Raw genomic sequence first — 233,908 nt, 5'->3', positions numbered from 1 at the left:
ACAAGAGGATTCTGGGACATCTCTCCTCTGTCTACTGTGTCACCTTCGACCGCACCGGGCGACGCATTTTCACGGGCTCAGATGACTGCCTGGTGAAGATCTGGGGCACTGATGACAGGCGCCATGCTCTGTTGTCTGCTCCAGCACCAGCCATAGGGCCGCAGGAAATACCTGAAGGAGGTCCTCCCGCTGCTGACATGGAGGAGCCGGGGGCGCAGAGAACAGAGGAGTACGAAGGAGTGACAGAGCAGGAGGAGATCGATGAAGACCTTGATCTCCGGCTGGAGGACCTGTTCCACGCAAACGACGATGGAGGACCCAGCACACCAGGCTCCCCGGCTCGGTTCCAGCCGCTCCAACACACTGCTGCCAGCTACTCTTCAGGCGAGTCGACAATCACCCAACGTCGTGGGACAGCAGCCTGTGCTCCGGGCGGGCAGTCCAACGCCCCTGACCCAGAAGGAGACGAAGCCGACGCCGCTGAGTCCCATCTCCCGTACACCACCAGACGGGGCCGGCCAGTCCGGAGGCCCGCCTGGCTCCTAGACTAACTTTGACGGACGTGACTAGTTGACTTGGGGGTTACTAGGCTAGTCACAAGAGTCCAGTATGGATAGCGACCACCCACATTTGTTTGACGCCCTTTGTTCCGGGCCTAGTTCATTTCGCGGGTGTTCTGTCCCGTTTATCGTGTTAGATTAATCAGACTGATCTTTGTAGTCTGTTGTTCATTTATGTTGAAGGGACTCAACAGTGCTGGAGGGGGGCAGTGTAGTGGGAAATGCCTGGGGATGTACTTGGAATGTTGCACTGGGCTCGTGCAGCTAGAGGACCAATCACAGGTTAGCTCGCGCTGTCACAGATGCAACTATATTAGACACCGCGGGAGAGACAAAGCGCCAGAACTGTTTAGTAACCATATCGTAGACTGTCACCTTAGCGTGGGATAGAGCAGGGAAACCTAGCGTATCCTGGGCTAGACAGTAGATACGGTGGCTAGCAGTGGTAGTGTTAGCAGCAGACTGCCTCGGTACCTGTAGCTAGCTGACTACCCCCGAGAGCTTCCCCAGAGAGACTGAGAGAGACATTCACCCGGTCACACCGGAGCCAGAGTACAGAGAGAGAGAGAGACACGCACCCCGGAGAGCAGCCACCCATCTCCCGCCCCGCCTAGAGCTCAGCCGCCCTGTTCCATCACCAGCCCTGGTCCCAAGGTGAGCTTGCTAACCCATTAGCACACGGCTAACTAGCTAACTAGCAGGCTAGCCCTAGCATTGGCGCAGCTATCTAGCTAACGGTGGTGAAGCCCGGTTTGTCGCACCTAAAAGTCCCCGCCTCCATCCATAGTTACCCGGGCTATAGAAAAACCGCGACAATATTTTGGGTCTTGGCCCATGGGCTACTAGGCTCGATGCATTAATGTCGTGCTGCGGAACTTCCGGGCGTGTCTTTATAAGAACTTCCGGTACAACCGGATGCTTACGTCCTACTGAATCATTAGTTAGCTGCTAATTTATCTGTCCGAAATCTTAATTTCGTCCGAAAAATCAATGAAGCAAACAAGGTAAGAAGGGGCGTTCGAGTATCAACGCCGTGAAGCAGGCTCCACCGAGCACTGTTATGTGCCACAGTGTGCAAATTCGGCGCGCTATAATTCTCTTAAGTTTCCATTCATTCCCTAGTAACTGCGAGGAAAGAGCTAAGTTGCTAGCGAAGAGTCAGAGGGATGCATTCACCATCACCAAGAGTACAAGAGTGTGTAGTCGGCAGTTTGAACTGGGTGATTTCGCTGTGCCAGTTACAGGTGTGTTAGGGAGGTGTCTGACTTTCTGTCTATATGGAGGGATCCGACGACGACTTTATAGTTCAGTGTCTAGTTCAACGGTGACGGTTACAATCATACAGTAGCTAGCTCCGCAGTAACGACTCGTCTGAGCGCTAAACAGACTGACGATTATGTGGTTCCCCTGCGCCCTCATGCGTCAGATGGACCAATCAGCGCGCAGCTAACTTAACAGCCAATAGGAGTGCTTGTATCACATCAACCTTATAGCCAAACGGGCTATTATATTCTACAGAATATTACGTCCCCCTTCTTAAGAAATTGAAATCAACATTAGACTCCCAACATTAGTAGCACATGTCCTGTATCAAACATATGAACAATCAGGACGAAAGAAAACACATTTTATAGTAATCACTGATAGAGTCAATCAACTCCCATATTTTCGTAATGTGTGTGTGTGGTGTTTGTGTGTTAGTTAGTTAGTTAGTGTAGATAGCGGGACCGAAAACTAAAGCACTTATGATCCTAATTCTTTTTGGAGGTGGTAGGTATTGTCTCAGAGAGTAAGGGAAAAATCCCAGAAAATTAAAATTATGCATAACTATGCATAAATATGCAAAATATGCATTTTTCTAAAAATGGCTAAAAACCACTTTTCTCGGCATTTCAGATGATTCTGAGCATATTTGATTTTTTTCACCTATATAAAAAAAATTTTCTGGGACTTAGAAATGTTTTGGCATTATGCAAAATATATGCATTTTTGCAAAAATGCACTTATGATCCTAATTTTTTTGGGAGGTGGTAGGTATTGTTCCAGAGAGGACCAGAAAAATAGCAGAAAATTAAAATAATTATAATAATTATGCATAATTATGCAAAATATGCATTTTCTAAAAATGGCTAAAAACCACTTTTCTCGGCATTTCAGATGATTCTGAGCATTTGGGGGGAGGGAGTTGGAGTTGGGGGGTAAACCACTTCTCGGCATTTTCAGATGATTCTGAGCATTTGGGGGAGGGAGTTGGAGTGGGGGGGGGTTTAGGGGCAGGGGGAAGGCGGTTAGCTGGCAGGATGAAGAGGAGGGAAATTTAGACGGGTGGATAACCAAACCGCTACATTGTAGCGGGGTTCTTCTAGTACTCTTATCATTCATTCAATATTACTGTATGCATATTAAACTACGGTAAGTAATCAAACACTTAAGCGGTAATACAAATCACAAGAACATTTTACAATAATTTTTTTTTACATTTTTTAGATAAGGGCAGCGATCCGCCTACACCCTTGTACATTACATGTCCAGAACCTCTCTGGGCTTCACTGCTCGTCCATACCTTGTCTGGTAGGGGACAGTCTCTGAGGCTGTCTCAGCCGAGGCATGTGAGACGTGTGGTGTGTTGTGAATTGTGAGTTGACCGTAGTTCTCGTCAGTGCCTGTGTTGGTGTGAATGTCAGTGTGTGTTTCTTTTGTGTCCAGGAGGTGACGTTTGTTTCGTCTGTACTCCTGTCCTTCAGCTGTGCGGACGTGGTAGGATCTGTTGGTATCCGCTGGCTGGATGACAACTGCTGGTTTCCAAAAGCTGTGCTCCTGGAGTCTGATGTGTTGTCCTTCGTGCAGCTGTGACATCGGACATCGGACAACGGACATGAGTACCTTTTCTGCTGCAGCTGACGTTGGACTCTCCTGGCGTGTGTGTCTCTGTGACTGACGACCTTGGGCTGAAGCTGTTGGTGTGTGTTGGGTAGAATTGAGCGTAGACGACGACTCATGAGCAGCTGGGCTGGTGATCTGAAGCTATTGACAGGTGTGTTCCGATACTCAAGCAGACTCACGTAGGGGTCTCTCTGGTCAGCCATGGCCTTTTCCATCAGCAACTTGGCGATCTGTACTGCCTTTTCGGCGAGGCCGTTGCTTTGGGGATAATGCGGACTGGTAGTCGTGTGGGTGAACTCCCAAGTCTTTGCAAAGGTCTCAGACTCCATACTTGAGTACTGAGGTACATTATCCGAAATAACAGTCTCAGGTATGCCGTGTCTGGCGAAGGTTGCCTTCAGCTTGTGTATCACAGCTGAGGATGTTGTGCTGTGTAGCTTGTCGAGTTCGAAGTATCTGCTGTAATAGTCCACTGTGACGATGTAATTGTCATGATTCCAGGTGAACAAGTCAGTAGCGACTACTTGCCATGGCCTGTCTGGGATCTTGTGGCTGATCGTGGGCTCTTTAGTGTTTGACGGTCTGTAGGTGAGACAGGTGGGGCACTGTCCAACCTGAAGTAATACTTGGGGTAGTATTGGTCGAGGATCAATGACCACACCGGGTTATAGAATTCAGGTTTAATCGTGGCTCAGTAGGCAGACATAATAACCATACATGGTAGTGGTGTAACCATAATAACAGTCCGGGTAGTACATATCACCTAGTGTAGTTCCAGTGGATATACATGGCATTATATCACTACATCCCCCCTGTTTAGTTTTCAATTTTTAAAGTATCAAAATACTCTAGAACATTCCAGTGTGGTACAATCATTGATCAGCATTGTACAGTCATTACACAGAGGTTGCCTTCTCTTTTTTTTTAGACAACACACTCAGAATTGTCCATCTCAAAAAACAATAAACATATTCAGAGCCCTCCTTTTGTGTGCGATTGTCTCTACTCATAGTCCTTGTAGTGAGCTGGTTTGGAAACAGCTCTTCCATATCTTGTGCGTACTATCTTGTGTGTTTCACAGGTTTGTCTGAAAGAAATTCCAGCTGCATGAGTGTCACGTTGAGGTTCTGTGAATTGGGTTCTTGCGCTCCTCAGTGCATGGGGGTGGTGAATTTCCCGCAGGTGTCTCCTGCCACGTCTGAGTTTGTTACCATTTGATGTTTGCACAATGTAGCTCCTTGGCTCATCGCACTTTTGTACGACGGTGGCTGGATACCAAGTCCCCTTTTCCTTGTTTAGGACAGATACGTGCTGTCCGGGACCGAGTGGAGGTAGTTCTCTGCCGCTGCTGCGGTCATGATGGTCCTTCATGTTTGCTGTTCTCTGCTCCAGGTGGAGTCGGTTTTCCTCCTTGCCTGGGTCCCCTCGACTCGGCAACAGGGTGGTGACTGGCCTTCCGAAGATCAGTTCTGCTGGCGATGGTAGTTTACTGTCAATGGGTGTTGCTCTGACCTGTAGTAAGGCCACTTGTATGTTACCTCCTTGTCTCATGGTTTTCTTCACAATGGATTTGATGTGTCGCACATGCCTCTCAATGAATCCATTGCTTTTTGGATAGTGGGGTGAGCTTGTCACGTGCCTGATTCCCCAGTCAGCTGTGAATTTCTGGAACGCGTGCCCTGTGTACTGGGGTCCATTATCTGTAAGTATCTCGTCAGGCCTTCCAAAAAGAGACATGTACATTTTCATTTTTTGTGCAAGTGCCCGGCTGGACACAGGCATGGGCATTTCATCCACTAGAGGGAACTTAGAATATCTGTCCACAATCAGTAAATACTGATGTCCATCGATCTCGAATAGATCAGAAGCTAGGGATTGCCATGGTTTTGACGGTGTGTTGTGTGGGTTGAGAGGTTGCTTTGGATTTGCATCCTGATGTTCCACACATATGCTACATGACCTGCAGACTCTTTCGATGTCATCGTTCATTCTGATCCAGTAGACACTTTCTCTGTGCCTTGTTGATGCCCTAGTGTCCTACATGCAGCTGTTCGAGTATAGAATCAGTCATGGAGTCTGGGATGAGCACCTGTCTGCCTTTGAATATGACTCCTGCTTCAACTGCGAGCTCATCTCTGAATGACCAGTACTCACGTAGTTGTCTTGGTAGAGCTTTGATGTTGTCTGGCCATCCCTGGTGGATCAGCTCTTTCAGTACATTGAGTCTGGGGTCGCTGGTGGTTTCCGTGCGGAGTGCGTCCTGTTTCTCGGGAGAGAAGTTTATCATTGCAACAGTGAGCATCTCTGGATCCTCGACTTCTGCCTCTATTCCGTCAATGCGCTCCTCCAGCTCGATGTTGCTGTTGTTCTCAGGGTTGGGTAGTCGGCTGAGTGTGTCTGCCAGGACCATCTGGTTTCCTGGTCGATACGTGACCTCGTAGTTGTATCCTTGTGTTTTTATCAGCATTAGCTGAAGCCGTGGCGGGGCGGCATGCAGTGGCTTTGTGCATATGGTAACGAGGGGTTTGTGGTCTGTAACTGCAATGAATGACTTCCCATACAGGTAGGTATGGTATCGCTGCATTCCATAGACTATGGCCAGCATTTCTCGCTCTATGTTGCTGTACCTGGATTGGCAGTCGTCCAGTGTCTTTGAGCCAAAAGCTATGGGTCTTTTGTTCTGCACTAATGCCACGCCCAGTCCTTTCTGTGATGCATCGACCTCAAGTGTCAGAGGTGTGCTTGGATCATAGTACTTCAGGCAGTCATGTTCGTTGATAACTGATTTCAGGTCCTCAAAGCTCTTTTGGTGGTCAGTGTCCCATGTCCAAGGCACGTCACTTTTCAGCAGCACCCTCAGTGTGTGTGCTTTGTCTGCGAACTTTGGGATGTAGGGTGACAGGTAGGTCAGCATCCCAAAGAATCTGCTCAGTTCATCTTTGTTCTGGGGTGTCGGCATTTTCTGGATGTCCCTGATTTTGGCTGGGTCAGGTTTGATACCTTTGTCTGTGTACAGGTTGCCAAAGAATGGGATGCTTGTCTGTTTGATTGTGCACTTGTCACTGTTGAACACAATACCTGTCTTGGCTGCTCTCTCCATCAGGTTGGTCAGGTTCCTGTCATGCTCCTCTTCGCTTGCTCCGTAGACTACGATATCATCGTCTATGCTGACGACACCGTCGAGCCCCTCCAGGATTTGGTCCATCTTTGCCTGGAAGAGATCTTGAGAGACACTGAGACCAAATGGCAAACGTTTCCAGCAGTATCTACCAAATGGAGTTCGGAATGTGGTTAGCAGTTGTGACTCTTCCTCTAGGTGTATTGACCAATATCCAGCTTTTGCGTCAAGTTTGCTGAATATTTTTGCATTTGCAAACTTCGGGTTCAGTTCCTCCACAGTAGGAATCTTGTGTGGGCATCTCCTAAGGCTGGCATTAAGCTTTTGGGGGTCTAAGCATATGCGAAGGGAACCGTCTTTCTTTGTGCTGTATGCCAGACTCGAGCACCAGTCTGTGTGCTGTTCTACTTTTCTTAACACATCTTGTTCGACTAGGTTATTCAGTTCATCTTTCATCTGTTGGCAGCCCAACTATGGCTGGCCCTGGTACGTCTACAACATAGAACTTTGCATTGATCCATTTGGATTCTTTGTACTGGCATGGAATGTCAATGGTGCCTAGGCAGGGGATGGCGTGACCACTGTATGCAGATAGCCTCCTGTTGGTTTTTTTCAGTCGTTTCTGGGTGCATGCATTTTCACCGTACATCTGCTTGAAGGTACGCAATGTGAGTGTGTTGCCTGATGCACCTGTGTCTATCTTCAGACGTAGTGTGTATCCACGACCAGGTAGGTCAGGTGGTGTCACCTTCAGGACTGTGTACGCCTCCTCTCTGGCCGGCTTGCTGTCTATGCTATGCAGGCACTTTTCACTGATAGTTATGGAGTGGAACTGTTTCTGGTGGGTACTTTTGTTCTCACTGTCCGTTTCACTGCTACTCTCTATAGCATGTATGCGAGTCCTGCTCTGTTGTTTTTTGTCTATATAGGTTTTGCGCTTGTGCTGTTTGTCTTGTGGTGTGTGGGACTTACTTCCCCCGCTCCTGCTCTGGCTGGAGTGTTCCTGGCGCTCTCGTTTGGCCTTCCTGCAGCACCGCTCCAAGTGACCTTTTGCACCACACGCATTGCATTCATCATCATATGCAGGACATCGACGTGGTTTGTGGCTTCTCCCACAGTTACGACATATGCGGTCCCTGTCCACAGCATGGATTCTCTCATTATGTGACAGGCTAAGTTTGTCTAACCGTTCATTGCCTGCTGTCAGGGCTTCATATTTCCGTCCCTCGGCCAGAACCTCTGCTAAGGAATATCCTTTTGGTTTGCTGTATAGATCATTCCTCCGAGCATCATGGGGAGTGCTCGCAATAATAAGCTCAATCATACGCTCGTTAAGCTCTTCGTCTGAACACTGACATTTCTGTGCTAGTGTTCTGGCTCTGGTCACAAAATCATCAATATTCTCATCTGGTTTCTGTCTGTGTTGCATGAGTTGCAGTCTATGGATTCTGAAATTTACGTTCAACTTTAGCTGTTTTTCAAAGAAGTCCCATAGTTTGGCAGGCTTTTTCTTTTCATCATCGGTGAGACCACTGGCGTTCAGTCTTTTTAATCCTTCATCTCCGATTCCACGACATATTTTCCTAGCTTGTTTAGCTGCGCCATTTATTTCTTCATCTTCTAAATACAGAGTCATTTTCTGTTTATACAGTGAAATTGCCTCACCCAGGTCCGAGTCTGACCAATTCATCGTCGGTAGATGCGATGCCATGACGTCTCCTGTTGCTAGCTAGCTAGTTAGCTTTGCGGCTAGCTCAGCTCCTGCGCACTCTTGCTTGAATGATGACAGAAATTATCCACGGACAATTTTATCAGTCTATCTTCATTCTTCATAGAGAGTACTTTACCGCTGCCACCATTAAGTAATACTTGGGGTAGTACTGGTCGAGGATCAATGACCACACCGGCTTATAGAACTCAGGTTTAATCGTGGCTCAGTAGGCAGACGTAATAACCATACATGGTAGTGGTGTAACCATAATAACAGTCCGGGTAGTACATATCACCTAGTGTAGTTCCAGTGGATATACATGGCATTATATCACTACACAACCATCTCCTCGATCTGCTTGTTCATCCCACTTCTGACACTATGTCTGACTTTCTGTCTATATGGAGGGATCCGACGACGACTTTATAGTTCAGTGTCTTTATTTCAACGGTGACGGTTACAATCATACAGTAGCTAGCTCCGCAGTAGTGACTCGTCTGAGGGCTAAACATAGACTGACGATTATGTGGTTCCCCTGCGCCATCATGCGTCAGATGGACCAATCAGCTTGCAGTTAACTTAACAGCCAATAGGAGTGCTTGTATCACATCAACCTTATGGCCAAACGGGCTATTATATTCTAGAGAATATTACAGGAGGCTCAAGAAAGGAGCTGTCCCCACACTGTTTGCGTGGAATGAGTACTCCAAACCCACACCCAGGCTAGGTGTGTGGGAGCACTGGGCGCGTCCTGCTGTCGCCCCTCTGCCAGCTCTGGACTCCTCTGATAATGAGATGGATGTCAGCAGCTGCCTGCAAGAGTGTGACTATTGCGTAGCTCAGCGGTCGGGAACCTATGGCTCGCGAGCCATATATGGCTCTTCCGGTGACGGCATATGGCTCCCAGACAATTTTGAGTTGAAATTTTTTTTTTCAAAAAAATCAGTTTGGAACTGATTTTAAAATACTTGTGATATTTCTTAATAACACTGTGTCATTTTAAAGTAAACAGAAATTAGTTTTGAAGATAAATTTCACGGGTCACGGGTCACCCGTGGGTCGGTTCGGGAACCAATGGCTCGCGAGCATGTCCGGGTCATTGTAAAGGTGAAGAAATCAATTTTATCAGATAGCCAACTAGTTTATCCGCTTCAACCCTTGTAACGGAAAAGATGGCGAAAAGAAAAAAAGACGATGATTACCGTGCATTCCAGGCTGCGTGGACAGAGGAATTTGCATTTGTGGAGAGAGCAGGATCTGCGGTATGTCTAATATGCAATGATAAAATTGCATCGATGAAACGGTCAAATATAAAGCGGCACTTCGATACGCACCATGCTTCATTTGCATCGAAATATCCAGCGGGGGACAGCAGGAAAAGGGTATGCGAGGAGCTACAGCGGAGAGTGCAGACGAGTCAGCAGCAACTACGTGTGTGGACCAAGCAAGGTGACGGGAATTCCGCTAGCTTTGCGGGGGCTTTGGCAATAGTAAGGAATGGAAAGTCATTCACAGATGGCGAGTATGCCAAAACATTCATGCTTGATGTGGCCAATGAACTGCTTGATGACTTCCCAAATAAAGACAAGATAATCAAACGAATAAAAGACATGCCCCTGTCAGCAAGAACTGTGCACGATCGTAGCATCATGATGGCAAATCAAGCCGAGGAAACACAAATTAAGGACATAAACGCCGGGACATACTTTTCTCTCGCGTTAGATGAGTCAACAGACGTTAGCCATCTATCTCAGTGCAGTATCATTGCCAGGTATGCTGCAGGTGACACACTGCGTGAGGAAAGCTTGGCTGTTTTGCCAATGAAAGGGACAACAAGAGGAGAGGATTTATTCATGTCTTTCATGGAGTTTGCTAAAGAAAAAAAACTACCGATGGATAAACTTATTTCTGTCTGTACTGATGGTGCACCCTGTATGTTGGGGAAGAACAAAGGATTTGTAGCGCTTCTCCGTGAACATGAAAAGAGAGCCATCCTAAGTTTTCATTGCATCCTGCACCAGGAGGCGCTTTGCGCTCAGACGTGTGGCCAGGAGCTTGGCGAGGTGATGTCTCTGGTCATTCGAGTGGTCAACTTTATTGTTGCCCGAGCTTTAAATGATCGCCAGTTTAAAGCTCTGTTAGAAAAAGTTGGGAATCATTATCCCGGTCTGCTTTTACACAGCAACGTGCGTTGGTTGTCAAGGGGGAAGGTGCTCAGCCGTTTTGCAGCTTGCCTGAGTGAAATCCGGACTTTTCTTGAAATGAAAGGCGTCAAGCATCCTGAGCTAGACAACACTGACTGGCTCCTGCAGTTTCACTATCTCGTGGACATAACTGGCCATCTGAACCAGCTCAATGTGAAAATGCAAGGTATTGGAAATACAATCTCATCCCTTCAACAAGCAGTGTTTGCATTTGAAAGCAAGCTGGAAGTCTTTCTCAGGGACATTGAAACAGGTCGTCTTCTGCACTTTGAAAGACTGCAACAATTTAGAGATGCATGCTTAGCAAGTGACTCCACTCAACATCTGGATCTCCAGCAGCTAGCTGGCTTTACGTTCAATCTCCTGCAGTCATTCAAAGCACGTTTTGGAGAATTTCGTGCGCGCACTGGTCTTTTCAAGTTCATCACTCATCCACATGAGTGTGCAGTGGACAAAATCGACCTGACATGCATCCCCGGGGTCTCTATCGGAGACTTTGAGCTGGAAGTTGCTGACCTGAAGGCATCAGACATGTGGATGAGTAAGTTCAAGTCACTTAATGGAGAGTTGGAAAGTCTTGCGCGACAGGGAGCAGAGCTGGCGAGGGAACACAAGTGGACAGAAATTAAAAATCTTCAACCTGAAGACCAGCTGATTCTTAAAACTTGGAACGAGCTTTCTGTGACATACCACACAATGCAGCGTGTGAGTATTGCCGTATTGACCATGTTTGGCTCTACATATGCATGTGAGCAGTCATTCTCGCATATGAGGAACATTAAGACCAACCTACGCTCACGTTTAACTGATGGAAGCCTCAACGCCTGCATGAAGCTCAACCTCACCACGTATGAACCAGACTACAAGGCCATCAGCAAAACCATGCAGCACCAGAAGTCGCATTAAAAGTAAGACATATTTAATTTATTATACGTTAAAAATACTATATGGCTCTCAATGAAATATATTTAGAAATATTTGGCTTTTATGGCTCTCCCAGTCAAAAAGGTTCCCGACCCCTGGCGTAGCTCCTAATCCTGCCGCTTTGGATCAAGAGTAGCTGGCTGCAGACAAAATGGCGGACCTCCGCAAGAGGCACCACCGCAGTTGACAGGACATCCCGTGACCTCCGCAGTTGACAGGAGCATGCGCAAGAGGCACAACAATAGCGATACATTAGCTAGCTAGCAACAATAGTGATTTCTAGCTAACGCATTCGATAGTTAGCTAGATAACGAAGCTAACAATTGCGTTACGTTAGCTAGATAACGTTAACTAACAATGTTAGCAATTGCGTTATGTTAGCTAGATGTCTAACAACACTAGCGAATGCCAGCTAACGTTCGCTATGGATGGTTAGAATGTGGGCTATTTTTCTAACGACTCGACCCTCATTAATCAGTTATTATCGGATACAGAAAGTCACTGCATGAGTGTGTAACAATTATGGTAAGATTTACAGAAGCCCATCGAGGGCAAAATAACCTAGACTCAATGGCAAACACTTTGAGCAAACACTGTGAGCACAATACACAGGCTCTGATAACACGGTGCCTATCTAACCAGTTTAAACACACCCATAAAACTTTACATTATCTGCTACATTTGTCCCAACTTGGCATTTCCTCTCAGTCAAATCTTACAATTACCAGTGCAGTTTTGCACACAGTCTAAGATAATATGACAATGAGACTATTTGTTTTAGCCATAATAACAGTGGGATATCCCACTCTATTAAGGGTTAACATGCATGTACAAACAGAATAAATTGGGTTAAATATAACAATCTTTATTAATGTGACATTGTGCGCAACATTTGACATCTTCACATGGTAAACATCTGTGACCAGGGGCTTGGTGGGGGTCCCCGAGGTGGAGGGCTGGATGGAGGGCCCCCGAGGCAGACGCACATTTCTAACCATTACATTCATGTTGTCTATCCATGTAAATAAACCAGTACACATATTTGTACATGTTGTTATCAAAGCACCTCAGTATTGTGTAAAGAGACTAAACTTAACCAAGGCTACTGTGTGAAAGAGCACGTTCACGTATGCTTATGTGATGCGAATAACAGTCAGGGAACAGGCTTGTTAAACTAGTTAATGTCAAAGAATAAAATGAACACACTAAACAATACATTTACACATGTAAGTTACCCCTGCCTTTATGCTCGGCCTCGATCCACTGCCTCTTCTGCATCTTGATAACATGGTTAAATATAACAATAATCTTTATTAATGTGACATTGTGCGCAACATTTGACATCTTCACATGGTAAACATCTGTAACCAGGGGCTTGGTGGGGGTCCCCGGGGTGGAGGGCCCCCAAGGCAGACGCACATTTATTTTTTTTATTTTTTAAAGTAATTTATTTTATTATTTTTCAGTGTTATCATCGGGTTCCGCATTTTACAGAATGTGGTTGAGGTTTTACATAATAATAATAATAATAATAATCTACTACTACTTTTGGCTGCTCCCGTTAGGGGTCGCCACAGAGGATCATCCGAATAATAATAATAAACAAAAACATCAAAACAAAAACAAAATAAATAAAGTACAAATAAAATAAAATAGAAATAAAAATATTAATGCTCGGCCTCGATCTACTGCCTCTTCTGCATCTTGATAATATCATTAAATTCTTGCACTTCACTAGAGAATACATTGGGAAAAGAAAAGAGACAGAGAAAAGGAGAGATAAGAAATACAATCGATCGGACATGAGAACTCATGGTATATCATGAATATTAACACAGCTAGGGGATGTTAGGCACAAAGTGGTAGACTGATTTCACACATTTGTACCTTTCATCATACAATGGTCCCGCGTTAAATCTTCTCTTTGCCTCAGCTAGAGAGAGGTTGTCCACTGCCACAAGAGTGTGGACAATGGCCTGGTAGAGATAGATAACCTCCAGTTAAAAGGGGTCCCATATTTACCACACAATACAAATTAGTGGTGGGCCGAGCATAACCCATTCACTAAATCGCGGAATGCCCTTTTAACAGTTATAATACAGGCTTTGATGACTGGATAAACAGACAATTATTGAAATCAATGTAACTAAGATTAGATGGTTGAGTTAAACCTCACCTCAGGCATCAGCACATCCAACACGAAGCTGACTATCTGGAACTCTGTCGTTGGGACATAAGGTGCACACTTTGTGGCTCCTTTGAGGACCAAGTTGATGTGCTTAAAAACTTCATCAATTTGGTCGTCGTCTTCCAGGTAGGTGAAGACCCTGTCTGGTTTCGCAGACCTGAAATTCACCAGCCACTTGGAGCTGCCTTCACCTGTGATTATTTCCTATAGAAACAAAGACCATGTCAAATAAATGCACTGCAGAAGATCAGGCTTTGTTCATCTTTTTTGCTATTAGAAATGTTTTTATGTATGAGCATTATTATTATTGGTATCATACCAGTAGCCGTTTGTCTGACCCCTTCAGCTTCGTGATGAAGTCCACCAATCTTTCATGGGCAGACCCGTGGGCTTCTCTTGCACGTTTTGCCATCTTTGCTGTAGTGGGTGTAGTGGTCATCAAGTAATGTAAAGGAACCTCTAGGGATGTGTGGCAAAGGACAACTTGTGAATTCTAAACCAACCCAGAGTAATTCATCAAATATCGGAAAAACACAACACACAATGACAATGTATGGTCATTTTTTGTTGTGGCTGTCCTGTAAAGTTTGTCAAATGTCACTTACACCCCTCTGGTTCTAAGCTCTCGTTATGTTCCTGTAATGTAAGAGAGCAACAAGACAGATGATGACTGAAAAATTTATTTATTTAACAATGCACTTTTCAACATTAGTTGATAGTGTTTGAAGCACCTGAATGTATTAGTTATTAATGGTTCTGATTATACCGGTAGTTAAATTGAATTTCAATCTGACCTGGACGACTTCCGAAAACGTCCGTTTCCGGAGTCTTGAGAGCCTGAAGACAGGAGGCAGGTCACCTCTCAGTAGAGCTTTGGACTGCTCTGTCCAGTGGGCAAAAACCTTGCCATGCCTTGAAAAGATGAAATCTGAAAAGCCAATTAGACCCTATTCTAGTTCGATGTCTAGTTCGATGTCTGCAATGGGACCTTTTCATACTCCATGTTGAGTACTTTGCTGCTTTTCCTCGTCTCCCTCCCAATCCATGGTGCCCAATTGTCATATGCCGGTTGGACAACAAATGGATTCTGTGAAGAGTCTGCATCAAAAACATAATTTCAAAAATACTGAAATATCTAATACAGTTCATTCTGGGGAGACGCAGTCACATCCGATGGGACCTGGTGTATTTTACTCTTTTGACAAACTATATACACTGTGGCGCCCCGATCTCCCATCGGCGCGCCACTGGACTGCTGACCCACCTTCGGCACCCACCGTTTACACATGAGTATGTGTATTCTCTGTTGCAAAGTGCCTCAAAGTGGCAGTATGCTTGAAAAATTAAGTTGGTGGCTGGAAACCGTTCTTCACACAAAGCCTCCAGAGAGTTGATGACTCTAGACACTGACACATGATTCTGTGGTAAAAAATAAGACAGGAAAGGGTTTGAAATGGAAGGTATGAATATGCTGAAAACACAGTACTACTGTAACTAGTAACATCCTTCCCTGCAATCACTGTGCCTGGTAGTGCATTTATTTAAAAAATGGGCAAATAAATTGCAGATGTGGAAGAGGCTGCCAATTTAACTTTGATTAGTGCCGCAGAAACCACAGTACTAGCAGAAAAGGGGCTACAGAGAATTTGGAAAATCTTGCGACAATAGTTAGTTGAACAATTTTCAATTGATGAAATCTTTCTGGGTCAATATGGAATAAATGAAGGTCATAACACCTTGTGTTGTCTGTCATTAACACCGTTTTACACACCTGAAGATTGTGCCTTAGGTAAAGGCAAAGCTGCAGTGTCAGAATGACATGGTCATTGAAATTAAGCAGACCATCTGTCCATTCCTGATGACGGTAGATCATGTGGCATTCAGTACACCTATTGTAAGTAGAGATGTCTGTAATGGACATAAGGATATAAATTAGGACATTAAATCAACTGTATATGGTTCATCGAACGATTAATGTACATGCACACTGCTCTTTTATAAACTAAATAAAACTAAAGGATGCATTTAACTTACTTTGGATTACACCATTCATGCCAACTATTCTGGCTTTGTCTGTGATGTGCGAGATTTCCTCCAATTTGGGATTGCCTGAACAGAGCTGGCATGTCGTTTCAGTTGGAATCAACTTTGAAGGGTAATCCGTCGAACCTCAAACAGTATCCATTTTAAACTCAATTAAACTAATTCATTTACACAAATATTTTAATAAGTGCTTAGCTAGCTACATGACCTGCAACAACTACGCAACGAAACATCGCTAGCTAACGTTAGCTAAATGCTTAGAGCCACTTGACATTTCGAATGTATTTTCTCCATATCGGTAACAGTTATACCCACGCTCGCTGGATTCTTCGATACATTAAGTTTGATAGACAACATTGAATAAAACCTTAGAAAAGAAAACTAACCTTTTAAAGTAACTTCTTACCGCTGTCGCAGTATCTTCTACTTCTTCTTTCCGTTTTATGGCGGATCGCAATCTTAAAAACAACACGAAGAAGACCAACGTCCGGTTTTCTGTCAACCGCGGAGGTCACGTGATGGTACTGTCAACTGCGGAGGTGCCTCTTGCGGAGGTCCGCCATCTTGTCTGCAGCCAGATGCGTCTCCTTTGGATGATGCCCTGGCCCACAACGAGTCAATGAGGAAACAAATAGAAGTGCTCCAGAAACAACTAGAGACCGTTCAGCTACAGTCCAAATTCAGCCTGAGGCGATTTGCAGGTTCCGATGAGGACATTCGGTTTACACCAGGTGTGTCTGATTTGTATCATTTCATTTAATTGTCCCTGCCAAATTAGCTAGTCAAGAATGTAACGTTACTGATTTTGTGATTTTGAATGTAGATGTAAGTTAGCAACATTAGCTGACTAATAAAAACAAAGTAGCAAGGTAACGTTAGTTGCAAGGCAGTCAGCTAACGTTAGTTACCTAGCTAGCTAGTGCTAGCATAGTTCTAAGGATGCCATTACTCACCCTCATAGTTGTCAATGTAGCTCGAAATATACACCTTAAACCCCTTTTTTTGTTTGTCTGCGCTACAGAGGAAGCACTCACGATGCGATGTACATCGTTGACCGTGATTTTAGGGAGGTCCTGCAAACAGCGAGTGTAAAACAAAGCCAACTCTTATCTCAACAAATCAGACCGGAAGTTCTTGTGCAAGTACTTGTATGTCGAAAGTCGAACAACCCCATCTTATGCACTCAGGCTATTGGCCGTGTCCGCGGGTGGGAAGCTGGATGTGGGTGTGTGTCCTGGTTGCTGCACTAGTGCCTCCTCTGGTCGGTTGGGGCAGCTGTCGGGGGGGTGGGTGGGTGGGTGGGGGGAATAGCGTGATCCTCCCACGCACTATGTTCCCCTGGCAAAACTCCTCACTGTCAGGTGAAAAGAAGCGGCTGGCGACTCCACATGTATCGGAGAAGGCATGTGGTAGTCTGCAGCCCTCCCTGGATCGGCAGAGGGGGTGGAGCAACGACCGGGATGGCTCGGAAGAGTGGGGTAATTGGCTGGATACAATTGGGAAAGAAAAAAGGGAGGGGGTATATAAAAAAAGAATTCATTGAGTTTCACTGTCAGTGTGGCCTTTTAATCCTATTTTTGAGCGAGTTTGTGAGATAACCAATCTAAACTAAATGCTACGACACTAAATGCTACTACTAATTCATGAATCTTTAAGCCCAACCCATCTCAGTTGTTGGGATGAAAATTCATGATGGAGTTGAATTTCTGGGCTAATATTTTATGTGATGTATTTAAAGACAACAGGAACCAGAAGGCAAATGAAAAAGATGTCAACCTGGCCATGATAATTTATCTTACACTTCCTTTTGTTCTGCACATGCCTTGGTCACCTTCAATTCGGTAGTATTTTCACCCAGAAATGTAATTCAAACTCAAACATTCAGTGGGTTGAGATGTGTGCAAATGATTGTTATAACAGTACTCCAAATGGTAGCGCTACAATTAAAGGTCGAAAATAAAAGTTTCATAGGCCATAATTCCCACAGACCAAAACTAAGTACACATATGCAGGTGGATGTGCTCTACAAGTCTACTAAACCGCTGTGTTCAGAATCCGAATCAGAATCAACTTTACTGGCCAAGTGTGTCTATGCACATGAGGAATTTGACTGGTTCACGGCGGCTTCTAGCACTTGCAGACATTATTCACACAAGAAAAACAAAACAAAACAAAAAAGAAAAAAAATGAAACAACAACAGGACATTGGAGGCAAGCACGTATGCACAACAGGTATGTCGCTACTATACAGAGTCTTGTTATGGTTGCGTAATCAACAACCTATGCCCATATATTAAGCAATATTGCTCGTATATTATATTGCCCATACCCTATACCAGGGGTTCCCAACCTTTTTTGGCTCATGACCCCACTTTGAAGTCACAAAACTCTAGTGACTCCAGACATTCTAAAATTACACAAGAATTAAATTTTTTGCAAGAAAAATTTCCTTTTAGACCACATTTAGGCTCTACTCATGACAATTCTGTATATTTTACTATGTATTTTATGTATTATGATTGGTGTCTCTTTTTTGTGACCAATTTTTTTTATTAGTCATCTACTTTTTCCCCAACACAAGACAATGCAAACACAATACAAAAACAACGGAAAAAAACATACGAAAATTACATATACATACATACATATATACATACATACATACATACTGTAACGATCACGGATGAATAGGCTCGGTAGCTCTTGGCCAACGGGTCGGACCCTTTAGTCGACTGGTTAACGTTGTCGTCCGTGGTGCGGGAGATCTGAGTTCGTGTCCCGGCTGTGACGGTCTGGCCGGGCTGCCCCCCCGAATCCTCTACATTAGTGTCAGAAGTGGGATGGTGAGTCGTGAAGGACCGTGAGGCCATCAGAAGCGTTTCCCGAAGGGGGGGGCTAGTGTGACTGGGGATCTTCACAGCAACTGGGCCAGCTTTCGATCAGAGTTTGAGGATTATTTGCTTGCGACCGGGATCGACAAGGCAGAGAAGCCGGTGCAGGCAGCGACGCTCCGGAGGCTAATGGGGAAGGAATGCCTCCATGTTTATATGCACCTACACCTGCAACATAGTGTTCCATGGGCGACAACGTTAACCAGTCGACAAAAGGGTCCGACCCGTTGGCCAAGGGCTAAGCGAGTCTACTTATTCGTGGTCGTTACACTACCCTCCTCCTTCAGGAAACGCTTCCGATGGCCTCACGGTCCTTCACGATCTCACCAGCCCACTTCTGACACCAATGTAGCGAATTCGGGGGGCAGCCCGGACGGACCGTCACAGCTGGGAAGCAAACTCACCCCCCGTCCTTCGGGAAACACTTCCGATGGCCTCATGGCCTTTCACGATCTCACCATCCCACTTCTGACACCAGTGTAGCGAATTCGGGGAGCAGCCCGGCCGGACCGCCACAGACGGGACGCGAACTCGGATGTCCCGCACCGCGGGCGACAACGTTAACCAGTCGACTAAAGGGTCCGACCCGTTAGCCAAGGGCTACCGAGCCTATTCATCCATGATCGTTACATTGCCCCCTTCCTTCGGGAAGGGCGTTCCTGGCCGGACCGTCACAGCTGGGCTGCTCCCCGAATTCACTACATTTGTGTCAGAGGTGGGATGGTGAGATCGTGAAGGAACGTGAGGCCATCAGAAGCGTTTCCCGAAGGGGGGGGGGTAGTGTAATGTACACGAATAAGTAGACACGTTAGCCCTTGGCCAGCGAAAGGGTCGGACCCTTTAGTCAACTGGTTAACGTTGTCGCCCGTGGTGCGGGAGCCACGGGTTCGCGGCCTGACTGTGACGGTTTGGCCGGGCTGCCCCCCGAATTCGCTACAATACATACACACATACTCAGACTGCATTTTCACGGGCTCAGATGACTGCCTGGTGAAGATCTGGGGCACTGATGACAGGCGCCATGCTCTGTTGTCTGCTCCAGCACCAGCCATAGGGCCGCAGGAAATACCTGAAGGAGGTCCTCCCGCTGCTGACATGGAGGAGCCGGGGGCGCAGAGAACAGAGGAGTACGAAGGAGTGACAGAGCAGGAGGAGATCGATGAAGACCTTGATCTCCGGCTGGAGGACCTGTTCCACGCAAACGACGATGGAGGACCCAGCACACCAGGCTCCCCGGCTCGGTTCCAGCCGCTCCAACACACTGCTGCCAGCTACTCTTCAGGCGAGTCGACAATCACCCAACGTCGTGGGACAGCAGCCTGTGCTCCGGGCGGGCAGTCCAACGCCCCTGACCCAGAAGGAGACGAAGCCGACGCCGCTGAGTCCCATCTCCCGTACACCACCAGACGGGGCCGGCCAGTCCGGAGGCCCGCCTGGCTCCTAGACTAACTTTGACGGACGTGACTAGTTGACTTGGGGGTTACTAGGCTAGTCACAAGAGTCCAGTATGGATAGCGACCACCCACATTTGTTTGACGCCCTTTGTTCCGGGCCTAGTTCATTTCGCGGGTGTTCTGTCCCGTTTATCGTGTTAGATTAATCAGACTGATCTTTGTAGTCTGTTGTTCATTTATGTTGAAGGGACTCAACAGTGCTGGAGGGGGGCAGTGTAGTGGGAAATGCCTGGGGATGTACTTGGAATGTTGCACTGGGCTCGTGCAGCTAGAGGACCAATCACAGGTTAGCTCGCGCTGTCACAGATGCAACTATATTAGACACCGCGGGAGAGACAAAGCGCCAGAACTGTTTAGTAACCATATCGTAGACTGTCACCTTAGCGTGGGATAGAGCAGGGAAACCTAGCGTATCCTGGGCTAGACAGTAGATACGGTGGCTAGCAGTGGTAGTGTTAGCAGCAGACTGCCTCGGTACCTGTAGCTAGCTGACTACCCCCGAGAGCTTCCCCAGAGAGACTGAGAGAGACATTCACCCGGTCACACCGGAGCCAGAGTACAGAGAGAGAGAGAGACACGCACCCCGGAGAGCAGCCACCCATCTCCCGCCCCGCCTAGAGCTCAGCCGCCCTGTTCCATCACCAGCCCTGGTCCCAAGGTGAGCTTGCTAACCCATTAGCACACGGCTAACTAGCTAACTAGCAGGCTAGCCCTAGCATTGGCGCAGCTATCTAGCTAACGGTGGTGAAGCCCGGTTTGTCGCACCTAAAAGTCCCCGCCTCCATCCATAGTTACCCGGGCTATAGAAAAACCGCGACAATATTTTGGGTCTTGGCCCATGGGCTACTAGGCTCGATGCATTAATGTCGTGCTGCGGAACTTCCGGGCGTGTCTTTATAAGAACTTCCGGTACAACCGGATGCTTACGTCCTACTGAATCATTAGTTAGCTGCTAATTTATCTGTCCGAAATCTTAATTTCGTCCGAAAAATCAATGAAGCAAACAAGGTAAGAAGGGGCGTTCGAGTATCAACGCCGTGAAGCAGGCTCCACCGAGCACTGTTATGTGCCACAGTGTGCAAATTCGGCGCGCTATAATTCTCTTAAGTTTCCATTCATTCCCTAGTAACTGCGAGGAAAGAGCTAAGTTGCTAGCGAAGAGTCAGAGGGATGCATTCACCATCACCAAGAGTACAAGAGTGTGTAGTCGGCAGTTTGAACTGGGTGATTTCGCTGTGCCAGTTACAGGTGTGTTAGGGAGGTGTCTGACTTTCTGTCTATATGGAGGGATCCGACGACGACTTTATAGTTCAGTGTCTAGTTCAACGGTGACGGTTACAATCATACAGTAGCTAGCTCCGCAGTAACGACTCGTCTGAGCGCTAAACAGACTGACGATTATGTGGTTCCCCTGCGCCCTCATGCGTCAGATGGACCAATCAGCGCGCAGCTAACTTAACAGCCAATAGGAGTGCTTGTATCACATCAACCTTATAGCCAAACGGGCTATTATATTCTACAGAATATTACGTCCCCCTTCTTAAGAAATTGAAATCAACATTAGACTCCCAACATTAGTAGCACATGTCCTGTATCAAACATATGAACAATCAGGACGAAAGAAAACACATTTTATAGTAATCACTGATAGAGTCAATCAACTCCCATATTTTCGTAATGTGTGTGTGTGGTGTTTGTGTGTTAGTTAGTTAGTTAGTGTAGATAGCGGGACCGAAAACTAAAGCACTTATGATCCTAATTCTTTTTGGAGGTGGTAGGTATTGTCTCAGAGAGTAAGGGAAAAATCCCAGAAAATTAAAATTATGCATAACTATGCATAAATATGCAAAATATGCATTTTTCTAAAAATGGCTAAAAACCACTTTTCTCGGCATTTCAGATGATTCTGAGCATATTTGATTTTTTTCACCTATATAAAAAAAATTTTCTGGGACTTAGAAATGTTTTGGCATTATGCAAAATATATGCATTTTTGCAAAAATGCACTTATGATCCTAATTTTTTTGGGAGGTGGTAGGTATTGTTCCAGAGAGGACCAGAAAAATAGCAGAAAATTAAAATAATTATAATAATTATGCATAATTATGCAAAATATGCATTTTCTAAAAATGGCTAAAAACCACTTTTCTCGGCATTTCAGATGATTCTGAGCATTTGGGGGGAGGGAGTTGGAGTTGGGGGGTAAACCACTTCTCGGCATTTTCAGATGATTCTGAGCATTTGGGGGAGGGAGTTGGAGTGGGGGGGGGTTTAGGGGCAGGGGGAAGGCGGTTAGCTGGCAGGATGAAGAGGAGGGAAATTTAGACGGGTGGATAACCAAACCGCTACATTGTAGCGGGGTTCTTCTAGTACTCTTATCATTCATTCAATATTACTGTATGCATATTAAACTACGGTAAGTAATCAAACACTTAAGCGGTAATACAAATCACAAGAACATTTTACAATAATTTTTTTTTACATTTTTTAGATAAGGGCAGCGATCCGCCTACACCCTTGTACATTACATGTCCAGAACCTCTCTGGGCTTCACTGCTCGTCCATACCTTGTCTGGTAGGGGACAGTCTCTGAGGCTGTCTCAGCCGAGGCATGTGAGACGTGTGGTGTGTTGTGAATTGTGAGTTGACCGTAGTTCTCGTCAGTGCCTGTGTTGGTGTGAATGTCAGTGTGTGTTTCTTTTGTGTCCAGGAGGTGACGTTTGTTTCGTCTGTACTCCTGTCCTTCAGCTGTGCGGACGTGGTAGGATCTGTTGGTATCCGCTGGCTGGATGACAACTGCTGGTTTCCAAAAGCTGTGCTCCTGGAGTCTGATGTGTTGTCCTTCGTGCAGCTGTGACATCGGACATCGGACAACGGACATGAGTACCTTTTCTGCTGCAGCTGACGTTGGACTCTCCTGGCGTGTGTGTCTCTGTGACTGACGACCTTGGGCTGAAGCTGTTGGTGTGTGTTGGGTAGAATTGAGCGTAGACGACGACTCATGAGCAGCTGGGCTGGTGATCTGAAGCTATTGACAGGTGTGTTCCGATACTCAAGCAGACTCACGTAGGGGTCTCTCTGGTCAGCCATGGCCTTTTCCATCAGCAACTTGGCGATCTGTACTGCCTTTTCGGCGAGGCCGTTGCTTTGGGGATAATGCGGACTGGTAGTCGTGTGGGTGAACTCCCAAGTCTTTGCAAAGGTCTCAGACTCCATACTTGAGTACTGAGGTACATTATCCGAAATAACAGTCTCAGGTATGCCGTGTCTGGCGAAGGTTGCCTTCAGCTTGTGTATCACAGCTGAGGATGTTGTGCTGTGTAGCTTGTCGAGTTCGAAGTATCTGCTGTAATAGTCCACTGTGACGATGTAATTGTCATGATTCCAGGTGAACAAGTCAGTAGCGACTACTTGCCATGGCCTGTCTGGGATCTTGTGGCTGATCGTGGGCTCTTTAGTGTTTGACGGTCTGTAGGTGAGACAGGTGGGGCACTGTCCAACCTGAAGTAATACTTGGGGTAGTATTGGTCGAGGATCAATGACCACACCGGGTTATAGAATTCAGGTTTAATCGTGGCTCAGTAGGCAGACATAATAACCATACATGGTAGTGGTGTAACCATAATAACAGTCCGGGTAGTACATATCACCTAGTGTAGTTCCAGTGGATATACATGGCATTATATCACTACATCCCCCCTGTTTAGTTTTCAATTTTTAAAGTATCAAAATACTCTAGAACATTCCAGTGTGGTACAATCATTGATCAGCATTGTACAGTCATTACACAGAGGTTGCCTTCTCTTTTTTTTTAGACAACACACTCAGAATTGTCCATCTCAAAAAACAATAAACATATTCAGAGCCCTCCTTTTGTGTGCGATTGTCTCTACTCATAGTCCTTGTAGTGAGCTGGTTTGGAAACAGCTCTTCCATATCTTGTGCGTACTATCTTGTGTGTTTCACAGGTTTGTCTGAAAGAAATTCCAGCTGCATGAGTGTCACGTTGAGGTTCTGTGAATTGGGTTCTTGCGCTCCTCAGTGCATGGGGGTGGTGAATTTCCCGCAGGTGTCTCCTGCCACGTCTGAGTTTGTTACCATTTGATGTTTGCACAATGTAGCTCCTTGGCTCATCGCACTTTTGTACGACGGTGGCTGGATACCAAGTCCCCTTTTCCTTGTTTAGGACAGATACGTGCTGTCCGGGACCGAGTGGAGGTAGTTCTCTGCCGCTGCTGCGGTCATGATGGTCCTTCATGTTTGCTGTTCTCTGCTCCAGGTGGAGTCGGTTTTCCTCCTTGCCTGGGTCCCCTCGACTCGGCAACAGGGTGGTGACTGGCCTTCCGAAGATCAGTTCTGCTGGCGATGGTAGTTTACTGTCAATGGGTGTTGCTCTGACCTGTAGTAAGGCCACTTGTATGTTACCTCCTTGTCTCATGGTTTTCTTCACAATGGATTTGATGTGTCGCACATGCCTCTCAATGAATCCATTGCTTTTTGGATAGTGGGGTGAGCTTGTCACGTGCCTGATTCCCCAGTCAGCTGTGAATTTCTGGAACGCGTGCCCTGTGTACTGGGGTCCATTATCTGTAAGTATCTCGTCAGGCCTTCCAAAAAGAGACATGTACATTTTCATTTTTTGTGCAAGTGCCCGGCTGGACACAGGCATGGGCATTTCATCCACTAGAGGGAACTTAGAATATCTGTCCACAATCAGTAAATACTGATGTCCATCGATCTCGAATAGATCAGAAGCTAGGGATTGCCATGGTTTTGACGGTGTGTTGTGTGGGTTGAGAGGTTGCTTTGGATTTGCATCCTGATGTTCCACACATATGCTACATGACCTGCAGACTCTTTCGATGTCATCGTTCATTCTGATCCAGTAGACACTTTCTCTGTGCCTTGTTGATGCCCTAGTGTCCTACATGCAGCTGTTCGAGTATAGAATCAGTCATGGAGTCTGGGATGAGCACCTGTCTGCCTTTGAATATGACTCCTGCTTCAACTGCGAGCTCATCTCTGAATGACCAGTACTCACGTAGTTGTCTTGGTAGAGCTTTGATGTTGTCTGGCCATCCCTGGTGGATCAGCTCTTTCAGTACATTGAGTCTGGGGTCGCTGGTGGTTTCCGTGCGGAGTGCGTCCTGTTTCTCGGGAGAGAAGTTTATCATTGCAACAGTGAGCATCTCTGGATCCTCGACTTCTGCCTCTATTCCGTCAATGCGCTCCTCCAGCTCGATGTTGCTGTTGTTCTCAGGGTTGGGTAGTCGGCTGAGTGTGTCTGCCAGGACCATCTGGTTTCCTGGTCGATACGTGACCTCGTAGTTGTATCCTTGTGTTTTTATCAGCATTAGCTGAAGCCGTGGCGGGGCGGCATGCAGTGGCTTTGTGCATATGGTAACGAGGGGTTTGTGGTCTGTAACTGCAATGAATGACTTCCCATACAGGTAGGTATGGTATCGCTGCATTCCATAGACTATGGCCAGCATTTCTCGCTCTATGTTGCTGTACCTGGATTGGCAGTCGTCCAGTGTCTTTGAGCCAAAAGCTATGGGTCTTTTGTTCTGCACTAATGCCACGCCCAGTCCTTTCTGTGATGCATCGACCTCAAGTGTCAGAGGTGTGCTTGGATCATAGTACTTCAGGCAGTCATGTTCGTTGATAACTGATTTCAGGTCCTCAAAGCTCTTTTGGTGGTCAGTGTCCCATGTCCAAGGCACGTCACTTTTCAGCAGCACCCTCAGTGTGTGTGCTTTGTCTGCGAACTTTGGGATGTAGGGTGACAGGTAGGTCAGCATCCCAAAGAATCTGCTCAGTTCATCTTTGTTCTGGGGTGTCGGCATTTTCTGGATGTCCCTGATTTTGGCTGGGTCAGGTTTGATACCTTTGTCTGTGTACAGGTTGCCAAAGAATGGGATGCTTGTCTGTTTGATTGTGCACTTGTCACTGTTGAACACAATACCTGTCTTGGCTGCTCTCTCCATCAGGTTGGTCAGGTTCCTGTCATGCTCCTCTTCGCTTGCTCCGTAGACTACGATATCATCGTCTATGCTGACGACACCGTCGAGCCCCTCCAGGATTTGGTCCATCTTTGCCTGGAAGAGATCTTGAGAGACACTGAGACCAAATGGCAAACGTTTCCAGCAGTATCTACCAAATGGAGTTCGGAATGTGGTTAGCAGTTGTGACTCTTCCTCTAGGTGTATTGACCAATATCCAGCTTTTGCGTCAAGTTTGCTGAATATTTTTGCATTTGCAAACTTCGGGTTCAGTTCCTCCACAGTAGGAATCTTGTGTGGGCATCTCCTAAGGCTGGCATTAAGCTTTTGGGGGTCTAAGCATATGCGAAGGGAACCGTCTTTCTTTGTGCTGTATGCCAGACTCGAGCACCAGTCTGTGTGCTGTTCTACTTTTCTTAACACATCTTGTTCGACTAGGTTATTCAGTTCATCTTTCATCTGTTGGCAGCCCAACTATGGCTGGCCCTGGTACGTCTACAACATAGAACTTTGCATTGATCCATTTGGATTCTTTGTACTGGCATGGAATGTCAATGGTGCCTAGGCAGGGGATGGCGTGACCACTGTATGCAGATAGCCTCCTGTTGGTTTTTTTCAGTCGTTTCTGGGTGCATGCATTTTCACCGTACATCTGCTTGAAGGTACGCAATGTGAGTGTGTTGCCTGATGCACCTGTGTCTATCTTCAGACGTAGTGTGTATCCACGACCAGGTAGGTCAGGTGGTGTCACCTTCAGGACTGTGTACGCCTCCTCTCTGGCCGGCTTGCTGTCTATGCTATGCAGGCACTTTTCACTGATAGTTATGGAGTGGAACTGTTTCTGGTGGGTACTTTTGTTCTCACTGTCCGTTTCACTGCTACTCTCTATAGCATGTATGCGAGTCCTGCTCTGTTGTTTTTTGTCTATATAGGTTTTGCGCTTGTGCTGTTTGTCTTGTGGTGTGTGGGACTTACTTCCCCCGCTCCTGCTCTGGCTGGAGTGTTCCTGGCGCTCTCGTTTGGCCTTCCTGCAGCACCGCTCCAAGTGACCTTTTGCACCACACGCATTGCATTCATCATCATATGCAGGACATCGACGTGGTTTGTGGCTTCTCCCACAGTTACGACATATGCGGTCCCTGTCCACAGCATGGATTCTCTCATTATGTGACAGGCTAAGTTTGTCTAACCGTTCATTGCCTGCTGTCAGGGCTTCATATTTCCGTCCCTCGGCCAGAACCTCTGCTAAGGAATATCCTTTTGGTTTGCTGTATAGATCATTCCTCCGAGCATCATGGGGAGTGCTCGCAATAATAAGCTCAATCATACGCTCGTTAAGCTCTTCGTCTGAACACTGACATTTCTGTGCTAGTGTTCTGGCTCTGGTCACAAAATCATCAATATTCTCATCTGGTTTCTGTCTGTGTTGCATGAGTTGCAGTCTATGGATTCTGAAATTTACGTTCAACTTTAGCTGTTTTTCAAAGAAGTCCCATAGTTTGGCAGGCTTTTTCTTTTCATCATCGGTGAGACCACTGGCGTTCAGTCTTTTTAATCCTTCATCTCCGATTCCACGACATATTTTCCTAGCTTGTTTAGCTGCGCCATTTATTTCTTCATCTTCTAAATACAGAGTCATTTTCTGTTTATACAGTGAAATTGCCTCACCCAGGTCCGAGTCTGACCAATTCATCGTCGGTAGATGCGATGCCATGACGTCTCCTGTTGCTAGCTAGCTAGTTAGCTTTGCGGCTAGCTCAGCTCCTGCGCACTCTTGCTTGAATGATGACAGAAATTATCCACGGACAATTTTATCAGTCTATCTTCATTCTTCATAGAGAGTACTTTACCGCTGCCACCATTAAGTAATACTTGGGGTAGTACTGGTCGAGGATCAATGACCACACCGGCTTATAGAACTCAGGTTTAATCGTGGCTCAGTAGGCAGACGTAATAACCATACATGGTAGTGGTGTAACCATAATAACAGTCCGGGTAGTACATATCACCTAGTGTAGTTCCAGTGGATATACATGGCATTATATCACTACACAACCATCTCCTCGATCTGCTTGTTCATCCCACTTCTGACACTATGTCTGACTTTCTGTCTATATGGAGGGATCCGACGACGACTTTATAGTTCAGTGTCTTTATTTCAACGGTGACGGTTACAATCATACAGTAGCTAGCTCCGCAGTAGTGACTCGTCTGAGGGCTAAACATAGACTGACGATTATGTGGTTCCCCTGCGCCATCATGCGTCAGATGGACCAATCAGCTTGCAGTTAACTTAACAGCCAATAGGAGTGCTTGTATCACATCAACCTTATGGCCAAACGGGCTATTATATTCTAGAGAATATTACAGGAGGCTCAAGAAAGGAGCTGTCCCCACACTGTTTGCGTGGAATGAGTACTCCAAACCCACACCCAGGCTAGGTGTGTGGGAGCACTGGGCGCGTCCTGCTGTCGCCCCTCTGCCAGCTCTGGACTCCTCTGATAATGAGATGGATGTCAGCAGCTGCCTGCAAGAGTGTGACTATTGCGTAGCTCAGCGGTCGGGAACCTATGGCTCGCGAGCCATATATGGCTCTTCCGGTGACGGCATATGGCTCCCAGACAATTTTGAGTTGAAATTTTTTTTTTCAAAAAAATCAGTTTGGAACTGATTTTAAAATACTTGTGATATTTCTTAATAACACTGTGTCATTTTAAAGTAAACAGAAATTAGTTTTGAAGATAAATTTCACGGGTCACGGGTCACCCGTGGGTCGGTTCGGGAACCAATGGCTCGCGAGCATGTCCGGGTCATTGTAAAGGTGAAGAAATCAATTTTATCAGATAGCCAACTAGTTTATCCGCTTCAACCCTTGTAACGGAAAAGATGGCGAAAAGAAAAAAAGACGATGATTACCGTGCATTCCAGGCTGCGTGGACAGAGGAATTTGCATTTGTGGAGAGAGCAGGATCTGCGGTATGTCTAATATGCAATGATAAAATTGCATCGATGAAACGGTCAAATATAAAGCGGCACTTCGATACGCACCATGCTTCATTTGCATCGAAATATCCAGCGGGGGACAGCAGGAAAAGGGTATGCGAGGAGCTACAGCGGAGAGTGCAGACGAGTCAGCAGCAACTACGTGTGTGGACCAAGCAAGGTGACGGGAATTCCGCTAGCTTTGCGGGGGCTTTGGCAATAGTAAGGAATGGAAAGTCATTCACAGATGGCGAGTATGCCAAAACATTCATGCTTGATGTGGCCAATGAACTGCTTGATGACTTCCCAAATAAAGACAAGATAATCAAACGAATAAAAGACATGCCCCTGTCAGCAAGAACTGTGCACGATCGTAGCATCATGATGGCAAATCAAGCCGAGGAAACACAAATTAAGGACATAAACGCCGGGACATACTTTTCTCTCGCGTTAGATGAGTCAACAGACGTTAGCCATCTATCTCAGTGCAGTATCATTGCCAGGTATGCTGCAGGTGACACACTGCGTGAGGAAAGCTTGGCTGTTTTGCCAATGAAAGGGACAACAAGAGGAGAGGATTTATTCATGTCTTTCATGGAGTTTGCTAAAGAAAAAAAACTACCGATGGATAAACTTATTTCTGTCTGTACTGATGGTGCACCCTGTATGTTGGGGAAGAACAAAGGATTTGTAGCGCTTCTCCGTGAACATGAAAAGAGAGCCATCCTAAGTTTTCATTGCATCCTGCACCAGGAGGCGCTTTGCGCTCAGACGTGTGGCCAGGAGCTTGGCGAGGTGATGTCTCTGGTCATTCGAGTGGTCAACTTTATTGTTGCCCGAGCTTTAAATGATCGCCAGTTTAAAGCTCTGTTAGAAAAAGTTGGGAATCATTATCCCGGTCTGCTTTTACACAGCAACGTGCGTTGGTTGTCAAGGGGGAAGGTGCTCAGCCGTTTTGCAGCTTGCCTGAGTGAAATCCGGACTTTTCTTGAAATGAAAGGCGTCAAGCATCCTGAGCTAGACAACACTGACTGGCTCCTGCAGTTTCACTATCTCGTGGACATAACTGGCCATCTGAACCAGCTCAATGTGAAAATGCAAGGTATTGGAAATACAATCTCATCCCTTCAACAAGCAGTGTTTGCATTTGAAAGCAAGCTGGAAGTCTTTCTCAGGGACATTGAAACAGGTCGTCTTCTGCACTTTGAAAGACTGCAACAATTTAGAGATGCATGCTTAGCAAGTGACTCCACTCAACATCTGGATCTCCAGCAGCTAGCTGGCTTTACGTTCAATCTCCTGCAGTCATTCAAAGCACGTTTTGGAGAATTTCGTGCGCGCACTGGTCTTTTCAAGTTCATCACTCATCCACATGAGTGTGCAGTGGACAAAATCGACCTGACATGCATCCCCGGGGTCTCTATCGGAGACTTTGAGCTGGAAGTTGCTGACCTGAAGGCATCAGACATGTGGATGAGTAAGTTCAAGTCACTTAATGGAGAGTTGGAAAGTCTTGCGCGACAGGGAGCAGAGCTGGCGAGGGAACACAAGTGGACAGAAATTAAAAATCTTCAACCTGAAGACCAGCTGATTCTTAAAACTTGGAACGAGCTTTCTGTGACATACCACACAATGCAGCGTGTGAGTATTGCCGTATTGACCATGTTTGGCTCTACATATGCATGTGAGCAGTCATTCTCGCATATGAGGAACATTAAGACCAACCTACGCTCACGTTTAACTGATGGAAGCCTCAACGCCTGCATGAAGCTCAACCTCACCACGTATGAACCAGACTACAAGGCCATCAGCAAAACCATGCAGCACCAGAAGTCGCATTAAAAGTAAGACATATTTAATTTATTATACGTTAAAAATACTATATGGCTCTCAATGAAATATATTTAGAAATATTTGGCTTTTATGGCTCTCCCAGTCAAAAAGGTTCCCGACCCCTGGCGTAGCTCCTAATCCTGCCGCTTTGGATCAAGAGTAGCTGGCTGCAGACAAAATGGCGGACCTCCGCAAGAGGCACCACCGCAGTTGACAGGACATCCCGTGACCTCCGCAGTTGACAGGAGCATGCGCAAGAGGCACAACAATAGCGATACATTAGCTAGCTAGCAACAATAGTGATTTCTAGCTAACGCATTCGATAGTTAGCTAGATAACGAAGCTAACAATTGCGTTACGTTAGCTAGATAACGTTAACTAACAATGTTAGCAATTGCGTTATGTTAGCTAGATGTCTAACAACACTAGCGAATGCCAGCTAACGTTCGCTATGGATGGTTAGAATGTGGGCTATTTTTCTAACGACTCGACCCTCATTAATCAGTTATTATCGGATACAGAAAGTCACTGCATGAGTGTGTAACAATTATGGTAAGATTTACAGAAGCCCATCGAGGGCAAAATAACCTAGACTCAATGGCAAACACTTTGAGCAAACACTGTGAGCACAATACACAGGCTCTGATAACACGGTGCCTATCTAACCAGTTTAAACACACCCATAAAACTTTACATTATCTGCTACATTTGTCCCAACTTGGCATTTCCTCTCAGTCAAATCTTACAATTACCAGTGCAGTTTTGCACACAGTCTAAGATAATATGACAATGAGACTATTTGTTTTAGCCATAATAACAGTGGGATATCCCACTCTATTAAGGGTTAACATGCATGTACAAACAGAATAAATTGGGTTAAATATAACAATCTTTATTAATGTGACATTGTGCGCAACATTTGACATCTTCACATGGTAAACATCTGTGACCAGGGGCTTGGTGGGGGTCCCCGAGGTGGAGGGCTGGATGGAGGGCCCCCGAGGCAGACGCACATTTCTAACCATTACATTCATGTTGTCTATCCATGTAAATAAACCAGTACACATATTTGTACATGTTGTTATCAAAGCACCTCAGTATTGTGTAAAGAGACTAAACTTAACCAAGGCTACTGTGTGAAAGAGCACGTTCACGTATGCTTATGTGATGCGAATAACAGTCAGGGAACAGGCTTGTTAAACTAGTTAATGTCAAAGAATAAAATGAACACACTAAACAATACATTTACACATGTAAGTTACCCCTGCCTTTATGCTCGGCCTCGATCCACTGCCTCTTCTGCATCTTGATAACATGGTTAAATATAACAATAATCTTTATTAATGTGACATTGTGCGCAACATTTGACATCTTCACATGGTAAACATCTGTAACCAGGGGCTTGGTGGGGGTCCCCGGGGTGGAGGGCCCCCAAGGCAGACGCACATTTATTTTTTTTATTTTTTAAAGTAATTTATTTTATTATTTTTCAGTGTTATCATCGGGTTCCGCATTTTACAGAATGTGGTTGAGGTTTTACATAATAATAATAATAATAATAATCTACTACTACTTTTGGCTGCTCCCGTTAGGGGTCGCCACAGAGGATCATCCGAATAATAATAATAAACAAAAACATCAAAACAAAAACAAAATAAATAAAGTACAAATAAAATAAAATAGAAATAAAAATATTAATGCTCGGCCTCGATCTACTGCCTCTTCTGCATCTTGATAATATCATTAAATTCTTGCACTTCACTAGAGAATACATTGGGAAAAGAAAAGAGACAGAGAAAAGGAGAGATAAGAAATACAATCGATCGGACATGAGAACTCATGGTATATCATGAATATTAACACAGCTAGGGGATGTTAGGCACAAAGTGGTAGACTGATTTCACACATTTGTACCTTTCATCATACAATGGTCCCGCGTTAAATCTTCTCTTTGCCTCAGCTAGAGAGAGGTTGTCCACTGCCACAAGAGTGTGGACAATGGCCTGGTAGAGATAGATAACCTCCAGTTAAAAGGGGTCCCATATTTACCACACAATACAAATTAGTGGTGGGCCGAGCATAACCCATTCACTAAATCGCGGAATGCCCTTTTAACAGTTATAATACAGGCTTTGATGACTGGATAAACAGACAATTATTGAAATCAATGTAACTAAGATTAGATGGTTGAGTTAAACCTCACCTCAGGCATCAGCACATCCAACACGAAGCTGACTATCTGGAACTCTGTCGTTGGGACATAAGGTGCACACTTTGTGGCTCCTTTGAGGACCAAGTTGATGTGCTTAAAAACTTCATCAATTTGGTCGTCGTCTTCCAGGTAGGTGAAGACCCTGTCTGGTTTCGCAGACCTGAAATTCACCAGCCACTTGGAGCTGCCTTCACCTGTGATTATTTCCTATAGAAACAAAGACCATGTCAAATAAATGCACTGCAGAAGATCAGGCTTTGTTCATCTTTTTTGCTATTAGAAATGTTTTTATGTATGAGCATTATTATTATTGGTATCATACCAGTAGCCGTTTGTCTGACCCCTTCAGCTTCGTGATGAAGTCCACCAATCTTTCATGGGCAGACCCGTGGGCTTCTCTTGCACGTTTTGCCATCTTTGCTGTAGTGGGTGTAGTGGTCATCAAGTAATGTAAAGGAACCTCTAGGGATGTGTGGCAAAGGACAACTTGTGAATTCTAAACCAACCCAGAGTAATTCATCAAATATCGGAAAAACACAACACACAATGACAATGTATGGTCATTTTTTGTTGTGGCTGTCCTGTAAAGTTTGTCAAATGTCACTTACACCCCTCTGGTTCTAAGCTCTCGTTATGTTCCTGTAATGTAAGAGAGCAACAAGACAGATGATGACTGAAAAATTTATTTATTTAACAATGCACTTTTCAACATTAGTTGATAGTGTTTGAAGCACCTGAATGTATTAGTTATTAATGGTTCTGATTATACCGGTAGTTAAATTGAATTTCAATCTGACCTGGACGACTTCCGAAAACGTCCGTTTCCGGAGTCTTGAGAGCCTGAAGACAGGAGGCAGGTCACCTCTCAGTAGAGCTTTGGACTGCTCTGTCCAGTGGGCAAAAACCTTGCCATGCCTTGAAAAGATGAAATCTGAAAAGCCAATTAGACCCTATTCTAGTTCGATGTCTAGTTCGATGTCTGCAATGGGACCTTTTCATACTCCATGTTGAGTACTTTGCTGCTTTTCCTCGTCTCCCTCCCAATCCATGGTGCCCAATTGTCATATGCCGGTTGGACAACAAATGGATTCTGTGAAGAGTCTGCATCAAAAACATAATTTCAAAAATACTGAAATATCTAATACAGTTCATTCTGGGGAGACGCAGTCACATCCGATGGGACCTGGTGTATTTTACTCTTTTGACAAACTATATACACTGTGGCGCCCCGATCTCCCATCGGCGCGCCACTGGACTGCTGACCCACCTTCGGCACCCACCGTTTACACATGAGTATGTGTATTCTCTGTTGCAAAGTGCCTCAAAGTGGCAGTATGCTTGAAAAATTAAGTTGGTGGCTGGAAACCGTTCTTCACACAAAGCCTCCAGAGAGTTGATGACTCTAGACACTGACACATGATTCTGTGGTAAAAAATAAGACAGGAAAGGGTTTGAAATGGAAGGTATGAATATGCTGAAAACACAGTACTACTGTAACTAGTAACATCCTTCCCTGCAATCACTGTGCCTGGTAGTGCATTTATTTAAAAAATGGGCAAATAAATTGCAGATGTGGAAGAGGCTGCCAATTTAACTTTGATTAGTGCCGCAGAAACCACAGTACTAGCAGAAAAGGGGCTACAGAGAATTTGGAAAATCTTGCGACAATAGTTAGTTGAACAATTTTCAATTGATGAAATCTTTCTGGGTCAATATGGAATAAATGAAGGTCATAACACCTTGTGTTGTCTGTCATTAACACCGTTTTACACACCTGAAGATTGTGCCTTAGGTAAAGGCAAAGCTGCAGTGTCAGAATGACATGGTCATTGAAATTAAGCAGACCATCTGTCCATTCCTGATGACGGTAGATCATGTGGCATTCAGTACACCTATTGTAAGTAGAGATGTCTGTAATGGACATAAGGATATAAATTAGGACATTAAATCAACTGTATATGGTTCATCGAACGATTAATGTACATGCACACTGCTCTTTTATAAACTAAATAAAACTAAAGGATGCATTTAACTTACTTTGGATTACACCATTCATGCCAACTATTCTGGCTTTGTCTGTGATGTGCGAGATTTCCTCCAATTTGGGATTGCCTGAACAGAGCTGGCATGTCGTTTCAGTTGGAATCAACTTTGAAGGGTAATCCGTCGAACCTCAAACAGTATCCATTTTAAACTCAATTAAACTAATTCATTTACACAAATATTTTAATAAGTGCTTAGCTAGCTACATGACCTGCAACAACTACGCAACGAAACATCGCTAGCTAACGTTAGCTAAATGCTTAGAGCCACTTGACATTTCGAATGTATTTTCTCCATATCGGTAACAGTTATACCCACGCTCGCTGGATTCTTCGATACATTAAGTTTGATAGACAACATTGAATAAAACCTTAGAAAAGAAAACTAACCTTTTAAAGTAACTTCTTACCGCTGTCGCAGTATCTTCTACTTCTTCTTTCCGTTTTATGGCGGATCGCAATCTTAAAAACAACACGAAGAAGACCAACGTCCGGTTTTCTGTCAACCGCGGAGGTCACGTGATGGTACTGTCAACTGCGGAGGTGCCTCTTGCGGAGGTCCGCCATCTTGTCTGCAGCCAGATGCGTCTCCTTTGGATGATGCCCTGGCCCACAACGAGTCAATGAGGAAACAAATAGAAGTACTCCAGAAACAACTAGAGACCGTTCAGCTACAGTCCAAATTCAGCCTGAGGCGATTTGCAGGTTCCGATGAGGACATTCGGTTTACACCAGGTGTGTCTGATTTGTATCATTTCATTTAATTGTCCCTGCCAAATTAGCTAGTCAAGAATGTAACGTTACTGATTTTGTGATTTTGAATGTAGATGTAAGTTAGCAACATTAGCTGACTAATAAAAACAAAGTAGCAAGGTAACGTTAGTTGCAAGGCAGTCAGCTAACGTTAGTTACCTAGCTAGCTAGTGCTAGCATAGTTCTAAGGATGCCATTACTCACCCTCATAGTTGTCAATGTAGCTCGAAATATACACCTTAAACCCCTTTTTTTGTTTGTCTGCGCTACAGAGGAAGCACTCACGATGCGATGTACATCGTTGACCGTGATTTTAGGGAGGTCCTGCAAACAGCGAGTGTAAAACAAAGCCAACTCTTATCTCAACAAATCAGACCGGAAGTTCTTGTGCAAGTACTTGTATGTCGAAAGTCGAACAACCCCATCTTATGCACTCAGGCTATTGGCCGTGTCCGCGGGTGGGAAGCTGGATGTGGGTGTGTGTCCTGGTTGCTGCACTAGTGCCTCCTCTGGTCGGTTGGGGCAGCTGTCGGGGGGGTGGGTGGGTGGGTGGGGGGAATAGCGTGATCCTCCCACGCACTATGTTCCCCTGGCAAAACTCCTCACTGTCAGGTGAAAAGAAGCGGCTGGCGACTCCACATGTATCGGAGAAGGCATGTGGTAGTCTGCAGCCCTCCCTGGATCGGCAGAGGGGGTGGAGCAACGACCGGGATGGCTCGGAAGAGTGGGGTAATTGGCTGGATACAATTGGGAAAGAAAAAAGGGAGGGGGTATATAAAAAAAGAATTCATTGAGTTTCACTGTCAGTGTGGCCTTTTAATCCTATTTTTGAGCGAGTTTGTGAGATAACCAATCTAAACTAAATGCTACGACACTAAATGCTACTACTAATTCATGAATCTTTAAGCCCAACCCATCTCAGTTGTTGGGATGAAAATTCATGATGGAGTTGAATTTCTGGGCTAATATTTTATGTGATGTATTTAAAGACAACAGGAACCAGAAGGCAAATGAAAAAGATGTCAACCTGGCCATGATAATTTATCTTACACTTCCTTTTGTTCTGCACATGCCTTGGTCACCTTCAATTCGGTAGTATTTTCACCCAGAAATGTAATTCAAACTCAAACATTCAGTGGGTTGAGATGTGTGCAAATGATTGTTATAACAGTACTCCAAATGGTAGCGCTACAATTAAAGGTCGAAAATAAAAGTTTCATAGGCCATAATTCCCACAGACCAAAACTAAGTACACATATGCAGGTGGATGTGCTCTACAAGTCTACTAAACCGCTGTGTTCAGAATCCGAATCAGAATCAACTTTACTGGCCAAGTGTGTCTATGCACATGAGGAATTTGACTGGTTCACGGCGGCTTCTAGCACTTGCAGACATTATTCACACAAGAAAAACAAAACAAAACAAAAAAGAAAAAAAATGAAACAACAACAGGACATTGGAGGCAAGCACGTATGCACAACAGGTATGTCGCTACTATACAGAGTCTTGTTATGGTTGCGTAATCAACAACCTATGCCCATATATTAAGCAATATTGCTCGTATATTATATTGCCCATACCCTATACCAGGGGTTCCCAACCTTTTTTGGCTCATGACCCCACTTTGAAGTCACAAAACTCTAGTGACTCCAGACATTCTAAAATTACACAAGAATTAAATTTTTTGCAAGAAAAATTTCCTTTTAGACCACATTTAGGCTCTACTCATGACAATTCTGTATATTTTACTATGTATTTTATGTATTATGATTGGTGTCTCTTTTTTGTGACCAATTTTTTTTATTAGTCATCTACTTTTTCCCCAACACAAGACAATGCAAACACAATACAAAAACAACGGAAAAAAACATACGAAAATTACATATACATACATACATATATACATACATACATACATACTGTAACGATCACGGATGAATAGGCTCGGTAGCTCTTGGCCAACGGGTCGGACCCTTTAGTCGACTGGTTAACGTTGTCGTCCGTGGTGCGGGAGATCTGAGTTCGTGTCCCGGCTGTGACGGTCTGGCCGGGCTGCCCCCCCGAATCCTCTACATTAGTGTCAGAAGTGGGATGGTGAGTCGTGAAGGACCGTGAGGCCATCAGAAGCGTTTCCCGAAGGGGGGGGCTAGTGTGACTGGGGATCTTCACAGCAACTGGGCCAGCTTTCGATCAGAGTTTGAGGATTATTTGCTTGCGACCGGGATCGACAAGGCAGAGAAGCCGGTGCAGGCAGCGACGCTCCGGAGGCTAATGGGGAAGGAATGCCTCCATGTTTATATGCACCTACACCTGCAACATAGTGTTCCATGGGCGACAACGTTAACCAGTCGACAAAAGGGTCCGACCCGTTGGCCAAGGGCTAAGCGAGTCTACTTATTCGTGGTCGTTACACTACCCTCCTCCTTCAGGAAACGCTTCCGATGGCCTCACGGTCCTTCACGATCTCACCAGCCCACTTCTGACACCAATGTAGCGAATTCGGGGGGCAGCCCGGACGGACCGTCACAGCTGGGAAGCAAACTCACCCCCCGTCCTTCGGGAAACACTTCCGATGGCCTCATGGCCTTTCACGATCTCACCATCCCACTTCTGACACCAGTGTAGCGAATTCGGGGAGCAGCCCGGCCGGACCGCCACAGACGGGACGCGAACTCGGATGTCCCGCACCGCGGGCGACAACGTTAACCAGTCGACTAAAGGGTCCGACCCGTTAGCCAAGGGCTACCGAGCCTATTCATCCATGATCGTTACATTGCCCCCTTCCTTCGGGAAGGGCGTTCCTGGCCGGACCGTCACAGCTGGGCTGCTCCCCGAATTCACTACATTTGTGTCAGAGGTGGGATGGTGAGATCGTGAAGGAACGTGAGGCCATCAGAAGCGTTTCCCGAAGGGGGGGGGGTAGTGTAATGTACACGAATAAGTAGACACGTTAGCCCTTGGCCAGCGAAAGGGTCGGACCCTTTAGTCAACTGGTTAACGTTGTCGCCCGTGGTGCGGGAGCCACGGGTTCGCGGCCTGACTGTGACGGTTTGGCCGGGCTGCCCCCCGAATTCGCTACAATACATACACACATACTCAGACTGCTCAGATCCCCACAGGACCCATGACTTGTGTCTCTCACCTATTTAATGGGACAGCTGAGCTTGCACATCTCGCTGCAGCCTTTCAAAGTTTGGTGGTGTGGTAGACAGAGCGCATCTCATCTCTGGAGTTACATCCAGTCGCGAACAGTACTTTGACTTCATGCACACAAGAGCACTAAATCCGGCTTCACATAAGTATGTGCTTCCAAAAGGAACCAACAGTTTTAAAGCACACAGAGATCTCTGGGTACTCTTCTCTTGCTCCAAACCAGAATTCCTCCATCGCCACCAGCGAGTCTATTCATCCGTGATCCTTACACTATCCCCCTCCTTTGGGAAGCGTGTCCCCGCGCTTTAGCATACACGCTCCCTGAGACATCTGGGCGCACGTGCTTCCGATGGCCTCACGGTCTCACCATCCCACTTCTGACACCGATGTAGCGAATTCAGGGGGCAGCTGGGAACCGCCGCAGCACGAACCCGGGTCTCCCACACCATGGGCGACTACGTTAACCAGTCGACTAAAGGGTCCGACCCGTTAGCCAAGGGCTGGCGAGTCTATTCATCCGTGATCGTTAAAGTACATATTCACCTACCATACATACCTATGTTACAACCACAACAATAACAGCAATACTTTGTAACCAGTATACAGCAGTTGTATGTGTATTTAAAATTGTACATTTGTATTGCACAAACATTTGTATTGTGCATCTGGTTTAAAGAGGCAGTTTATATTGTAGATATGTAGGTGAGACATCTTGACCAGAGGGGGCTATTTACAAAGAATCATATTTATGTAAGTGTCTATTCCTGCACCATGCTGTTAAGTGTTCATGAGAGATGGCCTGTGAGGAAAAAACTGTTCCTATATCTGGTGGTTTTGGTGCACATTTCTCTGTAGCACTTGCCAGAGGGATTGGAGTTTAGACAGACTGTGTATTGAGCGTGGGGGGGTCTGTGCTGATTCTGCCCGCCCATTTCCGGGCTCTAGAGGTGTACAAGTCCTGCAGGGTGGGCAGGAGAGCGCCAATGATTTTTTCTGCTGTCCTTACTATTAGCTGCAGTCTGTTTGTATCTTGGTTTGTTGCCCGACTGTGACTGCTGAATTAAAATTGCCTTTGGGTTTCCTCGGTGCTCTGTGTCTGTCTGTCCTTTAGGTTTCGCTACACTGGTCTCTGGTCTTCATTCGTTATACGTAGCATCTACTCCAAGCTCCCTCCGGTTGTCTGAGCTCCTCACCCTATCTCTAAGGCTGAGCCCAGACACCCTACAGAGGAAAGTCATTTCAGCTGCTTGTATCCGCGATCTCACCCTTTCAGTCACTAGCCAAAGCTCATGACCATAGGTGAGGGTTGGAACGAAGATTGATTGGTAAATTGAGAGCTTTGCCTTCCAGCTCAGCTCCCTCTTAACCTCAACAGTCCGGGGAGAACTCCAACATGGTGGCGCTCAACTGGGGACTTGTGAGCATCCCCACACCCGCCAGGCGCCTGCCACCTTGGTCAACTCCGGAAAAGTAATGAGTCCAGCCCCTCTCCAGGAATTTGGTACCAGAGCCCATGCTATGTGTGGAGGTGAGCCCAACTATATCTAGTTGGTACCACTCAATCTCCTGCACCAGCTCAGGTTCCTTCCCTGCCAGAGAGGTGACATTCCACGTCCCGAGGACCAATCTGCGTTGCTGGAAGTCAGCATGACCTGGTCCCCTCCTTTGCCTGCCGCTCAGCCTTGCACCCTACCTCAATGCTCATCTCTGCGTGTGGTGGGTCCACAGGGTGGTGGCTCCATGTGAAATACAGTGGATGTAAAAGGTCTACACACTTCTGTTAAAATGGTAGATTTTTGTAAAAAAAAAAAAAGACAGACAGAGAGAAACCAAGATAAATCAGGCCAGAACTTTTTCCACCTTTCATTCAATTAATTAATTCATTATCCAAACCGCTTATCCTTACTTAGGGTCGCAGGAATGCTGGAACTTATCCCAACATTAATTGGGCAGCAGGCGGGGAGACACCCTGGACAGGCCGCCAGTCCATCACAGCCCCCCCCCCCCACACACACACACACAGCTAGGGACAATTTAGCGTGGCTGATTCACCTGATCTACATGTCTTTGGACTGTGGGAGGAAACCCCACACAGACATGGGGAGAACATGTGAATTGTGTAATGTGTAAACATGTGTAATGTGTATCCAAAGGAGTTGAATCAAGTGCAACTGGACTTGGTATATAGCCGGGAAGACGTTTCGCCTCTCATCCAAGAGGCTTCCTCAGTTCGTGCCTTTCTGACTAGACCAAGCTAGTCTGACTGGCTGGTGATGAGACTCAGTATTTATCCTCTAGGAGTCGTTGTCAGAGCTGTTGATATGCGTGGCTCTTTGTGATCACATGTTTACCAACGCCCATCGCTAACAGAGCCATAGATATGCGTGGCTCTCCTGTGCTCCGATGTCCGGCCGCGCCCGTCGACAACATAAACATCTGATCACAAAGAGCCACACATATCAATAGCTCTGACAACGACTCTTAGAGGATAAATACTGAGTCTCATCACCAGCCAGTCAGACTAGTGTGGTCTAGTCAGAAAGGCACGAACTGAGGAAGCCTCTTGGATGAGAGGCGAAACGTCTTCACGGATATATACCAAGTCCAGTTGCACTTGATTCAACTCCTTTGGATAACCATGACCTGGATGAATGAGAACATTCACAGACATGTGTAATCTGAAATTGCAACCTATACAATTCAGATGAAAAACAAACAAAGCTTTTAGGAAGAAAAAAAACCCAACATAACAATAAGCTGGTTGTATAAGTGTGCACACCCCTAAACTAATACTTTGTTGAAGCACCTTTTGATTTTATTACAGCACTCAAGTCTTTTTGGGTAAGAGTCTACCAGCTTGGCACATCTTGACTTGGCAATATTTTCCCACTCTTCCTTGCAAAAATGTTCTATATTTGTCAAATCGTGAGGGCATCTCCTGTGCACAGCCCTCTTCAGGTCACCCCATGGATTTTCAGTTGGATTCAGGTCTGAGCTCTGGCTGGGCTTTTGTAAAACACTGATCTTTTGGTGAAGCCATTCCTTTGTTGATTTGGGTGTATGCTTTGGGTTGTTGTCATGCTGAAAGATGAAATTTCTCTTTATCTTCAGCTTTCTGGCAGACGCCTGAAGGTTTTGCTCCACAATCGACTGGTATTTGGAGTAATTCATGATTCCCTCCACCTTGACTAAAGCCCCAGTTCAGGCTGAAGAAAAGCAGCCCCAAAGCCTGATGCTGCCGCCACCATGATTCACCATGGGTATAATATTCTTTTGGTGATGTGTGTGTGTGTGTGTTTTCTCCAAACACACCTTTTGAAATTATGGTCAAAAAGTTCAAATTTGGTCTCATCAGACCCCAACATATTTTTCCACATGGTTTTGGGAGACCAGATTTATCTTTTTGCAAAATTTAGCTGGGCTTGGATGTTTGGCTTCCATCTTGCCACCCTGCCTCATAGCCCAGACATATGAAGAATACAGGACATTGTTGTCACATGTAGAGAGCAACGGGCAGAATTTGCTGAAGTTCCTTTAATGTTGTCGTAGGCCTCTTGGCAACCTCCCTGGCCAGTTTTCTCCTTGTTTTCTCATCCATTTTAGAGGGACGCCCTGTTCTTGGTAATGTCACTGTTGTGTCATATTTTCTCCACTTGATGACTGTCTTCACTGTGTTCCATGGTATATCTAATGCCTTGGAAATGATCTTGTACCACTTTCCTGATCGATAGCTTTCAACAATGAGACCCCATTCATGCTTTGTAAGCTCTTTGTGGATCACAGCTTTTGCAGTTTTGTATTTTTCTTTTTTAAATCCTAAAATGTTTCTGATTGTTTTGCACTTTGTTTTTTATAGTTTGCAATTTTACATTAAAGATGGAAAAAGTTGACGATTTATTTTGGTTTAATTTTTGTACATCACAAAAACCTGTCATTTTAACAGGGGTGTGTAGACTTTTTATATCCAGCGTATTAAGAGTATTAAGTCACCAACAGCTTTGGTGGAAATGCAAAACCCTTCAGCTGCGGTCAACACCATGTAAATATGGACAGTCTCAAACTGTCAAACCGTTTTGCATGTCTCTGACCTATGCAGAACTAATCTGTTGCCTTTTGAAGCCTTAATCCTGGAGTCTACATCTCCTTATCCACACAATGGAAATATCTTGCCTCAATAGGACATTATGCAAAGAGTCAGTGTAGACAGGTAAACATGGTGTTCAGATGGACGATCACTATTTCAGGGATCTATGTACGTATGTCCGTGTGTGTGTGTGTGTGTGTTTGTGTGTGTGTGTGTTAGGGCTGGGATGATATGCTTGTCTTCCGATTCAATACTATCATGATACTTGGGTGCCAATTCAATATGTCTCGCAATTCTTGAGTATTTCTCAAGTATTACGATTCTTCCAGTCAGTGCGATTTGATATGGCCATTTATTGCAATTTTTGTTTTATTTTTTAACACTGGACCATGGGAAAAAGTTGAATCATACACTTCTAGAGACTGTGTATCACGAGTCATATTTCCCAAGACTATGCACGTCACATGTCAGTCAGTCTTTCTGAGTTTTATTTAAGCAGCATCATTACTATACTGCATACTATAAAAGCGGTAAAAAAACAACCTTTTTGTAGGAGGGTGCTTCATTTAAATGTGATCGAGTAACGAAAGCCACTTTATTTTTGTCCTTGCACATGTAAGGTGGACCCTTGACAGGTATACAATAAACTACAAGTGCTTGTTTAAGGTACTCTTCAAAGAGGAGTAGAGGAATGAAAACACCAAAACACCTATTACATTTTACTCAAACGGCCGGCACTTATTTTACTGTAACATTAAACACAAAATAAACCCAGCCACTGAGGATGCACAAGCCAGTGCATCCTTAGTGCCGGTCCCAAGCCCGGACAAATGGGGAGGGTTGCGTCAAATATGCGGATCATAAATAAGACTTACATACCGGATTGGTCGAGGCCCGGGTTACCAACGACCGCCACCGGAACTGTTAACCAGCAGGGTGTCGGTGGAAACTATGCTACTGTTGGGCGAAGGAGAAGGAGAGGGGGAAAGCATGTCCAGAGGCAGCTAGAGAGGAGGAGGGTAGGCATGTGGAGGTGAGAGTTGGAACTTTGAATGTTGGCACTATGACTGGTAAAGGGAGAGAGCTGGCTGACATGATGGAAAGAAGAAAGGTAGGCATACTGTGTGTGCAAGAGACCAGGTGGAAGGGGAGTAAGGCCAGGAGTATCGGAGGTGGGTTCAAACTCTTCTACCATGGTGTAAATGGGAGGAGAAATGGGGTAGGGGTAATTCTGAAGGAAGAGTATGTCAAGAGCGTGCTGGAGGTGAAGAGAGTGTCAGACAGAGTGATGAGTATGAAGCTGGAAATTGAAGGTTTATTGCTGAATGTTATCAGCGCATATGCCCTGCAAGTTGGGTGTGAGATGGATGAAAAAGAAGAATTCTGGAATGAGTTGGACGACATGGTGGAGAGGGTACCCAAGGAGGAGAGAGTGGTGATTGGAGCGGACTTCAATGGACATGTTGGTGAAGGGAACAGAGGTGATGAGGAGGTGATGGGAAGGTATGGAGTCAAGAAGAGAAATGTGGAAGGACAGATGGTGGTCGATTTTGCGAAAAGGATGGAAATGGCTGTGGTGAATACATATTTCAAGAAGAGGGAGGAACACAGGGTGACGTACAAGAGTGGAGGAAAGTGCACACAGGTGGACTATATCTTATGTAGAAGGCGCCATCTAAAAGGGATTGGAGACTGCAAGGTGGTGACAGGGGAGAGTGTAGCTAGGCAGCATCGGATGGTGGTCTGTAGGATGACTTTGGAGACCAAGAAGAGGAAGCGAGTGAAGACACAACCGAAGATCAAATGGTGGAAGTTGAAGAAGGAAGACTGTTGTGTGGAGTTCAGGCAGGAGTTAAGACAGGCACTGGGTGGTAGTGAAGAGTTGCCAGATGGCTGGAAAACCACTGCAGAAATAGTTAGGGAGACAGCTAGGAAGGTACTTGGTGTGTCATCAGGACAGAGGAAGGAAGACAAGGAGACTTGGTGGTGGAATGAGGAAGTACAGCAAATTATACAGAGGAAAAGGTTGGCAAAGAAGAAGTGGGATAGTCAGAGAGATGAAGAAAGTAGACAGGAGTATAAGGAGATGCAGCGTAAAGCAAAGAGAGAGGTGGCAAAGGCAAAGGAAAAGGCGTATGGTGAGTTGTATGACAGATTAGACACTAAGGAAGGAGAAAAGGACTTGTACCGATTGGCTAGACAGAGGGACCAAGCTGCAAAGGATGTGCAGCAAGTTAGGGCGATCAAGGATAGAGATGGAAATGTGCTGACAAGTGAGGAGAGTGTGCTAAGCAGGTGGAAGGAATACTTTGAGGGGCTGATGAATGAAGAAAATGAGAGAGAGAGAAGGTTGGATGATGTAGGGATAGTGAACCAGGAAGTTCAGCGGATTAGCAAGGAGGAAGTGAGGGCAGCTATGAAGAGGATGAAGAATGGAAAGGCAGTTGGTCCTGATGACATACCTGTGGAGGCATGGAGATGTTTAGGAGAGATGGCAGTGGAGTTTTTAACTAGATTGTTTAACCCCACCCTGGAAAGTGAGAGGATGCCTGAGGAGTGGAGAAGAAGCATACTGGTACCGATTTTCAAGAACAAGGGCGATGTGCAGAACTGTAACAACTACAGAGGTATAAAGTTGATCAGCCACAGCATGAAGATTTGGGAAAGAGTAATAGAAGCTAGGTTAAGAGGAGAGGTGACGATCAGCGAGCAGCAGTATGGTTTCATGCCACGAAAGAGCACCACAGATGCGATGTTTGCTTTGAGAATGTTGATTGAGAAGTATAGAGAAGGCCAGAAAGAGTTGCATTGTGTCTTTGTAGATTTAGAGAAAGCTTATGACAGAGTGCCGAGAGAGGAGGTGTGGTATTGTATGAGGAAGTCAGGAGTTGCAGAGAAGTATGTAGGAGTGGTGCAGGATATGTATGAGGGAAGTGTGACAATGGTGAGGTGTTCGGTTGGAATGACAGATGGGTTCAAGGTGGAGGTGGGATTACATCAAGGATCGGCTCTTAGCCCTTTCTTGTTTGCAATGGTGATGGACAGGTTGACGGACAAGATCAGGCAGGAGTCTCCATGGACGATGATGTTCGCGGATGACATTGTGATCTGTAGCGAGAGTAGGGTGCAGGTTGAGGAGAGCCTGGAGAGGTGGAGGTATGCACTGGAGAGAAGAGGAATGAAAGTCAGTAGGAGCAAGACGGAATACCTATGTGTGAATGAGAGAGAGGACAGTGGAATGGTCAGGATGCAAGGAGTGGAGGTGACAAAGGCATTTGAGTTTAAATACTTGGGGTCAACTGTCCAAAGTAATGGGGAGTGCAGTAGAGAGGTGAAAAAGAGAGTGCAGGCAGGTTGGAGTGGGTGGAGAAGTGTGTCAGGAGTGATTTGCGACAGAGGGGTATCAGCAAGAGTTAAAGGGAAAGTTTACAAGATGGTTGTGAGACCAGCTATGTTATATGGTTTGGAGACAGTGGCACTGACGAAAAGACAGGAGGCGGAGCTGGAGGTGGCAGAGTTGAAGATGCTAAGATTTTCACTGGGAGTAACGAAGAAGGACAGGATTAGGAACGATTATATTAGAGGGACCGCTCAGGTTGGACGGTTTGGGGACAAAGCAAGAGAGGCAAGATGGAGATGGCTTGGACATGTGTGGAGGAGAGATGCCGAGTATATTGGGAGAAGGATGCTGAATATGGAGCTGCCAGGGAAGAGGAGAAGAGGAAGGCCAAAGAGGAGGTTTATGGATGTGGTGAGGGAAGACATGCAGGTGGCTGGTGTGACAGAGGAAGACGCAGAAGACAGGAAGAAATGGAAACGGATGATCCGCTGTGGCGACCCCTAACGGGAGCAGCCGAAAGTAGTAGTAGTAGATTAAACACAAAATAGAAAATGAAAAAAAAAACCTTTCAGAGCTCTGACGAAATAGCCCCCCCAAAATAAAAGTAAACATTGTTCATCTACCCGGGTAGTATGTTTTTGTATTAAGTGTGGTGAGATCTCAGCGCTTATCTGCCCGATGAAATGAAGACATGTGGAGTAGGACACTTCCGGTTGCTGGCGAGATGTTCCTCTTCACGCCCTCTGTTCGTCTGCCGCGGGTCCGTTGGCGATTTGTTCAATGGACTGTCCCAAATCATCTCAAGAAAAAAACCCAACCGGCATAGCAGAGCAACATTCAATGACTTACCAACTAAACCTGACCAGATCTGACACTAATATCACTCAAAAATCCATATCCATGAACGTATAGCTGCTTACAATTGGTATACATTCGGCTCTCTCAATCGCGGCACATGTGAAACAGCTTCTAATAACACTTTCGTTAGTTTAACTTGAGATTAACTCCGATGGGTTTTTTGCTTACGTTAGTACATCTCATCTACTTGTGAAACAAATCCATTATGCTATTGTGATGAACGATGTGTATAGGTCGTCTCACCCTGTGTGACTAACTTGTCACACCCCCATAGAAGGAGGTGTGTTCAGAGTTAATTGATGACACCTGATCTTACTCACCTGAAATGACTGATCAGAGACCACACAAAGGCAGCCTGTCAGCTCCCTGCTGTTTGCTGCGGGAAGCTCTGCGCGTGCAGGATAAGTGTTTTCCATGCCACCCTTGAGCTACTGTTGATGATAGAGGACACCTGAACCTGTTAAAATGTTGATTGTATTGTTTTAATGATAGTTTTACGAATTAGATAGGGACAGTAGCACTTGTTAGGTAGGGACAGTTAGGATGTGTTTTTTTTTAGAGTTGTCAGGTTCAGTTTACCCTCCGGCCAGGGAAACGGGCCCATCCCAACCCCCAGCTGGTTTTGGTTGCGGTTTCTAGTTGGGGTGCTAGGTTGTATTGTTCTCCCTTTTCTTGGCATTTACCTTTCTAAATAAATATTAGTGTTTTTTTAAACCGTCTAGACCTTGCGTTTGTGCTCGAACCCCTTTTTGTAACCTTTTGTTACAGTTTGCTAGCAACGCACATGGCGAACACTTAGTAAGACACTCACCGGAGAAAAGAATACAATTCTCGAAAATCCCCGTCAGAATTTCAACCCCATTCTGTTTGTTGCTTGCTTAGAGGTGGGTTTTGTGGAGAAAACCCTCTATTTCTTTAATTCAATTTTTTTTCTTTGAGCTCCCGTTTCAACTTCATCTTACTACTCCCTGCTGTTTTCCGACTTCGCTCTTTCTCTCCCTGAGAAACGTTGCAGTAGGTTTCACTATGCAGCACCACTACTGCCCTCTGCTGGACTACAATAATATGCAGGTAAAACATGTAATTAAAATATACCTAGAAATGGGAAATTGGACTGTAAATAACCTAACCCTGCTTGTAGGTTATTTTTGAGTGGGTTAAACACAGGTTACACTGAAATGTTTCTTCTGCATTTAACCCATCCTATTACATAGGAGCAGTGGGCGGCTGCAGCGCCTGGGGACCAACTCCAGTTTCCAGAGTAGTGAAGTATTGATACATCCTATGAGCACAGAAAATGTAAATATCTACGGGGGCGTTCAGGTAGCGTGGCGCTCTATTCCATTGCCTACCAACATGAGGATCGCCGGTTCGAATCCCCGCGTTATCTCCGGCTTTGTTGTGCATCCCTACTGACACAATTGGCCATGTCTGCAGGTGGGAAGCCAGATGTGGGTATGTGTGCTTCCTCTGGTCGGTCGGGGCACCTTTTCTGGGGGGAGGGGGAGCTGGGAGAATAGCGTGACCCTCACACGCGAAATGTCCTCCTGGCGTAAAAGTGAAAAGAAGTGAAAACAAGCAGCTGGCGACTTCACATGTATCGGAGGAGTCGTGGTAGTCTGCAGCCCTCCCCGGATTGGCAGAGGGGGTGGAGCAGTGACCGGGACGGCTCGGTAGAGTGGGGTAATTGGCCAGATGCAGTTGGGAAGGATGTTGGTCCTGGGTACGACGTTAAACTGCAACTGTCGGATTGTCGGCGACTAAACCGGCACCCCCACTTCAACCCTTGGATTGTTGTGGGGAGGGTGTGTGAACACCCAGCAGGACTAAAAACAAAACCTGTCAAAGGACGGATGAGTTCCTCTGTGAACCAATGGCCATCCATACCAGCAGAGGAGATGAGGACCACCAGGTACTCCCCCCCCCCCCCCCCCCACTGAAACACAATGATGACCCAACCGAGACTTGTTGAGGCATCAGCTGTGCTCCTACGACCTCCATAGGTTACGGAACTGATGATTATGATGAGTTGGGGAGGAAAGGGGGGGTAAAAAGAAAGAAAGAACGTAAACATCTTTTCCAGAGTGGAGCAGCAGAATTAAATGTGCGTATTTGCGAGTCTCGATTAAAACTTGGTTTTAGCATTAGTTAGGTGTGGTGGAATTGAATATTTGGTGTAAGTCAGTCACTGTATGCTTTTGCTGAAGAGACAGAAACCTAGCTGTTCCACTGTTCTCAGGCCAATACAGCTTGATTTGTGAACATATCCTTGTGGCAAACTTTGAAAGGAATTTTTGAATGGAACATTCTGGACTTTTGTATTGACCAATTTAATGTCAAGGCTGTGATTTATGGCATGTTATAAATAAACAAAACTAAAAGATTAAATCACAAGTGGTAAACAAAGTCTGCAATTGGGTTTAAATGTTTTCTTAGAAATCAAACTGGCAATTTGCCACAACACGAATGAGGATCTCAAACAGGCATGGCTGTCTGGACATAATCGAATGTAAATGGATCGTCTCTCTGGAAAAAAAATCTTTCTATTTGTGGACTCTGACGTCTCGTTGACATGCATGTGAATTACATCATACTCTGTACTGCTGGAAGTTGCAGATAAATGTGTCTTTTGAGAGGCTTATGTCTGCTGTGGACAAGTAGGCCAGTCCCCTAGGGGTTAGAGGCCATCAGTGCCAATGCCTGCACCGATTCCACTTTACAGCCAGATTACTTACTGACCCCACCAGTGTCACGTCTCTCCACCTTTCCCATATCCTCGGTACCCTAAGCACCACTAAGTATCTTAGGCACGGCTGTATTTTCTTCTGTCCCTGATGAGATTTCAATGGCTACATTTTCCTTTAATTTAACAGATTGGGATTTTTCCCTTTTGGAGATTACAGGTGGTTGTGTCTCAAATTCTGAAATAATACCAGAGATATGAAAGAAGGAAACGCTGAGATGATTTTTTGGCATCGGTATGCTTGATAGTTTATTGTGGTCCATCGTTTATTGACTGAAGCCTGGATGGTCTTACACAGGCCCCAGGCATTCTGAGCAGGGATTAGCTGGAAGTGGGCAAAAGCCATCTGCTGTAGTGGACCATATTGTCTTGGCCTAAATAGACTTGATTAATGTCATTCCCCTTGGGCTTCTACCATTTCATGCACCATGGCATGTCACACTTGCTGTATTTTCACTGTATAACAAGTAAGAATAAGCTACACCCACATGCATACAACGACAGATCTTTCAACTCATTACTCAAAAAACTGTGTGTATGTTTCTGATGATAGTGGTGATGTGTGTGTGTGTATGGCTATTATATGTGCAGACACAGTTTTGTGGAAGGTTGGGTTGATCTTGCTGTACCTCTGTGGTATACTGTCCTCTGTTGATCTCTGGGTAATTTTTGCTCTCTCAGGTTCTTAATGGTGGCCAAGTCAAAGCGTGACAGAAGCCATAAGAGGATGGACTCAGACCACGTATAGAATACAGCATTAGCCAGATGGGAGAGATATAATGGTCTCCAGGTCTCAAACTCCTTTCTCATCTGAGGCAACGCTAATCTTCACGAGGTGAGAGGCGCAAAGATCAGTGGGCTGCTTAACTATAACAGAAAAAGAGAATAGGTTTTTGTTTGTATGTTCATTTTTATGTCATGAAGAAGTAAACCCATGATGCACTGTTTGCAGTTTTTCATTGGTTGCATTGATTTCTCAAGTTTTTTTTTAATGAGTTCAGCTACATGGCAGATCAAGGATCCTCCATTGGAGTGAATGGGATTCTCATGAGGTCATTTGTGAGCTCTAAGCTCCCCCCTCTTTGCCTTGTTTGACCTAATCAGGGATGAAGCAGAGAAGGCTGCAGTCTTCTTCTATTCAACCACATACATATGAGACCTGACATTGTGATCTTTATACTGTTTGAATGACTAAAGCAGGACCTTATTTTAATGGACTCTGCACACTTTTAATCACTGTGAGAATGCAAAACTGTTGCTCTGCAAAATAATAGTGTAACTTAAAGGTGCATGTTGACTGATTTCTTTTACCAATGCCTGTATTTTTCAGGAACTGTGAGTGACTTAATTGGAAAATTAAAGTTAAAAAAAAAAGCTAAATTGAATTGGTGAATTGTGGCATGAGCTAGAAAATTTCTTTTCCTGCCATTGACAGAAAATGACTCCTTTGGTGAATCTCGAGCCTTTGACAGTTTGCTTGCTGCCATATCGGATGCTCTGCACCTACATGGGTGTGGTGTCAAAAGCAGGACCCCCAGCATGGCTTGGACCTCAATCCCTCCCTGACTGTGGCATTCATGGCCATGTTCAGCCTCTGTACTTACCCAGACGTGTGGGTGCTTCAAACCATTTGAGCAAGGGATAAGCTGATATTAGCCAAGGTTTACTCTCCTGAATTAGTCTATCTCCATTGTCTCAACCTGGGATTAATGCCAGCAAAGGGGAATGACCACTGACATGATGATGAAAATATCCCATCCCCCAAGTTATGAGAGTAAAAAAAAAGTGAAGTGCTACAACAGCATGAATGACAATCAATCAGAGACCTAAGTAAGGTTGCTGTCTGCCATGGTGAAACTCATAGTGAGTTTTGTTGGACTTTCAAGGAGGTGGCATGAGCATATTAAAGACTGAGCATTGGAAGAAGAAAAAAGCAATCAACTGACCCAGTCAACAAAATGATCATGCAGTTGTGACTCAACATACCCTACCATCCCTTGCTATTCAGTATCAGTTTTAGTTCTCAGGTATTGGTAAGGCCAGGTTAAAAAAAAAAAAATCAAGGGTTGTGGAGATCCAGGGAGTGAATGTGAGTTAGGTGGCGGAGCTGGACAGGGCTGCAAAGTCAGGGCAGGAGGCCAAGGATTTTATGGAGGAGCCATGGCCATGAGCCAAACAGAGAGGAACCAAACGAAAAGGTGCTAAAGCTCCGCTGATCATAGGAACGTAATAGGGCGTTTTGAAAATATGTAGTTATTGTAAGACAGAGTAGAGCTGAGTGAATAGCACTGACTGGGGTTAGATTAAGTTTAAATTTTAACATGTCATGTTTGTTAGCTTTGTTTTGTTTGTAAAAAAAATAGTTTCAAAGACTTCATTTTTTATTCTTTTGGTATTTAAGTATGAATTTTGAGAATAATTCAGAGTTGTTGCCAGGCTGGGGTCAGTTTGAGGGGGGATGTCACCCACCCCATTAAGAAGGTTCACATAAAAACCAACCCCTTGAAAAACTGCCATCCGTCATTTAAATGGACTGCATTTATATAGCGCTTTTCTAATCTGTGGCCACTCCAAGTGCTTGACAGTGTATACCTCACGTTCACCCATTCACACACACATTCATACACGGATGGCGGAGGCTGCCATGCAAGGTGCCAACCCGCGCATCAGGAGCAGTTAGGGGTTCAGTGTCTTGCTCAAGGACACTTCGACATGCTCTCTGGAGCAGCCGGGGATCGAACCAGCATCCTTCCAATTACTAGACGACCCACTCCACCTACTGAGCCATGCTGCCCCTCGATTCCTTATGCCGCCCCATTTCCATTCCTTATGGGTTAAATATGTGCTATATGTTAATCAACCAGTAGCCTTGCCATTGGCTGCATTGGGACTTCTCCTTATCACCAAATCCACAAGACTGAGAAGATGTGTGCTCTAAAGTCTAAATGACCATTGTTGAGGTCACTGATCCCTCCTTCAGTGGAATACTGTTAATATTGTGATCGATTGATACAAGAGTATGTCAGTTACCCCATTCCCTTCCCATCACTAAATTACACCAATTTGACATGCACCATGCATTTTCTTGGCTTTAAGTTTATAAAGTGCGTGGTACCTAATGTTCTATGGACATTGTAATTGATGTAATATTACATCAAAATTCTCTAATGTTAAATATGGTGTACCTCAGGGCCCAGTTCTTGGCCCTCTACTTTTCTGTCTTTATATTTCATCTCTTGGCCAAATTATACGCAGTTATGGAATAAATTTCCATTGCTATGCTGATGATACTCAGCTGTATGTGCCTATATGCTAGTCATACTCAAATGATTAATTTAGAGGCCTGCTTGGGTACTATGAAAAATTGGAAGTCACTTAACTTTCTGCTTTTAGATTCGGATAAAACCGAGATGCTGGTCATTGGCCCTGCTAGACACAGACATGAATTTGATCAAGTAATGATAACAATAGATAACTCTGTGGTTTCACAAAGTGTGGCAGCCAAAAATCTTGGTGTTACGGTTGAGCCCAGCCTTTTTTTGATAAGAACATTAAAGAAATCACCAAGACTGCCTTTTTTCACTTATGTAACAGAGCTAAAATTCAGTCTTTTCTGTCCATGGCTGATGCAGAGACTCTTAATACATGCAGTTGTTTCATCCAGACTTGATCACTGTAATTTTCTGTTTTAAGGTCCGCCACATGCTAGTACTCCAAGTCTTCAGATGGTTCAGAATACTGCTGCTAGAATCCTAATTAAATCTAGGGAATATGACCATATTACACCAATTCTCGCCTCCCTTCATTGGCTTGCTATCCATGCTAGATCAGAATACAAGGTGCTTCTGCGGACTTATAAAATCCTAAATGGGCTTGCCCCATCTTACCCGTTTTATCTCCTTAACCATACATTCCATCTCGAGCTCTTCGCTCTCAAAATACAGGGCTCCTGTGTGTGCCCAAAGCTGAAAAGAAGTCAGCTGGTGGCAGGGCCTTTTCCTATTCGGCCCCATTCTTGTGGAATAACCTGCCTGCTGCTATCAGACAGTCTTGAGTCCTTCAAATCCAAACTTAAAACTCATATTTTTGCCTTAGCTTACAATTAGTTGCCTATAAGTTGATTGCTTCACAACCTGTACTGCATGGTGGGTCAGTTTCTGTCTCAATTAATTTATCAACCACTGTTCTGCCGACGAGATTATAGCATGTAGATTATGAGACTCCAAGACTTTAACCCTGTCACATGGCAGGGGTCCAAGTCTTGGAAGCTTTCCATTAACAGACCGACAGAAAGAAGTTCAGGCACCACAGTGACAAGACCCTCTGTGTCCTATTTCCTAACTCCCGCTTTGAATAAGTGCTATCATATACACTCAAGTGGTGAATATAAGAAATACACAGAAAGAGGTGGATAAGTACGGCAATGATCAACACAGTCTCTCAGACCATAAGTCAGTAATCCCTATCCACTCTTCGTATCATAAAACTGATTATTTATATTAACTCATATAATATTAGTAATTTGATTTACACTCATTTAATCATAATACAGTTAAGGCAGTCATGTATGGTGCATAAGGTATAATCATTTGATGACAACTTTAAAACAATTTTGTCCTGTAGGTATAATAATAGAGATGTCATCTTTTTTTTTTTCTGGAGTGAAATCCAATGAAATACCAGCCAGTTTGGGGATTTTTTTTTCTTCATTATATGGATCAATATCTGTTTCTCTCATCAAAGAGAAAACGTACATTTTCATTTTTTAAATAAAATAGGGCAACCAGACTTTTCTTTTAATGGTGGTTCACCCCTATGTGTGCCAGGCTCCTACATCAACCTCACTGAATATCTTGGTATTAGACCTTACCTTTGGCTGGCCTCATTGATGACAGTGCCATATTAGCTTAGTCCTAATACTGCTATCCATTAGTTCCAATACTGATATTGATATCAGTACGCCATAAGTGAAGTTCTGTGGACTACATCATACACATCTCTTTATCGGATAGCTTATTTAAAAATCTTCCACTAAACAAACAAAGGAATGAATATAAATACATTTTGTTATACAATACAATCTCCCTCTCACTCTTGTTCAGGTTGTGTGTATCTTTCTCAAGCTCAGGTCCTCTACCTGAGGCCTAGGAGTTTTAGGGTTCTGTGCAGTATCTTAGCTGTTCCTAGGACCGCACTCTTCTGAACAGAGACCTCAAATGTTGTCCCTGGAATCTGCTGGAGCCACTCTCCCAGTTTGGGGCTCACAGCACCTAATGCTTGTGACAGAAACTTACCAGTTATCCTTTAACCTAATGTATCCTCATACTAATGTATCCTTTAACCTAATGCACCCAGGCACCATGTCTCTATCTAGCCTTCTGTACTCCACGGATCCTCAGCACAAACATCCTTTGTAACTGACCTGTCCTTGACGCACCCAGATAACGCGCCATCTGACGTGACTCAAACCGACTAACCAGCCTGCTCTGGGTAGCGGACAGCTGCAGGCATCCTGCTAATCAGCTAGCTGCCTGCAACCTCCCCTATAGAGCATACACATTCCGACCCCTCATCATCAGACCTTGCAGATTGCCTAACATGTCTGATCCTTTCTGCAGAAAGCTCATTAAATTTCTATTTAATCTATTACACTTGCAAGACTCCTTATTTTCAGATTTCCACCACATGCTCCTATTACCACTGGGACTACTGTGTATTTCACCTTCCACATCTGATATAGTTCTTCCCTCAGCCCTTGGTATTTCTCTAGTGTCTCATGCTCTTTCTCCTTGATGTTGCCATCGCTCAGGATTGCTACATGGATCATTTCTGTCTTCTATTCCTTGTTGACCACCTGCTTGTAAATCTGGAACTTGAAGTCTCACAAGATCATAGCCCTGCCATTCTCAACCACCTTTGGCAGTGTGTCCCATTTGGACTTGAGTACTTCCAGGCTGTATTCAGTACAGCTGTTCCTGTACACTATCCCAGCCACTTGGTCATGCCGTTCAGTGTATGCTTTCCCAGCTAGCATTTTACACCCTGCTACTAAGTGCTGGACTGTCTCAGGGGCATCTCTGCACAGCCTGCACCTTGGGTCTTGTCTGGTGTTCTAGACCCCTGCTTCAACTGATCTGGTTATTGTAATCAATCCAGGCTGTGCTCAAGTTAGCTTGTCTGGACTTAGTCTTTGGTGACTCTATCAACCAGTAGCTGATGCTTTGACCCTCTGCTATTGTTCCCAATTCCTTTCTGAGTTTCGCACATGTATTGGCTTGTGTACCCTTTCAGCTTAGCGGTTATGATGCATGACATTATAGCAGCTATGGAGAGGCAGGTTATCGGCTGGTACTTTGAAGGTGTTTTACTTTTGTGGAGATCCTTCATGATCAGTATTTTTCTCCCCTGTGTTATCCAGTCAGGGTGAGCCTCTTATGTTAGCAGCTGTGTCACCAAGCATTCATGGAGTGCCATTAGCTTCTTCAGCCAGTAGGCATGAATCATATCAGTGCCAGGTGTCCAGCTCTTCATGCTTGAGACTTGTTGTTGGATGTTGGCCACTGTGATGATAACTGGTTCTTGTTCTGGGATATTGCTGTGGTCTGCTCTTAGGTCCACCAGCCACTGGTGGACCATATAATCTTCCAGTATCATTTGGTCTCTGCTCTGGGTGGGGGGTGGGGGGGTCCGATGTTGTCCCCTTGTTACTCTGCAGCTGGGGGTACACTTTGGATGGTTCTTTGAGGAACAAACCATTGCTCTTTTGGCCTCTGTGTCTCTTGTGTATCTCTTCAGCCTGGCAATCAGAGCTGTTTTGATCTTGGCTTCCAGCCTTCTCTTCCATGGAGGGTACTGTTGGTGACCTGTTTTTTTTTAATTCTGTACCCAAGCATCGCCAGGATTACAGTTGCAGTGGCATATACAAACTCGTAGGTCTCTGTTATAGTGGCAGTCGAGATATCACTGTGTTCACATCTGCAAGCAAACTTTGTGATGGTACCTTGTCAGAGTCATGGAAGCTGAGCCCCAGGGTTGACTATGATTCACATTTAAACCTCAGTAGCTTCGGCTGTCATGGCTGGTAGGATTTTTTTCAGCTGGTTGGAGTCTGTCCTCATGTATGTCCTGCCTACTGGGTGGCCATACAGGGTGCTGAATTGTATAGTCATCCTGTTGGAGCCTCTCCATCTCAAGTTCTGACAGTAGCTTCCTTCTATTGATGTGTTCGAGCATTGAGCCACTTGCTGCTGATTCAGTGTTGCTGTAGGTCTCCTACTGGTCCACAGTTCCCAAATATTCTTCATATAGCCCCTCTCTTGGGGTCTGCTGTTATAGTAGCATTCCATCAGTTCCAGGTTCTCAGCCCTTATCCATGAATGTTTTGTTCCAGTAGCCCATTTCTCATCAGGTTGTCCTGGTTCCCCAACACCTGATGCAGACCTTGTTAACTCAGGCGATGTCCAAGCTGGTGTGACTCTATTCATATTTCTTTCACTCATGTCTGAGGTAGTAGGCTTGTATGGCATTAGGAGTCCAAGCCACGGACTCTTACTTGAGACTCATCTCAACTGGGGATTGAACCCCCAATCTCTGGCAGGAAAGCCAGCATTCTTACCTACTGAGCTATCCAGCTACTACATGTAAACTTAGCACAAAAAATAAGGAAATTTGTGTTTGGCAGATTATTTCTTTGTTGTAACAATGCTTCTTGGCAATAAATCTTATATCAGGCATCTTATTGTCAGCACCTGGGGTACCAGACGCTCAAACAAGAGTCAATAGCAACAGCAAAATAAGCTGTTTGGCATTGGCAGAGAAGATTTGGCAAATTTTTCATGGGCTGAACCCACATACTCAGCTCTGCTGCTCATCCCACAAATGCATGTTCCTTACAAATGTGGCACAATTTAAAAGGGAAATAAACAGGCTTTCCAACGGTATAAGATTTATTGCCAAGAAGCATTGTTACAACAAAGAAATAATCTACCAAACACAAATTTCCTTACTTTTTGTGCTAAGTATATACAAACCCCAATTCACTCATTGAATTTGATGCCTGCAACACGTTCCAAAAAAGCAGCGACAGGGGCATGTTTACCACTGGGTTACATCACCTTTCCTTTTAACAACACTCAATAAGCGTTTGGCAACTGAGGACACTAATTGTTGAAGCTTTGTAGGTGGAATTCTTTCCCATTCTTGCTTGACGTATGACGTCAGTTGCTCAACAGCCCGGGGTCTCCATTGTTTTATTTTGCGCTTCATAATGGGCCATGAAGCCACGCTGTTGTAACACGTGCAGAATGTGGCTTGCTGAAATAAGCAGGGACGTCCCTGAAAAAGACGTCGCTTGGATGGCAGCATATGTTGCTCCAAAACCTGTATGTACCTTTCAGCATTAATGGTGCCTTCACAGATGTGCAAGTTAACCATGATGCCATGGGCACTAACACACCCCCATACCATCACAGATGCTGGCTTTTGAACTTTGCGTTGATAACAATCTGGATGGTCTTTTTCCTCTTTAGCCCGGAGGACACGACGTCCATGATTTCCAAAAACAATTTGAAATGTGGACTCGTCAGACCACAGCACACTTTTCCACTTTGCGTCAGTCCATCTCAGATGTGTTGTTGATATATGACTTTCGCTTTGCATGGTAGAGTTTCAACTTGCACTTGTAGATGTAGCAACGAACTGTGTTAATTGACAATGGTTTTCCGAAGTGTTCCTGAGCCCACGTGGTAATATCCTTTACAGAATGATGTTCATTTTTGATGCAGTGCCGCCTGAGGGATCGAAGGTCACGGGCCTTCAATGTTGGTTTTCGGCCTTGCTTACGTGCAGAGATTTCTCCGGATTCTCTGAATCTTTTGATGATATTATGGACTGGAGATGTTGAAATCCCTAAATTCCTTGCAATTGTACGTTGAGAAGCGTTCTTAAACTGTTGGACTATTTGCTCACGCAGTTGTTCACAACGTGGTGAACCTCGCCCCATCCTTGCTTGTGAACGGCTGAGCTTTTCGGGGATGCTCCTTTTATACCCAATCATGACACTCACCTGTTTCCAATTAACCTGTTCACCTGTGGAATGTTCCAAACAGGTGTTTTTTGAGCATTCCTCAACTTTCCCAGTCTTTTGTTGCCCCTGTCCCAGCTTCTTTGGAACGTGTTGCAGGCATCAAATTCAAAATGAGTGAATATTTGCAAATAACAATAAAGTGTATCAGTTTGAACATTAAATATCTTGTCTTTGTAGTGTATTCAGTTGAATATAGGTCGAAAAGGATTTGCAAATCATTGTATTCTGTTTTTATTCACGTTTTACACAACGTTGCAACTTTATTGGAATTGGGGTTTTTTAAAATACATATATATATAATCCAGTGAGTCAAGTAAATTCTTTGAGACAGTACAAGCCTGTTTCATGCTGTAAGCAATCATCAGCTGTTGACAGCTGATTATATATAATAATAATAATGATAATGTTATTTATATAGCACCTTTCTAAAACAATGTTACAAAGTGCCCCCCCCAAAATAGATAAAACCAGACAAGGCAGGACTAAGAGTAAGATCAAATAAGAGTAAAATTAAAAACAGTAAAAAATAAAAACAAATATAAAACATTTGTAAAAGCATTCATAAAAAGACAAGTTTTAAGATGAGATTTAAAAGAAGCTAAAGACTTAGTTCGTCTTAGCTCAGCAGGAAGAGCGTTCCATAGTGTGGGGGCTCTAACAGCAAAAGCCCGATCAGCCTTTTTAACCAACCGAGACCTGGGAATAACTAGCAGGGCTCCATCTGCAGACATTAATGGTCGGGGGGGGGACATACCAAGTCAATAAATCACAAATGTATAAAGGAGCAATACCATTTAAAGGCTTAAAAGTGAGCAATAAAATTTTAAAATCGATTCGAAATATAACGGGGAGCCAGTGTAGGGAGGCAAGCACAGGAGTGATATGGCCATGCCTCCTTGTTCCTGTAATGAGCCGAGCAGCGGCATTTTGTACCAACTGCAGATGGTGGAGTGAGCCCTTGCTGATACCAGAATAAAGTGCATTACAGTAGTCAAGCTGAGAAAAGATAAAAGCGTGTACAACTTTTTGCAAATCGACAATTGATAAAAATGACCTAAATTTGGAGATTAGCTTGAGTTGGAAAAAGCATGACTGAACAACATGTTTAATTTGATTGTCAAAACTGAGGTTAGCATCAAATATTACCCCAAGATTCCTAGCAGCCTGTTTAAGATTACCTGACAGACCACCAAGATTAGTAGCAAACGGACTGATGGAATTTTCGGGACCGAACAGGATGACCTCAGACTTATCATCACTGAATTTAAGAAAATTTTTGGACATCCAGGATTTAATGTCGGTGAGGCAAGCTGTGAGATTTAATAGGGCGCTAGGATCAGTGGCTTTTAGTGGCATGTATAACTGAGTGTCGTCAGCATAGAAATGGTAGAGCACATGGTGATTTTGAATGACCTGGCCAAGGGGCAGCATGTATATAGAGAAGAGAAGGGGGCCAAGAACTGAGCCTTGAGGGGCACCACAACTCAACTGAGCCACTGAGGAGGTAGAATTACCCAGAACAACAGAAAAAGTTCTGTTGGTGAGGTAAGAGTGTAATAAGAGCCGAGCCCTTGATGCCAACCCAAGTCTCTAAGCGATGTAGGAGGATGTTGTGATCAACTGTGTCAAAGGCAGCGCTTAAGTCCAAAAGAACTAAAATTGAGCAGTCACCTCTGTCTGCATTCAGCAGTAGATCATTAGTGACCTTAACTAGAGCTGTCTCAGTACTATGAAGTGCTCTAAAACCAGACTGGAAGCTATTAAAAAGTGTTTGTGTTCATAAAAGAAATCAACTGAGAAGAAATTACTCTCTCCAGAACCTTAGATAAAAAAGAAAATTTGGAGATTGGTCTGTAGTTACTTAGGGACAGGGGGTCTAAATTAGGTTTTTTCAGCAATGGGTGAATGATTGCATGCTTAAAACTGTTTGGAAAAGAACCGGCAGCCAGAGAATTATTAAGAATGTGAAGAATAACGGGGCTGACAGTCGAAAATACCTCCTTGAGTAGCTTAGTGGGAATGATGTCTAGGATGCAGGAGGAGGAGCTCATATTGGAGACTGTAGTCTCCAACACTGAAATTGTAATTGGTTTAAATTGGGTGAAAGAGTCAGAATTAACATGGGGAATGGAACAAAAAGAGCCTGGCTGGATTTGGGACCTAATATTCTCCATGTTGTTTACAAAATGAGTGAGAAATCTTTTGGACAACTCAACATCAGGTTCAAAAAGAGAAGTGGGGGGGACCATTAATGACAGAATCAATTATCCCGAAGAGAACTTTAGGATTATGGTTATTTCTCAATATTAGTTCAGAGAAGTATGCTGATCTCGCATCCTTAACTGCCTTCTGGTAAATTAACATGAGGTTTTTAAGGGTGTTATGTGTTAATTCGGACTTGTTGGCTTTCCATCGTCGTTCTGTTTTTCTACAAAGTCTAAGAGCACAGGTGTGATCATTCAGCCAGGGGCGGTTATTTGATTTTTGTTTCCTAGTTTTAAATTGTGCAATTTGGTCGAGGATGGATTGGCACTAGTCATTGAATGAATTTAATAGTGCATCTGGATTGAACGGTTATAAAGAGGGATTAAAGGATGATGAATTAAAAGCATCACAAAATTTAACTGCAGAGTCAGCGTTGAGAATGCGAGATTGTGTTTTAGGATAGTGACTAGGAGTAGCAAGGTGTAGTGGGACTTTGAAAATTTTAGTTTTATGGTCCGATACAGGCATATCCACCAAATTGAGACATTCGAGAGAGAAACCAGAGGAGAGTACAAGGTCTAAAATGTGGCCTTTGGAGTGTGTGGCCCCTTTAACAGATTGAGTGAGGTTAAAAGAATCTACAAGATCCAGAAAATGTGAAGTCAGGGAATAGGAAGGACGGCACACATGAATATTAAAATCGCCAAGAATAAGCATCCTGTCATATTTAGGCATGATAATGGATAGAAGGTAAGAAAACTCAAGAGATAAAACTAACTGAATTAGGGGGCCTATAAATTAAGATGCAGAGAAAAGGGGAAGGGCCAGTAATTAAAAAACATAAAACCTCAAATGAGATAAAATTACCAAAATTAACAGGATGGCACTTAAGACCTAACTTATAAAAAACAGCTAGGCCACCCCCTCTACCAGAGGGCCTGGGAATGTCAAAATATGCAAAATTAGGGGGCTAGCCTCAATCAGGGGAACAGTGTCCCTTGGGGACAGCCATTTCTCAGTAATCATAAAAAAGTCCAGATTATTGGAAACAATAACATAATTAATGATAAAGGACTTATTACCCATGTGCTAAGCGGCACAGTGGCTTACTGGTGTTTACTTGCGTTCCTCCCAGATACTCTGCTCTCCTCCCAACATCCAAAGAAATGCATGTTGAGTGAAATAGAGCTCTTAAATTGCCCATAGGTATGAATGGTGCGTGATTCACAGTGTGTATGGGCCTTGTGATGTACTGGTGACTTGTCTTGTCTTCTGCCCTATGCCTGCTGGGATAGACTCCAGACCCCCACAACCCTGAATTGGATTAAGCAGGTATAAATAATGGATGGATAGAAAATGTGCATATTTAAAGTATGATTAAAGCTATTTTAGTGGACAACTGTATGAATCCTTGGTAAAAGAGATTATTGCTTAACTTTATTTTGAACGTTTTTGCATTGTAGCTTTTACTTTGCCATAGCTTAAGAAAGTGATAATATTTGGCAGTACTTCCATTAATCAGTAAAATACTGCATGCTAAAGTAAGAATTATGTTTACTGGCACAGGATAATAGGCAAACACCCTGTTACTATTGACACCATCAACATGCTGTGAAATTTGGATACATTTTTGCAAAATTTGTTCAATGAAAGAATAAGATTAATACTCATTGTTTTTTGCACAAACCAAGTGTGTACAGAAGACATGGCATACATGATATTTTGTATGAATGAAAGAGGGAGACATTGCGAGAAGATGGGGTAAGGGGATGCTTGGGCGGAGGGGAGAGACAGACAGATTAGGAGTTATCTCTGAAGTAACCTGCTCTCTCTCCAGACAGAAAGGAAAGCAAGAAGGAGGGGTAGGGGGTGGGGTGGTGGATTGAGGTTACAGTTTGCTTGCCTTAAAGCCATTGTTTACTACCAGTGACTGCATTAACCGTTTGATCCTTTTGAAATTTCAACTTGAAATTTCAGCGCCAGCGTTCAGCTCCATTGCCAAACAAAATCATTTTCTCCATCTATATGTCATACCTCATATGACATATAGATGAACATATAGGACCTTCCCAAACATTTTGCTCAAGTGTCATAACCTGTGTAATGGAATTTCTACCATATTCACACTACATTAAGAGGATATACTTTTTACTCTGTGTATGCATCGTAGTGTACAAATGAGCATTTCTAAAGTAAGCATGTTTGGGACTGCGCTGTGTTTTTGATCATCTCACTTTTAAGTGTTTATTCAGCAGAACCCAATTGAGCATCATTTGCTGCAACTGTACACCTTAGCCAAATATAGAGGGCTTCAAAGCCTCTTAGGCCAGAGCCCTCTTACGATTCCCTTTCCATGTACAGCATCCTTGAATAGACCACACAAAGATCCCTTAAGCCAAAATCCCTCCCAGGTATTTAATTCCAAATGAGTAACTACTGGGTGTGTCAATGTGTCTTTGGTTTGCAGGTAGGTTTACTGAACCAGCTCATTTGCAGTCTGACTTTGGAGCGAGTTGCACTCTCACGCAAAAGCGCAGAGCCTGAGACCATCTACACTGGCTGTGCAAGGGTATCCTTAGGGAGCCATTGAAGAACCCAGTCACTTAGGGGGGACAGACCAGATACAGCTGCCAAGATGTGTGACATGGGAGGATTGGATAACTTGGTGGCCAACACAGCCTACCTTAAAGCCCAAGGTGGTGATGACAAAGAGATGAAAAAGCGTCGCCGTAGCTTGTCTCTCCCCAAGCCTGAACAATGCGCCGCGTCCCGGGCCACCATTGAAAAGGACTTTACGATGATCTGTGAGCGACAGCCCATTGGCAAGAAGTTCTTCCGGCAGTATTTAGCAAGCAACGCTGAGTATAAGAATGCTGCTGACTTCTTGGATGAATTGTATGAGTGGGATCTGGCTGAAGGTGCAGCAAAAGACAAGGCACGCCAGAACATCATTAATAAGTTCTGCAAGGCTGACTCCAAGACCTTCCTAAAATTCCTAACTGGTGAGGCTGCTAACAAATGCAAGGCTGTCACAGATAAGGACTTTGAAGAGGTGATGAAAGGCACAGTTCAGGAGGGCACAAGGGATTTTTTAAAAGGCAAACCTTTCACGGATTACCAGGCCAGCCCCCTATTTGATAAATTTCTCCAGTGGCGAGAGTATGAGAAGCAGCCCATCAGTGACAAATACTTCTATGAGTTCAGAACGCTGGGCAAAGGAGGATTTGGAGAGGTAAGCAAGACAGTATGAATATAATGTTCCACATTTTTGTAGAAATAAATCCCATGGTGAATTCTGTCTTTAAATTGCTCACCACATACCACTTTTCAGTTGAAAATGTCTGTATGTCATATCATTTCCAAAGTGGTAGTCATAAAGTAAGAGTAAGATTTCTAAATCTAAGTAGTATAGCTTAAGCAAGTTACTTTGTCTTTACTGTGCAAAGAGGCGGATTGAATCAGAGAAATAGAAAAAGATGTTCAGTTACAAGTAATCTAGCATGATACAACCACCAGGATCTAGTCTTTGTAAAGGTGATTATGCCTAAGTGTCTGCAACCGAGACCTTATTAAGCCTTGTGACATATAGTCATTTCTGTGTGCTAAATCCACTATAATACCTGATGTATAACTGACATTCTCCATACTTACAAATGCAAAGCCAAATGACGCAAGCACTACAGGTTTCTTTCAGTCCAAATGTTGACATGTCTTGATATAAGCTAAGTTTAAGTCAAGTTAAGCTTCACTGATTCATTTGTTGCAAAAGAAATATTGTTGCCATTTTGCTGCCTATGTTGTCCACACCACTACTGTAACAGATTTTGATTATTTGAATTTTAGTAAAAGTTAAATTAAAAAAATCTGGAAGTATAATCTCATGAATTCATAGTAGATAATCTTTAAGTTTGCAACAATGACAGGAACACATGCTTATTCAGAAACACAGACTGTAAACTAGATTTTTCATTAACTTGCACATTCAACAAAACTTCAGCATGGGTTTTCAAGAGCTAAGAGCCATGACCTGCCTGCTGTCTCTTCAGGTGTGTGCTGTTCAGGTGAGGAACACAGGGCAGATGTATGCCTGCAAGAAGCTATGCAAAAAGCGCCTGAAGAAAAAAGGTGGTGAGAAAATGGCCCTGTTAGAGAAGAAGATCCTGGAGAAGGTAAACAGTCTGTTTCTTGTCAACTTGGCATATGCCTACGACAGCAAGACCCACCTTTGCCTGGTCATGACCCTGATGAATGGAGGAGACCTCAAGTACCACATTTACAACATGGGATATGATGGCAAGGGTAATGACAAGGGCATTGAAATGAAGCGCATCATCCACTACACAGCACAGATCACCACGGGCATCCTCCACCTACATGCCATGGATATTGTATACCGTGACATGAAGCCAGAAAATGTGCTGCTGGACAGCCAAGGCCAATGTCGACTCTCAGATTTGGGTCTTGCTGTGGAGCTACGTCCAGGGAAGTCCATCACCCAGATGGTGAGTAGGTTAAGGACTCGCATTGATTGCTTGTAAAATTGCATAGAGGTTGGTCTGGTCAAATAAGGTTCACATTTTAGAGGGCACACCAAGTATACAAAGTCACAGATTAAATGATGAGTCAGGCGAGATTTAGCACAGCTACATATCTGTCTGAAGTTTAGTTGCATCCATTTGTTGAAGCCCTGGAGGCCTTAAATGCCCAGAGCCAAAAGTCTTCACCTTGAGGGTTGTGATTTGATTGAGAACCCACATACTTGGTTTCAAACAGTCACATACAAGGTGAAGAGAATAAGAAAGTCAAGACCATCAATCACAGGTTAATACTTTATCTACCCCTATATAGCTGTGTCTGGCTTCAGCAATTAGATCATGCTGAAACTAATGGCTGCACTAGGGGGTTGTTGGAATCCCCCTAAATCTCTGTGGAGCTTTTACTTTAAACCCGGACAGGGATTACTGTGTTTCTTAAAGATCTGTCCAATGAGAGTCTCTGTATACATTATATAATACATGTGATCCTTTAGAAGTCAGAACCAATTATAGGCCACCATTTTGTGTAGGGGCTATCTTAGGGAACTCCTCCTAGGGGCTGCTCTAAGGAGCAGTTGAGGTGAGGGTCATCTGGAGCACAAAATGTGAGTTGGTGTTCCTCAGTGATTTCTTTGTAAAAGTGTAAGACTAGTTATATCAGTAGCAAGGAGAACTTGGAACAGTTTAAGTTTTTCTGCATTTGTCTTCAAAATGACTTGCCAAGCAATACAGAGGACTATGTGACCATGGAGTTTATTTACATTTACATTACATTATACCACTCAACAGAAAGCGTCTGCAACTGAATGATTCTTAAAGCTTGTTGAGAATCATCTACAAACATTTGACAAGTAGAAAACTGTTGATGCATCAAAGACATGATGACTGTCAAATTTATCGATAAGCTTTACCATCTAAAACAAGTAGGTAACAAACTAATAGATGGAAGAGGAGCACATCCCTGAGAAAACTTACCAGAAGAGATCTAAGATGAACTCTTTCGTTATTGTCCCCCTAGAAATAGACATGAGTGGTGATCTGACAAGACTTTCCTTTTTTAAAATGGCTGTATCCTCGTCCGAGTCAAGGGGTCAACCCTTAATAAATGCCACCCTTAGACTACAAGACCACTTAAAAATAGAGGGACTATAGCAGCAGGATTTCCTTCTTCTCCTGGACTCACTTGCAGCAGCAAAGGGTAAGCTTTCGGCTCTGTGAAAGTCCAATAAGCTCATTATCCAATACTCTGATGCGCCACAGGTAGCCAAAGTGACTTGGCTAACCCCTTGCGGGCAAGGCTAGCTTTGGTCCCCTTATCCTCTTAAGGGGATTACACAAGTCTGTCCCTGATTAGATTGACAGAACCAGGTAAAACATACGTGGAATATGTTGAGCAAGAGATTCACTATGTGCAGTTGTTGTGGATGGCTACTTTAACTTGGCTTTAAAATATTTGCAGATTCAATGTAGGTTTTGAAAAAAGGTAGGAACTAATTGTTTTGCCTGAGCTAACTTTAGATGAGGGATAGATTGTGTTATATACAAGACAATGTTGTATATGAACATGTCTGGTTTTTGTTAATTGTTTAGTTTAAATTATTGGTAACAAACACAGTTCAAATGAAGGAAGCCTTGTTACACTCAATAAATCTGAAATGCAAGGTGATTTGATAGTAGTGCTCCTAGTTGATTTTCTAAATCCATGCAAAAATTCAAAAGGCAAATGAGTAGCAAAGTTTGCAAACAGACCTCCTTCTACTTTGGCTAATCGGGTGAAAGAACTCCAGTCAGTCGAAGAGGTGTATTCATTTACTTTCTCAATCTAATTCTACAGTGCTTGCAAAAACGAAATGACATTTCTGGATACATCAGTATCATCAATGTATCTGTAATACTCTGAAGGAATATCCATCCATCCATTATCCAAACCGCTTATCCTGCTCTCAGGGTCGCGGGGAAGCTGGAGCCTATCCCAGCAGTCATTGGGTGGCAGGCAGGGAGACATCCTGGACAGGCCGCCAGGCCATCACAGGGCATATCATAAACAAACTATAATTTAAACAGCAGCAAATGAAAATGTAAAGAGTGTTAAATAATACAGCAGGAGCAATCATTGCTATTGTAAAACACTGAACTTTATTCTTTGAAGCCTGTACTTAAACATATTTCTGCTCAGGTAGCTGTTACAGGGGACGGTTTCAATCTTATACATAATGAAAATTAAGCATCCTGCAGTCCTTATACTCTATGGCCATCCATCCATATATTGCCATATGTGTCCATTTATATAAAAAAATATTGTTATGCATTATTGAATACACAGCAACCTCTGTGTTTCCACTGATAGCAATGGAGCCCAAAAATGGAAAACCTTTATGTAAGCAGCTAAAGCATACTGTCAGTGTGTTGACACATAGACACATATGACTCTTGACAGGCAACAGGATTAGTAATTAGCACTAATCTCCTTTTCCCAGGTTGCACTGGAGGTCAGTCAGAATCAGAGAAAGAGGGAGAGAGGGAGCAAGAAAGAGAGGGGGGCTGGCTGAAAGTAAATAAAGAGTAAAATTAACCCTAACAACCTATAGTACACATCAGTGGAAAGAAATAGTTCCATTCTGTTGTAAGATGTAAGCCTCAGGGGTGTCCGAGTAGCGTAGCAGTCTATTTTGTTGCCTACCAACACGGGGATCACCGGTTCGAATCCCTGTGTTACCTCCGGCTTGGTCAGGTGTCCTTACAGACACAATTGGCCGTGTCTGCGGGTGGGAAGCCGGATGTGGGTATGTGTCCTGGTTGCTGCACTAGCACCTCCTCTGGTCGGCTGGGGCACCTGTTCAGGGGGGAGGGGAAACTGGGGGGAATAGCGTGATCCTCCCATGCACTACGTACCCCTGGCGAAACTCCTCAATGTTAGGTGAAAAGAAGCGGCTGGTGACTCCACATGTATCAGAGAAGGCATTTGGTAGTCTGCAGCCCTCCCTGGATTGGCAGAGGGGATGAAGCAGGGACCGGGATGGCTTGGAAGAGTGGGGTGATTAGCAATTACAATTGGGGAGAAAAAAAGGGAACCCCCCCCCCAAAAAAACTGCACAGGTTTAGATGTTCAAGCATAATTGGCATGGCCATGTTTTGCTCACAGCTAAAACATCTCATTTTCAAAAGTAGTTGAGACTCCTAAATTTCTAATGACATTGTACAATGCAATGAGGTAAAAGTGGATAGTCAAGAACTTAATAGATGCCCCATTTTTTGATGGTACTATGACAGTAATGCCATATTAAGCTAGCACGTTAGATTTAAAGATAATATAATAAATCACCAGTGAGGTATGAGATCAGTCAACAAAGTCTAGATGCAAGTTGATGACAGTTTAAACAGATACAGCTGGTTTTCTCATTTTTGAAATGTTCCTCTGCTCACCTGGCCCGATCACTGAGAAAAGTGTGTTGATATGTCTGTGTGCTCAACCAGTATCCTATCATTGGTACATGGCTGAAGTAGCAGGACTTCTGTCATAAAACCTAATTACTGCATTTTCTCTATATATCTGTTTCACTGCCCTTCTCTTTCACTCCCTTTTCCCATTCGTATTCTTGTCTTTCTCCTTATTCACTCTCCCTTTATCTTCAGGCTGGTACTGGAGCATACATGGCCCCTGAGCTCCTGACCAAAACTCCATACAGGACATCAGTGGACTGGTGGGCATTGGGCTGCAGTATATATGAAATGGTGGCTGGCTACACGCCATTCAAAGGCCCAGATAGCAAGAAGGAGAAGGTGGAGAAGGAAGAGGTTCAGCGCCGCATTCAGAACGAAGAACCCCCTTGGGAGCATAGGTGCTTTGACGCTGTCACCAAGGACATCATCCAGCAGTTTCTCAAGAAGAAGATTGAAGAGCGCCTCGGCATTAAGTAAGAGGTTCCACTAATCTTAAGGGCTATTAGGAAGCTAGAAACAGTTATTTAACAGCACGAATTGGCTTTTTTATGACTTTTTCATTTGAAATAGACACTCATTTCATCTCAATTTTTTTCCAGAATGTGGTATGAAAGTACAGAAAATATTGAAATATTGAAAGCTTCATGGCTTCAGATTTGTTTTCCTTGTATCTTAACCTCCACCCCCAAATTATTTTTGCATGATTGCTGCAGTGCTTCCTGGTGGCGCCACCCGTTAGAATGGATACCATTTAAGCCTAGTCACATAAATCCATGCTACAAATTTTACTTTCCTATTTGCTAATTGTGATCCAGCAAGGCTTAATAGACATTTGTTAGTGTTAGGGGTGTCATCAATGGGTGTGGATGAAAATTGCTTTGCAGGCAATTAAATCAGCCATTAATCAGTCAGAACTGCAAATCTCATGACATAGAACCAGAGTGCCACTTTCCACATGCACTGGTCTGCTAGTAGTAAACTTTGTCAACATGGATTAAAAATGACATAATTGATCGAATGACACTAAATGACAACAGTCGTAAACATTCATAATGACTCCTTCGTGTTCGTGACAGGTGTCATGTAATGGTTATCACAGTGTCATGTCGGTCTTATGCATACCCCTGGAAATAAAGTGTTACCATTAAATCTATAGCAGCATTGAGGCTATCCTCTCCTAGTGCAGCCACTGTTGTCATTTTCAAAATAAGGTGCTGCTCATGGTTGTCATCATCTAAACTCCTTCCCATAATTCACTGATTGGTTCAGCTTCCAGTTGCCAGACCCAATCCAGTCTAAATTGATTTTTTTCCCCCAGGCTATATCTCACAGCAAAATGAGCTGGTTTTGTGAGATTGAGGCTGGCTTCACGAGGTTAATTTAGGCCTTGACCCACCTGTAATCACTCATGACCTGTATTTCATATGTCATCCCATCTGCCCAGTCGTTTGAGTCACTCTCACTGTCCTTTCAAACAATGCATCGCATGTGCCAGAGAAATCCAGTAAGGGTAAACTGGCTTAACTGACCCCAGCTTTAATGCTAAACTGAATTTCCCATAAAGCGGATGTTTTATAGGCAGGTTTGTCATTTTCTTAAAGCATCTGACAATGCTGTTATGTAATTCTAATGAGGAAGACTGTCCTTTCCCTCTTCCTTAGGAACAACTTGGAGGACCCCAGGAAGCATGAATGGTTCAAGTCCATCAACTTCCCACGTCTGGAGGCTGGGTTGGTGGACCCTCCATGGGTGCCTAAGCCCAATGTTGTCTATGCTAAAGATACGGGGGACATTGCTGAATTTTCAGAGATCAAGGGCATTGAGTTTGATACCAAGGATGAAAAATTCTTCAAGGAGTTCGGTACAGGTGCTGTAGCTATCCCCTGGCAACAGGAGATGATTGAAACAGGACTGTTTGATGAGCTCAATGACCCCAACAGGAAAGAATCAGCAGCAGGTTTAACTGATGAGAAGAAATCAGGCACGTGCACATTGCTGTGAGCAGCCAGAAGTTGGGTAGTTGATATTATCCATCAAAGATAACATTCAAAAATTATTTGTTTGTGTTTTGGTTAAATGCACACTAAGATAATCTTATCAGATGGATCACCAATGAAAAAGAGAGAAGAGTGAACATCTCTGTTGGGGACAGAGAGAAAAATGTAGCATCCCTCTCTAGTGGGAGTTGCCTGCTAATGGACTAGAGATTTATGACTTTTCATGAAAAGTCCAGCGAGCTTTTTATTAAATAGAGAGGTGAAGAGTGGGATGATGTAATGATTAGCGTCATCGTTCGGGCTTGCAGATTCGCATGCAGATATTTCTCACGATTTAGTCTCGTGACCATGTTGAGCAGAAGGAGTTGTGAAGAACAATTTCTCATTATTTTCTCCTCAACTTCTTTTTAAGGATACTTGAGTTAGATGAATAAGTCAAAGCCCTCTGGTTACAGTTTTTGCCAGAAATAGTTCACATAGACACTGTCAACGTTACTACAATAGTGTTCAGCATTAAAACCAAAACCAACTGGAATGTAACAGCATGCTTAAAATGCAGTGTGTCTAAATGTATTTATCTTTTGTTCAAACCGGATACAGTTGTGTTATGAAGCGCAATGTTATTGCACTCCATAGCGCTGTCATTAGGCAACCCTGTTACTAGAGTGACATCCACTTTCTGACCAGATGTGTCAGTGACAGCAGTTCTGATGTTTACCATCACATGCTCTGATCTGAAACATGTAGTAAGGATGACCACTGGACACACTAAAAGGGGATTTCTCCTGAGTACAACATTAGACATTTTTTAAAATGAATAACAAAGCTAAAAAGACTGTCAAATATTGTAATTGCATATGTATATAAATATGTATATCTATGCACAGAGAGAGGGAAAGAGGTGGGTAATTAGAGATGTAGGTGCTAGTTTTTATAAGAATGGGAAGAAGGGTAGCTACCTCCTCAGTGTCCCTTCTGTAGTTCAATCAGGAGAGACATAGTGAATGAAGTAAGGAGAATGTTTATTATAACAGATGATGTAGTGGGAATTACATGTCAAGAAAGTCTTCAGTGCTTAGACTCAACAGGGAGATTTTTTTATCGAGGGGCAGCAGCATAATAAATTCCCCCGTGGAGTCCAGACACTGGTGGTGGTGGCTGATGACTTCTGCTGAGATTGATGAGGCTGATGAAGAGATGAAACTGATGATCTGTGAGGACTAGGCAGTGATGGGGAGGTGGAGGGGTGCATAAAACAGCAGCACGGATGCCTAGAGGTGGAGAGAGAAACATATTTAAAAAAGACAGCAGCAAGATGAAAGGCTAACCATGCAGGTGTGTTGCTGTGCTATTGGATCGATGAGAACAGGTGATGTGACCAGCTGATAACTCAATTAACAACCCCAGACAATGACAGCAAGGGAAATTATGAGTGAGCATGTGTGAGAGATGAGAATAACAGGATAAAATAAGGAATATAACTACAGGCCTATGCATGCGAAAGAGTCTTCCTGACCGAACCTTCGCTAAAGCTCCATTTGGTGCTAAAAGGGTTCAACTCAGGGTTGATTCTGGAGGCTCCAGCCCCGGGGAGTTGGGTGAGAGGTGAGTTGAGGAATGGCAGCCAAATGCCATATCAGGAGGCAGTTTATTAAGAGGAACTGGGCCAAGCCAACAACCTATTCCTGCACCAGGAATCTGAGGTGTGCTCCTTCCACACCCTTCAAACTTTACACTTCTGAGCTCTTTTCTTACTACTATGAAATAAGCGATTGTAAATAACTCAGATTAGCCAACTCTCCACCAGGCTTCCACTGTTGTTGTGTTGGAGTTAGAGTATTAAATTAGTTAAAAAAAGGAACATTTTCCAGTTTTTTTTCGTCTCAGGGTAATTATTTGATAAAAGTTTTAAAAGTTGCAGATCTCAGCCAGAGTCAAGTTTTTACAGTAATGTTATATGTAATATAAACATACATATGAAGCATACAGTTGTAAATATGTACAAGGAAATGTGCTACTATAGAAATGTTATATGTAATTCAGGGATTTGCTTGACTTGAATTTGAATGAATAAAAACATGTCTTTTAAAAATTGTGTCTGTGCTCCCCTCCATAAGTGATATTTCCTCAGCTTGTGTGTGCCTGTCTATACAATATATTTACAATGCAACACCAGTGCATCCAGCACCTATTCTTCTTTCTAAGTCGGTAGAGGATAATATGAAGACACAGTCCACCAACAGCATCAGCGAACTCTTGCCTATATATAAGCACAGGACTCTGGAGTAAAGCTTAAAATGATCAACTGCATTAATCTTGTTGGAGGTGCCGACTCGAGGCCAGGGCAAATTGCAGAGTTCAACACTTAGCCGATAAGGGGATAACCTTCCTTATCCTAGCACCTTGCATACTTTTTAAATCAATTTCAAATAAGATAAATGATCGAACAAGTTGAAATGCTTGTATAGTAGTCTGCAAAATACTGGTGGGGGAAAAAAATTGAGCGATTTAACTTGGACACAGGATCTGACTTGTTTTACAAATAATTACAGCAAACATATTTCCAGGTATAGCGCAAGGTAATCAGTAGCGCCTCAAGTCTGTATGAAATTACTCTTAGAAATTACATTTTCCACTTCCTCTGTTAGCTGTCAATCTTCAAATGAGATAGTGCTTGGAATGCTTTGAGAGAATGATGGGTGGATTCATGACACAGCTAAAGAGATTATCTGGCAAAGACCAGGATTTAGGTAAACGGCGCTATTGATAGTGAAGGGCAGTGCTCCCTCCATCCAGGGCCAGGCAGTCTGAAAGCTGGAATTTGTAGGGAAGGACGCGGGACGCTGTGTGGTTGGGACAGACAGGTGTATTTCAGGCTCCTCTCTACTGACTTCACCTGGAGAAGCAGAAGCCACCAAAACCACTCAGCTGGACTTAAAGTTACAGCCCTGAAGACTGATTTTTTATTTACTGATCTTAATTACCACAGTTTACAAACAAATTTATTTACATTACAAAGATGAGTTATCACAGAAAACATCAGCTAAATGTTTCGGATCCCAGAGACGCTTTCAAAATTAAAAATGTCCTGTTAAAATGAGGATATGAAACTCTGCACTGTAACAATAATAACCACTGAAATATGAATGCATTCATGATTTGGATATTTTGGGTAAGCTATTGTCTTACAGCTGTTAAAAGGACTTTCTCAATTATTATCTATCAGTCTTAACTTAATTTTGATGGCTCAATATGACCAACATGGGCAAGTGTGACCATCAGCGAGATGATTAGAGACTGCTGTCGCGAAACCTGACAAAACGATTTACAGCACATGAACATGAAATACACAAGAAGGGTCCAGCTGCAGTCTGCAGTACTAGTACAAGACACGCTTACCCCTATCCCTTCCCCTAAACTTAACCTCAGTGTTCACAGAAAGTTGAATCAGTTCATCTGGACACAACGTTTATTGAGAGAGAAACATTCCATCTCTCATCTAAATCAAGTCAAGTCAAGCCAGTTTTATTTGTGACCTCTTCAGTCTCAACTGACTGCAGGGACGTGGAATGTATGAGTCATTTTATTATACATCATAATACTGGAGAAGAATTAATGAAATGGTACATAATTTAAATATATGTATTTGTATATTTTACACAAATTAAATCACTTTTTTTTACCACAAATGTTGTTTCTTTGTGTTGTGTTCTTCTTTTCAGGTAATGTTTCAACAATATTTACAAATAGTATCTCATAACTGCTGTTTGTAATGACCGCAGTGAACCATTACCATGACTAACGGTGTTAGTCATTTCACAGCTACCAAAAACAAGAAAAAAGTACTTCATATGTACTTTGACAATATTTTTGTTTAGGTTTTCATTCGGAATGTGGTTCAGATTGTTATAAAACAATAGAGAGCACAAAAGGATGTAATTGGGATTTGTGAATGCCCACTGCCTACCCAGCCAGACCCGACCGGACGTCACAGAGTGCGAGTGATCGGCACATAAGATGAGCTATAACACAGACCTGCATAAAGATGGCAGACTACAGGAACCACCTGGAATTCAACCTCAGATGCAGACAGAGCGGAATTACACCTAAGAGCCTGCAAATGAAATCTTCGGCCAAGGGCCACCGAGAGCCTCCAGAGGGCACAGAGGCCGCTGTTGAATGAACGGGTGCGACAAATTAATTTTAACATCGACGCTTTGAAAGCCAAAGAGGAGCAGATCCAACAGAGACTCAAGTATCGTCGAGATGAGACCCCATTCCAACGTGTGATTGAGTTCACGGAGAAGGCTCGTCTAGCACAGCACGGAAAGTCAAAAACCAGGCACCAAAAGAAGTTCGATCTACTTGCTGCACGCCAGAGACAGACGGCGCCCTCAACGGCCGAGAGACAGACGCCGACGATGTGAACAATCTCTACCTCCCGCTCCCGCTCCCGAACCGGGGGCGCCCCGACCGACCAGAGGAGGCGCTAGTGCAGCGACCAGGACAAATGCCCACATCTGACCTCCCACCGGTAGACACGGCCAGTTGTGTCTGTACGGACGCCCAACCAAGCCGGAGGTAACACTGGGATTCGATCTGGCGATCCCGTGTTGGTAGGGAATGGAGCAGGCCGCTACGCTACCCGAACGCCTTTTTTCCTTATTTTTTTCTTTCTTTCTTTTTTTGTGGGCAAAGAATTTGTCCGACAGACAATTTACCCAGGCGTAGAAAGACACCCTCACCAAGGGGCTGAATTCTGCTGTTTTGAATTTTGAATTTTGCTTGCGGTTATCTGTAAAAGCAACATCACGGACCGGGAAGCGGAGCAGCTGCGCACGAAAGTTTCAGCCCGCCTCAGCAATGCGACGCCACCACCGTCCAACATCAGCAGAGGCGAGAGGAAAGCGCTCACGACTCTCAGTAAGGACAAAAACGCCATCATCCTTCCGATGGACATAAGGTACTGTTGTATTAAACCAGACAGATTGTCATGAGACATTTTTGACGTTACCTATTGACATAAATACTTACGAGCCTCTGAAACGAGATCCGGGCGGTGGTTACAAGAAAAATGTGATAGATTGTCTGAATCTGGGGGAACTGAGGGGAATAGCGTGATCCTCCCACGCGCTACATCACCCTGGCGAAACTCCTCCCTGTCAGGTGAAAAGAAGCGGCTGGTGACTCCACATGCATCGGAGGAGGCATGTGGTAGTCTTCGGCCCTCTCATGATCGGCAGAGGGGGTGGAGCAGCGACAGGGTCTGCTCGAAAAATAGGGTAATTGGCCACAACCGGGGAGAAAGGGGGGAAAATCCACTAAAGAAAAAAAGATACGTTTCATCACTCACACGCAGACTTTTCACTTAGTTGAGTGATGAAACGTATCTGTCAGTAAACGTTGTGTAACCGGTTATTTTCTTGCCCGGTGCGGGATTAGATACGGGGTGTACTGCACCACAAGGCGACGTCACTAACCGCTCGGCTAAAAGGTCAGACTTATTAGCTAGGGGCTAACGTGTCTAATTAGTAGTTTACAGTTGTATCCAGATGAATTGATTCAACCTTCTTTGACACATGGCCATTGTAACTAGTTAATGGTCACGCCAGTTTGCGTATGAAGCTGATGTTGTTTTCGGTCGTTACGCCACTATACAGATTGTAAGGGTGGGGATACCTGCAGTCACTTTAGACTGAAGAGGTCACTTAGATGAGTGATGAAACGTTTCCCTCAGTAAACGTGTCCAGATGAACTGATTCAACTTTCTGTGATTTCCTTACCTGGATTATTGAGCATGCATAAAGACATTAACCTCTGTGTGTGTGTGTGTGTGTGTGTGTGTGTGTGTGTGTGTGTGTGTGTGTGTGTGTGTGCGCGCGTGCGTGCGTCCGCGCGCGCGTGCGTCCGCGCGGCGGGGGGCGTTTGTGGATCTGGCGTGGGCATTTCTTGTATTGATATGGGTGTGTGTTGCACTGCTGGGGCGTGTTTGTGCTAGCTGTAGGCTGCAGATACAGACACTTGTGATACACAGCCACAATTAGAGATATGTCATCTCATCAAGGTATATCTTGCAAATAGCTGTTTCCCCCCCAAAAACAACACAATGGCCCAATCCCAATGTCCCTGTCCCCCCTAAAGCCTGAACCCTGCGACGTACTGGGCCCTTTTGCAGTGCAGGTGCGATTATAGTGACGCCCGTAACACTAACTAAAAAATAAATATTACAAGTGCACATGCACACACACACACACACACACATGCATGCAACAATTACATGACTTAACAGTAAAATGATCAATATGCAATGTATAGTGCAAGCTCGGTAAGATAGCTAAGTTAGTAGTTAATGTCATCTTCTGATTACTCAACTTAGAATAAAACCATCACACAAACCATGTAATGCTAACCAACATACAGCTCTGTAATAGCAAGCCAAAAACAATCGATACCATGGCAATGGGCAAAAACAAACTTTAGCCGCTCAGCCCAGGCCGAGGCAGATATTTTGGTAGCCAGCACAGAATGAACACAATGACATGCATGTGATAATTTAATTAAAATAACCATACAACAAATTCATAACAACATATCAAAATCTCACTCTAGTTACAAGTATGCTGTGTTATAATATATTTTTAATGATATTTTTATGTCCTTGTCCTTTTGAAGTCCTGAAACTTCTAAGAGCGAAATGCCATATAGTGTACAAGCTGGCCTACTTTTTCAATGGGGAGAGTAAGCTCTGCTTTTTTTCAGGATTGCCTTTAACATTGTGAATTTCGGGGTTTGTGCATGCGTATTGCATAGCTTAAGGTGAAATCAACGGATGAGGAAAGGCACTGCTTATGGCGGGAGTGTGAGCCAATCAGAGCCATCAAGGTGCTAAATTGCTACAGTGTCATAGATATTTGTGCTATCAATAAAGCAAGCTAGCTCATTTGAATTTGAGCAGCTTAGCTACACTTCAGAGTGAAATCAGTAATGTCAACCATCGTACGTCTTCAGAGTTTTAATAAACTGGATAACCAGCAAAAATTACTTGTCATCAAGCAAGTCAGGCCTACATCAGCTCTCACTGACCTCCACCAGCGTAAAGGACAGAAAATCATCCGATCATTCCAGATGGAGTGGTACATAAGGAAAGTCTGGCTATGCGGCTCCAATACTGCCATCAGCAGGCTGCACGGCTTCCCTTGTTTGCTGTTTTCCAGTGAGGGGGACAATGTATGGGTAGGTGCCAACTACTGTGACCTGAACAACCTGCCAGCAGTGCCTGCCTACTCAGCCACTGACCTCACTGCACGTTATTGATGAACACACACTTTAATGGACCGTCCATTCATAAACGAGCACAGAAAACAGACACACAAATAGGCCTCAGGCTAGGCCAACAGCTTACCCTGTGTTAATTTGATTCCAAGATTAATAAATATCCATAATACACTCAAATGTATTCTTTCTTACCTTTAACAATAACCAAGATGTCATTTCCTCCTTGCGTTCTTCTGTGCGAATTCCTTTACAATGTTTGTTAAATCCATCTGGTGATCACGCTGGCCTTCATTGCTGAGAATCGCCAATCTGGAGAGTCTGTCTTGGGACACATTACTTTCTGTGATAACAACGCAACTAATTCATTTTGAATTGAAGGGCTTAAATAATTCACGTTGCATCTTTTATCTAGTAACTCCCATAAAATGGGATCTTATCGAGCCAGCAATTCTATTACTGACAAGCAGTTCCCATTTTTGAGCTCACCCACTTTCTCATGACACCCCCTAAAAGCTATGTTACATGAAGCTAATGTCAGAGTGACAAATATGATTCTAGTTAACAATTTGGTCCAAAAACCAACTTGATGTTTGTATTTGCTGTCTAGTACACTATCCACTGTACAGTCATTTTTCTATGTGTCAAATACCACACATGCCACTTGATGGGCAGGGGTTGACTTGTGTTTCTTGATTTTGCCAGATAGCCCTAGCCAGTCATTTATCCCTACAGTCCAGGAGAGCTGGTGGGATGGACACCTCCTAAGCCAACACTGCTCACAATACACAATCCATCTTCAGAGAATAGCATAGGCATTTACAAGGGACCTTACAACCAGATTTAGATCGTTTGCAATAATAGCCATTTGAGAACCACCTGCCATTTTTATCCCTGGGAAAGGGTCCCTCAGGTTTGCACGAACCCAAGTCAAGAATGGTCCACTTCACCATGGGATCTGTTAAATCCACTGGTAAATTAGCTCTGTCTGATGGATACTGTTCATAATTTTCTGCATATGATTTTGTTACCTTCTCTTGATCGCTATCATCTGGCTCAGTCTCCATGTCTACCTGTTGATCAGGAAAGTGGATAAAGGGCTCAAAAGTATTTGGGCCTGCAGTTCTATGGCAGAGTTCAACCAGCAGGGGTGCAAATGTTTGGAAATTTATTTCCGGAAATTAACGTATCACATCTGTACAGAAATGTTGAGATTCCACTCAGGACTTAAGTATTTCATTGTAATGAAGCCAAATATTTCATTTATTTTCCCCACTCAATAAACACATTTAGATGTATGGCGACAGGCATGGGCGCAAGTCCATGAATACTGGGATGGCATCCAGCGCTTTACCTGTGCCCCCATCCATAGGGTTAGTGATTGTGTCAGGAAGGGCATCCGACATAAAATTTTGCCAAATCAATATGCAGATTGACAAGACCATACCGGATCGAACAACGGTCAGCATTGGTGTTGTGCCCTCACAGGGTCCTGATGGAAACTGTAAAATCTGCTGTGGCGACCCCTGAAAAACAGGGAAAAAGCTGAAAGAAGAAAGACAGATGTGCTGGTGATCTAGACTCTAGAGTGTATTGCTTTGTTTGGTGGCGAGTAGCTCAAAAACTTGCAACATTGCCTCCATATGGTTATAAACAAAGTCAAGAAACCTTCCCTTGTGGACGGTGTTATCTAAATTAAAATGAAGTTGTTCATTTTATGCTTCAATTATTACTTTTGAATAATAAAATACAATTAATTCTATATCTGTAGAATCTATGTCTGTCTGTCTGTCTGGAACCTATGAATGACTTGGATCAACAGTTTCTGTTAGGGATTTTACTCTGGTCTTCTCTGGTAGCAGTGTAAAAAAAAACCCAAAAAACACAGCACCCACAATATTATTTCAAAGAGACTTTATTTTTGTCATATAACCAAAGCCCTTTTCACTTTTTTTTTTTTTTTGTGTCCTTCAGTAGCCAACCTCATCGCATGGGCCTGTGTGGCATCAGACAGTCAACCAGCCAGTCACGGGACGGGGGCTGATAGGGGAGGAAAGTTAACAAGAATGCATAAGAAAACATTACTTCTAGTCTGGTTAAGTTTTGTATCAGTGCTGGGTATGTTTTGGTTTGGGTTTTACATCAGTTTTATAAAACCTGCGGCACAAAGAATATTCGCTTATTCAATTTTCTACTATGATTAAAGCATTGGTTTTATCCAGAGGCTAAATACTTGTTGACAATTTAAGGGGAAAATTCAAAAAATATTCTTAAAATAATTCACAAAAGTAACTGGCGAAGATGATAAAATATACAACTAATGTCTAAGAGGAAAAGAGTGGATGAGTAGATAGAACATAGTGTCTGCACACCAACACTAACACAAACACACCTTTGGAGTTGAGAGATTGTTGCAGTAGTAGCCGTAGCTCGTCATTTTGTCGTTTTAGACCGTCATTCTTGGTGATGAGTTCAGCTCTCTCTGTCAAGACAGCACTGCAAAAACCAAGTCAGTTAATTTGTGGACAGGAGGATGTTTATTGTGTGTGTGTGTGTGTGTGTGTGTGTGTGTATATATATATATATATATATATATATATATACACTACCGTTCAAAAGTTTGGGATCACCCAAACAATTTTGTGTTTTCCATGAAAAGTCACACTTATTCACCACCATATGTTGTGAAATGAATAGAAAATAGAGTCAAGACATTGACAAGGTTAGAAATAATGATTTGTATTTGAAATAAGATTTTTTTTACATCAAACTTTGCTTTCGTCAAAGAATCCTCCATTTGCAGCAATTACAGCATTGCAGACCTTTGGCATTCTAGCTGTTAATTTGTTGAGGTAATCTGGAGAAATTGCACCCCACGCTTCCAGAAGCAGCTCCCACAAGTTGGATTGGTTGGATGGGCACTTCTTTGAGCAGATTGAGTTTCTGGAGCATCACATTTGTGGGGTCAATTAAACGCTCAAAATGGCCAGAAAAAGAGAACTTTCATCTGAAACTCGACAGTCTATTCTTGTTCTTAGAAATGAAGGCTATTCCATGCGAGAAATTGCTAAGAAATTGAAGATTTCCTACACCGGTGTGTACTACTCCCTTCAGAGGACAGCACAAACAGGCTCTAACAGGTACTATTTAATGAAGATGCCAGTTGGGGACCTGTGAGGCGTCTGTTTCTCAAACTAGAGACTCTAATGTACTTATCTTCTTGCTCAGTTGTGCAACGCGGCCTCCCACTTCTTTTTCTACTCTGGTTAGAGCCTGTTTGTGCTGTCCTCTGAAGGGAGTAGTACACACCGGTGTAGGAAATCTTCAATTTCTTAGCAATTTCTCGCATGGAATAGCCTTCATTTCTAAGAACAAGAATAGACTGTCGAGTTTCAGATGAAAGTTCTCTTTTTCTGGCCATTTTGAGCGTTTAATTGACCCCACAAATGTGATGCTCCAGAAACTCAATCTGCTCAAAGAAGTGCCCATCCAACCAATCCAACTTGTGGGAGCTGCTTCTGGAAGCGTGGGGTGCAATTTCTCCAGATTACCTCAACAAATTAACAGCTAGAATGCCAAAGGTCTGCAATGCTGTAATTGCTGCAAATGGAGGATTCTTTGACGAAAGCAAAGTTTGATGTAAAAAAAATCTTATTTCAAATACAAATCATTATTTCTAACCTTGTCAATGTCTTGACTCTATTTTCTATTCATTTCACAACATATGGTGGTGAATAAGTGTGACTTTTCATGGAAAACACAAAATTGTTTGGGTGATCCCAAACTTTTGAACGGTAGTGTATATATATATATATATGAGTGTGTAAGTGTGTCTGCGTGCACATGTCGATATATAGATGTGTGCATGTGAGTAAGGAGGCCCGTTACTCACTAGTACTTCTCGAGTGCTTTCTCCAGTGCGTCCCAGGTCTTGAGTTTGGCTTCGGGGATAGCGTTGGCCATACTCTCCCAATAGGCTGCATCCTGAGCATTATCCCTGCCTCCAAGGGCAGACAAACTGGACTGAGTGGGGGCCGAACACTCCCTGGTAGAGCAACAAAAAACATGATCTCAGTGGTTTTTGTATTTAAGTTGCGGTCCATGTCACACAAAGCTACTAAAAATCAAACCGTTTTTTGTGAAGTGAATGAGAGACATTGCAGAACAGTGTTTGGTGTGTTGGTAGCTCAGAAGATATTTCATATTGAAACATAGGGGATCCCTGGTCTAACCTGGATCTACAGTGCTGGGCAGTGAAAGCTTTCAGAGCGGCCAGGACATGGTTAGGATGGATAAGGTCAGAGGTCAGGCTGGTGGCAGTGCTGGTTTCTCCACCCTCTGTCTTGGCAGCGTATTCACCTGCATCTGCCCAAGAATCCTGCTGGAAGAGGAAACACTGGTGGTAGCAATGGAAAGTCAAGTCTCATGAGTTTCACAGACTCACGAAAATGTCTGATTATTAATTCAGTTGACTAATCCGTCCTCTCAACGGTTCATCTCTTTTCCTCTTTACCTCAGCCTGCTTTCTCTGCTGCAGTCCGAATGTAAAGAAGAACTCAGCCAGCTTGTCTACATCATCTTCACTTTCAACACCCATGGCCTATGAAGAGGATACAACAAAGTTTCACTACTAAAAAGATCCAAAAGGCCCAAACAATAAGGTCAACAGGAGTTTCCACATAGCACAACACAAAAGTATAGACAAAAACAACAACAGAATAGAGGATTAAAGAGTGAAGAAAAAATGTCAGTGAATTTCGCACACTTTACTATTTAACTCGACAAACACTATAATGTCTGAGATGTTCTGATGTATTAAACCCAACCCAAGACTTCTTCTCCAAGCAGGCCTGCAGCGGAGCAGTCTCTTGTATTTAGCTCTGTGAGAGCTGTCATGAATGAACTATAATACCAAAGGAACTCACAGAGAAGATGGCATCAAGTTTCATGAGCGATTGTTCATCTTTCTGCAGCGGAGACAGCAGCTTCAGAAGTTTACCTTCTATCAGGAAGCCCTGAGATGGAGGATGGGAGAGAAGCCAAGAACAGTGAGGAGTCCAGCCTTGTCGCACGTTGCTTTTTGTTTTGTGACAGTTGAGTTGTGCTCTATATTCAGACCCAAGATGATGACGCATTAACATTTTGAGTGACAATTCAAGTATGTACAATATCAAGTACCTAAGACTCTGTATGCGCGCATGCGCACGCACACGCATGCACGCACGCACACACACACAAAACCACATCCCTGTTTATGAATCAACACAAATGATCTACAACTCATCTAAAATGCGACCTAAATCCTAACCAGAACCAGATGGATGTAGCACGTTGCATATCCTGCACATTATGGGCCATTTGGATACTTGCTGGTTTTGCAGTTGGTCCCCTGCGTACCCTCCATACCTGTCAGCATTACAAACCTGTGTTAAGTCGGACAAATGATCTTTACTTTAAGAACAAGTAAAAGTGGACAAAGCTAATATCAAAAGGCTGTATCTCCTAATTCTTTTAGTTTCAGCGACATTTTTGTGTAAGATTAGGTTAAGAATTGCTGTTCCTTTTCCGCAAAGATAAATCTTAAACATGACACTCACCGCCTCATCACACAACAGATTCAGCAGTTTCCTCACTGTCTTTGACGATACCGCCCTCTTCCCCTTTGGTGTACTTTCCTCCATACCCTCCTCTTTGCTGCTCCGGCTCTGCATGGGCTCTGACATGTCTCTGTATGTATCCATAGTGATGCTTTTAGCCCGAGTGTCAGTGTCAAACTCGGGCCCAATGGAGGCATCTTTCATCCCCAGGCTAGGTTTGGAGGCTTGGCTGTGGTGATTGAGCTGGGCAGTGGCCTGGCGGGTCGTCCTCAGGGCCTGTTTCTGGGGATGCACTGGGTTTGAGAGCTCCATGAAGGTCATATGAGGCCGCTCCCAGGCTAAGCCAAGCAGCTGCTGGTGGATGACCTGGTCTATGTCCACAGCTCTCTCTACCAGCTCTTTCACCTCTGCCTCATTCATCAGCCACACCTCCTCAAACCTTTTAGCATCAACAGCTGCAAAGTGCCTGGCAGAAAAGTGCAGAAAATGAATTAGGGTGCGGAGGGAGGGGAAAAGATGGACAAAACAGACTGTAAAACAAATACAAGCAAAAGCAGAAAATGACAACTTACCTCATTTTCTTCTGTATGTCTTTGTACTGGCGCATGATGCGTTTGTTGTCCTCAGTTAAAATCTCAATCTCCTCACTGGACTGCCTCTCCTGATTGGCACACTTAATCTTTAGGTTGTTCAGTATATCCTGCAGTCTGGGACAGACCACCACAAAGGATAAGTGGCTTGAATAGTGTGTGTGTGTGTGTGTGCGTGCGAGTGAGTGAGTGAGTGTTACCTGGTAATCTTCCTCTTCTGCAGGGACTTGGTGATGGTGCTCTCCTCATCTCTCTTCTTCAGCACCTGCAGGTTGTACTCCAGTTTCTCCTGGTTCAGCAGGTGGGTGAATTTCATCTGCTCCAGCTGCTGCTCCATGAGCTAGAGGGGAGGATGGTACGAGATGCTGAAGCGGCTTTTTTTCTGACCTCTTATCAGACAGTTATCATAGTGCTTGTTTTTTGTTTTTTTTTTGTAATTAAAACCTAAGTGTAACAGACTAGTAATTGGGTTCTTCTGCTGATGCTGATCTTATCTTTGATTTTTCTGGACAACAGAGTTGTGCAGTCATGTTTCATTCAGTTTAGAGCTGTTTCAAGAAACAAAGCTGCCTTTTTGGTGTTTAGAGCTCTGGAGGAAGTCTGTGGTGCGTTTACTTCCTCTTGCCTCGATTACTGAAACACACCTTATTTCTTTATTTGTCAAAGTTTTTCCGACACTTTCAAATTATACCAAGTGTGTTAGCTACAATTTTATCTAACAGTTACATAGCATGTCATTGGTTACCCTGAGGTTTCAGAGGTGATTATTAATATTGTGACTGTTGATGAACTGTTTGTTTGCGTTATGTCCTCTGGCACAATGTTATAATAACATAACCTCATTCATGAACCAACCCTGTACCTTAACTACTCGGCTGCATGCACGCGCGCGCGCGCGCGCGCGCACACACACACACACACACACACACACACACACACACACACACACACACACACACACACACACAACCCTTGATATTTGCACTGACATGAACATCAGTGTCCAGTTTGTTCTTGATCTCATTGTACTCCTCAGCATTCTCCACCCTGAGCTGCTGGAGCTGTGCCTCATACTCCTCCACCTTTTTCATCCTTTCAGTCAGCTTCTCCATCTGGTGATAAGGGAGAGGATGATATTGATATGTAAAAATTGATTACAAGGCAGGGGAGAATAAAGTCAGTGTACTGTCTATGTTTGTGTGACTATATGCCTGGGGTCCACGGGAGGAATCTTGCTTGTTTAGTTCTTTTATCTTTACCTCTTTGTCACGACGTTCCTTCATGAGCTGCTCCCATTTCTCCCTGTTGCCAGTCAGTAAGACCTTATGTTCCTGTTCATATGCATTCTGTGAATAACACATTCAGCCAGTAAGCAATCATTAGTGGGACTAGCAATGCCGCACCATTACACAGCGCAATGTCAATACACAATCTATACAAGGGTATAGAGAAAAGTAGTCTCTCAAACTCACTGTGATTGGGATAAACTCACTGTTTGCAAAAGTTCTGCAAATGCCATCTCCCTTAGCTGATTTTGCAATGTCCAACAAACCTTCAAAATTTCTAATACCATCTACTAATTACCACAAGAGGTAACTGATCAGTCCGTATGGCTTAAATATGTATTGCAGGTTCAGTAATACCACCTTTTTACCATTTCACTTTGGCCATGGTTAGCTCACTTTGCAATATGTGATGTTGCAGAAAAGCTGCTGCAGAGCTCAATGTCGGAGGAAGCACTGCAGATGCTAAATACTGAATCACTGCTTAAATCACTGCACATCATTATTTTGCAAACAGTGGAGCAACACAGTATGTTTCATACAGATGAAACAATGCTGAAATGGGTCGAATTATTATTCCATCCATCCATCCATCCATTATCCAAACCGCTTATCCTGCTCTCAAGGTCGCAGGGATGCTGGAGCCTATCCTAGCAGTCATTGGGCGGCAGGCGGGGAGACGCCCTGGACAGCCCCCCCCCCCACACACACACACACATATTCACACCTAGGGACAATTTTAGCATGGCTGATTCACCTGACCTACATGTCTTTGGACTGTGGGAGGAAACTGGAGCACCCGAAGGAAACCCACGCAGACATGGGGGGAACACGCAAACTCCACACAGAGGATGACCCCCAAGGTTGGACTACCCCGGGGCTCAAACCCAGGACCTTCTTGCTGTGAGGCAACTGCGCTAACCACTGTGCCACCATTTTTCCACTGTGCCGCCTTTTTCCACCATGCCGATCTTTAATTATCATTATTATTATTATTATTATTCAAATTATGGGTTGAATAAACGTCACTTTTTGTGGCTGACTTATGTGACACAACTTGAATTGTCCTGATGCACTAAACCCTACTCATCAAATTCGTCTTGAAAACTGAAACAACTTCTACAAACAGTTGTAAAACTTTCGATTTGGCCAAAGTCTGGTCCTACCTCAATCTGGTTCAGCTCCTCCCTGTTGGTCTTGGACTGGGTTTTAATCTGGTCTTCCATCCTCTCAATAATCAGGTCCACTTCTTCTCTCTGCCTGTTCAAGTCTTTAACATAGTAGTCATCTCTGGATTTCAGCTCCTGTTAACAGAAAAACCCAAAACAAAACAGAAAATGTCAAATATTGACTGAAAAATATTGGTCACCTTAAAACTTCATGTTTAAACGAGTTTTTGTTTTCCAAGGCCGTCATCTTTGAAACCCCCTCTTCAAAACAAACTTTTATAGATGGTCTTTGTATACTTTCTTTCCCTGTTATTATCACATCATTTACATGTTTTTTTTTTTTTTTTTTAGGATTTCCCCCCCTTTTCCCCCCAGTTGTACTTGGCCAATTACCCCACTCTCCCGAGCCGTCCCAGTCGCTGCTCCACCCCCTCTGGCGATCCGGGGAGAGCTGCAGACACACATGCCTCCTCCGATACATGTGGAGTTGCTGGCCGCTTCTTTTCACCTGACAGTGAGCAGTTTCGCCAGGGGGACGTAGTGCGTGGGAGGATCACACTATTTCCCCCAGTTCCCCCTCCCTCCCCGAACAGGCGCCCTGACCGACCAGAGGAGGCGCTACTGCAGCGACCAGGACACATATTGGCTTCCCACCCGCAGACACGGCCAATAGTATCTGTAGGGACGCTTGACCAAGCTGGAGGTAACACTGGGATTTGAACCAGCGATCCCCATATTGGTAGGCAATGGAATAGACCACTATGCTACCCGGACGCCCTGGCATTTACATGTTTTAATCTTAGCTTATCTTTATTCTGACTAATGTCTGTAGTGCCTGTAGTGTTTTTATTTGCATTTCTTTCTGTTTTCTTTGTAAGGCACTTTAAGGTTAATGATTGTCATTAAGATTAGTACCAGCAGTGGGAATAGAAGCTGGCATAGAGATAGATAGTTTTATACCAGTCTTGACTTGCAGTATACCTCCTTATCAAGGAAGTTTCTCCATCCCTTGGAAGTATGTTTTAGCATAGGACAGGTGTTTTGGAGGTGGGTCTGTCGGTGTTACCTTTTGCAGTTCATGGATGAATTTGTTCTTGTCCTGCAGGAGCACAGCACACAGCTGCTTCTGACGTTCAAGAGCCTCATGCAACTCCTGAGGAATCACCTTCTGTTTATCTTGGGACCAATTTTTGATGATCTCCTCAAACTTCTCCATGCCAGACTTGGCCTCTCTCTCTAGTTTTTCAACTCTGGGGCGGGTGAAGGAAATTCACCGAACAGACATTGTGAGCGCCACACTTATTGACTGACATATGTGGCAGTGGCACTCATTTCATCATCTGTTGCAATTTAATTCTTGCACTGACTTAAGTGTTTCCCAATATCTCTCTCTCTCTCTCTCTCTCTTTCACACACACACACACACACACACACACACACACACACACACACACACACACACACACACACACACACACAAAATCCTGATGTCAAAAAGTTTTTTGGGGAGAAGAATACTGGAGAGAACTGAAAGATTACCTGAGTCTCCGAGCCTCTCTCAATTCAGTCCTGTGTTTGGACTCTTTAGCATCGGCAGCAACCTGAACATTGGTAACAAACTGCGTCCCATTGCTCTGCAGGCTGGTAACTCTCTGGGAGGGAGGGAACAGGGCTCAAAGAAGTACTCATATATCTATTCAAGTTGATCTCCATCACTTAAGTTTTACTTACATCTTAACTTCATTCAGAGTTGCTAACCAAACTAATTGGTTGCTTTTGAGTGAAAGTAATTAGATGTTTCCTTGCTACAAGACACAAAATCCTCCCCGAAACAAACAGACAGACAGACAGGAGGATGGATGGACAGGCAGACAGATATATGATATTGTGGTGACCCACATTTATATAACTAGAGACATTCACCTAAGAGGACGGTGTACCTTTAAGGGAAGAGGCGAGGGGTCAGATAATGCACTTCCGCTTCCGGTACACAGTTCAGTGTCGTTGTCGAATGTATGACATGCAAAGTTGGAGCTAGTAAATTACTTCGACTACGTCTACTCTCACGTCTCCTGTCTCGTTGTTTTCTAACTCCACATTGGTGACCCCGACGTGATCGAACTACTAATACGAGTATGTCTGACAACGACGACGCCGGTGCTAACAACATGGCTATTGCTAACGCTAGCATTTACACCGCTACTGTGAAGCTACCCGACTTTTGGCAGCATAATCCACGGCCGTGGTTTCAACATGTAGAAGCCCAGTTCCAGCTGAGAGGGATAACGCAGGATGCAACGCAGTACTTCTACGTAGTGGCGGCGTTAGACGCATCGACAACGGCGCGAGCAATGACACTGTTGGAAGCTCCGCCAGCTGCTGGCAAGTACGATGCTATAAAGACATTCCTCCTGAAGCTATTTGAACTGTCGGAGCTGGAGAAGGCAGACCGTTTACTGTCCCCGAATGGCCTCGGCGACGGCAAACCGTCTGAGTTAATGGAAAAAATGCTGTCTGTGCTGGGATCGGCTGATCCGGCCTTTCTTTTCACACACATTTTTCTGAGGCAGCTCCCCGCACCTGTAGCACAGCACTGGCCAGTTCTCCTCTCGCCGCCTCCAAGGACTACCGTTCTCTGGCTGCTGAAGCAGACAGGGTTTTCCTGGCCAACCGGCAACAGTTTGTGCATGCCCTGCTACCCCACCAGACCGCCCCACCACCACCTGTGTACGACTATATGGACACCGCGGCTGCGGTGACAGCCCGCCGCCAACCTTACGACGGGCTCTGTTATTACCATGCCAGGTTTGGGGCAAAAGCAAAACAGTGTCGCAAACCCTGCAATTACAGGGTTCCGGGAAACGCCAAGGCCGGCGCTCGTTAACGGCTATGGGCGCCGGCCGTGACTGCAAGCTGTTGTTCATCAGAGACTCCTTGTCGGGCCGGCGGCTGCTGGTTGACTCTGGCGCTTAACGCAGCATACTACCAGCACAAGCTGTGGACACGATGACCGACAGTCACGGCCCCCAGATGGACGCCGCCAACGGCACGTCCATTCGGACGTACGGTATCAGACATGTGGACGTGTGTTTTGGCGGCCGACGTTTCGGCTGGGACTTTGTGATGGCTGCTGTATCCACCCCGCTCCTAGGTGCGGATTTCCTCTGTGCTTTCAACCTGCTGGTGGATGTTAAAAACTGTCGCGTGATTGATGCCGTCTCTTTTGCGTCATACCCCTGCACGCTTGGGGGCGCTGGAGCGCTGTGCCTCGCTAACACACTCTCCACCGGGGATCCATACCAACGCCTGCTCGCCAATTTCCCCGAGCTCACCACACCCACCTTCTCCTCGGCGGTGGCCAAGCACGGCGTGGAACATCATATCACCACAGTGGGCCCCCCAGTTTACGCCCGGGCCCGACGCCTCGACTCGGCCAAGCTCGCAATAGCCAGGGAGGAGTTTTCGACTATGGAGCGCCTCGGCATTGTCCGCCGTTCTGACAGCCCGTGGGCTTCCCCTCTTCACATGGTTACTAAGGCCGACGGGGGTTGGCGCCCGTGCGGGGACTACCGTCGCCTAAACAATGCCACGACCCCCGACCGGTACCCCATACCGCACATACAAGATTTCTCTACCCACCTGGCGGGCGCTGCCATCTATTCCAAAATCGACTTAGTGCGGGGGTATCACCAAGTGCCGGTCCACCCACTGGATGTCCCAAAAACGGCTGTCATCACACCCTTTGGGCTCTTTGAGTTTTTACGTATGCCTTTCGGCCTTAAAGGGGCGGCGCAGACGTTTCAGCGCCTTATGGATTCTGTGCTCCGCGACATGCCATTTTTGTTTGTGTACTTAGACGACATCCTCGTGGCCAGCGCGTCGGCGGAGGAACACATGACGCACCTCAGACAGCTGTTCGACAGGCTCAGCGAACACGGCCTCATCATCAACCCAGCTAAGTGTCAGTTCGGGGAGTCGTCCATCACCTTCCTCGGGCACCACATCACTCCACAGGGGGCCGTTCCCCTCCCTGCCAGGGTTGAGGCTGTCACCATGTTCCCCCGCCCCCGCACTGTACAGTCGCTGCAGGAATTCCTGGGCATGGTGAACTTTTATAACCGTTTCCTGCCCCGTGCCGCCCACATCATGCATCCCCTGTATGAGGCCCTGCGGGGTAAGAAGTCTAAGGACGAGCTGGACTGGTCTTCGGGGATGGACGAGGCTTTTGTGGCCGCCAAGACCGCGCTGGCCAATGCTGCGCTGCTAGCTCACCCGTCGCCTGCCGCCCCCATAGCCCTTACAACGGATGCCTCCGACTACGCCGTGGGGGCCGTGTGTGAGCAGTGGGGGGGGGGGGGGGCAGGCGTTGGCGTTCTTCAGTAAACAACTCCGTGAGAGCGAGCGCAAATACAGCACCTTTGATAGGGAACTACTGGGTCTCTTCCTCGCAACCAGACACTTTAGGTTCCTATTGGAGGGCCGACAGTTCACCGCTTTCGTGGACCACAAACCGCTGACGTTCTGTATGGCCAAAACCTCAGAACCGTGGTCTGGGCGTCAGCAGCGCCATCTCGCGGCGGTTTCCGAGTTTACCACGGACGTACAACACGTGTCGGGCAAGGATAACTTTGTCGCCGACTGCCTTTCATGGGCGGTTGTTAACGCCGTTCACTTGGGACTCGACTACGCCGCTATGGCAGCGGACCAAGCCAAGGACGCGACCGTTCAAGACTACCGGTCGACCCCTACGGCGCTACGGCTGGAGGACGTGACGTTCGACGCGGCCAACACCACCCTCCTCTGTGACATCTCCACCGGTCAACCGCGCTCCCTGGTGCCTACTTCCTGGCGGCGCCGAGTTTTCGACACCGTCCACGGCCTTTCCCACCTGGGAGTGAAGGCCTCGACCAAGCTGGTGAGCGTCAAGTTCGTTTGGCCTGGGCTCCGTAAGGATGTTAGAGCCTGGGCCGGCTCATGTGTGGCGTGCCAACACGCCAAGGTGCACCGCCATACCAAGGCCCCTTTGGCGCCGTTTGTGGTTCCAGAGAGGCGGTTTGACCACGTCAATGTTGACCTGGTGGGTCCCCTGCCCCCCTCCCGTGGTTATACGTTCCTCCTCACTATTGTGGACAGGGCCACCAGGTGGCCAGAGGCTATTCCCTTGTCCTCCACGACGGCAGCAGAGGTAGCGCGGGCGTTCATCGGCTGCTGGGTGGCCCGTTTCGGCACGCCGGGTAACATCACGAGCGACCGGGGCTCCCAGTTTACCTCGGAGCTCTGGGCGGCGGTCGCTGAGCACCTGGGGGTGAAGATCCACCGCACTACGGCGTACAACCCGCAGAGCAACGGACTTTGTGAGCGGTTCCATCGGGACATGAAAGCCGCTCTGCGGGCAAGCCTCACTGGCTGCGAATGGATGGACCGGCTCCCGTGGGTCATGCTCGGCCTGCGTTCGGCCCCGAAGGAAGACCTCCAGACCTCCTCCGCTGAGCTGGTGTATGGCCAGCCCCTGCGGGTTCCGGGGGAGTTTCTTCCGGATGCTACGGCTCCCTGGTCGGCCGCCTCTCACCTCAGTGCGTCCCGGAGCGCTGCCGGTGCCTTCGCTCCCGTTCCGATGTCTCAACACTGCCTCCCCTGGTCCTACGTCCCCAAGGATCTGCCATCGGCGAGGTATGTCTTAATTAGGCACGACAGCCATCGGTCCCCGCTGCAGCCCCCATACGACGGGCCCTTCTGCGTCCTGGAGGCGGGGGGATAAGAACTTTGTGGTGGACATGGGGGGCAGGCCGGAGCGGGTCGCTATAGACCGTCTCAAGCCCGCTCACTTGGACATTGGGGAGCCAATGCAATTGGCCCTACCCCCGCGGCGGGGACGCCCTCCTAGGTCGGCCCCGGCACCTGCCTCTGTTCCTGCTTCGGCCCCGCCTATGGCCCGGGTTTCGGCCCCATCTGTTTCCCCTCCTGTGAAGCGCAGCCGTTATGGCCGCAGGGTCCGCCCCCCGACTCGTCACCTGTTTTCCCCGTGACTTTGCACTATGTCATTGACTGTTCTGTTGTAGAGTCTATTTTTATGTTCATGACTTGCGCTTTTGCTGTTTTGCATTGTTTTGTGTAGGTGAATTCTGGGGGGGCTTGTGTGGTGACCCACATCTATATAACTAGAGACATTCACCTAAGAGGACGGTGTACCTTTAAGGGAAGAGGCGAGGGGTCAGATAATGCACTTCCGCTTCCGGTACACAGTTCAGTGTCGTTGTCGAATGTATGACATGCAAAGTTGGAGCTAGTAAACTACCTCGACTACGTCTACTCTCACGTCTCCTGTCTCGTTGTTTTCTAACTCCACAATATATTCACTGCCATTGCTCAGTTTTGTTTTTGGAAAAAAAAACTTAAGGTGGACATAGGGCTGGGCAATTATTCAATATTGCCATTTATTGCCTTTCAGTGGTATTACATTGGGATGAAATTCAGATATTGGATTAGATGATACACAAATTTGTTGTTAAACTTAGTGATAACAAAAATGTATTACGTAAAAAATCACACAAAATCACTGCTCCAGCCCCCTCTGCCGATCTGGGGGGCGCCCCGACCGAGCAGAGGAGGCGCTAGTGCAGCGACCAGGACAAATACCCACATCCGACTTCCCACCCGCTGACACGGCCTTTTGTGTCTGTAGAGACGCCCGACAAAGCCGGCTGTAACACGGGGATTCGAACCACCGACCCCCGTGTTGGTAGGCAACGGAATAGACCGCTACGGTACCCAGGCGTCGCGCTACCAATAGAGACAGAAAAAAAAATACATTTACGGCAGTACTTGTCGTAAAACTAACCTCCTTCAGGGGGTACATGGTGTGACAGCCTGACAGTGGTCTACGACTTTCAAGCGGCACCTGCCGGTAGGAAACGGTGTGAGCCGGTGGAGCACGAGTTGCATACCGATCCAAGGATCAATTTAAACCAGTGAACGACTAGTTACATTCCAATCTGCCACTTTTCGGTGTCGGTGCTACTGTCATTTGTGTCACCTGTTGTTAATTGTGCTTGTCAGTGTTTGATCGTTGCCTAGTTTTTAATTATATAGCCTCTATGTGTTTTGATCTGGCCTGTTCCTTTGATTTCATACCTTGGCTGGACCCTGACTTTTGCCTGTCTTTTATCCAAGATTTGAGTAAAGCCCACTGAAATGTAACTTTGGCCTCATATTTTACTTCCTGCACTACCACTCTGTGTAGTGTGATACTGTTACTGAGCTCGTCTTCATGATGTCGAAAATATGTGAAATTAGCAGGCATGGGCCATCATCACCTGAAAGTGGTCATGTCATCAAAGCAACAGTACTGCTTGGCTGGCACATAAGTATAAACCCCACAGTGTTTTACTGCAAACACCAGACCTCACTGTATTCGTTGTTTAAAACAAAACTGAGCGTTAATGTCGTCAAGAAGTAAAGCTTAATCGGGTAAAACCTGGAGTAAGCGTTAAACTACCAAGATGGAATTTAATGTCGACGTACAGGCCCCAACAGTCAGCGTTTGATTTCAGTGGCGTGGGGCGTCATGACATGTTAATTGACTGGTTTCGAATAATCGGCTCTTAACTGTCCATGGATGGAGAGCTATGAAGTGACTATTTGGTAAACAAACCTTTTCACCTCGCTCCACTTGATTCTGGCTTTCCCTCGCCTCATCCAAGACCCGTCTGTAGCCTGAATCCTCCCCCGGCTCTTCGCTGGGGGCATCAGAAATGGAAATAGGAGATGCGTTTGCACATTTAGCAAAAAGGTGGCACGTACTCAGTGACATTTCTAATGATGCTTTTAGTCTTTGGTGAGGATTTTGATACCTTTTCTTGGCTCCATTTCGCGCCGGCGTCGCGCAACCCTGCGCGGCACTTCTCTCCTCCCGGTTCTCAGATTCGACGGCGGGGTTTTCTTTATCTTTTTCCATCTCGACCCATATTTAAACATCAGTATAACATGCTTCCCCCCGCCCCCTCCCCCCTAACTTCAGCGCTCAATGTGAAACGGTGACACTGAGAAGTAGCGGCGCTGCACCACAGAAGAAGACTGTGTTTTTGGAAAGCGCTGCCATGGTTACAGGCTTGCTGGGAAATGGAGTACAGCAGCGACGGCAACGTCAACCACCATGATGCTATTTGTGTATCGGACAGTAAATTAAAAAAAATAAATCTTAAGATCTAAAATTATCATTAGTATGTCCTTTACTTAAATGGGTATGCTCAGTGAGTCGTCAGAGGAAAAAATAAATTAAACGGTAAAAAAAAAATGTTTTGGTATGCCAAGTCAGAAGCCATAATGCTCTTGTTTATAATGCTCTTCAGATACCAGAATTTATATCTGAACCAATGCAAACTTGATATGAAGCACTAACAAAATTAACGTTTTTTTTGGCTTCTACAGTCCAATCTCATTTGGAATTGCAAGCAGAATGGATTTTACTTACAATGCACTTTCATCTTTTTGGTTCAAAATAATCAGAAATATTGGCTTCCTCTTGGTTTGATTTTGCCCTTTTCCCCTAACATTATTGTGGTTCTCAGACTGTGTTATACGTGTCACCAGTATGCCAGATCCCTGGAAATTTGTTGTATACTGTGAGAAATTGGCAAAGCCTAATCGATGCCATTAAAATATGAGAACATTCTGATTTGTGAGTTACTTCTTAAGTGTTAGCATTGTATTGTATACTCATGTTGTCATAGTATAGTGTCAGTATAGCAGTAGAGGTGTGATTGTATTTGTAAGCATGAGTCCTTTGTCATGATGAGAGATGGTCCATTGGAGATGTGTTTTACAGCTACACACACACACACACACACACACACACACACACACACACACACACACACACACACACACACACGCACGCATGCATGCAGGGAGTGGCGGATGAAGAAATGTTCCTTCTGCATTTTTCCCATCCTGCTGTCCTTCTTCCAAGGGCAATCAGGAGCAGTGGGCAGCCCTTTCCTTTGGTGCGCAGGGACTAATTCCAGGTGGATATCCATGTTGTGATCAGGGACAGGACAGGAGCGCGTTTTGCATTTTATTAGGGTTCTTTCTGATGTTGGATGAAACCCATGTGAGCACAGAGAGAACATGCAAACTCCACACAGAAAGGCCCTTACTCAAGAGATAATCCACATGAGCACAGGAAGAACGTGCAGAGTACACGCAGACAGCCACTGCACACCATCAAGCACTAAGCTCCAGAGGTGTGTGTGTGTGTGTGTGTGTGTGTGTGTGTGTGTGTGTGTGTGTTTGTGTTTGTGTGTGGTTTAGTAAAATGGGGGCTTGTAGGTGGAACTTGAAAGCTGTGGTTTGATCAGATTGGGTTTGGTCCAAAAACTGAGAGCCACTATTCTATATCATAGAAATAAAGTCCACACAATTAGACGAGTGGTGCACAAGTATTTGTGTTCTTATTCCCTGGCTTCCTGGCTTATTACCTGGCTCATGGGTAATCTACAAAAGTTTCATGGATAGATGTTTTTGAAAAAGAAAATCACAATGAACTTTCAGCAACCTTTTTAAGTTCTGTTTCAACAGCACCACATTTGCTAAAACCGACCTTTATAATTTGAATGGTTGGACTAATTGTCTTGTTCTGGCAAACAGCATCACAAACATTAATTGTAAGGAATAAAGTTGATGTTTTAAGAGACATATCGTATGCATGATGTTTATATTTTTGCTAATCACTGACAATTGCTACAGTCACTTCGACTGACCCCCCCCCCTTCTCTCCAATTGTACCCATCCAATTACCCCACTTCGTCCCGGTCACTGTTCCACCCCTCTGCTGATTCGGGTAGAGCTGCAGACTACCACATGCCTCCTCGGATACATGTGGAGTCGCCAGCCGCTTCGTTTCACCCGACAGTGAGGAGTTTCACCAGGGAGACATAGCGCGTGGCAGGATCATGCTATTCCCCCCAGTTCTTCCCTCCTGAACAGGCGCCCGGACCGACCGACCAACCAAAGGAAGCGCTAGTGCAGCGACCAGGACATACCCACATCCGGTTTCCCACCCGCAGACACAGCCAATTGTGTCTGTAGGGACGCCCGACCAAGCCGGCGGTAACACGGGGATTCGAACCGGCGATCCCCATGTTGGTAGGCAACAGAATAGATCGCTACGCTACCCAGATGCCCCTCGGCCGGTGTTTTTAATTTGATGGAAAACCACTGTGTGATTTAGTTTCCACCAGTACAGTTTACCTGCTATTATACTGAAGCTGTGATGTATTTGGTGCAAATACAGACATCTGAAAAACACTGAATGTTAGTACCTGTCCAGATTTATCACTAAACACCACACTGCTTCCAAGTACCTGCATTCACTGGAGGTGAGCACAAATGACGTCAATTTAAATGGAGAAAACATGCAACATTTATTTTTGCATAACGTTTTCAACCATCTTTGCCCTTGCATCTACTCTATAACAGCTCAGGCCGTGAAAGCCTTTCTGTGAGTGTGAAATGCTGATTATCACACTGTTGCCATCAGCGCCTGTCATTGCCGTCAGCACATAAGTAATGCGTCATCACCATTCTGCTGTGACATATTGGGCCTAATTTTGATATCTCTCCCAATACGTATAAGATGTTCTTGAGCAATTACTGGCCAATACTGATCAGCTGACCGATGTATCGTACACTCCTGATATACAGAGAGTTGTAGATTACCCCGAGCATGATTTACTTTTAGAGCACAATCACCCATTAATTCAAATATTTATTTTTCTGTAATAGTTTTCCAAGTGGACTCCAGGTCTCTGTACTCATCGACAAGGTAATCAAGATCTCCTACACAGTGACCAACGTGAAAACCTTATTGTTGGTCATTTCAGCGGTCATTAAAAACTGTATAGTGGACACCTTTTTTTTTTTCTCCAAAATCCCCTTTATTCCACAATTTATTTCATCAGGTCTTAAGGCACCCTGAAGAGATGTTACAAGTTGTTCTTTCAAACGCGGGTTCCTTCTAAGACTGTGTAAACATAACTTTGAATAAGATAATTTCCTGTAAATCTTTGTTTAAATTATTTCTTTACAGTGCACAGATTGTTGTGTTTTGAGACAAAAATACAGTGTGAACTCAGTAAATATGGTAAATAGTGTATATATATATACATTGAGTTGCAATAGACAAACTAGCAGACAATCAGATCCACAGACTGAAGAAGAGAGTAAACTGACAAACCTTGCAGACCCAGGTAGATATACAGACACATAAGAATATACAGTACATTGGATACAGTGAACTTCATTTTTACAGTGCTTTCCAGCACCTCTTGGCCAAAAAAGCATTTTACACTGTACCTCTGTTTGTGTGTGTATGCATGTGTGTGTGTGTGTGTGTGCTTGTGTGTTTGTGTCACCTCAGCCACCATCAATATATAGCACCCACTTGGGTGAAGCAAGACTAAAATCAAGTCCTAGAACGCTTACCCACACATTGGCTATTGCAGTGGGGAGGCGGGAATGTCGAGCCAGCCAGGAAGAAGGACAAGTAGACAGACAGACACACATGCAGCCACCCAGACAGACAGCGCAAGACTGGGGTTTGTGGTTAAGTAAAAACCACTACATTAAAATCTATCTACAATTTCCTAGATATGATAAGAATTAAAACCTATTAAGTGGAAAGGGGCATCGTAATTGGCATTTCATACATATGGATATAGTGGTTATACTTGATTATCAAGGTACGTTCCTGTATGAAGACGGTCTTCAAATATGTGAAAAAGACAGTGGGATGCTGAACCATGAGTACCGTGAAAGCGTGTTGGAAATGTTCTACAATATCACCTATACTATACAGTAAGATACAACCCTTTTCAGACCAGACATAATGATTTGTATAGTTTTAAGTGACATCCGACAGATGATGGACAGATCTAAAAAAAAAAAAAAAAAAACCCCAAAAAAATAAAACAAAAAAACAAAACAAGAACAAACTAAAGACTACTATATCATCAACTCTACATGGCTTTCCTGAAATGCCTATAATTATCCAGTCTCGTCAGTACGACAAAGAGGTGAGTGAGAACAAGGAACAGTGCAACGAGTGTATGCATGGATGGAAGGGAGCATCGGTGGAACAGAGCCTATGAATCATCGGGATGTCTTAAGAGGCCAGAATGACAACAGCCAGAAATCTTAAAATGGGAATAAGGAAGGGCCAGAGGGGTAAAAAAAAAACCCAAAACAAAAAAAAAAACCAAACCATCATTCTACATCATGACAAACAAGCTAGCCAAACGGGAGCGCGCTCTCTTTGACGTCTTTGACACTTCCTTCCTTTTTTCAAATTGTAAATCCCTAGCTAAATGGGCAGCTTCTGGCCACGTCCCCCCCCCCCACCATTCCTTATTTTCCTTACTCAAACACCTTAACCCGGAAGGTGACACGGCCCAGGAACTTATCCCTGTCGTCATTGTTGCGGATGTCAGAGCCCTCCACCCTGCACTCCACCGTCAGCTCCGTGTTGTAGTCCTCCTTGGACAGCAGCAGCTTGACGGCCACCAGGGGCTGCACGTAACTCTCCTGCATTGGCACACAGAGACAGAATGAAATATAAGTGCAAGATAATGCAAAAAAAAAAAAAAGGATGTGTAGATGACAGCGATGTGGGAAGAGAGAGTGTCAAAAACATGCACAGAGAAGGTGAGATGTGTTGATAAATTTATTCAATGAGGAGGGGGTAAACAAAAAACAACAGCTAAATCGGGTAGGTCATTTCAAACAGGCTGATACCATTGTGATATAAATCCGACCATAGTCAGAAGACTTACGTGAGCTTTCTTCCCGTAGTAGGGGAAATACATCTTATCAATGCGTCCCTCACTGGGGAAATACTGCATCTGCACTGGAGTGTCTCTCTAAAAAGACAGGAGGGCAGAGGCAACAGTCAGCACACACATGCAAAGATAATGGACGCCAGCGTTGATATTGCCTTCTTACTCAAGGCCAGAGGAGACTGGAAATGGGAAAAAGAAGGAACCCTCCCCCCCACCCCTCCAAAAAAAAACAAAGCCAACCCTTGCTTGTTAGTGCAGCACTTCCTGTTTACTGGCAGGCATGAAGCGTTCTACTTAAATCTGCACAAGCATACTTTGCTTTTGAAATATTTTCATGACATCTAGATTGAAACAACTTGAAAATGGCAGAAACTCCTGTGGCCTTGTGATGGGTCTATGATAGTAGAACTCCCCTGCATGACGACTTAACACCTTATGAAAAGTATTAAACCTATTGGCCTAATCCTGATTACTTACATATACTCTTACCCTAAAGCCGTCAGTGACAGCATGCAGAAAGAAATCGGAAAGAAAACAAACAGAAAAACACAAACAATGAAGACAAGATCATCAAAATCATAGAGAGACTGTAAAGGCAATCAGTACTTTTCACAACCAAAAGGAAAAACACAGACAGACAAACACATCTAGCACATCTGTAGTTATGAACACAATGTTTACCTTTGCTGTACAGTTAATATAGGGGTCCCCGCGTGGCATCAGGCCAATAATCTATAATGTAGAGAGGACAGCTTGAGACTGCTGAGAGAGACGGGCGAACTGGGGTTGGAAATTCATGAAAATGATGTAAACAAGCTATTATTGTCTATCCACCACAGACGAATGGAAAGAAAAAATAGGTGAGGCTGAGTGGGAAGAAGCTGAAGAAGGAGAAGGGAACAGCTGAGAACCAAAGAAACCAAGGGAAAAGGTAAATTGGGAGCTTTTGAAAGCTTGAGGTAAATGGTAGATTTTTTTGTTTTGTTTTACCCTGTTCATTTTGAGCAGTACACAAGGTTTGCCCTCTGCATATCCGAAATTGGTGTCGGCCAGGCCAGAGCAGCGGCTCAGCAAGCTCCTCTTGAACTGACAAGCTTTCTTCTCTATGCCTTCGTCCCCCTGCAAGAAATACTCCCCCGGACGACACAACTCGTTCCTCTCCTGTTCGGTGTCATTATACTCTGAGGGATAGAGAGAGAGAAAGAGAGGAAAAAAAAAAAAGAAAAAAAAGGAATATAAACAAAGAGAGGGATAGAAAGAAAAAGGCAAAAAGGGATTGCTCAGATGTGTAAGCCTGACTTGAAATTAGGGGAAGCACAGAGAGCATTGCAGAAGGTCAACACGTCCTCATTCCCAACTCATCAAATACAGCAGCTTGGTCATTAGTGTCCGTTTTGCACGTGCAGGGCTATTCAATAGATATCAATGGTGTAGTGTTCCAGTTTGGGGGGGGGGGGGGAGACAACCCAGTAGCCAGAATAAAATGATGTCATTTCACGTTTCTGCAAACCACAGATACATTAAAATATTGACGTTTCTGAACCAAAAATACATTTCATATCAACATTTCAGCTTGTAGCTGGAGCCTGGGTCAAGTTTCTGTCTGCGAAAAGGAAAAAATGGGCTGACATTCCTTTTATTCTCAGTGAGAAACACAATATTTTAAGATGATTTCGGCACTAAAATGGATTTTGATAACATTTCTAGCAAGAAATGTGCATTTTATTTTCATAATCTTTGTTCTGTGAATGTGTATGTATGTATATGTATGTATATGTATGTATGTATGTATGTATGTATGTATGTATGTATGTATGTATGTATGTATGTATGTATGTATGTGATATATGTATATGATCTTTAGTTTGTTAGGTATTATGACGATTCTTTCAGGTCTCCCCAGAAAATTGTTGGAGTGCAACATTTCTGACATTGAACACAACCCCAAAAAGCATCTCTACAATACTTGAGAAAATATCCAAAAGAAATCAACATTTGTATGCTTTTTTTTCTTCAAATAAACCACCTAAATGCAGTGTAATATATGTTTTGGCGGCAGTAAGTATTTGATATATTCTGTATATATATATATTTACGACCCTATTTACAATGCTATTTTGCAAACTACAACTAAGAACTACAACTATGGTGCTGATTTGCATTAAGGCATGGGCCAACTCAGGGGGATTGTAGTTTTTAAAAATATTAGTGTAGTTCCTAGAATTGGAAGCTGTAAATACCGAATTGAGAGTACACTGGGGGGTTTAAGGGGATGGGAAACACATTTGTGTGATCAGATTTTAAATATCTAATTTGTTAAATGGGTGAAAATTAATTTGGACCATATTTGACAGCGCCTCCACTAGGTGACTATACCCATATGGGTGTAGTCACATAGCTGCAGTCAAGAGCTCTTTATAACAGTACACAGTATGGTGCTGAATGACAAGCCTTCCAACATGCACTGAGGCCTCCAAAGGACCCTCTGAAACTAGGCCTGTGCCAATGCTGGGGCCTTTGGAGGCCCAATAGAGGAAATGAAAGCCACTTTATTTTATTTTAGTCATTGTATTCTTACGATGAAATTTTCCGTCTGCATTTAACCCACCGTATAAGAGCAGTGGGCAGCAGAAATGGATGTTATTTTGTTTGTTTGTTTTAAGAATAAGTCACCTTTACATATTGCAATCCTGCTGACCACCCAGGGCGTTACGACAATTATGGAGGCTGAATTGCTTGGGATAGGGTTAGGCCTGAAAAGAAAGATCTTGCATTTCATCAGGAAAATAAGCTTCAAAGTAGGCCAGAATTACTTGTTTGGTTGTAAATTAGTCAGATGATTACCTTAAATGATGTTTGTTACTATTTCCACAATAACAGATAAAAAAAGAGCTAAAGACCATTGATTTCATGTGTTGGGTCTCCAAAGGGCTCTCTGGAAGTAAGTCCAGGCCAAGGCTGTGTCCATGGAATTTGAAAATTCAAACTTTGTCATAGAATTAAACCAAATGCATTGTTGGAAAGTTTCGACATGGAGAGTAACATTATGTCAATCTGAAGATTGTAAAGGGCTCCTGCTTTGAAATATTGACCACTGAACCTTGACCTCAGTGCATGTTGGAAGGCTTGTCATTCAGCAACAGAAGGGGCTAAAGACACGTGACCAACTGTTATAGAGAGCTCTTGACTTTGCCAAGTTGGGCGCTGTCAAATATGGTCAAAATTAATTTTCATCATTTTAACAATTAGATATTTAAAATCTGATCATACAAATGTGTTTCCCATCCCCTTAAACTGCTGCGTGTACTCTCAATTCAGAATACAACTTCCAATTCCAGGGAATACGCTATTTTTTTTTTAAAACACTACAATTCCCTTGAGTCTCACTATGCAGCTTGATACAAATCAGCACCATAGTTGTAGGTTTTCCGGTTTGCAAACTAGTGTTGTAAATAGGGTCATAAAAATATATATCTACAGAATATATCGAATATTTACTGCATCCAAAACACAAATTACACTGCATTTATATGGTTTATTTGAAAAAAAGCATACAAATATTGAATTATTTAGGATCTTTTAGCACGTACTGTAGAAACTTGTTTTGGGGTTGTGTTCAGTGTTGGAAACATTGCATTCCAACAACTTTCTGGCGTTATCTGAAAGAATCTTTGTAATAACTAACCAACACATACATTCATATACATTCACTGAACGAAGACTATGAAAATAAAATGCACACTTGTATTTTGTGATATTGGGCTACACAAATAAAACTGACTTGACTTGACATTTCTCGGTAGAAATGTTATCAAAACACATTTTAATGCTGAAAGTATCTTAATCTATTGCATTTTCTACTGAGAATAGAAGGAATGTCATCAATTTTTGTTCTTTTTGCAGAAACTTGACAATCACGTGATGTGGACCCAGGCTCCACCGACATTGGCTATAAGTTGAGAGATGTTGATATGAAACATTTTTGATTCAGAAACGTTGAGATTTTAACACATTCGTGCTTTGCAGAAACGTATAGTGCCAACATTTTATACATGCGACTCGACTGGACCACAACACACCACGCTATTGAATAGCCCTGTATAAAACAGATGCTAAATGGGTACCTCAAGCATCATAGTCTGAAGCGTGAGGCCATTGACCAAGCTGCTGTATTTGACGAGTTGGGAACGAGGACGTGTTGGGAAGGTACATTTTTGTTAATGCCTAATCAAGCTGTGATGAAGGATGTCATGTGACATTCACTTCATTAAGGCTGGAATCGAAATCGTTATGACAATTTCATTAATATACCAGGGAGAAGTGCCATTTACTTTGCAGGAAGGACTCCAGGTGTTGGATGTATTGTGCGTACTTGAAAGGATCAGATTTGTTGATCCAAATGTCCAGTGAGTGTGGGCGAATCACCAACCCTGTAGCAAAGACGTACAAACACAAAGAAAACCCCAACAATCAAAATCGTATGAAAATGTTATGGATGTGATGATGGAGGAGCTCCAAGATGAGCAAAATAGTCTACAGATCAGTCTTCGCTCGGTTACAGCTGGGCAATGATTAGTCCACTTCTAGTATATGAGCCTTTTACTCCTGGTATTATACAAGAAGAGACTTCAAACCAGGTCAATACAAAAGAAATAGGTATGATTCAGTGCACATTATGGCATCTCCTCATTGACAGTGGTATCAACAATAGATGCCCCAAACAGAACAATGCTGCCTGCTGAAAGGACCACTCATCTGTTGTTCGTGTTTTGATGGGAACCAACCTGGATGAGGGACACGGTCTCTGTACTTTGGCACATAGTCATCCAGCGTGAGCAGCATCACCCACATGGTCAGGGCAAACATGCCAGCCAAGAAACAGTAGAATATCAGGTAAAATAACAGAATGAGGCCTGGTGGAACATGAGAGAATTAGAAACAGATAAGGCAGTGAATAAAATTGTGCAAAAGGAAAGGGAAGATCAAAAAAAGAAAGAGTGAGAGTTCATGTATTATTAATCAGTGTTCAACCAAATGACTATGCCATGTGATTTTCCACATCTCCTCTTATCAACGGGCCCATCTGTCCCAGTAAACCATTGATAAATTTCAACTAGATATGGTCAACCACCCAGATGGATTGATTTGTCTCAAAGGGATAGCAATTTAAACGAATCACCCCTTTGTGATTAACTATTTTATGTTCCAGTGAAATGCAACTCTAAAATCTCCAAGCCCATTTACACTAGAAGGACCTACAGCTTTCAAATCACACAGCTTTTGACGGGGGATGCTGCAATTTCCAGTACATTTTAGCCTTATATAGCCAAGTAAGCCACAGAGGTGCAGGCATTTGATTCAAAATGGTTCACCAGCATCCAGTATGGGAGCTCGTAGAGTGCCGATCCCTGTCTACGTGCATAATGAGAGGATGGACCCTTGAGCTTCCTGCAGTATACCCCGTTTTTTACGCCTCTCCAACAGTATCCCACAATGCACCTGCCCAGTGTGTGAAAGAAAGAGAAATAGGAGCGAGAGGGAATCCCATTTGACCTTGACAGGCATGCTAATGTGGGCGGCCATGCAACTGCACTGGAGCATCCCATTGCACAGCAGCACAGGGGCCCAGCCAGCTTGACAGTCTGCGCTAGCCTATAGGAGCTGTCAGCTGCAAGGGAGGAGTGTGGTGTGTTACTACCTCACTATGGAAAAACCAGGAGAACTATTACATAAATATCTGTATTGATTGGCGATAGGTAATTTGCACATTACCGGTAGGCTTATGATACAGTGATTCAATGAAATCATAGTCATTTACAGCCACTAGGAAGGTCTGAGCAGCTCGGTCCACTCATGAGATACAATTTCCAAATAGTGTGATGTATACAGATGACCATATTTATTAGAAAACCTGACAGCTGTCTGATCAATACCATATGTTTGCTATTATACCGCAGACATAGGCACAGCTTAGACAATATAATCCATTAATAGGGGCCTATTGGTATAGGCTTGTGCTTTACACCTTCACGTAGGACTACGATGTCCTCCGAGATGGTCTGTAACGCATGATCTAGTTCTCGGTGCTCATGCCATTTTCATGTATGCGCAAACACACGCACGGGCACACGGAGGGAGAAAGACTCGAGAAGCGAGCGTGCATCCAAATAATTCGGCAGAGAGATCCGAGAAGAAGAAGAAGAAGAAGAAGGGGGAGGGGGGTGGTCAAGGTGTGAGCCCCGACGAAATCGATTTCAAATGTGATTTCACCGTGATTTCGCCGATCCGCGATGCAACGGCCCATTCAGCCCTCGCTCTGGCTCTCTTACCCCAGCTGCTGGCGGTGCGACCCATTAACTCCCCGGTCCTCGGGTTGTAGATTGAATCCTTCCAGTTTGACACATTCTCCTTGTCGGCTGGTTTGTCTTCGGTGCTCGCCATGGCGAAATGTCGCGGATGTTCTTTCTTTTTTTCGTCCGTCCTCCTCCTCCTCAAATGAAGAAAAGCGCAACGGCCGATGTGATGAGACGAAGCCGGCGAGGCTGCAGCGGGCGTCTGGCTCGGTGGTCGGAATGGAGTGGGCGGCGGGTTGAGGGAGAGATGCTGTAGTGTAACACACACACACACACGCACACACACACGCACACACACACAAATAATCTGGGACGTCACTGCGCCCCCCCCCCGTGGTTGCCGATGCGATGTGGCTCTTCATTGGCTAGAGGTACGCATCATTCATTACGCGTCGCGTAAAAATTATAAATACCGGCTGCAGTAGGTTTTTTGCCCCCGTGCATCTCATGTTTTATTAACGTTATTTGGTTATCTGGGTTGATTTCAGGATGGGTTAAACCCCCGTGGCGCATTTGCGCTTTGCGTCACCGAGTAGTGTGCGGGATCTTTGAATAGCGCCGTTAATCAAACGTCATGTGGACAGTCGCAAGTCACTCGCGTTCAGATACATACACTACCGTTCAAAAGTTTGGGATCACCCAAACAATTTCGTGTTTTCCATGAAAAGTCACACTTATTCACCACCATATGTTGTGAAATGAATAGAAAATAGAGTCAAGACATTGACAAGGTTAGAAATAATGATTTGTATTTGAAATAAGATTTTTTTTTACATCAAACTTTGCTTTCGTCAAAGAATCCTCCATTTGCAGCAATTACAGCATTGCAGACCTTTGGCATTCTAGCTGTTAATTTGTTGAGGTAATCTGGAGAAATTGCACCCCACGCTTCCAGAAGCAGCTCCCACAAGTTGGATTGGTTGGATGGGCACTTCTTTGAGCAGATTGAGTTTGTGGAGCATCACATTTGTGGGGTCAATTAAACGCTCAAAATGGCCAGAAAAAGAGAACTTTCATCTGAAACTCGACAGTCTATTCTTGTTCTTAGAAATGAAGGCTATTCCATGCGAGAAATTGCTAAGAAATTGAAGATTTCCTACACCGGTGTGTACTACTCCCTTCAGAGGACAGCACAAACAGGCTCTAACAGGTACTATTTAATGAAGATGCCAGTTGGGGACCTGTGAGGCGTCTGTTTCTCAAACTAGAGACTCTAATGTACTTATCTTCTTGCTCAGTTGTGCAACGCGGCCTCCCACTTCTTTTTCTACTCTGGTTAGAGCCTGTTTGTGCTGTCCTCTGAAGGGAGTAGTACACACCGGTGTAGGAAATCTTCAATTTCTTAGCAATTTCTCGCATGGAATAGCCTTCATTTCTAAGAACAAGAATAGACTGTCGAGTTTCAGATGAAAGTTCTCTTTTTCTGGCCATTTTGAGCGTTTAATTGACCCCACAAATGTGATGCTCCACAAACTCAATCTGCTCAAAGAAGTGCCCATCCAACCAATCCAACTTGTGGGAGCTGCTTCTGGAAGCGTGGGGTGCAATTTCTCCAGATTACCTCAACAAATTAACAGCTAGAATGCCAAAGGTCTGCAATGCTGTAATTGCTGCAAATGGAGGATTCTTTGACGAAAGCAAAGTTTGATGTAAAAAAAATCTTATTTCAAATACAAATCATTATTTCTAACCTTGTCAATGTCTTGACTCTATTTTCTATTCATTTCACAACATATGGTGGTGAATAAGTGTGACTTTTCATGGAAAACACAAAATTGTTTGGGTGATCCCAAACTTTTGAACGGTAGTGTAAATGTGTGACCATGCAGTATTGCGTGTTAGCCACTGACCTGCCGTGTCAGTGAATAAAACAAAACAAAACAAAAAACAATCGATGTCACAAAGTGATCCGATTAAAGATCACACATGTCACGTTAATGGATGAACGCTAACGAGTCCAGACTGTGACGGCTGATTGTCGCCAACTGCTTTGTACTTAAAATACCACACATATTTGGGGCATTTAGTTCTAACCGTTGTTGCTATGGCAATGCAGCATCACTAAATCAGAGTGTGAGCCATCCAGTGAGTCACGGGAGCGAGAGGGAAGCTGAACAGAGGCCTTTTGGTAGCAGGTCTGATGCAGGGCTGGATATAAAGCAATGACAAACGATTAGCTTCCAAAACCGTTCACACTCCCAACACACAACGGCAGTGTGTCGTAAAAAAAAGAAAAGAAAAGAAATCGTTATACTATAATGCTCGTTTATGTTCCGTGTGTAGGGGGAGGGGCTGGAATCCTAGTCGCTATGCAGCCAGCTCTTGCTGTCAGAAGAAATTTATTGCATAGCAGGGACTGATCAGAACTCATACAACACAGTGCTGAGCACAATGACCACACACACACACACACACACACACACACACACACACACACACACACACACACACACCTACCTATCTACGGGTCTGATTAGTGTGACAGCAAGTGGCACGGAGTCAAATGCTGCTCCTGTCCATCTCTCCTTCGAACAGACGTCACCCTTGGGATGTGAATCCATTGCCCACAGGCAAAAACCTGCCCATACTATAGTGTGAATAAGACAAGAGAGAAGGGGGAGACTGACAACTAGACGAGGAGGCTAGAGGAAGTGTTTGTGTGTGCCAGGGGGTGCGTGAGTGGGGAGTGATTTTTTTTTTTGCACCTTGAGGGGATGCTGCATATGAAATCTCAAAATGCATGAAAATTCAACAATTCTCCCTTCTCCCTCTCGACTCACAGAAACACAATCTGTCAATTGTTTGGGAAACCCCCTTTCTGTGGACCCAGTGCCCCTTGCGCCATGCCGGGATAATGAGCAGGAGTACACATTCCATTTGTTCTCAATCAATCTATCCATATGCTGCCATAGCAACCCTCACGGTGGCAAAGTTCACATCAATGGGAGCCAGTCCCTAAACTTGTCAGATGGCCTGCGTTCTCCAGGCATAAGACAACTGCATTTCCCAAGAGTCCTTGAAGTATAACCCATTTGTTCTTCAGTTCACATTAAAACATTTTCTAAGCAATGGCATCTGTTCACAGCTTAGGAGCGAGGGTATCACCCTGTCTTCACAACATCATGTTCTCTGCCAATAATTTGGTCACAGAATTTACAATGCACACTCAAGTTGAGATTACAAATGTATCACTGTAGCTGGTTATTTTGCAGCAACTTGGGACATCCACATTTGCCATTGAAAAAATAAAGTGGAAATGTAAAAAGAAAAAAAAACTCCCACGGATAACCATCTGAAAATACCCTTTCGTTTGAGTCGAAGGTCTCTATGAAACAGTGTTATTTTGCATAACCAGCCCTTAGTATCTATAAATAGAAATATAGGCCTTGTATATCTCAGTACAGTGGTGAGAGAGAAAAAGGTGAAGAACAATGAACAAGGACAGACTATCATGAAAGAAATTTACATTCCTCTAGTCATTAATGGTCACTTCACATATACATACTTAAGAGGACTGGTAAATCTCTGATTCAATAAATATGTCTTAAGTTTAAAAGCCACTAATTCTAGTTTAAAAGTTGTTGCACACACACACACACATATAGTTGAGAAAAACAGACACCTCCTGTGTATTTTCATTTCATATGCATTCGTTTCTTTTTCATTGAATTTCAAAGGCACATAATCTGCAAATTATATTTCTGCCGCTAGAGAGCGCAACGCATTTGGCGCATCAAATACAATAGATGTTCTGAGGTTCTGCAGCACAAACCTCTCAGACCAACGAGGAAAAAGACAAAACAAATACAAGACTAATTAGTTACTTAGTTTTAATCAATATGATAGGCACACAAACATTATTTTAATGCAGTGAGGTAGTGTTAGTCGATACAGGATTTTTTTTAGTGCCATTTTACATTCTGGGACAATAAGGATTGCAATGCCTGATTGATTCCCTCTCACAGCAAGAAACAAACAGTAAAGTTGATTTGAATGTTATATTTGCCACTGTTTGTATTAGCTAAACTGTCCCCAAGAACGGTTCCCTCTTCTATGAGCAACACCATACAGTTGTGTTTTTATTCCAGTTACATAAACCGTGTAAAATAAGTCAGTAAACAAATTAATTCACTTGTTGTTTTAGTTTTTATAATCATATTAGTCTCAGTGTATTTACCACACTTAATACAGGTTTCTTCACTTGTACAGTTTAGTTAATTGTTCAAGTAGATTCACAATTACAAAATCTGAAAGTGCTTCAGATTTCCAAGAGACAACATATTTTCCCGAAGACAAAAATAAAAATAGCAACCCTAAATTGGCATCCGAAGAAAAAAGAAAGAAAGAAAAATAAACCATCACTGAAGAGAATAACAACCAAAGGCCATGTTTTCCCTAAAATATCTGACCCAGTTCAAAGGTATTCTGTTATTCTGTCCCCGTTTCACATTTCCTCTCGGCTCTGCCAAGTTTTGGGTTTGACGTCTAATGTTGGGTGCAGATAAGTGGCTTCAGTTGCATTCAACTCACACTGTCTCCAAATTATCATAGAGAAAGAGATTCACTTGGAAAACTGGAATTCTGTGTGTTTACAAAACAAGAAAAAAAAAAAGGACCATTTTCTATCAAATCTTGACTCTACCCACTGTGTTGACACAATCTGTCACTGTGTGCGTCCAGTGTTACGGCCTGCTGTACCAGTTCATGCAGCGTCTCAGAGCCCTCTCCCAGCTCTGGAGGATCGCGATGTACTCCCCGCTTAGACCTCCTGAGCCTCCATCCGTCCGCCCTGCTCCTTTAGGCAGAAACACCCGGTCAGGGCTCTGGAGGCGCTTCAGCTCCTCTCGACTTCTCCAGAAACCTGCAGTGAAGAAGAAAGCACAAAAAAGAAGGGGTAAGACAAGATTTTATTTCCCCCCCTTTTTCTCCCTAATTGTTCCCGGCCAATTGCCCCACTCTTCCGAGCCGTCGTGGTCGTTGCTCCACCCCCTTTGCCGATCCGAGGAGGGCTGCAGTTCAGAGGAGACATGTATCGGAGGAAGCATGTGGTAGTCCACATGCCCCCTCCAATACATGTGGAATCGCCAGCTGCTTCTTTTCACCCGACAGTGAGGAGTTTCACCAGGGGGATGTAGTGCGTGGGAGGATCATGCTATTCCTCCTCTCCCCCGAACAGGCACCCTGACCGACCAGAGGAGGCGCTAGTGCAGCGACCAGGACACATATACCCATATCCGGCTTCCCACTCGCAGACACGGCCAATTGTGTCTGTAGGGATGCTCGACCAAGCCGGAGGTAACACAGGGATTCAAACCGGCAATCCCCATGTTGGTAGGATACAGAATAGACTGCTACACTACCCAGACATCCTTAAGACAAGAGATGTTTTATGCTAATAACACTGCACAACAATTTTTTTTGTTTCTTGAAAAAAACAGAGATTATGATAGACAATGTCAAGCTGAACACAAAAATAGTTTCAGATTTTCTGTATCATGTAGGAATTTGGAGAAACATTAAAATAACTTTTTTTAACTTAACATGTTTAATCGCATAATGATGCTGACACATTGTATTAGTTCAACTGAGCTTAAAATGTTTTGCAGCCGATTTTCGTTTATACTCAGCATCTGGTGCCTCTCGTGTCAGTGTCCAACAATAGTCGGCAAGCATTGATGGATTCCAGTTGCCCTGATACCTCTTTTCCACGGTTGCAATGTCCTGATGAAACCTTTCACCATGTTCATCACTGACTGCGCCAAGATCAGCAGGGAAGAAGTGTGAATGCAGAAAATGAATTTTCAATGACATGTTGCACTTCATGGTTTTGTATGCTTTAAGCATGTTGTCAGACAGCTCAATGTAGTTTGGGGCTCTGTAGTTGCCAAGAAAATTCTCAGCAACATCCTTAAATGCCTTTCATGCTATTTTCTCTGGCCCCACTAGCAGATCTTCTGTCACTGATGACCTGTCTGATTTTTGGACCAACAAAAATGCCTTCCTTCATCTTGGCATCAGTTATTATTGGAAACATCTGTCTCAAATAGCCAAATCCATCATCTTGGTTTGTTCATTGCTTTCACTAAGTTTTTCATCAATCTGAGTTTTATATGAAGAGGGGGCAGAAATATCTTTGTTGGGTCGACAAGTGGTTTATGCGCCACACTTTTCTGCCTTGGAACTAAATGCTTACAGAACGGCCAGTTCTTTTTAATGTAATGTGACTCTAGCACGGCTATCCCATTAACAAGGGAAACAACAGTACTAGGTATATCTGAGCTGCATTCCTGGTAGCAGTGCCAGTACTTTTAGATCACCAGAGATGTTCCAGTCATAATTGCTGTACTGTATGTATTTCCAACAACAGTTCCATGTTACTGTAGGCTTCTTTCATGAGTAATGCATAGCCAGTGGGTACTGGAGGGTGGACATTGCCATTGTGAAACAGGACAGCTTTCAGGCTTAACTTTGGGGAATCTATAAAAAGATGCCATTGTTACCAACATGGGGATCACTGGATCGAATCCCCGTGCCACTTCTGGTTTGGTCGGGCGTCTCTACAGACACAATTGGCTGTGTCTGCGGGTGGGAAGCCGGATGTGGGTGTGTGTCCTGGTTGCTGCACTAGCACCTCCTCTGGTCGGTCAGGGCACCTGTTTGGGGGGGGGGGACTGGGGGGAATAGCGTGATCCTCCCACGCGCTACATCCTCGTGGTGAAACTCCTCACTGTCAGGTGAAAAGAAGCGGCTGACGACTCCACATGTATCGGAGGAGATGTGGTAGTCTGCAGCCCTCCCCAGATCGGCAGAGGGGATGGAGCAGCGACTGGGGCAGCTCAGAAGAGTGGTGTAATTGGGTGGATACAATTGGGGAGGAGGAACCCCCCCCCAAAAAAAAGACACCATCGCTGTGGGTCATGCACACAACCCAAAGCCATGAACAATCCGTCAATGTCAGTGCAGAAACAGAGGTTGTCAACCTGCGTGGAGAATGACAGTTCTGAAAGATATACATTTTTGTACATGGCGACAGCAAACCTCATCCTTGCAATCTCGAACCAAGTAGTTCTGCTTTAGCTTTTGAAAAACCTAAGTCCCTGACCAGGTCATTTAATTCTGGCTGTGTTATCAGATGAGGATAATCAAGCATAAAGGTTCAACATCTGGATCAGTGTCATTTTCCACATTTGGTTCATGCATTGTGGCGTCTTCATCTGCCTAATCTAGGCTCCATGTCTCTGGTGGCTTCCGTACCAGCAAACTATCATCATGTGGCACTGGTCTCATGGCTGAAGGCAGATTGGGGGTATTCAATAGGTTTCTTACTTTTAGCTGAGAAGCCAGATGAGAGAGGTGGCAAAGGCAAAGGAAAAGGCGTATGGTGAGTTGTATGACAGGTTAGACACTAAGGAAGGAGAAAAGGACTTGTACCGATTGGCTAGACAGAGGGACCAAGCTGCAAAGGATGTGCAGCAAGTTAGGGCGATCAAGGATAGAGATAGAAATGTGCTGACAAGCGAGGAGAGTGTGCTAAGAAGGTGGAAGGAATACTTTGAGGGGCTGATGAATGAAGAAAATGAGAGAGAGAGAAGGTTGGATGATGTAGGGATAGTGAATCAGGAAGTTCAGTGGATTAACAAGGAGGAAGTGAGGGCAGCTATGAAGAGGATGAAGAGTGGAAAGGCAGTTGGTCCTGATGACATACTTGTGGAGGCATGGAGATGTTTAGGAGAGATGGCAGTGGAGTTTTTAACTAGATTGTTTAACACAATCCTGGAAAGTGAGAGGATGCCTGAGGAGTGGAGAAGAAGCATACTGGTACCGATTTTCAAGAACAAGGGCGATGTGCAGAACTGTAACAACTACAGAGGTATAAAGTTGATCAGCCACAGCATGAAGATTTGGGAAAGAGTAATAGAAGCTAGGTTAAGAGGAGAGGTGATGATCAGCGAGCAGCAGTATGGTTTCATGCCACGAAAGAGCACCACAGATGCGATGTTTGCTTTGAGAATGTTGATTGAGAAGTATAGAGAAGGCCAGAAAGAGTTGCATTGTGTCTTTGTAGATTTAGAGAAAGCTTATGACAGAGTGCCGATAGAGGAGGTGTGGTATTGTATGAGGAAGTCAGGAGTTGCAGAGAAGTATGTAGGAGTGGTGCAGGATACGTATGAGGGAAGTGTGACAATGGTGAGGTGTGCGGTTGAAATGACAGATGGGTTCAAGGCGGAGGTCGGATTACATCAAGGATCGGCTCTGAGCCCTTTCTTGTTTGCAATGGTGATGGACAGGTTGACGGACAAGATCAGGCAGGAGTCTCCATGGATGATGATGTTCGCAGATGACATTGTGATCTGTAGCGAGAGTAGGGTGCAGGTTGAGGAGAGCCTGGAGAGGTGGAGGTATGCACTGGAGAGAAGAGGAATGAAAGTCAGTAGGAGCAAGACGGAATACCTATGCGTGAATGAGAGAGAGGACAGTGGAATGGTCAGGATGCAAGGAGTGGAGGTGACAAAGGCATTTGAGTTTAAATACTTGGGGTCAACTGTCCAAAGTAATGGGGAGTGCAGTAGAGAGGTGAAAAAGAGAGTGCAGGCAGGGTGGAGTGGGTGGAGAAGAGTGTGAGGAGTTATTTGCGACAGAAGGGTACCAGCAAGAGTTAAAGGGAAAGTTTACAAGATGGTTGTGAGACCAGATATGTTATATGGTTTGGAGACAGTGGCACTGACGAAAAGACAGGAGGCGGAGCTGGAGGTGGCAGAGTTGAAGATGCTAAGATTTTCACTGGGAGTAACGAAGAAGGACCGGATTAGGAATGATTATATTAGGGGGACCGCTCAGGTTGGACGGTTTGGGGACAAAGCAAGAGAGGCAAGATTGAGATGGCTTGGACATGTGTGGAGGAGAGATGCTGAGTATATTGGGAGAAGGATGCTGAATATGGAGCTGCCAGGGAAGAGGAGAAGAGGAAGGCCAAAGAGGAGGTTTATGGAAGTGGTGAGGGAAGACATGCAGGTGGCTGGTGTGACAGAGGAAGACGCAGAAGACAGGAAGAAATGGAAACGGATGATCCGCTGGGGTGACCCCTAACGGGAGCAGCCGAAAGTAATAGTAGTAGCTGAGAAGCCAGATACACTGGTCAGACAGAAGTACAGTCCATCACGTGACCCTTCTGCTCTCACCATATCATTGGGACTGCAAATGGCATTGACTTCTGAGTACCTCTGAGCCAAGGTATATATCCGTGAAGACGTTTCACCTCTCATCCACGAGGCTTCCTCAGTGCGTGTCTTTCTGACTAGACCAAGCTAGTCTGACTGGCTGGTGATGAGACTCAGAATTTATCCTCTAGGAGTCATTGTCAGAGCTACTGATATGCATGGCTCTTTGTGATCCGGTGTTTACCAATGCCTGTCGCTAGCTTGGTCTAGTCAGAAAGGCACGAACTGAGGAAGCCTCTTGGATGAGAGGCGAAATGTCTTCACAGATATATACCAAGTCCAGTTGCACTTTATTCAACTCCTTTGGATAACCATGACCTGGATGAATGAGAACATTCACAGACTCTGAGCCAAGCTCTCAGGTTGACTGCACATGCTGCACGACAAACGTGAGGAGCCCAGGGTTTCTCTTGGTCACCAATTTTACATCCGAAGTAGAGCTCATAGATTTTCTTAATAAGTGCAGTCATGGTACGTCTTTGAGCCTTAAGCGTATACTCACCACAGATGTAACAGAAGGTATCGCACCTGTTGCAACGCTGATGAGACATTTCTGCTGCATTTAATCTTCCTGAAGACAATAAATCCTATTGTTAAGTATACTCACTATGCTATTGCCTGAAGAACATGTGCATCAGCATGCATCCAAACAGCATCTATAAATGTGAGCAGCTTTTATAGCCTGTCTGCCAGCATCTAACCTGACTAAGCATGCCCAGGCATGCTGAAGACTACATTTGCATAACACCTACACTGAGTGCATGTCCAGGCATGGTTGGACTGAACAAAACAGCTTGCTTTGTGAGCATTATACCAGTAGACTTAAAATATGACAGGAAATCACAAAAATAGGTTTTATCTACAAAACAGTATGTGATAGGAAGATTTTAAGGTGAGTTTGATGATCAGCAGCCCAAAATCCATAAAATACACCCAAAGACGTTCAGGAAGCAAAATCTTCATTGTCCAGTGTAATTGAGAGGAAAACCCGAGTGTTATCCGCAGCATCCGCAAAAATGTATTCATTATCATTGTGCTGTTAATTCTCAGCCCGATTCATTATTACAAACCCTGAAAAACTGGGACTCCAAAATACTGGGTGTGCTATAGCATACGTCTGTGTGCGTGCCCACATACCAACTCCAAGTCCAGCGACGAAAGCGGCGCCTAGGCATGACATTTCGTGGTGTTGGGATCTGGTAACCTTCCTACAAACCAGGTCTGCTGTAAGCTGCATAATAAAGTCATTGGCGCAAACACCACCGTCTGCCCTACGGAGAGATAAATCACAAGAAAAGAGAGAGAATGAGGAAAGAGCATGATCACTATAAAGCACCATGCTCCAACTGTAGTAACTCAAATCTAAGAAATGTGCACCCATAATGCATTGCCAATCAAAACAGAATTGCAGAGGTGGCCTAAATAGAAGAACACAAGAATCCAAACAGTGTATCTGAATCTTGTCAGGAAAAAAAAAAAACACTAACTGAAGATTTCCCCATAAGCCCGGATGTCAAAGGTGTGTCAAGTTTTTCTTTTTCCCCTTTTTCTTCCCAATTGTATCCAGCCAATTACCCCACTCTTCCGAGCCATCCTGGTCGCTGCTCCACCCCCTCTGCTGAGCCAGGGAGGGCTGCAGACTACCACATGCCTCCTCTGATACATGTGGAGTCACCAGCCACTTCTTTTCACCTGACAGTGAGGAGTTTCGCCAGGGGGACATAGTGCATGGGAGGATCATGCTATTCACCCACCCCGAACAGGTGCCCTGACTGACCAGAGGAGGTGCTAGTGCAGTGACGAGGATACATACCCACATCCGGCTTCCCACCTGTAGACACGGCCAATTGTGTCTATAGGGACACCCGACCAAGCCGGAGGTAACATGGGGATTTGAACCAGCGATCCCCGTGTTGGTAGGCAATGGAATAGACCGCTACACTACCTGGATGCCCCAAATGTGTGTCAAGTTTGCTCTGAATCAACACACCTTTGATCCAGGAGAGACTGAATTACACTTTCAATTCCTCTGACCGCTCTCTGAGGCAAGTGGTATTATTTAATCCTTGGCAGCTTAGCATTGGCCTTGAGTGTGACTCTGTGAGGCAGAGCAGAAGTCACTTCAACAGATGGCTATAACTTCAGAGAGCTCTGAAGTGGGCCCATATCAGGCATCAGGAACACTTTGTCATTTCACTTCATGCACTTGTGTACATGAAATGAAAAAAAAAAAGCCATTTCCCCCAGCCCACAGCAGTACAACACAAAGACAAAAACACATCCAAAAACTACAGAACTCACATGTCCAAACTAACACATACACTACCGTTCAAAAGTTTGGGATCACCCAAACAATTTTGTGTTTTCCATGAAAAGTCACACTTATTCACCACCATATGTTGTGAAATGAATAGAAAATAGAGTCAAGACATTGACAAGGTTAGAAATAATGATTTGTATTTGAAATAAGATTTTTTTACATCAAACTTTGCTTTCGTCAAAGAATCCTCCATTTGCAGCAATTACAGCATTGCAGACCTTTGGCATTCTAGCTGTTAATTTGTTGAGGTAATCTGGAGAAATTGCACCCCACGCTTCCAGAAGCAGCTCCCACAAGTTGGATTGGTTGGATGGGCACTTCTTTGAGCAGATTGAGTTTCTGGAGCATCACATTTGTGGGGTCAATTAAACGCTCAAAATGGCCAGAAAAAGAGAACTTTCATCTGAAACTCGACAGTCTATTCTTGTTCTTAGAAATGAAGGCTATTCCATGCGAGAAATTGCTAAGAAATTGAAGATTTCCTACACCGGTGTGTACTACTCCCTTCAGAGGACAGCACAAACAGGCTCTAACCAGAGTAGAAAAAGAAGTGGGAGGCCGCGTTGCACAACTGAGCAAGAAGATAAGTACATTAGAGTCTCTAGTTTGAGAAACAGACGCCTCACAGGTCCCCAACTGGCATCTTCATTAAATAGTACCTGTTAGAGCCTGTTTGTGCTGTCCTCTGAAGGGAGTAGTACACACCGGTGTAGGAAATCTTCAATTTCTTAGCAATTTCTCGCATGGAATAGCCTTCATTTCTAAGAACAAGAATAGACTGTCGAGTTTCAGATGAAAGTTCTCTTTTTCTGGCCATTTTGAGCGTTTAATTGACCCCACAAATGTGATGCTCCAGAAACTCAATCTGCTCAAAGAAGTGCCCATCCAACCAATCCAACTTGTGGGAGCTGCTTCTGGAAGCGTGGGGTGCCATTTCTCCAGATTACCTCAACAAATTAACAGCTAGAATGCCAAAGGTCTGCAATGCTGTAATTGCTGCAAATGGAGGATTCTTTGACGAAAGCAAAGTTTGATGTAAAAAAAATCTTATTTCAAATACAAATAATTATTTCTAACCTTTTCAATGTCTTGACTCTATTTTCTATTCATTTCACAACATATGGTGGTGAATAAGTGTGACTTTTCATGGAAAACACAAAATTGTTTGGGTGATCCCAAACTTTTGAACGGTAGTGTATATCAAAACTAAAAAAAAAAAAAATCACTGTCCAAGGGAACGAACACCAGCCAAGATAAATGTTGGAACCACTGGTCTGCACAGGCTGCCCTGCTTCCGCATCCGGTCAGACTGCCCTCGGCATTGCCTCTTCGGGCGCAGCTCCAGGCAGGGGCCATGGTCCCCGGGCCCACTGGATGAAGCAGACCGAGCTCTCCCAGCCAGACACCCTCGACAACATCAAAACACCACATTCAACACCAGGTGAGGCAGTCGCCAGACCGCCCTCGATGTTATCAGAACTGCCGGTCTGCATGGGCTAGCAGTTAGCTTAGCTGGCCCCGCTCTCCCAGCTGATCCAGCACCAGTTCTCCCAGCCATCAAATGAACACAAAATTTTGACGCAAACATGGACAAAGACACTGCATGGACGGTACTGGGTGAGGCCGCTGCAAACGCGAATTCGCTCTGCCGTCTTCCCACACCGAAAGCAGATAACAGAGTACCGAAGGAGGAGGCTGTTGCAACACAAATGTACTTTGAGGCAATGAAAGTTGATCGCTTAGATGTAACATGTACAGCCCATCACCCTCTGTACCCCAAAACAACCAGATATATATATATAAAAAAAATCCGTTTCTTTCCGTGGGCTGTCATTCAAATGAACACTTAACACTATCAAATAAATCTATTTTGTATATACTGTATATATGTAAACTGGTATGCTCTGTCATGTCCGTCTACCTCAGGCATGTATTTAAGTAACCTGCTAACATCTATTTCAGCATCTCTGACATATTCTCTGCACCATTGCACTTTATTTCACCTGTATAAGCCAATCCTTGTGTATACATCTGAAGATTGTTGTGTTGTAGTGTTGTTATTCTATGTTAAGTACACTGAAAGCCATGAAACTTGAGTCAAATTCCATGTAGTGCAAACCTACAAGGCCAATAAACCTGATTCTGATTCTGATTCTAGGCTTCTCATGTGTTTGAGAGCCTGTTACAGCTTTTCTCAACGATTGGCATCAAGCCATCATTTCCCCAGCATGTTTTGGCTCACAACTTGGGGTGACTGCTAAAGTGACATGCAGAAATGAATTATTGACCTTAAACAATTCACTTTATGTGCTAGATAACGGAATTGGTAAAGCACACCCTTGTGGACTCACAAACAAAATTTGCTCACCCTTAAAACAATCTTGTGTATTAAAAAATGGTTCCGCCAATTGTGTTTAACCTTCTGGAGGATTAAATGCCGCTACGCAAGGCAGGTCTCATAGCAGACATCAATGACGTACACACTGGTGATGTTTTAGCAACTTGTTAAATGTTTGACACAGTGAAGGTGTGTAGCATGTTAAAATCTGGTATCGTCGGGCATCCGGGTAGCGTAGCAGTCTATTTCGTTTCTTACCAACACGGGGATCGTCTGTTCGAATCCCCATGTTACCTCGGGCTTGGTCGGGCATCCCTACAGACACAGTTGGCCGTGTCTGCAGGTGGGAAGTCGGAAGTGGGTATGTGTCCTGGTCGCTGCGCTAGCGCCTCCTCTGGTTGGTCGGGGCGCCTGTTTGGGGAAACCGGGGGGGAATAGCGGGATCTTCCCACGTGCTACGTCCCCCTGGTGAAACTCCTCACTGTGTGTTGAAAAGAAGCGGCTGGCGACTCCACATGTATCCGAGGAGGGTTACTATGAATCCCACGGCACTTCTAGGCAAGATGCCCCGCGTAGCATTCAAGTGCGAGGATTGGCCAGGCGTCTATGCACGCGCGAGTGCTTCTTTTGACAGCCCTGCCACCGCAGAATCACAGCAACGCCCGGCAGTGTCCATGTAGGAGGATGTAGCGGACTATATGGGCATAATTCACCATAATTGGTTCTGGTCGCTTTAAGAAAGTCTTTCCCGGTTGACAGGGTGAGCTACGACGATTTTTGGTTGGGGCAGCGCCATGTTGCTCGGGCTGTTGGTTTTGAAAGAAGACAATAAAAGACACGCGCATTCGTGTAGTCAATGAGAGAAATTGTCCATCTATACTTTCCTGCAATTTCTACAACTGCCTGTATAGACAGCCCTGTCGTCAGGGATGGTGAGAAACAATGCATCTGGAGTACAGCAAATAGTAGCATGTAATTTCCACAACAAATCTCTTCCCATTATCGAGTATTACAAGAGCTTACAAATCCCACTCGATAAGGAAGATTAGAATTAGATAGAGGCGGCAGAGAACCCCCCCCTTTTTTTTTTGGTTGTCTGTTTTCCTTTTTCTGTTTTCTATATGTACTTGTGTATTATGAGTAATATGTATGGCAAAATATGTAAGTGCAAACTGTGTACTAATCTCTATGTATATGGTTTCTGTATAATGCATTTATGGGCTATGTAGTTGCATGTAAAAAAATTAAAACAAATAAAGATCCGCAAGTAAAAATATTCAGCATTGAACTGTGGAAAAAAAATCTCTCCCCCTTAAATTGATTGTGCTTTTCTCAGAAATGAGAAAAGAATGTTGCACATTCAAACCTTCAACTGTTACCTTAGATTTCTTTGACACTGCCTCTACAATAGGAATGCCTGCAACTCCTACCATAATAACAAAATTAGATGTTGGTGTACATACTTGCTCAGCAGCTTTTACAGCCGGCAGAGTAGCGCCAGTATCTACCAAAATATCTACAGTAGTACCATTAAACCCAACCGGCATAGTTGGATCCTCAGTGGGACAAGTAGAAAGCCGAATTGTTGCTGCTTGTATGTCATGTAGTTGTTCTGATCCTTTCCCTCCATTGCCCCCTAAGCTTGATTATAATCTGTTTGTGGGGCTGTCGAGGCCTGCAGTCACCTGTAGTGTAAACATGATTTGGGTTGTAAAATCTACCAGGACCCTGTGGGGCCCTAAACTCTCTCACCCAAAGGCCTGGTTTGCCACAATTGTGACAGTTTCCTCTTCTCTATTTCTGTTTTTGTTGGGGGTACTGTCCACTCCCTCTTTGAGGCTTAGTGTCATTGTTTACATGTTGTATCATTTGCTTAGGTCCTGCAAACGAACTGTTTGTTGCGAAAACCTGATTTCCGTGCAACGTTGTTATTTTATTTATAGCCGTTTTCCAATTCTTAGTCTGCCAATCAGCAATTGACAGTTTGTAAGCTGTGGCAATATGATATCTTAAATTATATAGGAAAATTCTAATAGCAAATAGCTCATTATTCTCTCTTTTTTCGTTCCTGCATTACTGTCCCACACCATGATGAATCATGGAATAAACTCAGGCAAGGATTTTTTTTTTACCTCCCTGTACACATTGAATAACTTGTGATGACCTGACGGCCTGTCCAGGGTGTCTCCCTGCCTGCCACCCAATGACTGCTGGGATAGCCTCCAGCATCCCGTGACCCTGACAGCAGGATAAGCGGTTTGGATAATGGATGGAAATCATTCCGGCTTCATGCATACTTGTTGACTGCACCTTTTGCATCACTGTCTAACCGTTCAGATAGGGTTTTGAGTGTAAACCATGGGCCACCTTTGGTAGGATCAGGGCAAGTAAATTCGTCCTTGCACAGAACCCACTCAGCTCCATATGTGAATGTTATCAATTGCTTTACATGAGGCACCAGACAGTTGTATACAGTACACACCTGTGTAAGCCAAATCAAGTATTCATCTGGGCGACTAATTGGATTAGTAGCCTTTCTAGTCATATCCATAATTTCAGATGGAGTCCAAGGTTTGCAAGCAGGTATGTCACTCATCATGATTTTAGGGGCTTGATAGTTTCCTCCTGCTTGTGTCGCAGACCTAGTGTGAGTAGGAGAGGAAGGAGGGATGTTTTTCTTTTTCTGACCTGCTATTTTTATCTTTCCCTGCTCTGCAGAGGCCCCCAGCTCATTCTCAGGCCCCTCCTCTTTGGATGTCCCTTCACCCCCCCTGCAGTATGCAAAAGGACGTCCCCCTCCGTTTCCTCACTGAACCGGTCTTGTCTGTCTTGTTGTTACTACACAGCTTTGAATAAATTGAAAGAGCATGTTTGCTTACTAATCGCTCTGGAAGTTGAAGGCCAACGTCGGTTAACATAACCAGTAGTGCTCGGGGGGAAGGCGTCTCGCCCTTACGCTTTGCTCATCCATACACCATTGCCTTAGCACATGCCTCAATATAATTTTCACTATTTATTCTGCTCTGGGTGTAATTACGCCTTCCAGCAAGGGCATATGACATGCAGCAACATGCTAAGCATATTGTTCTATAACATCTCTGAACTCATCAGACCCCCACTTACAGCGTTCTTCATCCTCCCGCTAATAAGCCACAGCTGACCACACTTTCATACACGCCGCCATGTATGGGAAATTCCGGACTGGATTCCCATTTTGCTGGATTTATATTCAGTTTAGCTATTTGCAGTGTACTCTCATCAAACAACCCCTCACACCGCCAGTCAGTCTTTGTCCATTTGCATATAAGCGAAGTAAAAGGAAACACATCAGTCTACCTACCCACAATCCCTGCAGGCATGTGTGGAGAAAACATTACTCTATATTGTGATATGAGACCAAGGACATTGTGACTCTGCGATTGTGTCTCCGTTTGCTTCTTAGTGGCAGATTGATCTTCTTGCTTTACATTTTTACTTCTATAATTTTCTGCATCTTTACTTTTGACCTTTACACCGGTGAATTAACTACCAATTCATTTTTAGCCTCTGCTGTAGACTGATTAGCTGACAGATTGTTACCCATATTTACATGTACACTAAAGCATCATACAACACTGCCTCATACAACAACAACACTGCAAGGGCCCATTTTACAGCATGCACAGCAAAACAAACACATGCACATCAACAAACGTTGCGGCAGAATCATCACAAGTCTCCTTTTTTTCTTTATCTGATTTTATTTTGAGATACTTCATTGACCCCTGTGGGGGAAATTCCTCTCTGCATTTAACCCATCCTAGCTGTGTAGCTAGCAGCAGTGGGCAGCTGCCATGCAGTGCCCGGGGACCAACTCCAGTTCGTCTTGCCATGCCTCGGTCAAGGGCACAGACAGGAGTATTAACCCTAACATGCATGTCTTTTTTTTTTTTTTTGATGGTGGGGGAAACCGGGGAAAACCAGAGAAAACCCACCGCAGACATGGGGGGAACATGCAAACTCCACTCAGAGGTTGACCTGGGATGACCCTCCAGGGTTGGACAACCCCGGGATTCGAACCCAGGACCTTCTTGCTGCGAGGCGACAGCACTAACCATTGGGCCACTGTGCCGCCCAAACTCTTATTTCCTTTTTTTCCTTTCAGTGGTGGTGATTTGAGATCTAATAAGCAAAAACTCAAAGCAAAAACTCAAATTATTTCACCTTGTGTACACAATCTATAACTCGGCACCTAGGTCTCTACAGCCATAAGCATAACAGAACCTCTTTTTTCCCCCGACGGACCCAGACTGACTACTGGTCTTGAATTACCGAAAATAAACCTCTTTCATCTTACGTCTTCCCACGGGTTTAACCTCACTGTGGGTCTTCTCTGTGTTGGGTGCAACCATGACGCTGCCCCGGAAAAACCACCCTTAGTGGCGCTGTGGGGTTTCAGAAAACACACCAGTCTGTTTTCTCTTTTTTCTCCATTTACCAACCACTGACCCCAGTACCAAACCTAACACATTTACTTATACAAACACTGTATAAGATTAAAACACATTGCGTTAAACAATATCCCCTTCTTTTCTGATAATTTTTTAAACTTATCCATTTTGATTGGAGCATCCACTGAGAGGCTTGTATGGCAAATTCGTCCCTGCCAAGGCTCTCAGGGAGCTCAGCCAGGATGCTGTCCCCAGACACCAAACCCTGACTTTATCCAAGCCTTAGATGCTCACAGCCAAATTGCATAAAATAAACAATCTTTTAGATTCCATCAAACGCAGACTTGGAATCCTGTTCGTGACGCCAATTTGTGAAAGAGATTAATGACCATCCGGAACACAGCGTCACATCCTCTGCAACCTTAGGAGATAGTTCATCTTATCTAGCGCAGTGCCTTGCCCAGTCAACACTAGTAGACAGAGCAATATGAACTGCTCAGAGACAGGCCTTGACCCACCGCTCCCAGGTTAGGACTAGAGCAGAGTTCCCAGGGACACTGTGTCATATTACCTTTAAGCCTAAAGAGGAAAATTCCACCACATATTCTACCAGGAATTACCCTATTTCTATGTCAGCTATAAAAGGATGTGTGGCCTTGAATGAAGACAACAGTACCTTATCTTAGTGATGGGGATGTGCATTTCCTTCAGCATCGTCTCATATAGCTGCTTATTTCTGGGGACAGAGGAGACACAGTGGGTGAGTCATGAAAGAGCATCGGAGGGAACAGATAAATAGTTTATTGTCCTCAGGGAGAAAATTATTTTTGGTGCCCAGTGCATGTTATACCAATATTATACCATGTATTGGGCATGCTATAATGGCTGTATATCATTGAAGATATGCAGCATACTGTTTACTGTTTATTCATATTACTCAGTTTATATGAAATTTTTAGGGTTATTACTCTTATTGCTGTCATTTGTTGTATTTTTCTCTCTTTCTTCCCTTGTTCTATTTCCTTTAACCTTTTTAACTCATGTAAATTGTGGTCTTTCACTAATTCATTCACATGGCCTCTGTTAAGCACTTGTGAACACCGTTTTTAGGAAAATGCTATACAGATAAAGTTCAGCATCATCATAATCATTATTACTGTTATTATTATATTGATTATTATTTTTATAACGAAACAATATATGTAAGAACCACACACGACTCAAATACAGTGCAATAAGACATTCACTACAAGCAAGAAACACAGATACGACCACAAAACAGTCACTTAAGCAAATATGTAAGACGTGATCAGCGTGGTCATTAGACATGAGAGGTGACTACAGAGGGATTTTCAGTGCTCCAACATAAGAGGGAACAAAACATTTGCGCTGGCCTTATTTACCTGAGGGTCCTGTTCCTGTGTCCCAGCCAAAAGCAGTGTAATGTGAGGGTGGACTTTGTGATCTGGGTCATGGGGTATCGTAAGTGCTGTTTGTGTCGTTTAGTTGGGGTGTTTAAAATCTAGTGAACTGGAAATAGGAAGTACAGTTCAAAGAAAGTTGAATCAGTTCATCTGGATACAATGTTTATTGAGATACATTTCATCACTCATCTAAGTGACCTCTTCAGTCTAAACTGACTGAAGAGGTCACTTAGAAGAGTGATGAAATGTTTCTATTAATAAATGTTGTATCTAGATGAACTGATTCAATGTTCTTTGATTTTCTTACCTGGATTATTGAGCATGCATCAAGACAGGAAGTACAATTATTGTTAATGTGTAGTGAATGCTAAGATGTGAAGCCCGAAATAGTTGTGTTTACTTGCACCTGCTTTCATCACTGGAGTCGAGAACAGAGACAAAAATGCAGACATGGAAATGCAAATTACCTGATATTCACACCCACCCTTCCTAAATGACTTACCTAAATGCCACGGACTCCAGAATGGCACGGACCAGGTGGCATTTGGTTGTAGAGGGTTTAAGGCCCATGAAAGAGGCACAGGCTCCAGGATCATTCAGAGGAGCCTGTTAACGCACGCGCGCGCACACACACACACACACACACACACACACACACACACACACACACACACACACACACACACACACACACACACACACACACACACGTCAAGCGTCATAAGGGCAACAACAGACCTGGGTGAAAGCGCGGTAAAAAATGATCTCAAATACATCAACTATCTGTGATACAACCGATTCCTTCAACCAGAAGACAGCGAAGCAACCAGTTACCATCACTTTCAGTTTAAATCAAGAGCTTATACTTGTATAATATGAAAATACTGAGCAACTTCTGCTCAGTAAAACAGACAGCTACAGATACACTATATGCATACATTAAACATGGGGTTAACAATTTAACATGACAGGAGAATGTTGGTATGGAAACATAAATAGCTAGATTTTGTAGTCTCATCTTTGTGAGCATGAACTTTGGGACACACACTTACATGGGCCCGATCACAATGGTCAGCAGAGAAAGGAGAGACAACACGACTATGTTACAAAAGGAAATGATGACACAAACAGAGAAATACATGCTTCACCAAAAACAATGCTAATAATAACAAAACAATAAGATGCCGTTTGTAACACCAGCTCACAGACATGCCAACAACTTTAAATGCAGGCTAACAAATTATGCTTGATAAGACAAGAATCAAAGTTTTTTATTTTTTTTAAATTTTTGCCCCCTTTTTCACCCCAATTGTATCCGGCCAATTACCCCACTCTTCCGAGCTGTCCCAGTCGCTGCTCCCCCCCTTCTGCCGATCTGGGGAGGGCTACCACATGTCTCCTCTGTTACATGTGGAGTCGCCAGCCGCTTCTTTTCACCTGACAGTGAGGAGTTCATCAGGGGAACATAGCATGTGGGAGGATCACGCTATTCCCTCCCGGTTCCCTCTACCCCTGAACAGGTGCCCCAACCAACCAGGACACATCCACATCTGGCTTCCCACCCGCAGACGCGGCCAATTTTGTCTGTAAAGATGCCCGACCAGGCCTGAGGTAACATGGGGATTTGAACTGGCGATTCCCGTGTTGGTAGGCAACGGAATAGACTGCCACGCCGCCCGGACGCCCCATAGAATCAAAGTTTTTGACACAGAGCCACATCATGTGGCTCACATCTACCTGTAGGCCGCTGAAAGAGGGCACAAAGCAAACTCCATCAGAGTCGGCTACACTGTAGGCCATGGCACTGGTGTCCCGGACATCAGAGAACAACTCTGCAACAACAAACATGCACATCACAGATATTTTGCATTAAGATGAAAAATATGTTCATCTTTTTAAAATTTCTCTCACATATATTTTCCTTGGCCAACAAACCCAGTTTCAAATTTGTTTTTACTTTCCCGTCAGTTTACGTCATCACCAGATGTAATTCCTTCAGCAGCAACAACAGCAACACAATCTGAACTCATCATCTCATCCATCCCAGTTACCAAACTCACCCAGCTCCTGTGCCCATTTAATAGCGGTGCCCGTGTCCGCTGCATTGCCCTCTGCCAAATACACCACTTCTGAGCCGATCTTCCACCCCACCAGAGGGTACAGACCTACAGACATGAAACACTGACTAATAGTGCTTTTAAGAGCTAAACTTGGGAGTTTAACGACCATCTTAGCGTGTCTGTTCATGTTGCTTTACCAGCAACAGACGTGTGCGGCTTGTTCCCAGTGTTAATGTCCATGAAAGTGCCTGTTCCCATGGTGATCTTGGTGTCACCCACATCAAAACAGCACTCTCCAAACATGGCCGCCTGCTGGTCAGCCATCTACCGCAGCACAGAGATAAGAGAGTTCATTCAGACGTCGTCAAATTACAATGTCTTACACAATCTCACACAACTACGGACTCAACAGGGGAGTAGTAAGATTGTTCCGGAAAGTATTACGAAGAGTAAGTGAGTGCTCACTTTTAGCCTTTCTCCACCAACTCACATTTTGAAAAAGGACAAAGAAAAAAAAAATAGAGGTGTAGATGATGAGGACAGTTATGGTGGTGTGTGTGTGTGTATGTGAGAGAGTTTAGTTAGCTAATACTGGTGTGTTGCCTTTCTACCCGGTTCATATCTTATTGGTCTAACGTGCTTGACCCCACATGGGTCTTGGTGTCTTTGACGTCACCATATCAAGCAGGCAATTCAGAAGGGGGTTGATCGTAAATGTGCATTTAACGGCAGATGCAAGAAACAGATTTTCTCCTTCAAAGCTGCCATGAAATGCATCTAATTTTTTGTTGACTGTATCAAGAGGGCAATCAGTTCTGTTATCCAACACCCATACCAACATGTTCTCAGCACAAAGACTGTAAAAAAAGGTGAACTAACCCTTTGAACGCACTTGCTAATGAATACATTAAGTGTTGTATGTAGTGTTGGGACCAACTGCTGGGACTCTACTCCAACTACAGACAATTTTTCATCAGGCATTTCAATGTTAATTTGTGTTGTCATACGCAAACAAACTACATACCAATGATGATGAAACATGCTCTACTGACCTTGATTAACTGATTACTTGGCTAGATTTAATTACTGCAATCTTATTTCACAACATCGATGATGTTAATAGTGACACGTTGGGTTTACGGGAGTTTCAAGGGTTGCAGCACATGTTTCTGACTAATGATCACTGACCATTATGATCATAGTTGCCTAGATAACAGTCATTTACAGATGAGGAACTTGGGCACTCAAAAAAGGCTTCTGAGAAACACAAACTGGCTTGTGAGGTGTTTAACAGTACACCTTTAACTTATTTAGATTTAGATATAGCGCCACACTCTTACAGAAACAATCATGACAGACGGGGAAGCTCATCAGGATTAGTCAATACCCTAAAGATGGCAGGCTGTCTGTTGAAACATTTGCACGAGAGAACATTCATCCCACTTTGGAATTGGAGCTGTGGAATTATACTTTCAAAAGATGCACTCACCACTGACATGATGGGAATGGATGCTCCGAAGATGGAGGGATCTGTGTAGCCAAAGTGATGCCTGAGATATGAGGAAGGACCAAGAGGAGAGAATGCATTGTTTAATGTAGGGAAAGATGGTACCTACTGCCCCACTTCCTCCTTTCTACCCACATCTTTCCAATTACTTTCAGTAAGAGGGTCAGCACTGATTGGAAAGCAGCACTGGAACAAATTTAAGCCATAAGGAAAGAGAACCTTTTCTTTTACAGTGTTAACAACATTCATTCATTATTCAAACCGCTTATCCTTACTCAGGGTCACGGGGATGCTGGAGCCTATCCCAGTAGTCATTTGGGCGGCAGGAAGGGAGACACCCTGGACAGGCTGCCAGACCATCACAGGGCTGACACATTCACACCTAGGGACAACTTAGTATGGCCGATTCACCTGACCTACATGTCTTTGGACTGTGGGTGGAAACCCACGCAGACACAGGGAGAACATGCAAACTCCACACAGAGGATGACCCGGGACGAACCCCAAGGTTGGACTACCCCAGGGCTGGAATCCAGGACCTTCTTGCTGTGAGGCAACCACGCTAACCACTGCGCCACTGTGCCGCCGTTAACCCCGTTAACACCATGCCATGTTAACAACAAATTGTATTATTATTTATTAAATCAATTAGTAAATATTATAATAAAATTGTAAAAGAATTAATTAAATAAGAAATTAATACTATATCAATCAGGTGATATGGTTTCTCACAATAGTCAAGCAACATAGTTGTACAGAAACACATACTTTCAAATGGTAAGTTTTAGTTTAGGGATGCAACATTTTGAAGTTATGAAGTCACACCTGTGTATTTATCAGGTATTTTAGTGTGCTGTCACAGCCTTGCAGGAATAATGCCCAGGATGTTTTGTTTTATAAATGATGTTAAACTCATTAACTTGAAAGGGTACATGAAAGTTGTGGAATGCAGTAACTCCAGCTTAAGATGTATTTGATTTCTGACTCACGCAAAAGGACGGAAAACCGGCTGGTTAAGGAGAGAACAGACTTATAGTATTAGAGGGATTATAATGAGCGACTCACCCTGTGTTCTGTACTTTGGGGAGAATGGAGACAGGCAGCGATACAAGTGAGCAGAGCAACCCACTCCAACACATCTGTATGAGAAAGTTACATTACAGAGGTAAGCACGTGGCCACATCGGCACGACATACACAACCAAAACCCAAAGTGACCATGTCCCTGAGGAATTATGCACATGATGAACAAAAACACATGTATGACACAACAAAGTGTACACTTGATGTGAATAGCAACAGACCTGGTAGGAATCAAAAATCCCTGTTGCACTTGCATTTGAATAGTCTGTGGCATGAACAAGTCCTGTAACAGAAAAGATGACATCGACATATCAGTAAAGGCTATCCTCATACCACATTCTCCCCTTACAGCGGAAAGCTGAGATGCAGTTCTGGGGGAATTTAAGCCAAGTGATGGTACAATGGGAATACGAATACAAACAGCAATCTGTTGAGGTTTTAAAAGGTTCTGCTGAACCTTGTGAGAGTTAAGATCCAAAATATTCTAACCATAACAATACTGTCATTGTAATAACAGCACTGTGTCATACAAATCAGAACTCAATCCTGTTGTCTTTTTAAAAGAGTCCATGCTTAGACTCAGACAGGAATAAGTCACAAAGTATTTACATGGGCATTGGAATGAAACAAATCCACCTTTTGTAAGCTTGTACAGGAGCCAAGTGTCTATCATTCCAAAGTAACAGTTGCCTTCAGCCACAGCTTGACGTAGCTGAAAGAAGATGTAATGCGGTTAGAAAGAGAATGGGGGGGGGGGGTTAAGAGTATTGACTCAGACCTGAGGTTTCGCAATGTTAACGAAAGAGCAAGAAAAATAACATTTAAATCCCTTGCCGACTCTTACAACTGAAATATGAATTGCGATTAAGTGTGGACACAGCTGTTTCTACATCATGTAGCTTATAACCAGTTTTTTGGGGTGAGGTCAGAGCCAGTGGTCAGGATGCAACTTGAGCAAGATGCAACTTGATATGTGAGTCAAGGTTTCCACACAAAACCAGAGAAACTTTTTAGAAAATGGAACCTTAATAATAATAAATAAATAAATAAATAAATAAATAAATAAATCTCCATTCCTATTAAACCAGATACCACAATAACCTGTGTTCGACTCGTTTCATTCACACTTTCTCATATCTGTTTCGATATCAACTTTGGCATTCTTGTTGTTGTGTCAAAAAGTAGATCCTAAAGTTTTCCTCAGCAATATGCTCAGCAATGCAGATTAAAAAGTTTTCCTGATCTTTCCTCTTCAGTCATGAATCAGCATCAGCTTTTATTGGCCATGTAAGTTGGCACACACATAGAATATAATTGCGATTTCGTGGTTCTCACAGTGTAGAATTAAAATTATACTTGACTTTAGCCTTCTACACATTTATATTTGGGCTCATGATTTAACCTTAGTAAGTGGCAAGCCTTATGTACACCGAATCCATCGTCTAACTAAGAGCCTCTCCGACTTCTGTTTACACTAGTCAGAAGATTGAGAGTAAGAATACATTAACTACAACAGTTTGGATGGGATTGATGTCACAGGATGGGACTGTTATCACAGGCTAAATAGGTCAGTGTTATTAACCTCTCTAGGTTTGAATTCAGACACAATTAACTTCAGTAAATGCCAACCTTAAGTGAGACATACGCACACCTGTTTGTAGTTTGCAAGGGCCCAGATGAGGCGGAAGGTGACATGTTGCGTGCTGAAGACAATGAGGCTTGCGGCCAGGAAACGCTTATGTCTTGACAAGAGGTGGAGGACCTTCATAGCACTATGGATGGTCTGATGTTTATCATGGAAACAAATAAAGCCAAGTTGAATTGAGTGAAAACATTCTCCTTGGGTTTTTTTTCCAATGACAGATGATAGTGTTTACATTAGTGGCTGCTCCTCTGACATAAAATAAAAGCTTTGACCCAGGCTTCATTCAGATTCCCACTTGTCGGCCAATTCCCTTGCAGCCATTTCCTAGCAAGCCAGGGGAAATATCAGGTGTAACAGTTAGATGGTCTGATGGTCAAATCCCATCCCCAAGCTCACTTTCATGGTGCAGGAGCGGTTCCAGGATCCCACCAGCTCTGCACCCCTCAGGTCTTGCCAGCTGATGAAGTTATGGAAAGGAACCCCAGTTTTCCTGTCAGAAAAGAAAAGAGAAGAGAAGAAAGATGTCAGGAATGTAGGGAGAGGGTAAGGGAGGTAAAGAAAAGTAGAAGAGGTTAAGGTGTGAAAAGGGGTGAAAAGTAAATAAGGTGAGGTTAGAAAAAGTAAGTTAAGTGTGTAGCCTGTCAGACACATGGCAACTGACTTCACGTCTGACAGCTTTTATTTTTGAATTGAGGGGGAAAGGATTTGGCTACCTGTCCCATGTTGTGAAGGTGGCTCGTTGAGTGGAGATGCCGAGGGCCAGTAGCTGAGACATATGTACTCCTGCATCTGTGTCATGGGTATAATGGGGCATGTGTGCACGCATTAACACAGATACACAAGTACGCAAAATGAAATGAAAACCGATGGTGTTATGTATTACATATAAATGTAAACAAAACAATTGGCTCTACTATACCTTGCACAGCTCCTTTGACAACAGCAACAAAGCCTTTCCATAACTCCTCTGGGTCCATCTCCACCAAGCCTGGCTCAGGATACAAGAGAACAACCTAACAAAAATGTAAGCACAAAATATGTGCATATGGGTATCAATACGAGACGATTTTGTTTGTGCACATAAGTATACTGCAGGTCTTTAAGCATGCTCAATAATGCAGCTAAGGAAATCACAGACAGCAGGTGGGGGGGGGGGAGAGAGAGAGAGAGAGAGAGAGAGAGAGAGAGAGAGAGAGAGAGAGAGAGAGAGAGAGAGAGAGAGAGAGAGAGAGAGAGAGAGAGAGAGAGAGAGAGAGAGAGAGTGAGAGTGAGAGTGAGAGAGATATGTTGTACCTTGGTGGTGCATGATCCTCGGATTTTTGCTTCCTTGTCGTAGACGTGACATCTGATGGTGGTTGTCCCCACGTCCACAGACAAAACGAAGCCTTCTTTCTTTAATCCGTTCCTTTTGGACCCCATCCTGAGATGTTACCTCACGCGTCAGTGAAATCGGTTCCAGATCCTCCGCTGTCAAATGGTCTGGTTCGCAACGTGGCCGCATCTGACCATCAACCTCCCTGCCTGGGCTCGGAGTCAGCTGAGGTGTTCAAACAGCCCTTGCCCTTCGGACCTCGACCTTGCACAACTTGTCCAGTCCGATCTGTTTCAGTCAAGAGTTTATCAGTTATTCCTCTGCTGGAATCACCATTTACACACAACGTTCTGCTATATCGTCAAACTGTAAAATAGCAACGCTTTCTCTCCCGGCAAGAATCAGAACGAGTACCTATATTCATTTTTTTTCTGATACCGAGTCGGTGAGCAGTTGTTACCGTGTGGCAGTTAATTAAAAGTTAAACTGAAAATTTGTGGGCATATTTCACGTGAAGAGTATATTCCCGATAAAAGCTAGGATTATCCGTGAACGTAGTTCTGTGAATACTACCTATAAACTTCATATTCGCGCCACATAAGCGTAGCCGATTGTATTTACTACACACTTGGTCACAGCTCGATCCGAAAGTAATTTACTGTTTTTTGACGGTGGACACTTTCGGCATCCGTACCGCCTGTTCCGCATGCGCAGTGCGCAGTTTAAGACGTACATGAACGTGTGAACAATAACTACATGTGTTTGCAGTGTTGGTCGATGATACTTCTCATCTTAAACTGTGGCTGTTAGAACAAAAACATGGCGAAATCAGACGTAAGATTTTAATTTATCTTGCAAATCGCATGATCAGTGTTTAGGGATGGATTGAACGTTTGCAAAGTAATTTGGTTGCTAACTAGCCAGCTAGTCTGGTACACCTCAATGTAAGGTAGAAGTTTGCCAACCTACAAACACCAAAAGTGATTACATTTGCATAGTCTTACAGGATTACATTTCAAAACACTAGCAAGAAACATGTGCGATGTTTGCCGCTGTACTCTTGGTAACGTGTACCAAAGTATTAAACATTGCTTGATTTTCTGTCGTCTACAGTAGCAGCAGTTATCACTCACATCGCACACACTAGTATGTCTGATTCTTTTCTAGGATAAAAAACTCGGAGAAATAAATGGCAAAGCTGTTGCTGATGAGGTTGTTGAAGAGGATGACAGCAAAACTGGCAAGTCATATTCGACTGACAATTTGAGATTCAGCTACTGTATACATGTGTACCTGTGTTCTAAGGCTGAAAGAGGAAAAAACCCTCCAAATCGCACTAATTTTGAACGACTGATTATTTCAGATGGAAAGATCGAGGCTGTCTCTCCACCTGACATTGGAGGAGGTACAGGGGAGGAAGTTCCTACTGAAAGTACAGACATGACAGGAGAACAGAAGATTAATGACGAGGGCAAGGAAGAGGCAAATGATGAACAAGGTACAGCATAAAAAGATAAGAAATTATGGTGTTGGCTAATGGTGTTGGACCCTTTAAAAAATATGGTGTACAGGGTTTACTGCTATATATTTGGCTGTGCTACTTATAAAGTGACCTTTGTAGATCCTCAGATGGACACACCTGTGGCCAAGAAAGAGGAATGTACAAGTACAGTAACAGTAACCTGGGAGACAGAGAAGAATGTGGAAGAAGGTGATGGTGTCAAAGAGAGTGGAAGTGATCAAGACATTGTCGAAGAAGAAACGGATGCTGGTGAGATTCTTTAAGATATCTGACTTGACAGTCACCTTTTTAAGACTTAGCTCCAGCAAAGGTTTTATGTGACCTTATGTATTTCTCAATTTTGCAGTTAATGGGAAAAGAAAGGCAGAGTCTGATGCTGAGACCTCCTCATCAAAGAAAGCAAAGACCAACGATGGTATGAATTGCAAATAACAGTGGTATGAAAGTTATCTGGGGCTGTCAGTTATCAAAGTGACAATCATGAAGATTTACATACAAACATACAGACTGGTGACAAGTTAAAAGGAAACTAACCAGGTGTCTTAGTAAGGTATTGGGCCACCGCGAGCCTCCAGAACAGCTTCAATGTTCCTTGTCATAGATTCTACAAGTCTCTGAACTCTACTGGAGGGATGGAACAAAAGAAATTCTCTCATTTGGTGTTTTGATGGTGGTGGTGGAAAGCGCTGTCTAACACATAGGTCCAAAATCTCCCATAGCTTTTGAAGTGGGTTGAGATCTGGTGACTGTGAAGGCCATAGCAATGATTTACATCATTTTCATTCTCGTCAAACCATTCAGTGACCCCTCATGCCCTGTGGAGGGGGACATTGTCATCCCTGGAAGAGTCCACTCCTATCAGGATGGAAATGTTTCATCATAGGATAAAGGTGATCACTCAGTAGAACTTTGTATTGATTTGCAGTGATCCTTCCCTCTAAGGGGACAAGTGGACCCAAACCATGCCAGGAAAATGCCCCCCACAGCATAACAGAACCCCTGGACCCCCTCAATGTAGAGGTCAATAATTCAGGCCTGTACTGTTGTCTTAGTGTATGCCACACATGCATTTGCCCACTTGTGGAGGATATGGTGAGGGATGAATCATCTGACCATATCACTTTTTTGCACATCTCTTTAGACCAGTGCCTATGGTTTTTGTGCCACTGAACTCGCAAACGTGCATTCATCTTTGTAATGAGGGGTTTATGCACCGCAACCCTACTATAATGTCCTTTTCTATGTAGTTGTCAATGGACTGTTCTTGCTGACAGTCTGATCACGTCCTGCATTGACATTCTCAGTCAACTGAGGAAGAGTTGCTCATCTGTTTTCCCTTACATATCACTCTAATATACAGTGCATCTGGAAAGTATTCACACCTCTTCACTTGCCCCACATTTTTGTTATGTTACAGCCTTATTCCAAAATGGATTAAATTCCTTTTTTTTCTCATCAATCTTCATACAATACCCCATAATGACAAAGCGAAAAAGGTTTTGTAGAAATTTTTGCAAATTTATTAAAAATAAGAAACTGAAATATTGCATCTACATAAGTATTCACACCCTTTACTCAGTACTTGGTTGAGGCACCCTTGGCAGCGATTACAGCCTCAAGTCTTGTTGGGTATGAAGCTATAAGCTTGGCACACCTATATTTGGGGTATTTCTCCCATTCTTCTCTGCAGATCCTCTCGAGCTTTGTAAGGTTAGATGGGAAGCGTCGCTGCACAGCTATTTTCAGGTCTTTCCAGAGATGTTCAATGGGGTTCAAGTCTGGGCTCTGGCTGGGCCACTCAAGGACATTCACAGACTTGTCCCGAAGCCACTCCTTCGTTGTCTTGGCTGTGTGCTTAGGGTCATTTTTGTGTTGAAAGGTAAACCTTCGCCCCAGTCTGAGGTCCTGAGCGCTCTGGAGCAGGTTTTCATCAAGGATCTCTCTGTACTTTGCTCCATTCATCTTCCCTCGAGCCTGACTAGTCTCCCAGTTCCTGCCGCTGAAAAACATCCCTACAGCATGATGCTGCCACCACCATGCTTCACTGTAGGGATGGTATTAGCAAGGTGATGAGAGGTGCCTGGTTTCCTCCAGACGTGACGTTTGGCATTCAGGCCAAAGAGTTCAATCTAGGTTTCATCAGACCAGAAAATCTTACTTCTTATGGTCTGAGAGTCCTTTAGGTGCTTTCTGGCAAACTCCAAGCGGGCTGTCATGTGCCTTTTACTGAGCAGAGGCTTCCGTCTGGCCACTCTACCATAAAGGCCTGATTGGTGGAGTGCTGCAGAGATGGTTGTCCTTCTGGAAGGTTCTCCTATCTCCACAGAGGAACGCTGGAGCTCTGTCAGAGTGACCATCGGGTTCTTGGTCACCTCCCTGACCAAGGCCCTTCTCCCCCGATTGCTCAGTTTGGCTGGGCGGCCAGCTCTAGGAAGAGTCCTGGCGGATCCAAACTTCTTCCATTTACGAATGATGGAGACCACTGTGCTCTTTGGGACCTTCAAAGCTGTAGACATTTTTTTGTACCCTTCCCCAGATTTGTGCATCGATACAATCCTGTCTCGGAGGTCCACAGACAATCCCTTTGACTTCATGGCTTGGTTTCTGCTCTGACATGCACTGTCAACAGTGGGACCTTATATAGATAGGTGTGTGCCTTTCCAGATCATGTCCAATCAATTGAATTTACTACAGGTGGACTCCAATCAAGATGTAGAAACATCTCAAGGATGATCAGTGGAAACAGGATGAACCTGAGCTCAATTTTGAGTGTCATAGCATAGGGTGTGAATACTTATGTACATGCAATATTTCAGTTTTTTATTTTTAATAAATTTGCAAAAATTTCTACAAAACCTTTTTCACTTTGTCATTATGGGGTATTGTGTGTAGATTGATGAGAAAAAAAATGGAATTTAATCCATTTTGGAATAAGGCTGTAACATAACAAAATGTGGGGAAAGTGAAGGGGTGTGAATACTTTCCGGATGCACTGTAAATGTGCGCTTTCGACCACAATTTCCAACCCCCGTTTACTGATGTCTTTCCATAGATCTAAATGCAGATGTTACTCAGGCGCATGGGAAGATTTTTTTAATTAGAGGGGCTGGCAACTAAAATGAAAAGTATTGTGGCGAGCCGGCGTGGAAGAATGAGTCGAGAGGCAGAGACCTCTCTTTAATCGCAACTCCCAGCCCCATACATCACACGACCCAGGGAGTGCTCTATTATTCACACTGGCCAGAATGGACCAGAACTGGCAATAAGGTAACGAGTCTCCCCCCCCCCCCATGTCCCAAGTGGCGACATCAGTCCTAGTCACAGTCCTACAGTCAGTCCCATCAGCCATTACGCTGCCCCAGCGCAGAACCGCCGACAGTCAGAGTGACCGCCTCGCCCGGTCGCTACAGTATGATGTCATTGTTTTGTTTGTAAGGTGCGTGTGTAGCAGATTTGGAATGGAGTGTTTACTCACTTTATTATTCAAAATGTACATTCCACATAGCCCTAGCCCACTGTTTAAAATAAAGGTGTTTTTTTTGTTTTGTTTTTTTGCATTTGTACGTTAGGAAAAGTTAGGCATACTGTTGGGTCTAAGATGTTACACAGCCACCTGCCACTACTGGAGGGGGGGGCTGCAGCCCCCACTTCCCACGCTAATGATGTCACTCTTCATATTGAAACACTAGCCAGTTGAGCAGTTGTTATGACTGAAGCTCCTGCCACCCGTGTCCCTATAATTAACCCCCTTCAAAGTACTAAGATCTTCTTGCGATCCAAAATCAAGGTCAACTGGGCCTGCTCAGCATTTTTATACATGCCGCAAAGCATGATAGGATGTTAATTGCTTAATTGTATGATGCACTACACCTGTATGGAAGCACGTACATCCGTTATGTTTCTCCATTTATTTATTCAGGGTGTAGTGACCCCTTTGCCTATCAGAAAAGGTTACAACGGTTGCTGATTGATTTTAGACGCATGCAAAATAATGAAATATCTACTGTTTCCAATAACAAAAGCGATATATTACTTACCGTCCACATTGGTTTTCCAAAGCGAGTACATCTGCTTTCTCTGTAATAAGTCTATTTCCAATCATTAACAAAACATACTCTTTACTCACAAAACCAATACCGCACAGTCAAAAATCATTTGCTTTTTCCAAGTCAGCAACACCTGTGTCAAGTGTCCCATTGATTACCACTGCCTAATTGACAGCAGCACTACTTTCCTTAGTGGTGGGACATTTACCATCAAAACAAACATTAAAGGTGTACTAAAAACTTAAACGTGTTTTTTGAGCTGTAAATTGAATGATATGACTATACAGTCATGAAATATATCAATGCTGCTGTTAATATTGACATTTGTTACCAAATTTATAAAAATCAGCGTTTCGTAGATTGAAAATGGCTCAACATGCCATCTACTGTTTTAAATCACCCCTGAACCTTGCAAGGCCGATGCTGATGTAGAGTTGACCAGTTGGGGCTTATTTACATAATGAAATGTTTAAAAAAAGAAAGAAAAAAAAGAAGAAAGTTGACGGCCTCTAATCAGAGATGGATGACTCACCTCCCCCAACCCCCGCCCTTGAGTGTGAGTCTGTGAAATCATGCTGATTGTCAAATATATACTGATCGAGACTCATCATTCACAGAAGTTTACTTGCTAATCTTGTGCCTTTTTTACATTTCTACCGACCTTCTGAATTTCTCTCAATTTACAGTTAGTATAGTTATATTATTTCCTCATTTTCAATTTTGGTGCAATGGTTCGGACTTCGACGACTGTGAAAGCACCACTGGACAACTGGGTCTGTTGGGCTGGGCTTGCGCCACGGCTGAGGGAGCAGTTGCCTGCCTCTCCACTGCCAGAAAGCTGTGACCCATCTTGCGGGACCCCGTTCCTTCTGCGGCACATTTGTGTTGCGGTGGTCAGGACGTCTTTGCGAGTGGTGTTGGACTGGGTACGGTGGTGTGTGGCGGTGAGCCGGCAAAGCACCTAGCCCTTCTCGTGGATCTCCCCAGCTACTCCTGCCCATGCTCCTGCCTCACAAATCAGCCCCCCCCCTCTTAGCCCCTTGCCCACTTTTTAGCATTTTTCAAAATTATGCAGTGGGTGGAGTTAGGCTCAGACCGTGGGGAGAAGTTACACTTTAACCAAAATGACACTTATACACCAGCCCCTAATTGTTTCTTGCAGAAGACAAAACAATTCTTAATAAATTTGACACAAGGAGCCATTACATTAGAAATAAAAATCTGATTGAAATAGTCAATTAATTTAATAAGTATTCCCTATAATCCTAGACAACATTTGTCTTCCTAATGTGACTTTAAATTTCTGCATCTCCAAGTTTACATCAGTCAGTTGATGAGCATCGTCACTGGCGTTTGCAGTAATTAGCTGTTTCCTTTTCTTCAAAATCCTTTTCAACTTTAGAATCCAGCCAACTGCAATTTTGTCTTTTCCAACTGGAAAAGTGAGTGATTAGTTTATGCGTGGCACTTGCAACATCTTCAGTGACACTTGCATTTACCGTGAAGTTTCTTTTAACTTCTGGGTCATCAGCAGTAATGTCTGAATCCAAAAAGTGTGCGGGCCACTCTGTTTTGGATTTCCACAGAAACCTTGGACTTGGAATCCATCTCTTTCGAATCAAATGTTCAATTTTCCCTGAAAGTTTGCTGGGTTTTCTGCTGTAGATGTACCTCCCCCGTGAAATGTCTGAGGCTTCTCTTGTAGTTGATATTCTGTTCGCAACAAATGTTTGGAACCTTTTGTCCTCATTTTTGATGCAAACTAATACTGATGTACCGTCAGTCCAGAACTTTGACTGCTCCAATGGAAGCTGTATCTCTGATCATAATATCTTGTCCATTTTAATAGCAAGAACAGCAGCTGTGAGTTCTAAGCGAGGAATAGTCACTTTCTTTTAGTGGCGACACCCTGGATTTGCCAAATATGAAAGCAATATGGACTTTATTCTTGTTGTTTTGCAACCTGATGTAAGTAACATTGCCATATGCTTTCTCACTGGCATCAGAGAAGTAATATAACTGAGCAGAAGTTAACTGTCTGAAGTCTTCAGGTTTGAAACAGCTACTGACCTTGAAACTTCTCACTCTTTCAAGGTCTTCCAACCATTTGTTCCATTTCTGCTGAAAAGATTGGGGTATTGGATCATCCCGACCACACTTCAAGTGACACAGGTTTTGCAACATCATCTTAGCTTGGAAATGTGAAAGGGGCTAAGAAACACCAAAGAATCATGGACAGAACTGATCATAGATAACATTCCACACCTTGTGTGTGGTTACTGTCAAATGTTAAATTTGAACTTGGTCTCAATGCACCGTTGTAGTCCAAGAGCCCATTCAACTGGCAATTTGTCTCTGTTCAGATCCAATTCCTTGGAAGTTCTTGGATCTATGTTCTTCTGGATTTACCAGTAGCACTTTGCAGCTGTTGCTGATCTGTTTTATAAGATTGAAACCTCCTAACTTGAAGATAGCTGTGAGGTTCTTCACCATGACAGTAGCATCCTCTTAAGAGGGCAAACTTTTCAGATCTTCCACATAAAAATTTCTCATGACCGTGTCAATTACTTCTGCTGGAAAACTGTTTTGATTATCATCAGCAGTTTTTCTTAGAGCATAACATACAGAACTAGGAGAAGATTCTGCTCCAAGTAAATGCACAGTTATACGGTACTGTACAAGTTCCTGCTTCAGGTTCCCTTCTGGCCACCACAAAAACCTCAAAAAGTCCAAATGTTCTTCTGCAACTTTGGCTTGATGGAACATTGATTGCACATCAGCCATGATTGCCATGGGTTCCTGCCTGAACTGTGTCAAAACTCATAACAAAGAGCCTGTCAGGTTTGGTCCTTGCAGAAGCGCAAGTTCAGTGAGGCTCTTTTAAAGTCTGCCCCACAGTCAAACACAACACGCAGACCTTTTTTTCTGTGGATGGTATACTCCATGGTGAAGGCGATAACACATTTTCCCATTGGAGTGTTCCATCTGATGCTCCAGCACCTTTTCAGCATATCCTTTGTCGATGACATCAGTAAGGATGTTTGAATATTGTAAAAAACAAAAAATGTTCACTTATGGACAGTGCTCCAATGCATGCCCATGTGTACAATACAAACAGGAAACAATGTTTGAGGTTTTAGATGACATACTTTGCGTTTGAGTCTGAATGTTTTTCTTGGTTGCATTCACAGGTGGTTCATTCAACATAAAGACAGCAGTTACAAAACTTTTTTTTTTTTTACTCTGACTTTTGCTGTAATTTTGCCTCGTGGCTTCCTTTATTACACCAACTTGAGTGTTGTGGCTGTCACCCAAAATTGGATCGGAAACAATTTTGGCTTGGTACTCAAAAACTTGACAGTGTCCTTAAAACCAGTTCTGCGACTATGTTTTTCATAGACTTCACATTCAGTCATTCTCCATTTCTCTCGGAGCTTGTAAGAAAGTTTCGGAATTACCGTTTTCATATTTGATGGCATATTGCGTTCATCTAAGTATTGCAATTCCTCCATAGTGTTGCAACACTCTCTTAGAAACAATACATATAGGCCTGTAGCCCACTAAAATCTTATGCCTTAACAGAAGGCCATCCACTGAGTTTGTCCACATAGGCAACTGTGACCTTTAATCCATTTCCACAATGTTTTCTGAGGTCTTTAGCTACAGCATAACCTCCTTCTGGAGCCATGTGAGGTTAGCTGCGCACTAGAGCGCTAGGCTGCCCCCTAGTGAAAGTGAACTGCTCTGGGTAATGCAAACAATCTTCTCTTGTTTGTTTTAGCTTCCGCACAATGTTCAAAGGCTCTGATGAATGTTTTAAATTGCAGAGGATCTTCCTCAAAAACAGGAATTTCTCTGTGTAGTAGAAATTGAGAGATCTATTTCTGTACAAGCACATTATCAAAGCAAAATTCTACAGAAGTTCCTTTCAAGGATCTTTTTTGATTGGACTGATTTAGACGGTGTCAGCTGGTCTGCACTGATTGGTTAGTTTCTCTACAACAGGCATTCAGAAGGAGCAGGGAGCTATGAAGGAAAATTAACATGAAATTAACATTACCATTTATTCATTCAATGTGTATTATTGTGTAACTCTGTCTATACCATGTTGGTCAAATCTCCTAAACAAAGGAGGTCTGTGTCATCTTTTGCTCGGGTCTGACCTCCCCCCAGAGAGGAAATGGATAAGGAATGTCCTGTTACTATGGTACCGGGCCTGTGATGAGATAAATCTTATAGAAAGCTCTCTGAAAGTCTCTATATTATTCCATATATGGATGCGTTTTGTGGTGTCTTGTAATTCTGTATAGCCCCTTAACTGGCAACGACCAGATATTTAACCAACCTATGATACAACGTATACAGAAAATGTATGGTTTAAGTTGACCAATGAGTAAGCGTGGCTTTGTCAAAGGAAACGGGAATATAAGGAAGGCGACTCCTTTAGTTAGTGAGAATACAGGGCCTATGAGGTCTTACTTGTGTTTCTCCATATGGTACAGTAGGAGAATGCAGGGAGGTTTTCTCCTGTTGTATAATGCTATTTGTCTTGTCCTGTATTGTACAATGCTAACTGTCTTTATCATTAACCATTGTTGTTTCGTGTAATTGTTCCTGAGTCCAGAGTGTTTGCAGGTAAATTTCCGCAACAAAGCTTAGAGGATTTTGTGAATTTCCTCAGCTGGAAAAAAAAAAGCCTTCAATCATCAAAATTGTATGTTCATAGAAAGAGCCCCTGTGACTGTTAGATGTGATTATGATGGTGCTTCCAATACTATGATTATTTATAGAAATTTAACCAACAATCCCAATTCTGGTTGTCCTCCTTAGTATAGCCACCTCCTGGAATTCAGTGCTACTCCAGAAATGCAAAGAGTAACTGCAAGTACCAAGAGGACTTCAGCCAAATTTTCAATGATCCACAAATTTAAAAAAAAGAAAAGTTATTATGTATATTTAGCTTTGAAAATGTGCATGAATATGTTCCCCTGTATTTGTTGGTGCCCGTAACACAAAACAAAACAAAAAAATATTTTTTTGTAATGTAGCTAGTTGAATATCTGTGGATTGTCCAGTGATTATGATTAAATCAGTCCCAAAATACCTTTCATACAATAGCTGCTAAATTCTCTTAAAATATGCTTAATTTGTTCTTGGCCAAGCTGATGTGCACCTCTAAACATTTAATTGTCTTTCATTCTTACAGGTTATCGTCTTCATGTCGGCAATTTGAACGCCTCAAAGAAATTTGAAGAAATCAAAGATTCATTAGCAAGTTACTTCATGGCACAAAGTCTCCTTGTTCAGGACATTACATTGGACAAATCCAGGTAAATATGATTTGATATTCAACAATTAGTTTTCCATTTTGACTGGCAAACCTTTGTGTCATCATAATTAATTGCACAGCAGGGTTTGTGGCATTGTTGGGGAAATGCACTGTGAATACTATAGAAATCCCTGCATAATCTCTTACAGATGTGGTAATTGGCCTGAACATTAGCAAACATTACAAATTACATTACAAATATTTCATTGTGTATGCTTGTTTGACTCAAAAATTGATAAATTTTTTAAAATTAATTTTATTTAATTAATTAACTGGCAAAAGGTGAGATGAGGGGGAAACATAAGTTATAACTTTAATGGCATTATACAGTGCATTTTATGCATCCAATCGGTTGGCCAATAAATCGGGCCGATATCTGGCATTTTGAGATAATTGGTATCGGCTGATGCCTGCAGGCAGCCTTGTCAGTTTGGCTGCTGTGGAACGATGTTGGCGCTCCCCCTTGTGTGAATTTCACCATTCTACGTGCAGACGGGTCTGTGGAACAGCAGAAATGTGCCAATCAGTGATGCGCGGATCACAGTTATATCTGCGGGCACGCCGTTAATCCATGGATTGGGCGGGCCGAGTCATAAAAATTAATATTCTGGTTAATAGCAGATGGTTAGAGGGGTGGGTGAAATAATACATCATTAAAGAGGAAAGTATTAAATACATTCTCTAAAATGTGAACATATTATAAGCTTCATTTTTCGTCAGGCACGAATTAGCAGAATAGCCTGTCATTGCGCCAATTATCTTTTTGTTTTTTCCCCCTTTTTCCTCCACAATTGTACCTGTCCAATTACCCCATACTTCCGAGCTGTCCCGATCTCTGCTCCACCCCCTCTGCTGATCTGGGGAGGGCTGCAGACTACCACATGCCTCCTCCGATACATGTGGAGTCACCAGCTGCTTCTTTTCACCTGACAGTGAGGAGTTTCGCCAGGGCACGTAGCACGTGGGAGGATCATGCTATTCCTCACAGTTCCCCTCCCCCCTGAACAGGCACCCCGACTGACCAGAGGAGGCACTAGTGCAGCAACCACAATACATACCCACATCTGGCTTCCCACCCACAGACACGGCCAATTGTGTCTGTAGGGACGCTCGACCAAGCCGGTGGTAACACAGGGATTCGAACCGACAATCCCCGTATTGGAAGGCATCGGAATAGACCGCCATGCTATCCAGACACCCTGCGCCAATTATCTTAAGTAGCCATGGAGACAAAAAAGATCTGAGAGAAAATTAAAAAATTCAAATTAATTAAAAATGATTCCAAAGTATCCAATTTAAATATAGGCTATGTTAATTTCTAGTATAGAAAGAAGAGGTCACATTTATTCTCTCAGCTACACAACAACATGGAGGTCCAGAAGAATCAGGAATCAGGAACACTTTGTCATTTCACCTCATGTACTTGCGCACATGAAGTGAAACAAAATGCTGTTTCGCCCAGCCCACAGTAGTGCAACATACAGACAAAAAAAAAGAAGACAAAAAGGACAAAAAAAAAAGACAAAAATCAAATGGGTGGCACTGTTGGTAATAGCTTCCAGTTGGCAAGATTGAGATGGCTTGGACATGTGTGGAGGAGAATTGCTGGGTATACTGGGAGAAGGAAGCTGAATATGGAGCTGCCAGGGAAGAGGAAAAGAGGAAGGCCAAAGAGGAGGTTTATGGATGTGGTGAGAGAGGACATGCAGGTGGCTGGTGTGACAGAGGAAGATGCAGAGGACAGGAAGAAATGGATCGGGTGATCTGCTGTGGCAACCCCTAACGGGAGCAGCAAAAAGTAGTAATAGATTTTTTACTGCTTCTGACGTACTGGTTTGACACCAGGTACACTAGTGACGCTCCCATCACATAGCCAGTTGGCCCTGTGATGCCCTGGCGGCTTGTCCAGGGTGTCTCCCCGCCTGTCGCCCAATGACTGCTGGGATAGGCTCCAGCATCCCCATGACCCCGAGAACAGGATGAGCGGTTTGGATAATGGATGGATGGAAAAACAAGAAAAAAGGGAGGACAGAAAATTCCGTGTGGAACGATGTAGTTAAATACTTGACCATGACTATGTCATATGCAACAGCTGCAAAGCACTGTGTTGCCATTTTCATTTTACCAAAAAAGAAGAACTTTTACTTAAAATAAATGTTTATTTTTTTGAAACCAGCCTACTTCAGTGTAATATGTTACCATTTCAGTACACTTACATATATCCCACTCTGAGAAATAATAGTAATGTGTGATCGGGTGCAGGTCTCTAAATCGGAGAAACTAATTTATTTGGGTGGGCAGCGGGTGGATGATTTATGCGTACATGTGGAGCCGAGCCACGCATCACTAGTGCCAATGCTGGATGTAACATTACCTGAGAGAAAACTGTAAGACTTATATTAAGTTCATGGCTTTCAAAGCTCAGTATATTTAAATGGCCACTCTTTATAACATATACAATGTTCTCTGTACACTTATTCTGGTCTTTAAGTGAGAAAATGCGAATAATGTTAGTTGGGAATTTTAACGGTAGCAAGCCTTCAATTAGCCAAACTACAGGGCTTGAAAATCTATGGTATGGGCATCCCCAGCCCGCACTCCTACTCCTGACGAGCCAGGGTCGTATCACATTTATCAGATTTGTCATTTGGGATGGTTGTGAGATGGTAAGCAAGTGTAACTGCAAAGCCTTTAATAATAATAATGATAATAATAATAATAATAATATGTTTTATTACATGGTGCCTTTCATGACACTCAAGGTCACCTTACATCATATGCAATAAACAACAAAGCAGTAAAAAACATAAGTGCAAACAACAATAAAACACACAGTAAGCAACAGAGCATAGCTCAGCAAGGAGTTAAATCAAGGCGAAGTTGATACTGTTAAAGTGAGTATGCTAGTTTTAAAAGGTGGATTTTAAGAACAGATTTGAATTTTGTAAAGGAGTCCAGTAAGCGGATGTGACAGGGAATGGCATTCCAGAGTTTGGGTGCAGCATAGGAGAAAGCCCTGGCATCCATTGTGCTGAGGTTGATGGCTGGTAGTGCCAAGAGACCTGCTGGTGAAGACTGCAGGGAGCAAGATGGAGTGTAAGTCTGAAGGAGGTCTGTGAGATAAGCAGGGGATAGATTATGAAGCGCTTTGAATGTTAATTATAAAATTTTAAAATTAATCCGCTGTGATACAGGAAGCCAGTGTAATTGAATCAGCAGAGGAGAGACATGGTCAGTGGACTTTCCGTGCTGCAGAATTCTGGATGAGTTTTGTTTGCCTGCCAGGATCGCATTGCAGTAGTCAATGTGTGATGTGACGAAAGCATTGGCTAAGACTTCTGTGGAGTGTTGTGTTAAAGCAGGGCGTAGTCTGGAGATGTTTCGCAGATGGAAAAAGGCAATCCGGGAGCCATTGTTTATATGACTGGAAAAGGAAAGGGTACTGTTATTTTGGTGAGCCTGTGGTCTGCCGTTGTTAAGCACGCTGACATAGACACATTTTCTTCATCAATGGCGCTCATATACATGATCATACCAGTGCAAAGTTTGCGAGCAGTAGAGTAACATTAATAGGTGGCTAGCAGAACTATTTTCAACTTGGCAAAGCCAGCAGCACCTGCTGTCAGCTGAGGCAGAGGATGGAGACAGGACTGATGAACCTCTCCTCTCGTCTCAAGTCATCAATCTGCTATTGTAAGCAATTGATTTGATTGTTATGAGGTACCCAGTGTTAGTTATAGTCGGTTGCATTTGGTAATGGGCTAGAGATAGCCTCAATTCAACAAGTGGGCTTACATTAACAGGACTCTGAAAGCTAGCGTTAACATTATCAACTTGCCAACAACGTTTTGGGGAACAAACGTTATGGGCTTCTAGCTGACATAACGTTTCTGCACTTGTGTGTGTGTCTCTCCTCCTCTGCACATGTGTGTGTGTGTGGACAGACTCTCTGCTCTGTCACATTGTTGTCACCTCTAGTCACTCAGTAGATGATATGAGCAGGCTGTGCAAACAGAGCAAAGAAAACAGACAATGCAGACAATAACAGTGTTAAATAAATGTTCATTTAAGTTAGGCAATTTTGTGTCTCATTTGTCATCATTATTACTTTATTTTATCAAGTGCAAAAAAAAAGAAGCAACAACAACATGATATTGGCATTGAATATTGGCCATTATCGACCACTCTCCGTTATGTTTCTGAAGGATAATATACACGCTTGCTTGTGACGTGAGCAGTAGGCTGTATACAGCGCTGTAGAACCATTCATCTCACATGTCAAACTCACGGAGCCTCCAACACACTCTTATGGTGTTGCTGGTGAATGTCTGAACCCTCTTGTATGAGTTTGTAGTAGGTCACAAGTAAAGCTCTTTTGTCTGATCATATTCAGAATGTGAGGATGCAGTTATATTTCTGAAGCTAGTGTTAACTGAAGATTATTTTTGTTTTTGATTAATCTATCAACTATTTAGTTATAAATTGTCCACAATGGCAAATGCCCATCACAAATTCCTAGTGCCCAAAATTTCATCTTAAAAACTGTTTGCTTCCGCGGGGCGTCTGGGTGGCGTGGCAGTCTATTCCATTGCCTACCAACATGGGGATCACCTGTTTGAATCCCCGTGTTACCTCCGGCTTGGTCGGGCATACCTGCAGACACAATTGGCTGTGTCTGTGGGTGGGAAGCCGGATGTGGGTATGTGTCCTGGTTGCTGCACTAGCGCCTCCTCTGCTTGATCGAGGTGCCTGTTCAGGGGGAAGGGGGAACTGGGGGGAATAGCGTGATCCTCCCACACGCTATGTCCCCCTGGTGAAACTCCTCACTGTCAGGTGAAAAGAAGCAACTGGCGACTCACAGGTATTGGAGGAGGCATGTGGTAGTCTGCAGCCCTCCCCGGATCGGCAGAGGGGGTGGAGCAGTGACCAGGATGGCTCGGAAGAGTTGGGTAATTGGCCAAGTATAATTGGGAAGAAAAAGGGAGAAAAATCCCCCCCCCCCCAAAAAAAAAACAGCTTTTTGCTTTGGACTAGTCTGACCAGCAGCCAAAAAAAGCTTTAATTAGTCATTTAAAATGATATGAATCAGAGAACGTCAAGCAAATGTTGGCATTTGCAAAGTGTAACGAGTAAATGGTTGATATTTTTACTTGATAAATGACTAAAAGAATAAATTGATAACCAAGATTGTAATTGATTAATTTTCCGTCAGTTGATTAATTGGGCAATTATTTAAGGTTTGATGAATATTGTGTTGAATTAATAGGAAATCATTCCTGATGTTCTGTCAGGGAAATTACCAATCAAGAAATGCACTACTTAAAACACGACGGCCCAATATTTTCTCTGTTGAGTTCAGTTGCCTTGATTTCAGTGATATCGTAAGTATGCCTAGTAGTACTGTATTAGGTCGACACTGAACAGGCACAGTCATTTCTGATTAAGGATGCAGCTGTTTGAAATACCTCAGTCCAAATCTAACTTTGTTTGTCTCTCTTAGAAAATATGCATATGTAGATTTGGTCTCAGAGATGGACTTGAATAAAGCTTTGACGTTAAACGGAGAGATCATCCTTGATAAGCCAATGAAGATTGCAGAAGCAAAGGTTAAAGAGGATAAGGTGAAGGTCAAAGATCCCGCAGAAGAGAGAAAAGGTAAAGTGGGCCATTACATACATTATGGATGTCAAAATCAGTAGAACTAATCATGCATGAAGTGCCAAACTTGTTCATAAATGGTTGGAGAGGCCGACATGTACAGTAAAACACTACAACATTATGGCGACCGGGCAGCATGGTGGTGCAGTGGTTCGCACAGCTGCCTCACAGCAAGAAGGTCCTGGGTTCGAGCCCCGGGGTAGTTCAACCTTGGGGGTCGCCCGGGTCGTCCTCTGTGTGGAGTTTGCATGTTCTCCCCGTGTCTGTGTGGGTTTCTTCCGGGTGCTCCGGTTTCCTCCCACAGTCCAAAGACATGTAGGTCAGGTGAATCGGCCGTACTAAATTGTCCCTAGGTATGAATGTGTGTGAATGTGTGTGTGTGTGTGTGTGTGTGTGTGTGTGTGAGAGAGAGAGAGAGAGAGAGAGAGAGAGAGAGAGAGAGAGAGAGAGAGAGAGAGAGAGAGAGAGAGAGAGAGAGAGAGAGAGAGAGAGAGAGAGAGAGAGAGAGAGAGAGAGAGAGAGAGAGAGAGAGAGAAAGAGAGAGAGAGAGAGAGAGAGCGTGAGCCCTGTGATGGCCTCGGGGCCTTTCCAGTGTGTCTCCCCGCCTGCTGCCCAATAACTGCTGGGATAGGCTCCAGCATCCCCGCGACCCTGAGAGCAGGATAAGCAGCTTGGCTAATGGATGGATGGATTATGGTGACCCACATCCAAGACTTAACTCTGGCCTGCTTTTTCAAGAGTTCTGTTTTTGTTTTCACAGATAAAGATGCCAGGTGTTTGTTTCTGAAGAATGTCCCCTACACAGCGACAAAGACGGACATTTTAAAACTCTTTCCCAAGGCTACTACCGTCCGATTTCCCGGTGGAGATAAAGGCCCGACCACTGGGTGAGAGTCTCTAAAGCCTCTGTAATACGGCTTACATTCATCCAAGTTTAAATTTGCTTTTTTAGCTTTTGGATCTATTCTCTGGTGGTCGATGCATGAATGAATGTATTAATGAATAAATGGTATCTATAATTGTGTTATATATTATTCAGACTCATGCAATAATTAATTCTGATTGTTTCAACAGCATTGCCTTTGTGGAGTTTAAAAACAAAGCCATCACCGATACCTTCCTTGAAAATAAAAATGAGATAAAGCTCCAAGATCGTGTTTTGATTGTGGATCGTGTAGGAGAACAGAGTGCTTTTAAAGGCAAAAAAGCTCCAGGTATAAAAAAAATTATAATTCCTTTTAGAAAAGTAAGGACTTGATGCGAATCACAGGCTATCAGGGCAATCTTTCATTCCTTGTAACTAATACGTTAGAACCATGGACAGTTAACAGGCTTTTGAGTGGTTGACTGCCACTTGTTAACCATGAGGATGAGTGAAAAACAAATGTATTTTATTCCTCTGTACCTCAGCTGAGATTGCTCCAAATGCCACCCTGTTTGTAAATAACCTGGCCTTCAAGGTGAAGGAGAAGACCCTGAAGAAAGTCTTTCAGAAAGCTGTCAGTATCAATTTAGCTAAAAAGAACGGCAAATCCAGAGGGTAAGTGGATGTTTACATTCAGGCATAGGCCTGCTGTTTTTGGAGGACTTATTGGAAAGCATCCCAAGAAATGTCCACACCTCTTTTTCCTTCCCAGATTTGCATTTATTGAGTTTGAAAATGTGGAGGATGCCAAAAAAGCCAAGGAATCATTGCAGAGTAAAGAACTGTTTGACCGAGCTATCAATGTAGAATTCTGTGGGAATAAAGCAAAAGCTGCAAATAAGAAAGGTAATTATTACTATCGGCCGAGTGCTCTTGTCGTTATTGAATGAATCATTTAATAAGCAAATTTTAAGGATGATTGAAGCAGTGTTATTAAGAAGGCATGGCCACTTCCAAGTGATAAGAAAGCCCCTTTTAATTCTCATTTGGACAAATACATGATTGCTGTGATAAATTGCAGAATAAGAACTGACTTTTAACATGTTTCCTTTCTTTTAGTTCTTTCAAAGACATTGATTGTGTCAGGCCTCGCGAAGGAGACAAGTGAAGAGACTCTGAAAAGTGCTTTTGAAGGGGCTTTAAGTGCAAGGGTCACTCTTGATAAAGATACTGGGGTTTCTAGAGGGTAAGGTAACCTACAGAAAAATGATACACTGATCATCATAATGGTCTTAAATATAAAAAAAAAATCCTTGTCTAATTTTTTTCCCTCAGGTTTGGATTTGTGGACTTTGGGAGTGAAGCTGACTGTAAAGCAGCCAAAGAGGCTAGAGACATTTGCGAGATTGATGGCAGCAAAGTGACTATAGCTTATGCGAAACCCAAAGAGGAACACAGGCCCCCAGGGATCAGAGCAGACTCTGTCACAGCTTGTAGAGGAATGTTTGGTGGTCGGGCACGTGGAAGGAGAGGAAGCTTCACAGGTGGAAGACGCGGTAGAAGAGGTAATACTGATTTTATCTGAGGTGTCAAAGGTTTATTTGATTTCATTCAACACAATAGGACAGATATCTGAATTTGTGAACATGAGAATATACACTGTATGGCCAAAAGTATGTAGACACCCCTTCTTTTTTTGTGGATTTCCCCCCCCCCCTTTTTTTTCCCCCAATTGTACTTGGCCAAATACCTCACACTTCCGAGCCGTCCCAATCTCTGCTCCACCCCCTCTGCCGATCCGGGGAGGGCTGCAGACGACCACATGCCTCCTCCAATACATGTGGAGTCGCCAGCTGCTTCTTTTCCCTTGACAGTGAGGAGTTTTGCCAGGGGGCTGTAGCATGTGGGAGGATCACGCTATTCCCTTCAGTTCCCCCTTCCCCCGAACAGACACCCCGACCGACCAGAGGAGGCGCTAGTGCAGCAGCCAGGACACATACCCACATCTGGCTTCCCACCCGCAGACACGGCCAATTGTGTCTGTAGGGACGCACAACCAAGCTGGACATAACACGGGGATTCGAACCGCCAATCCCCATGTTGGTAGGCAACAGAATAGACCGCCATGCCACCCGGACGCCGCAGACACCCCTTCTAATGAGTGGATTTGGCTATTTCAGCCACATCCCATTCTAGTAGAGGCATAAAAAGTTTTTGTAAAGCTTTTTCGGCACAGAAGCCCTCACAAAAGGGGGTAAAAATCTACGTCTGGGACACTCTTCTCCCAGGCCTGAAAAAAACAACTTTTGCAAACTTTGTCCTAGAGACAAAAGTAATACATCATCAGAAGAGTAACATATCCCAAGCTCGGGCCTATGGGATGTCATCCCTCTGAGAAAATCCAGGAGCTGTTTTTTCATGGTTTGGGCTAGGCCCCTTAGTTCCTCTGAAGGGAAATCTTAATGCTACAGCATACAATGACAGTGTAGAGAATTGTGTGCTTCCAACTTTATGGTAACAGTTTGGGGAAGACCCTTTCCTGTTTCAGCATGACAATGCCCCCGTGCACAAAGTGAGGTCCATAAAGACATGGTTTGACAAGTTTGGTGTGGAAGATCCTGACTGGCCTGCACAGAGCCCTGACCTCAACCCCATCCAACACCTCTGGGATGAATTGGAATGGCGACTGTGAGCCAGGCCTTCTCCCCAACATTAGTGTCCAACCTCACTAATGCTTTGGTGGCTGAATGAGAGCGAATCCCTGTAACCGTGTTCCAAAATCTAATAATAATAAATTAAACTTATATAGAGCTTTTCTAACACTCGAAGTCACTTTACAATAAACGGCAGTGAAACAAGACAACAGATAAACATAACACAAACATACGGGGGCGGATGGGAAAAGGAGGCTACGAGAGGGAGAAGCGGCAGCTACACATGATGCCAGCAGTACTCTCTGACTTAGAAAGATACAAAAGGGCAAGAAAAACAAAAAAACAACAGCACTGTAGATGTTGATTTTCTGTAGGGGTTTACTCCTGTAGACTATTCCTCCCCCGAGGTATCCACTAGGCAGTGGCACTATTTAACCCATAACTGGGGGGCTGGTTTGTGGGCATCAGGGAATATCCACACACCGGTCCGCACGTCTAGGGGCCAGATCTCCTCCGAGTCCCTTGTAGTTCAGCCAAGGTCCAAGGTGTACCCAGTTACCGTGTTTCGCCACAAGGAGGCACTACATAGGGCTTGCTGTTGGAGAGGCTATGTACTGGCAGGGAGAGACTTAAATGCTCAGCTCCCCTGTTCGCATTTCTGCTAGCCAGCGGTGAAGGTTGAGAGTGAGACATGACAGGCACAGAACACTACACCAACACCCTAGATGCTTCACAACAACCCGACTTCTTACGAAAGAATGTCAGACACACTAGTGAAAATCTAGTGGAAAGCCTTCCCAGGTGAATGGAGGCTGTTATAGCAGCACAGGGGGACCAACTCCATATTAATGCTCATGGTTTTGGAATGAGATGTTCATCAAGCACATATGAGTGTGATGTTTGGGTGTTCTCATACTTTTGGCCATGTTGTGTATGTTGCACCATTTTGTCAAAGTCCCAAGGTCAGTGGTCTCATTTTAGAAAACGGGCAGTATTGATCATTCTTTTGAAATATTCAAAACGATAAACGCATCTGCTTTTTTCATAGAGAAAAGCAGGAGAAAGTGGCTTTGTTTTGCCTCCCAGTTTGGGCCAAAGTTTAGAGATCTTATTTTCTTGACTTGGGGCCATTTTTACAGCCAAACCTTGATTGATCATTAGTGTTTGAAAATCTACTTGAATGAAAATGGCTTCTGGGCTTTAGATGTCACCGGTTTACCCTAGCGCCGCAATAGTAGAAAAAACTTTTTGCTTTTTCTTTCCTTTCAGGAAGAGGATGGGGCTTTGAGAAGTGATCTCAGGCTGATGCAAAACAAGAAGTTAAAGGATAACTTGACTTGAATGGAACGTAAAGACGTTTTTGTAACATATCCAAAAGCCTGTCAAATGGCTTTTCCAGCTTGCTCCAGTTGGTGAAAAGCAGATTGCTTGTCTCTCATATTTGGTGTTTATCCGTTTATTCTACTACATTATTGCAAAGACGTGTAAATGACCTCTGAATGGATTTTAACGTGGCAACTTTCAATTTTAGTGCTTGTGTAATTTTTTTTTTTAGTTTTATAATTCTGTTAAGATGACTTAGGATTATCTTGTTAATAATTCTGTAATGTCTTCAATAAAGTTACATCAAATAATTTTCTTTTGGTCAAGTTATCTTGTAATTTTTTTGTGTGAAGAGATCCAAGGGGTCATTCCATCCACAAATCACGATCTTTTGTGTCTGACTCAAGTTCTGAGGTAATTGAACTAGAAGAGCAACGTCCAAATCATTACTCTTTACCGCCACGCTGGTTAGAAATGTGTGCTGTTCCTAATTGTCCTTGACGGAGGTAACTGTTTAATCATCATGGTGTCGAAACGCAGAAGTCGGTCTCTTTTTGCAGATATTCTAAGACGACCCAAAAATTGCTAATGGCTCACCTCCGTCGGTCCCCCGCACGGCTTTGTTCAATTTTGTATCCCCAAAAGAATGTTTTCCCGAATAAAGGAGCATCATGAAAATACACGTTTTTTTTAAGTTTCCAAACGCCTGCTTTTGATAAAGCCATGTATATAACCTCGTGCAGGGCGTACTTTCCCACACTTGCGTACGGTAAAACATTCGTTTGGGTAAAACTTTTTTCAATAACAAAAAACCCTAACCTAAAATGGTTAAAAAAATCAAATTGCTATTTTGCGTGCGCGTTCATGCGACGCATGGGCTCATACGGCCCCCACATTATGTTGTGGGTGGAAAGTCGACAGCGCGCCGCTCGTACTCAAGAAAAACTGAGAAAGTCCGTCATGCATCGTCCCTGGTGACCTCACATCCTGTTTTCCCCACTTCCTGGTCAGTGGAGGTGATCGCGGGGCACCCTGGAACGGTCAGAGCACCAGCGTGCAACGCTAATGACACGACGGCGCGCATGGTTTTGGTGAACACGCTCCGTCTCGCGTGTGAGGGAGGCGTCCGGACATAAACAGAAGATATCCACTTTAAAACCGTTTAAATACCACAAGTATGCACTGTTTTGTGAGTTGAGGGAACGGGGTATTGCTAAGTTGTTTATTCATCTGTTTTTTTCCTTTTCTTTTTCTCCCTGTTCTGTACTTTTATTCACACTGGTGTTTGTGGAAATCCGGTGGGCAGGTGATCGACCGCACTTGGAAGAATGAACCCGGTTGACAAAACGTGATGCATCTCTTTTCTTGTATTTATAATCGTTGTAATGATTTCTTGTGAAAAGCAAAGCTTTGAAAGTTGTTTTATTTTCGGCCCAGTGTTAAATATAAGGGGCCGTTATTGTCAAGTTGAGGATTCGGTGCTGAGATGAAGTCGTGAAGGTATTCGGGGATTCAGTCGTTATTTTCCGCTGTTCACTTACACTTCATGCTGGTCAGTGTTGTTCAGTTTACTTAGCAACAAGGAATTGATTTTTTTCTTAAAAATCATTTTAGGTTAGGTTTTTTTAATGTTATTGACAGGGTTTTACAATTTACTAAGATCTTGCCGTTGGGACAATACATAAAGATGTATGTGTTTCAGTTTTGTCTAAAAATTGCCTTGGTGATTACAGACGCGGCTCGAATTCATAGCATTTGTAGCTCGTGTTTTTATGCTGGGTCTTACTGAATGTTGGATTTGGTTCTAGCCTGCAGGTCCAAAGGTTATCTTGCATCATAATTTTATACGACCCCACGTTAAGTTCATCAAAGACGTATTACGCTGATTGCCATAGGTTTTCATACAGTTGTTTGAGGTGAGGTTTTGTTTTAACTCAGATAGTTTAAAAGATCAGACAGATGTCACCAGTGCTTGTTCTCAACACATTAGAAATACCAAAGCCAAGTGGGGAGGTGGAAAGCAACTGTAACCATCCTAGTTGTACTTTGGTAACGATTAAAAATTGGCCTTATAATTCTCCATTACATTATTTCCAAATACCAAATAATCAACATGGGGGGGGGATTAATTTTGAAAAAGGCAATTTTAGAGCATGCATAAAACTTAATTTTCAGTGAGATGCTAGTTTCAAGGATCCACACTCCATTTTCCCCCCCAGTAAAATAGTTCAACATGAACCGTGCTCATACTTGGCGTAATCCGAAGTGCTTTTACATTTTCCGTCTCTGCTGAGGTGACGGGGGAAATGTGGGTCAACAAGAGCAAGAATGATGACATTTAAGTGAAGGTCACCGGTTTCTCAAGCAATGGAGTCAGGCTGAGAGCACAAAGTTATTGTTATGGGAATTTGTGGTGGACGTCAGGCAGCCCATTAGTGATGTGTCACACAATTTCTAACGTTTCTCTTGATTTCTTTCACACTTTCTCTTTCCCTTTGTTGTTTTCCCATTTATTTACAGAGGATGTAAGGCTGTCTTGGCCAGGCGGGTTGCTAGTTTGCTAGTTAGTTTCATAGGCGGCCAATTATTTGTTTACCTTGTAACCAAGGATTTTCCACTTGTATGCGCACAGAGCCCAGTAGATGTCACATAGTCTAATTTAGGCTGCTCTTAATTGCGTGGCTGTTTGTGTGGTTTAACGTTATACAAATATGTTATGCTATTATCAAACAAATATTAATTAGTAACTTAAATGCACTATAGCCTGCCTTGCTCTTGACTTTTATAAGTCAATGTCTACATTTTTTATTGTTCTTGACTGAGATGAAAAGTTGTAGCATTTTTATTGACCAATTGAGCATGCATAAAGACATTTTCCATTGACCCAGTGGCAGCATTCCCTTGTGTGATAAGGATGAGTCAACAAATAAAGTTAGCTTTATTTAAGTCATATAAGTCATTTAAGTTGTATGTGTGACTGCTTTGTATGCTAACTCAGTTTTCTGTCGTCTCTTTTGTAGTTGGTTCACTTCTGACATAATGAAGACAAGGGAGTTGAAAATGATCAACCAGCACATGGAGAATGAGATGGTAAGTCTCATTTCTAACTCCTGTCTTTTTGCCATTCACATTCCCTAAAAGTGCTTTTACATTTGTGGATGTAAGTCATCAGCGTCCTGCAGAACAGTTGTATCATTTTGCTGTGGTTTCTTTTACAAGTGTTAGTTTTTTTCAATTAACCTGTTGAACGTGAGTGATTAGATGTTTCAAGGGAAATATACGCTCCTGATTTCTCAGAAAAAAAGATCTAAAACTGAGATGGGAGGGTTTCGCCGGACATATGTGGAAAATTATCTGCAGATCCCTGCCTTTAAACATGTTCAGTTTTTACACCAAGAAGCAATTTTGGAAGGCCAGGCCTCACATAAGCCTTATTCAGTTTTACATACTGGAATCCTGTTTCGATAAAAACTCTGAAAATGACTAGCTGCCTGAACTTTTGACTTCTTCAGATGCTAAACTGTGCTACTGTATGGAATTCCTCATGTACAGTTTTACTGTGCGGCCCAATATATGAGTATGCATGTCTGCAGGAAGTGTTGGGATACCGGCCATGTCTGTGGAAGATGGTCTTGGTTGGCATTGGCGCTGTGTGCTCTGGTGGTCTTCTGCTGTTGCTGCTTTACTGGCTCCCTGAATGGGGTGTCAAGGGAACGTGCACGCACACTTCTTTGAGAGACGCGCACACGCTGCTGCTCAGGTCAACGGTTGGTAACAAACATCACCTTGCTCATTGGCTACTGACTGTAACCACAATTCATGTTTTGTCTTTTTTTTTGTTGGTCTGACTCAATTAACAGTGATTGTCATCATAGGTCTGTTATCTTGTTGTTTTCTGCCACTTCTTCAGACAGACTTGTAATTGAAAACAAGAAACATTCAAGCAAAATGAATGATTTAAGTGTATGAAAAAATCCCTTCAATTAACCAGAGTTTATGGAGAACTTCATGCAGTATGATAAAGTATTGTGAAAACAAATTCGGTCTATAATCAGTATCTCCAGGGCATTTACTAATGCTGCATAATGAATGATGGATTTGACAGGAAGTTGACAAAAGAATGCAGTCTCAGTGGTTGTTTTGTTGCTATCACAGGATGGGTTCAGGCAGTGGTTTCGGGCCAAGGTACATGTAATGCAGGCCCCAGGGAAAAGGCCCTTTGACAGCATGGATGTGCAACCCAAAACTCAGCTGTCTAATGGAAGCAGGGAACACTATGGAGTATTCACTCATATGCATCCTTTTCAGGTACATCTGTGGGAAATGCCGTGTGTTCTCACTGCATTCTTCTCATCACTGGCTGATTTTCTGCATATTCCAGATTATAAGCATCTGATTTTTGTGACTAACCACCCTTCTCTCTCTCTCTCTCTCTCTCTCAGATCCACTACTTCAACCACCATAGTACTAGATATTACTGGAATGATGAGATGCAGAACTTTGAATTGTATAAGTAAGAGCCACAATGAAAAGCATTGTGTTATTAAAACTTTTGTTATGAGAATTCTATTTCTTTTCTTTGTTTTTCTCTCAAATTTGACTTGTTTGACATATACTGCTCAAAAAAATAAAGGGAACACCTAAAAACACAATATAGACTTCGATGAATGAAATATTTCAGCTGAAAATCTTTATTTATTAGACAGAGGAATGTGTTTAGAGCAAAATAACCTAAGAATGATCAATGGAAATCAAAATCATTAGCCCATTAAGGTCTGGATTCAGAATCATACTCAAAATCAAAGTGGAAAATGAGAACATAGGCTGATCCAACTTCTGTGGAAATTCTTCAAGACGATTCAAAATGAGGCTCAGTAGTGTGTGTGGCCTCCACGTGCCTGTATGCACTCCCTACAACGTCTGGGCATGCTCCTGATGAGACGACGGATGGTCTCCTGAGGGATCTCCTCCCAGACCTGGATCAGGGCATCGGTCAACTCCTGGACAGTCTGTGGTGCGACATCGCGTTGGCGGATGGTACGAGACATGATGTCCCAGAGGTGCTCGATTGGATTCAGGTCTGAGGAACGTGCAGGCCAGTCCATAGCATCAATGCCCTCGACATACAGGAACTGCTGACACACTCTGGCCACATGAGGACGAGCATTGTCATGCATGAGCAGGAACCCAGGGCCCACTGCACCAGCATATGGTCTGACAATGGGTCTGAGGATCTCATCCCGGTACCTAATGGCAGTCATGGTACCTCTGGCTAGCACGTAGAGGTCTGTGCGGCCCTCCAAGGATATGCCTCCCCAGACCATCACTGACCCACCGCCAAACCGGTCATGCTGGAGGATGTTGCAGGCAGCAGAATGTTCTCCACAGCGTCTCCAGAATCTCTCACGTCTGTCACATGTGTTCAGTGTGAACCTGCTCTCATCTGTGAAGAGCACAGGGCGCCAATGGCGAATCTGCCAACCAAGATGTTCTCTGGCAAAAGTCAATCGGGCTGCACGGTGTTGGGCTGTGAGCACAGGCCCCAATTGTGGACGTCGGGCCCTCATACCATCCTCATGCATTCTGTTTCTCACTGTTTGAGCAGAAACCTGCACATTAGTGGCCTGTTGAAGGTCGTTTTGTAGGGCTCCGGCAGTGCTCCTCCTGTTCCTCCTTGCACAAAGGACCAGATAGCGGTCCTGCTGCAGGGTTGTTGTCCTCCTGCAGCCCCCTCCACGTCTCCTGGTGTACTGGCCTGTCTCCTGGTACCTCCTCCATGCTCTGGACACTGTGCTGGGAGACACATCAAATCTTCTTGCCACAGCACGCATTGATGTGCCATCCTGGATGAGCTGCACTACCTGAGCAACTTCTGTAGGTTGCAGATAAAGCCTCATGCCACCTCTAGTGGTGAGGGCACTAGCAAAATGAAAAACTAACCAAAGATCGGCCAGAAAAGATGAGGACAGGCAAATGGTCTGTGGCCACCACCTGCAAATCCATTCCTTTTATAGGGGTTGTCTTGCAAATTGTCTAAATTCCACCTGGTGGAAATTAGACAATTTACCAACAGGTGAAATTGATTCACAAATCAGTGTTGCTTCCTAACTGGACAGGTGGATATCTCAAAAGTGTGATTGACTTGGAGCTACATTGCATGCTTATGTGTTCCCTTTATTTTTTTGAGCAGTGTATATTATGATATATGATCCAAAGGAGTTGAATCAAGTGCAACTGGACTTGGTATGTATCCGTGAAGACGTTTCGCCTCTCATCCAAGAGGCTTCCTCAGTTCGTGCCTTTCTGACTAGACCATCGGAACACAAAGCCATGGACATCTATAGCTCTGACAACGACTCCAAAGAGGATAAATTCTGAGTCTCATCACCAGCCAATCAGACTAGCTTGGTCTAGCCAGAAAGGCACGAACTGAGGAAGCCTCTTGGATGAGAGGCAAATGTCTTCAATGATATATACCAAGTCCAGTTGCACTTGATTCAACTCCTTTGGATAACCATGACCTGGATGAATGAGAACATTCAGATATGATATATGATGTACATAAGTGCCATTGGACGACGTGGTGTGACTGCTTTTCTGCATGGTTACAAGAGAGATTTGATGCATGTTCCTTCTCTAGAGGCTTAGAGGATGTAAAGGTCAGCTGTGCTGGAATCCACTCTGACCATAGCTCTGGTCTAAGCAAACTACTGCAGGACTTCAGGTACACCTAAATCCAGTTTTTGTGATGGGGTGCAAATCGGTCTGGTTCACTTCCATGTGCACTGTGCTAGATTTTAGGGTGGAGGAAGTTTCAGTGCATTCTATGTCATTATTGGTTGTCAAATTGTTTATACATGCTTGCCCATACATACATGTATGTATGTATGTGGTGAAATTCTATCTCGTAGTACACACAAGAATGGTGCAAACCAACGCCTTTGACCATGTTAAGTCTTGCATGCATGCACACCCTTGTGTGCACACACACAGAGAAAATTGATGGGCACATAGAACAGCCATAATTTTATTCAAATGTAGAGTGAATTTAAAGCATTTTTTAAATGAAAAGATTAAAGGAGAATCAGGGTGTTTGCCAATAGCTGGTTTTAAGCAAATTAACAATCTCCCAGCGGGCTGGCATGCATCAAGGTTAGGTTATCAAAAGAACCCAGGCTCAAATAGACTATAAAATGACCATGTGGAGTTTGAACACTACACTACGCAACAAAATCCAAGTGTATGAATCAAGCACCAACCAGTTAACATTTGCTAACAATTTATGAAATACCATTACAATTCAGCAGGCAGACAAATGAAAATTTAAAATATCTGCCAAGTTAATGTATGCGTAGTGTGTACTGGCATGCGGCTGTTGGCACCAGTACATATGTATATGCGTAAACACTCATGTAGATGGATGCTGTATTTGTATTAAAGATATTTTATACCAATCAGTCCAAATTCTTTTTCAACAGGAGGTTGTTTTTTCAGGAGAATGAGATTTCTGTGAAAGTGCCTTCTTTATTCAAGCTCCTTTTAAAAGAGGTTGGTTTATATAATACCAAGTTTGATTTGCACTGATATCACTAAAATCAGTACTTAAGAGATGGAGTATAATCAGAATACAAACTTATCAATTTTCTCTCTGTCTCTCTCCCTCTCTCTCATGCACACACACTTTCTTTCTTTAATCCCTTTCTCTTTTAGGTCTTGAATCCTTTCTACATCTTCCAGTTCTTCAGTGTTATTCTGTGGAGTGCTGATGACTACTACTACTATGCTGCAGCCATAGTTTTCATGTCTGTTATATCAATAGTTACCTCACTGTACACTGTTAAAAAGGTGAGTCTCATCAAGTCAAGAACATTTCCTAAATTGAACTGAGCCATCATTTAGTCCTGGTTTGGAGATCATCTGAAGCCTCTTTCACTTGATTCAGTATCGGTCAGACCATTCTGCATAAATTCAGAGGTTTGGCTGTAAAGTCACATATTACTCCAGTTCCTGAGGCTTACTCTCTGCATCTTTGCTTCTGCAATGGGAAATGAGAAAAATCATTTTCAGTGCATAGTTGTTTTTGCTAAGAAATGTTGCATCACACATCCAGACAGAGAAATATTTGTCTTTGTATGTATGAACAAAGTTATGTTGATTCTGTGTATTCTTTGACCCAATTGCTCTTGTTCTAGCAATATGTGATGCTTCATGACATGGTGGCAGCCCACAGTGTGATCCGTGTTTCTGTATGCAGAGGGAAAAAAGGCATGTTCCGTTTTCTGTCTGTAACGATGAGCGGCAGAGATAACTCAGTTTTTTGCTCAGTAAGCCAGCTTGTGAATCATTATTCATGGATAAATGCATGTGTTTGGCATGGCCAATCTCATATTAGTTACCAAATGAGGTACTGTTCCATGTAAACACTAAATGAGAAAGTTTTACAGTGTCACTTCCTCTCTTTATTTTCTTGGTGCAGTAAATTAAACTTCATGTTAAACTGAACACCAAAACAAACTGTATGAACTGCAGATGGTGTGTGTGATTATCTGCAAGTTGCATGTCTTTTGATCACAGATGTCGAACAAGCCATGTCCACAGAGCTTGTTCCTGGAGATGTCATCATTGTTCCAACCAATGGGATGATTATGCCCTGCGATGCCGTGCTGGTGCATGGTACCTGCATTGTAAATGAGAGCATGCTTACAGGTGCCTCCATACCACTTCCTTATTTAAACAACTGACAACAAAATGGACAGACATTACTGTTCCAATGAAGCAATGTGGTTCAGAAATGCTGCTGTGTTTTAAATATATTTTTATATTGTCACTGAGACATCAACTTCGACTCTTCAAATGCACAGCTCTGTAGACCTAGAAGAAAAGCTTTTGTCTGTTAAGGGTGTAAAAAGATCTCATCAAAGTCAATGTATGGGTATGTGTTGTATTTTCTTTTATTATTAGGAGAAAGTGTGCCTGTTATGAAGACTAGTCTTCCCAGCTCAGGTGCTGAGGGGGCTAGTATCTACAACATCGAGGATCACAAGAGACACACCCTGTTTTGTGGTACTCATGTCATCCAGACCCGTTTCTACACTGGGGAACTGGTCAAGGCTGTGGTGGTCAGAACTGGTAAGAAAATGCAAAACTATCTGTTGTGGGCATTCAGTTGCCCTGGTAGAGGACGTGTGTGAGAGGGCACATTTCGCCTATTTTAGCCCTTTTCCATTGGCTTCCTGTACAGTTGAGGATTGATTTTAAGATTTTATTAATTGCTTTTGGTCAGACAAAGTAAACAGTTTTAAGAAATTACTTTAGGAACTTGTGATGAGCATTTGTCGTTATTTTTGACATTTTTTAGAACAAGATGATTCATGAGAAAAATAAGCAATAGATTAATTGTAAATTAATTAAAGAAAAAATAGTTTCAGCCATTATTATGGTTGTTATTATTATTGGAGGTGGGATTACATCAAGGATCGGCTCTGAGTCCTTGCTTGTTTGCAATGGCGATGGACAAGTTGAAGAACAAGATCCCGCAGGAGTCTCCATAGACTATGATGTTTGCGGATTACATTGTGATCTGTAGTGAGATTAGGGAGCAGGTTGAGGACAGCCTGGAGAGGTGGCGGTATGCACTGGAGAGAAGAAGAATGAAAGTCAGTAGGAGCAAGATGGATTACATATGTGTGTAGGTGATGTAGGTGGATGAGTTTAAATACTTGAGGTCAACTGCTCAAAGTATCGGGGAGTGCAGAAGAGAGGTGAAGAAGAGAGTGCATGTAGGGTGGAGTGGGTGGAGACGAGTGTCAGGAGTGATTTGTGACAGAAGAGTACCAGCAAGAGTTAAAGGGAAGGTCTAAAGATGGTAGTGAGACCAGCTATGTTGTATGGTTTGGAGACAGTGGCACTGATGAAAAGGCAGGAGGTGGAGCTGGAGTTGGCAGAGTTGAAGATGCTAAGATTTTCGTTGGGAGTGACAAAGTTGGGCAGGATTAGGAATGAGTATATTAGTGGGACAGCTTAGGTTGGATGGTTTGGAGACAAAGGAAGAGAGGTGAGATTGAGACAGTTTGGACATGTGTGGAGGAGAGATACTGGGTATATTGGGAGAAGGATGCTGAAGATGGAGCTGCCAAGCAAGAGGAAAAGAGGAAGGCCAAAGAGGAGGTTTATGGATGTGATGAGAAAGGACATGCAGGTGGCTGGTGTGATAGAGGGAGATGCAGACGACAAGAAGAGATGGGAACGGATGATCCGCTGGGGCAACCCCTAATGGGAGCAGTCAAAAGGAGAAGATTATTATTTTTATTATTATTGTTATCATTATAGGCTGCTTTTGATCTGCCCAAGTTTTTACAAAGAAATGCAAATACTCAAATTACAGATAATTTTGTTACATAACTTATTGTTGTACCTTTGAACTTTTTTATTTTTATATTGTTTAAAGTGGTGTTACATACATTTCAGCATTTATATCACCAGCTCATATCTTGAACCAGCCAAATGTATGGATCCACAAAGTTGCAAAAAACAATGGTCAGGACAACATGTAACCTTTCCTCCCTCCAGGTTCATTTCAAGCTCTTTTGCAATGCAGTAAAAACTATCAATTTGACATTTTCTTTCATTTATGCGCTGTGTCTAATCGTGGCTGGCATGGAGGATATACATCTCAGAAGTATTGATGATCATTACTTCTCTTTTCTGGTTCCACAGGCTTCAGCACTGAGAAGGGCCAACTAGTGTGCTCCATCCTCTATCCTAAACCCACTGACTTCAAGCTGTACCGCGATGCCTATCTGTTCCTACTTTGTCTGGTGGGGGTGGCGGGGATCGGCTTCATCTACACCATCGTGCTAAGCGTCATGAATCAGGTAGCCAAGAGGGATGAGTATGAGTACTCATTCAGAACCTTGGTATTTGAAAATAAATTGGTGTACTCACATTACAATGAGAAAAAAAATAATGAAATAATGATAATAGACTGATGACCGTAATGATTCTGGCACATCACAATACTCAATGGCAACTGCCGTTGAACCAAATCGATGGATTGGCCATTCAGTGCAGTATCAAATTTAACTATCATAAGCAGTTTCATGATTCATGATATGCAAGTCAAACATAAAAACAAAACACAAGACAATGAAAAGTAATCTTGCCACAAAAGAAAAAAGAAAAAAAGTAATCTCTTCACATAATTGTGTAGCAAGCCTTGCCACTTGGTTCTCTTTTCTTTTAAACGTCATGCAGGTTCCAGCCAAAATCATCATCATTGAATCTCTGGACATCATTACCATCACTGTGCCCCCGGCCTTACCGGCAGCCATGACAGCCGGCATTGTCTACGCTCAGCGCCGTCTGAGGCGTGTGGGCATCTTTTGCATTAGCCCACAGAGGATCAACATTTGTGGACAGCTCAATCTGATCTGCTTTGACAAGGTACTCTAACCTAAGTCTACTCTCATTACATTTTACATATGTCTTAGGGAAGTATATTATTTCAAGAGTGATCTTGAAATGTAAATCATACATTATTTCCCCCACACCATGCAGTTATAGTTAAGCCCTGGCTCAGGAAATGCATTGATCATAGAAAGGCTTTATTTAATGGTTGGGGTTAAAGTGAAAACAGTTTGTTGACTGGTTTTAATTTTCTGATCTCCCACAGACTGGAACTCTCACCAAGGATGGTCTAGACCTGTGGAGTATTCAGAGAGTTGAAGATGGCAGGTTAGAAAAGTGCTTTGTCTCTGAGATCCTCTTTGGCTGTACTTTTTGTTCTTACATTAATACTGGCAGTGTGTGTGTGTTTTTTTTATTTTATATATTCGTATCATGTCTGCATGAACATCCTGATGTAAGTGCAACAGGGTTAAGAAATCAGTCTCATAAAATCAGTACCTTAAATTTATGAACCATTAATTTTGATGTTAAATATTTTATAATTAAACTGCTAAAAATGATGGAATAATCATCAGTCTCGTAAAATTATTAACCATTGATTTTAGTGTTCAGTAGTTAAAATTGAACCATTCAAGTTGATGCAATGATCACTGGTGCACCAATTGGGGTACTTTACTTGGCAGAGGATGGCTTCAGTGAGTACTGTCAAAAAACAGGCAGGACAATGACTTACTTCAATGAAAACAATTTATTTGAACAATCAGTTAAAAAAGAAAATCGACTAATACTTTTCAGTTACAATCAATAATGGAGCAGCAATGTCATGATCAAAGCACAAAAGGTGATATGAGGTAGCGAGGCTGTGCAAATAGTGTGTATGTGTGTGTGTGTGTGTGTGTGTGTGTGTGTGCGTCTGCGTCCCGCCCGCCCGCCCATGCATTGAAGACAGGACGTGTGTGGATGTGGATGCGCTGAAAGAAGGGAGGTGTTTGTGTGAGAGAGGCTGCACGCCGCTGCACAGGCAAGATAGTGTGATAAGATTAAGACAGAGGAGGGTTAGAGAGAGAGAGAAAGGAGGAGAGCAGTGCGTGCGCAGTCTAACTGAAATCATTTTGCAAACAAACAAAAATGAAAGTAGCAAATGAGCAAAAAGAAGTAGATGGTCTGCTTCGCAAAACTCTGTGGATCAGTGTGCGCAACTGAATCATGAATGAAACAATAGTACTTTCCTCAAGTAACAAGGGGACATTCAAACAAAAGAAAAAATCAAGTGTAGCTTCTGCCCCAGGTCTGAGCCCATCTCCATCCACTGCATAATTTTGAAAAATAATAAGTGGGCAAGGGGCTGAGGGGTGGGGTGGGGAGAGGCTGGCGGGGTGGGGTTGGGGGGGGTTGGGCGTGGATGTGTGAGGAAGGAGTTGTTGGAGAGATCTGTGAGAAGGGCCCAGTATGCGTCCAGTCACTGCCGTGGTCTCCTCCACCGGCCTGCCTTTTGGCATGGCGTCAGACACCACCCCGTGAAGACACCCTGACCACCGCGACGTGGATACGTCGTAGATGGAAGGGGGCTCCGCGAGATGGGCCCTGGCTTTCCAGTGGCAGAGAGAGGCTGGTGATGGGGCCACTGCTCCCCCAGCCGCGGCACAAGCCTAGCCCGACTGGCCCAGTTGTCCGTTGGTGCTTCTACAGCCGTCAAAAGGAGTCTGAACCATTGCACCAAAATTGGAAATGATGAAATGATATAACTATAATTAGCTGTAAGTGGGCCTGTAAAAAGAGCATCCGCCCCCTTCCTTGACTCTTTTAGGTCCCGGCTCAAAACTTACTTTTATTCACTAGTGTTTGAGTCCTCCTTATTTGGCTGATTTCTGGTTTGTGCCTATGTTCATGTGTTGTGTATTCGTGCCTACGAGCTAGTATATGCCTTGTTGTCCGTGTTGGTGTTTGTGTTTTCGCTACCTGCTCTAGTCTGCAGCACTTTGGTCAATGTTGGTTGGCGCAAGTCCATGAATATTGGGATGGCATCTAGCGCTTTCCCTTTGCCCCCATCCATAGGGTTAAGGGTTGTGTCAGGAAGTGCATCTGATAGGCTGTGCAATATGACCAAAATCTCATATCTCGATATAGGTCATTCATATCACAATAACGATACATATCACGGTATCGCACATTTCTGTCAATTCAGTGACTAAATAGTTTATATAAAATGACCACATGGAAAGGCCTATATCTTAGTACAGTTTGAATTATACTCGACAAATAAAAGATACTTACTCATATTTGATTATTTTTATCCTTTTATTTAGAACCTTTGTGCACATTTTCAATTAAGCATATAACAAAATATAAAATATTAATGTATGAAATATAAAAAGGTAAATAGAAAACACGGTAGTTGTTATCTCCTTCCATCGTCGTGATTCTTTGACATATGGTGTGCCGCGGGCAAAAGCCTCTTCCAACGTCTGATTTTTGGGGTTTGTTTTGAGCACTTGACTGTGCTCTTATCTGTAGACTCTCCGAACTGTTTGACATGAGTCTTGCGCAGGTGGTAAAAGAGGCTAGTGTTGTTTGAGTCTGTTGTGGGGACCGGCATGCATCATGTTTTGCAAAGTACAGTTTTCTGGTCTGTGTCAGACTTTTCATACCCAGGGTCTGCGGTGGTGTAGCGGTCTAAGAAGAGGGCCTGCTTTGTGTCAATGCAGTTGCCCACTGGGGACCGGGGTTCACGCCCCAGTCTCGTCAGATCTGACTATGGCCGGACTCGATGAAGCAGCAATAACTGGCAACACTGTCTTCGGGAGGGGGGCGGAGTCGGCTTGTGTTCGTCACATGAATGCGTCTCTGTGTGTGTCGGAAAAAGCAGTGGTTCGGCCTGGATTCGCCTTGTCATGAAAGTGGGGAGGCGTCTCTTTCAACACTGCCGGCCGAAGAGATGCAGTTGGCGAACGCATGCAGTACGAGGGTGGGTGTTTGAACTAAAATAGGGATTGATTGGTCACTAAATTGGGAGAAAAAGGGAAAAATCAGAAATAAAACTTTGAAAAAAAAGAAGACTTTTCATACCCAAACCACGTCCATACGATAGAAGTAGCCCCTCTTTTGAGCATCTGGGTGGCGTAGCGGTCTATTTCATTGCCTACCAACACGGGAATCACCGGTTCGAATCCCCGCGTTACCTCCGGCTTGGTCGGGCGTCCCTACAGACACAATTGGCCGTGTCTGTGGGTGGGAAGCCGGATGTGGGTATGTGTCCTGATTGCTGCGCTAGCGCCTTCTCTGGTCGGTTGGGGCGCCTGTTCAGGGGGGAGGGGGAACTGGGGAGAATAGCGTGATCCTCCTGCATGCTATGTCCCCCTGGTGAAACGCCTCACTGTCAGGTGAAAAGAAGCGGTTGGCGACTCCACATTTATTGGAGGAGGCATGTGATAGTCTGCAGCCCTCCCCGGATCGGCAGAGAGGGTGGAGCAGGGACTTGGACAGCTTGGAAGAGTTGGGTAATTGGCCAAATACAGTTCGGAGAAAAAGGGGTTAAAAGTAAAAATTAAATAAAGAAGTAGCCCCTCTTTTAGATACAAGCTCCTGATTTTGTCCTGGCTGGTCGGAGTCCTTCTGTTCAGAATTACCCCATTCTGTGTTAACTTTCACTGTCCTCCATGTTTGTTTGTATTGCCTTCATGCAAATCTCCTGCCTGTGTCCGTGCTGTGCAAAGAGAGGAAAGGGTCATCTAAATGATGAAAAATATTGCCATAAAGAGTGTGATTTGCAACACAATGAAGTAAACGATAGAGCTTAATATGAAACGATAGACGTTTTCTATCGTCACACGATATATTTATATATATATATATATACTATATATTGTCATATGGCACAGCCCAAGCATCCGATGTAAAATTTTGCCAAATCAGTATGAAGATTGACAAGACCATGCCAGATCAGTCGAGGCCCGGGTTGACAGCGGCCGCTGTTGGTGCTGTGCCCTCACATGGTACCGATGGAGACTATAAAATCCACTGTGGTGACCCCTGAAAAACAGGGAACAAGCCGAAAGAAGAAGGTTGGAAAGTGTTGCAGCATTCCCATCCCTATAAGATCTGCCCCCTCCATTGGCTCTTTTAAGTCTCTTCTCTAAACTAACTTTTATTCTCTAGTGTTTGAATCCTCCTGATGTGGCTGATTTCTGGCTTGTGCCCATGTCAATGTGTTGTTTATTTGTGCCTACAAGCTATGTGCCTTGTTGTCTATGTCAGTGGTTCTTGTATTTTTGTTTTAGCTACCTGCTCTGGTCTGTACGGTACGAAGGTCAATGTGGGTTGTTTTTAAATGTGCTCTACAAATAAGTTTTTAAAAAAAATGTATTTCTAGTTCTTCCCCTTATCCCACCCGATTAACCCAATGGCATATGGCTGGAACTCTTGTCGAATAACTCCCCTGGCTCACATTTCCACAGGAAGGAGATAGTCGTAACACCAGTTTCCTTCAAACTCGTGTCGGCTGCTCTCGCCATTTTACACGCTGAAGCCTCACATGGATTGCATTACCTTCAGGCCGCGAAGGAGGTGTAGGGAGAATGCTTTCGGTTTCTTGGCTGCAGGCGCCCGGATGGGCCAGAGGGGTCGCTGGAGAACAACGAGTCCCCGAACACTACACCGATCTACACCCACTATCCCTTGAGTAAGGGTGGCCTAATGAATGCCTTACCCCATGGACGCTCTGGCCGTGACCGGTTACGGCGAGTCTGGGATACGAACCTCCCAGCCACATGAAATGCGGATTGCAAGAACGGCGGTTTATTCCGCTCGGCCATCAGAGTGTCTATAAATAAATTTTACTTGACTTAACTACTCATTAAATCTTTGATTAACAACGTCTCCCTCTTTAAAATGTGCCAATTGATTGGAAATGGGTTGCTATGGCAACAGACAGCTGTGGATTCCCTAGTAGATATTCCACAAAAAAAAAAAATTGACTGGTAAAGCTAGCCAAAGGAATTGAATCGAGTGCAACTTGACTTGGACTTGCAACTGGACTTGGTATATAGATTCAATTCCTTTGGATAACCATGACCTGGATGAATGAGAACATTCACAGACACTGGTAAAGCTGTTAGATAATTAACAATATACTGCTATTAGCTCACAACCCCACTTACGCCTTATCAGTCTCCAAGGACCGTTAATGTTACCTAGTAGATACCTGGAATTGCTCAATTCATTAGATTAGAGGAATTCAGTTAATGAATCATTTAATCAATAATTCTGCTATTGCAACAATATCACAGAAGCCAACAATACCAACCCTCACACGGGGCACCAGAAGATGTAGGTGCAACAGGGTTATCAAATCAGTGTCATGAAATCAGTGTCATAAAATCATTTTCATGACTCAGTCTCATGAAATTGTTAAATATTAATTTTGGTGTTCAGTAGTTATAATTGAACCATTCAGATTGATAGAATAATCAATGTTGCACCAACTGGAGTACTTTACATGGCAGAGGATGGATTCAGTGAGTACTGTCACAAAACAGGCAGGACAACGACTTACTTCAGTGAAATCAATTTATTAGAACAATCGATAAAAGAAAAGAAAATCGACTAATAATCAGTTACAATCAATAATTGAGCAGATATGTGATGATCAAGGCACAAAAGGTCATATGGGGTAGCGAGGCTGTGCAAATGTGTGTGTTTAAGGATATGTGTGGGCGTGTGTGTCTGCACTGAAAGGAGGCATGTACATGGGAGTGTGTGTGTGTGTGTGTGTGTGCGCGTGCACATGCACATGCACGCACGCATAGGTGCTGCCATGCACTGAAGAGAGGATGTGTGCAGAAACGAGGAGGTGTTTGTGAGGGAGGATGCATGCAGGCGAGATGGCGCCCAGTGATAGAGGAGTGTGATAAGATTAAGACGAAGAGGATGGGTTAGAGAGAGACAGAGAGAGAGAGAGAGAGAGTGCAGATGCTGCGCTCTACCTGAAATAATTTCACAAAGAAAAAGCAGCAAATGAACAAAAGTAGACAGTCTGTCTAGCAAACTCTGTGGATCAGTGTGCGCAACCGAATAGTGAATGAATTCAAACAATAGTACTTTTCTCAAGTAACAAGGGAAGATTCAAGCAAAAGAAAAATTTAAGAAAAAAAACAAAAAACTAACAGCCTATCTAAAACTTCCTACATGAATTACAGTGTGTATCTAGATCAGGGATGATTTCAACCAACAAAACTTGCCTTGTTGTCTGATGAACAGTGCGGGGCACAAGTTCAGGAAAACAGTTTCTTTTCCTTCACAACTTGTCAGCTGAAAGGTCTTCGATGCTTCGTCGGTCATTAGAGATTTATAATTCCGGTGACATTTAAGAAATGAAAAGAGATCCAGCAGCCTTCTGTTTCTGTGAAAACTGTGTGGCTTGCAGCAAAGTTAACCAGTAATCTCAGCTAGTTAGCGGATGAACAAGATTAGGTTAAAGCTGGGGCCAGCGATAATGTGAAGACATATATGTGGTCCTTTTCTTGTCCTTGTGTAGGAAAAGTGTATCTCTAGATGTGTGTGGTGTGTATAGTTACACAGCGAGAGAGCTAATTTCAATTCCACTGCTGTTTTAAGGGCAAATTGCATCACCGGATACAGTATTACTGTAACCAATACTATTACAGTGTAAGGTTGCTGGATGGAGATCACCTGTGAGGTTGAGCAGGAAGTTACAGGTATTGTAGTACACGGGCAGTGCTGGCCCCTACACTGATGGAGCCTAAAAAGCAGTTTCATGACCTTAACAGATAAGAATGCAAAAGAATTTCGTTTGTTGTTCATGCTGCTTAAAAATGGAATTGGGTCTATTGGTCCATGCCTGATCTTTATTATAAACATCTCCCTGCATTCTGGTTGTGTCCCAGTTTATTGTAAACATGCAGCTGTTCACCCTCTTCTGAAAAAAACTAACCTAATCCATCTCTTCCCAAAAACTATAGGCCTATATCTAAGCTGCCTTTTAGCTAAAAAAAAATAGAGAAAGTTGTTGCAAAAAAGCTCATTGCTGTCTTGACTGCACATAACAGTCTAGATAAATTCCATGTGGCTTCCATCAGAAGCATTCCACTGAAACAGCTTTTCTCAGAGTCTCCAATGACATAATGATGTCTTCTGATGTGGGTGAATGTTCTGTTTTGGTGCTGCTGGATCTTAGCGAATCTTTTAATACTGCAGATCACAGCATCCTGACTTCAAGGTTTAGGCAGTGGGTCAGTGTCTCTGGGAGCGCCCTGGACTGGTTCTCCCCTTATCTCTTGGATAGGAGCTTTTCTGTGATACTTGGTCACTATGTCTGAAACTGCTGCTCTTTCATGTAGTGTGCCTTAGGGTTCTATCTTGGGTCCTTTATTATTATTATTTTTAAGTTTCCTTTATTAATTATTTGCTTTGTATATGCAAGGTGGCACAATGGTTAGCGCGGTCGCCTCACAGTAAGAAGGTCCTGGGTTCAAGCCCCAGGGTAGTCCAACCTTGGTTGGTCATCCCAGGCCATCCTCTGTGTGGAGTTTGCATGTTCTCCCTGTGTCTGCGTTGGTTTCCTCCGGGGGCTGCAGTTTCCTCCCACAGTCCAAAGACATGTAAGTCAGGTGAATTGGCCGTACTAAATTGTCCCTAGGTGTGTGTGTGTGTGTGTGTGTGTGTGTGTGTGTGTGTGTGTGTGTGTGTGTGTGTGTGTGTGTGTGTGTCGGCCCTGTGATGGCCTTGCGGCCTGTCCAAGGTGTCTCCCTGCCTGCTGCCCAATGACTGTTGTGATAGGCTCCAGCATCCCCGTGACCCTGAGAGCAGGATAAGCGGTTAAGACAATGGATAATGGATGGATATATGCGTCCCTTAGGTCATATTATTAGTAAAATGTATCTCATCTCAGTAGTAAACTAATGATATTCAGCTGTATGTCTCTTTTTAGCCTGATAAGACTGACAAAATTCCGATTTGCACAATTGTCTCATTGTCATTAAAGACTGGATGGATAACTTTTTACAGCTAAACAGAAAAGACTTGAGGTCCTTATCATTGCTTCAGATAGTATAGCTTCCAAGGTTGCTCAGTGTATTGGATTCCTTTCTTCAGCTGTACAGTCTAATCTTAGAAATCTCAGTGTTATATTTGATCAGGCTATGTACTTCAACATATTAAATCGTTGACCCGTACATGTTTCTCCCATTTCAGAAACATTGCTTAACTCAGGTCTCTTGTATCACAACCTGAATCAGAGATGATTATTCTCACTTTTATATCATCCCGGCTAGACTACCGCAATTCCCTTTTCACCTGCCTCAGCAATCCATCCCTGGACCAGTATTCTTGCAGCAGTATTCGGGACTACAAATAGTCCCGAATACTGCTGCAAGGCTGTTGACAAGGTCCAGCAGGACGAATCACATCAAACCCATCTTATCTTCTTTACAGTGGCTTCCCATCAAGTTTGGGATTAATTTTAAGGTTCTTGTTTTCACATATAGAGCCCTGCATGATACGTAGCTGTACCTGTGAACATCTGTGACCTGCCCATAGTTACATCACCAGTAGGTCCCCTGAGCAGGGCTTACTGGTTGTCCCTCGCTCTCAACTGAAAACAAAAATGTGATTGTGCCTTTGAAGTTGTGGCTTCGACCCTTGAATGCTCTTCCTGTAGACATACAATCTGCGGTCTCTGTTGATGCCTGTAAAAATCAGCTGAAGACTCATTTATTCAAACTTGCCTTTGTCTTGCCTCATGCTGTCTGGTGTTTTGCAATTTTGTGTATTTTTAAGTCTTTTGTTGCTTATGTTTTATGTTTGTTTCTTTTTTGCTGTTTTTATGGTCTTGTTTTTAACCATTTTACTCTTGTGAAGCATTTCGTCACCTTGCCCTGTGAAAGGTGCTATACTCAATCATCTTTACTTGTTTCCCATTATTTCATGGCTATATGTCATTAGAATGACTGTGTCACATCCTCCCTCTCCAACACAGCTTTTGTCCCCCAGAGGTTGAGGCAGCTAAAGAAACTCTGGTTAACACTGCATTTGTAGCCTGCATGGCCACCTGCCACTCACTAACCAAGATAGAAGGAGAGCTCTCTGGAGATCCTCTAGACCTCAAGATGTTCAGTGCTACCAGATGGGTAAGCAACACTTGGTACCCAACATGCTCAGTCAAAGGACTGCATTCTTTCGCTTGCCTACCAACGTGCACATAAATTATGCTGAGCCAAACTTGCTGCCCTGTTAAAGCAAGAACTTGGCTAAGCTATGTACCGTCGGGTACCATGGATACACTTTACTGACTCTTAAGGACTGTTGGCATTTTAAAGGGGACAAGGAGAAACTAAGATTAAACATGGAGAAAGTTATTAAAGCAGACACCCGTCATACCTAGTATGATTTGGCATACATTATACACTTGGCTTTAAATTAGGGCTGAATCATTAGGCACTGCTCTCCTATTTGTTGAGATCCTAGAGGAGCCCACGGAGGAGGAAACCGCACTCCATAATCCCATCATGCCCACAGTTGTCCGACCACCCAAGCTCATCCACTCTGAGGCCAACCAAAACATTGCACTCACCCAAAATATGGTAAGGTGCCATGTCTCCTTCTTTCTGATCATGTCTTGCTGTTTTTGTGATGGCATGTTTATTGAGTCCAACATAGCTGTGTTACTCAGAGAGAAGATATACTGAAGATGTGTCCATGTCTGATGAAAAACTTCTGAATCGATTTTTTTTGGTCCTTTTTTGCAGGAGCTTTCTGAGCTGTCTGTAAGTTGTCTTTTGAAATAATACTCTGTATTCTGATTGTGATGGATAAAAATGAATGAATAATGTGAAGGTATTCTCAGTTTTTCTTATTATTGCATTTGACAATACACACTGTATGATGTTTTTTCCACAGCCATACGAGATTGGTGTGGTGCGTCAGTTCCCCTTCTCCTCGGCCCTGCAGAGGATGAGTGTGGTGGTTAGGAGGCTGGGGGAGAAACACATGGACGCCTACCTCAAGGGGGCACCAGAGGTTGTGGCCAGCCTCTGCAAAGAGGATACGGGTGAGGTTTTTGTTCTGTAAAGGTAAAGTTTTGATTGATAAATTCAAGTTTTGAATTGATATTTCACCTCTTCTTTTAGTTTTTCAAAATAAACCAGTGTTAGCCTTTTTCCCTAAATTTTGTTTTCTTCTGTCTGTCTCATTGTTTATGCCGAAAATGCCCATCTCTGTCTCTTTGATTCTTTTTTTTAGTCCCAGAGAGTTTCGCTGAGACTCTGGAGACCTACACTAAACAGGGCTTTAGGGTGATTGCTCTTGCACATCGACAGCTTGAGTCCAAACTCTCATGGCACAAAGTCCAGAGCCTTAATAGGTACACCTCCCACACTGGACAGTGTTGTCTACAGCCCATGGGGAAATTCAGCTTTCCTTAGACCAGTTCATTGGTAACAAATGCTAGGAATGACAATTAAGTTTTAATAATGGAATTTATGACATGGTGGAAAAAGTAAAATATTGTTTTTTTAATGTGACGTGTATTAAGTCCTAAATCAAGTCAAGTCAATTTATTTGTATAGCCCAATATCACAAATTACAAATTTGCCTCAAGGGGCTTTACAGCAACATAACATCCTGTCCTTAGATCCTCGCATCGGATAAGGAACAACTCCCTAAAAAAAAACCTTTAACACACATTTCCAAATCACATTTTAAGCTTTAAATCACATTTTTAGAGCTGTAGCCATGATCACATGTCTTCTGCTTGATGATCCCTATCATTGCTTGAGATGATTTCAACATTCACCAGACTACTTTTGATGAAGTATCAGTGGCGTATCACCACACCTGGGTTTAGGAATGCCCCCCTTTCTCCCACTTCACTCTTGGCATTTTTCAAATGTTGACAAACTGAGACCTTGTAATATGTTAAACATTTTATATTCTTCAGCTTTACCCTCAAGCTAGTTCTATAAAGTGATTTTTTTTTAAACATGAATTTTGTGAAACATGATGTCCTGAGTTGATTGTAATGAAATGTATTGCATATTCCTCCTAGGGATCTGATAGAAGCCAGCATGAGCTTCCTTGGTCTAATCATCATGCAGAACAAGCTGAAAGAAGAGACTGCTGGTGTTTTACAGGATTTACGACAAGCAAACATCCGCACTCTGATGGTTACAGGTAACTTTGATCTAGCTAACTATTTTTATTTGTTTAGTGTGTGTGTAGACATCCTGTTTTTATTTTGTGTGACCATATTATTGCTACTCACATGGAGACATAGGCGGCTTTCTTTCTCCTGCTCTTATCGCATCTTTGTCTTCTATCAGGTGACAATATGTTGACAGCTATATCAGTGGCGAGAGACTGTGAGATGATACGTCCACATGAGCAGGTTATCATAGTCGATGCCATACCTCCCAAAGACAGCCAGCCTGCCAGCATCACTTGGCAATACAGCGAGAACACAGCTCAGAACACCAACAATGAAACTCAGGTATGGGAAAAGGTGAAGAGCTGAAGGACAGTCACTTATTAACACTGACAAATGAATGAATTTATGGTGCACTGATGGGTAACCTTAAATTACAGCCAAATTCAAAAATGTAGAAACTTTTAATTTTGTTAAGGTTACCCTACTAATACTCCAAAACCACACTGTATGTTCATTCATATATATTTATAAAACAGTACATAAAACTATTAATAACAGAATTATGTGCCAGTCAGTTAGTAAATGGAAATATGTATGCAAAGAGTGAAAGGGAGCTTACTTGTGTCCATCTAATTCTCATGGCCCCTTTTATCCTTCCATAACTCATGAACTTCAGCTGTTTTACTGTTCTTTTGTCTTGGCTCCTTTCGTGCACACGTGCTGTTTTTTAAAAGCAATTTTTTTTTCAAATGTTACTTTCATTAGGTACATTAGGTAAGAAAGTAGGAAAGGTACAGAGAAAGAGGGTAGAGAGAGGAAGATATGCAACAAAGGATGCATTGCAATCAGAGCCCTGAGCCATGAGTGCACTCCACTTCTGCAGTTTTCTGGAGTATTTTTGTCACATTTGGTCCATTGTGTCTCCATTCATTACTTCGCTGTCCTTCAGGCAGTGGCGATCAAGTTAGAGGAAGCAGTCTATGATGAGCTGCCAGCTCACCAGGACCAGAGCTACCACTTTGCTATGAGCGGCAAGGCCTTCGCTGTCATCATCGAACATTTTCCCCAACTGGTTCCAAAGGTAAGGGTTTGCTTTGTGTGCATTATGCTTTGGTTTTTTTTTATGATTCTTCTTTTTTTTCCTCCATGAAAACATTGAGAGTAACATCGCGTGGCTGTTGTACTTAAGCTGGTCTATTTTCTTTCATACTACATTGTCAATCAGAATTTGTAGTATGTGGTCCGGTGGTTGTTTACAGTGTTTAATCTTAGTAGAAGTTGATCTTTTATGTGCCATCAACCAGTGTAGCTGGAAATTAATATGTCGGTGGGACTAGAAATTATTGGATTGGCCTATAGGCTATAGCCAATCACATGCATGCTGTGGAAAGCTTACTGACCGAATAGTTTTATTACAGCAAGTGAACCATGAAAATGGCTAATATCATGCAGTGGGCAACATGACGTAGCATCATTAACAAACATATTATAACAAACTAGATGTTTTTATACTATTGCACAGCAGCCAGCAAACAGGTGCATTGATTGCCTACTAAATGCACGGTGGTGTGAATTGGAAGGAAACTTTTCCCTCCTTGCTTTAGATCAGAGAAATTTGGATGAACAGTAAAATCAAGCTCTTTCATTGAGTGGGCCTGGCTGCTAAGTGAGGAGGACAAGGTCAATTCAGGCCCATCCATGTCTACATCTGGATTGCCGTCAGCAGCATAACTTGTTAAAATATCACAGTGGTTATTGAAAGTGGTGGGAAAGTTTTATTTTTTCATATTTACACAAATATATTCCACTGTGTAACACAGTGCATACAGTGAAATTATATTTGACATGTTTGTATCTGCCTAAAAAGTTCAGATGTAATTCATTATTACAGATAAATAAGAGGACTTTTGTAAGATGTTCCATACATCCAAGAGTGTAGTTGTTAGATGTTGTTGTAATTCTCTCTCTCTCCACTTGGGGGTGTTATAGCTGGCGTTGAGAGCCACTGTATTTGCCCGCATGGCTCCAGACCAGAAGACTCAGTTGGTGGAAGTCTTGCAGAGTGTTGAGTGAGTCTGTTGAGTTAATAACTTAATTGATGGCTTCACAATAAACCAGTTAATGAATGCAGATTCAGTTCAGCACTGTGGAGTTAATACGAATTTCAGATCACATAAAAGGTTGACTCATTTGTGTCAAATGTACAATATTCACCAATTTTCTATACTTTTTAGCTACATTGTTGGAATGTGTGGTGATGGTGCTAATGACTGTGGAGTAAGTATCATCAAAAAGCATTCTTTAAGTTTCCTGTTCTAGTTAGTGATGAGAAGTGCTGAAAATTTTATGATCCCTACAGGTTAGGTCAGAATCAGAATACTTTATTCATCCCCAAGGGGAAATTGGGTTCTATTACAGACCCTCACGCTCTAGTAACTAAAAACTAACAAGATACAAGATAAGAAAATAGAAACAAGAAAAACAGAAACAAATAGAAATAAAAGCTAAAATAAGAAATAGAAATAAGAACAAAATATATCAACAAGCATGGTGCACATAACACCCTATCTGTACTGCACTATGGCAGCACAAACAAAACCCGACAGGGCCAGTCCAATGGCCATAAACTCCCGAGTGTCTGACAGTCTGAGGGAGGAGTTGTAAAGTTTGATGGCCACAGACAGGAATGACCTCCTGTGGCGTTCTGTGGTGCTTTTCGGCAGAATGAGTCTATTACTAAAACTACTCCTGTGCCCAGCCAGCACGTCATGGAGTGGGTGGGAGACATTGTCCATGATGGCACATAATTTCAACAGCGTCCTCCTCTCAGAAACTGCCGCCAGAGAATCCAGTTCCACCCCCACAACGTCACCGGCCTTGCGGATCAGTTTATTGAGCCTGTTTGCATCTGCTACCCTCATCCTGCTACCCCAACACACAACAGCAAACAGGAGAGCACTGGTCACCACAGACTCATACCACATCTTAAGCATTGTCTGGCAGATGTTGAAGGACCTAAGCTTCCTCAAAAAGTAGAGACGGCTCTGTCCCTTCTTGTAGAGGGCATCGGTGTTCTTAGCCTAGTCCAGTTTATTGTCTATATACACCCCCAAGTACTTGTAGTATTCCACAGTGTCCACACAGACCCCCCTGGATGGAGACGGGGGTTACTGGTGTCATTTCCCTCCTCAGATCAACAACCAGCTCCTTTGTCTTAGTCATGCTGAGCTGCAATAGTTAGTGTAGGAGAGCTGCAGACCAAGACAGAAATATATGCAAAAAGCAGAAATTAGGATATTAAATGCAATAGAAAATAAAGGTTAAGAGGAGAAGCAACATTTTCAGTTTGCTACAACACATTTTTCCCCAATGAGGATGACTGAAGTTAACCAGTATACACATACACAGTCCAGTTTAAGAAAATAATTACCCAGCATGTAAATGCAGATGTGTAAAAATTCTTCATTAATTATTCAGATTCCTGTATCAGAGATAGGAGTCGCACGTGAATACAATGCAACAATATAAAAATAAGCTTCATTAATAGATTGAAGATATAAGCAGAACTTTGTCATTCCAGAGTAAAGTTTCTTTATTCCAACAAAGCCATGTTTTTCAGATTTTAAAGTTGCAGTTTTCTCCACCTAGTATTGTAAGAAAAAAGTGCTGCTAAAACAGTCCCTGGTGGCGCAGGCTTATTATTATTATATTAATTATAATAGTAATTAATGGAGGCTGGTCTAGGGGGCTGCCACTCTGCACTGTTGATATTTTAGCTCAGGAAACCTAGATCTAGATGCTTGTGCTTACAGAATACCACAGCTAAAAAAAGTTTTAGCTTTTTGAGAATATTTTGTGTTCTCCAGCTATTCCCTCTGTGGGGAGCAATGTAAAACTTGTGATCAAAATAACCACACTGTATGTTTTCTTAGTGTGCAAACTAGTAGTGAGTGCTGTAAAGATAGAATTAAACTTATCCTAATTTAGCTGAGGACTCCCTTGAATCCCATTTAATGAATTTTGGGTTTTCCTGATCCTATTTTGGAAACGATTCTCTTAGCAGGTGATGCTTATAACTCTACATGAAAATAGTCATTCTTTAAAGTTTAAAACCCTTATGTGAATTCTGTTAGTGATTCTGTTACTGCAAAGCAGTTTAAAGTAATGATATCTCATTCTCGTTTCTCTCTCTGTCTCTCTCTTTCGTCATTTTTTCCCCCAATTGTCTCTCAGGCTCTGAAGAGAGCTCACAGTGGGATTTCTCTGTCTGAGATCGAGGCTTCTGTTGCTTCACCCTTCACTTCCTCAACCTCAAACATCTCCTGTGTCCCGAACCTTATCAGGTAACTATAAAATACACTTTATAGATAGGAGGATAGACTACAAGGACACGCAACATTGAATGCTTTGCAATACTTATCTTTTCTTAATTTGCATGAGTAAAATGACTTTCTAGTCTGAATAAAAACTTGTTTTTGGTTCACAGGGAGGGTCGAGCTGCTCTCATGACCTCCTTCTGTGTTTTCAAGTTTATGGCTCTCTACAGCGTCATCCAGTACCTCAGCGTCACCCTGCTATACTCTGTGAGTGCAGCTAGGCTCCATCTGAACCATAGTGCTCCCATCTCACACCACATTAAGCTCCAGTTCCTAGTTACACAATTGCTTAAGCAAGGAGATATTTATGTTAAATATATTCATCTGAATGTAGCTATATAAAAGGGTGTGAACACATCAACGGATCTATGGCAACTGCATACACGAGTGTGATCTTATGACATGTATGGCAGTTGCAATGAACAAGTTAGTGTGTTAAGCATACCTGTGTTACCAAAGGTCGAGTTCTCCTTCACAAGTTCCCTTGATGGAGTTAGACTGTGTAGCCAGTCTAACCAGTGCATGCTAGCCAGTAGTCTTTGCTGAGGAACTTGATTAGGAGACACAGGTATGTAATTGCTTGGTTGGAACAAAAACCTTAACCGAAACTGGCCCTTTCTGGATAAGCTTGCCCACCCCTGCTCTATGGTCTCCGCATAGGCTGCAGAGAATTAACCCATTAATGACTAATGACTATATTTAGTATGTTAAGGAAAAGCCCCACAGAATTTTTCTTTCTGTTAGAGATGGAAACACAAAATTTGCTGTGGAAACTCCCAAGAGATGTGGCTACACATGACACATCAAATTTTTGATTTCACAAATTTATCATGCCTTAATTGGTAGACAGAATTGATTTTCTTTTAAAAACACACACAAAAAAACAAGTTTAGCATTCATTTGACATGCTAAATATCAGATTTACACTGGCTCAAAGCACATATTATTGAAATTGAAGTTGTATTTAATCCAATGGTACCAAGCATTTGATATAACTCTTTGTAGTTTTTGAGATACAGCCATTTCTGTATCATTCTGTATTTAGTCGTTAGTCACGTGGGGTTACTCATTTTATCATTTTTCACAAAAAACACTAGTGGAAATACAGGTTCCTATGATCACATGTTCAAAAAAAATGTATGCACTTAATGACCAGAAAGACTCGAGTAAGAATTAATTATAAAAAATATTTTCCAATGTGCCTTTAGGGCGAAATAATGAGAAATGTAGCTCCATGAACTTGAGAATCCTTGCGTTTCTATGGGGTTTTTGGGTATGGCTGTATTCTTATAAACTAATGACCTCTGTTCTTTTTTGAGGTGTCCCAACCCCTAACACACACACACACACACAGAATAAAGTCCAAAGCCAGATGCTTGTTTACAAACATCATTTTATTTTATTTTGTACCACTGGGAAGTTGCACTTAATTTCATTGTACAGCTGTGCAATGACAAATAAAGGCATTCATTCATTCATCTTCAGTCTTTGAAATGCCGGTGTATTTTTATTCACATATATCTGGTTTGTTGCAGTTGCCAAAGAGAGGGCCACGTCTAGGTGGTAACTCTATATTTGCGAAACTCTCACACATGCACATTTGATTCAGCACAGTAGCGCTTGTCAAAGAAAGTGGGTCAGCACAAAGGGTGAAGGTGAGTGGTTAAGGTTAGCGTTAAGGGTTGGAATGGGGTGTAGGGCAATGCACACAATTAAGAAACAACGCGGTACACAATGACAAACCACAAGTAGAATGAAGAAACAATGCATAAAAAAATTCCAAGAGTTTTGAAAATTTCGCAAAACTAGAGTTACCATCTAGACATGACCGCAACAGGGGCTTCCACCCCCTGTAAAGAGCTGTCACCAAGCAAGGAACTGTTGAGCTCTGTTATCGATGATAAATTAACTAGCTATACAATTACAAGTTAAATGTTCTTCATAATTACAATTTACGTGAATTGCTGTTTGTGAAATACTGTTTGAATTACTGAATTGTGAAATATTTTATGCATTACATTTTAAATACATTGCTTTTGAATTTTATTAAAGTCAGATATTTTGAAATGCAGTTAAATATAAGCTACCTTTTGTACATATCTAAATGTGTCAAAGAGCTGCACAATGTCAATACTAGACCAAGAAAAAAGCAAGAGATTATAATTTTTCTTTTTAAATCTATATTGTAAGAGTCTAGACTATGTGTGTATCAAATATTATGAAGATCTAAAATTTTTAACCTATTCTAGAGGTGTTTTCGTGGAAAATAAAAAAAAAAAAACGGCAACCCCTTGTGACTAATGACTAAAGAAAGGATGTTAAGAAAAACTTGCACTGTAGCCTCATACTTTCACCAATTTGAAAAATTTCAATGGATTTCCGTATAGCTCAGCTAGTACTATGAGTGCTGTAAAGGAAATGATAAAATTGCACTGTGGATATTAATGGGTTAATGGACGTGATAGACTTGAGAGACAAGTGAGGGGATGAATAGATTTAAAAAAAAAACCCAATGGCGTTGCCCGTCCATTAGCTCCATAACAAAGGATTGTTCTACAAACATTTTCTTTTTTTTTTTTCTCCCTTTTCGCCCCAATATTATCCGGCCAATTACCCCACTCTTCCGAATTGTCCCGGTCACTGCTTCACCCCCTCTTCTGATCCGGGTAGGGCTGCAGACTACCACATGCCTCCTCTGATACATCTGGAGTTGCCAGCCGCTTCTTTTCACCTGACAGTGAGGAGTTTCACCAGGGGGACCTAGCGCGTGGAGAATCACGCTATTTCCCCAGTTCCCCCTCCCCCCCGAACAGGCATCCCAACTGACCAGAGGAGGCGCTAGTGCAGTGACCAGGACACGTACCCACATCCGGCTTCCCACCCGCAGACACAGCCAATTGTGTCTTCTACAAACATTTTCAATGACAGTGAAGAGTTTAATTGTAAATTTCACTGATGTGTAGTATAACTAACTGATAGAATAACTTACTGGCTGGTAGACATAAAGTGAAGTGGCCTCCTCTTTAATCTGTGTTAGAAATTTAGAGAGGGATGCTATGTGATTATATGCCCTACCTCTGTATCAATGTAAATGCATTGCACTCTTTTCTTACTCTTTGTTGCCCCAATAGATCCTCAGCAATTTGGGAGTCTTCCAGTTCCTCTTCATTGACATTGTCATCATTCTCATAATCGCCTTCACAAGTGAGTAGAACAGACTGACGCTCCTTTCATGGTGTCATTTGTGTAAAGTTTTTGAGCTCAGGGGGTTCAAAAGATCTGGTCCTTCCATCTTTCTTATGGACATTTAAGGACACTTTAATGGACACTAAGTCATTTGGGCAGCATGGTGGTGCAGTGTTTAGCGCTGTCGCCTCAGCAAGAAGGTCCTGGGTTCGAACCCCGTGCTTGTCCAACCTTGGGGGTCATCCCAGGTTGTCCTTTGTGTGGAGTTTGCATGTTCTCCCCGTGTCTGCGGTGGGTTTTCTCCGGGTGCTGTGGTTTCCCCCACCATCAAAAAAAAGACATACATGTTAGGGTTAGTACTCCTGTCTGTGCCCTTGACTGAGGCATGGCAAGACGAGCTGGAGTTGGTCCTCGGATGCTGCACAGCGGCAGCCCACTGCTCCTAGCTACACAGCTAGGATGGGTTAAATTCAGAGTGTAATTTCCCTACAGGGATCAATAAGGAATCTCAAAATTTAAAAATAAAATCTAAACGTAAAGTTTCACACTGTTTCTGTCTTAAGTGGGTCTCAACCCGGCGTGGAAGGAGCTGGTGTGGTGTCGTCCGCCATCCAGCCTGATCTCTGGCCCGCTGCTCTTCTCAGTTCTGACCCAGATCCTCACTTGCATGACATTTCAAGTACTGGCTTTCCTCTTGGTACAGCAGCAGAGCTGGTATGAGATATGGACACCACAATCGGAGTAAGTAACGATAATTTTAGCTAATGATTTAGTGGTTGTTATCATGATTTAGTTTTGATGATTTGATTTGTAATGGTTCAGCTCTTTGGAGGTCCCAGTGACAGGTAAAAAAAAAAAAGATTGCAGATTGTAGCAGTTAGGACTGAAGTAGAGTAATTTTTGCATTGGTGTGGGACTTGTGACAAACGATTTTAGTTTTCCCATTTCTAATACTTCGACTTGATATTTTAGCTTTATATTGCTAAGTATAAAGAAAACTAACTGAAATTTGTAGTAACTTTATGCTCAACCCCACCCTCATCACTCCAATCATCTCTCTAACAGTGCCTGCAATGTCTCCAGTGCCAGCCTCGCCTACAGCATCAATGTGACGTCCCCCCATGACCACAAAAACATCAGAAACTATGAAAACACCACACTCTTCTATGTCTCGGCTTTCCAGTACCTGATAGTGGCCATTGTCTTCTCCAAGGGAAAGCCCTTCAGACAACCAAGCTACAAAAACTGTAAGCCTCACCCTAAACCAGCGTTTCTCAAACCTCTCCTGGATGACCACTTGTCCTGCATGTTTTAGATCTCTCCCTGCTCCAAACACAGCTGATTTAAATGATCAGTTTTGTTATTAGGCAGCTTCGGGAGCTCATAACGAGTCATTTGAATCAGCTGTGTTGGAGCGGAGAGATCTGAAACATGCAGGACAAGTGGTCCTCCAGGAGAGGTTTGAGAAACGCTGCTCTAAACAACATGGATTCTCTACTTGCTGATTGTCTCAATAGTGTGTGAAATGTTTGTCAGCTTGAATACAACAGTAACACCGTGTTTCACTGAATTTCCTTATTTTTGTTTTCGCAAGGGCCATTCATGCTGTCCTGCATGGGTTTGTATACCTTCCTCTTCCTCATCATGCTGTATCCTATTCCTGCCATTGACAACTTTCTGGAGGTAAACTGACAAAATGATTAAATTTTCCCACAAAAGGAAGAGGCTGATATTAAACATGATATTGTATGATGAAATCCGCTAATTTAGAAAAAAAATTACACATAAAACTGCACAAAAAAACGTCCCCTACATGGAACTAATATGTTAAGGGTTTTGGTTGATCTACCAGAAAGAAGATGTTGGTTGTGATTGTGTGAGGGGTTGCATGATGAGATGTATGCCATGTCTGTTATGTTTTGGTCGTGAAGCTTTCTGCTGCAATCGTTCCTCATCCCCACTGCTTTACCTCCCCCTCAGATCGTCTGTGTTCCCCACAGCTGGCGCATTACACTGGCCATCATTGTCGTAGTGAATGCGACTGTATCTTTCATACTGGAGGTATGGCTTAGAGACATTTCACCAGACAAGTTCACCAGCGATTGCTCAGTCCTTGAGCCAATATTTCTAATCCTGCATGTCAGCACTGTGATTTTTCATAGTGATTCTTCAAACCGGATCTGATGATAAAACAATGAGTCACAGCATAATGAATCAAACACAACTGTTGATCGCTGGTTTTGAATTTGTTTCTCTGCTCGACCGGTAGTTCGTTAATGGGGCTGAAACCGAATCCTTATTCTCCACACTATGCATGATCAACTGCCATCTTGTCTCTCTTTTCCACTGAAATCTGCTGTAGACCTTGGTCCTTGACATCATCTTGTGGAGGCTAGTGTTCAGCCGAGACAAGCAAGGGGTCAGCCAAACCATGGTCTCCCCCTCCGCTTATATACCTCAGGTTGGGAAGTCTTCCACAGCAGACTGTTTTTGTCTGTTCATGCTATCTAGATTGATTTGTGCATGTTTCTTAACCTTAATTGTGTTGTTTTTCAAAGTATGCAGAATAGAGTTGCTAGCATCCTAGCCCACTATTTTTCTTTGTTGCATGCCTTGTTTTGTCTGTAAATGCTAAGTCTGTGTAAAAATAATTATTTTGGCTCTATCGTTTCCATCCTCTTTTCGTTTTGGTGAATAATGAATTTTAAAAAGAGCCACCCTCAGGTGTCTTCTATGATGAAACGAAATGCTCTGAAATGTGGCTCAGTCAACGGTCCGTTCTGTTATTTTACATTCAAGAGTATATCCGTTTACAGGACTTTTAAGTGTCAGTTTTCAATTTATGGTAAATCATAATCAATTTTATCAAATAGTTGTAGAAGGATTTTAGAAGAGTTGTATGTTTTTGTTTTTAAGTTTACTATTGCTGCACCTTTGCCACATAAAACGCTTTCTAATTTCTGAACAATATCCAAATCTTAAGTATTCAGTTTTCATCCAAAAAATAATGTTCATGAAATGAACAATGCAGTGAGAGTACATTTCAATTAGCACATCAATTTGACTTTGTCTTCAAACTCTAAACTAATTTTCTATACAAATGTCTTAAATTCCTGGAGAGGCTATCAATCTGAGTGGAAATAATGAACAGACATACTACCAGTCAGTACTGCTCACTAATAATTCACTTTTTTTCATGCCAGCGTGCTAACTCCCTGTCACTACCTAATTATTTCACTCCATGTGCTGCAGTTTGCCAACAACCGCAAGGGCTCAGCCTTCCTGTCTTGGCTATTCTGCCAAAAAAACAAAGGCCCTAGTGCACGCTACATGCATCTGGCCAAGGAGCTGCAGGAGGACCCCGACTGGCCCCCTGGACCCTCCACCGTCACCTATGCTGCCACAGCCCACACCCACCTCTCTGTCCCCATATGACATCAGTCCAGACAAGGCATCTATGGAGCTTCACAGGGCCACAGAATTGTACATTTTAACCCTGTGTAGGATTTGTTTTCTTGATGTCAAACAAAGCTGAGATCCCTGGCCAAATGCCTAAACAAGCTTTGGCCTTAAGTCAAGCCCCGGCTCTTGACTATACATTGACTTTTCTCCGACCCTGTGGAAGCCAACACCACACGGACCAAGGCAGGGCAAATGCACAAACTGCTCTTCATTGTGAACTACTTATAGTTTCCCACTCTTTAATGACAAATATCCATGCTAGGTTACCTGTGCATTTCACAGACAGCAAGGATTGGGTCATCAGCTCGGAAAGCACAAACTATGGCGGCACGGTGGCCCAGTGGTTAGCGCTGTCGCCTCACAGCAAGAAGGTCCTGGGTTCAAACCCCGGGGTTGTCCAATCTTTGGGGTCATCCCAGGTCGTCCTCTGTGTGGAGTTTGCATGTTCTCGCCGTTTCTACGGTGGTTTTTCTCTGGGTACTCTGGTTTCCCCCATCATCAAAAAAACATGCATGTTAGGGTTTCTACTCCCGTCTGTGCCCCTGGCTGAGGCAATGGGAAAAGGACTGGAGTTGGTCCCCGGGTGCTGCGCAAAGGTGGCAGCCCACTGCTCCTAGCTTCACAGATCCCCAAGGGGATTAATAAAGGAGATTTAATTAAAAATTATTCAACTACAGCCAACATTTGCATTAACAACTGGGTCTTACCAATGTTGTCATATGACACCACTGACACTCTACTCACTCACTAAACTTGTTATTTTTAAGTCATCATTGACTTCTCATGCAAATTGTTTATAAGAAACTTACTCTTTGCTTTTAGTAGACACATACTCTTAAGTGCCATAGATTGTATCCACCCCCCCCCCCAAATGGTGCAGTTGTACAAGAACAATATAGGTTGTTGCTATCTGAGCCAATACCAGTAGAATAAGTTATCGTGCTAGGGAACAGTTAAATATTTCAATGTGTTTTAGACAGTTTTACTGTGACCAGGGGACACACACATGAACACATCACATTCCGGGTAATATCTCTGTCTGAAATGTATTCAGGTACAGCTTTGCAAGCCAGTAAAGAACAATTTTAAGGGCCAGAAGACACAAGCAACTGATTGAATATCACTGAGAATAACGCATTCCTTGGGTGCCCCGGTTACTCACCTGGTAGAGCGCGGACCACATAAGGCTGAGTCCTTACTGCAGTGGCCTGGGGTTCGAATCCAGCCTGGGCCCTTTGCTGCATGTCATCCCCTCTCTCTCCCCTGCCTTTCCTGTCTCTCTGCTATCACTATCAAGTAAAGACAGACGATGCCAAAAAAAACCAACAAAACTTCTGCAATAACATGCTGCTGCAAACAAATAGGAGCCAAGGAAATTTTTTGTTCAGGTTCATATGACCTGAGTGAAGCTATTATCAATCAACATGAAAGCTTTGTATTTTTCTTTTAACGCAACTGGTACTGTTGTATTTCCAAGAGAGAGAAACCATTCCATTCTAATGCTGTATTCCTCTGTTAGAATTGACACAGCTTTCTAAGTGAAGTTCTTCCTGTGGAAGAGACATTTTTCTTGTGATCTTTATAATATTAACACTGGTGCCGAAATATACTAGTTTGTGTGTCGGTGTGTGGAAGTGTGTGTGCGTCTGAGCGAACGAGGGCGAACTAATGAGACATTTCACTTCGTGTATGTAATTATGGATGCATTATACAAAAGTTATGATCTCTCATCAAAATGTGTATTTCTCTATGAACTAAACACTTGGATTGATCCCTAAGCTAAATCACACCATTTAACATCATTAAGCGATCGCACATGACCTCCTGTATATTGCTGCTTTTTATTAAAGGGAGTCATCTTAAAACATTAAAAAAGATTCACAGATTCACCTTCTACTGTCCGTGATTTAGGGCAGTTGATTAAACGTCTGATTTTTATATCCAGTTTTTATAGTACCTTGTTTATACTGATTTATTTACATGTTCCTCCCTATGCATATGAAACTGAATAAATGTGAGCGCATGAAAACGTGTCTGTTGAATTCGAGTTAAACAGCCCAACACAAACGATGTTATAATCCCAAGGGAATACTTTGTGGGAACGACGCAGTCTTCTTCTTGTCTCATTTTACATCATGTAAGAAAGATAAATAAAACAAACAAAAACGACTTGTTTTGGGTATATGTCAACAAATATCCCCGTGTTTGCTCTGTAGACGTCCCATTACATTTCAGAATACGCCTGTATATTGAGCCACTCTTGCATGCTTCGTGGGGGGCTGACCCTGGTCACACTTTTTCAGCCTGGTCTTACTGATCAATTATAGGCTTTCCCAGCCTCCTCGCTGCCTGGCATATGGGCGCTTAAAGGCGCGAGAGTGGAGGAGAAAGAAGGGGTATCATTTCATGTGGAGATCAGGGCCTATAGGCAGTGAATGGGTGGATTTAGGGGAGGCTGTGAATGAGGGAAAAGGGGTCATTGGCTCTGCCCAGTGAAAGGAGTCTCCCACAGATGAGGGAAGAGCCTGTTTGGGAATATTCATGATGAGGATGAGGAGGCATCATGAATTCATGTGTGTGTCTTCTCGTGGGGATCATCTCTTCAGTAAACAGCGATGTGTACGGAGCCAGGATGTCATGCTTTCGATCCGTGTTTGCGATGTAGTTTTCTGGATAGTGTTGCCTCTCCACAAAGCAATATGGGTTTTTGTGTACTCCGTGCTGTATTCCTTTTGTATTGGCAGAGCAACAGATGGAGACTGGTAGAAAGACATAAAGAACCCAAAACACACACTTTTTTTTCTCTCACAGCCAGTCACTCCGCCAGAAAGGCTTTCTCAAGCTTGTGTGCAGACTCGCTTTATTTCACACATTTTGGACTCTATCGCTTCTCTCTTTTACACATACGTTTGTTTTTTTGTTCATGTCTTGTACTTTGGAGACTTGTGCCCGTATGCACACATTCTTTGTTTACTTATTTAACAATCACTCCCGCACAGAATATGGGCTGGCTCCGCGATGCCTAATGGAAAGAAGTGTTGGACGACAGGACGTTTGCTTCTGTAACGGTCGCCAGTAAACTTGAGGCATCGCAAGAAAAATTTGGGTTCTACCTCAACATCTCTTCAGCTCAAAGAGTCTTCCAGTGCTGCTCTTAAAACAAACGCATGCTTGCACAACTCTAACAAGAGTTTGATCGCAGAAGTCATTCCCTCCCGTAAACCCTCTGTTTGGTATTGTCGGACAGTCATAAGGCCATCGCCCTGATTAATAGTCGGGACACATGGCCCACCTGATGCTCACTTACGGTTGGCCTCATTTTACAGATAACACAAAGGCACCCATGTCTGGTGGAAGGCCTGCTAAGGTCTGTGACCCAGCAGACAGACACAAAGCCTTCCTCCTCCCTCCTGTCGCTTAGCATGGTCTCCTTCCCCAGGCTTTTATGGCATCCCTGTTCGCTTCCTTTATCAGTCCTCCCAACCCTGAATGGGCTCTGTGGTTGGTCAATAAATTCAGTGATTCAGGGGGTGGACAGTTGCAGCCGTGTTAGCGTTTGTTCACAGGCTTGTCGGAGGGATGGGCCCCGCCCTGCACCCCTTTGTCTCCCCTCGTCCCTCGACAGGTTAGAAGTCAATGGAGGGCCTTGTGCGGAGGTGGCAGGGGCAGGGATAGAGACGCCTCTCACATGGCGTTCACATAAGGGGGAGGGCCGGCTCATATCACTATGACACTTGTTAGTGTGGGGCCATGTAACCATGTAGGGCAGCCTCCCTCTCTCCCCTAACGGCCCTTGTCCAATTCAACATTTTAAAACAAACTTGTACTTAGGGCTGAAAGTTTGCCCTAGGTGGTAACATGACCTGCACCTGGAGTGACCACACAGAACGGTGTTTCTCACAAACTTGTTTTACATATCAGACTTGCAATACAATAATGCTGGACCTTCATCTGGGCTACTCTTTATCCCTCTGCGGTGATGACTTCTCCAGACTTGATACCACAGTGTTTTTTGACTGAACATGGCAGCGACACAGGTTTATATGCTGGGAGTCGGTGCTGTATTGTGGCTTACAGCTGGCTGAGAGTTTACCAGATTCTCAGGCTCGGCATGGGAAAAGCATGGGAACAGCCGAACCGCGAGAAAAGCAGAGAAGAGAGAGAGAGACCAGTGGATACAGAAACAGACAAACAAGAGGACGGCTTTAGGAGACAGAAAGCTGTGGACAGAAAAAGACGCACAGAGACTGAAGAGGGACTTAGAGCCACGATGGAGGCCTAACTGTCATGAGAAGATGAGAGTTGCCATGGCCACCCAGGAGCCACCCAGCAAGCATGTGAGCAGGGGAGGCTTCGGGGGCCAGGGGCCCAGGCCTGGGCTGGTGGATCACATGCACTAACCAGGGATTATGTGCATAAGTGATGAGCACTAAGCCGGCAGGTGAAGAAGGGAAGCCCTGGGACAAGGAGCGCGCCATCCCTCAGGACAGCTTCCCAAAAAGAGCAGGGACACTTTCCCAAGTGAGGCTGATCTCCCAAGTGAAGGGGACTCAGCCAGAGGTCCTCAAGTGCTGAAAGGGCATCCCCCAGGCTGCTTTCACAGCATAAGTGGCCAAAACGGCAGTCTTGTGAGTCATCTTGAGAGGCAAGAATGGCCCATCTCCACATTCATAAATCCTAACTCAAACACACTTGTGGATATGGACTTGGATAAGCACCCCATGCTACTGCATCAGCAGGCCCTTTGTTGTGTGACAGGCTTTTTGGCATAAAGGCAAAAAAGCGGGAAAAATAGGATCACCCTTTAGGTTCTGCTTATGTGAAATATACTGATATCCTCACTGACAGCAGCTACCGGGGATCTCAGTTTAAACCATTAGAATGCGCAGGTTCGATGTTGTTTTTCTGTTTTCAGCCCATTCTCATAATATCCATGGCCTTACAGGAATGTGTTTGAACCTTGATGGTACAAAGAAATCACATTCCCATGGTGCACAGAGAGAAACATCACAGTCATCCAACCTTCCCCCAACACCTTTTCAGGACGATGGTATCCCTGAACATATTAACATGTAAATACACTTAGATGCTTTAACAATGCACCAAAATGCATATAATCTACATGTTAACTAGTCCTTTAAAGAGTTTCCACTGCTGAATGTGGTTTAGAAACACTTTCATGTCTGGGTTTTAAAAATTAAATGTGAGGCCTCTCTTAGAAACTCTAAAAGCGTTTTTCAATTTGATGAGGGATAAGGCGTTGACTGGAGTCCCTTTCAAAGGGGAGACCCGTAGTTCAATAAGACTTCAGTCTCATTGCCTTTGCCTCCAAGTTGAAGGTCTAAATGCTGGCTTTTTTAAGAAAGAGCCCACGTTAGGTGACAGATGGCAGGTTGTTATGCTCCTAGTAACTAAGAAATACCAGTTGCTATGCTCCCCCCATCCTCCGCAGCTTCACTTAACACAGCAAAGCATGGCTCCCTCTGGTCCTCTGACTTGGAATTAGCTGACGTGAAGCCGCTCAGGTTGTTGTTGACAAACACGAGTCTGGATGAGTCTCCTAATCTCCCATCTCTTTAGCCATTCTTCATTGCCGTATATACAGGGTTGAATAAACTCAGAAAAAAAACCCCAGCTGTTTTCAGCCTCCTCTTATCTCGCTTAGGGTTTAATCTTATGCCCCCTACTCTTTTTACATCTATGCCTCCAGTAAATTCAACCATATTTTTGATTCAGCGGGTTGTCATGGCAACCGGTTATTTCCCATCCTCGAGCCCCCCCCTCCTCCATTGATGCCGCCACCACCCCTCCGTCTTTCTTTTTTCTTCTTTTTTTTTTTGTTCAAATAAAACAAAGCGTGGAGTGAATGCGCTCTGAGGTAGGTAAATGTATTCAGTGACATCAGCCAGGACGATTCTATTCTGCCGGATTCCTGTATCACTTGTTTCCAGCCTTGTCTGGGGGCCGGACACTCTGTTGGGCCCATTGTCCCGTGTGTATTCCACACAGGCCCGCAATTAATGGAAGCCTTGTCTAAGGCTTCTGGAGCAGAAACTCCTGTTGGGGAGGGGGGACAAAAGGCGGGCGGGGAGAGGACTGGGAGTTGCTATGGGAGGGATGGAGGGAGGGAGGGGGGAATTCAAAGGGAGAGGGGTGGTGTGAAGAGCAAGCGGAGCCCTGGATGAGATGTTTAAGTGGTCGCCTCTGTCCGCCCCCCCCCCCCCCCATCTGGCATGAGACGTTTTCATACGGGCAGTTGAAAGGGAAGCCTTCTCTGTATTTGATGATGAGGATGGTCATTTCACTGCCCGCCGGCTTTAATGCAATGTAGACTGGGAAGGTAGAATAAGGAGGGGGGGGGCAGAATTGTCAACCAGGTAATTATAGAGAGAGAAGTGTACATGGTAACTGGCGAGTAGCCACCCAGAGACATCCACAACGGGCAGCCATTCACAGCAACAACCTGTTGTGCCTGTTGACAATTCGTTGCCGCTTCCGTCACGGGTCAAATTTGTCCTCCTGTAGGAGTGCGCCTGTGATTGCCTGAGTTTAAATGGGTCACATAATTAAGCAAACATATCCCCAGGGGCACAAGCCTTTGTAGTCCAAAATGACGTATAAGACCTCCTGCTTCCAGCTTCTTTCAGTTAAGGCTTATCAAACACATGTTGGCCTCCGATAGCTTTCTCAACCATCCCGTGTCAGACGGTGTCTATGTTAGGTTATTTCCTCCACCCCTTTGGTCCCACACTGATACAGATCAGGAGCGTGCTATAAATTACCATTTGAAATCACCAGCAACAATAAAAGCCAATTAGTGCCAGACCTGAAAACAGAACTGATAAGACATTTTTTGTGATCCAATCCTCATCTAATCAGCGTTCTCTCCGCACAGAAATAAACGCTAGCATGTTAAGCCTCTCATTTTGACATCTTGTCCATTTGATATGAACTGTTAGGGAAAAAAAATCAGAAAATATGACACCATTGACAGCTGTGCATGTTTCTATATGTTGTAATACAAAGGGAGTCGGCTGTCAGTCTGGACCATATTAAGCACATGCCCTTTGCATTGACATGAGTTAAATTGGTCAGCATACATGTTAGTGGATATATTTGTTAGTACATCTGGAAGACCATAGATGCAACATGCAACATGTCTTATTGATTTTGACTCTAGTAATTTTGTAAAAATATTTTATGTTTTTGCACAGTATGCTTCTGTGCAAAACCCCAGAAAGTGTCAAAGCATTGCCAACTCAACTCTTATTTTCTCTCTGAGGGAAAACCTTTGCTGTAAAAAAGACCGAGTGGTCTTAACATTGACAATGTTTCTGGCCCCATAGCTTCTCTTTTAGATCGTATAAAGGAAAAACAATGTTTTTACATTGATAGTTCTTCTCCTTGACAGTTGCGATGAGGCAGATCACCGCCAGATTTAATTGAAAAAGCCCCATTCTGTGGGTACAAACCATGACCTGGCTCTTTGGGTCATTTCACCTCTGAGGCTTTAGGGGCATTAGGAAGGACATCTGAAGTCTATCAAGGAGGATGGAGAAGTCTGATGATAAACCTGTACCAGATGGAAACAGAGACTCTCTGGAGCTCTATCAGGCAGAAACGTCTGTCAGTAAACCAGTCAACGGAGCAACTACACAAACATTATCCGACCAAATACGCTAACTTTTTTTCCCCAATGGTGACGGTTTACACTGCATAAGTAGTTAAAAGGATTTTCTAAGAAAGATGATACATGATAATTGTTGTTAACCACACTGCTATTTATCAATGTTTGGGTTGAAAGTTTGAAAGACAAAACCTTTATCTTATCTTGAGCTTTATAAATGCGTATTTCACATTTTGTTTGGTAACTAGAACATCACTCCATTGATCTCGGTTTCATTATCTTACTCATTGCTTCCGCTTTTAAGAAGTGTTTGATGAAAAGAGAGTCTCTATGTTAGTAAAACACATACATTATCCACTCATTATCATGTAGCTGCCAACGGGGTATGTAAACAGCGGATGCTGGCAATCAGTGGAATTAAATAATTCTAGAGTGTCACTATTTTTGTTGATTCAATTTGACATCTGTCTACACAATCTTTTAAGATTTACTGTGTAGTGTTTGCACAAGTTTGTATGCTCTTAGACTCGGGAGCAACGCATATTCACTAGCCTTACACTAACTGAAGTCGTTCTGTTTCGTTGTTTCAGCACACAGCATGACTGTCACATGGATGCAACTCTTGAAGGTCATGTTGTATACACATATTGCAGTGCAGAGCCATATGTGGCCTGCCTATATAGTCTACCGCTTAATGTAGGTCATTCATTAGTCCCTTGCAGTAAATGAAACTCCCACAATTCCAAAAAGGTGACCCTATTCCAAAAAAACTCAGCACACAAAACTTTCAGAAACTAACTGCTCCATATTTTAGCTTTCCAAAATGATGACCTTCAGGTAATGGGGTCTGTAACTGGGCGTGCCATGGAAGTAAGCGTCTCTCTCTGATTGCTTTCTGCCCTCAATTATCAGATAAGGAAGACAAGGAGGTGAATAGTCGAGTGTGTCGGGATGGCAGGCTGTAGATTTCCCCCTAACTGCACCAGACATCAGGCCTGGCGTATGTCAGAGTGTATGTGGTTTATCGACCACCTCGAGGCACTCACTGACCCCCAGCTGCATCCACAGGGTGTGTGTGTGTGTGTGTGTGTGTGTGTGTGTGTGTGTGTGTGTGTGTGTGTGTGTGTGTGAGTGAGTGAGTGAGTGAGTGAGTGAGTGAGTGAGTGAGAAATTTACACGTCTTGGAGCGAGTTGACGAAAGGCGTATTTGTTTAGCTACTTTGAAATATTGAAATATTTCAGTCAGCGACACGTGCCTCTACAAATAATAAGAAAAATAACGTCGATAAACTTTATCTGTAGAGCCCTTTTCAAAAGCGGGTCACAAAATGCTTTAAAACACCAGGTAAATGATAGTTAACGCGTACCAAATAATTGGGAGTGCGGGTTTCTTGTCGTGACAGGAAGCCAATAGAAGCCCCCCCCGGAAACGCGTCCTGCGCGCTTATTGGCGGAACGTCACGTCTCGGCCATAACGAGCGGAGCTCTCCCACGAGCCGTTCGCGTGCAGCCTCGGTCTGTATATAAATAGGCGCGGAGGGGACGTAACGGGGCGGAGTAGGTGTGTTACCCCGCTCAGTGTTCACACGACCACATTTCAGCACTTATAATCTGTAAACTCACCCCAGGTGGGCAGTTTGGTGTAGCGTTGCGTATTCATTACTACAACTCTTTCATTGTTTTTGTTTTTTTGTCCCCCCCCCCACGGATGCAGAGAAAGCTGCTCTAACCAGCACAAAACTTCCCAGCGACCACTGTCGGTGACGGGCTGAAGATGCCAGCCGGTACTTTTGAAAGGACGTCGCCGTCCTCCGTCGCTGCCACTCCGACGAGTGCCGACGCAACGCCCGCAAAACCCAGAGCGTTTTCCGAGAGTAGAAAGGTAGGTAGCATCCCTTTGTGTGTGTGTGTGTGTGTGTGTGTGTGTGTGTGTGTGTGTGTGTGTGTGTGTGTGTATGTGTGGGGGGGTATTTGTTTGTTTTTACCTACAACTGTTGTTTCGATTTGAAGTTAGTCTTAAAGCCTTACAAGTATTGGTGTTTTTGTTTGCGCTTCAAGTCCTCCAAGCCCATCATGGAAAAGAGGAGACGGGCGCGCATCAACGAGAGCCTCGGGCAGCTGAAGACTCTCATCCTGGACGCGCTCAAGAAAGACGTGAGGGCATGCACAGCTTTTACTTTTTATTTGATTTCACCCTAAACATAGTTTCCTTATAAATTCAATTAGATTCAATACAGTTTTTTTATGTTGTTGTTTTAAAAAGCAAACCTTCAGTCATTTCTGAACTATTTTTCCTTCCTGTTCAGAGCTCAAGACATTCCAAACTTGAAAAGGCGGACATCCTTGAGATGACTGTGAAACACCTCAGGAGCCTGCAGCGACTTCAAATGACTGGTATGCAAGATGTCTGGATTTAACACCGGTGTGTGCACGCAAATTCCTGGATGGATGGATTCAGATTGGCCCCATTTTCTCCCCTCTAGAACACATAATAATGATAATAATAACAATAATAATAATATTAGTGAGGATAGTAATAAACTTTATGTAGCTCCTTTCATGGAAATGCAGTTCAAACATTAGAAGAAGCAAATTAAAAAAATCACAAGCAGATAAATATACAATTAGTCGAAAAGTGCTCCTGAAGTGCTCAGCACTTAAAAGATAAGTCCTCCAAATTAAGGTTTATTGCTTTAGCAAGGCTTGCATATAAACTCCGAATCCACATTTCCACCGAGATAGAAAAGATAATAGCTACATTAGGCCATGTTTAAAGATTATAAGTCTTATCTTAAATATCCTCTGATGGATGATACAGGGGTGTAGCCAGAGGGGGGGGGGGTTGGGTGGGTCGTTCGACCTACCCCCCCCCCAAATGAAAGGTCCAAAAAGTCATGACTGAAGGGTATTCAAAGAAACCAATTAGCTGTTACCTTAGGAACAAAATAGTTTCATACACACCACTGTCTGTTCTGAAATACCCATTATTTGAAGATCCTTCCACTAAGCTACAAGTTTTAGTATAATTATCAAGTACAGTGTGTTTGTGTTTTTTTTTATGGCCTGACTAGAGCCCTGTCTGTTTTCTTCGATAGCTGCTGTCAACACAGACCCCTCCATCCTGAGTAAATACAAGGCCGGGTTCAACGAGTGTGTCGGAGAGGTTACCCGTTTTCTCTCGAGTTGTGAAGGCGTGAACACGGAGGTGAGGACTCGTCTCCTCAGCCACTTGGCTGGCTGCATGTCCCAGATGAACAGCGTGAACCTCTCAGCCCAGCGCCAGGTCCCCATCTACACATTGCATCCGTCGGTGCTTGGACCGATTCCAGGTGCGTTGCCGCAGGTGAACGGGGTGCCTTGTAAAAATGGCTCAGCGGTGGCTGTTCCTCCAGAAGCGGTTAAGATGTACAGTGGATTCAAGGTTATGCCGACACCGGATGGACAGTTTGCGCTCCTCATTCCAAGCACAGCCTTTACGCCCTTAATGAGCGTACAGAGCAGTCTCCCAGCACTGGCAGCGGCCATGTCACCTGTTGCGCCTCCTCCAGGCACCTCGGACTCCGTGTGGAGACCATGGTAGAGTCCACTGGAATTGACTTGTATTGAAACACAGGACAATTTTGCAATAGTACTTATTTTTGTATGATATGTAAAAAAATTTTTTTAATATACTCGAGTGACGTTTACACACATTTGCTTTTCTGTTTAAAGGACATTGTGAGATTGTCTTGACCTCTTTGGTTGTTCTGTCATTCTTTGTTATTATGCTGCAAATTATTTTCCTCATCGGATTAACAAACATCTTGAAAAGATCTTCACAGAGCAAGATTGATACATTGTCCTGAAAATATTTGAAAGTAATTTGGCTCCGATGTGACTTGATGTGTCATTTCTCCCATCAAAACCTTTCTCCCAGGATCTCCCAGGTCCCAGTATCTTATCTTAGTCTCATCTACAACAGAGTTTGAATGAGAGGGGGAAGGGGGAGCGGTATTATTCTCAGACCTGTGCAAACATGTTTGGCTGTTCACATCATGAGTTGTCTAATAACAGTAGGAATGACTGTAGTGGGCATGATGTGAACAAAACGAAAGAGCTGGGCCAATATGAGGGTCGGACTGCGTATGATATAGCGATCATCTACGTCTCTCTGTGATAAAATGCAGTTTAAATATTCTCGCAGCTAGTTTTTCAGGTGTCCTGTGTAGAAATGTATTTATCTGTGTCTCTACTAGGCGTTACGTTAACATTTTACTTTTGAAACGATCTAAACCCTTCACTAGGCTCTACAAAAGGGACTGGAAATCTGATTTAAGGGGATTTGCATCCTTTCTCGTTTTCTCTCAGGAAGTGTGTGTTTGCACACAGGATCTGATCAGCTTAGCAGCAGCACCACGTTGGGAGTGAAGTTGCAGCACTGTCCATTTAGCGGCCCTGCGAAAGGGCTGACTGTGCCAGCACGGGGCTCACGCAGCAGGCTGCAGGGAGAGCTTGACCAGAGGTCACAGGTGCCCCTTATTCAGACTCACAGGACGAGGCATTTCCAACAGCGTGTTGCCCTAAATCTGGCATCCCATCAACAAACCGGGCAGGCCATTAGCAGACGAGCAGGGCCTCCTTTTGACATCATCAAATGGTGGCGCCGCGAGAGGCGAACAAAATTGCGCAATCCATCACTTTTTTGTTGTTGCTAATTTTATATTCATGGAATTTCAGGGGTTAGGATAGATAATAGGAATAACAGGTACTACCATTATTCATACTTGACCTTTCTTCTCAAGAAGCTGAGCGACAGGAGGAATTTGTTGTGTATATTTTGACGGCGAAAACAATACAACTTGCTATGAAAATAAACTATCACACACAAATTTTACTGATTGCTTTGTTTTTTTTTCCAAAACTGGAATATCACAATGGTAAACCATGTAAAAAAAAACTCTCCCACACATCTCACTTACCCCAGTAATCATAAAAAACTATTTTCCTTCTGTAAATGATAACAGTCAATTAAGCTTACGTCTCTGTTTTGGCCCAACAGAGAGCAAATCAACAAAGCGGGGGACCTAAAGACAAAGTAGAGCCTCCCCTGTCAGGATGGCTTTTAAGAAGGGCCCCTGAAGCACAAAAACAAAGGCTGGCCCCTCAGTGTCTCAATGGCTCCTCTCTTTGTGGTCCTCTCCATCTTCATAAAGGACCTTCCTCTTGTTTATCCAGCAGAAGGTTTAGTGGCGCGGAGGAGGTGGGACCATGCTGTCACTTTCACTGCGCTGAAGAAGGCTTATTGTCGAGGGCTCCCAAAGGTCCCAGTCTAAAGGCTTTAAGGAGAGCTCTTCAGGCCGGGCCGTGGTCTTTAGATAAGAGGAGCTCTGTACAGGTCAATCTTCTCCACCACTAAAGGCATCTCTATGGCCGTGAGATACTACAGAAGTGGTTTAAGACAGAGCAACTCCAACAGATGAGGCTCAGTCTTGGGGAAATAGGCTCTGTTTACCAGTGCTACTCACCTCCCTTCTTCTTTTGTGTCATTTTTTTCCTTGTCCATTCTTCAACCCCCCAACCCCCCGCCAGTTTAATGCCACATTTTCCCGTACCTTGTAAAAGCAAGAATGGCAAAAAGGAAGTTTGCTGGGGTACCCCCCCCCACACACACACACACGCATACTCTGCACCATAATTCCATGATTGATGGCCGCTCCTCACAAAGGGAGTGACAGCGCTGATGGGGTCCCTGCTATGGGGACCCACTCCTTCTGACACACACCGGAAACCTCTGCTGCCACCTCCTCCGGAGTCAGTTGTCCTCAGCTGTCCTGGCATTGATGTCAGGGTCGTTGTCAGGCTTGATGGGGGTCGACGTCCCCAGCAATGGATCACATCAAGAGTAATGCATAGTTTATACACTTGATAGCAGCAGTGAATGAATGACACCCTTTGTTCCCCCACTCCCAATTCATTCCCATTTGATTTAGCTGCTTGTTTATGAAAAACCAAACACAATGTTCTGTCATGGTTTTCAGCGGGAATTTAGTGTCATCAAGACATGATAATACAGAAATGTCAAAATGTATTACCGTAGACCCTCAAAGTGTGATGGCGGGGTTTTGCAGTGGTATGGCATTACAAGGCAGTGAGTATTTAAACGATGTATTATTTTATAAAGCTGAAATCTGTGATTTCCCTGATCTGATCCTCCCTGCAAGCAAGGTGTAGCAGCCATTGTTGCTTGTGTGCTATCTGCTCAGCAGTTAACACTGCCACTCTTGTAAAAATGACATCTTCAGACCAAAACTAACACAGGTTAATCGAATACATTACAAACCACATCAGACTCTACGGGAACACTGTTCTACTGTAATGCAGATTGTAGAATTGGTAGATTATTCATCCAATAGGAGTGTCGCCACATCATCATCATGTTTGAGTCTTTTTTCCTACTCGAGCAGGAATGTGTTTACTGTTGCACTAGTGTTTGTCCTACCCTGTCAAAAATGTCAACAGCGGTGCATGGAGAGTGTCTCCAACCCCGGTAAAGATTCAACTTAGCATTATGTAATCTCACTCCATGCTCCACATACATAAAAACAACTATTAATTGATGGAGAAAGCCCCCGGATTTCAGCTTTAAAGCTCAGGGGCTCTCGTTTTCTGGGGTTCCTGCAACTTGTGTCTGCATGTGGCCCAGTGGGGTTTATGAAGAGGATCAAGACGACTTTCCCTACAGGCGTCATTTAAAGCGAGACACCCTGTGTAGATAGATGCTCCTGTTGCATCTTTGCCCTTTTGGTCCCTTCTGCCAGGCAGGAGAAGTGAAAAACCACATGTAAGGACACTAAAGACTGAGAAAACCTGTAAGAGGATGCACTTTCAGTTTTAGCAGTATAACCCAAAGCCAGTCAAGAGCTGTCTCTAACTCCATGAGAGGAAGACCTGACAACGTCTATGTTTTGCTTTTTAGTTTTACAAATGTAACTGCTTATTTTGGCATGACATTCTCTACTTATCAGTGCTGGGAACCATTAAGTTGTGATAAACTCACGTCTCAGTTTTCCACTCCTCCCGGAAATTAGCTGCAGTGGGAGGTGTCTGAAGCTGGTTTATTGTGTTTTGTTATATAGGAACAACCAAGTGCTAAATTCCTTGACAGCCCCTCACTAGAATGACCAGCGATGCACAATGAAGTGCTGTCTGCATGCATGTTAAGGCCCCTCCATCTGGGAAACTGGAGACAAAACCAGGGTCCCCATGTAAGAGCATGGTCCCCAGGGCCAATAATTGCAATATGATGATAAGGAGCTTATAGCCCCTTGTTATTCTCCAATAGTGAAGGACTAGACAAAGGGCAGTGTACTAGTATGATAAAAGATTACCATTCTGGCGATGTATTCCCATCCACTTAACACCCGCATCAGGTCAACTGTTCTTAATTTGGTCAGCAACTCCAATTTAGCCTCCCCCTGGAGGTCTGGACGTGCTAAGGGATAGATATTGACCCTTGTTTGTAAGCAAGACTCAGATTTTGTCAAGAGTGCAAAATGGCCTATTTGTGTTCTTGAGACGCGTCGGCCATCGCACCATGGAGCATGTACGCCACTCACCCTTTTGCTGAAAGGGACCTAATAGACACCCTGTGACAAAGTAGGAACCTGTGTTGGTTGTTAATCTCATGATTGACTGAACCTGTTTAAGGCTGGCTAGCGAGAGAAACAATAGGCATAGGATATGTTAGACATCTAAATATGTCTTTCTAACCCTTAAGACTGAGGTGTACATCATTTGATTTTGAAAGAGTAATGGCTTCCTGAGGTTTATGACAACAGGTGTGTGCTTGCAACTCTGAGATTGATTTACATTTTTTTGATCTCAATTCTTTACCCAAAATTCGCATCCTGAGCGGCAAGTCTCACACGACCCCTGGCCTTTGTCCCTTGAGCTGTGCCCTGCCCTCTCAGCCTTTTCTCTTCTTGCTGGCTGTCCAAAACTCTGTGAGGACCCCCCCCCCCCAGTGCTTTGTGTTGCTTGGACATTGTGAGATAAGTTATCCTCCCCTCCGTGTCTTCCCTATTTCAGCTGAAGAGGGGCTGTAAAGAGCATGGTGTGCGCTGCTAACTGCCCACTAAGTGAGAGGGAAAGATGGCCTCTGCACAGGGGGTTCACAGTTGTTTTTAATGCTGCCTCACAGGGCAGCTCCTACACCCTGCAGCTGCAGATTTGTCATCCCATCACAGTAATTTGCAGCCATGGGTATTGACAAGTGATTTGCTGGTGAAGGTAACTCTATCAAACCCAGGAAAGCAAAGCTAGTGGGAGGCAGTAAGAGCGTGAGAGCTGAAGGCTCAAGCTGTCAATCATACAATAAAATTCTGCAGGTGAATATGATTCAGTATAGTAATGTTCCTTTATTTCACCTGCAGTTCAACACTAATATCATGTAATTATCATATAATTATCATATATGTTAATCAGTGATGTAATACACAATCATCATACAATAAAAAAATTGAACAAATTGGGAGTCTGGGTATTGTAGCGGTCTATTCCGTTGCCTACCAACACGGGGATCGCTGGTTCAAATCCCAGTGTTACCTCCAGCTTGATCAGGCAGCCCTACAGACACAATTGGCCGTGTCTGCAGGTGGGAAGCTAGATGTGGGTATGTGTCCTGGTCGCTGCACTAGCACCTCCTCTGGTCAGTCGGGGTGCCTGTTTAAGGGGGGAGGGGGAACTGGGGGGAATAGTGTGATCCTTCTACGCGCTATGCCCCCCTGGTGAAACTCCTCACTGTCAGGTGAAAAGAAGCGGCTGGCAACTCCACATGTATGGGAGGAGGCATGTGGTAGTTTGCAGCCCTCCCCGGATTGGCAGAGGGGGTGGAGCAGGCACTGGGACGGCTAAGAACAGTGGGGTAATTAGCCAAATACAATTAAGGAGAAACACTGAACTAATTGAAATTGGAAAGAGAGGGTTGATTGCTTTTGCTTTTTCAGGGGTTTTTATTGTATTTGTTGTTAACTACATTTTGAATTTATTGTGGAAGTGTGGCGTGTGCCAATAATGTGTTGCTTTCGCTGCTCCAAAGTTCATTACGTGTTGTTCGTTTTGAACCCCAACACGCTGTTTAAATCTGGATATGAAATTAATGGCCACCATATGTTAATCTGCTCATTAGCGGACATCTTTGTATGAGCCCAGGATTTCCCCACTTCAAATGTTTGGTTTCCCCCTAAATTTTGGTCAAGTGAGGATTACCTCCACTTAAGGCCGGCCCCCTAGACCTTGGAAGTAAGACAGCCTCCACTTTTTGTCACAAGAATTGTGATGTCATTCAGCTGAGACCAAGAACCCAATCGACCCGCTGACCTTCGACCCTTATAAATTGTGAGGTCAGAGGGCCGTATTCAAGGTGTTGCCATCTGTGTGCCTTGCTCTGTCCAGTTCTCCCTCCTCCCTCCTCCATTCTCTCTCTCTTGGTCTTTATCATCCCTCTCGGCATTCAGGAGCGGTGGGGTGTTAAGAGGAGTCCCTTTGGGTGACTTGTTTGTCTTAAAAAAAACGTGGATTGAAAGAGAGCAGCATTCCTTTATGTGCTCCTTCACCCAAAATTTTATCTCAGAATCTGATCTGTGCTTTGTTGTGCTGCACGTCTGATATGTTTTATTCCTTTTAAATGTCACATTTGTGCTGTCATCCTTAATTGATGAGTACAAGAGAAAGTGTTTTGTCTCATAGATGTTAGTCATGTACATCTGTAACAAAGCTCTCTGATACCTACTTTATACTCAAGCTGTGACTGAGGCCTGCACTTTATCCAGGAGATTTGGGGTGAAGAGAAAACCCTGCGGGGCATAACCAATATAATTACATCTGAATCACCTCCTGGAGACCCAACCCATTACAGTCAATACATCTGTTTGTAAATGAATAACACTTTGCAGTTAGTTCCATGTCATCCGTGCATGGTTTCCTAAAACTACCATCCTGAACTTTGAACCTATTACAGAAACATTTGTTCACCCTCTCTTGTCTGTCAGCTGTGCTCAGGAAATAGCAATGGCCTGCCAGCAGCTGGCAGGCCAGGTTTGTTTGCAATAAAGACTGCGAGTTAAGAACATATAGCACAACTGGATTTAATAAGAACAGAGACCCCGAAAGCACAACCAAAGCAGAAGCAAAATTTTTTTTCACAGAACAATGATACACTTGGAAATCCACACGACGAACAAATCTCAGGGGAAAGCTATCTGGTGGGAGTTGAGCTCTTATTGACCCATTGTAGGTGCTCCGGCCACTCCTTTTTCTCTAAATTCTCACATATACCACCACCATCATCCTGGAACTGCACCTTCACTTTCAGTGGAAAACATCTATTCACTTTGCAATGGATGATCATGGTGTCATCAGCAGCTTTTAGAGAACATTTGCTGAGATCCTGCAGCCACTCATTTGATATATGACACACCAGCTGCTCCCTGTCAACAGAGGTGAATGTCTGTCCACTAAAATAACTGGGGCCCTTGCAGAACACCTTGTCAAGCTCTTCTACTTTCACACTGTTATTCAGCACCCAGTCATGCAGGTACCGCATGTGACAGTCACACTGCCAGGGGTTTCCATGTAGTCTAACAATGCCATGAAGGAGGAAGGGGTGAAACAGACCCAGGGGGAGGTTCTGGAACTGGTTGTCTGAAAGGTAAAGGCATTGAAGGAGTAACTGGTCCTTGAACAGCTTGGTGCTCACCTTGCTGATGTTGTTCCTGTTGAGGTGGAGTGCTTTGAGATTAAAAAGGTCCTGGAAGATGGTCTCCGGAAGTGAGGTGAGCCAGTTGTCAGAAAGATCCAAACTCTCCAGTTCTGTGAGATTCCTAAAAACGTCCTCAGGAAGCTCAGAGAGCTGATTCGAGGACAAGGAGAGGAAGGTGAGAGAGTCCAGTCCACCGAGAGAGTGAGAGGACAACACCTTCAGCCTGTTGCCCTTCAGTGTCAGCTCCTTCAGACTGGAGGGAACAACTCCAAACAGCTGAGCACTGAAGCTTGAAAGCAAGTTCCCACGGAGGTTCAGCACCTCCAACTGGGTTAGCATGGAGAAGAGCTTGTGAGGGAGGTCTAATATCTTATTTCCCTCCAAGTTAAGCTCCTTCAGCTGGGTAACATTGAGGAATGTGTCAGAGGAAATGTTGCTGATGAGGTTGTAGTTAACTTTGAGGGTCTCTAACTTAGCAAGGCCAGAGAGGCACCCTCCTTCCAGTCTCTCCAGCATATTTTGGGACAAGTCCAATACGCGTAGATTCTGGAGGCTCTGGAAGAGAAACATGGGCAGCTGTGAGATGATGTTGCCCTTCATCTGCAGAGTTTCCAGCTCTGCCAGGGAGTCAAACATGCCTGGAGGAATGGTCTCAAACTTGTTGAAGTTGAGAATGAGTTTGGTGAGGTTGCCCTGTTGTGAGAAGGTTCCAGGAAATAATCGTCTCAGCCACGGGTTTCCACTTATTTCCAGCTCCTTCAGCTGAGTAAGTTTCTCAAAAGCCATTGCGTGTATATCCCGCAGTACGTTATTGAAGAAGACAAGCTTGGTGATTTGGGGGCTCTCCTGCGAGGTGTTGGGGAACAGGAATGCAAGGCTGGTCGTCATGACGATGAACTCCTTGACCTGCGTGAAAACAACCTTTGGTAAAGACGTCATGCGTTCATCAGAGCAAAGGACTTGCGTAGGGGTGAAACAGTGGCACCGGGCCGGGCAAGTGGTTTGTATGACTGCATCGCCTTTGCAACAGAGAAGCAGCATCAGACACAACGTGACACCAATCTCTCTTTCCATTCTCCACTGTAAAATGACAAAAAGTTAACTTTTGTGAATAAACTGGAGAAATCCACACCGATAGAAATGACTGTCTTTTTTTTCTTTTTTTCTGTGGATTCCCCAGCTGTACAACTTAATTTCTTCGTACAGTTGTGCAATGACAAATAAATAAAGGCATTCATCTTGTATTGCCAATCTTGATTTATTGAAGTGGCAGAGTCGATGAATGACACTGATAAAAACAAGCAATGTTTGTTTCTTTCTGAATAATACAAACAAACTTCATCGTACCTTTGTGTAGTTTCGGGCTTTTCATACAGCAATGAAACAAATTCAAGAGCAAACTGACATAGAGAACAAATGACAACAAGGCTGAACTGGGTGTGATTGGGTCTGACCTTTGATCACTGGCTATGTCCCGCTGTGGTGTTATTGACTTATAATAACAAAAGCACAAAAATCAAAATCACATCTATATACTTAAAAAAAAAAAAATCAGCATGCAACAACCAACTTGTTCTTGTTATTTGTCGACTACATATCAATAAAGGACAGAAATCAATCTGTAAAAGTGCATTTCAAAATGTCATAGCTTCTGCTCGTGTCATGTCAATACCAGTTAAGGTCTTACCAGAAAGTCCAACTCACTGTTTGCCAAACAAAACTCAGCAAGCAAATGCGTGAATGTGAGCAGCATATTACTATTTTGATTACTGCTTACCTCTTTGTCAATTTTGACTTTATCGATAAACTAAATTGGTTTATTTGTTACCATCAAATCCGTAAATAGTTTAGAAAAATGTCAAAACCAAGAAGGTGAAGAGATCATTTTAAGAACTGAAATTGTACAAATATACTATAAAATGTCCATACTTACGTTTATGAATCTGAGGTGTTCTTGTAAATGCCCAATCTGAATATCAATTTGCCTGGTTCTGCATGTGGTTTTGCTTATAAAGTCCAAATCTGGAGACAAATCAATTCTCCATTGACTTTGATTGAGTAAAGCCGCAACCACATCTGTTTGTACTTTTCCATTTTCCCCATGAGGTGATACTAGTGATTGAATTTTTCTTAAGTACGGGCTTTTATATAGTGCGTATTTTGTTCTGGTAGGATCACGCAAAAAGGACTGGGCTCTATCAGAAAGCTCTGTCTATTTCTGCAAGGGAACAATATCTCCACCAGATGTCAGACTAATGCTGACCTGGGATGGAGGTAGTGGCAGGATCCTTCTTGTCCTGCAGGTAATTCACCTCAAGATGCTCACTTTAGTCAACACTGCTGCAGCAGCACCAGATACACTGCGCGAAGCCCTCGGGAACAATGTTTGGACATTTTTTGTAATTCCTCTCACCATCGACTTGACTTGGACTTCCGTTTTCATTTTTATTCACGATCACCTTTTTTGTCCCCCCCCCCCCTCATCCTTACTTTATTCTACTTATCCGAGGTGAAAGATGGCTAATGCAGCGATGCAACTTCTGGGCTTAACACTGGCTTTCCTGGGTTTCATTGGGCTGATAATAGCCACCATCATGGTGGAATGGAAAGCTTCGTCTTATGCGGGAGACAACATTATTACAGCTCAGGCCATGTATGAGGGACTGTGGAAGACCTGTGTATCACAGAGCACTGGTCAGATTCAGTGCAAAGTATACGACTCACTCCTCAAACTACCAGGTAATTTTCTGCTAACCCAAACTCTAACCCTAACGCCGTTGTCTTCAAGTCAGCTTGTGGTGGATTATTTCTGAAATATTTACAAGAAGCCGAATGTATTTTGTCATCTCAGCATATAAAGCTTGCAAATTACTCACTGGCCCCAAAGTACCCCCCCCCCCTAGAGGGGAGCACAGAATGTGTCAAAGAGACCAGAATGTGTCACAGCCCTATGTATAGTTTGGTCAAGACTACAAAAGATATGTGGATTAAATTAGGTCCCCGGCTGAAACTACATTCTGCAACATTAAAATTCTTGGGCAGGAGCTGAAGCCCTAAAATATGCATTTTACCATGGGAATGTATACATACAATAAGGTGACTGGCTTTGTGGTTATTCAAAACCTTAAAGAAGTAAAAGAATGTGTTTTCTCCCCCGGCTTGTAGACAACCTCATGCATGTACAGGCAAGTCAGCCGAATGCCGGTGATAACGAAAGAGAGGAACTGAACTATGTTCATTTACATCTACCAGAAGTTATAATCACTCTATCAATCTACTTGTTTGTTTTCCAGTGATTGATATAAAATACTCTTTCGGTTTATCGAAAATATTATGTTAATAAGCACTGTACCAGATACCGTTTTCAAGAGAGAGTAACATCCAGTATGAACCTTTTCTTTGTATTGGCCTTTGAAAGGAATGTGGCTCATGGCATCTATTCTGCCCCCCTGCATGCAACAGATGGAGCTTTAAGTTGTAACTTGACACCTGTTGACATTAAAATATGCCATTTTGGGTTTTTTCCCCATCTTTTATGTGTTGCTTTATATATTAAAAAAAGTACAATTCCCTTGCCACATAAAAAAACATGTTACATGCAATTCAGTTATTCTAGCTGCCCTGCATGCTCTACAGAGCGAGCACCATGAGTCAGTTAATTTGATTGGACAGAGTTTTTTAAGTCATGAAACATATGATAAAGATGAAATGAATTCGATTCTTTTTTTTGTGGAATTTCCCCCCCCTTTCCCCCCAATTGTATCTGGCCTACTACCCCACTCTTCCGAGCCGTCCCGGTCGCTGCTGCACCCCCTCTGCCGATCCGGGGAGGGCTGCAGACTACCACATGCCTCCTCCGATACATGTGGAGTCGCCAGACATTTCTTTTCACCTGACAGTGAGGAGTTTCGCCAGGGGGACGTAGCGCGTGGGAGGATCACACTATTCCCCCCCAGTTCCTCCTCCCACCTGAAAAGGCGCCCCAACCGACTAAGGGAGGCGCTAGTGCCGCGACCAGGACACATACCCACATCCGGCTTCCCACCCGCAGACACGGCCAATTGTGTCTGTAGGGACGCCCGACCAAGCCAGAGGTAACACAGGGATTCGAACCAGTGATCCCCGTGTTGGTAGGCAATGGAATAGACTGCTATGCTACCCGGACACAGTGAATCTAATTCTGATATCATATCATGTCGTGTCAAGCCATTTCGTATCGTAACTTGTCATATGTGTCATACATATGAACACAAAAAACCCCCAAATACATTGAATCCTCTTTCTTGCAAATGTGTCCAGGGATCATCCAGGGCACACGAGGGCTGATGGTAGCCTCCATCCTGTTGTGTTTCATCTCCATCCTGGTAGCGGTGGTAGGCATGAAGTGCACCACCTGTCTGGCACAGGATAAGGAGCAGAAGAACAAGGTGGCTTTAACAGGAGGGATTCTCTTTATTATCTCAGGTCAGAGTCCATTCGATCACTAACAACATCACATTTTGGCTTGAATTCTTTTCTCCCTTTGCACTAGCATGCCATCATGCACATGCACAGTGCATTTACACATGCACACCTACCCATACACTGCACACATACACTCACCAGCCACTTTATTAGGCACACCCGTCCAACTGCTCGTTAACGCAAATTTCTAATCAGCCAATCACATGGCAACAACTCAATGCATTTAGGCATGTAGACATGGTCAAGATGATCTGCTGCAGTTCAAACCGAGCATCAGAATGGGGAAGAAAGGTGATTTAAGTGACTTTGAACGTGGCATGGTTGTTGGTGCCAGACGGGCTGGTCTGAGTATTTCACAAACTGCTGATCTACTGGGATTTTCACGCACAAACATCTCTAGGGTTTACAGAGAATGGTCCGAAAAAGAGAAAATATCCAGTGAGCGGCAGTTCTGTGGGCGAAAATGCCTTGTTGATGCCAGAGGTCAGAGGAGAATGGCCAGACTGGTTCCAGCTGATAGAAAGGCAACAGTAACTCAAATAACCACTCATTACAACCGAGGTATGCAGAAGAGCATCTCTGAACGCACAACACGTCGAACCTTGAGGCAGATGGGCTACAGCAGCAGAAGACCACACCGGGTGCCACTCCTGTCAGCTACGAACAGGAAACTGAGGCTACAATTCACACAGGCTCACCAAAATTGGACAATAGAAGATTGGAAAAACGTTGCCTGGTCTGATGAGTCTCGATTTCTGCTGCGACATTCGGATGGGAGGGTCAGAATTTGGCGTCAACAACATGAAAGCATGGATCCATCCTGCCTTGTATCAACGGTTCAGGCTGGTGGTGGTGGTGTAATGGTGTGGGGGATATTTTCTTGGCACACTTTGGGCCCCTTAGTACCAATTGAGCATCGTGTCAACGCCACAGCCTACCTGAGTATTGTTGCTGACCATGTCCATCCCTTTATGACCACAGTGTTCCCATCTTCTGATGGCTACTTCCAGCAGGATAACGCGCCATGTCATAAAGCTCGAATCATCTCAGACTGGTTTCTTGAACATGACAATGAGTTCACTGTACTCAAATGGCCTCCACAGTCACCAGATCTCAATCCAATAGAGCACCTTTGGGATGTGGTGGACCGGGAGATTCGCATCATGGATGTGCAGCCGACAAATCTGCAGCAACTGCGTGATGCTATCATGTCAATATGGACCAAACTCTCTGAGGAATGTTTCCAGTACCTTGTTTAATCTATGTCACGAAGGATTAAGGCAGTTCTGAAGGCAAAAGGGGGTCCAACCTGGTACTAGCAAGGTGTACCTAATAAAGTGGCCAGTGAGTGTATATGTGCATACAGACGCATGCATGTACTGCACACTGAACACAATGAAATCTCCTCCCGGGTAAGTATTCCTTTCTATAACCAAAGTTACTACTGAAAATGGTATCACTGCAATGACACACTACACTCTTCAATGTTGATATTTATGCCATCAAATAGAAATATGTGTTATATCGTAATACTGACTGCTATGTTGCAGGTCTGTGTGCGCTGGTGGGGGGTTGCTGGTATGGTAACAGAATAGCAAAGGAATTCTATGACCCCTTCACTCCTACTAATAACAGGTGAGGTCTTCATTCATTATTCTGAGTCCTTTAATCATGCACATCATATACACTATTCTGCGGGTATCACTGTAGTCAAACATCACAGTTAAGTGGTAGAAATCTTTCTGGACACACTCTTGCTCTTAACCTTTTAATGGTCTTTTGTGTGATTCATTCACATTAGCTGTAACAGTGTTTATTGCGTTTGTGTTCAGATTGTTACAATATTGGCGAGTGTTTAAATGCAGTTATCACCATAAGTTGTTCCTGAGTTGTTCTTCAGATTGCGATGGATAGGATCCGTCTGCTAATCTGAGGCTAAACGGAGTCAGCATTGTCCACAGAAACCTCAGTGCTATCTGCACTTTTACAGGTTTGAATTTGGGAAAGCCCTGTTTGTGGGACTGGCGTCTGCCTGCCTCACCATTACCGGGGGAGCTTTCCTCTGCTGCAACTGCTCCAGCAAAGCATCAGGGAAGTCCCCACACTACCCTGCACCACGCGCCATGGGCAAGCCAGACAAAGACTACGTCTAGGACCAGGGTGCCAGCAGGCTTCACCATACACACATCCCATTCATCCCTTTGTAAAGGCCATATCCTGATGTGGTTTTTGATAATGTCCCCGAGGTTGTTTTTTGTTTTTAAATGTTAATTTGTTTTGCAATGTGTATATTTGCAATGTTCATTTTCTGTGCATTTTGTTTTTTTGTGTTTGTCTTCATATACACTTTCACTTTTGTCAAGTGATGCATTGTATGGGGACATGTAATGTCGAACCAAGAATGAAGCTTGAGGTTTGGAGGACCACCTGGGCAGGGCTGCAGATTCCATACAGATGAGGTTGGTGAAAGGTGCAGAGGACAGGATTCGGTAAAATACGTGTCCAGGCTTGTTAAATTCCACGTGTTTGGGTTAAGCATGTACAATAGTCCCCAGCTGACAAATAATATCTAACAAATTGCACTGATATGTCACCTGATTTTTGGCTTTATACTGGGACCCGTTGTCACTGTCATGGTTTGACAGTTTTTGGGTAGCTGTTACCTCTGGGTTTCTGCGTTCAACATCAGTTGGATAAATGTTTTTCATGTAGAATATGTTCGTAAATCTGGGACAAGTTTAACTGTGTAATGACCGGTCGGTGTCTTTAATCTTAAAATGACGTGTAAATATACAACAGTTGGGCATGTTTGCGCCATTGTTTATTTTATTTTATTTTTTTTCTTGTTTTAAGTGTTTGTGTGCTAACATACTTTGATATCATAACATATAAATAAAATGGCAATTTTTTAAGTTTACATCTGGAGTTTGTTGAATTTGTAAGATGTGATGGGGACAGGCAAAATTGCACAAAAAAATTAAAATTGTCTGGGTCTATAAATGAATGAATGGATGTCAATCAAAAAATTCTTGAAACGAAGTCATTTAGACTTGTTTGGAAAACACTATTTGGGGTTTGGGAAGTCTTACAAAATCGACATTTTCAAACGAGAGACCCATTCATATTTATATAAACACTGAGGATTACCCCACTCTTGGAAGGTAACAACTGTAAAGAGAAAATACCGTGAGAAAACATGACTCTTCAACCAGGGAGATCAGATATGACGGATACGACCTGGCACGGTTCAACATCTGCTGGTAGCCGTGTGTTTAGTAACATGTTATGAGGGCAGAAATGTGTTGCCCCAAGGAAGACAAAGTCACACACAACGACAGATGGAGTCCAGGAGGAAACCTAGCTGCTAGTCCCATCCTGCCCCAACATGCCAGAAGAGAGACAAGTGGAAAACAGAAAACCACAGGGTTTAAGCACGAGCGCTCAGTCCAAACCAGTGCCCACCTTTCATTCAAACTCTACAAATCAAACGATGCCTTGCTTTGTTTACGGCACGGCCTGTAACCGTGGGTCCTGCACTAAGATGTGCCCTGTAGAAATTATAAGATGTACAGGTTATCAAAAGGTAACGCTTGCAATGAGAAGGAGAAAACTGTTCACAAGTGCCAGATTTAAATCAGCCTTAACGCACTATGGGCTCTGTTGATTTAGTAAAGAGCGCCACCATCTGGCATATTTTAAATCTGCTGCTCAAGCAACAATCTTTTTCAAGGACTCATTAGAACAATGAAAAAGTCACCATGATAATCATATTGTGGAGACAGACAGGTGACAGGTGAGTGCTTGGCCTCTAGAGGCCCTGTTATGCTGTGGGGGACATTTGGTTTGAGTCCACTTGTCCCCTTAGAGGGAAGGGTCACTGCCAATCAATACAAAGTTATTCTGAGTGATCACCTTCATCCTATGATGAAACATTTCTATCCTGAGGGGAGTGGTCTCTTCCAGGATGACAATGCCCCCATCCACAGGACACGAGGGGCCACTGAATGGTTTGATGAGGATGAAAATGACATAAATCATGATATGGCCTTCATCGTTGAACACCTATGGGAGATTTTGGATTGGCATGTTAGACAGTGCTCTCCACCACCATCATCAAAACACCAAATGAGGGAATTAATATCCTTTGGAAGAGTGGTGTTCATTCCTCCAGTAGATTTCAGAGACTTGTAGAATCTATGACAAGGAGTATTGAAGCTGTTCTGGAGGCTCATGGTGGACCAGCACCTTACTAAGACACTTTATGTTGGTTTTTCCTTTCATTTGTCCCCTGTCTGTTACTTCTACTCTGTGCGCCAACATTCAGAGATAGAGCAAAGCTAAAACGATGACATGCAAAGTACAATAGTTTACCTAAAAATTAAATAATTTTAAATAGAATACATTGAAATGTCTGACTTCAACCTAAAGAATAGAAAGTGTATTGAAATATTTCAAATAATGGGCTATTATTTCTTAGTCAAGTTTATAAGTAAATTGCAGTTACCGTGTTAAAGGGCTTTACATTCTCACGGTAAAAAAACAGGTAGATGCAGTAAATGGCAATGGCCAACACACTCTATCCTTTGACCCTCAATTTGAATGAGGAAAACAATCTTTTCAGGAAATAAATGGGCGAAACCTCTGGAGAATCATCAGAGGAGGGAGCCCTCTTCCAGGATAAACAGATGAGCAAAAGGTGCTCACTGGGTGTGGGAGACAATGAGGCGGGGAAGCAGTGGGGCAGGTTAAGCTAACTGCTAGCCCATGCAGACCGGCAGTTCCGATAACACCGAGGGCAGTCTGGCAGCGGCTTCGCCTAGCCTTGACTGTTTTTAGTGTTATCTGTGGAGTGCGGGGAGGTGTGTCGAGGGTGTCTGGCTGGGAGAACTGGCGTTGGATTGGCTGGGGGAGCCTGGTATGCTGTGTCCGGTGGGCCCAAGGACCACAACCCTGCCAAGAGCTGCGCCCAAAGAGAAAACACCGAGGGCGGTCTGACAGGACACTGAAGCGGAGCAGGCTAAGCTAACTGCTAGCCCATGCAGACCAGCAGTTCCGACAGTCATCCTGGTTGGCATTCGTTCTCTTGGACAGTGATTTCTTCTTGTTGTTTAGTTTGGATATATTGTTCTTGTAATTTTTGGATGTGTTTTTGTCTTTGTGTTGCACTGATGTGGGCTGGGGGAAACAATATTTCACTTCATTTCATGTACGCAAGTACATGAAGAAAAATGGCAAAGTGTTCCTAACCCCCGATTCAGCTAAGAAATATTGCAAAAATCAGAAATAGTTTGTCTTTTAAGGATATTGAAATATCACTTCACACTTCCATTTTCTCCAGTATAGATTACTGTAACTCCCTCTATTCTGGCCTCAACCAAGCTACTTTAAATCGTCTACAGTTGGTTCAGAATGCAGCTGCTAGACTACTAACTAGAACTAGCTGTAGGTCCCATATTACCCCTATTCTCGCATCCCTCCATTGGCTTCCCGTAAAATTCAGAATAATCTATAAGATCTTATTGATTACATTTAAAGCCCTGCAAGATCTTGCCCCCAGTTATATTTCTGAGCTTCTCATTCCTCATTCCACTTCCCGACCACACCGATCCTCAAACCTCGGTATTTTATCCATCCCCCACTCCAACTGCAAAACAAAAGATGACTGTGCCTTGGCAGTTTTAGCCCCAAGCCTCTGGAATAATCTTCCCCAATCCATTAGATTTGCTTTATCTTTGGACTATTTTAAGTGGTTTCTAAGAAAGGCAAGCCTTTTTATAGATCCCCGTCCCTGACTTCTGTTTTGGTTCATTCTTAGCTCTGTCTGTTAATCTCTATGCCATGTTTTATATTCACTCAATTTATTTTATGTATTTATTCGTATTTTCTGTATTGAATGTAAAGCACTTTGTAACTGTGTTTTTGAAGTGATATTTAAATTTTTAAAAAATGCCTTATTTATTTACTTACAAAAGATAAAACAAATGGCAGACCAGAGTCTCCAGAGAGGCCCGGGCGCGAGGGCAATGGGAACAGTGGATGCAGCGCAGACAGAGGTCTCATACACCCCATCACCGCGGTGCCTTCAAGCAACATTAGTGCTATTCCTGAAAACAGGACTTGAGAGAAAGAGAGAGAGAGAGAGAGAGAGAGAGAGAGAGAGAGAGAGAGAGAGAGAGAGAGAGAGAGAGAGAGAGAGAGAGAGAGAGAGAGCACAGGCACACACACCATGCAGACTCCTACGCCCCCAGCAATCATTCACACAAACAGATTTGTAGGGTGAGAGATTTTCGTTGAGAGGACCTAAAGTCTGGTGCAAATTAAAATGACTTAAAAGATTTAATTTTAAGATTAGGCATCGAAAAAGCCGACCAACTCAGAGGTAGCTACTACTCAAATGACAATGAGAATAAGGTTTTTGGTTTAGGTTTGAAGGAAACCAGTTCCTCTGACGTCAGCTCGAAGACTTTAACACAGCTCCAATTGAGGCAATCTGGCCCAAGTGAGAAAAAAAGCTGAAACAATTTCACAAACAGTTTTTTTTTCACTGTTAGAATTTTACACTTCCACACTGGAAAACTGAAGCCCATGGGTTTTAGTTCAAGTGTATAAGAATAAATGTTTAAAAATAACATAATAGTACAATAAACATGAACTTTTGTATTCCTGTAATGTAAGGCAACGCTTTGTCGACGTTTGGCCAGTAGAGGTCAACAAACTTCAAGTTGTCTTCGATTATGTCCTGCAGCCTCCATTAGGTAAAAAAAAAAAAATCAGTCCTATTAACACGAAACTCGGCTCAGTAGTTTCTCATGTCCCACTGGGGCGCTGTGCAAAAAAATTTGGCGCCAGTCGGCCATTAGGTAGCGCTTTTTCATAAAGCTGCGAAATATGCAAAACCTACATTTTCAAACTAGTCATAGGTTGTAAATCCATCCATTCCATTATCCAAACCGCTTATCCTGCTCTCAGGGTCGCGGGGATGCTGGAGCCTATCCCAGCAGTCATTGGGCGGCAGGCGGGGAGACACTCCGCCAGGCCATCACAGGGCCATCACAGAATTGGATATATGGACGAAGAATTTTCGGAACAACGATATAAAAATGGTGTTAATTACAAGGTCTTGATCTCTTACTGATAGGCATACAAGTAGGTTGTAAATCTGCATAGAACTTTGCACGTAATATCTATTTCCATAAATTTTAGGTCAAATCACTTTTGTCAGTATAATGTGAACTTACCTATCTACATTATATGTTTGATTTTAGGGCTCTACACATTTCCAATACTTTATTTGCCATTTACACATTTTTGATAGCCAATTAAAAAAACCAAAAACAATGACAGCTCCATTTTCAAACACCTGACAATTCACAAAACCTATTGGCCTTATTACTGAAACGTGTACTGTGTGAAACTTTGCTGCACTTTCACCCTATCCTTGTACCAATACAAACAATATGACACTCATACTGCAGCCGCTTAACCTCACTCCTCAACACCTTTAAACACCCTCTTTAAGCCCCTCTCTGTGCTGCTCGCAGCTCGCAGCTTGCATGAGGCCCGTGGGCATGCAGTTCCAACTTGCGTTGACTCTGTGCTGCCAGGGGCAACTTGCACGGGGGGCTTGGACCCCATTTATACTTGCAGCAGGTCTAGTTTTTTCTTTTTTGATTGTTGTTCTATTGTTAACCCAGCCACTGAGGATGCACAAGCCAGTGGATTCTTAGTGCCGATCTCAAGATTGGATAAATGGGGAGGGTTGCGTCAGGAAAGGCATCCGGCGTAGAACCTTTGCCAAATCAAATATGCGGCTCATAAATCAGATTGCCATACTGGATCGGTCGAAGCTTGCGTTACCAATGACCGCCACCGGTACTGTTGGCCAGCAGGGTGCCCGTGAAAACTATGCTACTGTTGAGTGAAGGAGAAGGCGAAGGGGAAGGGATGTGCAGAGGCAGTGGGAGTGTAAGAGTGTGGAGGTGAGAGTTAGAACTTGGAATGTTGGCACTATGACTGGTAAAGGTAGAGAGCTGGCTGATATGATGGAGAGACGAAAGGTAGGATGTGCTATGTGTGCAAGAGACCAGGTGGAGGGGGAGTAAGGCCAAGAGCATCGGAGAAGGGTTCAAACTCTTCTACCATAGTGCAAATAGGAGGAGAAATGGGGTAGGGGTAATTCTGAAGGAAGAGTATGTCAAGCGCGTGTTGGAGGTCAAGAGAGTGTCGGCAGAGTGATGAGTATGAAGCTGAAAATCGAAGGTGAATGTTATCAGCACATATGCCCCACACGTTGGTTGTGAAATGGATGTGGGTATGTGTCCTGGTCGCTGCACTAGCGCCTCCTCTGGTCGGTAAGGGCGCCTGTTCGGGGGGGAGGGGGAACTGGGGGGAATAGCGTGATCCTCCCGCGCGCTACGTCCCCCTGGCGAAACTCCTCACTGTCAGGTGAAAAGAAGCAGCTGGTGACTCCACATGTATCAGAGGAGGCATGTTGTAGTCTGCAGCCCTTCCTGGATCGGCAGAGGGGGTGGAGCAGCGACCGGGATGGCTCGGAAGAGTGGGGTAATTGGCTGGATAAAATGGGGGGGGGGTAGAGAGATGAAGAAAGTAGACAGGAGTACAAGGAGACGCAGCATAAAGCGAAGAGAGAGGTGGCAAAGGCAAAGGAAAAGTTGTATAGTGAGTTGTATGAAAGGGAAGGAGAAAAGGACTTGTACCGATTGGCTAGACGGACCAAGTTGTGAAGGATGTGCAGCAGGTTAGGGTGATCAATGATAGAGATGGAAATGTACTGACAAGCGGAGAGTGTACTGAGAAGGTGGAACGAGTATTTTGAGAGGCTGATGAATGAAGAAAATGAGAGAGAGAGAGAGAGAGAGAGAGAGAGAGAGAGAGAGAGAGAGAGAGAGAGAGAGAGAGAGAGAGAGAGAGAGAGAGAGAGAGAGAGAGAGAGAGAGAGAGAGAGAGAGAGAGAGAGAGAGCGGGTTGGATGATGTGGGGGTAGTGAATCAGGAAGTGTGGTGGATTAGCAAGAAGGAAGCGAGGGCAGCTATGAAGAGTGGAAAGGCGGTTGGTCCAGATGATATATATGTGGAGGCATGGAGGTGTTGAGGAGACATGGAAGTGGAGTTTTTTTTTTTACGCTCCCCCCCATTTTTTCTCCCCAATTGTACTTGGCCAATTACCCCGCTCTTCCGAGCCGTCTCGGTCACTGCTCCACCCCCTCTGCCGATCCGGGGAGGGCTGCAGACTACCACATGCCTCCTCCGATACATGTGGAGTCACCAGCTGCTTCTTTTCACCTGACAGTGAGGTGTTTCGACCGACCAGAGCAGGCGCTAGTGCAGCGACCAGGACACATACATTTCATGTTTGTTCTTGCGCTGTAATTTGATGTTGTTTTATTTGATTCGTTGAGGGGCGCTCTTGGTTCATTTTGTTGTAAGTGGTTGTGTGTTGAAAGAAAGAAGAAGAAAACCCCGGCAATGTAGAGTCGTTTTAGAGTTACGATTGCCAAGCATGAAAGCTGAATAAGTTCATAAAGGAATTTAAACATTACATTGCTGCCTTGGAATTAGATTTAATAATTTAACACTGGCGACGAGGATTAAAAATGTTCTTCCAAAAACATGGCTGCCGCATTATCGTCGTTCCCTGCTTTTGATATCGATGAAGATCAGAACTCATCTTTCCGTTGGAAGGAGTGGTTAAAGCGTTTTGAAAACTTCATAATTGCTCTAGATATAAAGGATGATACAGAAGGTGTACAGGACATCGTTGATACGCTCACCGACACCGAGGAAGCAAAGGACTATAAATGCGCTAAAGACAAACTGGGTGAGTACTTCTCCCATAAAATTGACAGTGTTACGTGCATGGATAAGTAGACACGCTGGTCCTTGACTAACGGGTCTGACCCTTTAGTCGACTGGTTAACGTTGTCGCTTGCGGAGTGGGAGACACGTGTTCGCGACCCGGCTGTGACGACTGTCTTCCGGACTACCCCCCGAATTCGCTACAATAGCCTACGAGACTTAAATTCAGACAAGCTAAACAACTAGCAGGGGGAACGCTTGACTCCTATCACACAAGACTGCGGCAATTAACAGCAACCTGTGACTTTCCTAATGTTGAAAGAGATCAAAACTATGATCATTCAGACGTGCACATGTAATAAACTGCGGCGCCAAGCGCTACAGAAACTACAGATTATGTTGACTGAGCTCCTCTCACTCGGCAGAACCATGGGCACTTGCTGAGATTCAAGCATCGAGAACGGAACAAACACAAAAAAATGTAGAGCAAGGAAATCCAAGGAAGATGTTCTGGCTGTAGATATGAGGAGGAGAGCTGTAAAGAAAAGATATTACAACTGCTCTGGTATCTTTCCCCATTGTGAAGGAATACCGTGCCCGGCACGGGGGAAAATATGCAACGCTTGTGGAAAACAAGGACATTTTACAAAATGCTGTCGTTCTAAATGGCCACAAGGCGGCATCAGATGTACACGCTAGTGGCATCACATCTCAAACAACAAGTAATGCAGACAGAGTCTTCGGATTTACCTTTACAGTTTCCCGATCAAAAGCAAATCTTCCACATGCAAAGATAAATGTTGGTCACTGCAATATAAAAGTGATGCTTGATACAGGGGCAACTGTGCATATTATTGATGAAACAACTTATCAAAGATTGAGATATAAGCCCTCATTCACCGAATGCACAGTTCCCATCTTCCCTTATGGTTCACGCAACCCACTGCCTGCCATTGGAAAATGCACCTCATTGGTGGAATCCAAGTCACCGTTTACAAATGCAACATTTCATGTGCTACAAGGAAGTAATGGCAGTTTACTTGGCTATGATAGTCAGATAACTGGGATTAATCAAAATTGCTAACACACTTCACACATCTCCACAACAGCCAGTGCAGCCCACAACAACCTCAAACCAGAGTGTAGCTACACAAGTCCAATAAAGGCCAGGCTTCATACAGATGTGTTTGACCGTTTATTTTCTTTCTCAGATGACACCGTGAAAACTATAAATAAATAAGACATGGCAAACATAAACATGTGTCCAACAGAAATACCATTCAATAAAAAAATTACTCCATCAAATATCACGTCCAAAAGTAGATAAAAAACAAAGAATCAAATGAATAACATTGCCGTGTGCGCCTTAGAATGTGGGTCCTCCTTGTTTCCTTGACCCAAAATTACCCATAATGCATTATGTAGATGAACTCTGAACTCACTGTGAAATCATGTGACCTATACTTTTTTAACCAATATTATTGTCATCACGTTTGAAAATCCTTTAAGATAATCATGTATATTTTTTAACAGAACATAAAATAAAAATCACAACAAAAAAAGTGTCTCACTTTCTGAGACTGCTACACTCCCACCAAATTACTGTTAACTAAATTTAGCAATCTCCAGAACCAACCTACTGTTTATAACAACTCTTGTTCATCTCTTGTTAAACCACACTATATGAACTCGACCCTTTCTGCTTACTTAATTGGAGACACAGGTACTATTGTGCGGTTGTGTAAAGTGTATGAAGTGTTTGGAGTCTAGTTCAATTGGAACTAGACTTGGCTGTTTTCTACAAGTACCACCAACTTATGTATAGGACGTTCAAGAATGGATGGATTGGGGCATTGACCTTCTTTCCCTAGCTTTCTATTTCCTATTTGTATGGTGGCTTTTCTCACCAATCCACCATCATCTTTGCAAACATCAAGTACAACACCTAATTTCCACTAATTGCGGGAGATCTCATTTTCTTTGACAATGACAACATCTCCAGTCTTCACATTTCCTCTTGATGATTGCCAGCATTGTCTGAGGGTGATGTTTGTGAGATATTCCTTCCTCCATCTGCTCCAGCATTGCTCTGTTAAGTATTGTACTCTGCGCCCCTTTTTCTGGCATACAGATCTTCCACCACAAACCTTCCTGGTGGAGGCAGCGGGACTGAGGCCTTCATGGTAACTAGATGGTTTGGGGTAAGTGGCTCTAGGCTTTTGGGGTCATTGATACTGTCAGTGGTGAGTGGGTGGCTATTTACAACTGACATGGCTTCATAGAAAAATGTTCTCAACGAAGCATCATCTAATCTTCCAGCACTCTCTGAGAGGACTGAGCTCAGCACACTCCTTACTGTCCTAATCTGCCGTTCCCAAACTCCTCCCATGTGACTGGCAACAGGTACGTTCACAGTAAAGTCCGAAGCAGCTTCCATCTGCTCACACAGTTCCTGGTCTACAAAGGTGTTGCTACTCTGTCTGTCTAGTAGGGCATACACTAAGGTTTCTGTTTCAGTGGTGGTGTCGGTCGAGGAGATCCATACAGGCACTATCATGGATGTGCTCCCACCGTCACCTTGTTATACATGGCAAGAAAGGGAAGATGCATTTTCTTCTGCTTGCATGAGAAGATGATTCGTCTGCAGGACGGTCTTCGTGAAGTGGTGTTGTTTGACGTTTCTTGCATATGCCACAAGTAGCTCTATTCTTACAGTCCTTTGAATTGTGTCCAATCTTAAGACAGCCAAAGCACAGGTTATTGTCAAATATGAACTGTTTCTTGTCCTCCATAGGCTTATTTGCGAACTTCTGCCATTTGTGGATGGAGTGGCTTTCTCCACAGCACATGCAATTAACTGGGTTTGAAGATGAAAATAAAGTGTTCACTTTCATGGATGCATTAGAATCACCTGAGCTGTTCTCCACAGCACCATATGTTTTTGTCCCTGTTCTTGATTTATCTGATGCTTTCACATTTGCGATGAATGCATTAGCCTTTGGGCGCTTTATATCTCCAGATGGCTTTTCTTTGGTAGGCTTCAAGGCATGAAAGGATGTTACAGGATTGCATGCAATTTCTGCTTCTTGTGCCATAAAGTCTGCAAACTCCTTGAAATTAGGGTATTCCTCTGATTGTTTCAACTGCTTTGTGACATGACAATTCCAGCGAGAGGTCACCCAATCAGGGAGTTTTTGAAGCATCTTTTGATTCTCTTCACAGTCATTTAACACTTGAAGCCCTTTTACATGTGGCATGGCATTGCTGCAACCTGTGAGAAAATCACTGAACTGTCTCAGTTTAACTGACTCCCTCGAACCAATCTTTGGCCAGTTATTCAGCTTTTCCCTAAACGCGTGCTGGATTACGAAGGGATGACCATACCGGGTGTTCATTGTCACCCATGCTTGGTTGTAGGCATCATCATCCTTTCTGAAAAAGCTTCCTGTATTTTTGTAGGTATAAAAACCTGTCAGCTGGATTTGTGCATCGTCATTCGATCAGTGCCTTGAAACTTGTGCTCCACTCTAAGAATTTAAGTAGGTCCCCAGAGAAGATTGAGGGTTCGGGTGTAGGAAGTCTGGTGAGAACCATTGTGTCATGTAGGGCTTGTACTAATGATGCTTCTTTGTTAGTATTGTTTGTTTGTTCATTTTTAATCTCTTTCTTAGGTACTGGATGGGAGATGGCCATTTCATAGTATGATGATCTACTTTCATCACATCTCTCACTTGAGTCAGCTTCAGAGTACGCCTTAAGCTTAGCAGCTATTACTTGAAAATCTCTCTGATTTTCTAGCCTCTTGAGCTCTTGTTTTTGTGTGGCAATAGCATCCTCCATCTCAATTTCAGCCCTCTTTGCAGCAAACTCTGCAGCACATTCTGCCCTTTTTGCTGTGACACTTTCTTGTTCTGATGAACGGCTTGAGGGGGAGCTACGAACAGTAGGTTTGAAGATTCTAGTCCTGAATATGGACTGGGCATACTCTACGTCTAGCACCTTATCGATTCTCACTGCTTCTGCTTCAGCATCAAACTCCTCTAGTCCTACTTCACTCATGCGTACACTCATAAGCTTCATCAACCTCTTTGTTGCTGGGACACAAGAATCTGTCTTCTAATCTCAGTAGAAGGCACCTATTCAGATCATATATTTTCATACGCATGTTTCAGTTTTGTCTGCAACCCTTCAACAGCATCCATCATGTTGGCTAAATATAGTTCAAAGCACTCATCTTTCAGTTTGGCATGTGTAGCTCTAACTTTGTCTTTCCACTTTTCATACAGCTTGCTGAATTTACTCTCCATTTTTGAAGCCTCTTGCTGCTTCAACTCCAGCATTTCTTCGGTTAACTTCCTGTCCCGTGAAGATTTCCTGGTTTTCTTTAAAGTAATGGAAGTAAGCTCCTTCTGTGCTGTTTGGTGTGTGTCTACATCAGCATGAATCTCGTCTATAAGTGCCTCTAATCTCTCACTCTTTCTTTCAGTTTGAGTTTTTAGCTGTTCACCTAATCTGGTAGATTCCAATTGAAGGAAGTCAATTTGTTTCCTAAATTCAGCACCTTGTGAATTTTCACTATGAGCAGACATGTTGTGTAATGTGCTGGATTGATTACAATGTACTGCAAAATATGCAAATAAACCTTCTATAACTAGGCTATGTAGTGCTATAGTTGAGAGATTAAACCAAGTAGGCTAACCATATAGCTACTTACGCAAGTAGACCTTATCAAGTAGGCCAGTGTAACCTGTAGCAGCGATTTACTCAAAATCACCTTGGTTTTGCATTTCAACTCTCAAAACATTATTTTTCAAAGCACACAACAGAACATTCACAATGCAACATCAGTAAAGAAAAATTGAAAATAGGCTACACTGTTAATAAATCAACTCTTACAATTTTTTTTCCAACTTTGCAAATGTTCATAATACAGCCTATGTTTAGCGGTAGCAGTCAGACCTGACGCCTGGGATGATGCAGACTCGCCGTTTTCTGTCCGGAGACGCCAGCGAAGAGATGAATCCGACTCTTCTACACGCTGAAGCCTGTACAGAGCTGTACGCTGGGAATCGCTGCCCTCTCTTGGCGAAACCGCGGCACTGCACGGCGATTTATCCCGACAGTCTTGAACAGAAGCCAACCCTCTCTGCTTGTACCCGACGGTATCAGAGGCCGTTCCCCCGCGTCTCCCGGCGAAACGGCAAGATGGAATTCTTCTCCGGCCACACCGTACACTGCTCCCGCGATTCGTTCTCTTTTCCTCTCTTCTCTTCGGCCACGTTGGCGGTACGTTTTCATTGTAGCTACACAAGTCCAGTAAAGCCCACACTTCATACAGATGTCTTTGAACGTTTATTTTCTTTCTCAGAAAACTCTAAATAAATAGACATAGCAAACATAAACATGTGTCCAACAGAAATACCATTCAAAAACAATTACTCCTTAAAATAGCACGTCCAAAAGTACATAAAAAACAAAGAATCAAATGAATGACATTACCGTGTGCGCCTTAGACATGTGTAAAATGTGGGTCCCTCTTGTTTCCTTGACCCAAAATTACCCATAATGCATTATGTAGATGAATTCTGAACTCACTGTGAAATCATGTGACCTATACTTTTTTAACCAATATTACTGTCATCACGTTTGAAAAGCCTTAAACTAAGATAATCATGTATAGTGTAACGTGCATGGATAAGTAGACACGTTGGCCGCTGACTAATGGGTTGGACCCTTTAGTCGAGCGGTTAGCGCTGTCTCCCGCGATGCGGGAAATACGGGTTCGCGTCCCGGCTGTGGCAGTTCCTGTTGTTGCCCCCCGAATTCGCTACATTGGTGTCAGAAGCGGGATATGCGCGGACGCGCTTTCTCGAAGGAGGGAGGTAGTGTAACGTGCATGGATGTGTAGACTTGTTGGCCTTTGGCTAACGGGTCGAGCGGTTAGCGATATCCCCCGGAGATACGGGTTCGCGTCCCGGCTGCGGTGATTGCGTGAACTTTATTATCGCAAATGCTGTACCCAAGGCAATGACATTGGCTGAAATTCAAGATGCAACCAAAGCTGACTCCACTCTATGCAAAGTCATTCGACTCATCAAAGAAGGTTCTTGGGGGTTGCTCTCTGAAAAGCAGGATTTTGCTGATGGAGTTGATGTTACTGCTCTAATGTCATTCAAGAAAATCAAGGATGAACTGACAGTGACCGCTACTGATGACACTGCTACGGGGCACAAGGATTGTTGTCCCCTTTTCTTTGCAAATCAGGGCAATATCACTTGCACATGAAGGCCACCAGGGGGTGGTCAAAACGAAGAAGTTGATCAGAGAGAAGGTCTGGTTCCGTGGCATAGACAAATAAGTAGAAACCATGATAGCTGGCTGCAGGATCCCATGTCAGGCTGTTGTGCCCAATCACACACAAGAACCTCTCCGCATGTCTGAGCTGCTATCATCACCGTGAGGAAAAGTTAGTGTGGATTTCTGTGGTCCATTTCCCTCTGGAGATTACCTTTTGGTGGTCATTGATGAATACGCCAGGTATCCAGAGGTAGGGATTCTTCAGTCCACATCAGCCAGAGCCACAATTCCTAAACTTGACAAAATATTCTCTTCATTAGGAATTCCACTAGAGGTTAAAACAGACAATGACCCACCTTTCCAAAGCTCAGACTATGCAGACTTTGCAACATACTTGGCTTTCAGACATATAAAGATAACTCCACTGTGGCCTCAGGCTAACGCAGAGGCTGAACGTTTTATGCGTACCCTTGAAAAGACTATACGTGCTGCCCATGTTGAAGGTCGTCCGCGGAAACAGACTCTGTATGCGTTCCGCCAGAACTACCGTGCCACGCCTCACTGCTCGACTGGAAAGGCTCCTGCTGATGTGCAGTTTGGTAGGCCCCTCAGAATCAAGCTGCCTGAATTTCCTCTTCCCTTCCAGTCTGAGACTGATGCAAAGCTACGACAAGCAGATGCAGTGGCAAAGAACAGGACGAAACACAATGCTGACAGGCAGCGCTGTGTTGCTCCTATGGCTCTGAAGTGGGCGACATGGTGCTGTCATCAAAAGAAGGAAGGGAAGCTATGCCCTGCCTACAATCCCCGCCCATACCAGGTCATTGCTGTTAAAGGTTCCATGGTGACAGCCAAATGCACCGACCATGTCATCACCAGAAACTCATCTCACTTTAAGACTTTACCAGTGGTTCAAAATCACCACTTTCCGTCATATGGGTTGAAAGTCAAGGATGGTGGACAAGATGTCATGGACTGGACAGAAATCCATCCTGAACAAACCCCAGAGCCCCTGCCCCCTGAACCCTCTGAGTCGCAGTCACCTGTTTGTAGATACCCAGTCAGAGTAAACAGAGGAGCCCCGCCATACCTCACTGATTTTGAATTGTGAACGGGCTGAAAGGTATAATGCAAAGGAAAGATTTGAGTTGGACTGGCTAACAGTTATTGTTTAAAAAAAAAGTAAGGAAAAGAGGGCTGTAATGTTTATGGTTTATAATGCATGTGGTGCTTCTTGTGTTGTAATTTGATGTTGTTTTATTTCATTCATTGAGGGGTGCCCGTGGTTCATTTTATTGTAAGTGGTTGTGGGTTGAAAGAAAGAAGAAGAAAATCCCAGAAATGTAGAATCGTTTTAGATAGTTAGGATTGCCAAACATGGAAGCTGAATAAGTTAATAAAGGAATTTAAACATTACATTCCTGCCTTGGAATTAAACTTAATAACTTCACAATACCCACATCCAGCTTCCCACCCGCAGACACGGCCACTTGTGTCTGTCTGACCAAGCCGGAGGTAACACGGGGATTTGAACTGACGATCCCCATGTTGGTAGGCAACGGAATAGCCTGCTATGCTACTCGGACACTGGCAGTGCAATTTTTAACTAGATTGTTTAACACAATCTTGGAAAGTGAGAGGATGCCTGAGGAGTGGAGAAGCAGCATACTGTTACCGATTTTCAAGAATAAGGGTGACGTGCAGAACTGTAGCAACTACAGAGGTATAAAGTCGATCAGTCACAGCATGAAGATATGGGAAAGATTAATAGAAACTAGGTTAAAAGGAGAGGTGACAATTAGTGTGCAGCAGTATCGTTTCCTGCCACAAAAAATGTTTGCTTTGAGAATGTTGATGGAGAAGTATAGAGAAGGCCAGAAGGAGTTACATGGTGTCTTTGTGGATTTAGAGAAAGCATCCATCAGGGTGCCAAGAGAGGAGGTGTGGTGTTGTATGAGGAAATTGAGAGTGGCGGAGAAGTATCTTGGAGTGCCTGTGAATGTTCTCATTCATCCAGGTCATGGTTATCCAAAGGAGTTGCACTTGATTCAACTCCTTTGGATATGTAGGAGTGGTACAGGATATGTATGAGGGAAGTGTGACAGTGGTGAGGTGTGCGGTTGGAATGACAGATGGGTTCAAGGTGGAGGTGGGATTACATCAAGGAACGGCTTTGAGGCCTTTCTTGTTTGCAAAGGTGATGGACAGGTTGACAGACGAGATCAGGCAGGAGTCTCCGTGGACTATGATGTTTGCGGATTACATTGTGATCTATAGTGAGAGTAGGGTGCAAGTTGAGGAAAGCCTGGAGAGGTGGAGGTATGCACTGGAGAGAAGAGGAATGAAAGTCAGTAGGAGCAAAACAGAATACATATGCGTGAACGAGAGGGAGGACAGTGGAATGGTGAGGATGCAAGGATGGAGGTGATGAAGGTGTGTGAGTTTAAATACTTGGGGTCAACTTAAAGTAATGGGGAGTGTGGAAGAGAGGCGAAGAGCAGAGTGCAGGCAGGGTGGAGTGGGTGGAGAAGAGTGTCAGGAGTGATTTGCGACAGAAGGGTACCAGCAAGAGTTAAACGGAAGGTTTACAAGATGGTTGTGAGACCAGCCGTGTTATATGGTTTGGAGACAGTGGCACTGACGAAAAGACAGGAGGCGGAGCTGGAGGTGGCAGAGTTGAAGATACTAATATTTTTGTTGGGAGTGACGAAGAAGGACAGAATTAGGAATGATTATATAAGATGGACAGCCCAGGTTGGACGGTTTGGAGACAAAGCAAGAGAGGCAAGATTGAGATGGTTGGGACATGTGCAGAGGAGAGTTGCTGGTTATATTGGGAGAAGGATGCTGAAGATGAAGCAGCCAGGCAAAAGGAAAAGAGGAAGACCAAAGAGGAGGTTTATGGATGTAGTGAGGGATAACATACAGGTGGGTGGCGTGACAGAGGAAGATGCAGAGGATAGGAAGAGATGGAAACGGACGACCCGCTGTGGCGACCCCTAACGGGAGCAGCCCGAATGTAGTAGTAGTAGTTCTATTGTTGTACAGTTGCATCCCTTGTATGCTGCTTTAAATCAGAGTGTTGTCTTAATGCCTAAATGTAAATGTAATGATAACGTTTCACCAAGCAATTGAGACTAAAGAGTGATGACATACAAACAATTAGTGACAGATAACCTGAGCAACCTGGCCCATGGCCATTTCAACACGTTATCCATGAAAAACATTAAGAAGTCTCTTGATGATTAGGAGCATAAGATCCTATAGCAAAGAAGTGTGTGGATGACCACACTTGGCTGTAGTTTTCTTATTGAGCCAGGATGGAAGAGACATTGATTATTTGCTGTGCCTAATCAGCTGGTATTGTATGACATTGCCTGTGAAAACTGCAAACATGCCCCACAAGAGATGCTGCCTGGTTGGCAGTGAGTCGGGAGACAGGCATTGAATATAAACAAATGGAAAATTTATTAATAACAACCGCTCATGTGTTAACAACAACCACAACCATTCAAACGGACTACAAACCAGTACATTTCTGTGACATGAGCGGTTGTTGGTTTTGCAACAAGAAAATGTACATTGAAGTCCAGAGAGAGATAAATAAATGTTTTCACTTGTACATGTTGTCGTAGTTTCATGGACAAATACGGAGTAATAACATTGGTGTACAAATTATAGACATGTTCCATTATTTACATGCGCAAACAAGCGTGTGCAGATTGTGATGCAAAATTGGGTCACACGTGTTGTATTTGCAGACATTACTACGTTCATTTCGAAGAGATCATCACGGAGAAATTGATTTTAAACGAAACGAAATGCCCCACAGTTGTTGCGCTGTCGGTTGTACAAATCGTAAAGATGGTAACAACAAGCATTTGCATTTTTTATCGCATGCCGAAAGGAAAACTCCAGTCGAAAAACGAAGAAGACAGGCATGGATTCATGCGATCCGTCGGGAGGACTGGAAGACGTAGTCAGAAGAGCAAATATCAAACGGGAAGATTTGCGAAGAACATTTCATATTTGGTATCAGGCGTGGTCCATTCATATGGGCAGGCGAGGCAGCGCCCCACTAAAAAAAAAAAGAAAAAAAAAAGATCACCCATCCAAAAACATAGTTCCTCCTCATAAACAAATTTTCCGCGATAATACATCATAATTTACATTGCAATAAATATTACCTAGTTTTTGTGCAATAAATGAATCAAAATAGTCAACGACTTTTGATCTTTGAAAGTTAAAATCGTCATTTCAGTGATTCTGTCTCAGTTTAGTGCGTTGCGCAATATTGAGGCAGGAGACCTCAGCGACCCGCTTTCGCTGGCAGATCTATTATAGAACCTTGCGGTCAAAGATGGGAACTGCGATAAGCGTCAACAGAGGCTCATTGGGGCAGAAATGAGTCTGCCCTACTCCCGTACTCTGTAGCCCTCTACCGTTTAGTCCGCACGTTTAGTCTACTGCAGACATGGAGACCAGCATTGTTGCACCTGCTGTGTCTAACAGTGTAGAGTTTATTAAAAAAAGCAAAAAAACAAAAACAAAAAACTAAACGATTTGAACAACTACACAGTTAGTAATTAAGCAGCTTGGCCCTGATAGACCAGACATAAACATTACTCAGTGAACAAACGACAAAGGGAAAACCCACAACAGGACATTTTCGCGAACATGGTATGAAAAGAAAACATGGTTATGTGGCTGCTCAACACGGAATACAGTTTTCTGTTTCCAGTGCCTATTGTTCCGGTTATCTGTTGCAGGGTTAGAACAAGGGGATATATGGACTTACACAGGGCTGGGTGATTTGAAGCACTTTTCAGAATGGGCTAAGAAACACGAGTCAAGCAAAGCAGTGTGCTATGAAAGTAGCCATGCTTGGTCAAGCTAACATAGCAGCACAACTTGACGATAGCTACCACGTGAGAGTGCAGAATCACAATAAGGAGGTGGACAGCTTCTGTCAAAGCTTATATATAGACTGTTGTGTCTTCTAATGCTTGTATTATTATTTAAGTGTATTTTCATTTAAACCACTAGATGTCACTGTAACTTTTGAGTATTGTTTTACCAGAAGTGTTGTTGTGTGGTAGAAAGGAAGTGGTGTACAGGGAAACAGGAAGTAGACACTGGGAGCCATCCATGTCGCAAGATGGTCATTAAACTAAGCTAAAAGTCATTCATGTACTCCTGCGTGCGTTATATGCCATCCGTCTCTACAGACTGCATACAATTCTGTGGACAATTTGAACTAGTTCTTAGAGGACATGTTGAGACCGAGTCATCTGACAACCCTGGCGTCTTCCATAGCCTTGTGGATTTAGTTTCGTCGTTGGCTACTACAAAGGAGCGCCTAGAAAAGGCAAACGGTTTTCAAAGGTGCGTCCAAAAGTATCCAGCTACTCGATTGCATGCTAGATGTTACGCAACCCTCATGTCCTTTTCATAATTATGAAAAATTGGAGTAAGCTATTTTTAGACATGGCTTTAGTTTATCGTGGGTGGTTTTTTGTTGTTGTTGCTTACACTCGGGTTAAAGGATAGCCTATTGTTCATCTTTGAAATGTGTGGGCTGCTGCGGCGTTATGTGGGCTGCTGGCTGGTATGTTTATATGTACTGTCTGTTCTCTAATATAGTAATTATTATACTTAATATAAGTATTTAATATATATAATTATTAAAAGAACGATATCAAAAGTGGGCGTATTGACTACACGAACGCGTGTCATTTATCTTATTATTATTTTTTTTTGTACAAAATCACAGCGGGAGCAACATAGCGCTGCTCCAACTATCATAGTCGTAACTCCACCCTGTCAACTCGGAAACACTTGCTTAAAGGGACCGTGTCTACCTAACGCGACATCAACCGATTGTGGTGAATTATGCTCATAGTGTCCGCTACAGGCGTGGCTAGCGATTCAGGAGCTCGAGCCAGTGTCCGCCCCACTAGTATTTATGGCCATGGGCCGCTACTGTTTAGTATGTGTCCGTTTCTTACACCAATAAGTATTGTGACTGTACATACGTAAGTAACAGCTCTAAATGTGATACTGTCCTAGTAGAGCAACTGCTAAACCAAAGTTTGCGTTGTTAATGCCTAGCCTTCCTCAAGTTTGACAACGATTCCAGTTTCTTCCCAGCATTCAATTTCCCTGTATTTAATTTTTAGGGTCTGAGTTTGGTTCCATATAAAAAGTTTCTTATTAGAGAGACTGTACTGCTACACCCAATGTGACTCTTGTCCTATATTAGGTTTTACAGCCAGCTAAACTCTCCCTTGCATCATATCCTCCAAGGA

General features: G+C 43.7%; 9 protein-coding genes across 11 annotated transcripts; 5 read left to right on the top strand and 4 right to left on the bottom strand.

The window, feature by feature from the left end:
* The first annotated feature begins 63,903 nt into the window (after positions 1-63,903).
* Positions 63,904-71,245, top strand: grk7a (G protein-coupled receptor kinase 7a). The gene is made up of 4 exons (XM_056293207.1): positions 63,904-64,500; positions 65,315-65,770; positions 69,437-69,717; positions 70,906-71,245. The coding sequence occupies exons 1-4, from the start codon at positions 63,904-63,906 to the stop codon at positions 71,243-71,245; spliced, it is 1,674 nt and encodes a 557-aa protein (XP_056149182.1).
* A 9,201-nt stretch (positions 71,246-80,446) lies between these two features.
* On the bottom strand, positions 80,447-95,106 carry LOC130124384 (dynein regulatory complex protein 1-like). Its single transcript, XM_056293840.1, has 17 exons — positions 95,003-95,106; positions 94,804-94,888; positions 88,692-88,804; positions 88,219-88,402; positions 87,150-87,287; positions 85,960-86,046; positions 85,690-85,812; positions 84,901-85,040; positions 84,683-84,817; positions 84,366-84,576; positions 84,111-84,218; positions 83,439-83,528; positions 83,027-83,113; positions 82,746-82,894; positions 82,406-82,558; positions 80,906-81,009; positions 80,447-80,553 (listed from the first exon to the last, which is right to left on the bottom strand). The coding sequence occupies exons 1-17, from the start codon at positions 95,104-95,106 to the stop codon at positions 80,540-80,542; spliced, it is 2,025 nt and encodes a 674-aa protein (XP_056149815.1). The 3' UTR covers positions 80,447-80,539.
* A 2,972-nt stretch (positions 95,107-98,078) lies between these two features.
* atp1b3a (ATPase Na+/K+ transporting subunit beta 3a) lies at positions 98,079-106,617 on the bottom strand. Its single transcript, XM_056293112.1, has 7 exons — positions 106,315-106,617; positions 104,770-104,898; positions 104,317-104,415; positions 100,976-101,166; positions 100,667-100,717; positions 99,980-100,066; positions 98,079-99,731 (listed from the first exon to the last, which is right to left on the bottom strand). The coding sequence occupies exons 1-7, from the start codon at positions 106,424-106,426 to the stop codon at positions 99,564-99,566; spliced, it is 837 nt and encodes a 278-aa protein (XP_056149087.1). The 5' UTR covers positions 106,427-106,617; the 3' UTR covers positions 98,079-99,563.
* A 3,545-nt stretch (positions 106,618-110,162) lies between these two features.
* Positions 110,163-134,323, bottom strand: gk5 (glycerol kinase 5). Of its 3 annotated transcripts, none has more exons than XM_056292821.1 (17): positions 134,248-134,323; positions 133,656-133,962; positions 133,282-133,375; positions 133,076-133,151; positions 132,759-132,852; positions 132,369-132,500; positions 131,354-131,429; positions 130,939-131,000; positions 130,701-130,774; positions 129,618-129,678; positions 128,326-128,452; positions 128,129-128,233; positions 127,806-127,900; positions 126,571-126,674; positions 125,321-125,380; positions 116,694-116,827; positions 110,163-111,199 (listed from the first exon to the last, which is right to left on the bottom strand). In XM_056292821.1, the coding sequence occupies exons 2-17, from the start codon at positions 133,779-133,781 to the stop codon at positions 111,021-111,023; spliced, it is 1,599 nt and encodes a 532-aa protein (XP_056148796.1). In that variant the 5' UTR covers positions 133,782-133,962; positions 134,248-134,323; the 3' UTR covers positions 110,163-111,020. The 3 variants fall into 3 exon arrangements, with proteins under 3 accessions (XP_056148796.1, XP_056148797.1, XP_056148798.1); XM_056292822.1 differs by having other exon boundaries at positions 110,163-110,919; positions 111,037-111,199; positions 133,656-134,306; XM_056292823.1 differs by lacking the exon at positions 132,369-132,500 and having other exon boundaries at positions 133,656-134,306.
* A 52-nt stretch (positions 134,324-134,375) lies between these two features.
* On the top strand, positions 134,376-155,390 carry LOC130123601 (nucleolin-like). Its single transcript, XM_056292820.1, has 14 exons — positions 134,376-134,508; positions 134,842-134,914; positions 135,038-135,172; positions 135,296-135,445; positions 135,543-135,611; positions 144,449-144,572; positions 150,072-150,226; positions 150,990-151,116; positions 151,304-151,443; positions 151,640-151,769; positions 151,867-152,000; positions 152,214-152,340; positions 152,430-152,659; positions 155,018-155,390. Exons 1-14 carry the CDS (start codon positions 134,494-134,496, stop codon positions 155,041-155,043), a joined length of 1,635 nt encoding a protein of 544 aa, XP_056148795.1. The 5' UTR covers positions 134,376-134,493; the 3' UTR covers positions 155,044-155,390.
* A 697-nt stretch (positions 155,391-156,087) lies between these two features.
* LOC130123734 (polyamine-transporting ATPase 13A3-like) lies at positions 156,088-190,820 on the top strand. Its single transcript, XM_056293015.1, is given in 33 exon segments — positions 156,088-156,246; positions 158,092-158,161; positions 158,665-158,838; positions 159,227-159,379; positions 159,514-159,584; positions 161,712-161,795; positions 162,550-162,619; positions 162,782-162,916; positions 163,264-163,336; positions 163,646-163,777; positions 164,033-164,200; positions 165,788-165,945; positions 166,325-166,513; positions 166,743-166,804; positions 175,470-175,620; positions 175,951-176,073; positions 176,239-176,256; positions 176,390-176,540; positions 176,732-176,852; positions 177,537-177,661; positions 177,811-177,977; positions 178,585-178,716; positions 179,625-179,704; positions 179,870-179,912; positions 181,869-181,978; positions 182,122-182,218; positions 185,143-185,215; positions 185,761-185,938; positions 186,263-186,444; positions 186,792-186,880; positions 187,178-187,258; positions 188,450-188,599; positions 188,601-190,820. Coding segments are annotated over 32 exon segments (3,723 nt in total). The 5' UTR covers positions 156,088-156,246; positions 158,092-158,110; the 3' UTR covers positions 188,733-190,820.
* A 7,234-nt stretch (positions 190,821-198,054) lies between these two features.
* LOC130124069 (transcription factor HES-1-like) lies at positions 198,055-199,866 on the top strand. The gene is made up of 4 exons (XM_056293457.1): positions 198,055-198,168; positions 198,345-198,440; positions 198,593-198,680; positions 199,382-199,866. Exons 1-4 carry the CDS (start codon positions 198,061-198,063, stop codon positions 199,864-199,866), a joined length of 777 nt encoding a protein of 258 aa, XP_056149432.1. The 5' UTR covers positions 198,055-198,060.
* Positions 199,867-206,410: 6,544 nt separating this feature from the next.
* On the bottom strand, positions 206,411-208,098 carry zgc:153913 (carboxypeptidase N subunit 2). Its single transcript, XM_056293691.1, has one exon. The coding sequence runs from the start codon at positions 208,096-208,098 to the stop codon at positions 206,521-206,523; it is 1,578 nt and encodes a 525-aa protein (XP_056149666.1). The 3' UTR covers positions 206,411-206,520.
* A 1,442-nt stretch (positions 208,099-209,540) lies between these two features.
* On the top strand, positions 209,541-214,299 carry cldn1 (claudin 1). Its single transcript, XM_056293456.1, has 4 exons — positions 209,541-209,763; positions 211,324-211,488; positions 213,039-213,123; positions 213,479-214,299. The coding sequence occupies exons 1-4, from the start codon at positions 209,541-209,543 to the stop codon at positions 213,639-213,641; spliced, it is 636 nt and encodes a 211-aa protein (XP_056149431.1). The 3' UTR covers positions 213,642-214,299.
* The last annotated feature ends 19,609 nt before the right edge of the window (positions 214,300-233,908 follow it).

The sequence above is a fragment of the Lampris incognitus genome, chromosome 14 (assembly GCF_029633865.1).
Source record: "Lampris incognitus isolate fLamInc1 chromosome 14, fLamInc1.hap2, whole genome shotgun sequence".
Lineage (NCBI taxonomy): Eukaryota > Metazoa > Chordata > Actinopteri > Lampriformes > Lampridae > Lampris > Lampris incognitus.
Note: the sequence above shows the minus strand (reverse complement) of the source record. Positions and strands in the feature narration are given on the sequence as shown.

Coding starts and splice junctions, on each gene's coding strand:
- grk7a (XM_056293207.1), top strand. CDS start 63,904: ATGTGTGACATGGGAGGATTGGATAACTTGGTGGCCAACACAGCCTAC. Junction 64,501..65,314: donor GCAAAGGAGGATTTGGAGAG/GTAAGCAAGACA, acceptor CTGTCTCTTCAG/GTGTGTGCTGTTCAGGTGAG. Junction 69,718..70,905: donor GAAGAGCGCCTCGGCATTAA/GTAAGAGGTTCC, acceptor CCTCTTCCTTAG/GAACAACTTGGAGGACCCCA.
- LOC130124384 (XM_056293840.1), bottom strand. CDS start 95,106: ATGGAAAAAGATAAAGAAAACCCCGCCGTCGAATCTGAGAACCGGGAG. Junction 94,889..95,002: donor CGAAATGGAGCCAAGAAAAG/GTATCAAAATCC, acceptor TGATGCCCCCAG/CGAAGAGCCGGGGGAGGATT. Junction 82,559..82,745: donor GCCCAGCACTGTAGATCCAG/GTTAGACCAGGG, acceptor TTGCTCTACCAG/GGAGTGTTCGGCCCCCACTC.
- atp1b3a (XM_056293112.1), bottom strand. CDS start 106,426: ATGGCGAGCACCGAAGACAAACCAGCCGACAAGGAGAATGTGTCAAAC. Junction 100,067..100,666: donor ATATTAACTGTACAGCAAAG/GTAAACATTGTG, acceptor CTGTCTTTTTAG/AGAGACACTCCAGTGCAGAT. Junction 99,732..99,979: donor ACTACGGGAAGAAAGCTCAC/GTAAGTCTTCTG, acceptor GTGCCAATGCAG/GAGAGTTACGTGCAGCCCCT.
- gk5 (XM_056292821.1), bottom strand. CDS start 133,781: ATGGGGTCCAAAAGGAACGGATTAAAGAAAGAAGGCTTCGTTTTGTCT. Junction 128,453..129,617: donor CCATTCCCATCATGTCAGTG/GTGAGTGCATCT, acceptor GTGCTGCGGTAG/ATGGCTGACCAGCAGGCGGC. Junction 111,200..116,693: donor CGTCGCTGGACTTGGAGTTG/GTATGTGGGCAC, acceptor TCTTCACTGCAG/GTTTCTGGAGAAGTCGAGAG.
- LOC130123601 (XM_056292820.1), top strand. Junction 135,446..135,542: donor CGAAGAAGAAACGGATGCTG/GTGAGATTCTTT, acceptor TCAATTTTGCAG/TTAATGGGAAAAGAAAGGCA. Junction 144,573..150,071: donor ATTACATTGGACAAATCCAG/GTAAATATGATT, acceptor TGTCTCTCTTAG/AAAATATGCATATGTAGATT.
- LOC130124069 (XM_056293457.1), top strand. CDS start 198,061: ATGCCAGCCGGTACTTTTGAAAGGACGTCGCCGTCCTCCGTCGCTGCC. Junction 198,169..198,344: donor CGTTTTCCGAGAGTAGAAAG/GTAGGTAGCATC, acceptor TTGCGCTTCAAG/TCCTCCAAGCCCATCATGGA. Junction 198,681..199,381: donor GCAGCGACTTCAAATGACTG/GTATGCAAGATG, acceptor TTTCTTCGATAG/CTGCTGTCAACACAGACCCC.
- zgc:153913 (XM_056293691.1), bottom strand. CDS start 208,098: ATGGAAAGAGAGATTGGTGTCACGTTGTGTCTGATGCTGCTTCTCTGT.
- cldn1 (XM_056293456.1), top strand. CDS start 209,541: ATGGCTAATGCAGCGATGCAACTTCTGGGCTTAACACTGGCTTTCCTG. Junction 211,489..213,038: donor GATTCTCTTTATTATCTCAG/GTCAGAGTCCAT, acceptor GCTATGTTGCAG/GTCTGTGTGCGCTGGTGGGG. Junction 213,124..213,478: donor TTCACTCCTACTAATAACAG/GTGAGGTCTTCA, acceptor GCACTTTTACAG/GTTTGAATTTGGGAAAGCCC.